The sequence below is a fragment of the Girardinichthys multiradiatus genome, chromosome 7 (genome assembly GCF_021462225.1).
Source record: "Girardinichthys multiradiatus isolate DD_20200921_A chromosome 7, DD_fGirMul_XY1, whole genome shotgun sequence".
NCBI classification, from domain to species: domain Eukaryota; kingdom Metazoa; phylum Chordata; class Actinopteri; order Cyprinodontiformes; family Goodeidae; genus Girardinichthys; species Girardinichthys multiradiatus.
Window position 1 is genome coordinate 17916520 of NC_061800.1, and position 252092 is coordinate 18168611.

General features: G+C 39.5%; 3 protein-coding genes and 1 long non-coding RNA gene across 16 annotated transcripts; 2 read left to right on the forward strand and 2 right to left on the reverse strand.

Moving 5' to 3' along the window:
- The first annotated feature begins 442 nt into the window (after positions 1–442).
- On the forward strand, positions 443–13487 carry gpr183a (G protein-coupled receptor 183a). Of its 6 annotated transcripts, XM_047370928.1 has the most exons (6): positions 443–564; positions 9868–9983; positions 10260–10363; positions 10498–10581; positions 11549–12673; positions 13243–13487. In XM_047370928.1, exons 5-6 carry the CDS (start codon positions 11572–11574, stop codon positions 13299–13301), a joined length of 1161 nt encoding a protein of 386 aa, XP_047226884.1. In that variant the 5' UTR covers positions 443–564; positions 9868–9983; positions 10260–10363; positions 10498–10581; positions 11549–11571; the 3' UTR covers positions 13302–13487. The 6 variants fall into 6 exon arrangements, with proteins under 6 accessions (XP_047226884.1, XP_047226883.1, XP_047226882.1 ...); XM_047370927.1 differs by lacking the exon at positions 10260–10363; XM_047370926.1 differs by lacking the exon at positions 10260–10363 and having other exon boundaries at positions 450–564; positions 9853–9983.
- On the reverse strand, positions 13223–21415 carry LOC124871546. The gene is made up of 3 exons (XR_007039042.1): positions 21102–21415; positions 18992–19081; positions 13223–16216 (listed from the first exon to the last, which is right to left on the reverse strand). It is a non-coding gene; the product is annotated as an uncharacterized LOC124871546 (long non-coding RNA).
- Positions 20592–26999, forward strand: gpr18 (G protein-coupled receptor 18). Of its 2 annotated transcripts, none has more exons than XM_047370932.1 (3): positions 20592–20967; positions 22358–22403; positions 24482–26999. In XM_047370932.1, exon 3 carries the CDS (start codon positions 24483–24485, stop codon positions 25497–25499), a length of 1017 nt encoding a protein of 338 aa, XP_047226888.1. In that variant the 5' UTR covers positions 20592–20967; positions 22358–22403; position 24482; the 3' UTR covers positions 25500–26999. The 2 variants fall into 2 exon arrangements, with proteins under 2 accessions (XP_047226888.1, XP_047226887.1); XM_047370931.1 differs by lacking the exon at positions 20592–20967 and adding an exon at positions 21591–21727.
- Positions 27000–52557: 25558 nt separating this feature from the next.
- Positions 52558–199874, reverse strand: dachd (dachshund d). Of its 7 annotated transcripts, none has more exons than XM_047370736.1 (12): positions 197575–199874; positions 123575–123690; positions 115412–115564; positions 112372–112524; positions 87690–87862; positions 87419–87563; positions 87188–87316; positions 68504–68649; positions 63938–64085; positions 63176–63319; positions 60278–60346; positions 52558–54124 (listed from the first exon to the last, which is right to left on the reverse strand). In XM_047370736.1, the coding sequence occupies exons 1-12, from the start codon at positions 198129–198131 to the stop codon at positions 54087–54089; spliced, it is 1971 nt and encodes a 656-aa protein (XP_047226692.1). In that variant the 5' UTR covers positions 198132–199874; the 3' UTR covers positions 52558–54086. The 7 variants fall into 7 exon arrangements, with proteins under 7 accessions (XP_047226692.1, XP_047226693.1, XP_047226691.1 ...); XM_047370737.1 differs by having other exon boundaries at positions 87188–87319; positions 87419–87554; positions 197575–199873; XM_047370735.1 differs by having other exon boundaries at positions 87188–87319; positions 197575–199872.
- Positions 199875–252092: the final 52218 nt, after the last annotated feature.

The following is a 252092-nucleotide window of genomic DNA, read 5'->3' on the forward strand; positions in this document are numbered from 1 at the left end:
CCTGGGGTGTACTTAGCTTTACTTACACAGTTGTTTCATTTTAGTTTCATCTTTAATTAACAGACAGGATCTGTCTGTTAGGTTTGTGTCTGTTTACCTTCTCGGCTCTGCCAGGTGCTTTTCTGTTCATTTCTGGTTATTTAGAATCCTTCTGGTTAGTTTTGTTATTTTTCTGTGTTCTGGTGTTAGATAAGTTTAGTCATATTCTGATAGATCTGGTCCTTGTTTATGTTCTTAGTCTAGTCATTGTTTTCTTGTATTCTGGTCACCTCCATGCTCTCCTTGCTCATTTGTGTTTTAGTCACTCCCTCAGGCTCACTGTAGCCCTGGTCCACGCCTGTGCCATATTGCTGCTGATTAGCTTTTCTCCCAGTTCATTGGTTCTCACTTCACTTCCCTCAGTTAATAAGCTCTCTGGTTTGCATTGTTCTCCACCGGTTCCTTCCATTAACACCTCATTACTTACCCTGTGTTTTTGCCCTGGTCCAGTCCTGATTCTTTCCATGTCTGTTGCCTGGATTTTCATGTGCTTCATCCTACCTGAGTTTCTGTACCTAGTCATCTGTAAGTGAATTTTTTCATTAAACCCTTTTTTAGTACCACTCTACTCTGCATTTGGGACCTACCGCCAAACTCACCATGACAATATGGGGACAAAAGACATGAAACCCTATTCTGATCTAAATGTGATACAAAGTGAGCCAGTGCAGAGAGTACTGATCAAGTTAGAGATGTCACGGATGTCAACTCAACTCCAATGACACATTTGAATCCAAGATGGAGGCAGGTCACTGATGCACCGTGCTGCTCTGAGAAGCATGTCTTCTCAAGCACGTCTTACTTTAAATGTATTTTAAAAGTGTTTAATTGTGGTTTTAGACAAAAACAATTGTGTTATTTTAGCTGCTAAGTCCAACCTTCTGAGCGTTTAATATCATAGTTTGGATTGTTCTGGACTCTTGGTTTTTGACCCTGGATATGTAGTGCTAGCCCGTTGGCCGCTCCTCCATTCTGGGCCTTTTGCTGCCTGGCTGTTGGCTGTTCCTCCGTCCCAGGGCTGCTCCTCCACCTGGGCTTGCACTGCCTGGCTGCTGGTTGCCTTTCTGTCCTGGGCCCGCCTGCTAGCTGTTCTTTCTTCCTGGGCCTGGCTAATAGCCGCTCTCCATCTTGGGCCTGTATTGCCTGGCTACTGGTTGCTCCTTTATCACGGGGGTGCTCCTCAACCCTGGATTTGTACTGTCTGGTTACCAGCTGTCCTTCTATCCTGGGCCTGGCTTTTAACTGTTTTTCCACCTTGGGCCTGCACTGCCTGGCTGCTAGCTGCTCCTCTACCCTGGGGCTGACTGTTAACTGCTATTTCATCTTGGACCTGCACTGCCTGGCTGCTAGCTGTATTTTTTGTTTTTTGTTTTTTTTTGTTTTCCATCCTGGTACTGGTCCTCCGTAGGCCTACATTTCTTGGCTGCTAGTTGCTCCTTTACCCAGGGCCTGCATTGTCTGGCTGATAGCTCTTGACTGCAATTTCACCATAAAAAAAAACTACTGTTTTTAATCTGGTATGACTTACTATTTAAGTATGCATTTTTCAGGGGAATTGTTGTGCCTTCTGCTCAGTTGTCATATCCTCTACAACAATTATGAAGAACTCTCCAATTTTGGACAACAATTGAATGTTCATACTTCTGCACATGTCCAGGTTGATGTGAACTATGATTATGACAAATCAACTGCCTTAATGTACAGAATGCCAATATGGAAACTTAAAGATGTGTTTGTTTCACGACCTTTGCTCAAAGGTCAACTTCTTAGTCTCTCAATTTTATATGATTATTTTTCACTTAATGAAACTTCTATCATGTTATTTTCAATTGAAACCTTGTGGAAAACGCAACATCTTACAGTTTTAGAAAGGTAATTAATTATTATGTTTAATATCTGGAAACATACAATCAAACCCTGGCCCAGAGGTTCAAACTCCATCTGATTTTAGGTCTTGTTTTCTTGAACTCAGTGTCAAATTCGTAGTCTATTACGTAAAATTGTCCAAGTCTGAATCTGGGTAAAATCAACGGGAACAGATATAGTGGTAATCTCTGAAACCTGGCTAAACAAATCTGTATCTGATAATGATGTTTGCATAAATGGCTTTCAAATTAATTGTGTTGACAGACCATCCAAAGGTGGGGGGTTGCCATTTATATAAATTCATCCCTCCGGGTAAATTTGTTATAAGCTGAATCTCTTAGTGAACAATTTGAATTTTTATTGCTTAAGATTGAAATTGCTAGGGGTTTATATGTGAATGTTGGGGGATGCTATAGGCCTCCGTCTGCTTGATTCAAATTAAACTATACTAATTGGAAACCTACTGGCTTAGTCCAAATTCTGATGATTTTACACCCAATTAATTGAGCTTCCCACTCGTCCAAATAATAAGTGTCTCTTAAAGTCCACCCTGATTGATCTGATATTAACAAATACCCCACAAAAATATTGCTCATCTTTTCTGCAATGCTCTCAGTGACCACTGTGTCGTGGCCACTGTTAGAAATACTAAGATGGAAAAATGGAAACCAGGCATTGTAAAAAGAGATTTAAAACATTTCAATGAACAGGTGTTTTATCATGATCTTTATAAGTGCCAGTGGAATAAAACTGACCTCATTCCAGTTGTTGAAACAGCTTGGTCATTTTTTTCTATGACTGTTTTATGGTTGTTGTTAATAAGCATGCCCCCTTTAAAAAAATTATAATCAAAGGTAGAGATAATCCTCGGTTTACACCACAATTGGCGAATGCTTTGCATGAGTTAAAACTGAGACTGAAAATCGGCTTCTATTTTATAAATAAAATATGTTTCTCTTTGAATGCAAAGAAGAAACTAGTAGCAGTAACGTTTTGACCCATTTTGGATTATGGTGATCTTATTTATATGAATGCTCCAGCACAAGTATTAAAACCATTAGAAGCTGTTTATCATGCCTCTTTGCAGTTTATCACAAACTGTAAGCCTTGCACACATCATTGTGAACTTTACACACGCGTGGTTTGGCCAGCATTAGAGACTCGTAGACTGACTCATTGGCATATGTTCATTTATAAGGGTATTCTGGGTCTGCTCTCCCCATATCTCTGTGAATGTATTCAATCAAGAGCGGCTGGACTGTATTCTTTACGCTCTCAAAAATCACTGCTACTGTCTATACCAAGTGTTTGCACAGAGGCTGGTAAGGTGGCATTTCAGTATTTTGCCCTCACAACATGGAACATTTTATAAAAAGACTGGAAATTGAAGGAATGGGTTGTAATTGTCTCATGAAACTGTTGATGTAAATTGTTTTTAATGTGTTGATTTTTGCCACTGCCTTGGCCAGGACTCCCTTGAAAAAGAGATTGGTAAATCTCAATGGGATTTTCCTGGTTAAATAAAGGTTAAATAAAAATAAATAAATAAATAAAAAACTGGTGATTAAGAAAGTTGTTAATCCTAAAATGCACAGTATTTAAAAACATTTTTTTTATTGTCTGGCTATATAGTTGGAGCATAATTTTACCTTCTTAAAAAAATTAGACATAGTCAAATAATGCTGTATTTTCTAATGATACAATATTTCATTTGGGATGATGTGAATGACTCAGTCTTTCCTTTTTAACTGGTACATTACTTGGTTGCAAAAACTGTCATCAGTCTTTTGAAGAGTCTTTTACATCACTAGAGATTCTTTTGCACTCCCTTCTTAGCAGAATGATTTTAATTCAGTCACAATAAAGGGTTTTTGAGCAATAAAGGTCCATTCAAGTCATGTGTTTGTTTCCTTTTAATAACCACAACATGGCAAGCATTATATGTTGAATAATAAGGATAAGGTGAAACCAGATTTAAGAGTTGTGAACTTCTCTCAACAATAACTGTTTTCTCTTTTTTGTGTAAGCTTATTTTTTTAACAAGCATTTTATCAGGGCTACAGTGCCCTAAAAAGGTTTTTTCTTCTTTTAAGTGACCATTTTTGCATTGCGTAACACTTTTGCATAACTGTACCAGCACTGCGGTACATTCATGACACAAATCAAGTTATTTTCTATACTAAACCTGTTTCGGTTTCAAACAGGAAACAGCCTTTTTTAGGTTTCCTAACATTTATTTACCAAATTAATATACTTTGTTTAGGGTTGTGGAGGCATGGGCCTAACCCAGCAGTGACTGTTGACAATCAAACTTGAAGACACAATAGACTAAATAAGTTTGTGCATAAAGAGTTACATATACTGTGATCACACGCATGCTAAGAATGAGTGATTGCTGCAAAATGAATAGTTTGCTGCGATTAGCTGGGTCTCTTTTAGCAGCAAACCTTTAACCTTTGACTGCATTGTTTGGCTGCATGTTCCTGCATATAAACTTGATCTTTTTCTATTGAGACATTTGTTGTGGTTCAACATGATATAATTAAACTGTATCAAAAACTGAATTAAATATGGTCACTTTAAAGTCATTGATTCTACTACATGCATGCTTTTACACTGTTAGAGGAAGACCCAGAAACAAATATGACAAGGACAAAGAAAACATGCAAACTCCACAAAATAACGAGGCAGTAGAGCCACTCAGATTGAAGTTCTCTTACTTGCCTACTTGGTTCAAAATCTCAACCGGCCTCTTGTTTCAACACATCTAAATGGATACGTCTGTTACATTATTTCTCACCATTAAATAGCTTTTTTAACATTTTTTCTTAAGTGGCAATATGTGGAATTCTTCTTAGTTGTAAACAATTCGAATTCCGACATATTTTAGCAGTAAAGGCAAACATGTAAACATATTTTTACATTTTATCACTTTTGTGCAGATAGTTACTGACTTTGTCATTGTTTTCTCAAATGAACGTGTTGCTACATATGTTGATGCACTGAGCCCGCTCATTGTGAGCTGCTGTGGATCAGCTGAGACTCTCGGTTACATAGCCGATATGAAACAGGTAAAACTAGTGATTTTGAAAGCGAAAAACATTGTGTCTGTTTTTTTCTGTGGTGATCAGAAAACGTTGGTAAGGGCCAGATCATACAGAGGAAGAACTGGGGGTTAGAGACGAGCAACTCTTGGCTGATTCAGCGACAGGACATGTTTTTGGCACAGGCCACACAATGAAGTGCAGCAATATTAAGACTTTACAACCATTCTGCTGTCAAAAGAAAAAACATTTTTTAAGGTAACTACTCTAAGTGATACTAAATATTTAAGTTAGATTTGTTTTGAATGACAAAAATGTGCTTTTGAATGGAAAAAATCATAATTTTAACTAAATAGGCACAAAAATCTTGAAACGATGTAACATAAATCAGTGATGGACTGGAGATCGGTCCAGGTTGTCCCCCACCTTATGCCAAATGGAGGCTGGAGAAATACATCGTTCCACCCCATGACTGAGCTTGTAAGAATTCTTTAAGATTCAGTTTTATGCTACAATTTAGTTTTTTTTATTGTATAGATATGAAATAGAAGAGATGCATGTTTTGCAGATGATTCAGATTATGTCCAAGCAGTGGATATTAATTCCCAGACCAAACAAAAGGTAAACATGCTCCATAAAAAAAAAAAGTTAACCTAACATGACATTTTAATTCAGCCTTTAAATTTTGCGAATGAGGTAAATAAAATAAATAACACTGCTGCCATCCTGTGACCTACTCATGTTGTAGCAGAAATGTTTAGTGTACACACTGAAAACTGTGTAAAGAACTCAACCCTCAGCAGATGCAATATCTCTCAGATGCCAGAGAACAGCGCTGTACATCAGAACACTGGTTCGGAGCATGATGACTTAAAATTATTTCATTCTGTGAACATAGTGGAAAACAGGATGTTTTTGTAATTAAATGTTATCATTTCAGCATATCCTGTTCCATCAACCCATGGTGTAACTGGGACATGGCTGCCATCGTAAAAAGCCTGCGGTCCACCACTGAGCTGTTTCTTTTTTTTTTTTTTTTGGGTCCGATTGTTGACTACAGGAGGCACAGATGTTTGACGATGTTCATACCAGCATTATTGAACATTTTCGATCATTGAGACAAGAACTGGGAGGTGTGAATATGCACATTTCATACTGCCAGTTTTTTCTCACCACAAAAGAAGAAGCACTAAGCCTCAGGAAACAGGCTCAATGTCTCTAGTTACAAACCTACATGTTGGCCTTTTGTTTTAATAGCTATATTGCAGCAAATAAACAAATATTTCACATTGGCTAATGTGAGTTTTGTAACAGCTTTTTTTTAACAAGATCTTGTGCCACAGAAGTTTCCTGTTCTGTTGCAATCATATCTGAAAGCCGCGTAGTAGAAAAAAAATAATAAAACATCGGAAAAACCTGCTATCAGATTATTCTAGCGTTTATTAACAAGCCTGTTATCAATATGTGAGAAAGCAGGCTGTTTCCTTTAAGTAATGGAAGAAATAAATTTTTTTATCTTTCTAATTGCCTTTTGCAATCACTCTGTTTTAAATCTTTGCTCCTGGCTGCGATGGGCCTAAATGCCCTAATTTATAATGTGCTGATACTAGAGGCAGCTCAAACACCATGTTGTCCATGCCTTATGCATACCTTTAGGTTTCAACACAAGAGGATATCCTTTTTAAGGCGTTTTTTTTTTCTCTCTCTGTAAACTTCCTTTATCAAATGCAGGATGTGCAGACAACAGATTATCAAAGGGTCCAAGGGAACCACAAAGGAGCCATAATCCAATTGGCAGTCCTTAGATCATGCATTTAGTTCATTTGTTTTACAAATATAGTTCCTTTAGTAAAAAAGTCTTAATATTTGCAAAAACTGCATTGAAACATTGTATGCGAGTATTGTTGGTGGAGCGTCCCATTGTCTTTGTCAAATAACAGAGCCAACCAAGTTTTTCTTGGGTTATCTGTCAGCAATGGGTGTGATCCAGCCGTCTGAGCCTCCATGAGTCAGAACCACATGGCCAGGCCATGAGGAAGTTCAACTGCTTCCTCTGCCTCACAGACGGAGTTGTTTTGAACAAAAGAGCTTTGTGGTAGAAGGTTCATGTTGAGATATGTTTTAAAAAGTTCTCTTTTTAAAAGATAAAATGTTCTCTTCAGCATAATAATTTGTCTTTACCGCACCTGCTCAGGGTAAATTGTGGGTGGTTCTAGTAAACCTATTTGGAAAAAACGATAAAGATATTCATGTGCAACTTGCAAATGCCAGCAATGTAAAAATCTTTTTTCAGAGCATGTCTTAGCACCTGCTTAAAAGGGTGGGAGATATTTAAAGGTGTTAAAAAAAACTTGTACACAAGTCATCCTGGGTAAAAATAGTAGGGTAAATATAGTTTGTAGTAACACATTATTTGCATGCATAATTCTACACTTTATTGAAGTTGAACAAATGAGCACTGAAAATTCAATGTTTTGCTATAATTTACTTTAGCTGTTTTCAGTTTTCTGTGTGTTTGTGGCTTTAGTGATTTAAAGTCCTCACATGTTTCAGTAAAATCAATGCAGCACAGAACGGGAAAAGAGCCCGTGCACTCATGTGTGTGATGACGGGGCACTGAAGGAGTTAGGCATAAAAAAATGTGTTTTTATTGTTGTTCAGTATTTATAAACCTTTTGAACATAGTTAGCTAGTTGTTAACGAATGACAACATATTTTTTTTAATAGGATTGCAATGCTAGAAATTATCTTTGGCCAAAGTGGCACACGCCCAGATCTTTGAATGTAAATGGCTTGGTGCAGAGACAGAAATTACTTTCAAGGCAAGTGTGGAAAGCTTGAATTCATTTTGGAAGGCTATTGGTTGCGGGAGTAAATAAATCGGTTTGCCCTGCATGGGTTCCTGTCCAGTCTGCACATCCAGCAGGTCACCCTCTAGAGCTTCATTCAGCACCAATCTCCAGAACATCTTTGCTGGCCACTGCAGCCTCTGGTACATTCATGATTCTTAGATTCTTAGGAAGTGTTGGAGTCTCCAGGTATAACCCATGTTGTCCAGTTTTTCTCCTGTTATTTTTCTGATGCGGTTCATCGAGTTAACTGTTATTAGTTAGCACTTGGGTTACTCTGGCTTCCTCCCACAGTTCAAAGGCGGAGATTTTAGGTTAATAGGTCTCTCTGAGTTTGCCTTGGAGTGTGTGTGCAGTTATAGTTGTTTGTCGTGTGATGCCCTTGTAATGGAGTGGTGGCCTGTCCAGAGAGCGTACCCTGCCTTCAGATTGCTGAAAATAGGCACCAGCAGCCCCGCAACCTTACAAGGATGAAGGGGGGTATAGTAAATGGATAGATATTGGAAACATCTAATCCTTGGATCTGTAAACGTGCAATGTTTTTTTATCAGTTTGGCTAATGATTTATTTTTTGGTTTTCTTCTGGAAATTCCTTTGATAATGTTCATAGTTCCATGTCGCACTCCAACTTTGAAACTTAGCTTTCTTCAAGGACTCTTTTGCAGAAAATCCTCCTTCTATCTATTTCCTCTAACTTCTTAGTGATCACTGGGTTGTAGGCAATTGCTGTCTATCTCCAGTGATCAAGGGGCAAGAGGCATTGCACACTCTGGAAAAGTCAAAAATCAATCACCAGGCAAAAATAGAAAACCACAGCACAGAGAACCATGTACACACAGACTCACGACTAAGGGAATTTAGAAGTGCCCAATTAACAAGTGTTTCAGCACCTGGAGGAGCCCTACTTATGCATGGGGAGAACTCATCACACGGAAAAACCATGCCATATTTGAATGCCTTCTCGATGCAAGGCATGCAGATAATCCTCTTGTTTAATTTTTGTTTTAAAATCTTGATTATTGCCTTCAGTAACCTAAATCATGACTGAAGCAAGCAGCCGACCATATGGAAAGACATTTTGCTTTTCAATCACCAGACACCACTGAAGATCTGAAACTGTGAGATGTGAAGAGTTGATTTTACAACACATTTTTGTTCCAACATTTACTTATAACTACCACCATACTTCTTCTAGCTCAGTGTGAGCCAATGACAGCAGTGCATTTAATTACTTTGTATGTACTGGTGCTCATAAATGCATCATTAACTTAGTCTAAGCATCAAACTCTAGCACTCCTATTTGTGTGGGTCTGAACTGAAGCATAAATCAACCAGCGGTTAAGTTTTGTTTCTTGTAAGTATCAAGGTTTCGGGTTTATATACTAATTTACCACAAACAGTGATTAATCTATGACATATTCCAGGGGAATCAATTATTTCATAACCATGCCAACAAAAGGTGCAAAATAATCTGCCTTTGATCGTACCACTCAGCTCAAATCATCAATACAAATGCAGTCTGTTTCTGAGGTAACGGGGAACTTCCCTGTTTTTCTGCCACATTGCATGTGATGGTGTTGTCAAAGAGTGGTGTGTTAAAGTCTTAAAATAATGTTTTGAAATCACCTCAATAGTACAAACTGTTCAAAAAAAAAAAAAAAAAATTATTTGAAAAAACAAAATTGGACAGAGTCAGCCTTCTGACTGAAGCCACTTCCTCCTCTTGGTGCACACATGGCACAGCAGGCTGTATGAAACCATAGATTTTCTGTTCTCTAGATTTGGATCAATGACTGACCACGTCTTGAAACCACTTAGCAGATCTGAGCATCACCAGGTTTTTTTGTAGTCTCCCCCAAAAGGTTTTTACCTATAAGAGAGGGGAGATAGCATCTATGATAACCTCACAAATGTCAGAGAGGTGGCAAGTGAGGAGAGAGAGACAGAGAGAGAGAGAGAGAGAGAGAGAGAGAGAAACAGAGGGAGCTACTACAGGATATTTTGTCACTATGGTTACTGGCAGCAGATATTAATCTTGATTTCTGAATGTCAAGTTGTTTTCACACCAGAGAGTGGGACTGCTGTGAGTTTGGGCAACTAATTGGAGCTGATCAACTTTGGACAAACATTCAGTGGATCCAGGTGATGTTGGTGAATCTATAAAGGAGCATTTTCCATCTGTGAGGTAAGCCTTATGTCCAAACTTTATGGTTACTACAGTTAACATGTAGTAAAAGTGTACTTCTACTCATCAAATAAGAACTGGCTCACTTTTATTGCCAAATAACTACTTACTTACAGATAGACTGCTAAATGAAACATAATATATCAGCTTTTTTTTAAATCTTTATTAGAAAATGTTTTTTAATCGGTCTCTCATTTTATATTAACATGAACTATATTTGCCACTCTCTGAAACTGACCTCTATCTTTAAAGTTCTAAATTGAGCATGTTATTCAGGTGGATAACATCATCTGAGAAACAATGCCACTGCGCTTGCTTTTATTTCTGGACCAGGAAGCACGTTTCTTCACTGAACTAGATCAAAAACGAATATCCCAGAGGTGATTGTTACTCTGGCTCAAACAATGTTACTTTCCATTGCCTAATTCTGTGCCTTCAGCACCGCAGGGAAGTCAGCTTCCTCACACCCAAGGCCGTGTCACTTAACAATTCGCTGTTTTTCTGTATTTTGCAGATGCATGCAGAGTCATCGTAAAGATATTTTCTACTTCCTTTGACTCACTTTTTGCTACAAATACCAAAGACCTGGGTTTTCTCAGTAAGTCAGAAAGGCAAATCAAATGCATAAAAAGTCTGAGTCAAATGTGGTGATTAGATCCACTGTGATACTCATTGTTTTAGCCTTGTTTATTGCTAAATGTTTATAACTATATTAGTTATTGCCTTTTTTGTTCTTTTTTTGCCTTTGTTGTTCTTTTTTTCTGTACAATTCAGAATGAACGGATGTGTGCTAACTTTAGTAAAAAGAAATGCAATTCAGGGCTTTAAACAGTAACCAATCCATTTTAATCTTTTACTTTTATATTTTAAATTTGAATTTAATCTTTAACTGTTGAATTTCAAATCACATTTCATGGTAAAACCATGCCAAAAAATGCCATGCCAACATAATTTAGGGTTGTTTTGCACAAACACAAAAATTCCACAAGATGGCACTGTTCTCTAACAAATTAACTCAGACAGGCCAGCAAAGCTTTGTCTTTTTTATGTTAGTTTTCATAAACTGAGTTTATTTGCTTGAAACTACTATTTCAACTATTTCTGGCCTCAATTCTAGAGTACCAATTTATAATCAAAGTTCCTATTTCAAATGTCTTACAACTTCAATAAAATTATTAAAATAAAACTTTCTATACTGATGTTATACATAAGGTAAATCCTTTTCTTTTTCTTAAAGATCCTTTTATCCAAATACATGAAAACGTATAACGGTTTGAAACTTCTAGAAAATGTCATTTTCCAGTTATTGTTTGTCAGAAAAGGAAAAATGAAAAAAACCCACAGTTTCTTGACTTCCTCTCTGAGAGCAAAGGCGTTAAAGTTGTAAATTTGCATAAGTTATCTTGCGGAGGTTGTACAGGACATTAGTTTAATTTTTTAGTGCATGCTGAGTATCTAGCTCTGATTTGGTTTCCTGTATCATGAGGTTCATAAAAAAAAAAAAAAACATATGTTGGCATGTTATAACCTTGAGTTTAACAAAAATGTATGCTTCTTTTTTTCAGTTACCGGTTCCTGAAACTTGCAGATGGGTTCTGCATCTGCGCCTGCTAGCATGGCTGTTATACCCAACAGCACAACGTGTGACACCCTGTACGACCACCATAAATACGCTCGGGTCTTCATACCTCTTTTCTACTGTGTTGTTTTCTCTGTGGGTTTGCTTGGCAACGGCCTTGCCCTCCACGTCATCCGTGTCAACCTAAAGAAGATGAACTCCACCACTTTGTACTCTCTCAACTTGGTTATCTCTGACATCCTGTTCACTCTCTGTTTGCCCCTGAGAATTTTGTATTATGCTCAGGGCTTCAACTGGTCTCTGGGCGAGGTTCTCTGTAAGATCTCAGGCTTAGTCTTCTACATCAACACCTACGCTGGGGTCAACTTCATGACCTGCCTCAGTGTGGACCGCTTTATCGCCGTGGTCTTGCCTCTGCGCTTTGCCAAATTCAGGAAAGTCACTAATGTCCGCTACATCTGTATTGGTGTCTGGTTGTTGGTTCTGGCGCAGACCCTCCCCCTCCTTGGAATAGAATTGACCAATAAGGAGCCTCAGAACTTCACCACTTGTATGGAATACCCCAACTTTGAAAAGGTGCATAATATTGCCACTATGCTCATCGGCGCAGTCTTTCTGGGTTTTATCATCCCTGTGGTCACCATACTAGTCTGTTACTCCTTCTTAATCTCAAAGCTGCACCTCACAGCCAAGAAAAACCACCTAACAGAAAAGTCTGGCCGCAGTCGCAAGGCCATTGGAGTGATCTGCTGCGTATCTGTGGTGTTTGTCATCTGCTTCAGCCCCTACCACATCGACATCCTGCAGTACATGATCCGCAAGCTGGTATCTGACCCTGACTGTGCAGACCTCACGGCTTTTCAGGTGTCACTGCACATCACGGTCTGTCTGATGAACTTCAACTCCTGCTTGGATCCATTCATTTACTTTTTCGCCTGTAAGGGATACAAAAGGAAACTCCTGAAGCTGCTGAAGAGGCAGGTCAGCATTTCTTTCTCCAGTGCAGTCAGGACGTCACCCGAAGGCTCCTCCAAGGACTTCATTGAAGGGAATAAGATGCAGCCCAACAGCGAGAGACTCATGGAAAGGAAATCACATGAACACGATCAAAGTAAGGAACTGTGGAAAAATGACAGGACTTAAATGTCTGAAAGTACCTCTTTTACCATAAACAGTTCCTAAAACAAAGTACTGATGGACAGCAGGAGGCCACATCTGAACCAACTGATGTATAGTACATTTTTTTTTACGTTTTTTTTTATTTAAATTACAGTGTGTTAATTTAAACAACAATTCATATGTTACTATACTATGGTATACCATGAGCATAAAGCACCAAATGAGCATAAAGATGTTTGCAGCTCCATAAAAAAAGAAGGTTATCCCGTTATTATTACATTTTATTATTAAAAGCCTAATTTAACAATAGACTAAAGCCTGACAATGAATGCTTCTCATGATGATAACCCAACATCACATCAAACCTTATCCTCACAGTGGTGATTTAAAGAACAAAATTGATAAAGCAGATGAGTTCTGATACACACTCACCTTCTACTTTAGAAACAATTGCTTGTTGAGCATCTGAAACTTTTTAGTCTAACAAATGTTTAAATTTGCCAAGTTAATGATCTGAAGACTTTTTTTTTTACCTCTAACCTTTCCAATCCCCAATCTCAGATTTCGACTCGTTTATACCCAACTCATTCACAAATAAGGATTCCTCTCACAGAATCTGAGATGGTTCTTCATGAAGTCATTGACCCCTACTGTACAGCAAGTATCCTGTTGTGTTTTGTATCTTTTTAACATAAATAAAACATGGTGTCATATTGTAAGAATTTTTATAAATAATATCATCTGGCTATGTCTCTGTTATATTTGAAAATTGTGTAAAATAAAAGAAAGTCTTCATAAAGTGCAAATGCCTGTTTCCCCTTTCCAGCAATAGTGACACAACTGTTTATTAAAGAATTACTAGCTGTAGATTTTGAGACTTTAAACATGTTAATCTGCAGCAAAGCAGGAAAAGATTTTTTCTGAAATTCTGTACATTCTGGATGTTGCAAAGCCTTCTGCCATTACTTCATTTAACAATGGGAATGGGTCTGTTTTTTTTTTCCACGTTTGCTGTGTCCCTACCTAGCTCGTGGTCAACTGCAAACTCGGTTTTCATTAGACAGTGGCTTTCTTCTAGGCATTACCATGAGCTTCTTGGCTAGGTCTCTGGTGAGTGCTCCATCAATGCACTGAACAGTGCTCTGTGAGATGTTTAAAGCTTGGGATATTGGTTCATAACACAACCCCGTTTTAAACTGCTCCACAACTTTATCTCTGACTTTTCTGTTGTATTTCTTGGTCTTCATAATCCTGTTTGTTCACTGATGTTCTCCAACATATAATCCGTTGGTGTTTGTATGTTGCTTTTCTGTTGTTTGTTTTCTGATCATTTCTGGGCTGTCTGTTATTGTCAGAGAGGTCTTCTTATAATCAGTTCATTTTTCTGTGTTGTGCATCATTGTTGTTAGGGACTTGCCATGTAGTTCATTCAGTTTAGTTTCTTAAATAAATCATTTGCTTTTGTTCTCTCTGCATTTTGCTTTGGAGTCCTATGTCAGTCATCTTCTCTGTTTATTATTTACCTTCCCTCAGTTTCCCAGCTCAGTACTCTTCCTCAGCTGTTCAGCATTCCTCTGATTAGACTCACATGGCTTCAATCTCACTCTTCACTCCTCCTCAGCCTTTCAGCTTTCTGGTTTTCATTGTTCCTTGCTGGTTTCTTATGTTTTATCCTGTCCAGTTTCTTTTCCTGTTCTCATCATATTTTGCCCGCAACCTTGTGTTTGATTTTCATTAAATCATTCATCTTCATGCTTGTAGTGGTTTCTTTACACTTTGAAGTTCAAGTCAAAGAAGTTATTGGTCAAAGAAACCAGTTTCTTCTGGTTCAATTCCATTGGTTTGGTTTTTAATTGACACGTTCCTGTTCCGTAGTTTCCTATGGTGCATGTTTCTTTAATGAATTCTAGAAATACTTGCAACCATCCACACAAAGTCTGATAAATGGTGGTAGGTGTTCATCCTACACATCCAGTGGGTTGCAAGTGTGAACCTCCGCTCCGTTCATCTCAGTTGTTGTGTAAGACACTTTAACTGCCTTGCCTGCTGATTGTGGTCAGTGTGGCAATGATTGTTTGGCAGCCTCACTGCTGCCAGTCTGCCCCAGGGCTACAATGTAGCTTACCACTGTCAGCTTGTGAATGTGTGTATGAATGGGTGGAAGGCTGATGGTAGTGTAAGGCGCTTTGGAGTCTTTGGACTTGATTAAGAGCTACACAAGTGCAGGCCATTTATCATTTTCCGACAATCTTCAAGTACATCCACTAGAGGCCACTTTTACACAAAAACATAGGAAAAAGTGACTTACTGTTAATGAAATATCCAAATGTAGAACTGGTACACAATCATCATACACAATAATAAACAATGTTACAAAATGATATTTTGGTTCCTACAATCTCAAACTCCTGTCTGCACTTTGGTTTTGTCGAACTGGTTTCAGGAGTATGACCCACATACAGACAGGCAGGAGCAGATGTGAAATAACAACGTTTAATACAAAATAAAAGAAAACTTACAAGCAGGCATGAGGAGGGCTGAACATGGAACCAAGGCTTTGGTGTAGCAACCGCCCCAGACAGACTTGACATGGGTGACAGTGATATAATGATCCAGCAAGGAATGAACAGACCAGAGGAGTATATGTACAGGTGAAGATAGGAGACTAATTGGCAAAGTGCAGGTGGAACAGATGAAGCTTATTTCAAGCTGACTGAGGCAGGGAGTGGAAACAAGGACATGAATGGGCTGAACAGAGAAGCAATAAAACAATCTAACCAAAGGAAGATCTTACAGAACATAAACTAAAATGCACGATGAACAAAATACAAGAATAAATAAGGAGCTAAAGTGTCACCTAGAAAACATTGGAACAAGAAACTAAACTTAAAATAAATGAACCAAAGCACCACATGGAAGACAATCATGAACAAGGTCCAAAACAAAACTCAAATACCCTCAGATCATGACAGGTTTGGTGCTACAAACTCACAAGTTGTGACATAATGGACCTCTAAGGCCTTTACAAAACAACAGGATTCATACTGAGACAAAATTTCTCACAGATTGACGCTATTTATTAATTAGGTGACTTCCAACGGCAATTAGCTGAACACAATGTTATTTAGGGGTATCAGAGTACAGAGAGATGAACACAGACCACACGTTTTAGATTTCTGTTTATAACAAACGTTGAAAACCATGTATCTTTTTTCTTTTACATTACCATTATGAACTACTTTGTATCACATAGTAAAATCCCAATGTTCACTTAAAGCTCTGTAAAATTCAAAACCGAACTTTAAGTTCACTTTGTAGCATTGTTTCCATTTCACATATATTAGGAGCAAAATGCCCCAATGTAAACAGAAAGAGCTGGTGATGACTGCCATCTCAGATGATTACTCATATCAGCACTAACATCTGGTTTACTACACTGCATTTGCATGAGCTCATTTGTTTCAAAGAAACTGAACAGAAAGATGAAAAGAAAAAACAACCAGAGATCATATCTGATATTGTGGTTGAACTGCACCTGAAAAAAAAAAGTTGGTAAAATGTCACCACAGGTACATGTGGGAAAATTCTCAGTTTCCACTAAACAGATGTACTCAATCTGTTCTGTTACGAAAATATTTTTTGACTTTATTTTCAAGGAAATATGAACGCAAAGATGAAATCACAGAACAAATTTTGGAAGGTTAATAATATGGCAGTAATCATCAAGTGGGTTGAGGATCAAATAATCCTTTTTTTCTCGTAAAACACCTTTTTGCTTACTGTGTTTCTTGAAATGCAGTTGATAAAAAAGAAGGGGTAAGTTAAAAGACATTTGTATCTGAATGTTAAAAACTTTACCCAATGTAAAATAGATGTAGGCATTTGTTTTTGGTGCGTCATTAAGTATATTTTAGGTGGCTAAAATCTTCTAAGCCCCCTATAATGTTAGAAATAGCATTAATCCATTATATATTTAATGTACAAATGTATTTACATATATTGTTTCTCTTGCGAGGTAGATAATTAGGCAGGTTTAGGTTGGCTTTTAACACTGCATTTTTTTCATGTCTTTACCTAATTTTTAAAAATAAATTACATTTTTGTTTTCTGTTTTTTTGTTCAGTTGAGGTTAGACATGGAATAATGTTACCTGGTAAGCAGCAGATCATACTTATCATAGCTTGCAATGCTATGCTTCGACTTGAAACATACCTTCATTTTTATCATGACTGTATATTTAAGGATCTTTTTCACAAACATGACCCCAAAATGTGGTCTTTTACATAACACCAGCCAGGAATTTGTGAAGACCTATAAGAGGAAAGTTAGGTGGTCTTACAGAGAAAGCAGGAATAAAAAGTGAAAAAAGAAAGATTGCAAACTATATAGCATGTGCATGTAAAGTTTTTAAACTCATAATAAATTAATAAAGTCTATTTAGATTTGATTAAAGTTTTTGGTGTGCAAACCTATTGTTTCAGTCAAAGATACTGAATGTAGCTGTCATTAGGGGTGCCAAGAAAACAGAAAACAGTTTTTCAACTTCTGTTCCCATTTTATAATCACTTCCAGTATTCTAAAACGGTTAAACAGTTTATTTTACTGATACTGTTCCTTAACTGAGCCATCTGGACCAGTTATTACGTACAAATGTTTATTAAAGGTAAACAAGCGTGGTCCACAGCAGTGTGTTGTTATGTGTCTAATATCTTGACCTTTTTGTAAGCTTGCTTTTATTCTGTTTTTTGTTTGCTTTTGTTCAAATGTGTCTCTTGCTGATAGTCTAGCTGCTTTGTTTGGAGTAAACACTGCATTTCACACATATAATTGCCATCTGCTTTATCGCCTTCTCTCTATCGTCTCGTCTTTGGGGATTTGGTGAACCTGCTTTTTTAAAGGAACAGTCTGAAACTAAAAAGAAGCAGAAGATGTATTAAAATATCCCATGTTTTAAATGATATGACAGCTGCTTTTCAGCTTTCTGGTGCTAAAATATTTGGTTTCACAGCAGAGGTGGCCCAAGGTTATATAAAGGCCTAAGAAAGATTTATTTTGGGGCCCCTTTCATATTTGATTTAAACATTTAGAATAGTTTGAATAACAGTAACTAGTTGTCCAACAGTGATTTAAATTAATATGCTGTTGACACAGTTTCTTAATTACTGCATCATTACTTCTGGAGCTAAGTTGAAGAGAAAAAAGTGCAGACAAGTGAAAAGCAGTAATATTAGGTAGTTTTGTTTTTATACTGTGGCCAGAATGTGCAGCCTAATCAGCAGCAAGCTATTTAACTCAAAATACTGCATTATGCTACAATTTAATAAAGAAATGATATGAAAATAAACAGACAGCTTAATTTTAGAATTACATTTTTGAAATCCAATCAGGGCGATCACATGTGTTCAGGTTTTTAACCGAGGTAAAATGGGACTTCTTTAAGTGGAAGAATTCAGAGATAAAAGCTGACACAAACATAAGACCCAGTGACCCGTCCCCCCTTTGTCTTGTGTCATGATGTCTGTTTGGATGGGTTGTACTGGAATTCTAATTTCCCCTCGGGGATCAATAAAGTATCTTTGAATTGAATTGAATTGAATTATGTCTCGGGCTGCACGGTGGCGCAGTTGGTAGCACTGCTGCCTTGCAGCAAGAAGGTCCTGTGTTCAATTCCCAACCAGGGGTCTTTCTGCATGGAGTTTGCATGTTCTCTCCCTGTGCATGCATGGGTTCTCACCGGGTACTCTGGCTTCCTCCCACAGTCCAAAGACATGTCTGTTAGGTTAATTGGTCTCTCTAAATTGCCCTTAGGTGTATGAATGAGTGTGTGCATGGTTGTTTGTGTGTTGCCCTGCGATGGACTGGCAACTTGTCCAGGGTGTACCCTGCCTCTTGCCCATAGACTGCCGGAGATAGGCACCAGCTCCCCCGTGACCCACTATGGAATAAGCGGTAGAAAATGACTGACTGACTGAATTATGTCTCATTAATCTTTTTCTATAAATAGTTTAGATGTATATGAAATGTTCCCCAACCCTGACACAAGCAGCGGAAATGATTGATTGATCTTGATTGATTGATTCTTCATTGAATGGAGCAATCTAATCAGAATGCAACATTCAGAAACAATTGCGAGCCGCCCATCTTGATTTTGATTCTAATAATATGAAGTCAAATTCTCATGATCATTCAATGTCAGTTGGTAAAAAGTTATCTGTCTGAGTCAGCCTGGTTGATTCTATCAAGACATTGACCTTGCAGCAATCCCTCCTCCCAGGTCAGTATGTGGAAATGGTGGAAATGAGCCACTCACTTTTAACAGGTAGAAACCTTAATGAGAACAAGGTTCAGTGTGAACGGACTTCTGCTTCAGCTGACTGGGGGGTTGAGCGGATAGGAGACCCTGAAAAAACACAGAATCATTGATGGATGCACTTTCACAATCTGACATTGGCAGAATATGATTTTTTATTTTAGTTGTCATTGCTAAAGTGTTTTGCATCTGCTGATGGCTTTTTACGTATTTTTGGAGCAAAATGTAAAGCTGTTTTCTTGGATATATTTCTAAACTTAAGCAGTTTATATAGCAGACTGTGAATATTTGGTTTACCTTGAGTACAAATATGTTTATGTATAATTGCATTTCTTTTAGCCACCGGCCGCTACGCTGATAAGATGCTTTATTTATTTTGCTATCGGTCATTGAGTAGGATAGTGAGGAAGGTAAGTTCACTGTTAGAGAACTGCAGCAAAGCTTCTTGAGGTCACCAAGTCTCCATACAAACCATTATACCCACTTCTAGAGCCCAACCAGTAGTTTGGGATGTATGAAAGAAAAAAAGCCTTTACTCTAGCTTCCATCAGAAATAGAAATGTTTTCCAAAATGTGCTGGGGTTTAAACTGGAACTTTGTACTTTGGTCAGGTAAGACTTGGACTGAGCCATTCTCCAACAAATGCTCCAGATGGGTCTGGCATAAAACAAATAATGAATACGTGTAAAAGCACTGTGGGCCTATTGCTCTTCTAAAAGCAATGAATTCTCTGCTAGAGAGATCATAATAGAAATCTGGTTGGATTATGCCAGAAAACCAGTAAAATGGGTCGACATTAGGATAAAGACCCTAAACATATGGCTGAATCAACCCACTAATAATTTACCAAACACAAAATCTGAATTGTTTCACCTTAATCTGAGGGTTGAACTGAAGAGAAGAGTGCATAAGAGAGGACCAAGGACTGTGGATGATCTAGAGAGATTGTTAAATCAGAATCAGCTTTATTGCCAAGTTCGTACATACAACAAAAGAGGAATGGTTGAAGGTTCCAATCCTTGTATGGTCCAACCCTAAAGAAAAACACAGAGTGATATCCTATTGGTAGAATATGGTTTTACAAACTGTTAAAATCAAAGGTTGATAACACTTTTTCCGCCAGGGATTCTGTTCAAAACAAATACTTTTTTAACATGGCATAATCTCCCAATTGAATAATTAAATAATGATTTTTGAGGCTTTTTACACAGTGTATAATCACCCTGGAACATGATTACATCGTCAAGCAAATACTAAAATTTAATAACAGTAACAGCAAAACCGGCTAAAAATAAAATGTGAAATTGATTGTATCATAACTCGAAAGAAAAATGTGTAATATTTCATCTCAGCCTCTAGAGGACAGTGTACATCAGGTTTAAAAGGTGATGAAACAACAAAGAAAATGAGCCTCCTATAAACACCTGTATCTAAATGAAGTCCCGTCTTTTAATTCTTCCTTTCAAAAACTTTTAACTTAAAAAAAAAAATCCATAAAAGTACAATATTTATTTAGCAACTAAATAACTGCATGCACACAAACATACTGCCTATTATAGAGATCATTTACAGGAGCATTTTGTGAGGAGTGGAAGACTTACTGAGGCAACATGACAAGTATCAAAGAGAGGAAAGCATCACACTGACTGTTGTCATAACAACATATTGCAATGAACGCCAAGCACCATCTGCTCCGAGATTTTTAAGACGCATCAAGAGGACGAGCCGACGGATAATTATTTCTCGGGAATAAGAATAAGACTGAATGATACAAGCGATGGTGTTGAAATTCAGCGATAAAGTTTGGTTTGTTTTGCGATCTTAGTTATGAACAGTTGAGAAGCTTCTGGTTTCTGATGTAGTATCGCACCAAGGTCGGATACAGGGGCCGTGTGTCTATAGAGGCAGAAATTAGGAAGTGGTCTTTAACAACATGGTTTGTTTCATATCCACTATAACGGGAACTGAAAGTAACAGTAAGTGCAGCGGAGAGAAGTTATTTTATTGCTTCATGTTCTTTGCTCCAGACGTGGTAATTTATGGCTGTTAGCGGCTCAAACACAAATTAATCACACGCATTAATCTGCATTCAATCCGGGCGCAGGCTGACCTTGAGAGTTTCACCTGAAGCATGCGCTCTGCATCCATTAAAGTCGACGCGATGTAAAACCATCTCACAGCATCAGCGTGAAGTGTCTATTACCACCGTCTTATTTCCTGTTTATATGGCAACTGCCTCAACATCCTGTTTTTAATTACTTCTCTCCGGCAGCAGATGCTTCTCGCAGCAACCTGCTGTGGATTACTCCCCTGAGAACTAATGTGCTGTGACAGACCCCACTTTTCCAATCAATAACTCGCCCTAAATCTGCCATCTCTCTGCCTGCCAAACACACTCCCACTTCTAATGGCACATCATTTTCTTTAAGGGGGTGTAATTGCGTGCTGTGGAAAAGCTGCAGCCTCTCTCTGTTTTTTTTTTTTTTTTTTTCCAACCCTTTTTCTGTTCCGACCACGCTTGTACTGTAAAACGTAATGTAAAAGTACAGAGGCTAGAGCACACAGGAAGTGATGAGGGGCTTTACACAGCATGCAGCCTCACCACCCCTAGCCTCTGATAAACGCATTCGCTTCCCTGTTTTGACTGTAAGAGTTCAGGCATATCTAGAAAGAAGTCACTTTCGCTTCACAAATGTGTTGACAGGAGCTTATCAGGATAATTGTTTGATGCATGCGGTAAGTTTGGCCTTTTGTGGCCACGGTTGCCTTGTTCTTGCTGGTTTTGTTCATTTAGGTTGATGAGGGGACAGATTAATGGCAGACATGGTTTAATAGCACATCCTCAACGTATGTTCTCATGCTGATATCAATTACATGTGTGTTTGTGCTTACAGCTTTAATTCATCTGCCTTTTTATCACTTTTATTGGGTAACACAGCATATAAATTGTGTATTTCTGTTCAAATAAGTACAAAACAGGACAAAAAAGTGAAAGCGTAAAGTTTTGTTGGTAAACAAACTTTCCTGACACATTGATTACCATAACTAAAGTGAATTTCTGTATATATATATATTCTTTTTTTGAAGTTTGGCTTATTTCTTTTCAAATTAAAATTCAGTTGTAGTTTCAGTTACACGTAGTCCTTACAGTCCAGCCTCCCAGCATAAGAAAATAAGTATTATAATGACTGTCATGTTCTCCAAAATGTAAAACACACAACATTTTCATATTTAGAGGCAGCAATTTTCTATTTTAATCAGTGTCTTTGGGAAATCTGATCTTTTTTTGTCCTCCATGACAGTAAAGCTGACTAAACTGAGAGAAAACATTTTAATAATTGTTTTTCTGTCAATTTTCTGTTGTAGATTTTACCAATTTGGACAAATAACTAAATAACTACCTTCAACATAGGTAAGTGTAAATCAGTCTTTTGTGGGTTTTTGTTGTTGTTGTTGTAACATTTTCATGTAAAAAAATGCATGTTAAATATTTGTATGCCCTTCTCAATAATTAGTGGAAAAATCTCTATTGGCATCACAACAATCAAACCCTTAACTGCTGACCAACTTTTTGTGCCATTCCACTTGTATTAATGATTTATCTTTGGTGAAGAGCTGTAAGTCGCTGAGGTTGTAAGGCATCTTGCCATCCCCCTAATATTTACCTGCCGCCACAGATTTTGTATCAGATTTGTTTATGTATATATGTATAAAATATTTGCAAACTATTTAAATACAGTGTTCCAGTAAAAATTGATTTAACTGATTAATCCCTCTAAAGAATGCATATTAAAGTAAAAAAAAAAAAACTGAGACGTGTTTAGCTGTATGACAATTTCACTTCTCTTCTCCATTTTTGGACATTGAAACAAGTATTAAATAAAACATCAATTCACCAGAACACAGGACAGTTCGGATCTGTCTAAAACAAGATATGGTTGTGTGTTCTTTTTTCATGTGTTGTTTTTATCTACATGGTGGTTTTGTTCTTGTATGAGGATGTAGTAAAAAGTGTTCACCGGGGCAATGAGCTTGCTACACCTCTGACCATTTTGTCATGTATGGATTTTTTTTCATTCACCTTTGAAAATAATAACATATTAACAAGGCCTTTAGGATTGAAAAACAACCCCAGCATTTCACCAGCGCTTGATGATAAAATCAGTATTAACAACGTTTAAATTAAAAGGAAAGAAATCCTGGGTGTTGCAAAAACAGAGTCAGGAAAGAGAGAAAGGTGTGGAAAACAACACCTTTAAAAAACAGGTCCATTTTTGTTCTGGTTTCTAGAACAGAAAGCAAAAACAGGCTGTGTAAAGTGGGCCTTTAAGTCATTGTTTTCTAATCATCGCTGAATATCCAGTCCACACATACACAGTTTTAAAAGTTTCTACTTATAAAAAACGTTTTGAAAAACGTATTTCTTACAAAATAACTTATTATTAGTATTATTAGCATTAATGTCAGCAGGGATTCCATTCAGAAATGTTGTAATACTTATTATACACCAGTAGGTGGCCTTAAAATCCACATAGAAGAGATCAAAACTCAAAACAAGAAGCTCCTAAGCATGGCTGAAGCAATGCTAGTCTATAGATTCTTCCAAAACCTTTTTTTGAGCATCTTAGTCTTTTCCTTCAGTCATACAACCTCTTGGGTTTACATTTGAAGCTTAGCGAAAACAGAATCAGTACACAGCAAGACACATCCCTTTACACATTGGGAAGCCGTTTATTAAAATCTCTGCATTTACCAAAACAAACTCTGCCTGCTGACAGAAAGCATAAACACAACAGAACATCTCAGTTTTATTAAATATCCATGTTAGGGAGGTAGGGGCCTAGAAATGTCTTCTGTTGTCGTGAAGCTCAAGCAATAATTTCTACTAAAAAATACAGTCTGACCTTAAAGGGAAGGTCCAGATTCTTTGAAACAAGGTTCTGAGAGGTTCTGAGAAGTTATTGTTCCTGACCTGTGCTAGAACGAGGTCATATACTCTTGGCTCTTGGTGGGCTTACAGCACACTGACAGGTCGCTACTGACCAGGCGAATTTAATACAGTTGCCAGTGTAGTAAAGCTGATGTTTGGCTGTAGAAAACTGCAACATACTTCACAACAGTCTTTGTGAAAACATGGACCTTCAATATGCTCCAAATAGCATTTTATCTCACAGATATGAACTGTTTCATATTGATTTAGTTTAAATTGCAAACATTTTTAAAACTTTGCATGTCTAGTTGTCAGGCTTTCATTGTTAAGGAACACTTCCCTTTCCACTGTTACTGATTACTTTACATAATCCAACAAAGCCCGCTATTCCTAAAACACACGGTCGATATAAATAACGAGTGTATCATTTTAGCTATCTTTATTTAAATATTTAGTTGTTACACTATTTCCTAATATATATGTAAATAATTATTTAAAACAGTTTTGTTTACATTTTCCTCAAAAGTTGAATTGTGACTTTAGACTTTCTGTTTTTTCAGCATGACGCTGGATCTAAACTCCAACATGTCTGTGGATCATCTCGCTGTGAAGACGGAGCAAGGCCCCTTCGAGTACCGCATTGTCGGCCTGGTCTTCTACAGCTTCGTCTTTGTCATAGGAGTCATAGTTAACTTCACTGCCTTGTGGGTTTTTGCCTTGACCACCAAGAAGAGAAGCTCGGTCACCGTCTACATGATCAACGTGGCGCTTATGGACCTCACCTTCATTTTGCTCCTGCCCTTCAGGATGGTTTACCTCCAACAGGACTACTGGCCCTTTGGAGATGTTTTCTGCCGGATAACGGCAGCTCTGACCATCTTCTACCCCTGCATGGCTCTGTGGCTCTTCGCTCTGATTAGCGCTGACCGCTACATGGCCATCGTTCAGCCGAAGCACGGCAAGGAGCTGAGAAATGTCCCAAAGGCAGTGGTGGGAAATTTGGGGGTGTGGGTCATGACTCTGGGCAGCAGTGTACCCCTGCTCTTCACTCAGGATGATCCTGATCAGATCTCCAACTACACTACCTGCATCAAGATGCAGGACATCATCTACATGCGCCGTGAGAACGCCGTCAACTTCGTTAGACTCATCTTCTTCTTCCTGGTCCCCATATGTATCATGATTGGCTGCTATTTTGTGATTGTGGACAATCTAATCCATGGGCGCACCTCTAAACTTAAGCCGAAAGTGAAGGAGAAGTCCATCCGGATCATCATCACTCTCATTGTCCAGGTGCTGGTGTGCTTCGTGCCTTTCCACATCTGTTTAGTCCTCCGCCTGGTGGGGAACGAAGAGGATGGGGGCTTCAACACATGGGCCGTCTTCACCACATTCCTGATGAATCTGAGCACGGTCTTGGACATCATCTTATATTACATCGTCTCCAAGCAGTTCCAGGACAGGGTGATAAGCGTGATCCTGTACAGGAACTACCTGCGTAGCGTCAGGCGAAAGAGCCGGCACACGCAAACAGGAAGCGTCAGGTCGCTGAGCAACCTAACCAGTGCAATGATATGAAACTTTGTGGCACAGATACTGTACCAACAATATGCACACTAGATGCATCACTGTTTACTGTTTATGTATAATTACCTGAAGGACCAAGAAACTGCAATTAATTTTCCAAGTGCAATTTACACTCACAGTATGGGAGTGCTGATGTTGTGGCGAAAACATCTGTGTTCAGAGCTGATTGACTCACCCATGAGACTTGAGTTGTTTTCCGTGCCTTTTACTTCTCTGATAAATAAAGCTTCTGTGGCTCAGGTGAAATTATAACTGTTTGAAACATAGTATGCAGTAGTTGTGCACAAGCATCGAAACCTCAAGAAAGGAGCATTGAAGGGTCTGAAATGCTCCACAGGAAGCAGCAGTGGGTTGTTCAAGGTTGATGCTTGGTTGCTGCACCACATTTTTAAAGGTCCTTTCTCTTCAGCATCTCAGCTCTGCAAAGGCGGCGGGGGAGAATCTAGCCATGAGTGATGCATGATGTCATCTATTTGCCTTGCAAATACTCCACATGTGTTTGACTTCTGCCATTTCATTTTGGATGAGTTTAAGACCGACCACTTGAGACAGGATGCAATTACAACATACAGCACTGACAGTAAAGGTTGCTCCAAAGGCTGTTTTAAAGGAACCGACCAGGTGATGGCAGCATGGCACAGCTTAGACTCCTTCCACCTGCGAGATCTCCACACACACAGAGGTTTTTAAAACTTTCGCAAAGTTGACATCGAAATAATTTTGTCTCTGGTGCTTCACCCAAAACATTTACCTTTCTTACATTTACAGTCAGAAAAGCAATAGTTCATCTTTTTTTCCAGTTAACAACAGTCATAACAGCTTCCTCAACCAGGAATCGGACTAAAGCATGTTTATGGTCCAATGTGAAAAGTATTGATTAGGTGTTAAATGATTTAGTTGCTTGGAGTGCATTTACAGTAACATGCTCAAGAAATGTCAGAGAGGCTATTTACAAGATTTACTGCAACCTCAACCTTAAAACCGAAACCTTTTTCAGCACAATTATGTTTCAGTTTCAGGTTTCTGCATCAGGTAAAACATGAATTTTTTTCCAAATGTCTTTCTCAGATACAAGTACTGAAGTCAGATCTGAAATATGTGGCATAAGGAGAGGCTTGCAGATAACACAAAATAAACATTTTAAATGTTGGGATTTCTTGCACAAACTTTAGACGTGCAAAGACTTACTTTATGTTGATCATCCCAAATATAGGCTGGGAATAAAAAAAATCTAGTGCAAAAATACAATACATTTCAGAGGATACACTGAAGAGACCACCACAAGATTTTTCCAAAATCAGTAACTCTACATTCAATTCCAACACAAGCACACATCATTTCACTTAATGAGGTACTTCTTAGGTCCCCACCTGAACACAACAGTTTTATGAAAAAAATGGTAGTGAGCACCAAATATATTTTCCTGATATCTTTTTAAGTAAAAACATAAGTATTGTTTTTCTTGAAAGAAATAAAAGTTAAGGAAATATATATTTTGTTGTGTTTTATTTAAGTTCTGAAAACATCATTATTTCTTAATATCACAATATGTCATTTTCTGCAAATAAATGCTTAAAATTATTTTGACATTTTACTTGAAATTTGGGGGAAATGTCAGTAGTTTGGAAAATAAAAAATTTTTTTGGAGAAGTGTATATGATGAAATTTCAGAAAACCCCATAGACTTTATAAACAGCAAGAACAAAACTGAAAGCACAACAAAATATAATAAAAAAGAAGATTTTTGGAACACTAAGAAATAGAAAATAACTTTTTCTAAAAAACCACGAACAACAAACAAACAAAAACAAAAAAAAACTAGAAGAAATGTTAAACGTTGCAAACTTTCAGAAACAATAAAAGTTCTCAAACACTCAGTTAAACAGTAAACATTAAACCAAACAGCATAAAATAACTTCAAACACCTCAAACAGTGGCTCCAGGTCACTTTGTTCCTTTGCCACTTCATTCCCACACGTTGCATCCATGTGTTACCTTTGCCTGAACATGTGCTTTCTATTATGCATTTGTTCAGGGACAGTTCAGCGTTTTTCTAAATGAAGCTTTGTGAAAACAAAACCCTAACCTGTATCCTGAGAGCAGGGGGAGGCTAAAAGCTAGTCAGTCCTCACTACATTAGTGGTTATTAAATGTCTTCATGTAAATAATAAACTGTTCTATCCCATGGATATAAAACATTTTTTTTTCAGTTTAAGTTGTTTTAAACAGCAAAAATCATCTAAAATAAAGGGGTTCTTTGACCAGCTGTTAGCCTTCCACCACTCTGAGGATTACTTTTGTTTTCTACCAATTCACATCAACTGTTTACTACAGCCAATCAAACTACCACTGATAACAACTTTACAGAACCATACTTCTGAACTATCCCTTCAATGTATTTATTGCAGAATGACCGAGATTTATATTCAAACAAATTTCTAAATCTGGGCTGCACTGTGGCGCAGTTGGTAGCACTGTTGCCTTGCAGCAAGAAGGTCCTCAGTTCAACCTCTGGTCAGTGGTCTTTCTGCATGGAGTTTCCATGTTTTCTCTGTGCATGCATGGGTTCTCTCCAGATACTCTGGCTTCCTCCCACAGTCCAAAAACATGACTGTTAGTTTAATTGGTCTCTCTACATTGCCCTTAGGTGTGTGGATGGTTGTTTGTCCTGTGTGTCTCTGTGTTGCCCTGTGATGGACTGGCGACCTGTCCAAGGTGTACCCTGCCTCCCGCCTGTAGACTGCTGGAGACAGGCACCAGCTTCCCCGCAACCCATAATGGAAGAAGCGGTATAGAAATGACTGAATGACTAATGACAGTTTAAATCTGGTTTAATTTAACTTATCCACTCATGGATAAGGGAGGACACACCTGCTGAAGAGGTATAAATATAAATAAGTGATTAAGATTATAAATAACTGTTGCTGCATGAGCTTATATTGATATATCAGAATTTCATATGAGGTTTTTTGAAATCTGGACAATTTGACTGAAACAAGATATTTAAACACACTACATAAAAATACCTGATTTATTTTACACTTTCTGATACTAACTGGGACTAAAGTGTTACTGTTTTAGTTCAGCTACATTTACCAAAATTATTTTTATTTGCTAAATGCCAGAATGAAAAGAGACAATATTTTAGAGAATTGTTTATCACTCTCTTCAAATTCATACATTTACATGCACTAAAATTATTATGTCTTTAAACAACCTTGGAAAGCCCAGATGATGATGATGTCATGGATTTGCAAGCTTCTGATTGGTTAATTCACAACATTTGAGTGAATTAGAGGAACAACTGTGGAATTATTTTAATGCAACACCTCAAACAAACTGCTTCCTTGTGTGACACCATGAGTGAATCAAAATAAATTTACCAAATATCAGAAGAGAATTTTGGACCTCCAAAAATCTGGTCCCCCTCAGGTACAATCTCCAATTATCATTTGTTCAAGCAAAGTATAAACACCATGCAAATGTCCAGTCATCATACAAGAAGAGAAATGTGTTCTGTTTCCCAGTGAAATGTGCATATTAACATGTGAAATGTGCATATTAACCCTTGTCTAGAATTGCATTGTTCATCAAGTGCCAATGATTCTCATAGGGCTTCATTTTGCCATCTTTGAGTGTTTTTTGAAAGGACTGATGATGAAGAAGTATGGTTCGGCTATCAGCAAAATTTACAAACATAAAAAACAATAATTTCAGATGAGAAGAGTAAGAAGGTCAATTTGAAGCGCATTTCCTCAGAAAACAGGATCACTGGTTCAGGTGGTAGGGGTTTGTCCTGCAACTGGTGGGTTGCCAGTCTGAAACCCCGCTCTGTCCATCTCAGTCATTGTGTCCTTGGGCAAGACACCTCACCCTACTTGCCTGCTGATGGTGGTCAGAGGGCGAAGTGTGCCGATTGTATGGTAGCCCCACTTCTGTCAGTCTGCCCCAGGGCATCTGTGGCTACAATGTAGCTCTTCACTGTCAGTGTGTGAATGTGTGGATGAATGGGTGAATGACTGATTGTAGTGTCAAGCACTTTGAAGTCCTCAGACTTGATAAAGCGCTATACAAGTGAAGGCCATTTACCATTACACTGTGTTTGTCCACCATGGGGAGACTTCCAAAGATCATTTGTGTTGTGCTGACTCCAATGCTGCACAACATCTACAGTTGTCCTGTTCTGTCCTGTACACTAACAGCTGTGCAGGATTTGGCTGTCCCCACTCGTGAATTCATGGGTGGATAGAGGGAGTTCATAGGTGGTTCAGCTTGCGGGTTTTTGACTCAAATGTTTTGGGACATTGGCTATATGAGAAACATCTTGATCCATTAGCCAGGAGGTCAAAGGTTAGGCATAATGGGTCTTCAAAGACAATATAATTACAAAGTGGTTTAAGAACAACAAAGTCAATGTTTTCATGTGACCTTCAGGAAGCCAAACCCATCACCTGTAGAAAATGTGTGGGCAGAGCTGAAGAGGTGTGTGTGTGAAAGGTAGACTACACACTGGACTCAGTTACAGCAATTCTGTCAATTGGAATGGGCTGAAAGTCCAGCAAACTATTGTTAGAAGATTGTGGCTGGATGCCACCAGTGGTTTCTCCATGTCATACACTTTATAAGACAATTCTACCAAATATTAAGGAAACAGTAATTCTAACTGATAAATAACAGGAAACCATTAGTAAGATTTAACGTGAAACAGTAAGGAAAAATGGCCGGTATATCTCAGTTTTTCAAGTCTTGGTTTGGTATGTTTTCGATACATTTCAATCCTAGAAATAAACAAATCTTTAGTTTTTTAGTTTTTTCAGCAGTGAACAAAGAAAGCTAAAGTACTCAATAATTTTTCTCACCATGTTATAGAAGTTCAGAAAGTAGCCAGTTTAGAACGGACAGGTGATTTGGTATCCAGTTATACCTGAATACAGCTGCTGGATAAACCCCTGTTGTTGGACACACTCCTGGTCTGTACGTTTGCAATGAGAAAGATTTGTGTTGCACTGAATACAACATGCAGCTGGATTTGGCCTTTTTTTTCTGTACCAGTCATGTTTAAATTTTGCTTCTCATTGTGGGAGGTGAGTAATTAAGATCTACCTATCTTATCATTGTTTAAAAGTGATGACATGAAGCAGAGGTTCAGTCTACCTTTCTTTGACCATCAACCCTGTAGCTGAATAAGAAACCTAAATGATCCCAAATAGCAGACTTTAGTGGTTGAAGGGAGTTCTGTTTTGTTTTGGTTCGGTTTTTGTTGCACAGTGGAGCACATGATTGTACTCTTTATTTCCACACATAGACGTCTATGATGGTTATTCTAATCCTTTCTCATCATTCCTAAATTGCAGTGGAACTGGGTTATATGTGGTGTTTTCTTCCCTTAGAGAGTCAGGGGACCATGAGGTTTAACCACATGCACCATAACAGTACTCAGAAATGGCTGATGGTCAGTGGTAGTACTAAATACAATTCAAACTACTGCAATTATGGTGAAATGATTCCGGTTTAATTGCTGTTTTTCTCAGTGTGTACTCTAGTACCGTTACAGTTGTTACACCAATAGTGAAAGGTCTGTCTGCACCAAGCCTCTGAATGACATTGGGCTGATTTTTACAGAAGTCTCAGGTGAAGAGGAGGCCACTCTGATATAAAGGAGATACATTTACATTGTGTTAAATAAAAGAAAGCAGACAGCAGGATTTCCATTTCGCATGCAATATTGGCAACTGCACTCTATCATATGGTGATAGTTTTATAGGCTAATGGACTACTAGTGGATTTATAGCTAAGGAGTCAAAAGTCGAAGGAAACATCAGAGGGCCGTCTATCTGTCCCACCTGTTGGACATAAAAGGGAGAAAAGAACATTTATGCCGCTCAAAGCAACTGGCATTTAAAACAATTAAGTTTCCTGTCAAGTCCCTGTGATGAATTATCCGGAAGCTTTACCCGCTGTAATTCTGAATCTTCCCAACAAGTGCCTTTGTTGTAGAGAAATTAATGAAAACAAGATTGTCTTTCATAGGAGCTGATCTAACAGCCCGACTGCCAGCTGCTCTTCTTTGGGAATAAAAAAAAAAAAAAAACAGTCAGCATTAAGCACAGCTCACACAAAATACTTTTTTTCCCACCACTCGTGTGGAAAGCAAATCAGGCGCCAGGCGCAGTGGCCATCTGTTTTGTTATTTGATATGTGTGAATACATGTTGTAATGACTTTGTTTGTGAATCGCTCTGCGCGGTGGAACACACGAGAGCTCTCGAAGTGCTGGAGTGTTCAAAGCTAATCATATAATTGGACACAATAGTCGATGACAAATGGAGACGCTCGGAGCCAGCCAGCTGGGGAAGTGAATATGTAATCATTGTAAAATCATATCATTTTTGCATATTTGAAGACAGCTTAATAGAGTTTGCATGTCAGCGCACCATCAAATGATGATCAGAGGCAGCTCTGCCGCATTTGTTTTCCGAATTCGACTTTGTTAGGCCATTTATCTTGATCTTGATTAAAAGTGTTTTCACAAGAGTTTGCGTCTCAGGTGTTTATTTGTGTTGTGTTGTATCCTGACTGCGGAAACATACTTAGGACAAATGACACCCTTTGAGTTTCAGAAGACGGCCTCATGAAGAGGTAAACAGTTCCAGGGATTGTTCCTTGCCTGGGGTATTTCTTTCCAATGTATTCACATACAGTGCCTTGTGAAAGTATCCATACCCATTGAGCTTTTTCACTTTTTGTCAAAATACATCCTCAAAATTCATCATATCTTAACAGGATTTTATTTGATCACCACAAGGTAGTCACTAATTGTGAAGCAGCAGGAAAATGACACATCATTTTCCACAATTATACAAATAAGAAGTTCAAAAACTGTGGCTTGCATTTATATTCAGTCCCACTGTGTCAATACTTTTCCCTTCAGTTCCAGCTGCATATATCTTTAGATATGTATCTAACAGCTTTGGACATCTACAGACTGGTTTATTAGCTCATGTTTAGGTAGATTGTATGGAGGACATCTCCCAACATCCATTTTTAAGTCCAGCCACAGATGTCCAGTTGGACTTAGGCTTGGACTGCGACTGGGCCATTGAAATACATGTATGTTTATAATTTAGTCTTTCTCCTGGTGGAAGATTAACCTTAAGTCTCAAGTGTTTTGGAGCCTCTAAAAGGTTTTCTTCCAGGATTGGACTGTATTTATCTCCATCCATCGTCACATCAACTCTCACCAGCTTCCCTGTCCCTTCCAAACTTCCAGTATTAGTTTTTCTCCAAACACATCAATTGTATGTAGGTTGAGAAATTGAAATTTGGTCGTGTCTGACCAGAGCACCTTCTTTCTCATGTTTGCTATGTCCCCTACATAATTTGTCCTGTTTCTGTAAATTGTATTTGTATGTTTATTTTTCAACAATGGCTGTCTTCTTGCCACAATTTTATAAAGGACAGATTTGTGAATCACACTAGTAGTCATTCTGTTAATAGATTATCCCACCTGAGCTAGAAATCTCTGTAGTTCCTCCAGAGATTTAATTGGACATCCTAGATGCTTCTTTGATTAGTGCTGTCTTTGCCAGTTTAAGTACACTGCCATGTCTTAGCAGGTTTGCAGCTGTGCCATGTTTTTTTCTATTGTGAATGATCTGTGGGACGTTCAAGGTTTGGGAACTTGTTTTATAACCTAACCCTGCTTTAACCTTCTTAGCAAATTTCTCCATGACCAGTGTGCTGTTATACTTGGTCTTCTGTTTTGTTCACTAAAGTTCTCTATTCAAACCTTTACTAAATAGGTAACTTCTAAAACTGGCTTTTATTTAAGGGTATCAGAGTAAATGGGGGCTGAATATAAATGTATGACACCAGTTTTAAATATCTAAAGTCATGCATCTTTTCCCTTCCACTTCACAAACATGTTCTACTTTGAGTTGGTTTATTAGAAAATATTCCAATAGTCTGAATGCCTTTGCAAAGCATTAGTATTTAGATACATTTTTTAACTGCTGATTAGCTCCAACATCACCCTGATTATTATCAGGTAAACGGGATGTAAAACGTCTGTAACAGTGTTGTTAAATTCTTTAAATCTTAAACTCTTACACCAAGCTCTCTGTCGTTTTGTTTGAAGCACTGTTCCCAACGGTTTTCCCATACCATCACACTTCATACTGTTCCCATTAGAGACCACTAGGACATGAAAGGGAGCCTATAATGTTATATAGATATAGTACACATCCAGCCTCAGTTGGGTCCCCTCGTCTACTGTATATATGGCATTAGCAGCCTGCAGCTGCCTGCATTTACATCATTTAGTGTTTCTCTCCAGGGCACTTTAATACGCCCAACCTCTCCCCTGGTAAACTTTACAATAGGATGTTGAAGGATACTTCTGGCCCGCCATCGGAAATGAGAGGCACATGTGCGTGGATATAGCTTTGCAGCAGTGCTACCCCCCCCACCCCCCCACACACACACTTGTGTTGCCGAGCTTAAGGGCTCTGCAATGAGACTAATGGATTCCTTTTGTGGACAAAACTAGGTTAAGCACATGAGCTATTGTTTTATCTGTGTTATCTGTGCACGGTGGTATCTTACAGGGGTGTTAAGTATTCCTTCACCGTACATATTCTTCAGAGACATTCTCCTTCCACAGTGTGTTGTGTCTCCATTAAAAGGAGATAATCTACATCAAGTTTTGCATGCAGCCAAACTGACTCAGGTTGACCCTGCATTCAGCCGAGGAGAGGAAAATAGAGGAAATGTATGGCCTCGATTACGACTGTGCATCTGTTTCCGCAGATACTTGTGCTGCTGATTCACACGCAGCCAGCCACCATTAGAACATATAAATAATGTAAGGCCTTCCTTTCTCTCTGTGTGATTTCCCTCCCTTCAACTCTGCTCAGCTAAGTGCCTGCATGGAAGCCCTGGCCTCCTCCTTGTCATGTTCTCCATAGATCAGATTTATTTTAAGTCTTTATAGCGGCGCATTCTCCGCAGCGTTGCGCTCGACGCACGTGGGGATGTTTTTAATTGTATGATGTGAAGTGGAGTAGGAGCTCCAGTGGGGACTGCGTCAAGTTGTGTTAATATTTAATTCGTTCTCACTTTATTTCCTTCATGATCCACTGTATTGTGAGAGGTGCAGGATGAGGATGCAATGTTGCAAGATGGTTAAAGACATGATTAAAGCCAATGTGGCTCCTGGACGTTCTCTCTTTCAGGGCAGTGTGTTGTGAAAAGCTGATGTCTCTCTTCAGTGTAAGGCCACACTGTGAAGTGCGAAATATGACGCCAGCTAACGCTAATGCACTCATTTTAGCTGATGTTCATGTAAACAAGGACAGAGATGAACCGTTGCACGTGTGCCTGGGATAAATATGAGCATATGGTTTTAGCCCGAGCTCTGCATGTCTGCTTGTGTTTGGAGGAAGAGAGCAAGGGAGGGAGAAACAGGAATGGATGGAGAAACTATGGAGGCCTTTTCACTTCCTCTGTGTGCACGTCACGTCTGCTCTGCCGGAGCTCAATTACAGGACTGATAGTCAGAGAGGAAACTTCATCATGTCGTACAGATGTCTTCACTAGAGGAAAAAAAGGGGAGGCGACGCATGTTGTCATTTAAAGTGACACGGCCTGTGCCTGTACCAAACAAACAAAATGAGAAACAGTGGGATTGGGCTTCAGGATAAGTACGAGTTAAAGCGTGGTGGGGAAACCCACTTAGAAGGCTAACGCCAAGTTGTTCTGATTTGCTAATACAAACAATGCCTTGGCAAAACCAGTAACACTTTACAAAAATGAGAAAAACACAAAAAGTATATATACTGGTCCAACAAAATGGGGTGGGGGGGACAGAAATGTATGATTGGGTAAATGTGGCTCTAGTCTAAAGCACATTCAGTGATCAGTATGACATAAAGCTCTATAGATTGAGTGCATTTACAATTCAGTAGACTTTAGCTGAATTCGGTTCAAGACAATGTGATTTAGTTCAGCTTATTTAAACTCTATTCAATATAACTTACTTCTTTTTTATTAATAACATTTCAATTCAGGTCAAGTGACTTCATTCAATTAAGTTTAGCTGAAATCAGTTCCGTTCATTCAGTTCAGTGCAATCTGTTTTAATTGAGTTCCTGTCAGTTCACGTTTCAGCTGACTTCAGCTCAATACAGTTCACTTGAGTTTTGCTCAGTTTAATTTAAATCAGTTTAATTCAAGTCAGTTCGGTTGACTCCAGTTGACGCGATTTATTTCAAATCAGTTAAATGTAGCTAATGCCTCGTTCCCATGGCAGGATTTTTATGTTGTTTTTTACTCTGATCTTCCCCTTCTGACATGCCCTGATAATTGTGATGAAATCGTTTTGGTGTTAAGAGTGATCTCATCTACTCGGAAGGACATCGGAACCGCTCAGACTTTAAATTGGGGTTATTCAACATGTGGGATTGTCTTGGCCCGATATCCTACCCTGTGGGGTGTTCCCAGAGGACAAACGAGCATGCAGCCTGTTGAATGTGACGTATAGCCAATCAGAAAGCGAGGTGATTGAAACAAGGAGGGGAATTACTCTGAACTCACGTTTGATCTTGAGAAGGTTTGCGAGATTTCTCCATCTGTCATCTGAATGTTTGCGACTGAAATCTGTTTGTGTGTGGTGTGTTTTGCTTGCCGTGTGGCTGGACACCACACATGTAGGACCAAACCTGCTATATCTGCGATTATTTATTGTCACATGTGGGGTCTCTCAGGTTTTAAAAATCAGCCAACAATTTTAAAATCCTGCTGTGTGAACCAGGCCTCAGTTTAATTTAGTTTAACTTAGAGCATACATTTTAGTTATTTTCAACTGAATTCAGTTTAACTCAGTTTGATTCAGTTTCGCTCAGTTCAGCTCAATTAGTGTAGAGTGGAAACCCACTGTGAAGACTGGAGCACAGGTACTCTGGTGTGCAAAAAAAGAAAAGAAACAAACTATTCAGATCACTTTAGTTCTCTTCAGCCGAAATCAGTTCAGTTGGATTCAGTTCTGTTTAATAGCCTGCTTTCTGTTCATAAGTGAACTAAATTGGATTCATTTAATCTAATTTGGTATGAATTTATTTCCATAATAGTACATTTTCAAAAATTTGCAGGGTTAACAATGAATGCATTTTAGCATTCATTCATTCTAATTTAATCCCTTATCTAAAGTAAATACAGACTGAAAGAGACTAAAGCTGACAGCTTCTTTCCATCTTCCAATAGATCATGGTATTAAACACAATATATTCGATCAAATACACCTTAATAAACAAAAGTACAAAAATCATCAATGCAATGCTCAAAAACGTTTTTTGAATATAATTTAAAAGAGTGAACATTAAAAAAATACACCGGTGAGCATGGCAAGAAAGCAATTATTTCAAAGTGGCTTGTAAAGAAAAAAACAAACAAGGAACGTACAAACAGAACATACGTCACTAAACATCACAAAAAGCATTTCAGATAGGAAATGGGAAGGACAACAGACCAAAAAGAAACTGTTGTAGAAGAGACTATTTACTATTTAAAACATTACATGTAAATATGTCTTAAAATGTTATTGATCACTGATTGGGTTGACGTATTTTGCTCCTCGGGCGTGTCCCACAGATAGAGCCTTCAACCATCATGGTGAGTGAATTAATCTAAAACAATAACTTGTAAACAATAATCCTCTTTCAGCGAGCCATTCAGCCCCATCACAGTAAACATCTTTTATAACCCCGACAGCTCCGTAAAGTGCTTTAGGCATCATTGAGCACAACCGTCATTAGTCAGTGGCTGCATGTAAATCTGAATAAACCAGGCGGATGGTGATGTTGCGCAGACACCAGCCCATATCTATTTTACACTGTTTCATTTCAATCGTGACACAAGCAGCGAGCACACTCCACCAACAATGGCTGTGTTTTGCTTTAATTTGATTAGGTTTTGTCTCAGCGAATGCCAAGTCCTGTTTTGCCTCAAGAACATATCTCTTAATCACGTTCCATCCAGGCTGTGTCTTTCATCTAAATCTCACAGCCATGGCTCCCACCCAACTTTATTTCGCTGAAAGGTAGGGGAAAATAAATACACACAGACACACTTATACACACAACAGCACATCCAACAAGAGGGAATACAATGACAAAAGCCTACCTCTCATCTCTGTCACATGAAATGATGTTTTGTGTTTAGCCATGTGCACTATAAAACGTGTGTGCATGTGTGTGTCTGCAGGGCTCAGATCCATGTTGTTTGGTTTGCTTCTCCATTAAGAGAGCTGTAAAAGAGAGGGAACAGATGGCTGCTGGCCCGCTCTGTCCTGCATCCTCTCACAACTGCCACACTTCCTGTGCGTCCATTAATCTTCTCTCACCAGTCCTGTAGCACAACTTTATTAAAACAACTCGGGAGAGCGCGAACAACAAGCCTGCGCAGCTGTCAGGAGCAAAAGACAGAACCATTTGTCCACAGAAGAACGGCCTCGGATTCCTGAGACGCATCTGTAAAACAGCTTGAGCGGAATCCACCTGGCTTTTGAAGCAGGCTCAGGCACAGCAGCCTCGCCGCTGTCGCAGTAAATGTTCATTAGGACACCAGTACAACCATAGACTTCATGGAGATGGTGTGTCAGAGTCAGTATGTGAGGATCAAGATCAATTGCTGGGAATTTATTTGAGTTATCAACAAAAAGTAGTACCTAATATTGAAGATAAAGGAAAAGGAAACATGGTTACTTAATTTTTTCTTACCAGTAAAAGTCTGAAAAGTGTGGTGTGTATTTAATGAAATAGGCCTCACAGTCTATTTGGGACATTTTGGGACACCTTATGTTTTCTGGGATTCAATATCCGACCCATTTGGAGACTGTATGACTGTTATGAGCATAATATCGGGCCTTTCTCTTCCATCTGCCTTGTGACCTTCTGGTTGCAGCTATGTTTAACTTCTGTGTACAGCTTAGAAATGCAAGCACCCTGATTAGTTAAATGTGATAATATGAGCAGGAGTTGCTTGAGTTTCAATACATGTTCACAGACTTCTGTTTTTCACTGTTACAACTCCCACAGATGGTGAACCTCTGTGGAATCTGGAATCTAATATAGTGCAATAAAGACACAAAAGCAACTGTTTTGTTATTGCTAATTTTTCCACACTAAACCCTCATATGATCCTAAAAGCAAAATTCCTAAAGTGGCAAATGGTGGTGGCAGCATCATTCTGAGGGGATGCTTTTTTTCACCAGGGAAGCTGGTCAGAGTTGATGGGAAGATGGACGGAGATAAATACAAGACAATCCTGGAAGAAAGCATGTTGAGGCTGCAAAAGACTTGGGATTGGGGTGGACTTTCACCTTTGAGCAGGAAAACGACCCCAAAAATACAGCCAGAGCTACATTAGAATGGGTTAGACCAAAACATATTTATATAGAGTCCAGACCTAAATTCATGAGTCAAAGGCCAAACCTAAATCTAATTGAGAATCTGTATAAGAACTGTGGCTGAATACTAATGCACGACAAACCTGTCAGATTTTTATTTGTGTAAAAAAAAAGTTTAATACCTTGTAACATTTTCCTTACAATAATGCCCTACTATGAGTTGGTCTATCCCATAAAATTAGGAATCACATGAATTGTCTGTACTTTAAACACTAAGAAGCAACAATTACGTTTTTTAGTTAGCTGTTTAAAGATGAATCTAAACAAACCTTCATGAAACAACATCTCTATTCCCAGATTGTGTAATCACACAAGGCCTTATTTTCCCTTCCTGCCCAATTGTTCTCACAGGAAGAAATAAATTAGACTATTTACCCCTCCTGTTGAAATTTACATGTTGCGTTCTGTCATGAGAAATACTCTTAGAACAAAGCTGTATTTGGTCCTGCACTCTGTGCCAATAACAGTCAGTGGGCAAATTGAAAAATCAATTCCAATTTAAATTATTGGAATAAAGAACTCCACAAGCCTGAGATGAAAAACAACTCCTTCTTTTAGATCCCCTTTAATTGGAAAGTCATTTCTTCAGGGTATTCTAATGGTTCTAAGAGAAGATTGCAAAATAAAGTTGATGAGCTGCTGATGGTGGTGGTGGGGGGTTAATAGCTTGTGATTGTGTGTTTGTGTGTGTTGCACTGACCCTGTGTGTTTTATTTGCTCTGCCACACAGCTCTCCATCTCCCCCCTCCTTCCCTCATGACAGAGGCTCCAAATGAAGACTAATCCAGCGGGCTCACACACACTCAGACATACACTCCCTCACGCCTGTGGTCACTCTTTTTTTCATCCCTCTGCTATCTGAGGGGAGTGTCATTGGCTCCTGGGTCAAACTAAATTAACCGTCCAGGTCACTCACAATTGTAAGAATGTAATTGACTTTATATATCCAACCCTGGTGATTTGGATGCTAGCTCTGTGAGTGATCCCGCATAACCTGTCCAGATGCCACTTCAAATGTAAAGTCGGATGTTGTCTTGATAGAACAGGCCATGCAAATGTTTCAGTAAGCTTTGGGCTCCCAGTGGATTCAAAGAAAAGACAACATGGCCACTGCAAGAGCAGGGACTGATACTGCAACATTTTGTATTCATCTCCCATTCATTATGTTTCCTTAAATTACAAGAAACGAAATGTGCAACTTTTAATCTATTTTTTAAATGACTCTGACAAAGAACTCTAAACCAGTGGATGGCATCATTAAATACAGTAATAATGGCCTCCTACTGTCCATGTCACCAAGGTCCTGCAGCTTCCACGGCTTCCATCCTGGGACCAGGTCACAAAATTAACAAACTTCTTTACTCTACCATTTAATAAATTGAATATCACAGTCGGTTTTAGCTACTCTGTGGTAAATAGTTATTTACCTAAATAAAATCATCCCTTAAAAGCAACAATTTCTGCATTCCTTGTGCATGACTCTGAGACAAAATTATAGGCACTAGTTTACAGAATACTCAGGTGGCCTTTGTCTGATAACCTGTGTAAATACAAAAAGCAGTTTTCAAATTATGATTTCATTTATTAAGAGAAAAAAGCCTATCTAACCTGGTCCTATGTAAAGGGCAATTGCCTCTTTTGTTGAATCATGAATAAATTATAATTAACCATATTTTTTGTTTCAGTTTCTGTGGCCACACCCAGACCTGATTGATTCCTGAGCTGCAGATTCAAGAAATAACTTAAATAGAACCTGTCTGACAACAGGAAGCAGGATGAAAGATCTTAAAGAGCAGCACATCATGCCCTAATCTTAAAGCAATTAAACAAATGAGGAGAAAGTAATTGACATGTTTCAGTCTGGAATGGGGTTAAAATGTCATTTCAAAGGCTTTGCGACTCCAGAGAGCCACAGTTTTCTCCACAAAGGGAGAAAAGACTGAAGGGTTCTGTACCAAAATTACTCCAAGACTGCATTGACAAATTCTTCAAGGGGTAAAAAGAACCCACCTAAACTACTGTAATTCTCACTTACCCCTATTAATTTTGTGTTCATGATTCAATGCCAACGTACAGACTAAATAATAATGACATCCATGGGAGGGTTCCAAGGCGAAAACTATGGCTGACCCAGAAGAACAAAAAGGCTTATCTCAAATTTGCCATCTTTATGATCTTCCAGACTTTTGGAAAAAAATATGTGAACTGATGAAACAATCTGGCATGAAACTAAAACAACATTTTAGAAAAGAAGGCTATAGTCACACAAGGTTATAATGTGCTGGTCCAGGACTGCTTTGGTGGATGACTTTGATGAAACCATGAATACTAGATAGAAAGGTCCGGCCATCAGTTCGTGACCTAAAGCTTAAGTGCATTTTAGTTTAGGCAGCAGTTTGTTTGATGAACTGAAACATGTAAGTGTGACAAAGAATCTCTAAGGGTACAAATACGTTTTTATGGCACTGCATGTTCATTGCAAGTTTGAAAGGCTTCAAGGCCAAGGGTGTCCAGCTCCAGTCTTCTAGGGTTGATGTTCTCCATGTTTTAGCCGTTTCAATTGGCCAAATCAGTTCCTGAGCAGGTCAAGTTCTGCAGGAGTCTGGTAGTGGCTCATTCTTTAGATGTAGATGTGTTGAATAAGGTAAACGTGAAAAACATCTAAACCATGCACCACTAATACAGATTCAAGTCATTTAGGAATAGACATCAGGAGATCCTATCCCAGACAATGTCCTGTATATGCACAGAAACATTGTAGCTTCACATTGTCTGCAGGGCATACATGATAGTCTGCATGAAGTTAACTCAATTTAAAAGCTCAAACATGCACAGGTTAATCATTTGATTTAAGACACATATCTGACTCCACACATACAACTACAATCTTGTAGAAAGTCACGCTGACATCTGGAGAAGTTGCTAAATTGGTAAGCTACCATTAACTACCTCTTCATTTTTCTATGACTTATTTATAATTTGGCTTGTGAACTTTTTCAATGTGGTTCCAGTTTGTTCATGTGTGTGAAAAACCTAAAAGAGAGTCACTTTCCTGCTTCAGAAACCTAGTGGCCAAGCTCACATTGGTGCAACTCCTCTTCCCACAGCCAGCACAGTCTGTGTGTACATGAGCAAAGCTGGCAGAGTAGTTCTCATGACACAAACAGACAGGGAGCTGCTGCAGCCTGCCTTTTTAAGTGTGAACGTCACTGTTAAAGGTGAAAGGACTTAAGATTTTAACAAATAATTACAACTTACAACCCAGCTTAGTCAGACAGCTGTTTAAATGAAAAATCTTTATAAAAAATATAAAATAAGTTTGGGCTTGGCATCAGCAGCTATCAGCAGCAGCTTGGCATGACATATAGAATGATGCAAAAAGTTTGCAGCTTAAATAGATTGCGCAAATTGGAGAGGTATGTTTGATATGTCTTGAGGGGAATGTGGTAGATCGCATGTGAAGCAGAATAACAGCTTGAGCAGGCTGTCTCGTTTGACTCATTTTTGTATGCTTTACACGAGAAAATATGCTTTCACTGTTAAACAATTTCTGCTCAAAACATGGCCTTGCATCTTTCTGGATGTGAACTTTGTTGGGTCACCCGTTATTTTTGTCAGGTTAACAACTGTGCTATGCAGCTCAGCATGCGTCGCAGCAACGGATGTCACAGCGCAACAGGCGTTGCAGTTCTCACATCACCAGAGTCTGTTAAGACCAGAGGAAATAAAGTTTTAACTGCCATTCCAGCTGTAGTTTTATGAGACTACGTTTGGAGGCACCTCTGGAGAAATAGAAAGCTTGCGAGTGGGTTTACCTTTCCTCCACACTGGCCATTCCAGGAAGAGCTTGAAAGATGGAAATCTGTCTGATACAACAAGATCAGACGATTCATATACCCCGATCGAAGACCTTTAGACGCGACCCAGGTGAAAGGCTAGAGGTTTTGTTTCCAAGAACACGAGTTTCCTCCTTGTTCATCATATTTTCCCCTTTTTGGATGGAGGAGAAATTGACCATTTTGAGCAGATCATGGACGTGTGACACTCTGGTTTCCCCCTTTTTTTCTTCAGAGCCACGACCCATCCTCAAGCCGGTGAAGAGAAGAAATCGCTGTCAAAGTAATTTTGTTCTTTTTATATGAAAAAGGATAGGTGTATTTAGAGGTCTGGGCAGGGTGAGGCATAGTTAAGGTCAATTAGGATCACCATTAGTTAATCCAAGGTATTAACTTGTTGCATGCAATATTGATTGAAGTGTTTTATGCTGAACTGTTTTGATTTGCTGTGTGAATATTGTGGAACCTCAACAAGCAGTTCTGCTCAAGTTGGATGCGTTCACCCTGCTGATTGTCAATCAGAATCAGGCAGAAGTTAAAGCTGAACTTTACCCTTGTTACCCCTGTTACCCTTATAACCCTTTTCCACCGAGAACTGCCTCAGATTTTTACAACCCTTTGTTCGAGAATTGGGGCTTTCAGCTGTTAGTGGCTAAGGGGTGCAGACCTACCGTTCTACCAGCTGGTAGTCGCTGTTGAGACGCACCAATGGAGAAAGACTCCACTGTGTAGTGGTTCTGTTCCACTTGTTGGGACCACAGCCATGAGTTACAATGTGAAAGGCCAGTACAAACTTTCCTGGAACTTTCAAAATAAATTGCATTAACCTACTTGCGGCACAGCCAGGAAACGGGGTAACTGCTGACTTCCTGTGACATCACTGGCCAAATAAAAGAAACCGCTTTCCAACAGGCCGACCTCTACCACCTGGGACTCCGCTGAGAGACTGGCCGGAGAGGAACAGCGCGCTAATGTCTCTTTGCTGGCAAAAAGACATAACTCTTCAACTGGATCCAAGAGTGTCATAAGATCACGCGATCATATGCACCAGTTAAGTATGAGTGAATAACTGTTTGTGTACCCAGTATTCATTCATAAAAAGGGGAAATTAAGGTATAAGCATTGCCTGACATACTCTCTGAGGCCTGCAGAAGCAAACGGTGTTCCAGAGAAGCCCCTGCAGAGATGCGGTCTCCCAGTCTGGAAGGTAGAAAGCAGAGACCGCATCACCGTGTTAACGTGCAGTGTGGTTGGCGGACACAACGAGCCGTCTTTCATCTACAGCTACGGAGGTTAGCTGAAAGCAAACAGTTTGTTGACTGTGGACGTTTCTTCAAACTTCGCCGCCTTGGACAACGTTGCTCACCACAGTTCATGAGGTTAAGAGTTTGGGCAGAGAAATAGAAGGATTTTGGTTGAAATGATCTAAACGTTTTTCATTTTATGAAGTTTGGTTTTGTTTGTGTTGAACTCAGCTATCTTGGTGCTAGCAGAATATATGTTCAGTTTTGTGTTCTTTGTCTGTGTGTTTTTAAAGTTAAGACAAACTTTATTTAAAGGGTGATTTTAAACACAGAAGATCGGCCATAACACGCTGTCCGGGCTTATGCATTTTAACCATTTTATTGACGGTATTTTTAAAAGTGTGTGTTTGATTCTGGTGCTAAGCTAGCAGCTTCTTTGTTAGCTTAACTGCTAACAGGTAAGGACATGTGCTTGCTGCCACATAATATTTACCCAGAAAGGTTTAGTTTTCAATCCAGTAAATAATGTGTCCCTAACATCATTTTACTAAATTTGATAACTAAGTAAACACCATTAAGCCCATTTCTCCAGAAAGATTTGGCTCTTTTCCAAAATATGTCCTTAAATGTTTTACCATTCCCTTAATAATATTTCTTTAAATATTTTAATAGATAAAGTCAGCTAATTAGACACAGTTGAGAAATGGTCATCCAGAAGGTTGGTTTTATTCAGCAGATCATTATTTAAAACATTATTTTATTAAAATAATATTTTATCTGATCTTGCATTGTGAAGGGTTGTCTAAAGGTTGCTGATTATTTTCTAAGTTAGTTCCAAGACTAACTTCACTTCACTTCCAGATTCTTCAAGATAATCCTTGGTTCTCAAACATAAATATTACGTGGTAATGTTGCATCACTCTTTTGGTCATGGTTTTCAATCATCTTTAATCAACTTGTTTATATTGTACATAGCCCATTAATCTTCCTCATTCTTTAATTCTGCTTGGTAGTTTGGTTGGATTGTTTTAACATAGTAAAGAGTTTGTTGATTGAAATATGTTTGACTTTGAGTTGACTTATTTTTGTTAATAAATTCTTGTATTTTAAGAAATTGTGTGAATTCATTCCATATATGTGCAGAGTTTTCCCCTTCCTCCCTCCCAAGTGTGTCAATCTGGTCAGATCAGCCAGAGTTGTATTATGTTATGGCTTGAGTTCAGTTTCTTTATTCGACCTCTTTTAAGGGCCCTATCATAACTGTTCAGGGTTTTGTTACTTAGGGGAAATAAAATCCACTTTCTTTGGAAAAATACCACTGTGTCCTTATGCTTAACTGGCTCAGTCCCTGACTAGTGTATATGTCTAATTTTGAAGAAGAAATGTTTGGGAACGATCTGGATAGTGTGGCTGCTGGAGGAAAACAAACTTTTATGCAAATTTATAAAAAAAATACATCTTACAAAAGAGACTGAACTTTTATGGCACTTTTCTAGTCATACCGACCACTCGAGGTGCTTTTAAACTGAATCTCATTCACCCAACTGGACTCACAACGTTCACACTTATACAGGAATATGCAGAGTGTGTTGTGCCGAATGGGGCATCGACCTGTGGAAGAAGCTCGAACAGCAGCCACAACTTTCTGATTGCAAGATGATGACTCTTTCCACTGAGTTATGACTGTGGCCAGGATTGGTTTAACAGAAACTGAAACCTTGGATATAAACATTCAAAAACAGAAAATCTCACTTCACAATGACACTAAAATTAAAGGTCTTGCTTTTTGTTTGTTTAACATGGCATTCATTTCCTGTAACTGTGTTGGCTATCAGTATAATGAGCTTGAAAAGAAGGTGAATCCAGATTTTAGAGTTTCTGTAGTCAAAATTGTTGACATCTCAAGTCTATCACACCTGTTTGTGCAGACCCATTTATCACCTTTATGATTCAAACAGTTAAACCATCATCACTTCTTTAACAGCACAAGTGGAAGCTTTAAATAGTCATGTCACCTTTTTACAGTGATACCAGCTGTCTGGGTTCAAAACAGATATCACATGTTTGAAGCTAATTCTGTCTTTCATGGAAAGTGACAGTGCGCGCCATAGGATCTTGAGTAAATCAAGGTTAGTTTCATTGACCTCTAATGTCAAAACCTTCTCAGCCTTTTCCCTGTCACTTTGACATTAAAGAAATGCTGCACTGAGACATTCCCATTAAAGAAACCTGTTGACATAGTTATCAGACATGAAAGAGGCTGGTGTCATTTTGAAAAGGCCTTATGAGAGAAACAGAAGTTAAAGGGAGTTGGCCCCAAATAACACAAAAAGATGAGGGGATATAAACATATTTTTGACCAAAGGACTGAAAGGAGGAAAATTCATGATTAAAAAAAGAAAAAAACTGAAACACATTCATTCTCTAGAGAGAGAAGGAGAAAAAGAGAGAGACGAGAAAGCGCCCAGCTCCATTTCCGTCTAAGAAGCGCAGAGTTAAAAGGTGGCCCCTGTACAAATGAAACTCAATTTCACGCCACATTATCCCTCCCTGTTCCCTTTCCTGGCTTTCATTTTCATTAAGACCAGAGACAATCATAAATTAATAATTACTGCCGAATGTCTAAGCGCAGGGCACAGTCCTGGCACCTCCTCTCGCCTCTGTGGTCTTCCATGTTCATGCTTGCAAAATGTTAATTTAGGTAATGTGGCCCAGCCCTTGTCAGATAAAAGTGTTTTGTAGTATTCCTAATAGATAATGGTCTATCTGATTAGGCAACATTAGTCCTATCTTTCAGACGATCACCCTGAACCTTCCTAATGTCTCTCCAAAGTCTCAGGCCAAAACTGAGCAATCAAGAGCCACCAAATGATGCTTTCAGTAAAAAATATCCTCCACTGTTCATGAAGATGGATAAGGAATTAGCTCAGCTAGGGAGTTCACATTATTCTGGAATATTCAGTTAATTATTACTAGTTCTGGCAGATTTGCTTTTATAAAATCTGGTTTTCTTTACCTTTTGATAGAAAATCGAACCTGAAAAATTGTTAAAACATTTCTCACTAAAAGCATTACAAAGTCTTTTTTTACAGCAATCAAACCCTCCACTGATATGGAGAGGCTGCTGTGAAGCCATCTACAAGAAGGGACAGAACAGACTGTACTTCTTGGGGTAGCTTCAGTCTTTCAGTGTTTGCAGCAAGAAGCTGCATATCTTGAGAGTGCAACATCTTCTGCTATCATCGATTGGGATAGCAGCATTAGAGGCAATGACTTAAAAAGACAATATAAACCTGTTCATTTGGAGGTCAAACAGCAGTGTTTTCAGTCAGAGGCTTCATCAGATCCGCTGTAATACTGACCACTACAGGAGATCCTTCCAGCTCCCAACCATCACTATCTACAAGGACTTCTTGAAAAAACTTAAATGAGTTACAGCATTTAACATTTAACCTCCCTTTAGGATTAAGCAAGCCTTTTTACATTGGATTTAATATTTTGAATACTACTTTATTTATTTATCTAAAGATTTGTCAATATTTGTAAAAGTAAAATTTTTAAGTTGTGGTAAGGCATGTATAGCTCATGATAATTTATTTCCATGTTTAAAATAAAAAATATGTTAAAAAGAAAGGAGGCAAGCAGTGTTCAAAACTAATCAAGTCATGTATGTAACATCAGACTGATTTTAAGGCGTAACACAATGCACAAGACAAAAGCAGTGAGAGCAAAACCTACAGCTTAAATTTTAAGATAAGATTTATATAGTATGTGATCCATCCCCTCACTAACAGATGCTGTCTTTATTTACTTCCTCTGCACCAAATTAATTCAATTTATAAATGTTTTTTTATTATTTGTATTGATCTACTTAAGGAAGAAGTCAAACCTGGTTGATCAGCTTTATTAATTTGGCTTTAAGATTTTTTTCTGATCGCTGTCTCTTTCTCTTTAGGTCACCTGATCATGTATTGTCATGGAAGTGTGCCCATGAGCATGGTGACAAGGAACTGGTGTGTGCAATCAGCCTCACTGAGAAAAACCACATTGACTGGAGGGAGAGGTGATGACATGGACTCTGTTTGGGTTTAGTTAATTGTTTGGTTTGAAACTTGAGTTGTTAAATGTTAATGTGATTATTTGAATAATTGTGTTCCAGAGATAAGCGGGAATTTTCTCTCCACCCCTTTTGATTAGCAGTGGTATTAAGTATAAAGATCTCTCTCTGGTGGTTGAGGAAAAGGAATCCATGTCCATGTCCATTGGCTGTTTTGACTTTGCCCTCAAACCTTACGTAAAGCCCTTTTTCATGGGCTCTACTTTGGCTGGCTCCGCTCCACTCAGCCAGTTTTGGGACCATTTCCATTAATGGCTTTTCCGGCCCTGTACTGACTTTTATGGTACCTGCTCAGCAGCAGGTCTTTATGTGGCTGACCAGGGCCGATATATGACGTGAACAGACTGCTGTTAACTGACTGGCCATGGCCGTGGTCAGCCATATGAGTCCAGCAGAAAATCTTTCTAAACTCACTTCAAGCCACACCTCTAGCCGTCAGTCAGTCCATGGAAACAGGTTTTGTACTGAGTAGAGTGAGGCCGAGCGGAGTGGAGCCATGTGGTGCTGGAACCGTTAATGGCAAAGAAGCAATAGTCATTTTTCCTTTAAGGTGGAGGAAGTCAGGAGAAATGTCTGATTTCAGTAGCTGCAGCTTCAGTCCATTGCTCTCTTCTTCATCTAGCTCAGACCCAGAGAAAAAGGCAGCCACAGCTGAAGCTAATTATTGTGGCAAGACATGCAGGAGGATCGTTTGGAAAGAGTGTTTGTTGATTTAATACAAAGTGAAAACTGATGTTAAGGACAGGATTTCATACATGACAAACCTTTAATTGTTGCATAACTCTCAGACAAAAGGTGTCTCATGAGTGAGTGTTTTTAGTGAGTTAGACCTACCACGTCCCTCCTGGAATTTACTTCCATAAATCTCCCCCACCTTTCCTGCATAGACAGTGGTAGTTTTTGATATTGGCCGCATGGGCAGTTGTCCAGGGCGGCATTGGAAAAGAAGGGGTAGGGTGTGGCATGACTGCCAAATAATGTTTGTGTTTTATCTACTGATAACTGTGAAATAATTAGATTTTCTATGCATTATATGTCAAAGAGGAGTTGGTGTGCCCATCAGCTGAGTGCTTGCTGCTTCAAATAGAGTGAGTTTGTATGAGACGGCACAGAATTTTGTCCTGCCCAAAATCAGAGGGAGTGGCTCGCCCAGGGCACCATTTGTGCACATTGCCACTGTGCATAGAATATTTTTTTTTTTAACAAAAGGGCTCTCTGTATCTTTTTTCTGTGTTGCAGAAGAGTGGCCACAGATCCTTGCCACGTTTTACTGTTGAAAAGAGTCTGTTTTTCCCAAGAAATGGATCTGTTTTCTGCATATACAGATGTTATGGACATCATTATACACCATGGTAGTGCCTTTCTGTGTTGTTACAGCAACAAAAGCTTATTAAAATTATCTATCTGCTTTAAGAAAAAATGAAGAGACTGATTGGGACTTATGTTTCAAACTTTGAAGATTTTCAAGTTTTCTGGCACTAAAATATGATTATATATTTTTTTACACATAAATAAACCCTTCATCTTGTCAAAGTACGAGAACAACAACCAACTGCACAGCGTGACAATAAGCAAGGCACAAGAAAGCGGAATAATCACATCTGGACAAAGTCTTTATGAGTGCATCTTCACGCGAAACCAAGTGAATCAAAGACACGACTCAAACTGTTTTTAATGCTTTGAATATGTAATCAGCAATGTGCCTTTCCACACAACGGTAAAAGTGCAAAGCAACACCACATCTATAATGCACATTTGGTATTTAAAGTCTCCATGCCTCATGGTCATATTTGTACTGAATTGAATTTATTACAAAATGTGCAGTGATATGAAACATGTAGCTGCAGGGCCTGTTTTTTCACATGCCAGTGCAGGAACAAAATGCATCAGATGGAGAAATAAACAGAATATGTGAGTAATAGCCCACTTCTCACAGGCTCGTTGGAGGTGAGCAGACTAAATCTGTCGCTGCTCCGAAAAAGAAACTGAGCCATTAAATGGATGAAGTGGACATTGTTCTTCGGTTTCTTTCACTCGAGAGTGAGCTAAAGTTTCGAAGCGGAGCTGCGAGCGCCGAGACGGGCCCGAACTCTATGAGAAGCGCAGTTTCCTCATGATTGATTGCCCACTGTGTGTCGTATTGTTCTTTCAAGGTTGATTGAAACTTTAACCTTATTTTTAATGAAGAAAATAGAAGAAAAGCTTAAAATATTTCAGGCCTTGAATTTTTACAATGCAGCACTGAATTATGCAGCAATCAGTCAATTATTCATCTCTGTGGCCGTGTTATGGCCATGCTTTAAAAGGCATGCAAAATGGGAATGGGCCAGACATGCTGTGTCAACACATTTCACTCAGAAGTGCTTACAGGAGAAAATTCCCTCTCAATGTCGATATTTCTTGTGTGTTTCCAGAGCTGTACCTGTTCTCAAATGATCTCTGCGGAAAACTGTTGTGTCCCCAAAGTAAAACTGGGAAACTTTGTGAATAACTAATCGTTAAAAATCTGTTCGGGGTGACTGAAACATTGCAAGAATAGAAATCTTTTATTGTCCCACAGTGGGGAAATTCAGGGACTAATTTAAAGTAAATAAAGAACTAAAACAGCCTAAGCAAATATCCTGATGCGTAACCATCAAGCATGGTCAAAGAACTGTCGTTTATTACATCGTAGTAGAATGGGAATTGGGACCACACAAGTCGAACTACACGTGAAATCATTTATTTACAGTGAGCTTGTTGACAAATTCAATTGCATATTTAATCAACAGTGAGTCTAGTAAGTGATGCTTTAGATTGTTTTAAGTTGGGTTTTATTTAGAAGTTAAATGCAGTAGATATCTTACCCTTGGTCATTAGGTACTTTTATACTGCTGGTCGTTTTGTACCCGGCTTTTTCCGGGTTTGGGAATGTCTGCCATGGGATGCTGTGTGTCAGTCCATGCCCTCCAGAGGGATGTTTAGTTCCCACTTTGAAAACCTACGATTTAAAGTACGTCTATACTCTACTTGTAGTCTGCTTTAAAGAAATGTACTTATTTGACTCCAATAAACAATTTCTACCACCAGCAGGTTGTTTGGAGTCCTACTGTATCATATTTATTGAGTCAACTTGCCCAGAGATTGGAGCCTAATTAAATGAAAATAGAGTGCAATCCAAAGTTTTAAGAAAATAATATTCAATAAATGGCCTTTGAGTACTTTTACATTTTTTTTTATTTTCAAAACTCATGAAAATATTTAACTGCATAGAAAAATGATGGTTTAAGTTCATGGATACAATTTGGGTGTGATTATTTTAGTGAAATTTAGGTAAACAGAAATTAATAGCATGCAGGTACAAAATGGGGGTTCAAACTGGCACCAAGGGGAACTGACCCGGAGCTTCATGGAGTTTGCTTGTTCTGCCCATGCATGCATGGGTTCTCACCGGGTACTCCAGCTTCCTCCCACAGTCCTGCTGGAGATAGGTATCAGCTTCCCCGCGACCCAGTATGGAAGAAGCGGTAAAGAAAATGACTGACTGACAAATTTGTTCTTAGAGTTTAAAGCTAATATCAAATCTTAGAGGACTAAAACCAGTGCCTTGGTTTGACTCAATGTTGTCATGCAGTGTGACACTCATAATGGCCCATGCCTTCTCTCAAAAAATAGCTGCACACTGTGGTCTTATGTGACTAATAATACCCACCGGCCATCTTGGAAAACATACATCCAGCGTAACCATGACGTCACTTCCAGGTGTATTGTAGTCTATTAGAAACAGTCATTAAAGGAAGACAGTAAGATCACTTTTCCTTTAGGAAATATGACAATAACAGTAACAAAGACTAACATAAAATGATATTAGCAAAGACAAGGCGCAGTTTAAATGACATATATCCTTCCCTTCATGCCATGCTTCTTGACCACCATCCTGTCTTTGTCTCTGATCGTCCTAATTTGAGATTGTGAGCAGTAAATTATAAATGTTTTTCATCTCATCTTTTTGTCTCTGATTCCAACAGTTTACAGCAACTCAGAAACTTATTAGGAAAACAAAATGCTGTATTTCCTTCAAAGCAGTAGACATTTAAGTTTTATTGCAGATACCCAATACAATACAAATGTGATGGCAGTTGAAATATTTAAAAGCAAAAACTGGTAAAAACATTTTTCAGCTGTAGTTTTTTTTTTTTTTATCAGATTTGTTAGCATCTCTCAAGCTAATTGTTAGCTTACACCTTACAAAAACTAATTAGACTTTTTACAAAATGCACACAATTTACCTGATAAAGTTGGGCCACCTTAATCGAATTGATCCGCATTCTTCTGAGTCAGCGTCATCATCATCATCATCATTACGTGGGACCTCAAAACCCTCAGGCAACTCATTTAACTCACACGGTTTCTCATCAACATTTTAACTTTATTTGAATTTGAAGTACAATGAAAGAGATGATTTGAGAAGCTATATAAGTTATCAGTGACAACAGACTTAGACACTCCATTAAGAACAAAAGGAACAAACACATCGTGAACATGGGATACGCTTCCCTTCTTCTTCTTCCTCCTCCTCGTCTTTTTGATTGTAACACATAAGGTCTAAATTGTTAAGCAGATAAAGGACTGACATCAGCTCATGACTAGAGAATATACACAGGTGTTTCAGCACCACAATTCAAAAGTCTTTAGGGAAAGGAAAGTATTTTTCTTCTTCTCATCAGGGTATCATGAAACACTCTGAAAACTAAATGTGTTAAACACAATGTAATAAAGTGGTATTCGCTTTTTAAAAAGTAGCGTCCTTAACTGATTGTTTCAAGCTGGCACGTGATGATAATCAGACCAGATACTTACAAACAAAAAGAAAGCAACAAGGTGTGCTGATTTTAAGAGTGTCTCAAGAGGACAATAGACAGTAAATTCCAAGAAATATGACCTCTGTTACAAAGATTACAGTACTATCAACAGCAAAAGTCTTCGTTTTGAGAGTAAAACATCCTTAATCATGATTTTAGAATTGTCTGGGCTTGGGCGAGTCCACCCTGGTTATTTGTTCAGGACAATATAGGATTTATTAAATATCATAATTCCAGGACAAACATTTACATGCCTGCATGCTTTCTCGCCAGAAAATGGCAGCTATAGGAAAGGATGATGGCTCAGAGATAGAACAAAAATGGGAAAGGTTTATATAAATGGCGGTATTGTTTGCCTATTAGCTCTACTGCATACACAATACCTCTTAACGTTATATACACATACCTTACCTCGGGTTCAGCAGAGTGAGTCTTCCTATCTTTATCATTAGCTCTTGTATGTACAACGATGGTAAAAACGGAACTTGATTGTATTCTCATCTAATTTAGAAAACATGAAAATCAAACAGATCTTCTTTCTTTTGATGACCGCGTGGATAGATTCACATTTTTTCCCCCTCTCCTCCACAATGTTCATCTTTTTTTTTTTTCTTTTAGCTTCTCAGGATTTATTTTGAAATACAAAAACAAAACTTCAGTCGAATTTTTATTTCAAAGCTTTCTCGCTGGCTGAGATACAGTATAAAAAATCTTCAGTGCTGTGAACTTAGGAGTTATTACCAACAATGCACCTTGGGTACATTTTTACTGTGCTCGGTTCTATGAGTTTATCCTTCACGTCGATGAACCTGATGCATTAAAACACTGCCTCATCAGATTACTTTAGGTTTTCCTTCCGTGATGGAAAAGACTTCTTCGTTGTACATTCAGACTCCTCCAGCGTTTGGGGGTGAACACAGCATTTCCACTTATGAGCAGCTTGAACTCTCTTCAGCTAAATCGGCCTGGGTTAGGGGCTTCCCCGGAACCTTCATGGGTTTTTCTTTCAGTCCTTTTATTTTAATTATTATTTTTTTTTAATATAAAATCTTTCTGTCCTCCAGCTCCTCGCGGGCTTATCAGTACATCACTGCAGTTTTCAGGAACAGTCTTCCATCTGGAATAGAGAACACACACACAGACACACAAACACACACGCACACACACACACACACACACACACACACACACACACACACACACACACACACACACACACACACAGAAGAGGCAAAAGATTAGCCAACAGCTAACAATCTGCTGACGCAAATGCACTGTTCAGGATGCGATTGTTGATGCAACGCAACTTTGAAATATTGCCCTCTAGTCTTTGGATTTGAACGGCATTACTGTGAATTCATAAGCTGATTTAGGAAAAAGATAAAGTTAGCAGCCATGGCAAATGTGATTAAATATCATGTAGAGCAATTAACTTTATTGCTCTTAAATAAGTAAAAAAAAAAGAAAAGTTGAATATTTCAAGTAGGTTGACTTTAGCGTGGATTTGGAACACAATGACCCAGCTCCCTTTGAGTTTTAGATAACATTTATTTTTGTTTTTCTCACAATAAACCCTCAAACTTCTATATTATACCATTGCTATTATTATGTGACATACCAACACAAAGTTGGTCTGGTTTTCACAAACTTTCACACATTAATATCTGAAAAGTGTGGCATGCACTTCTATTCAACCCTTCTGTCTCAATACGTTGTAGAACCATCTTTCTGCCCCCATTACAGTTCTTTATCCATCTTTTGGGGTTTGACTATCATATTAAGAGACTGACATTTTCCAACGAACTTCATTCCAGGACAGCTCAAGCTCAGTCAGACTGGATGGAAAACATATCTGAACATCAATGATCAAGTCTTGCCCCAAATTCTAAATTGTATTGAAGTCTGGACTTTGACTAGGCCATCAAACACGTTAATATAATTTTATCTAAGCACTGTAGCTTTGGCTTCGTTTTTAGGGTCATGTTCTGCTGGAAGGTGCACCTCTACCCCAGACTCTAGTCTTGTAGCCTCTAACAGATTTTCTTTCAGGATTGTCCTGCATTGAGCTCCTTCCATCTTGCCATCACCAGCTACTCTGTCCCTGCTAAAGTAAAAGCATCCCTACAGCATGATGCTGCCACTATTATATTTAATTATACAGATGGTGTGTTCAGGGTCATGTGCAGGGTCAGTTGTCTGCTAAACATTTTGAATGTAGGCCAAAACGTTAAATTTGGTTCTCATTTGGGCAGGAGACCTCATTCCACATGTTAGCTGTGTCCTCTAAATGACTTGTGACACACTGCAACTGGGAATTTTTATTGATTTATTTTAACAATGGCTTTTTGTCTTGCCACTCTTCCATAAGGGCCAAATGTATGAAGTGTACAATTTTTGTTATGTCGATAGATTTTCCCAATTGAATTGTGAATCTCTGTAGCTCCTCCAAAGTTATCATGGACCTGGATGCTTCTCTGATCAAAGGTGTCTTTTCCAGGCCTGTCAGTTTAGTTTTAGTTTGGACGGCCATGTATTTGTGAAATTGCCATTCCTTATATGTCAGTGGACAATAGATTTAACTTGTTTTATGAGATCTCCATAGCTTGGGTAATCTCTTAACTCTGATTTTTATTTTCTTTGGTTGCAATGGATTTTATTTAGGGGTATCCCTGTGAAGGGGACTGAATACAACTGTCAGCACATTTTTTAAAGTTTTTACAGATATTTATTTGTGAAAACTGTATTCCTTTTTCCTCCTCTCCATACCTTGTTTTTCTATCACATAAAATCCCAATAAAATACATTGGAGTTTGTGGTTGTGAAAGCCGTTGCAACCTGCTGATATCAACAAATCTAAACTATCTGAACATGTGTAGGCCTTCAGATCAGCTTCAAGCATAATCCTGCACTTAAGTTGTAAAGTGATATTTCCTGCATGGATACTGTAAAAGGCTCTGTCATGTGATCTCCAGACACCTCCTGCAACCTAACAAGCTCACTGCCAAGTGGACGGACGTTCCTCTTGGCTCGGTGTTCGCCTGAGCCACCAGTGACGCCTTTTCCAATACGGTAAAAAGAGATCTGTTAGTCGCAGCTTCCGAGCCTGTCTGACGTTTATTACCTTTAAATTCTTTTCCCCCTTCTCTCTGCCGGAAAACGCTTACAGTTAATGCCTTTAAGAAGCGTCTCTGTGGCAAGCAGGCCTGAATAATTCAGCTTTAAAGAGAGAGGCATACAAAGACATTTAGCAGCTCTCCTTGTTGGACATGACACAAGCAGAGCGGGACATCGTAGACTGTGTTTGACTAGCTGGTTTTAATGTCTTTACGCACAGTAGATCTGGGCTGCAGCTTCTTTTTCTGTTGTTTAGGCCCGCTTAACCTTTCAGGATGGGTTTTATGTACTGCACAGACAGAGGAGACAACAAAAGCTTGTTGTGTGTGTCTGAATGTGTACACAACGCACGAGGAGGGGTGTATACAAACACACGGGCTAATTACCCAGCACTGCCGTAGGTCTCAAAGGCATTGCACTACGAGCTGCTTCTATTCAAGCAACAACCACTGAGTTCTGCACAAAAGTCATTACAGCGTGAATGCAGCTGCACGGAGGGCGAAACGCAAAAGGTAAGGGAGGGGAGGAGGGAGCAGGGAGAAGTGGGCCAGGACGCACAACTTGACACAAAAGGATGAAACATCACCTCGCAGGCTTGTCTCGTCTGCCTCTGCACGGCTTCACAGCTGCAGCAGCAATTTATAGGAGGGGTGTTAATGAAAACAAAGACGATTTGATCATTTGATGGATGATGACATTTAATGCATTGTCGAGAGGATGTTAAATATCGCAGCATTTGACTTCTAATAGATCAAATCCGCAAACGGGGGCCTGACGAGCAGGTCTCACCGATTCAACGTGAGCGGAAATGCTGAAACATCTGCTTTTGACTGGTGACATCTCGACTTGAAGGCGCTCATTAAAATATGGTGAAACTTTTCGAATTTTCACATTCAAATCAAGATGAAAAGTTCATTAAAGACAATAAATATTTCATTAGGTGCTAAATAAAACAAGGGGAATTTTTGGCTTCTCTCAGCATAAAATGCCTTTGAAAGATTAATTAATACATGTAAATTATGCAAATTATGCCCATGCAAATATTTTATGAAGACAATTAAGGGATCCATTAATTACAGTCTTTTTTGCTTCAGTGACATTCATTCATTTAAATTTAATTTCACTTTAACTGTTTTGATGTTTAATCTTGCAACAAAGAACTTTATCTGGCTGCGCGCAGGGTCGTGTAAACCCTGCCGAACACGTCGAGTGGCGAAGGCGGCAGGGTAGGGTGGGGTGATACCGGGGAAAGATACTCGCACGTGCACCCGTTGCCAGGCGTCACCAGGGCGCAGCACGGGCCCCCAGCAGCTCGCCTGCCTGCGAAAAGGGCCACTCTCCCCCTCCTTGGACCCGATTCAAAACACTGCGAAAAGCAATTAATAAACACAGACTGTGTTAATATCGCAGAATTAGAGAAGTGTGACAAAAGACAAATAGAAATAATTAGTTCTCTAAAATTATGCCCTCATTATTTTTTTTTTTTCTTCCCTTCTCTGCCTCCGCTCGCTTCCCTGAGTTTGGAGTCGAGAATGCACCCACACATTTCTCTGTCTGCTTCCACGCTGGTGATAGGCTTAACCCCCCCCCCCCCCCCCCCCCCAACCCACCCCCCACCCACCCCCACTCCTCCTCCTCCTCTTTCTGCTTGTGTAATTTATCAACATCATTTTTTGCCATTTGAGGTTAATTATACAGCGAGTCTTGCAGAGCAGAGCAGAGGAGACATGGGTGGCAGACAAATGCTTCTCTAATTGAACAAAACACAAAAAAGCGCAGCCGCGTTATTCGGTTTCATTCCACTCTTCGAGGCGGTGATCAGAATGATTGAGAGACCCTGGAAAATTATATGCTCCGCAGTCGCAGCCGCTACTGTTTTAAAGGGTTTGGGTGTAAAAATAAGTTGTTGCGACCTTGGTTTGAACAGCGGCTGCTGTCGTAGTACAGAAGATGTGGGGCTTTAACATTGCTGATTTCAAATTATTCTACAAAGTATAAGAAAACATACTAATAAAACTGCTACAATTGCCTAGTAAACCATCAGAGTGCATGGAAGAGGCCCACGGACCTTCAAGATCTGAAGACGGTTTGAAGAATGTCTCAAGATCCCACCTGAGCAATGCATCGAGACAAGTTTATCCAGACAAATGCCTTTAGGCTGTCAGTACCAGTATAGGGCTTTTCTGCTTAGAATTCTATCAATCTTAGTAACTGTGTTTAAAACGTCTTGCCTGTGACATTCTTTATTGCACATAATTTATAGACTATAGTTGTCTTGTTTTGTTTTTCACTATGTGAGGATTACAGGGGATCGTTACTGACATTCGTTGTGAATTTCATGTCGATAAACTCATGAAAAATAAATTTGATGACAGAAATATTGATCATCATTATCCTTCCTGTATGTTTAAATGTGTTGTCTATAAAAAGCCTTCATTAACTCTAGCTAGTAATTCTTCTTCTGCGGCCATTCCTGCTGTGTGGCGGCATTATTTTCTCAACAGCAACCCCTTGTGTTTAAGAGCGTAACTGCAGTGATAGTAGTTTTGCGTTAATTCGGAGCTGGAAAAGATGCAACTCCGGAGTAGATTGTGCTCTAGTTGTATGTTGAAAAACCAGTGGGATTTGCTAATTGTTTTTGGGCTAACTACAATTGGCAATTTGAGCTTATAACAAGGTATTTGTCTCCACTGTATGTTTCCGAACACTAAAGAAACAGGTTTACAAACATAGGCTGTACGACGATATGCATGCCACAAGTTTAATGAGAAACCAACTGTCAGAAGCGCTAATAAAGTTTATTCCTATGGCTTTTACTATGTTTTACATGTGGGGCAGCCATATTAGACTCTTTGCCATTGGTGCTCTTTTCAATTCTCTTGTTGTATTTCAAACAGGGATCTTGGAAAATCCAACTTATAGAAGGCATCGTAATTCACAGGTAGAAACAGTATCACCATCCTGTTTGTACAACTAGCTTGCCCTATTTATCAGAGCGTAAAGACATTCTGGCTTTACCCTGTTTTTGTCAGATAAAAAGACAAGTGTCTTTATTGGCAGAATGTCTGTAATTTACGTAAGTCAAATCAACACAAGGATGTGTCTTTATTGCTCTTGTAAAATTAGCTCCTGTGAGAGACTGAAGCAAAGAAGGAACGCAAGTAAATACTGAAAAGATTGTAATGTAAGGACAGATCTTCATAAGAACACTAATGCGATGAAGGCAAAAGGTCACACAAGAAGAAGAAGCCAAAGGAACTAGATAATGGGGGCATATAATGTTACAGCACCTCCTTTGTCTTCAAAGAAAGAAAATACCAATTAGAAGGCCTAAAAATATCCTAAATAACATGCAGTAATCTTTATTTTTTCATATGAGTTCAACTCGACTAATCACACATTAAAGAGTTAACTAACGTATTCTCTGCGTGCAAAGTCAGAAACTCCCCCTCCTTATTTTTCGGAGCAAATTGCATGCAGCATCTTTCCCAGGGTAAATTGGGACCTCTCTCCTCACTGATAAGGCCAGTTCTGAGCGGCGCATTAAAGCGAGACGTTTGAGCAATAATGAGGATATTCCACCTTTCGCGGGGTGTCTCGGATCTGGGTAAACACAGATAGAAGGCGGTCCAACAGAGGTTATCGCTGCAGCGGCCTTCCCTTAAACACAAACTGCACCCCAAAGGCTAACAAACAAACAAATCATTAAAAATGTACAAGGCTTGTTCATAAAAGGGATTGATTTGCTCCGATTATGAGTATCAAAGGAGGGGTTCCTCTGCTTTTTTGTGGTTTTATGGCTCATTACAGCGTCTCGAGCTGTAAATATGTAACTTTTTTAGCACAGTTGTTTGCTTTTAACTGCTGTAACGCATTTATCTTGACAAAGACCTGCCTCTTTTAAGCATCACAAGCGCTAAAAGTCAAGTAAAAGAATAATATTCTGAGGGAAAACCGATGATCTTGACCTAGTGCTGTGGCCCAGATGGTGGTGTATGTCTGAACAGCAGGCGCAGGAACACTAATGTTCATAAACTGAAGCTGTGTGTGTTTGTGTGTGTGTGTAGCAGTAGAAGGAGGAGTGATAAAGGCAGAGAGGAAAAAAGAGAGCAAAAGTGAGGGAGAGAGATTTATTGTCTCATCCGAGCCCCTGTACCTTGTATTGTCCTTTCAGCATCTGTTCTTCCACTGCCGCGGTCACTCTCCATCTCAGGGGTCAGAGAGTCTGCGAGAGGAGAGGGATCGCCGCCGTTAAACATGCCTGACATCCACCTATCAGAGCCCTACTTTCACAGCATCATTCATCGCAAACTAGAGAGCGAGCCTTCCAGCTATGTCTCTGCTCAGTGTAACTATGTGCCTCTCCACTTGATTATCTCCAGCGATCAAAAACTATACTTAAGTCATAGGATAGTACTGCACTGTATGGAGCTACTGACAGACCAATAAATCAGTGACAGAACTTTGCTTTACCAGCCGATAATATTTGAGAACACCTAATTTCTAAGCGTAGCTAAGATATGACGGAAGATTTGGAGTGTACACCCCTCTACATTATTGGCACCCGTGGTAAAGATGTTAAAAATCCTTAAAATGAATGTATGTTTTTTGCAGTCTTTGATTTGCAACCTTTGATTTGAATACATTTATTCATATGGGGAAAAAATCCTAAGTACTTGTTTTACGAAGATCCGCTACAAATAAATGCAAAAAAATTATTTTTTTTATCCCAACTTTAATTTATTCAAGGTGATTTGAGTGCTCAGGAAATTTGCGATGGTAATCCATGACTCTCTGCTTTCCTGGGAAACAGAGCCCCATTAGACACTTCAAAATGGGAAAGACAGCACAACATGTCATTTAAGTAATACAGTTGATTTTCTGGTCAAAACCCCTAAAAACCTGCCTATCCGCCTAAGCTTGCCCATATCTACAGTCAAAACAAAAGTTTAAAATGACAACCTACAGTTATGATTGAACATTGCACTGACTGTATCAGTTGTGATTAATTTAGAATTTCCTAATATTTGTCTTTCTATGGTGTTCCCATCATTCCCAGAGAGCTTCATCATAAACTAAACTAAAACCTGCATGAGGTTTGGACATCAACAGCAGTGAAAGTCCTTTCAGTCCGCCAAGGATCCTCCTAGCATGCAGAGTCTGACCTTGTTGTACTTGCAGCCAAGCACTCGCGATTGCTACAGCCACACTGCAATAACAATTGCTATGCAATATAACATGCATATTGCCCCCAAAACACAGTGAGAAGGACGATAACAGAGGAAAATAATTTCTCATAAGCTCCAAAAACAGTTCAAACATTTAAAGGCTCTTTGCACATTTTTACTAGGGGTGCCAGTAAATTTAAGGGGTGTTGGACGCCTGTGCTGTATGAACCCAATGAACTAACTGAAAAGTTTTCATATGATCAGTTATCTCTATGAGTCATTTCTCCATTACGTCCATATTTAGTTGATTCAGCTTTTAAATATTGTCACATGTCCGCTCTGACTATCGGTTAATTGAAAGAACCCATTAAAATATGTCTCTTTGGAGTGTTGTAGATGGACTAAAAGATTAGATTATTGGTGCTAATTGGTTAATAAATTAAGAACTTGATCAGAAAACTAAATCATGATCAAAACAGTTGTGTTCCACTATAGCAGGAGGAATTCAGTTTATAGGAAGTAAGGACAGAGCAAAGCAACAACATTCTCCTGTTTCTTACAGTAAATGTACATAATACAGTGCCTTGCAAAAATATTCCTACTTCTTGAACATTTTGCCATATTAAAACTACAAACTTTAATGCACTTTATTGGGATTTGTGTCAGTCCAAGGTAAAGAAGTGTATAATTGTGAAGTAGAAAAAAAATAATGCACAGTTTACATATTTATTTACAAAATATAAAGCTGAGAAGTGTGGCATGCGTTTGCATTTAGCCCCCTGTACTCTGGCACCCCTGAATAAAAAAAAAATCAGGAAGTCACCTGATGTTAAATAAAATTCTTCTGTCAAGGCCTCGGAGGTTTGTTAGAGAACATTAGTGAACAAACAGCATCATGACAACCAAATAAAACAGAAGACAGGTCAGGGAGAAAGTGGTGGAAAAGTTTAATGCAGGATTAGGTTGTAAAACAACATCCCAAGCTTTGGACGTTTTTCAGAGTGCTGCTCACTCTGAAAAAACTGTGGACATCTCTGTCCAACTAAACTGAGAGGCCAGGCAAGGACAACATTAACAAGTGAAGCAGCCAAGAAGGTCATGGTAGCTCTGGAGGAGCTAACCCTAACCCTTATGTGTGGAATGACCTCCAGAAAATACTTGAATTCATTACATTCCCCAAGAAATTCTGAATTACTTTTAAAAACGGCTTTACCAGAACATTCTTGCTGTTTTAGTTTGGGTATGAATTCATGCTTTTGTCTTGAGAGTTTGATTTGCTTTGTCTTATAGAGATTAGTTTGTTTTGGATGCTCTTGGTTGACTAAATTAAAGCAACTAGTTTTGCACTCCACAAATCTGGCCTTCATGGAACAGCGGCCAAAAGTTACCCCTTAGAATACCCCGTTGGAGTTTGCCACGTAGGGAGCACATACGACATGTCCAGGAAGTTTCTTTGGTCCAATGACATCAAAACTGAACTCTTTGGCCAACATAAACACTATAAGTGAATGCAAAGTAAGAATACACACAACATCCTGAACACACCCTACCCACATGGTGGTGGCAGCATCATGCTGCAGAGTTGCTTTTCTTCAAAAAGGGATAAATGAATGAAGCTAAAAACAGAGCGATCCTGGAAGAAAGTCTGTAAGAGGCTGCAAATAACTTAGAGACTGGGGCAGAGGTTCATAATTATCTGCTGCTTTGTGTTGGTCTGTCACTTAAAATCCCAATAAAACACAAAACGTTTTGTTTGTGACACGAAACATATAAAATGTATGTGAATAAATTCAAGGTGTATGAATACTTTGCAAGGTGCTGCATACATGTCAATATATTTGGGATACACAGAAGACAGGTTAATATGATTTCTTGGGCTTTCTGACCGTTGAGGGAGCGCATGCTGTCTGAGGGCGACGGCTGCTTCAGAGTCTGCTCCGCCTGCTCCCTCCTTTTTGACTCGTACTCCAGAGCTTCTTGCAGTTTCCTCTTGGCCTTCTTCTCCTTCTTCAGACGCTTCTGGATGATTGCTGAGGAAAAAAAGACCACAATGATAATAAATACGCAAATTAAGCAGAGCATATATTTTTTTTTTTTTTTCACAGCAATCAGATTATCTGATTATTCTGGCAAAGATAATAGCCAGTTTTTTTTTTTGGTCTTTTAAATCTAGCACACAATTATAGAAAAGTGAAAATCAATTAAACTTAAATATTTCATAATATATAAAGATTTAAATGGGAGAATCGGAGCAAATACTGACTTGCTGCAGGGAATTGAAGCTAATTGAAAAATTTATTGGGATATTTTTCATGAATTTCTCTCATTAAACATAAACGATCCGGTTAGCGTACGGCTCTGATGCATTTTACATGAGGGTTAGTGCGAGTCTGGATGGGATGTGTATTTTCAATTATGTTAACAGACTAAGAACAGAAAACCCTATCAGTTTCACATGTAACCAAAGAGGCTCAGAGTGGCTAATGTGTGTCTCTGCAACACAGAAGGCTGTGTAAGTACATTCAGGAGCTACTGTATCTAAATGAGCGCAGAAGTCTGAATGGAAGCACATGGGGTTACGCATGCCTGCCCCTCCCACAAACACACACACACACAGATAACAGGGAGGATGTTGTGTAAAGTACTACCTCTATTCTTCTGCTCCATGGCGAGCTGCTTCTCCAGAGTCTCCCGGAGCTCCCGCTCTCTGAACAGCTCCATCTTCAGCTCCGTCTTCTCCAGCTGCACCTGCTTCTCCTGAGCCCGGGCGTTGTCAATGGCTACTTTTAGGAGGCCCTGTATTCACCAAAACAAAACACACAAAAACAAACCACAGATATATATGGATATATACGTCAGAACAGTTTTAGTGAAGCAGGACCAAGACCTGGCTGATGCTTTCTGCTTTCTTTCACAGGGATTTTAAAGTAGCACAGTTTTTAAAGCAACACGTCATTGAGAAGTGGAAGGAAATTGGTACATGGTTTTCACAACCTGAAAGCTGATGTTCACAGGCGTTCTCCATCCAATCTGAGTTTGATCTATTTTACAAAGAAAATTGGGCAATAATTTCAGCTGCCGGTGGTAGAGATATAACCCCGAAGACATGTAGCTGTAAGCACAGCAGAAGATCGTTCTGACAAATATTAAATGATGGAACTGAATAGAAATGCACACTACAGAAAAAGATTTGGAAAACTGTATTAATTTCCTTTCACTTCACAGTTATGCTCAGAAACCCTGATAGAACAGATTGAGGTTTGCGGTTGTGACAGGACAAGATGCGAAACAGTTCTTGAACACTTTTGCAAGGTTCTGTACTTGATCCAATCCAAGTTAAGAGAAGTGAAACACCTTTCAAGTTCTTCTAATTGTCAAACTACTTCTGTTTTAATCTCTTTTGAAACCTCCTGTTAAAAACAACTTACAGATAAAGGATTGTGTTAACCGGGCCGGATTAAACAGACTACTTCAGCTAAATAACCTTTATTACAACAGGGTTAGTGTGGATTTTTTAAAGTGGGGTTCTGTTGAGTAGTTATAGGTAGTCAGATTATCACTTTGACTGTATACAGCAGTAAGAATGATCTTAGTTTGGAGAATCTGAGATAAATTCTCACAGAAGAGTCAAGCTAATACTATTCTCATTTTCTTGCAACTTCCACTAAGTTATGTTTAAGACTTTTCAAAGACATGATTCAAATTTAAAGACTACATTAAATGATTGATTATACTTGCTCAAAAAAAAAAAAAAACATGAGTTATTTATATATAGCTTTGTGTTTTTTGGCTCTTGCATGTGAGTCCAGTGCTTTTACCTTCATGACAGTCTGACGACAGTTTTTAGCCAGCTATTAGAATCTCTATCTTCAGCCCAAACTTAGAAGTAACTACAGAAAACAGATGTCTACGGACGTCAAGTGTTGTCGGTCAAACCTAAAAGCTTCGTTGGTAGTTCAAGTAAATGCTATTTTTAGCCTTTTACACAGTGTCATTTTCCATCTGAAAATGATCAAGAACTGTACGCTTACTAGATTGTTTCACATAAAACTTGCAAGTCTTTAGTAAAAATACCTGACCACATCTATGTAAATTATAAACTGTTATTTAGAAAATCAATTTTTTAATCTTTTTAAACTGTTTGCTTGCACCATATTGGTCCCAGTCTGCAGACCTGTTAGCTTGACTCCTATATTAGAGAACCCATCTTCTTCTCCAAGCTGAGAGCCCTCTGATTGCTCTCTGCTGCAACTAACAGAACATGCCGCTACAAAGAAGGTTCTCAGAAAGCCCAATTTTTTCCGTACTGTTCCTTTAAGCAAAAACCACACAGTAACATGACCAGTTTCATCACAATTATTCCCCATCCACATGTAATTACATCAAATGCACTGGACTATAGCTTACTAATTGTTGATTCTTCTAACCCCAATTTTACTAAGTTGCTTTATCTTAATTTTCTGCTTGGTTTCATTTTGTTGATTTGTATATAAATATTCACTGCGAGGATCATTATCAAAGATGACTAAGAGGAGTGTTGGGAGCTCACGACGGGCTCAGTTGTGGCTCTCTAATTACCACGCGGAGCCAAAGGAGAAGCAGGACTCTGATGCCAATGGAACAAGTGCAACGAGAAGGGCAGCAGGGTACACACATCATTACACCCAGAGAGAAGGCAAATACATTCATCTTTCTGATTGAGGGGCTTTGAGCTAAAGCCTAAACAGCACTCTGAGTGTGAGTGGATGTCTGCTTCCTGTATGCTGAATGAAACTGTGGGAGAATGTTAATGACATTTCAAGTCAGAATTTGCTCTTGCACAGTCTCAAGCATGATGCCAACTTATGGCAAAGCCTTAAAATGTGGACAAACTTATTACTGCTATTTCTGGAAAAAAATTTTGTAAACCTTTATACACTAGAGGGCAAGTTGAACTTCCTCTTTGAATCGTATCAGAACCCACAGATTTTTGTGTATTTAGGCCCTGTCTACATGACATCGATTAATTTACAGTCTCCGTTCGAACAGCAACAGACGTGAAAATTGTGTAATCACCCGCCACGCCACTAGTAGGCGGTATTTTGTTTGAAACTCGACAACATGCGCAAACAAACCTGCTAACACAACGGTGGAGAAAATGAGCACTTTGTTGGAGAACCAGTCGTTGTTGTTGATATCTTTGTATTCTTTGGGTTTTAAACTGTTCGACAGCCATTATGTTGTGTTTGTGCGCTATATTTTCTACTGATTTAAATCATACTGTGCATGAACCAGGGCTTCCTCATAAAGATTCAAATGTTTCCCATCCACACGACAACAGAGACTGGGATGTTTTCAAACAGTTACTCTCTGGAACCTGTTGTTTGTGGCATTTTCAGAGAAAACGTCGTGTAAACGAACAGTAGAATCGCAACTAAACTTTTCCTTTTCCACCAGAAAACATTGTCGTGTTTGCTATTATATGCTGGATTTCAAAAGCACCCATGTTCTTCACTTTGCCACGTGTTGAAGAGAATTTATACAACTTTTACACAAAACATCTTTATATTATCCGAGTGTGTTTGTTTACATGTACAATACTGTGAAAGTTGTAAATCAAGCAATATATTTTCATACTTTGTGTCCAAGGAGAGGATTTTATTGTACTTCTCCAATCTTTAGGGTTCCTACACATGTTTCATGTTAAAGTTCCAACCATTTTAAGACTGAACAATCTAGAGTTTTTGGTCCTTTTAAGACAATTCCTAAAATCTAAATATATAGCTTCAATATAAACTGTTGGCCGATCGTTCAACAGTGATTGGGATTTAAATTTGGAACCCGCAAAAACGTAAGGATGAATGGATGAATAGGTAGAATAGAATTGGTAGAACATACAACAGGGAATAAAATATGGAAATATTATAATTTTTTCTACACTCTTCTTTTTCCATACTTCTACGGACCTGGAAAATACTTCTTGGAACTTTCCAGACCTTTCTACACGTGTTTCAAAGATTTTCTTTATACTTTGTCCTTTGGATTTATTCTCTGTTCAGTTCTTATACCTGACCATGACAGAGTTTTGTGTTTTCAAAAGTGTGAAAAACATGCTTGCAAAATAGATATCAGCCGTGAACATTAGAAGATAGCAGATGAGCAGTATTTGGAAGTCTTGTCTTTAGGTGAAATGTGAAAGGGCAGTAAATCATCCTGGCTTTTCTAAAACTGATGTAAGCTGGTTTTTATATAATTTGTCAGCTCAAACACAGTATGTTCACTGTGCTGTGTCCTTTATCTCTAAAGGAGCACTACAGAACTCCATACTAGGACCTCTGACCTTCACTGTGTATAATAAACTGTATGATAATTTATTAAATGCTAAAATCCATTTTTATCCAGATAAGCTAATTATCTACTGTTGATCATCAGCAATTTAAAACCTTGACTTTCTTCAGTCTGCCTTTGATGTTGTCCAAATCAGTTTAGCATAATTTAAATTGGTGTTAAAAACAGACAAACTATTAAAGTATTTAGGCATCATCATCCTAGTTTTTGTCATTTAAAAAAAAGCATAGAAAGCCTGGTTTCTAAGTAAAAACTCAAATTAGTTTTCTCTTGGTTCTCACTCCAGGTGAGGAAATACCTCTGCAACCTTTTTGTTGAGTCTTTGCTGGATTGCAATGATCTACTGTGTACGAACGCACCTGGCCAGTACTCAAAGCGGCTGGATACTGTCAGCCGTTGTGTTTGGCTTTTTGTTGTTCCTACTGGTTTTTATGTACAACTCCCTGCTTGTTACATTCTTATCGATGTGTTTATATACAAAATACCACACCCAGTGCTGTCTCCACTCAGCAGGGATTCTGCAAATGTCTGTTCCCAGAGTCAGTACCAGAATAAGGAAAGTATGCAAGCTCTGGTTTTTGAAAAAAATGCACAAAAGGTCCTTATCTTTACCTTGGGAAAGTCTATTTTAATGGATCAAGAGCAAGGTTCAGTCAGCAAGTAACTATATTTGATGCTGCTTATCTGTTTTGTTGCACATCGTTTGACAATTTACTCGCTTATGCTAAATATTAATTGCAGTTATTTTGTATTTCTTTAGCTGTTGTATTTTATTTGTTTATCATTTCAGACCATTTTGAAAGCAGACTAATAATAAAATAAAATAAAATAAACTGTGACAAGATGGTAAAGTTGCCACAAGGCCCAAATCCGACCGGAGACAGTACCTGTATGTTGGTGAGAAGAGTTTCTATTGACGACAGTCCATCTGGGAAGAGAAATGGCGATGGAAAACCTGGAGGCAGAGTCTGTCCAGCCAGTGACAACCTCTCATAGCTGTCTCTTGCTGTTGGAGTACACATGGAATTGTCCTCTGTAAAGGAAAGTGAGATCAAACATTGAGAAAAACGGATCATTTGGGCATTTGAAAAACTGGTACAGTATGTGGGTCACTTTTGGCCATTCTGACCCACATCGTGGCTGAAAAGTATGAATGAATCGGAATGTACTGATCTCCAGAGGCCAATTCAAATGTTCCTCACCTCTCAAAATAAATTAAAAAACACAATGGACCGATAGTTGCCCTGGAGATTCCTTTGTACAGTTTTTTCTCCAGCCCTTATCCCAATATCAAGCAAAACATAAATCCAGCAAGCTCTATTTAAGAGTTGTCATGCGGATTCCAAAAATGGGGCCGGCAGTTTGACCCCAGAGGCTCGGGCTTGCTTTGTGCGCGCACGCTCGGGTGCCTGTCAAACCTAAGATGACATCATCCTCCATTCATCACTGGCAGAGGGGTAGGGCCCTGCCATCTGCTGTCCAGCCTCTCCACCGGCCCACAGAGGAGAGGAAGAGGAACAGAGGAGGGAGGGAGGGAGGGAGGGAGGGAGAGCAGGAGGCAGACCAGGCAAACACATGTACAGCTTGCTTAAACTAAAACAGTATGTCAGACACTGACACATCAGATCTGACACATGTTTTTGTCCAGTGAGCTTTTATCAAGCCAAGAGCTTGTAAGTGCTACCATCCTGGTGAAAGATGGTGTATTCATTGAATACAAGCAAGTATGTACTATTACTTCATCAAATGCTAATTCAATGCAAGGTTTGGGGAAAGAGGGGGAAATTTTAGATATGATGTGAAAACCTGGCGGTTTCTGCCCTCATCCAGTATTCATATCTGTTTATGTGGCAGCCTGAATCTTGTACAAATAGTGAGTGGAGCTGAACAGCCCCCGCCGCCTCTCTCTCTCCCTCCCTCCTCCCATCAATATTCACCAGCACCAGCCAAGTGCTGGGAACAGCTGGTCTTACATTAATTAGTTTAAAGTATTTATTTCACCCATCCTCAGAGCAGATTGAGCAAAAACATTGGAGATTATTTCAAGCATCTGCAAATGCCCTGGAAACATCCCGGCGCCAAAAGTCGAGTGTTCGGATTCACAGTTTAGGTTTGTAATTTGGAGAACACTTTTCTCTCTCTCTCTCTCTCTGAATGGGGAAGTTGGTAAAATGCGCACCGCTGGTCCATGGAGAGAGCAAACAACCTTTCTCCTTTTTCAGATGGAGTTCACTCCTGTTGATTAATTAGAATGGATGGTTGCCTAATGGATTAAAATTTGTTTATAATTTGACTTCATAAAAATAATGAATTGCCTACTTTTAAGAAGCCACTCCTGCGGTAATTTATTTCGTCTGCAGCAGTCCTGTTTTTGCTTTTCTGAGGTGGGCGTCGAGGTTCAGAGATGTGAAATGCACTCTCTCCAAACAGTGGAGCAACATGAAAGTCCCATTTTATCTCAATAACATAACTAATCAGAGATCAAAAGCATTACAGCTGGCTCCAGCTCAGGTTGATATAGACATAGTGCGTGCATTATATATATGCATGCATCACCCACCTCCAATAAAATCACCATAACAACTAGAGACGTTAGTAGACCTCAGGGAAAGGTCTGCTGTTCTAGCTTTGTAATTGATTTGTACTGTAGGCACTTTGTCCCTTATTTAGTGTTGGCATTAATCATAAATCATTGCTTTAACAAACTCCGGCTTTTCACTCAGCAGGCCTCGCCTCCCAACACAATGTTGGATCACAGGGAATATTTGATGGCTTTGTTGCAGGGGGAAACAACCTGTCATGCTCAGGGAAAAGCAAACAGCGCGTTGTGTTCGACAGACTCCCAACTACCGTACAGCACCTCTTGTCAGATAACATTTCCACCAGGAGAGATGCATAAGTACCGGCGTTTGGGAGAGGAAAGAAATATGGAGCTAATAGGTGGCTAATTTAATCAATGCAATCAAACGGGGCTTAATGAAACTAAATGTAAATTTTTCCAGAACAAGATCTGGATCTGCAGCTTCAAGGCAAGACAAATAGTGCTGCCCAACACAAACTCTTACCCATCCCTAGGCATGGGTTTGTTACCAGAGTCAAGGTATATCAAGCTTTAAATGACTTACGGTTTCAAAACTGCTAACACTTTTGCTATAGTTGAAATTGTTTCTAAATGAAATGCCAGAGAAAGCGCCAGAGTAATGGAGCCCAAAGCATCACACTGCTGCTTGTATTCCACATGCTGCTACCCATTGCAGGTCAGCTGGTTGACAGAAGCCTTATCACATTCAGCTGTTCAGAAATATTTCCAGTTGATAAAAAGACAGACAGTCATGTCTTGGAAACATAAGGAGAACTGCTCATAACTCTGATTAAGGGGCTAGTGTTTTAAAACTACATTTGGTAAAATATCTGTAAAGCAACTCACTGGACGCTACCGGAGCAGAGAGCCTGACTGATTAACCTGGTAATGTCAGTTTGTTTTGCTCCCAGTTTTATTCTATGAATAGCAGAACAGCAAGGTATAATATTCTGCACAATGTGGTGCATTTACTTGAAAAGTACTTTTAAATTCCGAAGCTGTTTATTTAAACAGTATAGAAAACATTATTATAATACTATTAATCAAGCTGTTATATTATTTTCTGAAGCAGTAGAAATAACTGTTGCTTTCTGTTGTACATAAAATTAATTAAACAACAGTATATTTAAATCTTTTGCATGAATACTAGCCCCTGCCTGTTGCAAAGTGCATCATTTCAATATTAAACTGGATTTCTAAAATATACATTGAACTTAGCTATACTTGTGTTCTGGGCAATATACTTCTAAATTTAGTGGCTGTTTATTCGGAACTTTTACATGTTTTTTGTAAAAAAAAAAAAAAAAAAAAAAAATGTAAATCTATGTCATAGACAACATTAGGCTCACAGTTAGAATCAGGCTGTAATATTATTTTCTGTAACAACAGGACTCATTGATGCTTTTCTCTTTTAAATGAATGAAATTATGTAATGCTGTATACTTTTGTCTAAAATCGTGTAAATATCAGCCTGTGCACGTTATGAAGTGTATAAAAAAACAAAAAACAATTTGGAGTCTGTTTTTTTAACAATCAGTAATTTGAATATTGTTAAATTTTACTCACTTTTATTATACTGTGAGGATCCTGTGCTGGCCCATGCCTATAGGTCCTCCTATTTTCCTCTCTCTGCCTGGCTGCAAACACTGGCATGTGTTTGCATGTTTACTTCTCAGCATCACTCCGCCATCATTGACTTCAACTTAATTACAGCGACAGTCGCTGGGAGTGATGGGGGCCGGTGGAGTAGAGTGGAGTGCTCTGTTTCCAGGTGATATTTCCACCCTGGCAAGACTGCCAGCAGCAGCTGTGAAAGCCTCTATAGTGCTCACCGTACGGTGAACGTACAGGTAGCCCCCCCCCCCCAACTATGAAATACTGCATATAAAGAAAAAACACTCGCAGGTCACCCCTGTCACAAATAACACTTCATGCACAACTGTTTCGGTGGATAATAGGAGCCAAAAATAAAAGTGGGCCGCTGTAAATACAATGCATTCTGAATGAAATGCCATAATTTAAAACAACACCTCCCCCCCCCACCATCCTCCACCAACACTCTCTCGGTCTTCCGCCTCCACCCTTCTCTCAATAGCTGCAGAGGGAGTCCTTGACAGTGTGGTAGCAATGATGAATCACCTATCCAGTTAATTTTCTCACTCCTCATGTGTTGTGCTACTAAAACAGGAGCCCAAGAATTGACTTGACAAAGTATGAATGTGGAAAAAAAACTCACTTTGAGGTATCTGGGCTTATCTCCAATTTACATGTTATTAGACTGGCGTAACACGCGGCATTTGGACCTAGCAATGAAGAAAAAAGGATGGGGGCACAATAACTAAAGATAAGACATTGAAAAAGGAATGTCCACTCTCCAAAGCCTTTGAAATGTTTGACAGAAAAGTCACCGGGAGAGGAGGGAAGTGGCCTGATTCGAAAATGTGACAGACACACGTTGCAATCTGTTGTAAATCTAGAAGAAACCTTGGGAAATTTAGCTGCAATCTCTGGATAAATAGCTGTAATTGACCTTGGGAGTTGAAAATGTGCCATATGTTTCTGGTTCCTGTGTTTGAAACCGGCTCCCTCAGGACGTTTACGCTCAGTACTCACACAAATTCAGAGAGAGCTGCAGGAAAGGAAGATAAGCAGAGACGGTAGGAAGAATGGAAGGAATCTGAGGTAGATGGTTGAAGATAGATGGATGGGTGAGGTTTAGTCTAGGGTTGAGGAGGCTTTAACAGAATGAGTGAAAGAAGGAGAGAAGTAGAGCATTCTGCTGGCCAGTCAGTGTGATATATTGACAGGTGAAGCCTTTGTCCTTGCAAAGCCGTGTTCCTCCCAGCAGGTGAATCGAATGCTAAGCCTGGATGTTGTCAGCAGAGCCAAACACACAAAGCGCAGGCATTCTGCTTTTCACTGTGCAATTACATTTGATTTGACATGCCACGGCGCGGCAGAGAAACCAGCCTCCCCTTTTCAAATGAAGCAGTTATGACCTCTCGGACGGCCATTAGCAGCTAACACAGCATTATTCCACCTGCACTTAAAAGCACTGGATTTGGAGAAATCTTGTCAAGGGATAAATCTGTCTTGGGCCAATCCACAGATGCAGGGCGGGAAAAAAAAGTAGTTGCATGCAATTTGAGCACTTGAAAAAAACATGAGCCTGAGCTGGTGTTGCAGTTTATGTCTGCACTCTGAAGACCCTTTCAGGAAACATAAGGGGATCAAAATGGTTTTAGCTAAGTTATAATTTTAAGCATGATGATAATTTATTTTGCTGTAAAAGCAGGTCGCTATACAATTTTTAAATGTCAGTTTACTAAGGATTTAAACAAATCCAGCCAATATTAAACAGTATTTCTTATAAAAGGGAAGCCTGTGGATGTAGAAACACGGAGTCCAGCATATGAAGCTGAATGTTGTTGAATTTGTGCATTTAGTCTAACGACAACGTTTTTTTTTCTGTTAGATTACCTGGAACCACGAGGAAAAAAAGAAAATGATCAGGGTAAAATCCCTGCTCCAGTAAGCAAAGGTTGTAAGCATGGGTGAGATTTAGCAAAGACTTATTGGAGCCGTATGCGGCGAGTAAAACTGTCCTGAACATCATCGCTGATCAAGGAGTTAAGAACATATTTGCAATACTACTGTAAACCATGTGATATTAATGAAATAGATCTGAAGAGTACCGAGTGTTAGAGTATAATTTCTTTACTTTTACAAAACTATTTCTAATAAAAAATGACAGGCATGGTTATAAAGGCTTTATAAAGACATTGATATACATAACATATACATATCGTTTATTTAAATTAACATTTTGGCGACAAACCTTTAAGCAGTTAGATTTTAGGGGTTTAGATGAGGTTTATGTTTTAACGTGGAATTTGAAAAAATGCAAGCGGAAAAGGTAGAATTTGGGAAAAAATAAATTTCATTTCATTTTAGAGGAAAAAAAAAATCCCAGGGCCCTACCTAATGTGCTGCATATGTTTTGGGTACTTAGAAGTAAAGAGAAACAGTAAGAGAAAAGATATGTATGGTTTGAAAGCACCGTGACTTGCTAACCATTAGCCGTTAATGAGAACATCTGATTCCCAGCCTTCTTGAATTAAAAGGCCGTCTCATGTTTTTTTCTTTTATCAGTCTGGACTGAATTTGATCAATCCTGAGCTGCATATTTCTAAATATAGATTTGTTTACAAAAGCAGTGATAGAGTCAGCATCACTTTTATAGTGTTTGTGTGGCAGCATTGTAGGTACTGGGTGAAAAACACCCAGAAAATATCCAAACTGGCTAACTGTTGGCCATTACCAATTCAGCTCTTAATATACAATAATAGTTTGTCTTTGTAGGACCTTTCAAAGACTAATATTACTATCAATTACATTTCAGACCCACATTAGCTACGGAACATAGATAAGTAAACAACTTATAATTTCTATTTAACTTGCTTAATAGCTTAAGCAAGTTCATTCAAATTGTGTTAACTTAATCTGAAAGTTTTCATGGCATTCAAATCTAGTTTTTCACACCTAGCATACCAAACTTTAAGATGCCTAATGGTTACTTGCAACGAGGTTTTAGCCAACTATTGGAAGCCCTGTTTACAAGTCAACCTTGTTATGTCTACTCCTCCTAAGAATATGGTAGTGGATAATGCAACTGGAACATTTACATTATTTTTACCTAAACATATAGCTAAACCTGTTTTGGCAAAAACAGGTTTAGACTATACAGGTCCTTCTCAAAATATTAGCATATTGTGATAAAGTTAATTATTTTCCATAATGTCATGATGAAAATTTAACATTCATATATTTTAGATTCATTGCACACTAACTGAAATATTTCAGGTCTTTTATTGTCTTAATACGGATGATTTTGGCATACAGCTCATGAAAACCCAAAATTCCTATCTCACAAAATTAGCATATTTCATCCGACCAATAAAAGAAAAGTGTTTTTAATACAAAAAATGTCAACCTTCAAATAATCATGTACAGTTATGCACTCAATACTTGGTCGGGAATCCTTTGGCAGAAATGACTGCTTCAATGCGGCGTGGCATGGAGGCAATCAACCTGTGGCATTGCTGAGGTCTTATGGAGGCCCAGGATGCTTCGATAGCGGCCTTTAGCTCATCCAGAGTGTTGGGTCTTGAGTCTCTCAACGTTCTCTTCACAATATCCCACAGATTCTCTATGGGGTTCAGGTCAGGAGAGTTGGCAGACCAATTGAGCACAGTGATACCATGGTCAGTGAACCATTTACCAGTGGTTTTGGCACTGTGAGCAGGTGCCAGGTCGTGCTGAAAAATGAAATCTTCATCTCCATAAAGCTTTTCAGCAGATGGAAGCATGAAGTGCTCCAAAATCTCCTGATAGCTAGCTGCATTGACCCTGCCCTTGATAAAACACAGTGGACCAACACCAGCAGCTGACACGGCACCCCAGACCATCACTGACTGTGGGTACTTGACACTGGACTTCTGGCATTTTGGCATTTCCTTCTCCCCAGTCTTCCTCCAGACTCTGGCACCTTGATTTCCGAATTACATGCAGAATTTGCTTTCATCCGAAAAAAGTACTTTGGACCACTGAGCAACAGTCCAGTGCTGCTTCTCTGTAGCCCAGGTCCGGGGAATGCGGCACCTGTAGCCCATTTCCTGCACACGCCTGTGCACGGTGGCTCTGGATGTTTCTACTCCAGACTCAGTTCACTGCTTCCGCGGGTCCCCCAAGGTCTGGAATCGGCCCTTCTCCACAATCTTCCTCAGGGTCCGGTCACCTCTTCTCGTTGTGCAGCGTTTTCTGCCACACTTTTTCCTTTCCACAGACTTCCCACTGAGGTGCCTTGATACAGCACTCTGGGAACAGCCTATTCATTCAGAAATTTCTTTCTCTGTCTTACCCTCTTGCTTGAGGGTGTCAATAGTGGCCTTCTGGACAGCAGTCAGGTCGGCAGTCTTACCCATGATTGGGGTTTTGAGTGATGAACCAGGCTGGGAGTTTTAAAGGCCTCAGGAATCTTTTGCAGATGTTTAGAGTTAACTCTAGAGTTAACTAATATTTCAGTTAGTGTGCAATGAATCTAAAATATATGAATGTAAAATTTTCATCATGACATTATGGAAAATAATGAACTTTATCACAATATGCTAATATTTTGAGAAGGACCTGTATAGAATTTAGGACCCAGTGTAGAAAATCTAGATATAATTAGGACTTTTTATGGCATGAAACTGAGATTATTAAATTGAAAACTATTTAAAACCTAAAAGAAACCCTACCTATTGGCACTAAACTAAAGGGTCATTTCATAGTTTTTTTTTAGTGAGTCTGGAATGCATCTCAAGTTCAAACTCCAAAATACTTAGACTGACCAAAGCGGACCTCTTTCCTACACCGAACTGAGATTCCTTAAAATACAGTTTGAGATTTATGCAATTTTCATTGTACAACGGGTAAAAAGAGGATTGTTTTTATTTGCAATACAACCACCTTAGAAAGTATAAAAATCACAATCCATGGACAACTCAAACCTGGACTGGAATATTCTACACTGATTACAGATTCTTTAAAACAAACTTTTTGATTTCTAAAACCCTCAATCGATTCTTTTTCACAATAAAAGGCTAAAAATATTGCTAATAGCTCATCTTGTTCTCGTGAACCCAGTATCGCGCATCATCTCGTCTTGTGAGCTGAACGTATTGTTACATCCCTACTGGCACTGACTCGAAGGCGACCAGCAGAACTCGCTCTAGGAACAGGCGTAGGTTTATTGGTGCGAGACGAATGTTTCTGCAGAGAGAAGGTGTAAGCAAACAAAGAGCCTCAATCATATACACATTCATTACACACATGCACTGCACACCACACTAATGTGCCCTCATCACATTTAAGCTAATTTCCTTTTCATCACGGTGAGAGGAAAATGAGTGTTTGCCCCATCCCTGCTGAGGGACAAAGTCAAGAGCCCCGGTCGGTTTGGGCTAGATTAACAGGTAACATTTGGCTCCCACTCTCTTATCACAGCATGAAAATCAAACCGCGTGTTTTTCCTCTATCGCTCCCTCCGTCTCCCCCTCCCTAATGTTCCCTTCACTTAGAGATGAAATCGCTCGCTGCACAAACCCATTTTGGAGAGAGGAGAGAAGGTGAGTGGGATAATCAGGCTGGCCACTGGGCCGTGTTTCCTAAACGCTCTCCAAAAAACATTACTGTGCACAGGCATAAAATTAGCACCGGGGACCTTAAAATGTTGACATTTAGCATGACTTTTTGGAGAGTGACACCCTCATATTTTCTTGTAGGATATCATTAAATTTCAACTGCCCTATGGCTGCGCGTTTCCATTAATAACCAATTCTGTGTGTCACCTCTCCCTTTTTCTCTCACTCTCTCGCTTGCCACCTTTTCCTTTTTTTTCTGAAGTAATGAGTCCATTGCTTTGCCTTAATAAATTGAATCGTATTCTCAAGGCCGTATGAAGATGGAGCCACAGATGGACAGGCTGCATGGAGGGAAATAACCATAAATCCTTTACTGTCAGAGAGGCGGTGTGAGGTGACAAAAGAAGACAATCACAAACAGTGATCATACCGAGAAAGGTGGATCCTCTCTGCTTCAGCTGTCACCTGATGGAAGGGCTAAAATATTAAGTATTGCTTTAACTGATTAGCCCTGCTAATGATTACCTGTGAGAGTAATCAGAAGGTTGGCAGATAATTGTCAACAACTGTATGCAAAGTTTATTAGAACTTTGAAAGCAGCGGTGGGGGGTGTTGGTTATGATACAGAAAACCATGAAATTCTTCTTTGTCTGCTTTTAAGAATAAAAAAGATTGCCTGATTCTCAAATTGTGTTTTAAAGGATCTACATTATGTGTAAAATGATCCAGTTCAGGTTTGATCAGTGTGAATGCTTTAGGTTTGGATCAAGAGATGATCAAATGTTATCTGGAAAATGTGTAATAGTCCATTAGTTTAGAGCTGGGCACTCAAAATGGTGCTGCACTTACAATTTAAAAGTGGTGGAGGCTTCTTCTATGCTTCATTGTCAGCCAGCCACTTGAGAAAAGGTGCTTTGCCTCTTTGTCATTTTGAACCTTTGGAAGAGCGGCCTGGCTCGGGACATCTTGTATCAACTGTGTGTCAGTTCATACCCGCATTGCTGTCATACCCGCTTTGACAATCTATATATTATTTATTTTAAATCATTTTATAGATTTCATAGATTGTATTTTAAACATTATGCTCTACTTAGAGCATAATGTAACAGCATCTACTGACAAGTCAGTGAAACAATTATTTTTAACCACTTTCTTGAATACAGTCTTCACTAATAATCTAAAATAGACCAAAAAGGGACAACAGAAATGACGTGATTTATTTTTGGGCCTTCAGCCCTAACTAGACGTAAGGAGATCAGCCAGCATGGGGCTTTGTGCATGCGTAAATCATTTGCAGACTGAATATGGAGGGTGTCTGATTGCAGCTTTGAGAGAACATGGCTATCTGTGAGTGCTTTGGGAAAGGGGAGGTGCCCAGGGCAGCACCTGCTCTTTGTTGGCAAGTAAGAAAGATACATACTTTCATGTCAGAGTCACAAAGTCCTTATTAACATGAAAAAAAGTTGCTGGATTTGTCGCTCATGGCTTGAAAAACAGGCCTCTTGAGAAATCTGAATGGTCCCTAAATAGAATGAAATGTCTTTAATTTGGCAGCACTGGTTTGTTTTGTCAATAAGGCAATACATTGAGAATCCCGTTCTTTTTTACTTCAAAATAAGAGTCTCAAAAATACATGAATGTCAAGCTCAGAGTGGATGCCCTCATATCGAGATAAAGTTGGTTAAGAAACTTCAGGTATTGTTATTAATGTTAGCTTGGAATAGCTTGGAAAAAAAGTAGGGAGGAGAGAAGTAGGCAAGGGAGCAGAATCTGTGTTGACTTCTATTCTGGAGGAAGATATCTTGTCTTTTTATGCGCCCCATGTCATATTTATTGCATAAAGGTCAGAGTGTTCATTTGTTCAAAGTCAGCGTTTTCCCCCTCTCCTCTCCTCTCTTCTCGTGTAATAAATGCAGAGGCTATGTCATTATCGGACCTCTGAGGATTACAGGCTTGGCTGGCTGTGATGACTGCATAAAAGCTTGCAGGACTTTTTTTTGTTTCTGCCAGCGCACACCTTCAGATGAGCTCTTAATGGAGCAAGAGAGGAGACAGAATGGCGTTTTGCAGAGTGATGAGCGGAGTTGAAACGAACAAGAAGGAGGGGAAGGGGAAAGCAAGCCGGTTCAGGTGAGAAGCCACACTGGGATGAAGCCATAAGCTGATGCTTTCGGTTACATCAGGAGGAATAAAATAAACTTTTGTCTCAGGGGAGAAAAAAAGCAAAGAGGCAGAATAGATTTCCCTAATTTACCTATTGACTAAGAGCCCAAACTGTGAAGAGAATAATGCTTGGCGAAGGACCTTATTGGGAGGCACTTTGAAGGTGTTCAGATTGTCTCTGTATATTGACCTCCGTTGTCCAGCTCCGTTTATCGACAGTAGAATCTCTGAGATTAAACCGGCCTTGACTATTGATTTACTATTTTGCCCAAATGATTCTAATTTCAGGAGGAGATCATTTGTACTGTACCCCCCCCACCCCCACCCCACCCGTCCGACCTGCTAATCATCGAACAATTTATGTCTTCTCTCTTTGTTTCGGCTCTCCTTTGTTTAGCATTTTCTAATTCATTAGAGCAACTTCTCCTGCAGCTTAACTTAGACAGCAGCTAGGGAACCCTGTTTCTACCCGATAGCGCCGTGCTTTCCGGCAAAGATGTGCCACCGAAATGCACACCCGACATCACAATACACATGCCAATTACATATTGATAATTAAGCATTCAAACAAACAAACAGAGAGGAAATCCCTCCATAATCATCGGGTTTTAATAGAACAAGTATGAGCTTGGTGTGCTTGGCCAGATAGCCTGCTGCTTGATCAGAGCTCTACTGCAATTTTTACAGGGAGGAGGGTAGGGAGGGAGGATTGGGGGGGGGGTTACAGGCGGACACATTGGTGTCATTGCATGGCATTGCAATCCTACAGGGAGAGGCTGCGCTGCGCTGTTGCTGCTGAATGAATGTTGGCGAAGCCTGGCGCTAATCCAGACTCGGATATGCTGAGCTGCTTTTTAAATGGAGATGAAAGGACAAAGGCGGAAACGGGGAAGTGTAAACTTTAAAAAGGCCCTGGCTTAAGGAGCCCCTCGCTCTGCAAACTGCCTGGCATGGAAGCTCCCGAAAAAAAAGAAAAAAAAAAGAAAAACTGATGCAAATCCATTAGCAGAGTCCTGTTTTCACAGTCATAAAAATACTTAAGGGGTTTAAAACGGGAAGAGAGACGTGTTAAACGTGTGGAAATCTGTTTTGATAACATTATTCGTAACAGTGGCTTTGCGCCTCGTGAATTAATAACACTTCATTTACAGACGGAAAGAAAGCCAGCATGGTATTTCCAGTTAAAGAGATTAATTTTTAAAGACCTAATTGACAGGCTGGGGTTAGGCAGGATAAGCAACAGACTATAAGGCTGCAGCTGCAAAGTCAAGGTGACTGCAATACTCAGAAAGAGGAAAAGAGAAAGGCTTTCAACAAGCAGAATAGAGAGCAGAGAGGGAGGGAGTGAAGAGAATTAGTCCTCAAGCCCTTTTTCACCCCCCACCCCCTATTCTTGCTCTCTTTATTAGGAATGATTTACTTTCTCTGTGAAAGGATATAAAAGCTCAAGTATAGTGGCGTAATTATCGCAGAGTGAAAATTTAAAGGTTTGACTCACAATCTCCTCAAGTTAGCCTGCAGACTTGCTGGGCGATAAGAGGGTCTGTGTTTGGCGCTCAGTATCCAATCGGTTTAGTTTTATGGGGCTTTGCAAGGAGGAGCACACAAAAAAGCAAGTCTGTAAACATGATGGACTGTGGAGAACTGCTATACTAGGGCCCTCATGTTTACCTTGGCAGAGCCTGGCCCTGGCAATGTCATGGTGGCGTCGCTTAATTACTGTTTACATGTAAATATTAAATTATACAAACAACCCAGCCGAATGTCTCCGAAAAAATACAGAAATACAAATTCAGGGTCAACCTTATCTGTCTGCAACAGTTGCCACGGCTGAAAGGAAGGGAATCGTTTTGAATCGCAAATTTGCTACATTGTACATAATCTTCATAATTGCTAAATGCTGTTGTCCAAGGGCATTCAGGTAAATACATTGCCATCATCTGCATAATAGCAGATGCTCAGATATGTAAAACGTATCTTGTGTTCTCGGGGAGAAAAAAAAAGGGAAACAAAGAGGTGTTTTGTTCAAAAACAGATTTGACCGGTGATCTTGAATGTCTCCAGTAAAGACAAGAGAGTTGATCTCTTTGATTGCGAACCTGTGTTTTTCTGACAGTCCGGACTGGCAGCAAAGCACCGGTGCCTGTGGTGCATCTCTAGTATGGCTGAGTAAAGCACTTGTTCATTTGCAGTGAAGGGTAACATGAAACAGGCCTCAGCCCCTCTGATGGACAGGGAGATTTCACCTTTGCCAGTGAATGATAATGCATTATTAAATTTGCCTCTCTGCTCACTAGATACACTTAGCTGACCACAGCATATTTATCTCCCCATCCGAGGCTCACATCTTGGCAGGAGAAAGCATTCTGTCACTTTTGAGGCATTTCAAAGATTAAAAAGAACCTCTTTCTTTTCAACGTCCCTAAAAGCATCCACCCTCGTTTTTTTCTTCTTCAGTGAAATGTGATTAGTGGGAGATGGTGTCACGCAATGGAACATTCATGAGGGGGAAAACAAATATCCAAATGAACTCCCCATGTCCTCGAGGAATAGCCTCTCTGCACCATCAGCAATCTCAGTCTCTCTCTCACATGGTGCTGGGGTGGGGAGAGATATTTGATTGATCCTCTATTGAATTATTTTTTTGCACTCTTTCATTTCAACAGGACGCACTGACAAGTTGTTTGATCATAAAGCATTATTGTCTGCCAAGTCACATTTCAGGGTTGTGATGGCTAATGATCCTGCCTCCTGACTTAGGGGAAAGTCAGGTAGTCAGCATGTGTTTGAAGCTCGCAACGTCAAGGACATTGGGAGGACTGAGCAAAACACGACTACATTAAAGTCTGAAAGATGAAGAGAAGGAGCTCCCGCCGAACACATGGAACTTTTAATGATACTGTACGGAGGTTCCGTCAATGTCAGGGAAATATTTACGTTGCAATATTGATGCAGAAAGTTTTACCTGACCCCAAGTCCTCAGACCCTGCCTTTTCATCACCGCGACTGCATATGCAAAGAAGGAACAGAACAAAGACTACAAAGACTTGAAATCCCCCTTTTGTTTCTACATTGTCATGTTTTTTTTCCAACTATATACCCCGTTCTCTATATGAGCCCATCTGTGTCCACATGTCCTTTACTTTGAGCTGCACTTTGGCCAACAAACTGTATTCTGGGACCACGTAGAGCGGCAGCATTAATGCTCATCAGCTGGGGCAAATCTGTCCACTGCGGTCACAGCGGCGCATCATGCATCAGAGGCTGAGAGCAGGTATGAAGGGATGCGCCTCTAGGTGACATAATACACCACAGCTCTCCATCCAGGCTTTGGAGGACATTAGAGATGCATCTCCTGTTGTGTCAACAAGTGTATATAACATTTACCAGGCAAGAGCTGATATTGCATTACCAATGATTCATCCGCTTTTAAAATATGGTTTACAGAATCAGTTTACATACCGCTGTTGCCTCTGACCGTCCTGTCAGGCCTTTCAGCTCAGTGTTATAGAAACATTTAACTGCAACATAAGAGCTCATGTACAGGGCCCTCCACACCTATTGGCAAAGGTGTGTAAAAGTCTTGCTACTGCCATCTTTTTTTGCAGTAACATTTCACCCAGACAAAACGTGGACAAAAATCCATGCCTTAATTTGAGTAAATTTTTTGTAGGGAAATATATTACCAGGGTCACACCCTAAACGTTCCAACAGAATATATTGTAATTGTTCTTACTTATGTACAGCGCTTTGAATGTCTTGTTACTGAAAACGCTATATAAATAACCTTACCTTACCTTACCTTACCTTACCTTACCTTACCTTACCTTACCTTAACCTAAAAATATATGTATACTAAAATTCATCAGAAACTACTCATAATTAATTTATGAATTTCTGTGTCCCTAGGGTTTAGATATGACTTTACAAAAAGGTCCATGTCTTCTAGCTGCTCTTCAAAATGGCAAGACAAGAGAACATTCAAGTAAGACTAATGTGTGCTCATCTTCATAAGTCAAGAAATGGCTACAAGAAAATAAACTTTCCCATATCGACAGTCAGAGAATCACATGAAAAGTTGGACTGGATCAGGACCAAGTATATCTTGCCCCCACGTACTGCAAGGATTATGGTAAATGAGGTAAAAATGAGCACCATATTTGATTCCCCTAGTCTCTATTACAACCATAAGAGGCTATTTGATGCCAAGTAGTTGTTTAGGAGGTAAGTGTTTTCAGTCCTAACATCGCAAACCTGAACATGTGAAGTTTGTGAAAATTTAAAGGGATTATAACTAGAACAGGCTGCTTTGGTTGGATGAGGTGAAGATTCAATTGTGGCAAAAACCTGTCCAGGTGGGTCTGACATGAAGCAAAAAATCAACAAGCAGAAAATTCCCTAATGCTCACTGTTAAGCACGTTGGAGGATATATAATGCTGTGGGCCTTTGAGTGTATGACATCACAAACCCTTTGAAATATTAGGAGTTTTGAAATGAGATTCTGGTAAATTCTTTAGGAAAACAGATAGGGTTGTTGGGTCTTTTGGCAGGACATAAAACAAAACAAAAAATACAAACAACACAGAAACTCCTGCACTTCAGCAAACATACGGCTTGTGTTTCAAACACTTTTTCCCAGAGGAAATCCAACGATATCCAGTGTTTGATGTCCAAAGAGTGAGTTTACAGCCAAATGGGCTTCCGTACCTTTCAAAATTTCTCCTTGTTTGTCAGCTACCTGCTGTTTCACGAGACAGAGGCTTGTCGGAAGCTATCACCGCAGACTCGCCTTTTAAAGCAATTCAATTAGTCACTTGTGAGGCAACATTTAGCAGCCTGTTCAAGGTTTTTTTTCTTTTTCTCACACATCATCTTAACTTCATGTTTTTCTGTCTCAGGCATATTTGGACAAAAAAAGGTTCACGTAGAACAAAAAAAAAAAGCACCATCTGGTTATTCTGCACTGGCTGACACAAGTTTAGAAACGGTCTTTTTTTATTTTTTCAACAACAGGCAGCCTTTGTCCTTCATCAGCACAGACGACATGAAAAAGAAGAGACGTGTTCACAGGATATGAGCGATGAGACATTATAGCCGCTGTCTCGGAGGTGTCTGGCTATTTAAATAGTCTCCATATGAGCCGAGGCTCTGCATACTTCCTCCGCACCCACCGAGCATTCTTCTAAGAGTGCATTGCGAGAGATTAATTTAATGCTCTGCCAGGATCATAAAGATCAAACAAGTGGAGAGATATCATTAAACCACTGGAATGTTATCTCATTTATCTAAACAAACCGATGCGATGAACAGGCCTAATTAAAAAAGCTCACCATAAACAAAGCTGTGGATGGCAAGGCCCTTTTTCCCCTCTTTAACAATGCAGCACATTTATTTTATTAATCTAATGCATCGTGTATCATATCATTACAGTTCAATATTTCTATCATTAATTTTATTCCCTTCACTTAAAGCTTTTATTGGAATTACTTTGGTTATTAGTTGGTTCTAATGTATTGGTTACCTCTGTATCTTGCTGCTACAATCTCTCTTATCTCGCTGCATAAACCTGTGCATGTTATTCAAATTGCCTCATTTATTATGATAGCTTCCTCATGTAAATTGTGCTGACTGCTCGCCCTTGCACAGTCCTCATTAGACTAATGAAAACCTTCAAACGAAAAAACTAAACAACCTGCCAAATAAAGGTCCGGGGTTATTATGAAAATTACAACTGTTGGAGCCGGGAGAAGCTCTCTTCATTAATTCATGCTCAGCAAATTGGTAACTAATTTAGTTGCACTCCTCTGCATTAATGGGTTATTTTATAAAAATGTTTTTCCACAGCCAGAGACCTCTGGTGCGCACTCCGGAGAGCTCAGAATCCTAATCAAGTCCGGCGACATATTAGGAATCCACAATCTCAAAAATAATACAGACGTGTGTTTGTGAGCAGACGCGCACAGGTCAACTAGCTGGAACTGTCGGGGATTTTGGGGGTCATGTGCTGCTTTTTTATCACTATCTAGTATTGCAAAGAAATTGCAGTCATTTGCACTGATTACCCTGGTATGGAGAACGCACTTCAGCTGAGATTTGAGAGAACATTCAGCGGCTTGCAGGTACTTGGTTGAACGCCCTTCTCCTGGCTTTGTTTGTGTTATTTTTTTCTGTTCGTGTGAATCTTCTCTCCCCTTTTTTCACACCCGTGCACACACAGACGGTTTGTGACCTATAAATTCAGCTCATGGTCCTGCTAATTATTACTATTCACTGCTTCACACCCTGCGTGTGATGGTCTAATACGAATCTTCACGTCAGCCCAGCCATCGGGGAGCATACAGTCATGATTTCCATTGTGGTTTTAATATGATTATCAGGTTCATCCCATCCGTGGTCACGCAGAACAGCGGGGAAGTTACTCAACAGGGAATACAAAAATCTATTATTTGCTTCATTTTGTATTTAATCTACAATGCTTAGAAATGTTTTTTAACTGGATTTTCTAATTGCTTTTAAACAAAATAATAATAAAACAAATAAATGAAAAAAAAAACATTTTCTGTGTTTTCCCAAGTCATTAATTTCACAAATCAGTTATATATAAATACCAAGAATTTAACTAGAACTGTGTGCTTTAGTCAGATGAGACCATGATTAAGCTTTTTACCAATAGACACACCAGTGGGGTCTGGCATGAAACAAACATCAGGAATATATGACAGAAAACTCAGGCTCAGAGTTAGGTGTGGTGGAGGAACTATTAGACTGTGGGCCTGTTTCTCTTTCAAATGCCCTGGGAACCTTGTTAGAGAGGCTGGCATCATTAATTATATTTTCACTTTGGCTTTTATAGTTCTTCTGTTATTTTTTATTATCATTATTGAAACAAAAGAATACACAATTAATTTAGGTGACACAGAAATCCTAAATAAATGTACCCCCTTGAGGTTCAGGTGATAGTCATTAGTTTCCTTTATCAGCGTTTCTAACAGTAAGACAATTTGTCCAGCTGAAAATAATAAAGATTGCCAGGGGTTTTATGTGTCTACCTTTGATAGCTGGGAAATACCAACACGAGTAATTCTGGGAATCCAAATCAACAGAACACACTCAGCCACAGATTAACACACTTTCATCAGTATTCAGACCATGCAACTACTGCATCTATGCATCAATCTTTTTGAAGTGCTAACATTTTATGTTTGTTTTCTATAAAGAAGTCTAATCATTACCACAGCCTTTCATCTGCATTTAGATCTCTAGCATCTGATAAAGAAAGTTTACCAATTTTCTTAAATAAAACTGAAAGTGAGTTATAACAGAGACATTTTTCAACAAAGGTGACTTTGAACCCATGTTTCTTTCATGTGTGGAGTATAAGAGGAAACCGGAACACCTGGAACCAACAAAATCTTCAGTCAGTTATTTTTGTCAGTGAAGTTTGAGCTTTCGGTGTAGTTCGATGTGAAACAAAGGATGGATATTTGGAAAAGCCCCTCGTGTCACCTGTGGTGGAGCAATTGTGACTCTGTGGGGCTGTTTCTTGTTCAAAGACACTGGGTGGTCTCTTAGAGGGCATGGCAACTACTGTAGTAGATGACATTTCTCTGTCAGTTTTTGCTATTACCAAAGTTTGACTTACCTTTGTCAGTGTGCATCCTTTTCACTTCATGACTCATGTCGTGGGCGAGGTCTCCTTCTTTAGGACCAGGGGCAAGGTTGGGGGACAGGCCTAGGAGGGCTTGGTTCATCGACAGCCCATTGTGATGTGCTGCTGCAGAAAGATCACAAAGTCATTAAAGAAACACGTACAGGCTTCCCTCAATCTCATTTGTGCATGTTGTTTAACATTTTCATTTATAAGCAAACATACGTATCCTGTCTGAAGAGCTTTCTGTGTGGGCTGGGGAGCTGGACACGCTGCTGCTCCGGTGGGATGAAGGGTGGCTGCCGGGCCTCCTGTTGTCTTCTAAGGAGGGAGCAGGGGAGGGACTGTCCAGCACACGTTCCTGCAACCCCAGCAGTCACAAACACACACATCCAAAATAAACATCTGATGCAGAATAAAGAGTTTCACCACACCAATGAACGAGTTTTGAACTTTCCAGAGTCAAGGAAAATGTGTCCTTGTTTTAAAAATTTACCTTTATAACAGAGGTGACCATTCTGGAAGGCAGACTCTGGCCCTGGGCTGCAGCAGCCATGTTTGCAATGGTGCTGAGGTGGTTCATCTGGCTCATTGCCATGGTGACAGAGGCTGGCGGCAGGCTGACTGGGATCAGGGGGTGTGGCATCATCATGAAGGGGAGTTCGAGGCCTGAGACACATGAAGAGGCTGTTGGTTACTCAATGATGCATATCATGAGTGAGATAGTCGCAGGGGGGAATCTTGTGGTGCTCTAGCTCAACTCCACACTTGCTGGTAGTAATTAAGCTATCAGCTCTGAGACACCTTTTAAAAGTGGTTTCCAATAACACAAAAGCCTAACACTACCATAGGAAATATGACGGAATGTGTCTCATCTTCACTGTTAACTATAGTAGAGGATCTATAATGCTGTGGGCCCGGTTTCCTTTAAAAGGCCTCGAGAACCTTGCTGGTGTGCATCACATTGTGGTCTATTTTAAATACCAATGGGACAAAAACCCAGCAGCTTAACACTAACGTTCATCAGGAAACATGGAAAAGCGCCTCATGTCCACTGTTAAGTATGGTAGAGGATCTGTAATGCTGTGGGCTTCCTTTTCTTCCAAAGGCCCTGAGAACCTTGTTAATGTCCAAAGACACCAAATCTTAACACTACCATCCAGTAGGAAAGTATGTGAAAGCACCTCATGTCCACTGTTAAGTATGGTTGAGGTTCTGTGATGATATGGGCCTGTTTTTCAATGACATTGAATAGAAAAAGAGACTGAATAATTTCAGCTAATTACTTCTTGCAAATCATGTTAACATAATACATTTAAATATTTCACTATATGTTAATATTAGGTACTGTTTCAATAATAATAAAGATAATGGGGATGAGACTTTATAAACTGTTAGTAGAAAAGATACATTAGTTATTCTACAATGAATAAAAAATGGACACATTATGGAAATTGGCCCAATGTTTACATGAAAAAAAATCTCCTTAAAAACAAAGGCTATGTTGAAAACCATTACCCAAACTAGTTAAATGTGCAAATGACAAACAAGTACTGTTAGGCTACAGTATGGCAATGACTTTAGGGCAATTATCCCCATACCAGAGAAACAGAAATAGACCAAGAGGGTTTAGATCGCGCAATGAAAGGATTTTCATTTTCTTTTATATGTGCACAAATTAATCCATTACAGTGTACAAAATATCTTACAAATGTTTTAAATTATTCATCTGCCGCCTGGCATTTGTCGCCCTAATTGGGAAAAAACTGAAGACATTAGCAGTGTGAGAATGTAAAGAATGTCTATTAAAGATACCATACGGGGGGTAAGGAGCTAGTCAAACAGTGGCCCTGTACTTGTGCTTGTGAACAGCTTAATGAAAACAAGGCGACTTTCAAAGGACGCAAGCGCAGACAGAAGGTCAAAGCTAGGTGTCTGTGCCTCCCCGCTCAACCGTCGCACCTCTCTCCTTCTCCTCCTCGGCTCTCCTCGGGGACTTTGAACTAAGTGGGATCAAAAGTGACTGGAAAACATTTTGGTCTCGTTCCTCCACCACTCAGATGCTTCTCCTCAAAACTGCTTGAAAGAAAAAAAACAACCTCATAGACACTATTGGATCTGATTGAGCCTCTTTGTTGATTTTTTTCTCACTTTCTTTGGCAACCTGGTTCAAGATAAAAAAAGAAAAAAGAAAGAAAAACTAACAAGAAAGAAAGAAAGAAAGAACATGATAGCGCACTACAGAACGCTCCCACAAAACAACTCCAGTTCTTCTTTGTACCAAACATCAGTAGCCAAAGGGCACCGAGATCTGCATGGCGAATCCTCTAAAGAGAAGGACAGTGGTTTGAAAATGAAAGGACATGAGAAGTACTCCTCTGTGTCATTCTACCTCCTTCCAAAAGCAGCATTGATTTCCATAAGAAAGATAGCATGCAGTTTCTCAGTGGTGAGTATTCCCAAACAATATAAAGCAAAAGGGGGAGATTAAAGAAAGCCGGAAGCCAAGCAGCACCTTGTAGCAGCGCCTCTGCTGAAGCTCAGACTGAATCAATTACCACTCAGCAGGCTAAGCTCAATTAAAAAACACCACAGAGGGCCCTGATTGCAGGGGTACTTACTGTGGGACAACATGGTAAGGTCTCCACTACCTATCAGGCTTTCAAGGCCACTCAAGGGCCTGAGTGAAGAGACTTATTTTGCCTTTGAGTTGGATATATGACACCCATTCAATCAGGCACCACAACACGCATTAAGGAAGATTTTCACCATATTAAAAAGTAATGGAAAAACCACCTAAAATAACACAAAGCCATTCTCTGTTACTGCAATAACATTCCTTGCTTATCGCTGTGTTATTCCTTGTACTTGACGGCATATGAAATCTCACATCTCCACCTGACTGACGTCCTTTTGGTAGAAAACACTGGACCTCTGTTCGCACCGAAGAAGGGGTATTAGTCCCGCTTTCAGGACCAGCCCAGCCCCTTTCTTGTCACCCCTTCCCAAAGCGGTGTTTCTCCCATAAAGACCCATTCAGACCACAACCATGGAATGTGCCACGGACCTAACAAGGCTCCAACAAATCCCTTTGTTTGCGACTGAAAGGAGCCAGGTGAGGAGGAGATTTATTTTTTTCGGGCATTATTGCCATGCAGTTAAGTGTCATTCACATTCTTTCTATTTTGTGTTGTGTTGTGAGTTCCAAACACTTCTTAACTTGGGATTAATAAACAACATGTTTCTCTTTGTTCGCTCTCTGTTTAAAGAAATCAACAAACATTGGTTTCGAAGCATCGATCCTATGCAGTGCAGGGTTAGTCATTGGTGCCCTACTAAAAGGGGTGTAAAAACTAATTCCCATGTTAAGAAACAATTGTCTGGTGGCAGAATTACTTGCACCCTACACTTTCTAAATAAAAATTTTATTGAGTTTTCTAGGAATTTCCAATAAAAACCTTTTTGCCTCCTTGGGGAATAAATATGATCTAACACAGAAAGCCATTTATTTTAGCCATGGACTACCAAGCTGGACAAAGACCAGCATATAAGGAGAGCAAGATGTAAAGGCATTCAAAGCTCACAGTTAGAGAACTGCAGCAAAAGTAGCACCCTGGGGTCACAAAGTCCAAAACCTACCAACCATTAGAGACTATCTATCTAATGTTCCAGGAAGCAGCATTTTCTGTCCCACCATTCCAAACTAGAACCAATTTTGCTCAACTCTATTAGGACTTTACTTGAAACCCTGTGATTGTATAAGTCTAAGATTGAAGTTTTGAAACAAAGAATGGGTATGTGGATCTGTGATGCTGCGGGTCTGTTTTTCTTCCAAAGGCTCTGGGCACCTTGTACTGGATAGCAACCCCTTTGCCATGTGCACAACTTTGGCCAGCTCCAGTCCACTCATCTCGTTTTGCGACTGTTTCCATTACTGGTTTTTCTGACCCGGTACTGGCTTTCTTGGTCCCTGCCCATCAGGGACGAGCAGGGCCGAAATGTGACATGAACAGTCTGCTGTTCAGTGATTGACCATGGCCGTGGTCAATTGTATATCAGCGGCATGAGAAAGCATTCACTGAGGTAGTAGAGAGAATGACAAGCCACACATTTTATCGCACACCGCAGTGCCGTATGAAGCTAAAAAAACTCAAGAGCATCTACAAAAATATTAAGGACCACAATGACCAGAGCGGGTCAAACTGACAACCATGGTGGTGATTTGACATCACTGTTGGAGGACATGGTGTGTGACGGCGAGGGTTTATTTTACTTTGCAATTCTGTACTTATCTCAACTTATCTCATGCTTGGTAGGCTCAGAGAGAACCATAAGGGTTAATAGGGGCACAGCGCATAACGCTAATGGCTGGAGGTGGGGCTTCAAGCTATAACTTCAGCCATCATTGAGTTAATGGAAAAACAACCGTTTTCGTATGGAGTTGAGGGGATCAAGCGTAGTGAAGCTGTGCGGTGCTGGAAACAAGAATAGAAAAGAGGCATATGAGAGGACCGACCCAGTACTTTGGACAATCTACAGGTCCTTCTCAAAATATTAGCATATTGTGATAAAGTTCATTATTTTCCATAATGTCATGATGAAAATTTAACATTCATATATTTTAGATTCATTGCACACTAACTGAAATATTTCACGTCTTTTATTGTCTTAATACGGATGATTGTGGCATACAGCTCATGAAAACCCAAAATTCCTATCTCACAAAATTAGCATATCATTAAAAGGGTCTCTAAACGAGCTATGAACCTAATCATCTGAATCAACGAGTTAACTCTAAACACCTGCAAAAGATTCCTGAGGCCTTTAAAACTCCCAGCCTGGTTCATCACTCAAAACCCCAATCATGGGTAAGACTGCCGACCTGACTGCTGTCCAGAAGGCCACTATTGACACCCTCAAGCAAGAGGGTAAGACACAGAAAGAAATTTCTGAACGAATAGGCTGTTCCCAGAGTGCTGTATCAAGGCACCTCAGTGGGAAGTCTGTGGGAAGGAAAAAGTGTGGCAGAAAACGCTGCACAACGAGAAGAGGTGACCGGACCCTGAGGAAGATTGTGGAGAAGGGCCGATTCCAGACCTTAGGGGACCTGCGGAAGCAGTGGACTGAGTCTGGAGTAGAAACATCCAGAGCCACCGTGCACAGGCGTGTGCAGGAAATGGGCTACAGGTGCCGCATTCCCCAGGTCAAGCCACTTTTGAACCAGAAACAGCGGCAGAAGCGCCTGACCTGGGCTACAGAGAAGCAGCACTGGACTGTTGCTCAGTGGTCCAAAGTACTTTTTTCGGATGAAAGCAAATTCTGCATGTCATTCGGAAATCAAGGTGCCAGAGTCTGGAGGAAGACTGGGGAGAAGGAAATGCCAAAATGCCAGAAGTGCAGTGTCAAGTACCCACAGTCAGTGATGGTCTGGGGTGCCGTGTCAGCTGCTGGTGTTGGTCCACTGTGTTTTATCAAGGGCAGGGTCAATGCAGCTAGCTATCAGGAGATTTTGGAGCACTTCATGCTTCCACCTGCTGAAAAGCTTTATGGAGATGAAGATTTCATTTTTCAGCACGACCTGGCACCTGCTCACAGTGCCAAAACCACTGGTAAATGGTTTACTGACCATAGTATCACTGTGCTCAATTGGCCTGCCAACTCTCCTGACACTAACCCCATAGAGAATCTGTGGGATATTGTGAAGAGAACGTTGAGAGACTCAAGACCCAACACTCTGGATGAGCTAAAGGCCGCTATCGAAGCATCCTGGGCCTCCATAAGACCTAAGCAGTGCCACAGGCTGATTGCCTCCGTGCCACGCCGCATTGAAGCAGTCATTTCTCCAAAGGATTCCCAACCAAGTATTGAGTGCATAACTGTACATGATTATTTGAAGGTTGACGTTTTTTGTATTAAAAACACTTTTCTTTTATTGGTCGGATGAAATATGCTAATTTTGTGAGATAGGAATTTTGGGTTTTCATGAGCTGTATGCCAAAATCATCCATATTAAGACAATAAAAGACCTGAAATATTTCAGTTAGTGTGCAATGAATCTAAAATATATGAATGTTAAATTTTCATCATGACATTATGGAAAATAATGAACTTTATCACAATATGCTAATATTTTGAGAAGGACCTGTATAGACCTTTTGCGAGTAGGAATGGTCAAAGATCGCTCAAAGGTCCTTCTCTGTGTATGCTTCAACCTTGTCAAATGTAATCTGCAAAGACTAAAGGCTGCCCCATTAGCAAAACTTGGGCTGTACATTATTTGTGCCACTGGGGATTTTGTTTAGCACTATTATTTCTTAACATTTCTTAATATTTTTCTCCCACTAAATAAATGTACTAGAATTACAGGTTGAATTAAAGATTGTATTTGTCTAAATTTGTTGGTGTGAGATTATGCTACTGCTATAGAAGATATGTTCATTTTAAGGCTTTTCACACATGTTTACCTGTGGTGCCAGGTGTGTGATCGACACCTTACATGTATGTTGTTTTCTGCTGATCTCATAGGAGTTTAAACGTGATGATGTGAATTCCTACAACAACCCCTCCCCAATCCACCACTCCCCACCCCTCCGCTCTCAGCCCCCCATCTCTCCTGGAGGGCATAAACAATACATTTGCAGTAATTTACCTGAAGTAAGCCTGAGGGACCCCGCAAAGGTGAACTCCTATTTGCCATCATTAAAACTACAAATCGCTTAATACCAATATAAACAGCTCAGCTATTATGTTGTGCCATGCTTTGTGAGTTCACGCATGGATAAGCAAAGATCCGAATCGCAAAGGATGAATTGGATGAATTAAAACAGCCCTCAGTAACGGCGTGATTAAAAAGCTGTTACATCAGGCTTTTTCGGCAGTTTGAGTTGCTTAACAGAATCACAGCAGAAAAAAGAATTGTTAAATGTTTAAAATAGATTAAAGAAAAAGTAGCATTTTATTTTGAAGACAAAACTTAAAGTGATTTTTGCTATGGTTGATCTTCATGAAAACATGACCACTGCCTTCCTGGCTATCTAAACCTACAGAGCCGAATAAGGGAATAAGGGAAAAAGGAACTAAGCCTTTGTCATTGAAAATGGTATGAGAAAGCAAGCACCCCACACCCCCAACCTTAACTCTGCTGTGGACAGATTTCCCCTGACAAAAATTAAACTACCTGCTACTTGGCACTTTATTATCTCTTCAACTGAATGATTTATTGTTTGTGGAGAGAAAAAAGCAAAGATAGAGAAGGGGAAGATTACATTTCCAGCTAAAGCTCAGGCCTGATCTCGTTTTTTTGGGGTTTTTTTTCTGTCTAGGAAAAAAGATCCCGACAAACAATAATGTCAGCTGTAATTGATCGGAGGTCGCTGGCTGGGCCTGCAGTAAAAGCACACTATTTAAGCGACAATCGGCCCCGCGCTCTTCAGACGCTGGCTAATGAAGCTGTCTGTCTGGGCTATTTACCTTCTCTTAAATGGAAGGGGAGAGATGTACTGTAGGAGACAGGGCTGGAGAGGATCTGCCGCTCGCTCCTGTGAAAGAGGACCTGCACATGCCTCAGGAATGTCTAATTGGTTGGCGCAGCCAAACCCAGGGATTCGGTGCTAATTAAATGACTTGTTTAAAGCCTATCTGTCTTTGTTTGGGAGGCTCTAGGCTTCAGAACAATGCATTGTAAATGCTGTTGTCAAACAAACATTCCCGGTTATCCTTTGATTGGAATTGAACAGGACAAAGGGCTGATTTACTCAATGCTAAGCCTCTGGTTTTTCATGCTGTTGAATATTATTATTTTTTTCTCTTCTGATCTGTCAAAACGAACAGCAACAATCCAGTCAAGCAAATGGGCCGACTCCCTGCACAATGCCGTCTGCTGCAGCAAAACAATCTCAGTTTTCCTGCTAATTTCTCTTGTAAAATGTCCCCATGTTGTGCTTACATTCTCCTACAAAGGTGAGGTGGGGTAGTAGAGTCTTTGTTGTGGTTGTGTTGTAGATTTGAACACTCAATCACCAAAAAGGAAATGAATAGCTAATGAAAAAGTCCAAGTGGCCTCGGGCCAGAGTGGGTGTAGTTGTAGATTGGGCGCCCCATATACGGTGGCTATAGTTCTGGACTCAGCTGTCTGGGGTTAGATTCCTGACCTTGGGACATTTGCTGTATGCCTACCTTCCTTCTGTCTCTCATAATTTCTTATCCTATCTTAATGTCAATAAAGGTAAATAGCATCAAAAAAAGACCATTAAAATGTTTCAGAGGCCTAGCCGTTAGGGTGTAACAAGATGTTCTTGCTAAAGCAAAGTTTGTCTTGCAACATGCTATGTACTTGCTGTGTCAACATGACTTTGTTTGTTGATGTTTGTCGGTCGAAACTGTTGACTCCTTGTATCTAAATGCTTATTTTAAAGTAGGAAAGGAAGTAGTTATTGAGGTCTCTTGTTGTGTTAATAGGGATCATTGGTAAAGAGTGCTCAATGGAAAAGGCTGACACCTTTTGTTTACAAAAATCTATGAAAATAAATTCTAAATACTTTGTGTGGCAACATTTTTGCACCCAGCAGAAAAAAGGCTCCAGGTCAATACACGCCTTCTTCTTACCCCCAATTTATTCCCACATTTTGACATGATGTCTCTTCCTACTTCAATTTTTTTCCATGTACAGTACAGACCAAACGTTTGGTCACACCTTCTCATTCAAAGAGTTTTCTTTATTTTCATGACTATGAATATTGTAGCTTCACACTGAAGGCATCAAAACTATGAATTAACACATGTGGAATTATATACTGAACAAAAAAGTGTGAAACAACTGAAAATTTGTCTTATATTCTAGGTTCTTCAAAGTAGCCACTTTTTGCTTTGATTACTGCTACGCACACTCTTGGCATTCTGTTGATGAGTTATAAATAGTAATACAAATGCTCAGATCTCCCACATGCTGTATTTTAATCAAAGACAAAGGTATTTTACACCTTATGTAAATTTATTCGGGTAAGTACACTTGTTTGGGCCAGTTGACCCTTAATAAGAGTGGGTTGTCAGGGCCTGCAAGACCTTTTCTGCTGGCCTGAAAATATCAGAATTAAAGACTGATGTTAACTATGTTTTGCCCATGAACACTTCAAATGGTCTATCTGCTTCCTGTCATAGCTTTTCCCCTGGTTAGTGCATCCTGCCATATATTTCCATGTTAAAGCATATAGCCACATTTTAACCATCACTTGTTACCAGGGTCACAAAAATCTGCCTTGAAGCCTCCACAATCAGTTCTACACCCTTTGACTGGACAGTCAGAGAGTGTACTTGCCAGAACCAGCAAACTGCATCTGTAGCGAGCTGCACGAATAAAAATAGAGTTGTGTTGATTTTTTTAGCTGTGTTATAGTTGTGTTGATTTCTTTCAGAGCAGTTGTTGCTGGCAACTCCGAAGCCAAGAAGCACGTCACAACCAAGAAAAGGATTTGTTTGCCACTTTCAGTCCACTAACTACGAGCGGTACCCATGGCTCACAGGCTCCAGGGAACACTGCAAATTGTGTTGCTGGGAGTGCCAGTTATATGTCACTGATCAACAAGGTGTTTGAAGCCATGTATGCAATGAATGATTTTGCATGAAATTCTCATACTGACATCCCTGTGTCCGTTACCTCTATCAAGAAGACATTTTCAGCCTTAAAATGAGTGAAAAAGCCGGACCTGCCCTGTCGTATTTTAGCTTTGGCTTTAATGTCGATAGAAGAAAGCTTACTGAATAAACTGAAACACACAGAAAATCTGTACCATAGAGTAAATTAACTCTTCTTGAGGTACAGAAAGGACAATGGATTTTGTGTACAAATAAGCAGGATTTTTGGTAAGTAAAATATTGCTATTTTCTTAAGTAATATTGCAATTTTATGAGGTAATTATTTATGCTTTTTTATTTGTGTCGCAGCTTAAACTGCAATAGAAGAAGCCCTGGGCTTTGTTTTTTCAGTAAAGGCATTTATTCTGGCTACACAAGTCATCTATCTGCGATTCAGTGGCTCTTTAGTGCATTTCTGCATTATAAGATGTTTTTATTACAATTAAATGAAATGCATAGCCTGCTACTGACTCTTATGAAATATGACTGACCCCTGACTCAAACAAAAGAAAAACACTAAGTGACCTCCTGCAGGGAGATATTGTTTAAGGAAGTCATTTAACCACATTTGTATATGGTAGACTATGTGTACTAGACTTTAAATTGTCGGTTGTTAATGCAAGGAACGAAATGTCTCTGGCTTGTACCAACTGAAACATAGTCAATACCAAATGTCCTGCAGCAAATGCTGCATTTTGTATGCAAAAGGGTCAGACATAAAATGCACAAAGCCATATTTTTTATGTTATAAAAGGAAATACTTAATGGAATCACTCATCAGGAATAGTGCTCTTCATCTGGTCAATTTATGCCCATTTAGTGGTATGCTTAAGCGTACCAATGGACACGTCATAAAGGCCCAAAAGGCCACAAACGTATTTATCTGAGTTCTCTGTCTGTAACTCACCAAACAAAATGATCAGTGAGTTTGACAAAAACTTCAGTTGTGTTGTGGTAAATCAAGGATGTATTTTATTTCATAATAATTCTGAGAACAATTCAGATTTTTTGACATTTTACATAATGAATCAGCATAAAATCTGACAACCAAAACGATTTTTCCGCAAGTCAGGACTGTATAGGAAACCTGTGTAGTGTAAAAGTGCTTTATGAGTTCAGTGCATTCCTCATTTATCTGAACTCAACTGCGTAACACAAACGGCAGATTTTTTCAAACACAGTTTGCGATTTGTGAAAACCGAAACACTGTGATTCTCAGCACTTTGCCAAAATATCGCTCAAATCATGTTTTATCTTGTTCTCTTAGAGTCCATATCCTGTATTGTCTTGTCTTGTGAGCTAAATGTATCATCACAACCTTTAATAACCCTAATGTAATTCCTAATGTTCATGTCCTCCAAGTGTGAGAGGTAGAAGAATACCTGGAATATCTACAATCTATGAACAGCCTCTATAAACATGCTGTAGAGCAGTATGAAGACAATGCAATTTCCCAAAAACATACCTTCTCCTTCAGTCATACAAGGAGTACACACACAAATGCAAACAAGGAAAAAGAAAAAAAGAGAAAAGAAACCCAGACGCACACAGATGGCATGTTCAGTCAAGGCTGGTGAGTCCTGTTTCTCATTAAAACGCAGGGGGAGAAGAGGTATGGAGCTTTGATGTAGCCACCCACAACCCTTCAGTGTCATTGAATGAAACTTTGAAGCTTTTTGTGTTTACACAGTTAATGTCGATAATAAAGCAAACATCTTGCCTTTGTTAAATACCTGCTCTGAGCTCGTGCGGACGTGCACACAATGCACGGCATGAAACAGACAACATAAAAAGAACACATCATCGGCGCAACAAAGAGTGGTAAACATGAAAACACTCAAAAACAACGAGGCTGTATAGATGATTGCAGGCCAGACATGAAAACACATGCGAACAATATGCTTTACATTCACAGAGTCGCGAGGATTGGATGCATTTCAGCCTTATTCACATCAACCAATGAAACGGCTTTAATATGAAAGGATAATACAAAACAAAAAGATGTACTTATTTCAATCAGGTGGGCATAGATTTCTTGCCAAAATGCCTCATGTGCCGCAGCAGAAAGCATGATAAGAAAACATTTCTGATTTGATGAGGTAACATAATTGCTTCCCAACGCAAACCCACCGGAGTGTAACATGTGCTGGAAATTATCAAGGAGAGAGACAGAGGTGTTTGTCCTTAAAGTGTATTAAAAAAAAACCAAAAAAAACAATGGCAGGCAAGTTTTATGGGATAATTTAAATCCTCTGCTCTGATGGCGCGCATTCCTTATGAAAATTGAGAGATCAATCATCTCTGTGACAGATCTGTTGTGAAAGAACTTCTTCCTGTCTTTTGAAGAGAAAATGCTAAACATGTTTGGTCCAACAGTCACCCCCTCCCCCTGCCCTTCTTGCAAACATCCCCGTTTCAGCTGTCTATTTGTCTCTTTGCTGAAAATGTTAACGAACGGAGCAATAATCAGGCCATATGCTTGCACGTGGCAAATCTCATTACAGTAAATGACCTTTACCAACCAATGCCAACATTCCTGTGCTTGATAACACAGAGCAGGGGAAGGGGAGGGGTGGGTGGCACACAATGGTGGGTTTAGTTAAACACTCTCATGAACGGGGTGGATGTGCCCGAGAGAGCCAGGGCCTTCTGTATGCATTAGCCAAACAGTGCTTCCCCCTCTAATTTGGGTCGGAACCAGGCTCACTTCACATTTGTCACACATCACTCTCGACGACGCGACAGGCCCGTCACCTGAGAACTTACAATCAGCCCAGAGCACGGAAAAAGTGCTGCTAGCAGATGCAGGGAGCAGAAGGAGAGGGGAGATATTACCAGCAGCTGTTACTACTGCGGGTGCAATATATTCAAGTCCAATCAATAAAGCTCCTGCAGACAGTGACACCCAAGCAGACAGAGGAATCATTTTCATCTGATACTTAGAAAAAGCTCCCCCTTTTAAAAAGATTGCTTTCAGTCAATGACAGCCAGTTGTCATTTGACTAAAGCCCCTGAAATGAAATATATTGATGAGCGTTATCAATCACGAGCCGCTCTGCCGTCATTTCCTGTTAGCGAAGGGGGTTGAGAGAATTGGGAGTCGGCTTGCATGTGGTCATCAGATGATCCGTTTTAATTAGAAAAGTAGCATCACCTCCTACGGTATGCTTGCTTCTATCACTCTCTATAGAAAAAAACAGTAATATGGTGGATATAGTCTGATGTGCATAGTGCTACTTACTTTAAGGTTACTATAGAAGTGGAGCAACGAATGAGCTGCTAACTCATCATTAGGGCAAAATTAAAAAAGAATGTTTAGAATAGAAAGAAATGTGATGACACCTAAGCATAAGAAACACAGGAAACCCACCTACAGGACATCTGTGACCAGCAGTGGTGGTTCTTGCATGAATGGTGATCTGGGCAAGCCCCTCCATCAAAGCAGAGGATAGCCTACACATCCAGTAATTGTCTGGTTGGATAACATACATAGTGAGCAGTTAGCATACCTATCCCACCTGTTCACAGGCTGGTAGGCCAATGATTATTGCTGTGGCAAGAACAAAGACATAGTAATGTGTGGATATTGTTCTACAGTTTGCGCCCCTAAACGCAGGACTGGAAATTTGTTGACAGCATATTAAAAAGTGTTTATCTGCTTCCTGGCACTGTGTTTTAAGTACACTTGCAGACCTCATAAGCAGGTTGTCCACAATATTACTCTAGCTTTTAAAATAAATGTATTTAGCAGGGAAAATTATAACTGTAAATTTATTTCAGAGAGAAAAAGTGGACACATTTAGACTTGGAATTGCATCTATGGTACATTTCAATAAACTATAGGAAAGATGAGAATGTGTCTGATCTATTAATTCTTTTTTATATCTAGTAATTTAAAATGCAGACATGGGCAGGTAGCCAGGATCAAGGTATGCAAAGGTTTTAGTGAGTTACATTTTAAAAAAACCTAAACGTGTACACCGTGCAGTTCTTACAGATCAAACTGCTTTTATAGGGACACCAGAGAAAGAGTAAGAAGCCAGCATTTTCTTCTGCTACATGGAACATAGAGCAATGCAGCTTTACCCTCTCCCACCTGTTGCTGTGCACTGCCAGTTAGCTGGCAAAAAGAAGACTCCTACCCTTGCAAGGTAACGCTGGTTTAAAATCACAGGTGGGTATGTCCTGTTACATGATTAACAGTACGACTTACTGATAACTCACAGTACTCTAAGTGTTACTGTATCAAGGCCAAAATGGAAAACATGGATAATATTTTGTCAGATAAGGAAATTTACTGCTCCTAGATCGATCAGTTGATTGTTTTATATATTTATATTTTTTAATATGCGGTATAGATAACATTATTATATAAGTAATAATCAAATTAAAGAGTTGTTTTTTAGCAAGAGAAGGAATTCTTGTGGCTTTTCTGTTTAAAATCAAATAAATTGCTGTCATACACTATAATTTTTAATTTCTGTGTAACTACAACAATATCGTGGAACTATTGTGGTTTAACTAAAGGTTGGCATACCATGACATACTCATACCGAGCCATAAATGTATAAACTTTTAGGCTTCCAACAACAAATCAGGGGCTGTAATTGGCTGTTGTTCTCCTCATTTTACCATCAGCCACTGAACAGCTCTGATTGTGATGTTTCTCTTTAGAACCAGACATTTACATGATCTAGTGTAATTCTGCACATAATTATGGAATAAATAACTTTCTTTTTAGTTCAAGCAGTGGAGGCTGATCTTTAGGGCTGAACTTGATTACCCTCTGAATCTTGGTCTCATAGACGAGACTTAATGAGTTCGAAGATGGCTGGATTCACTACAGCTGATAGCTCTATTAATGGCTCAAATATCCTAATTTAAAAAGAAGGAGAAAAGAAAAAGAAACCTTTCATTTCAGAAGCATCTCTGCAGAACAGAACCGAGTATTTTTGTATTTTTATCACACTAACGCTCCTTGATTCTCCTCTTCATTGCTGCACAACCAGACAATGTTCCGGTGTAATCACAGAAATGCAGACTGTCATTTTCTTGCTATCATCATAGCGTCATCACTGTTATTGTGTACACTGTAATATCATTTCCCTACGCTAATGTGTCCTCTTAGGCATAATCAGAGCCAAATGGCAACATATGATATCCAGGCTGTAATGCTGCTCTGGCTGAGCAGTACGTGAAAAAACACTTCCGTTCTGCGCAGTCGCACGCCATGTGCATTTCACATACCTCCGACCTGTGAAAGCCCATCATCGCTGAAAGGTTGAATGTCATTTATTACACGTATCACATTTACACCAAGTGACATTGTCTTTTCAAATTGGCTTGATCTCTTCACTTTCAAAGGTCAGCCCCTTGCCTGGCTAAATTCAACCTGACAGAAAATAGTGAGGAGGGGACAGCCGAACACATGCATCACTCCCGCATCAAAGCGCTCCAAATTAATCTTTCAAATTAACGGAGAACTAGGCCTAATGTTGATGAAGGCCGACAACTCGACTGGTCAGTTGTTTTTTGTAGCTCTGCTCCTACTATTAGGAGCTAACCACAAGAGACAATCAAACAAATATGTCCCTGCTTCTCTTTGTACATCTTGGTCTCTGTACCCCTGCCACCACTCTAAGATGATAGAACTTGATATGGATCATTACAGAAATAATGTTTAATCACCCCCCCCCCCAAAACCACTATCCGTTATTGTAATCTATTTTTGCAGTTGTCTGGAGTTTGTGTGTTTTTGCAGTTACATCAGTGCGCCTTGCAGTTTCCCAATCATGCATATTCAAGTGGAATACGCCGATGCTTAACAGCCGACACAACCGGAATTAGAACGAGGACATTAGACTTCATTAAAGGGAGAAATGATTATCAGGTTTATCTTTCGAAATGTCTATTAAAACGTGTGTGCCGCTCCTTCACTTATCTGTCACCTGGCTCCCATGAGCCTGGCACACTAATAGAGAGATGGTGAGGGCCAAAACCCAAGAGGGAGACAGAGAGCCATCAAGCTCTTCACTCAGACTGGAAGGCTTCCTGTCTGCTCTGCCACTCTATATCCAGCTCGGTGTTTCTGACTCAGTTACCCCCACTGGTCTCCATTTCCCTAACTGCGGCAGCTATAAAAGACCCTATTTTGTCCTGCAAAGCCCTCGGTATTGAAAGAAAATCTCCAGAAACTAGACCTTGTCTGCATTAATTAGACAAGGAAACATTACAATGCATTCAAATAAGTTATTTCCAGGTTTCCAACACATTTTACAGGTCAAACTGCCATATTTTTTCAGACTCAAACTTCCAGAGTTCATTAAAGTATGAATATTAAACCTGATCATGAATTTATGGCAATTATTTCAGTCAGGCTTTAAATATGGAAGGTACAGAAGGGAAGGACGGATGTACGGATGGATGCAATGACGGGTGGATGAGTGCAACAATCAGCACTTAGACAATGGTATAGTGAATAAAGTCTAGAAATAAATGTTTTTCCACATTGCTCTTCTTACCTTTTTCCATATCTATCCAGAGCTGGAAGATACTTAAAACTAAATCCACACTTTTCCAGACTGAGAAAGAAACCCTTGGATTATCCTCAGCCTATGGCAACAATCTTTGTCTGACAAAAGCTCCCATAAGAGTGCCAGAGAGGAAGATGGATGAAGTTGCCCCCAGACACTCATATCAGGTCAGTGTGTGTTTTATCCCCTAATGGTTAGGGTTAGGATTGATTAGGAGGGTGATACCAGATCTGAACCCGAGGGCCGCGCCTTCAGGAGGAACAGGAAGTCACAGCCTTCCTTCCTCCCGTTGTGGCCCACATTTAGCAGAACCTAGTGCCAGTGTGAGCTAGCAGGTTTCTTGGAGCATGCTTAGCTCGTTGGATATGTCCTTCCACCCTGAGAGCTTTATTATAAGAAAGGACATAAACAAACTAATTAAATCGCAGCAGTGGAGCTGGGGCTGACAGCTGGCGCTAAGACTGTGACTGAAGAGATCCCTATCAAAGAGCAGGAATCTCTATGTTCTCTGCTATTGTGTCTCTCTGTCTGCTCACATCCTTCACTTTAACTTACATTGCTTTACCAGCTCTAAATTGTTTCGTAAAAGTATTCATACCCCTTAATACTTTTCACATTTTGGCATATCACAACAAACTGTATTTTGGGGGGATTCCATGTGATAGACCAACAAAAAATAATGTATAACTGTGAAATTTAATGGAAATTGATACGTGGTCTTGTTTTATTGCCTCCTCTAACATGTTGTCTCCCTGGATTGGCCTCTATTTAGTTCTATCCATCATCCCATGAACTGACCAGTGTCCCAGTCCTGCTAGAGAAATGCTTCCCCACAGCATGATCCTGCCACCACTATATTGCTGGGAGGAGGTGCTCATGGGGACATGTTAGTATTCCAACACTCTTTGGATTTTGCATGTGTTCCAAAGTGCTACTTTGGTCCCACCTGACCAGACCACCACATTTTAGCTGTGTCCAATACATGGCTTGTGGCACACAGCACATGGGACTTTTTTCAACAATGGCTGTCTTAAAACACCTCCGTAAAAGCCAGATTTGTGGAGTGTAGAGATTCTTCCACCTAAGCAGTGGATCTCTGCAGCTCTTCCAGAGTTACTATGGGGTTCTTTGCTATTTCTCTGAGTAATGTTCTCTTTGCACAGCCTGTGAGTTGGAGTGCAGGGCCATGTCTAAGATGTTTAAAAATAAGGATTGGTTTTATCTTAAACCTCTCCTAAACTTTGCACCTGACCAGTCTAGTGAATAATTCAATTACACACAGCTAGACTTTAATTACTAATTAAATGATTTCTAAAGGAAATAACCTAATTTCTAGGGTTATAAGAATACAAATGTATGCTACACCTTTAAGCTTTTCCAAATTTGTTGTTTCCACTTCAAAACTAAGTGCTATTTTGCATTGGTCTGTTATATAAAGTCGCAATAACATACATTCCTGTTTTATGGTTGCAACATGACAAAATGCAAAGTTCCTGGGGTGTGAATACTTTTGTAGAGCACTGTAAACGTGTTCAGCTTCTAAGTGATAATATTGATAATACTAATTTGTCCATCCTAATTTACTTCACATACATCCTAATGTCTCAATAATCAGTCCAAAACAAATCATCCAGACTCACATGTAAGGTTCCGAACATTAAAAATGCTTTCCAACAGAGCTATAAACACTCCAGTAATTAGTGCACGGTATCCAAGCTGACTTCCGCCGGCTATGCAACATGGTCAAGCACGGACCCCATATAGAGAGGAGCCTAGTTATGCATTGATCTCAGAAAATTAAGGCTAACTAGCCCAGATTGCAGCGTCTTGATGTACCTTCTGGATGAGCAGTGTACCCTGTTCGTATTGTTAGCAGAGTAGACAGGAGGATTTGAAATCAAATGAATACATGCTGAATAATTAATGCGCCGTAAAGCCTTATCGTTACCCGTGTGCACAAAACGTAAAAGCACTGATGATGAGAAAATATGGTTTTAACGAGTCAATAATGGTGAGTGCAACAAGAACGGCCTAATCAATGAGTCTGCGGCATTTGCAAACAAGGACTTGAATTATAACGCCAATAATTGATCTCTTCCATTTTTACCCCTCTCTCCTTCATGTGATGTCATTGTTTATTGATTGCTTTGTGCCAATAAGGGATGATGGGAAGTTTCAGAGTTTGTTTTTGCTCTGACTTCTGCTCCACCCCTCCACCCCTCCAACCCCCCCACCCCCACCCCTGTCTCCTCCACAGCCTAACACCCCCCTCCACTCCTTTCTCCATTTGTAAATTTGCAAGCTGTAGCACAAGCTTAACCAAAAAGGATTAAGTCCCATACCCAACTGAGAACACAGATAATGCTCAGTAATTGGTAAAAAATGAAGATGAATGGGACAGCTAGATAAGGACCAATTAGCTGCTGGGAGTGTACAGCTGTGGTCTCCTCACAGAGCGTTCTCAGGGGCCAAGGCCCACTCTTTTTGTAGCAATGCATGCACACAGGCAGGCAAAAAAACACACCTACGCACTGCAAACACCCAAGCATGAGGGCAGGTCTTGCAGGAAATTTGCCTGATGGCCCGACCCACTGTCCATTGTCTCAGTCAGATAATGCTCCAGGTACCCAACAGCACCCGATCAGCTTCAGCCCAGATTGCAGGTTTTCATGCTGCAGGCGCAAAAAAGGCTTTCACATGTTAGAAGCTAAGTGTCCAAAGCTTATGAAAGGTTCCAGGAGGCAGAGTTGAAACGGACAGCAAAATACGTGAAAGAAAAGCAGCAACTGTTTTGTCTTCTCTTCCTGCGGTGCTGTCTTTCGGTGACTTGTTTGGTCGGCATGTTGTGGCATCATCTGGCTGATGACAGCGGAATTCCCATATCTAATTACAAACAGGATTTCTGCTCCATTAGTGCTGTGTGGCAGGGAGTCAGATGAGTGGCAGGGCAGGACCCAGTGGCCAAAGACGGACGTGGGGTGTTAGTCGGAGACGTAAGTGAGACACAGCTAAAAAAGTGAGCTAAAAATGACACACGTCTATTCTTCGGTGTCCACTTGTTTCTCCAGGTCAAGGGAAAAACAAACACTTTATTTCTCTTCTGCACTCTGAAAACAAAAAAGCAATTCCTTCCCTTGAAATTGGCAGCTGTTTGTTAGCGGGCAGCTGACAATATTTTTTCTCCCAGTAATGAAGGTTGCGGCTGGGGTCAATGCAGTGGGAGGGGACGGCGGGCTGTTTATCCCCCTCAAGGCCAAGCGCCACACGTGTTTTCACTCGGTCTGTGATCTGTAATTGTGGCATTTCCTGAGAGGCGCAGGAACAATCCGCATTGTGCTTTGAGAGCGCTCCCTCTGCACCACTAAAGACTGTGTGGGGAAAAAAAAATCAAAGACGGGCTCCCCACCCCCATATACCTCTAATTCCATCTTCCTTCACGAATATTTGTTGCTTCTACTTCTTTATCCATCACTTCTTCCACATGCACAATTGTTCTCTCTGTGATTTCCTATTTTGGCAAAAGATTGAAGTTTTTCCCTCATAATTAATAACATTGATGCAAACAGGAAGGTATAATTGTAATGAATATTTAATGCGAGAGAGAAACATTAGCCTGTTCAATTTACATCAACACAAAGACGGCAGCGGGCAATCCAACTCCGCAAACAGCACAGAGTGTCCTTCACTGGCTGGCTCTGCTGTACTTCTCTTTAAGTGCTTCACAATAATAAAAAAAGGTCTGCTTTGGACAAACACCAAGACAAAGCACCTGTATTTTTGCCTGAGACCTATTTTTTCCTTCTTCTATGGGTTTATGTTGTGGTTCCTGCTGATTAAATGGATCCGCTTCCTGAGTGGTATTATCAGAGACATGCACATTAACATATCAATTCCTATCTGTGGTGGTCACATGGTGTATTTAAGCAAACATGTTCGTTTTGTGTGGCTTGGAGCTGGATGATTATAATATGCCAGTCTGTCTCCTTGGATCTGCTGTGGTCAGAGTCGGTGTTTAAAACAGTGTGAGGTAATTCCCAAGTGAGCAGCATTTTGGGCAACAATTTGACCGTCCCCAAACTGGAGCAAAAAACACTTTCCTTCCTACCTGTGCCGTGTGGCTTAAGTGATACATACATTTGGACTGCTTTTTGATAACTGTGGATATGCACCAAATTGGTAGATTTTACATTTGATTAGCTTTGACTGATGATAATCTGGGCAGGAAGAGAAAATCTTTTTTCCAATCAGTGAATGCACCGTACCTAAGTAGGTCTTAATGACAATAACAGTATATGAGGTGGACGTTGGTACCAAGGGAAGAGGTGTTAAAGTTCGCTACTTTCTGTAGCTAACTGTGCAGTTTTTAAAAATTAAGCCAGAGCATCCAGAAAGGAAACTATTTTCCATAGAGGCATTTAGTGATACCTTAGAACTTCAAACACAGACTGATGTTTAAAGTAGGGCTGCATGGTTTCAAATAAGAAATTGTAATATTATAGTCGAATAATGCAATAATGATACCCGTTTTCAGTTTTTATTAACACTCGTTACCATCATCAACATGTCTCCACAGCTCTCTCTGAGCTTTAGCATCTCAGTCAATAAGATCTATATCAGTAGTGGTCATAAAGGGCAGTGAAGGTCCTTCCACGTAGTAAAATATAATATTCACAATCAGAGAATGAATGCATGGGACATGAAATGTTAGGGTGTACCAAATATTGCGTCCAAGCAGTCCTAATTGCAACATTGGACATAATGAAATTATAATGACAATTGGGATTTAAAAATATTTTGCAGCTGTTAAAATTTCATGCTAAACTCTAATTTAAGATGCTACAGTTAAAAACGTCTCTGTAGTCATTTTGTCTTTAAAATTAGAGTGAAATTCCTTTTAACTACAGAGCACAAACACACATGCACACACACACACACACACACACACACACACACTGTGTAACATCACCTCTATTCAAAATAGATGGCTGCTTAAGGTTCCTTTAAACTTAAAATCATTACATTATGGATTTAATGATCTAACACATAACAGTAAATCAAAGTTTTATTTTCTCTCAAATTTAAAATTGATCTCAGTTGTTATTTTGTTTATCTAAAAAGAGTTGAACCATATCTAGTGAGATGGTTCACTTCTATATTTTGAGGTGGGAAAAAAGCAAGCTACAATCTGTCTTGTAAAGGGTTAAATGAGATATGGTGTAAATCCTAGTAGCCGGGTTTTGTCTCAACAACTACCTCTGCCTCGTAACCTGGTGCACTTCAGTGTGTATTTTTCAGCAAGCCAGAGAGATATTCTGGAGAAAATAACTGTTTACTACAAACATTTTATTCTACAAGAAGTACATTTTCTATTTATGCTGTATATGGGAAGTGTTTTGAATTTCTTTTTAGTTGTTCTAAAAGAGAAATTGGTTTGGATAAGATTGGTATCAGCAGGTCATAGCTTTACTAAATCGGTAAGAGGAAATCAGCCACAGCACTCTGATTGGTGCTTTAGATAATTGAACAAAGTAGACATTCACAATCCGAATTAGTTTCACTCATAAATCAGATAACACTGAGTCAGGGCTTATTTTTTGGGCTGAAATTATAAAACGCTTCAATCAAAAACAAATGTGTCAGAGTCAGAGAGGGTGGATAAAGAAGAAGAAGAAGGCAGCATGCTGGTTCCTCCGTTTCATGGCTCCATAGTGCAGAACCAGAGCCATATATCTCCAGCGTATTATCAGGATGACTCCTGCTGGCCACCCTGTCACAGGAGAGTGCTTGATATAAACAAGAGATTGCTGCGACACCCAGTAATCAATATTAGGATGGTTTCAGTACCAAACTTCATTTGTCTCTGCGAACATTCCTTTGACCAAACGGAGCATTAATTCAAATCATAAATCTGAGCTGATTTAAATCCGAGGAGAGAGGGAGAGGGAGACCACCTCCACCCCCCACCCATCCCTCCCCGACTTCTGACTGCCTGCCCCTAATGATTTATTTTCTACATTTCTGCGAGCGAGAGATTTGTCCATACTCACTGACAGGTCACCTTCAAACGCCAGTGGCAGACTGTTCATCACCATGCAGACGAGCATCTCATCGCTGCGAGTAAATATTAAAGGAAAAGAATCCAATTGATTGTGGATGGGCCTGAGAGGCGTCACTGCCATATATTTCACTCAGAGAGCTAATGCCGCAGCACACACCTAGTAGCGCTCCCTCTCTTTTCTTTTTTTTTTTTTTTACCCAGAATTATGATTCTTCCGGAAAGCCTTGTGTGGCTGGTTGCGCGACTCAAGGTTACAATTTAAATTGTAAAAAGATAAAACAGTTTCTTATTAGCTCCATTGCCACAGCCTTGCTGTTTGATGCTCACATTTATCCTTATTTTCCGTGACCTCGCAGGCTCATATTCTCAGGTTTTTTGTTGTTTTTTTTCTTTTACACACTCCATTCTCTCAGAGTGATGACCTCACGCTTTATGCATTTTGCATTGTTAAATCTGCTTTGAAACACATCCTGTTTTCATCTCTCGCACCACAAGCTCCACTGTGTCAAGTGTTACTTTAGAAATGCGCCGTTTATTACAGTAAGTGAACGGAAACCTCAATTTAGCATCCCAGGCTGCAGGGATTACATCTGGTTTATAATTCTGAAAAGGCCTTGTGAATCTGCATCGACGTACATTATCAGTCTCTTTAATTCACTAAATGGTTGTGTGTGATATTACGGAACTCCTTCTGCTTTTTAGGGTTAATAATTAATTGAAACAGAACATAGTGAAAAACCAGAGCTCTCACAGCAATTCAATTAGATTGTGTTAAAAAGCTGATAGCTGGAGTAAACTGTGCTCACAGCTTCACTCTGCAATTAGGCTCTTTTTTTCCTTCAACATTACAGACTTCAAGCGAAAACAAGACTCCCACTCGCACTGAATATAGAGCTTCCACTACATGCAAACACATTTAATTCAGCAGCTTACCATGTTATAAACAACTGGAAAAACAGCGGGGCATTGATGTTCCATACAAAGCATTGGTTTTAAGTGGAGCTGTATGAGGATTTGCAGGATTCTGGCTGAAACCTGACAGAGGGCTAGACTGAACTGTTAAAAAAACAGAAGTAAGTTCAGGTTGTGGCATAAGCAGAGTTTTTTCCTTCTTTCCTTTTGAGTACATTTTAAATGCATGGTTCCTACAGCTGTTCCATTTTAAAAATCCATGCTTCAATGCACACATTTCTAGTTTTCCAGTTGGTTTTAAAGCATTGTGGATATTTGAGTTCAACACATTCCATTCATCAAGTTGTTTTCTATTACCTGTATGTTTTATAGATGCACCGATAAGACATTTTTACTTTGAAGTTGGACCTGCTGGTTCCGATGTTTTTTTTTTTCCAAAGGACTGTGACATAATATGTTTTAACTTAAGAATATGACAAATATTTACCATTAAAAGAAAGACATGTTGCAGGGTTCCCGATAGAAGTAGTAGTTTTCAGACTTTTAAGATTATGCCCATTTATCCCCATTCGAAACATATCTCCCTAACCTTTATTAGATTTTTACTAAACTCAAAACAGAGAGCATCAAAGATGATGCGGCTTCTTGATCCATTTATAGGCTGAAAATTGTTTGCTCGTTTTTGATGCATACAATGATGAGAGGAAAACGAAACACAAAAATTTAAACTTTATCAGGATTTTACCTGCTGATCAGTCAAAGACAATCGATAGAAAATTAGCCAAATTGATCAATCCCTGCACAACTGATTAATGCCCATTAGGCTAAAGTTTGCCACCTATTTGGCAGTGTGGTAAAGGGCAATTTCACTTCCTTTCAGCACCTGATATAACTCAGGTCAGCTCTTTTCCAAAGTATAAAACCAGAGTTTTCCAATCTGGACCCAATTATCAAAAACACCTTCTATAAATCACAATTTGTGAACTGTAATAGCTTTATTTTGTTTGTAAAAATATCCAAAAGTAGGGGTGTCAATGGTTGGTTTTGTCTCCTAAACTGGACCCAGTTCATTAACCGTGGATCCAGTTTATAACCTAGATCTAAGAAGGTCTTTAGGGTGCCAAAAAAGCTGTGAAATTGCCTTTTGACATCTTTCACTAACTAACTCAAACACCAAAACATTCAATAAGTTGGACAAAAATCATGTTTTGATGTGGCAAATGAAACATCTAAACAAAAATCAAAGAACAAACCCCTTTACTTTTAAGAAATTCCGATTTGTTTATCATTTCATATATTGAAATAAGTAATGCGGTCCAGAAAAATAAAACATCTTTTTACACACATTTTCTTCCATAGTTTTTCATGCTTAGATTTAAAAAATGATCAGATTAAATTCTATACTTCTCCAGATGTTGTTTTACTTGTCTTTTCTTATGTGGATACAATAGAGGCAAATCAACGAGCAGCAAACTAAAGGAGAAGAGTGTCAAATGCAAATAAACTGTGCCCAGAATTAATTAAATTCAGAATCTTGTGCTTTGGAACCATTTGTCAAGTAATAAGGTTGTGTAAAGTATAGAAAACAGTCAATCATTTTGTTGCAGTTGGTTGCCTGGCAGGTAATTACACAGTTTTTGTTTTAATCTTTAACAGCTACACTCAAAACAAAACCAACGTTTGGCAGCCAGACACACAATTTTACTTTTACGTTAACCAGAGTACTAATGGTGCTTCATGAGCTGAAATAGTCATCATAAGTATCAAGAAACAGAACCGAACTGAAATGTTTCAAGATTTTTATAAATCAGCAACTATTAGACAAGCAACAGGTAGTGGCTGTAATCAGGTTATCTGAACTATTTTCTCTGTTTTGAAAAGATACTGAGGTATATGTAGATCATACTGGAATAATCGCCCTATGTAAAGTAGAACGTCTATGTCTGTATAGTTGTATTAAAATGCTTTGCAGCATACATCTGTCATCCACTAATGTGAGTGTAGATGTGTCTGCGACGGTGCATGTGTGTAAAGGGCATCCTCACCAACGCCGGAGCTGAGGTCTCCATTCTCCCCATCAGCTCCGTGGTGGTTGGCGTTGCCGTGGTAGCCGCTCATCGCCTCCAGCTTGATCTTCTTGACCTTCATGGCCTCTGCGATGGCTGCGTTGGCAGCTGCTGCCGCGGCCGCTGTCAGGCCTGGAGAGAGGAGGCAGAGGAGACGGGGCGCTTACAGACCTGCCGCACCGTCGGCTGAGGCTGAGCAGCAGCACCTGCGAGACCCTTCCGCAGACCAGCCTTCGGTGAATCGAGCAGACAAATGAAACTGACTTAATAATAGGAAGAAACACTAAATAATTTCAGGCACTATGCTGAATGAGCTCCTATCAAATGCCAGCTTGTTGTTTCATGTTCTGACAAGGGAGATCTTCTCAGCAGGTTATCATACTGATGAGGTGGATCCCTGTGTGGCAGCATATGATTTTTATGAATGTTCCGAGGACTCCAGCAATCCTCGCCTCTGTATTGATGTATTTGTTTCCTGATAGGAACAGATGCAGTTGGTATAATATTGCATGATGCAAGCATTCTGTGTGCACAACTTATAATATGCAATATTTGTGCATAAAATACATTTTGCCGCTGGAGGGAAGAAAGACCAATAGAGGCTAAAGCAACACAGGCAATGAGTCTTGTTGATGACAACTTAGGTTGTGTGCAAGTGATCTAATCCCCATAAATATGGCTGATGTTTAAATAAACTCAAGCTAAAAACAGTGCAGCACCTGATATTGATTTTCATGGTACTTCAGTTTTAATTGTGTGCAATTTTCCAAAAGCTTTTATAAGGCTTCATTTAGGATATGATCCAATAAAAAGAGAAACATTACCCTGTATAATGTAGTGTAAACGCTATTAAACAAAACTGAGACAACAAAAGTGGATAAATTATGACACTTTTCTTCAGAAAGACACATTTGAAAGGTAGTATGATTTTGAAAGAAAAAAAAATGGCATGAGGCAGGGGGGCATTTTCCAGTATCAGGATTACAAAAGATTAGTTTCAAAAACCCAAATAATTCCTCTGATAAAGTTTTTATGTTTGTAGGTCATTTTTGATGAGATGCAAGATAAAACCCAAGGAAAGCAAAGTCTAACCAAGAAAAACCTAAATACCTGGTAATTATAGTATAAAATGTCTTTATACAAAAATCTTCCTTATTTATACGCAAATGTTCCTGCAATTAAAATACGTTTTTTAATTGGATACTAGAGAAAGTGACAGAGAGACCAAAGAACAGAGTGCTGCCCCTTCCCCACATGTTGCTGCACATTTACGGTCAGCTGGCTGAAAAAAAGGGTACTAACCTTTTTTTACATATACAAGAAATACAAATTTTATTAAAATCTATTTTGAAATATTTCATGAGAACCAGGGACCGTCGTGGTGTGGAAACTAAAGGATGCCACCCATCATTCTCATAATAACACATTTGGCAAGCTAAGCTCTAACGAGCCGATGAACCTACAGGTTGGTCTGTCTAACAAGTCTATGTATACGAACCTAAATAAAAAACATGAATGATATTAATAAAATGTTATCAATATTTTGTATTGTTTAAGTAGCAGTTTAAATATTTTCTATTTCAATGTGAAGTAAAAATAATTAGATCATGTTCAATATTTCAATATTTGTGTTAAAACTGCAATATATTATATATACTATATATATATATATATATATATATATATATAATACTCCCCACCCTTCAACATCAACCCTGAAAATCAGCTTTCAGGACAAATAGTTTTTCAAGTGTTGAAAATTATTTTTTTGTTTTTGTTTTTAAAAACAAGGAAAAACCATCCTGTTTCACCGTAGCTTGAAGAACACTGTAAACCAATTATCTCACATTGGGTTTGTATGCATATCGCTTGAAAATTTCTGACAAAATGCCAAATAGCTTAGAGAATTTTGCATGCATCTGCTCATGCCAAAGGCTGCTGTTCCTCCTGAGTAGACTAAATGAATATTGACATCACATTTTAAATAATCATTCACATTTCTTCCGCGATCCCCCAAATACGCTGTAGAATAGCAAATTGTGACACGGTTGTCCAACATCAATCAAAATGAACCCGCTATGATTGATATAGGGAGAGTGAGATTATAGACACACGTATGCTGGGCACACTGCAGAGATCATAAAGCACTGGTTTGTCATTGTGGTAGTTCCAGGGTTCTGGTGTATTGAACGTGACTGAAATCTTTATTCATGAGGCTGGTCTCAAACAGCAGGGACTGATATAGTGCTGAAGCTCCTCCAGGCCCGGTGAGTTTCAGGAGAATCCGGAAACTCCTTCTGCCAACTGCAGTGACAAAATCAAAGATGCAGAGCAAAAAACGAACGAAACAAGATATGTACCTATTACTGTTACAACTCATACCTACAATACAGTATATCACCTGCCCCCTTCTACAGGAGCTGCTAGTAGTTGATATGCGGGTTTGCTTTATGTTTGACGCAGAACAAAGTAGCGTCGGCGTTTATCATCACTAAGCTGTCAGTCTCGGTGATGGGACTCAACGCAGCTATTAGCAATGCATTCGAGAGGAGACACGAGTACAAGGAGAGGTGGGAATCGTACATGTGAATCTAATAGATGCAAACACACAGTAAAAACATGCACAATGGAGCACACCGGGACTGGACAGCCTCCTTTCTCATCCGTAGTCCAGATGGTGAGAGTCACTCTGAGCCTCTGACATGGAGGTGCATATAATTTAAAGCCTTGTTTGCATCTTAAAATACATCAGTACCATATTGACGTACAGTATACATCATGTCAGGCTGGGCCCTCTCGTTTGCAATGGACCCTGGCTGCTGTTCCATATGCATAAGCAAAGCAAGACGGGGGAGAAGAAACGACACAACCTCATAAGAAGGTGATATTTCTTCACATAATGAATGTGGCCTCTGCCCAGTCTGAAGGTCAGCCTTCATTTGTGTATAATGGGCAAGAGTCAACTGTTTTCCAAATGAGACGTATGCAGAACAGACTGCAGAGTAAATATTGAAATCACCTCTGGGCTGTTTGTGTGATAAATTTCCCCCACAAATCAGGTGCCGCTCAGGGGGAGTGCCGCAGTGGAGCTCTCTGATGCTCTCTAACTTGTGGGAAGAGCCACAGTTTATAGCCACACAGCCGATCTGTCCTCCAAGAAAGACCAGATTACCTGTAGGAGCAATAAATCGAAGAAAAGGGAAATAAATGCATTTTGCAGAAGTAAGGGTGTGGCGAGACATCCAGTTCACAAGACAATAAGACATAATATTGGGTTCAGAAGAGCAAGATGAAATGTAGGCAATATTTCTGGGACTAACAATACTCATAAATAGGTTTTGAGACACTGTTAAGCCTGAAAATTATTGATACCCATTGCAGATTAGGATTTGAAATAATTTGTATTCAACCAATATGCTTGTTTCTCATACGAAATAAGAGCAACATCTCTCAAAAATAAGAAAGGGTAAAAGGAATTAATGTATAGAGCACTTTGTCAGTCGTACTGACCACTTACAGCGATTAACACTATAGCTGCATTCACCCAATCACTCACAAACGCTCACACATTTATACACCATAAACGCATATTGGTAGGCAACTTGGGTTAAGTCCAATCAAACACCTCTAATAACTGTTGACCAGCTTTCTGCATGTTTTCACTGGTAGTTTGAAGATTTATCTTTGGTGATCAGGTTGATGAGATTATCAGATTTAAGTCTGGACTCTAGCTGGGGAACGCCAAAACATTAATGTTACTTTCAGATAAAAAACATCTTAGTAAAATTAAATCACCTTTAATCTAAATCTGCCAGGTGGTATCCGTATTTTAAACTTAACCATAAATACTAAAAGCAACAAACTGCAAACTCTGTTTTAAAGAATCTCTGATCAGCGTAGAATAATCCAGTCCGGGGTTGATAAATGTCACAAATCTGAAAGTGCAAAATTAAAAAAATTAAAAAATCTCAATTCTATGTAGTATTATCCAATGCAGAACAGACTCATTTAAAAACTGCAAAATATTCCATCAGTTTAACCCTAATAAGACCCACAGAATGAAATGCAACTTTGGCACTGGGAATCATTGCTCAAGTGCTTACTGGGACAAGTACCAGTAACAAAATGAGCCGCTACACAATATTTGGTGGGAAAGAACAAACTGGGTTTTACAGAATCCGTAATGAGTTTGAAATATTTCAGTTCAGATTTGAAATGTCCATATATTCAGATATTTGTTTGTTCTTTGACCAATTCTAGGGTGGTCCTAATGCCAAAAATGTAGGTCTCCTAAATAGCAAAGACTTTTTAAAGAGTGTCTGTTCAGTGTGGAATTCAGTCTGAGTATTTTTGATTTTGAACTTTAGATGTTATGTTAATTTAGCTCTGATAGCTTAAGATAGTAATGTTAGCGGCTAGCGATTAGCCTATCACTGTTTTACATAGCTTTTACAAATTACTTGTATGTTGTGTGTCACCCAGTTACTGTTTCTTTTCTTCTACCAAGTAGAAAGTTTTGGAAAGTTCTTCAGTGCTTTTGTAACAACATTTGTGTTCTGTGTTCAGACTATACATAAACTATTTTGAAGTGGAAATGATCAAATGTAGTGTAGATGTATTCAGCAACTATTCAGCAACAATTGGAGGCTAAGAAGATTCCAAATTTAGTTTAATGGGTGGCTGACAGTTAGCTAGTCTTGGTATTCTCACAGCGCTTACAAATTGTGTTTTTTGTTCAACTGAGTACCAAAAATCCTGCCACGTAAACAACTTAACAGTGGTTGAGACTTCCTTAATAATTTTGTGATCGAGTTATTTTTATTCAGTCCACTGTGTCAACACAGAGCAACTCAAGCAGTACTTCCTTTCTTACTTCAAATTAATTGTTTGAAAAACAGAGTGATTAAGGCATCTAGACTCATAATAATAGCTTAGACTTATTCCACCAGACCAAGTCACATGATGACAACAACGGGGTAGCAATTCGTATTGCAGACTTAACTTTGATGAGAAATATTGTGACGTTTTAATGTTGATCTCAGTCCACACATAAGGAGAGAAACAGATGTTGATGAAATGTGTAAATCACAAGCCAATAAATTGATTTATACTATTGTGAAATGGACTTTGCCCTTTTTAATTTATCATTCAGCTACAAGTCTCATCCTGCCTTTGACTGAGTGACACAGTCTGTGAATGGAAATCTTTGTTCTGATAATTGTTTCATTTCACCAGATCAATTGTCATATCCACATAATGTGTAAGAGGGATGCTGGTGCCCACCTACAGGCCTAATAGCCACCAGAAGACTGGACGTCAAGAAGGCCAGTCCCGCCTGGCGCTAATCTGCATTCATTACTATGCAAACAAAACAATCCAGCATCATATATTCTTTCAAAGTCACCTTTAGATTCAGACACTTTTCTGATACCGGAGCACAGAGGAGAAAGAATCCTCCGGAGCACAAAACAAACAGCACATCATGTAGAGCTACACCAAAAAAAAGGGGGTTTCAAACAAACAAGCAGAGAATAGCATGGCACTGTCACATGGGGAGCACAAAACAGCAAATAACGGAGACAAGGTCTGATGGTAGCCCTTGGAGCAGCTGTCATATTAAATAATAATGAAGGATCTATTAATATGCAAAGGAAGCAGCAGCCGACTGGCTTAACGCTGTCATGCCTCTGCATATTGTCAGGATCTTCATCATTAATTAACATGCTAGCTGCCCCATACCTGCGCCAATGTCAGAACATTCTTACAACAAACACCCCAATGCCTGTGCCCTCCGTAACTAACTTGGATAATTAAATTAAAATCAGATTAACTTCATGTCGTTTCCCCCCCAAAAAAACCCAACTTTCTCTAACACTGACAAAATAATAACAACTGGATCTTATCTATTGTGTCTCTGGTGTTAAAGGAAAACAGTGGAAACACGGTTTATTTATCATGGCATAAAAGGAACTGAGAGACTCTGTGTTAACGAGCACGACCGCCTAATTTTGTGCATGGACTGGTGAATGCGATGACAAACCGGGGACAGGAACGACGCTACTCTTAGATACACTAAACCACTTGAACTGTGTGATCCGCATCATGACGAATTTAGTATCAATTACAGGGTGGGCTAACCTTACGACAGGCAGCGGGGTTGAAAGAGGAGGGGCAGACAAACAAAGAAGTGACAGTAAATTACCTGCTGCAGACTGGAAACTATTTTAAACCTGATCGGAGCACTGGTGGATTATGATCCGCTCAGCAGCTCAAAGTGACATGCTAATTGTATGCCGAGAATGTATAAATATTAGAATATGGCTTATCTTGCCATATAAAGTTCTCTATACTCTGTTAAACCATCAGAAAACATTAGAAAATATATATATTTTTTTAATCGATAAAGCACAGGATAAACTTCACCGCGGAGGTATAGTGTTTTCAAATTGTTTAGGCCTATTACAAATTTCCTCTCTTGTTTGTTTTTTGTCTCTTAAGTGTTTCAACTCCTCAAATTCTAATATTGGACATAAATAACCTGAGAAAACACAAAATACAGTTTTCAAATGATGCTTTCATCTATTAAAGAAAATAGCTGTCCAAACCAACCTGGCTCTATGTGAAAAAGTAATAAACCCCTAAACCTAATAAATGTTTGTGTCCCCCATGTCAGCAACAACTTCTATCTAGTGTTTTGTCTTTTACATCAATGTGGAGGTATTTGGGCCCACTCTTCTTTGCAGAATTGTCTTAATTCAGCTACATTGGGATGTCTTTCAAGCATGATAAGCCTATTTAAGGTTGTGCTACAGTATCTGGTTCGGATTTAAGTCCAGACTTTGACTAGGCCACTATGAACCTTTATTCTGGTTCTTTTTGAGCCATTCAAGCATACAAGGGTCTGGCTCTCTCTGTATTTTGTTGGAGTCCCCAAGGTATAGAAATGGCTTTATAACCCCCCCTGCAGATTGATTGATGTGACTTCTCTCATATGTTCTGCATGACGTATCACTTCTGAGATGTTTTAGCCTACTTTGTGTTGTCTAACAGGTTCTTGGGTGTTGCTAGGGAAATTGAGCCCACAAAATGTTGTTGATCACAGTTAATTCCTAATTAAACTAGGAGGGCTGTTTTTCACATAGGGACAATTTGGTTTGGCCAGCTTTTTTACAATAAAAAATGAAATCATTGTTTGAAAACTACATTTTGTATTAACTCAGGTTATCTTTGTCTGGTATCAAGATTAGTTTGTTGGCAACAACAGAGAAACCTGAAAGGGAGCAAATACAACATTGTAGATGACATTCATTTCTGTAATGGTAAATGCAGTCCTTTTGCGTTATTCATCAGGCTGAAGCAATATCTGGGACATAAATGAATTACACTGAAGTTGCTGCTTAAGTAGAGGCCAGAGTGTGAGTGGAACCCCATCTACCCTCCCTCTTCACTCAAAAGGAGATGTCATCTTAGTGTGGTGTCAGGCAAATAATCCGATTTGGAAGGGGGGGTCAATCTGCCTGTAATGCATCAGCACCTGGAAAGGCTCCAGCGTACCCACCTCGCCACCCCCAACCCATGAGCGCAAGCATACGAACACTCGTCCGACATGTGATTCTGCAAACATGCGAAATTGCTTCCTTAAGTGGAAATCTAAGAAAAAGGAGCTTGTGTCAAGGGTAGAGATACATTTGTTAACAAAGTGTTACACATCATGTCTCGCAGGTCCTGTTGACTGCAGAGAAAACATCTTTCGGCGGCTCATATCAGGGCAGATGTTAATCTGATGCGATTTAAATAAGCGTCCGACACTTGGCCATTTTTTTCGAAACCGTTATCTGCAAAGTGTTTGCAGGGAGTTATCCCTGCAAATTAAACGCTATTGCTTGAACAGCTTCATGAAGTGAAACGTTCTGTATTATTTGAGCCATAGTCAGCTGCTTGTCGAGGATGATTTGCTCAAAATGTATTGTTTTTGATTTGGCTTTCTCTCTGACAGGACAGAAATTACATTTATCTGCGAACCAAACTGAATAATGCACATTTTCTTTCTGTTGTTATGGAGTCTTGAACAATCGCTAGAGCTTCATCCCACATTTAATTTCTATGTGCGGACGCTACCTTTTCTCAAAAATGAAATAAGTGACATGGTAGCATAATGTAGCTGCACTGCCAACCACATACATTGGCACCCCTGGTAAAGAACCTTAAAAAGCCTTTAAGTAACTGCAATTTTCTTTTGCATTAGCAGGAAAATGTGTTGAAATCACCATTGCCACGCCTTGTGGCATCCCAAAAAAATCCCACAAGCTAAATATAACCAAGCATTTTCAAAATGCAACAAAATATTTACTCTGTCAAAATCCACTACTTCTTATGCTTATTGCGTAAATCAATAACTTTTTTTTTTTTAAAGAAGGAAATTTTTTCTCTTGAAACTTGCAACTTCTTGAAGGTTTCCTGCTTGATAACATCATCAAAACAACAAATGTTTTAATTAAATCGTTGGTGGAAAAGCTCTGTCGCATCATAGCAGGGATGCTTGAGCGAGTTTCTGAGAATAATCTCGGTTACTTTATCTGTGCCTCCTCAATACCCTGACTAAATGTCAAGATCACAGAATTCTTCTGGACTTAAAGGGGATGATATCAAAAGGCTTCTTTTGTTGCTTTATGTTCTATTAAATAACATGCCTTTCTCATCATCGCCTGTCTTGTGTTTTTGCTCCGGCCTTTAGGTTCGCCTTTCATAGTGCGGCTACCTCACCTTTCTCCCAAAGTTCAAAGCTCCAGCCATGGCTGTAAGACTCTGTTGTATTAGTACAGATGGATGAACTCCGGTTTATTATTAGTCTTATACATGGTTCTTTGTTGCTTCAGGGACTAACAGAAAATGATGTCCCAACAAACCTGTTACTGTAAATATAAATCTGTTAGAAAAAGTTGTCTGAAATGGAAAAAAAGTCTGCTCTGGTGGTTTATCTACCGCAGTTTCTACTTGGTTAAACACATCATGTACTGTACTTCAAGACGGCATTACAAAAGCTGCCTTGGACAGCACAGTATCATTAAAGACATATCAGGAAGGACAGGAAAATATGCAAATCAGAGCACTTAGAGCCATCAACATCAAAGCGCCCACAACGAAGCCAGCCACAAATAGAACAAAAGCATTAGTTGCAACAAGACTTGGCCTCAAGGCTAAGTTAGGGCACAACTGCTTGTTGTTGATTCTTGTGGCGATAAGGCTTGCTTTAGCATCACCACTGCCTATGTACATATACCAGTGGAGTGGATTTAATCGCACTAATTAGAGTGCACTCAAGGCAAAATGCAACATCTACTGGAATAATCTGAGAGAAGAGATCTCCAGTCCAATTTATTCTCCTGCTCTTGGTTTCCGGAGGGGTGGGTTGAGCGGAGGATCTGTTTTTGGTAAAACGAGTGAGCGGCTGGTGTCTGGTGGTTGGGTGCATGTGTCACTTTGGACTGGTTGCCATTTCGAGGATGAGCTGCAGGGAGGCCATTCACAGGGAGGCGGTATGTTTCTGTGTGTGCTTCTGTGTGTGTATGTGTGTGTGTGTGTGTGTGTTTGTATGTGTGTGTGTGTGATGAAAAAGAAAGAGAAGACACCCAGACAGAGTGAATCAGAGCCGTAGCAACAGTGATACACAGCAAGACGTGGCCGATTACCAGTATCAGGGTCTTAAAAAGTTTTGGTTTCAAAACCTCTAAACAAATCTGTAAAATTGTTCCTACAGTTTAAAGTCCTCTTACCAACAGGGCAGGAAAAAGAGCTGGAGTTTTGTTTTATATAGAACAACAAATAGCTAGCGCCGCCCCTCCCGCACATATAGCTGCACAGTTCTTGTCAGCTGGCTGAAAGAAGGCTTCTACACTTTTCCCAAGGTTAGAACTAAATTGAAAGCTAGAAGTGGCATGTTTAAGCAGCCAACTACAAGATGACCGCCCAAGCAGAAAGCCGGACTAATTGAACCTCCTGATATTAGCTTGTTACACTTGTGTTAATCCATTAAGAGCCGATATCGTATTCTGTGCAACAAGCACATTTGCTTGAAAACTACCACTTAGCAAGTGTTTATCCTATATCTTTGCTTAAGTCTATGAACAAAATCTAAATAAAAACATAAAGACATTTAATAAATAGGCTTAGGCTGGATATCAGCATCAAGGTACATCAAGGTTGAAAGGTTATGGTCAAAATCCCTAAAAATCATTAATCATACCTACAGTTGAAATCCTTTTAATCAGATCCCAGAGAAAGTGACTGGAGTTTTCTCAATTGTCATGCTGCACAGGGTGACTCAACACTGCCTCTCACCCACCTGTTGTTGTGCACTGCCACTCAGCTGGCTAAAAGAAAGCTACTGCAGTTTTAATTTACACAATTAATTTCAACACAATGATGCTGTGAAACCTGGCTATTTTTTATAATAATATACCATGAGAATCCTATGCCGAAACATGCCAAATTTGGACACTTATAAAATATTAACACAAGCTGACTACGAACTTACTAACTAAGCAGATTTCCTGAACTAATTACCTAGCTAATATCAATTTGGTTTAGCAGTGAAATTGCTTAAGGTGTAAAATTCTGCACAATAAGCACTTGGAAACTTCATAATGTTGTGTTTGCTTTTCCTCAAGTTTTGCTTAAATCTGTTTTTAAAAAGAAAAACAAAATTAAATTCTATGTTTAAGGCTGCACTGTGGTGCAGTTGTTGACAATGTCGCCTTGTGGCAAAAAGGTCAGTGGTCATTGGTTGGAATCCTGGCCTGGGGTCTTTTTGCATTAAGTTTGCATGTTTTCCATGTTTTCATGGCTTCCTCCCAAAGTCTATAAATGTGAAATTTATTGGTCTCTCTAAAATAGCCCTTAACAGTGAGTAAGTAAGTGTGTGTGTGTGTGTATTATTGGTTTAATAATTATTATGAGTTTAATAACGTATAATCAGTATGTTCGGTTATTAAGCATCATAAAATATTGCGGAGTAAAATAACTGTTGCTTTTCTAATATGAATAAAATCAATGAAATAATTTTTAGTGTTCAACTTTTATTTAAACAGCATGGTTTTGTGAAAAACTGGTATTTTAACTCCAGGTTATAATACCATGATTATCTCATTGCCAACATACAGCAGCAGCAGAGACCGAACCGTACCTGTGGGAGGCATCATGCCAGGGGACATGAGTCCAGGCACCGAGTGGGGCATGATGTGGGGGTTCTCCGGCGACGTCACACTCTGGGTCCTCTTTGGGGGCCGGCCGGGTCTGGAGCTGCAGCGGCAGACAGAGGAGAGAAAAGTGCGACGAGAGATGAGGAGGGGCTGTGTGGGCAGCGAAGGAGGGTAGCAGCAGAGGTTGGGGGGTTTGGGGGGGGGGGGGTTAGTGTTAACATTTGCAGCTCACCAGAATGCAATTCCATTCTGAAGAGCTAACATGTACTGTAAATAAATTTCTTTTCAAGGACAGTTGCTTTCTGCAGTTCAACATAATAGACTTCCATAACTAATTAGATTACACGCTGAATTCATTTCCTTTATTGAAGATCAACCACTTTTTGATGCATAATTCATAACCTGTACCTCGTTACCTGTTCCTCCGTATTAATATCCCCACACTATTTGAATTGCCTCGTTTGCATATGCTAAAATCCTGCGCTCGGCCCTCGGCCTGGAAATTACATGTTAACTTGTTATAATTATTGCAGTCAGGTCACTATTGATTTATGAGACTTTTAAAAACCAAATATGTGTAGTTCTGGTAATGAATGATATTTTAAGGTTCTTCAGGAAATTAAAAGGCAATGGCTGCCTTAGGAAATGTTCTGCTTGCTTGATTTAATGCGTGCCTTAGCTGGAAGGTGGTGTGACAGAGTGATTCAGACCTGTTGGACGGTTCTGATGGGGGAGTTTTATTACACCAAATGAGGGGCACAGATCCAGCCATGATAAATGACTGTGCCACCTCACTGTGGAGAAGAAAAGGCCTTCAAAGCAGATACACCCTTGACTTTCTTCACATTTTACTCATTCACTTATTAATACAGCTTCGAGTTTCAATCAATACCTACTTTGCTGGCTTATAGTTGCAAAGAAAAGCCTACAGGGTAAAGGAAAAAAAAAGAAGAAAAAAAAACAGAACGGGTAAGTGAGGGACTGAGATCCTGTAGAGGCATATTCTTTATGAAGCACGTTCTGCGTGTATCAGCTGAAGATGAATTATGGTGACTTGACACAGGTGACATATTGGCTTCATACATTATTTCACATAGTAGTCCATTTCAAGCTTTAGCAAGATACAAAGTTCCCTCTTAAACAACTTGAATGTATGTTTAAAACACAATATGATCTCTAAAACATACTGTAAATAGCTAAACTGGCAAAACAGGAAAAAGTTTTTTTTTTTTTTCATTTAGAGAAGCAAATACAGGAAGAGTATAAAAGCAGCAAGTCATATCCTAGTGTAATAAGGATAAGATTTTACATGGAGGAACTACGCATTTGCTTTTCTTTGAAGGATTTAACTTGCCAAGAAAGTATAATTACGCGTCTTATTTTTTTGCGGCCCCCAACTGCATTTCCAATGATATACATTTGCCCCCAGAACAGGTGGTCAGTGCAGATGGAGAGTTTTTATTTTTAATTAGGATAAAATAATTTCTGACAACTCAAAATCTTTTTAAATTGGACAACGTTAGCTATGACTACTGCCTTTTAATAATCAAACTTTCATTTCACAGTACATAGGACCACATCTATTCTATCTAGTGTCTTTTACTCAAAAGCAGACTTGCTGCAGCCAAATCTGCTTTCAATGAATTTATTAAACTTGGCTAAATACAGGGATTGTTTCCGTTTATGTATGGAAATTTGTCATCTATGTTTTTACCTGACAAGCTGAAATTATGGTTATGACCCGACAAACTCTGAACACGGTGAGTAGCTAGTAATTGCCATTATTATACTACTGTACAACAGTAATTATTTGCTTAAATAAACCCTGTTTAAAATCAGTACATGCATAAAACAAAATTGCACGAGTATTTAGCTTATTTTGGGAAAAAAATGACCTGTTGGAGGTTTAAACTGCTACGTTTTTAAACTTCCTGCAGCTGTTAGCTTTGAGGCTGTGCGCTAGCTTGTACTAAAATAGGAATAAGTAAAGATTTGATTTGTTATTTTTATTTCAGTTTCAACTATATGAGGAGTACAGGGCTAGACATGTTTTACTTATGTCTGCTAATTTAAAAGTATTTCAATCTTTATTCACTAACTGGTTTTAAATTTCACAAATAATATTGACATTGAAGGGGATGATATCAAAAGGCTGAAGTTTACACTTATACCAAAAACTCAGCAAAGATCATTTGTACCCATTGTTATATCTATTTATTTTAATTTGTATTTATAAAGTTACTGTTGAGTTAATTTGCTATGTCCTTCAGCCATCACAAGGGTGGGCTGAATCCTCAGCAGCCCCTCTTTTCATGCTAAAGCAACTGTTTACATGTTGTTTTGGTTTTTTGGTATGTCCATTATTGGAAACTTAACACAACTACTGTGATAACAGCTGCGACAATTTGCACAAGCATTTGCCCCTTACTCATCCCCTCGCAGAGTAATCTCAAATATGAAAATAAAAAAATGCAAGTTTGTTTTCCAAGTCCAACAAAAATGAGCTCCTCTTATCTAACTACAAAGTGTTATTCCAGACTTTATCAGCCAGTACAATATATGAGGCTGTCTGTGTTACAATACATTTCCCTACATTTCCCAAAGGCGGTATCTGAAGACAGACGAGGTGGCTTTAGTAGCAGCCTTAGTGGTTGAATTTATTCAGCCATGTCTTGTGAGGTTTATTTACCTCACTAATGCTAATAGAGTGCACTCACTCTGTCTGAATATGCTGACACTTTCATATACACTGGCTCTGGAGGTTTTAGGGCTAAAAGCAGACTTTCACCCAACTGTATCCCTTTGGAGAGGAAACATAAGAGACAGAAGTATCAAGAGGGGTGAGCGAGTGACAGAAAGGGAGGCAGCTGGGGAGACAGAGGGGATGAGAATGGGAGAAAGAGAAATGAGCACTCGTTCACCTTACCAAGGTCTGGAAACGTTATTCCGATTCCTATAGAAGCACCTCTTTGATCTTATGAGAGGGCCAGATCGCAGACAGTTTTGCTGTCATCACTTTCACTTGTACTCTGGCTGAATTATTTATAAAAGAACTCAATAGAGGGTATAGGAGGGGCAAAAGTCTTTTTCACTAACAATGCTAAAGGCAAAAAAAGAAAAAGAAATATGCTCTCAAATGGACAAAAAGAATGTCACATCAACCTTAGATCATGTCAAAGCGCCATCACAAAGGCCCTTTTAAGTACACCTAATGTTTAGATAGCCTGCCAGAGAATATGTCCGTGTGTTTAAAGGGGGATAGCATTTCAACCACTCTCTCCAAACAAATAACACTGGCCGGCCATGAAAGCAATACGGCAACTGAAATGCTTTGAACTGAGGAACCTCCACGCAAGAGGAAGGGTTCTCAGAAATAATATCACTGTCTCCTTTCCTAACGACTCAGTGGGCGTCTATATTTGCAGAAATAGCAAACAATTTGTCGAAAAATGGGGGCAAAAATAACTCTCCTACTGATTTGTTTGCTTCTTGTAGTCTTGTAGTTCTGTACAATGTTCCTTAATATTTTTGACAAAGAACAATTAAAAGGTAGTCTTTTAAGAATATAGGTCTTGTTAATGGTAATAGGCCTGAATACAAATCGGAGTTGCTCAGGTCACAGGCGACCTGTTCCCCAAGTGTTCTCAGAAAGACAACAAAATGAGGGGTGGCAGCATGTAGTTTCATTGCTCCTCAGCACGGGAATCAACTTCCTGAAAACCTGAGATGTGCAGAAACTGTTGTCTCCATTAAACCAGGACTGTTACTGGTATTCTTTGATTGAGTTGTTTATCTTTAATGTAATTTTCTTTACTATAAATGACAACATGTAATCTAGTGTCTAAAAGAACACCCCACAGCTAAGGATATGCAAGCTAATGCCTAAAGAGATCATGGAAAGTGGGAGCCATCCGGGCTAATGTGCCAGGTCCAGAAAGGAACTCAAGCTGGCCTAAAACAAAACAGCGAGGCTATTTATCAAGCAGCAGATGCTGATTCCTTAAATAGCCTGGCACAGAAACTGCTCCAAACTAGGACATTATCACAGAAAAAGATAGCACAACTGGATTTATTATTGGAATTTTTGGTTCATTCCCTATCAGCCGCTTTATTTTCTAATCCTTCCAGCTAATTTTAAAATGTTTCAAATAAAAAAAAGAAAAAGATCTATGTTTCATTTTGGGCTTGTTCAGACAATAATATTTCCGTTCCGGAGATCAGTCACATAAAACGTTTATTTCATCTTTTATTTATATTTATACAAAAGACATTAGGGCCCCTCGTGTCTCTGGCTTCAATTAAGGAACCAAAATAGGCCCCCGTCAGCTTTGGGCAGGGGCCACAAATATGTTACACATCCATTCTCTCCCTTTCTTGTTTTGCTGCCATAGTGAAAAGAAAATAGTGGTGAACTTTCCCTGAACCAGACTTCCTTTAATGGCCCGGCCGTGTGTTGACCCAGCAGAGTTGGCTGGAACCCGATACTATCCAACACACTACGCTGCGCAAGGCAATCAGATTACACGGGGCCCAACAATACACTCCACACGAGTCCAATTTCAAGCGCTACAATGCAATAAAAGCGCAATAATTGAATTCACGTTCTCACCCCCGTTTACAGGAAGCCGCCACAATGCAGTGGGCATAGCAAGAAAGGGTGATATCGCATTAGACATCGGTATAGTTTTGATCTCATGGCGGGATTCTGACGACTCACTTTCAGTCGTCTTTTTTAGTTTTTTTTCTGACGACGGAAGCAGCGGCTGAGATCTTATTACACAGAATGTTGTTAATGCAGTGATTATGATCTGTTATAAATCAATTGAAACCACAAAAGTAATGTTAAGCCCAAGTGAGCCCACTCCCTTAGTGGATTTGGTTACACAGAAAGAAAAATAAATCATCTATTCTTCCCATCTTCAGATATCTTCAGGAATTCGCCCTGATAATGTCCTCTGCGGCTCCAGCTTGCAGAGAAGGAGCATAATATTATTTCCTGGTGGTTATGACTGAGGCATTAACCTTTTATCTTGGTCTTTTGTTTGACGTTTCTAAAAGGTAAGGATGGAGATATTTATTCCATTTCCGCCCAGCTGGCCAAAACAAGCAGGTGAATCATTCGTCTGGGGCGTGGGTAAACAAAGGGCCTCCTTAGGTCTCTGCCAATCAGGCCTTATAAAATATTAACCCAATGTCATTGCCCTTTTAAAAATCTCTCACCTAGAATTCCCTAATTGTTCCTTTTTCTTTATCTCTGCAGTGCAGAGAGTAAATAAATTAACAAAATAGCTTTTAACGCCCTGGGTAACCTTTTAACTGAAGGATTATCTGGGGTTTATTTTTCATTTCTCTCGCAGCGATAGCCGAGCATGGCCCATTGATTGGTTTACTGGGGTGGGTGACCAGCTATGAAAACAAGGTCTTATTGATAAAACAAAGCAGCGTCTTACCTTTTAAGTGCCAGGTCAGGCAGAATTTTAGATACCCCCCACCTCCCCTGCACCTTCCAAGACCATCAGGGGCCCGAATATGCTGAGCTGATGGTTTCTTCTTTTTTATTTGCTTCAATCAAATGGTTTAAAAATATGTGCACATCTGCCCCAAGAGGCTAACTATGTTTGTTGAAAGATGAGGATAACATGTATGTGGTGTTTTCCTGCCAATTTTAAATCCCAACAGGTACGATAAGAGCTTTGATTGAAAGGAGGAGATGAAATGCTTTAATTCTAAGAGCAGGAAAAAATTAAAGGAGAAATTAATCATGTATAAGCTTTAATCCAAAAATAGATCTGAACTAGAATGGAAGAGAAAAAAATGAATTAATACAATTTTCCCAATGTGAATTTATGATGATAACATGTATGTCCTATTAATTATTATCTGATTAGCATGTGCACTTTGCTCTCTGGCTCCAAACATAATCAAGATCAGGTATGGAAGATACTGTATATTAATGATGGCTATGAAAGCTAAGCAATGAGGAAGCAAGTAACTAAACTTAACATTATTTACTAAATTGTCAAAGATGTTTGGAAATTAAAACGCCAAGATTTTTCTCTTATCAACCCTGCCTGGTGAAAGCGTAAGTTATAATTATGGGTCTTCAATAGAAGAGCAAGTTCCTTCCACACTGCATTGTCTGAGACTCTTATTTTGAAGTTAGAAAGGAAGCAGATTTTTAATTGTGAGTCGAGTGGAATATGGAAGACAGACGGCTGACTGCCTTTGCTATGACGCTGGTCACTTCACCACTTCCCCGTTGCAAACATTTGCAGTTTTGGTTTCATACAAATTTGGACTTTTACGGGTAGGAAAAGAGAAATCTTCCATAGGGTGTTTAAAAAATATTTTAAATTCTTGTTTTATATAATCTATTTAGTTTGATGCAGCAAAATGTGGTTATGGGACTCCAACAACAATAATATGTATCGGCAGGAGGTCCCTCACAGTTATTCTGAATTAAACATTTATCCAACATAGTCCCTAAGAGTTGACTTGCCCAAAAGATTTGTTAAAAACAAATATACAGTCACATTACATATTAATGAGATTTAGGAATTTATTTTTATAATTTATGAAAATAAACTGATACATATTAGTTTAAGCACATAGGTGCATAATGGATTCTTTATGGTACAAAAGGGAAGTAGGAAAGGATTAGACGTTGGTATAAAAGAGGGGTACGAACTGGCAATCTGAACACAAGGTCAGTTGGATACAGAAGTCCTAAAGAAGCCCCGACCACTTTTAAACAGTTTATGGGAAACATTTTTACTACTATAAGAAACAAACATTCGAAACATGCTGTCAAATTATTGTTGGACTAATATCTCCGCCAGGCCTTTCAGAAGTGATTCTGCTGCAAAGATAAATCTTGTTGTCTAGTATCAACCAGCTAGCCAAATGTGACGCGTTCAAGTCCTTCACGATTTTTGAAACCGCACAGTGTATGCCAGGCTTACTACATTTAAGACTGGACAATCGAAAGGATTTTTCTACTTTAAACAGAGATTTGTTTTAAGCACAGACTTCAGATTTATGAAACCTTTCATTTATTTGTAAAAAACACAAATTGTTTTTTTTTTTTTTTCTTTTTTTGGCATTAGGACCACAATTGACTGAAGCCATTATATGAAGACTGCTCAGACTAGAACTGAATTATTATACACCGACTACAGATTCCTCAAATAGAGCTTGCAAAACTTTTACTATGTTAGGTGGACAAAAAAAATTGTTATTTAAATATAATCTTTTCCCATCAACCCAGCATCATGTTTCATCTACTAATTTTATGATCTGAATGTACTGATAAACTTGGAATGAGCACGCTTTTAAAGTTAAAGTTACGCTTTGAACAATTATTATCTACTACTTTATGTACAGGACATTTGTGTTTCTTTATACAGATTTGTTTTTGTTGATTTCTTTTTCTAGACATAAATATTTTACTTTTTATAAACCAAACAGTTAATCAATTATTTAATCAGATGATTACATCATAATAAAAGTAATTGTTAGCTGCACTAGCTATGAGAAACAGGAGAGAAAAGTAGAATATATGTCATTCATTTGAAAAAAGGATAAAAAAAGATGATTTATATTTGCTGTTGACCTTGGCAGTCTATTCGTTGTGACGATCATAATCTCAGTCACAGTGTGATACATGAGAATGCATTCACTCATCCATCTTTTTCATGCATCCATCTATCCTTTCTCTGATCTTGTATCTGTATTTGCATTGAACCTATTCTTGGATTATCTCAATCAGTTTTCCCCCTTGCACCTGTCAAACCCCGCCTCGCACAGGTAGCCACAGTCTGCTTATCTGATCTAGATAACTGGATTACAGCGAGTTGGTGAGTGCTGCGGGGAGGGGGAAAAAAGAAAAACACACTTTTTATTTATTAGAGTTAGGCAACAGCTGCATCCGCCTGCAAACTGTGAACCTTTGTTACGGAACAATATATCACAGATCAAATGTTGTGAAATCAAAGGCGGGAGCGAGTTCGCATCAATCTACCACTAAACCCCCCCTTTTAAACTGCTGTCTGTTCTCTGATCCCTGGGTGGACTAACGTGCGGGGTTGGGATCAGCAGTAGTTGGAGAGAGTGGGTGCCTTCCTGGTGCCTTTGTCTGGGCTCAGCCCTGATTAGAGCCATGCTGGGTCACGCCATCACTGTGCCTGAAGGTACATGGGAGCCAGCTGTGCTACCCTTAAGTTTGCCTTGCTAAAGTCTAGGTTCCTGCACAGCCAGAAAAAGGGTGGAATTTGCTTCAAGGATTTCCCAGGTCTGAATGAATGTATAAAAAGAGCGTAGAAAAATATTTATATATACAAAATTCTTATATATTCATTGCATTGTGTAAAAGTTCCATCCATCCATCCATCCATCCATCCATCCATACATCCATCCATCCATCCATCCATCCATCCATCCATCCATCCATCCATCCATCCATACATACATCCATCCATCCATCCATCCATCCATACATACATACATACATACAGTCTTTGACTGTAGCAGGTTCAATAAGTAAAGTCTGACCAGTGTAGAAATATGCACCATGCATTGGTAATGAGTAAATGTATTTATATCTTGAAAACAGGAACCGGAATTTACTTCTGGATAAGTGTGGAATTGGGATCTGAAATATATGTGGGACCCTGGGTAAAAATCTCTTCCTGGGAACTTTGTCCTGCAATCGCATTCTGTTTGAGGCGTTTGAAGCCTCTCAGCTGTGAAACAGAATCTATGGAAGCTGTAGAGCATGATAAACGGCCGATTATTCCTGTACATCATTAATGTTAAAAGCTGATTTCATAATTGTACGTGCCATCACTACAGAGTCTGAGATTGTTCGGTATCACATCAACAGACTGATAATGAGTAAGCAGCCTTTCTACATCGTGGCGCCTGATGAGGAAAGCCTAATTGGTTGACTTTTCCATGCTTAATGGATGATTCTCTTAATTAAAAAGATACTGTACCAAATGTTAGAAATCAGATAGCGCTTAAAGTAAATGCGGTTAATCAAATGTACGAGAAAGAACAGTTCCAGGAAAGCCTAAACGAGATTGGTCGATATGATTTTCGTGCCAGTATTTATTAATTGCAAGAGCCTTTGGTTAGCAAAACAGAGCAGGGTCTTATCTTCAAACTGCGAGGGGAAAATTTCATCTAAACGCTTGCGCTGATCTCTCTTTTTTCATGAACTGCAATGCATATGAAACAAGTCTTCAAAACAAGGCTTTAAAAAACTTACCCAGTCAGGGTGCCTTTGAGGATATTTAATTAAAATCTAATCCTGCATTCATTAAGGCTCACATAAATTAAGCTGTCATTCATAAGATTTATGGATTCTCATTTGCATATTGCATACAATTCATCAATTACTCAAGTATGAAAGGAGCGCATTTCCCTTGGAGCTGCCTGCTAGCCTGCCAACATTTGAAATGAGAGAAAGAGCACAACTGTCAGGCATTCACTGCAAACTTTTGCCCACAATGTCTGCGCACTGATTAATCTCATTTTCTAGGCATCCCTTACAAGATTGTACACAGTCCAGCTGCACTTTTCAATTATTTCTCCTGTCCTCCCAACTAACTTTGAAAGCAGGATGGGCTTAACATGCACTGGGGCTACTTTAGTCTTTATGTATATAACATGTCCTTTTTTTGCCGGAGTAATCATAAATTACAGATGGGGGGTGGTGGGGTTTTAGAGATCCTAATGGAAGAGAACTGTAGTAATTCTATTGCAAATCCCATCAGGCAAATATTCTGCATCCTATAATAGCATATTTCCTGTCACATTTAGTGAAGAATACATCCAGCAGGCATTCTGACAAAGGGAGAAGGAAAAAAAAGATAAGACAGTGAGGGGGTGGGGGGTAGAGGGTTGGTGGGGGACAGTGGGCAGGAAGAAAACAAAAGCGAGGGGGAGAATCTGAGAGGTATAAACAGATAAAAACTCCCTCTTTAGATACAAGGCTATGGGAAACCCAGTGTGGAGTAAGTGCTTAAACCAAGTGGAGCGTGAACGCATCTGAGATAAAAGGTCAGGCGAAAAAACAAACAGACCACTTGTGAGGACGAATGGAATTAATTGACTCATTAATATGCATGGCTAATAAAGCCCAAAATCCTAAAACAAAAATCATTGTCAACCATTCCCTTTTAATGGCTCTTATTTTCAGCTTGAGAAGAGCTGGTCTACAGGGTGTATCAATCTTAGGAGGGGTGGGGTTCCTCTGGCAAACAGGCTTCGGCGTAACCTCCATGTTGTACGTTCATGTCCTCCCCAGTAGACAAAGGCAGAGTTGTTCTGGTAGAGGGATTAATTGAGAATTAATCCCGATTTCTGGCAGTGGAACAGACCAGCAGTTAGAAGTGAAAGTCATCCTGAAGGGTAGTTAATTGGTTCCCCCCATAGCAAAAGCTTTGGAGAACAGAAATCAAGCTGCAGTTTTCATTAATCCTCCCTATTGTTTTGAGAAATTGTTGTGAAGAGTGACTTCAGATAGAGTCAACAGTTAAGGCTTTTAATTTGCTTTTAATTCTACCAGCGGGGCGACAATTAACAAACCCCAAAGAACAATAGCTTGGAAAATTATGCTTTTGATTGACTCTAAATGACTCTGAAATCAAAAACCGATAAACAATTATTATACTGTACTCTACATACGGTAAGTACCTCAAACATGCTTGATCCACAGTTCCTCTCCCTTCATCTCTCCACAGGTGTTTGAAAAATTATACCTCGCTCCTGGTTTTCTTACGTTACAACCATAAAGTTCAATATATTAAATAGGGATGCATGATATATCGGCATTAACATCAGTGTTTGGGAAAGTATAACATCCATTGAGATTCCTCCGAATTTTCCTCAGCACTTCCTTTCTTTCCTATCATCAGAATGTCCCAAGCCCTCGCCCCTACACTCTATGATCTTGTTTACTAAGACCTACATCAGGGGTGGGCATTAACAACAGTGAAAGTCCATTCAGCTGGCCAAATATATCAGGGGCAGGCAAAGTTTTAATGCATGCCATCTGGAATATATCGCCTAAAAAACTGCATCCAAGCACTCCTTTGCATTTGCAATATTGCACATATTAATATGGCGTTAATGATTGCAATCCCATATATTGTGCATTGTGAAAAATGCAAGTTCATAACACTCAGAATACATTAGCCAACAATTATTGCACTCGAAACAGTCCATTGCGATATGAATGTTGCACACACTGATATTGCAATGATGATATATTTGCGACATATTGTGCGGCCCTAATTCCCACAGCACGATGCTGCCTTTGATGTGATAGACCCATTGGTGTCTCCTAATAAAACACATAAAGATTTGTGTTTGCAATGTGATCAAAAGTGAAAAAAAACTCAAAAGGTATGAATACTTTTACAAGGCACTGTATTTATTTCTCTCCCTTAATACTAAGGCAACTGAAGTTTGGAAATGGCACCAACAGACTGTCAGATGTGACTAATTTCAGACCAAAATGGACACAAAACACAGAAAGAAAGGGTGATGTAATCATAACATGAGGAGACATAGTGACTAACAGCTGACATGGAGGAGGAAGAACATGCAGAGGAAAAGAGAGTGAAGACAGTGCAAGAAAACGACGGAGGGGAGACAGAGCAAACAGGGGAAAAAAATGCTGTTCACAAACAGACTCCAAGTTCAAGCAAAACAGGAAGAGCGTGGTGATTAGCATTAATTGCACTGAGGATTGGAATCCTGTGTGAAACATTAAACAAAAATTATCTTCTGTTTATTCATTTTCCGGGTTTTCCTTTTTTCAATAATTAATTTGATGTAAATACTTTGAGAAGTCCAAAATTATCTAGAGAGGAAAAGAAATGTTTACACAGTCAGAGAAAATGTTCCCGTCCTTCTCTCTCTTCTGTGTACACGGAAAGGTTAGGGCTCGGGCCTGTTCCTCGCCGATTCCCCATCAGAAGCAGAAGTGTTGGTTCCCCCGAGTGCCGACCGCTGGGAGAGTGTTTGCATATTTAGATACAAGCCACCCTGTTTATGTAGCCCCCGAGTTCTCTTCCCAGATCAATTTGGCCAGCTGTGCTTTCAAATGCTTTTTTTTTTTTTTACAACAACATCGAGGCAAACCAAGCAAGAGTCTGACGTGTAAGCGCACACACACTTCACAGAGAGAGAGAGAGATGAGTTCAGAGGGAGCCCCCAGCCTACGCAGCATTCCCAGACGGGCATTTGTACTGAGTTAAAGACAAATCAAAGCCCGACTCTTCAACAAGACGTGGAAGAATTGGATTCCGTCTGCGTGCGTCCCTGTGATCCTTCCGGAAGGATCTCGGAGAGAGAGGAAAAAACAAGGATTCAAACACGAGTCCCCACCCCTGAATCGGGCCAGACTGAAGGTGGCAGTTACAAGCTTTATGTGTCACATCAGTGACTGGCACGGAGAGCAAACACGACAATCGCTCTCGACAAGCCGCAAGGCGCTTCACAAATAACTCTGTTTAAAAGAGACAAGGCATTCTCCAAGACTTTGCATTTCTCTCTTAAAAACTAAAACTTCATTTAAGCCCAGCAGGCGAGCAAACAGGCCCACTCAGCAGATAGCAGGGAAGCTGCCGGGTGTGCTCGCACTTGATGGTATAATTCTTAATGTACGGTTTGATGAGACATAAATCTTAGCCAACCATCAGCTCACCTGAATTCTTTTCTCTCCCTCTCTCTCTTCCTCTCTCTCCCTCATGATGAATTGTTTGCTACATCTCGGAGACTAAAACCCTTCAACCTCTTCAAACCCGGGTTTCTAATAACGCGTAGGTACTGGGGAGAGGTGACAGCATGATGAATATCACAACAGACAGCTCCAATATGGGACAATTTTACCAGATCGATATCTCACTGCAATATCAGAGAAAAGGAGCTGATATTAGTCTACACAGTGTATTACAGATGGGGTACATTTCTTCTCTGTGCACTCCCTGTGAACCTAGGCTATATTTCATCCGTGTCGCCAATGGTTTACACGCTCACAAATGCTGAGGAAAGTAATCACGCTGCGGCAGCCACGCCAGATGCATCTGCTTAAAATTATCCATATGTGTGATGTGCCTATAAGCCCGCTTGTTCAACACGCCGATGGACTTGCAAATAAACTGTGAATCACTTTAGAGGATGTAACAGGCCATTATTTCTGGCGAGACCGAATGTTTTGTCACATTCTAATGGAGAGATCACAGGCAAGATGTGGGAGATGCGCCTTTTTAGAGGAAAGCAGAGGCCAAAAAAAAAAACTGTTGCTTGCTTCGAACTCTTCCTTTGCGGAAAGCTTCCATCGAGTGAACTCGGCAGATGTTGCTGCGTTTTTCACTAAACTAGAGGAAGTTTTCAATCAGGTCTCATTTTACTTAAGATTAACATAGTCAAATGTCAGTTTCATCTTCGAAATGAGGTCCAAGAGAAACACACAGGCCAATCCCATACAACCCTATTCCTGTACTCCATAGCCCGTTTTGCATGTAACTTTGGGGTGTTCGGTGTTTTGCTCATCCATTCTTTGTGATGTTGGGGGAGTGTAGACATATACCTACTGCATATCACTGGCAAGCTTCCAAATAAAGGGAGTAACGATCGCAAATACAAGTGTAAGTATTTTCTCAGTTAAAAAATACTACTGCCAAAAAAAACAAAACACTGTATGGTCAACTTTGATATAATCTCCAGATTGTCTTGGCAGATGGAAGCTCATACTGAGCCTGGTGGTGCTGGAAGTTTAATTTTTGTTAGAAGGAGTTTTTTCCTCTCCACTGTTGCCACGTGTTTGCTGAGAATGAAGGATTGGTGCAAACTCAATGGCAATATCCAATTAGCTAGGCTTCCTTCAATAGATAACTTACTACTAACGCTCATTTTTTTGTAATCAACTACATCTGCTGTTAATCTTTGCTCTATAACAAAATGGTGACAAAATATGACAAAAATGAAATCTGTCAAAATAGCATTGCATTTTACCAGTAATTTTGACGGCCTATTCATGAGAGGCCAATTTTCTCTTGATTATATTTCGGTTGCGAAAAACTTAAGACAGTCGCGGACATCAAAAAAAGGAGCACCATTGAGTAAATCATCCATTCATCCCGCCACTTTCAGTACCACTTGCGGGGTCATGGGGGCCTGGTAACTATGTACAGTGGTCATTGGGTGAGAGCCGGGGCACACCCCCAGGTCAGCAGTCAGCAGTTAACTCATGTTAGACATATTTGTCTAAACTAAAGGAGTAATTTCTTTGACAAAGTGAAATCAAGGTATTTTAAGTAAAGCACATCCTACTGTAAGATTCTCATACCTGCCGATACTGACTAACTCAGATAGAATAATGACAGAATTCCCAATGAGAAAGCATGAGTTTTTTTCCTCCATGATCGCCACAGCAAGGAGTTTGTGTGTTTTCTTTTGCTCCACCTTTGTTTCCTTGACATGGTTGCTACACCCTCTACTGTGTTTACCAGTTCCTTTTACTAATATATCCCAGGCCAAAATCTTCTGATAAAAGCCCAATCCAATAATAAGCTCCAAACACAAAAACATTTTCAAAATTTGCAGGTTTGCTGCCAATTTTTTGAAAGCCAAGGACAGTTTCTATCAATCTTACATTTTATACACGATTATGTGCACACGTGTGATGAGAGGTGTGAGTTTAATTTGCGGTGAGACTAAATTATGGTTCAGGGGACTCATCACAATCTAAACATTTGTTGAGGCCTAGATGAAGAATTCAATCACAAGTGGTCTCTGACAAATTAACTGCCGCAATTCTCTTTGTCGAGCTCTGCACTGAACACCGTGGTCAGGTAACGTGCACATGAAGAAATGGAATGAGACACCTTTTACTTCCAAGGGAGACAGATGCATACAGAAGGAGAGGGAGAGAGGGAAGGGGTGAAGAAAAGAAGGAGTGCAGACTCTGCTAACGCTTAATATCTTCACTCTCCAGGGGGCCGGGGCGGAGGGCCCCACTGCTGTCAGCTGCAATAGGACCAGTCTTTTTGTGAGTGCCCAAGGTTCGTTAAGGGCTATTAATGGAACACAGCCTCCCTTGTGCAGGGAACTTGTCAGTGTTTCATTAGAGACTGATAAACATATAATGCATAAGTGTCAAGCAGAGTGTGTAAGAGAAAAGGGATTTTGGGATTGAAGTGCCACAGTCATTCTAACGCTCTACACTGACAATAACTCTGAGTCAATATTAGGAGGTGGTGTGGGATTGATGGCTGTGCGGTTTTCACGCAAAAGACAAATTTAAGAGTATTTTCAGTCCACATCTAGTCAAGATAAGTCAAGATGGCATATCTTTGTTATTCACTTTCTGCAGCAAAGGCCACAAAAGTAAAAGAAATACATCATATTCAATTAAAGTATTTTTCACCACTGCTGAGCAAATCTGCCCACAGCTGGGACTCTGTGTCTAGCTCACAAAGTCCTTTTGATCATGTTGTACCAGTAAGAGAGTTTGGAGTCCTATGGAGTATGGGACCAGGCTGATCTTATTATGATAATTGGGATACATCAACTTCAGATGGTGCTAATGGAGTGAGATTTCACTGATCAAGAGCGCCTATTTAACTGTAGAAGTTCACTTTTTTAGAGGGAGACATTATGCAACGCTCGGGTTGCATTCCCAGCAGGCAGCTTGCAGAGACTGCCGGCACAACCAAAAGTACACTTTTAAGCTTTGGTGCTTGGAAGCAATGTAACACTGCGTGACGTTCAACGCCGAGGAGAAGCGAGAAGTCTGGTGAAGTTAAAATCTCTTTCCCAGAGGAGTGAATAATTGGTTGCCCTGACCATTAATCAGTTAATCTTCTCTTATTTTTAACCCCCACTCTTCAACAGAGAAATATCCAAGGTTCAATAATTAAAAACGTGTCAGGTGAAAGTCCAGCGTGCTTCCTCACACTGTATGTTCTCACATTCCCTCCTTTGTTCATCTTATTAACCTCCTCTCTGCTCGCCGCGCCTTTAAATGAAATCTTTAGCCCCTTACATGTGAAATTAAAACTGCCCTCCCTTGAGCGCTTTTAATTATTCTTCTTCAGGAGAAACTTCCACTTTTTTGTCAAGGCGGCCTTCTTCCTTTCTTCCCAGTCGCCCTCTCCTCACTCCCACTCACTGCCCAGGTCTGTCATGCTTCACTCCTCCCTCCAGCCCGTTGCTCTCTCCCCACCTTTTTTTCCCTTCCTTTTCTCTTCTTCTGCAGGTCTGTTTAATTCTCACCTTGCTCTGCCCTTGTCATCAAGCCATTGAAGCACAAAGCCAGCAGCAAGGGAGTGTTTACTCATTTCCCCACTACATTACCTCTCCTATTAATCACCGCATGGAAACTTCTGGACATTGAAGCTTCTCTGCAGCCACTACCCCAGCTGCCCTCTCTACTAACAGGGCAGGTGTTCACTGGTACTCATGGAGTGTAAAACTCGTCTCTTTAAGGAAACGCCATCAAGCCAAATAGGTGCTACAAAGGGTTTAAAACAGACCAGGGCTGGTATGAGATTCTCCGCATTTGTTGACTTTGAATAAAAAACACCAGGGTTTCACAGTATTTACAGTAAATTTTAAAATAAAAAAGTAAAACACAACAAAATCACTTATTTAAAAAAAAAAAAAAAAAAGCAGCAATACTACCAATGATAAAATGATTTCGGAAATAGATTATCACAGTTTGGCTCTCTGTTTGGGTAGCAAGCCTGCATTTGGTTGCTTAACAGAGAAGACAAAACAATTTTCAGCTTCATCTACCCTGACATGTGAACTGCAAGTCACAATCTCCTAAATCAGATTTTTCTCTAGTCAGTAAACGCGTCGTAACCCAAAACCATCAGGTAGCGCAGACAACAAAACTGTTCAGAGTGAAGATTTAACACAAGGAATAGTATTCTGTTTTAGTAATAGTGAAGTGTTGAAAATAAAGTCAGAGGGAGCACAGAGATCAAAGAAGCTATTTTAAAAGTAAAGATTATTTTCCATGACAAGTGGAGGCATGGCTGCCACAGAGTGAGAGATAGCAAAGCTTTCAGCAAATAACAGGAAGGCTGAATGTAAATACAGCAATATTTCTCTGTTTCATTCTTTTGATCTCTCAAACTCAGCTTGCAATGGAATGTGCTGGAATTTAGATGTAAAATGTGTCTTATAAATGTAAGAGTTAAGGTAATTATCTACATTTTCTAAGAAAACATGGAGACTACTGGTTTTGTAGTGCTACCTGCTGTAATTATACTAACTGTGTTATGTTGCCACTGTTTAAAATATAGATAATTTTTAATTTTCAATTTTTAAGAGCTTAGGATTCAGTGTATCTCTATTACCAGCTGCAGTTTTAAAACAGCATTAAACGTGATGGGTGGCACACTTATTTGGGATTTTCTGAACCAATCATTTCTTTTTTAATCTTGCAAATGGGAGAAAAGGGTGTCGAGAAGTAAAGGTTGGGGGAGGGGGGGCAGTGTGTCACTTTATGGTCCACACAGCAGGAGAAAACTTCTGGCACTTTCTCTATATTAGAAAGACTTGAAACATTAGGACAGACAATTTTTGCAGTTATGAAACCCTTACATTTTAAAACCTTGATACACCTTGATAACTGGTAACTGGCTTGTGTGTACTTCAAAATGTTAATATAAATTTGTAATGCATGAAATTACATATTTGTTGAAAACTAACAGAAATAACACTTTAAAAGATAAAAGTTCAAGTAAACAGAACTTGTCTGACATTAAAATGCAAAGTACATTAAAAGAAGACAGGGTGAGCAGAGGTTAGTGCCTCTAATTAATCTAATTTAATTGCATGTAAATTGTACTTTAAATGCAGATGAGAAAAAAAGCTGCTTTTGATGAGAAGAACACACCCTCTTGTTACTCTTTACTTGTTGTTTTTGTGTGATGGGAAAAATGTAAGGCATGTCCATGACTCTTGTCTAAAATCCAGACTGGCAGGAACATCTATTTTTCAGCAGAAACGTTTTGCTGAAAAATACATGTCCTGAAAAATAAATAAATATATATATATATATTATTATTATTATTTTATTTTTTTTCAGAGAGATCATTTCAAGCATTTCCTGCATGTCTGGGAACAAGGCATAGCTGCTGCAATGGATTCTTATAAAATTCAATTAACACACCAAATGCTTTTCCTTTTTCCTCTCCTGCCCTAATTCCCACATTCCCTGCTGCAATGGCTGCATTCCCGGCGATTATGCTCTCGTCTTGGAGTGTGTCATAAATTCACAGGTCTGGGAAAAAGGCTGTAACGAGAGCTCCTTAAATATGGGAAGGAGATGTTTGAGAAGATGGATCGCCGTAGGCTAGTGGCCGAGCGGCAGTGGGCAGGGGGAACTTGTTTGTGGAACACATGCCCCTCGCTGCTATACTGCTCCTAATGAGGCTATGGACATAAGCAACATTATCATTAATGATTGAACACCCCCCTTTTTTCCGGCTTTCTTTTTTTCTGAATTTTATTTTACCCCAGTCCTTTAGCAATTACAGCTTTACTGGATGGCCCAAGGCGGGAGGCATGCTGCATGTGTGCAGCCTACATATGGCAAAGAAAAAAGGACCCAAAATATTTGAAATGCAAATAATTGAGTAATGTAAATAGTTTTCTAAGAGTATATTCAGTGAACAATGGCCCCTTATGAAACAGAAGTGGAACAGAGGGAGAGAGAATAGGACTGCCGGTGTGGGGAACGGAGGGGTGGGGGTTGGAGGGATGATCCAACACAATGTGGCCCTTCTCCTAAAGCAACTTGTTATCAGGCGCTACGCAGAGGCCCCCCATTCAATCTGCATTTAAATACATTTCAGTCCACTCACTCATTTGCATTCATTTCTCCCATTATATCTGAAAATGGCCAAATGTCTCAGCAGCACAATGCGGTAGCCTATCACCAGCCAGGGGAAGCCCACACCTGATGCCAATTTAGCCGCCATGGATCTATTCACCGCCATGTCCAGATCTGACAACTCCAGCTCATCCGCATCCAGGAGACTTTTCAATTGGATCTGCTTCTAGTGACAAAATTGCTTTGCTCATTGAAATCCCAACCTCACCACCAAAATCTCTCCCTCTTTTCCATCTCATCGTAACTCCCTCTGTCTGCGCGTTTGTGCCCGTTTGGGAGCCATGGGAAAAGGGGAGGCAAATGATTCTCAGTGGCTTCTGATTTCCACTATTTGTTCAGCATTAGGCCCACTTATCTCTGAAAGAAAAAGCAACATGTGGAGAGAAAGTGACAGGCAGAAATTCAGCCCCTCTAGCAGGCCCATTGTGCACTGAAGATCTGCATTCAAACATAAGGGGCCCTCAAACTCTTTCTCTCTCCCTGTCTCTCAAACTCCCCGTCTCTCTCGCTATAAAACGCACACATACTTGTGCATAGACCTCTGTCACAGTCAATTACTGCTGCTAATCTGTCCCCCAACGGAGAGTAAATATTTCATTACTTTTTCAAATAAACAGTTGGTCTGAGCTCATGAAGTGTCATCTATCCTGTGAAAGGAGCTGTGACGCACACATTCAATTACGCCATAAAACCGCCAAGCGTCTGAAGAAGACGCCTTTGTGCCGAGAGCCCGCTAGTAAAATCATTAGAGTTGGTGACAACATCTTGAGATAAAAAGCCGACTCGAGAGCCCAGCATTTGCACTATGCAACCTTTTCTTCTGTCCTAAACACAACTCTGGAAGCGCCGACTTCTTCCCCAGACAATGCTCACTTTAAAAGAACAAAGTACAGATTTTCTGTGCTGAGAGCAAACCAGTGAAATCATTTCACTTAGTAGCCACATCTTAAGAAGAACAGCTGACTCAATAGCCAAGCTTTTACACTATAGAACATTTTCTTTGACCCCAAACAAAACCAAAGGAGTGCAATCTTCTTCTCTCCATAATGCTCTTACTTCAAAAGCACAAATTCATGTTTTTGGGGGGCTAAGAGAAAACTAGGCAAATCATGTGACTTGGGAGCAACATCTTGCGATGAAAAGCTGACTAGAGACTAGCGTATACACTATACAACCTTTTCTATGTCTCCAAACAAAATTCCAGGTGAGTGGTTTTCTTCTCCCTAAAATGGCCCTGCTTTAAGAACACAAAGTAGTGTTTCTCTTCTGTGCAGTGAGAACATTAGAATTGATAGAAATATCATGACATTAAAAACTGACTCAAGAGCTTAGTATTTACCCTATATTACTTTGCTCTGGCTCCAAACAAAACTCGGGCACCATGGTCTGCTCTCACTTTAAAACAAAAAGCAGGAGTTTTATGGCCCAAAAGCACACTAGTCACAACATTTTGAGCATGGACTTCTTCTCAGCACAATACTCTCACTTTAAAGGCACTGACAAGAAGATTTTTTGAAAGCTTTATTAATAAAGTCATTAAAATTGGGAGCAACGTCTTCAGATGAAAAGCTGACTCAAGAGTCCAGCATTTGTGCTAAACCATCTATTCTTGGTCAACCAAAAAAATTCTGGGATTGTCGTTCTCTTCTTTTGACAACATTCCCGCTGTTGTCCAGGCAGCTCAGTGTGGACACATAAAACAGTTTTCTCTCTAACATAATAACTAAGTGGTGTTGTGTGAGATTAGCAGATGAAATAATGCAAGTAGCAGGGAGGGTTTGGGCACTGGCAGGGGGCTGACAGAGAGATCCCAGAGTCTACTGCTCATTAATCACTGCAGCGTCTTTGACCTTTCATTTGCCAAGGGCACAGAGACAGGAGGAGGAGGAGGGCTGCCGCGGCTGCCCGGGAAAAGAGGCGGAAAAAGGCTGCAGAAGGAGCACAAATGTGACCAGCCAAGAAATAGAGACACGTTGGAGTCCGGAGAAGACGCCATGACAGTTTCCTAATGAAGAGTGAAATTAATCAGCGTCACAGACTGTTGAATGAATCAGGCATTTCCTGGCCCTCAGGTGGTATCAGCTGCTCTGCTTTGCTTTGCCAGGCCTGAAAGAGACTGATAGGCCCTGTTCCCATTTACACATGTTATAAAAAGAATTACAAAGATGTCTGCCTGGCTCCCTCCCTCACCTCACACCGGTCTGATCTTTGGGAACTGGGTGCTGGAAATGGCATCAGGGTGTGACATTAGCATGAGGCATATTTTTAGAACCTGGAATTGCAGCTGTTTTCTTACATTGCCTTCCAAAAATATTGACAATTTCTTATGTTATGTGCACAAAATGTGACGCATTTTATTGATATTCTATGCGATATTTCAGCAATAAAAGGTGCCTAACTATGAAGTGGGATGAAAGTGATATATAAATATATAAATATTTAAATATTTAATGTAAGTCAGCCTGTGTGTATTTTGATCTCAGTATAATTACAGCTGTTCTGTTAAGACCTCAGAGGTTTGTTTCAGTGTCATCTCACTGAATAATGTTGAAGCGATTATCTGACAATGCAGTATGCCAGAGCTTCCAGCCTACCAAGATATGGCCGTCCGCATTAAACTGACAGGCAGCATAAATGACAGAAGCATCCAACAGGTTCTTGGTATCTCCGAAAGAGCTTCCAGCTCAGCTAGAAGAACGTTTTTATAGGACAACTATTAGTTGGTCAGAATTGGCCTTAATGAGAAAAAAAATTTTTATTTGCCGCAAGGTTTGTGCAGAACACTGTAAATATGTGAAAGAGTTTGATCTTGTCGGATGAGACAAAAACTGTAGCAGAAGTGCACCTCCCGGCAGAGGAATGACCCTAACCACACAGACAGAGTGACAATAAAATAATTTTTATCGAAGCATATTTATGTTTTAGTATGACCCAGTCAAAGTCCAGATCTAAATACAAATCAGAATTTATAGCAAGATTTGGAAGTTGGCATTCCCAGATGATCTCCATCCTATCTGACTGAGCTAGAGCTTTTCTGCAAACAACACTGGAAAATAACATCACTTGAAAGTCATGCAAAGCTAGTAGGACCCTACGCCTAAAGACTTGTACCTGACATTTCAGAGATTTGAAAAAGTTTAAGGGGTATGACTACTTTAGTAGGGCATAATATCAGGTGGGACTGGATGACTGACAGCAGGCCGGCTAGGTGGCCACGCAGCGAAGGTAATCAACATGGGTACCTGAGAGTCTGTGTGTATAAATGAGGACAAAAGTTGCAAGGCTTCAACAGATTGATGGTGGATCTGCTTTAAACACTTGTGTTGATTCAGAAACTCGCTGCTGTAATGAGATAATGAAGTATCAGCGTCTCGCAATAAGAGCACTACGGAAACACTCCGGTCAAACTAATTAAGGTATAAATAAGCTTAAGAGAAAACAAATGATAACACAGGGTAATCAGATGAATATAATGCCTCTTAAAAACCAAACAAATGACAGGAAACAAGGGATACAAGAATATAAACACGGTGAGCCGTTAATATTCTATATATAAGTTTATTTTTAACTCAAAGTGATGTTCAAGGTTAATCTAATCAGACCAATTGCACCTCTGAAGAGCCTGCTCCAGTTTAATTGGCTATTTTTATTGCCTCGGCGAGATTTTAATTGAAACCAAAGGGGATCTAACAACAACTGTGACATGCTGATGTCTGGGGGATAGTTATAAATATGCGACAAAATATGTGCATTATTAATGTGATTTCTTAATGCATTATTGTACAGCGTCCCCAGAAACACAGATATTTCACTTCACGCAACTCAATTCATCCTGAACATGTCAGCAAAATAATACAAAAACAATTTTCTTCGACTTCAGGCTAATTTGGAGATTTCAATCAATAACAACCCAGATAAATCCCTTCTAGAGTACATGTTTTAAGACTTGCCTTCATCAGGTTTGTGCATTTGTAATGTTGATTAAAGCGTTAATTCAGGTGTCGTCCTATTCTAAGCTTTGCTGCAGATTAGGTGATTCAAGAATAGTGTTGCTCCCAAAGCTGGAAAAGCGATGAGACCATAAAAAAGAGCCATTGATCCAAGAGAAGAGATTACATTGTGTCTCACACAGGCATGAACATTAGCATGAAACGTCTGGATCAAATTCTGCACGGCAGCAGAAGCCATTGATGATATCGATCAGAATCAAAGCTTACTACGATTATACATCAGCTGCTATTAAAACAGAAAAGCGCTTCCTCTCTTCATGGTCGCTTGCAGATATTTTCTCTATATCATTCTGAATGGGCTCTTCAGGTTTTTCCCATTTGGCAGTGCTGTGATGTTAGAGATAGAAGGTTTATTAATTGCAGGCCTGCTTCCTGCTGACAGATCCAGAGAGAGTTTAGAGGCACACAGGACTCAGCTCTGCAGGAGTGTTTTTATTTTTTATTTTTGTCCACTGCGGAATGACAATTACTTTTAAACGGTTCTTTTAAAAATCAGGCCTTTTTTTCCAGACCCAACATGACAAAAAGTTAAGATAAAATAAGGATCTGGCGAAATGAAGGCAAAGACAGAACCTGAGAGGGCCTGTCGTTCTCCCGCCAGAGTGGAAAACACCACCTACTCAAGCCTGACATCTGTATAAAAACAAAAATAATCTGCTGTCAGCAGAATGTTCAGTGACTCCTATCACCCGGGCGCAGATAAAGACTCCGGGCCCTGTAAGGACCGCGCTGTTATGCGAGGGGGCTCGGTGGAACGGAATGCGTGCTAATTGACATCAGAAGTATGTGGTGAGCCTTCCAATTTCTGGCATTGCTCCACACCTTTGTGAAGGATATGATAGAATGGCACTGGCTAAACAAAGATTAATGAACAGTGCACACTGGCTGTAATGCTAGGTAAACAGTCACATGCATTCAATTCAGAGGTCAGCAGTGCGTCTGTGTTCTTCCAAAGGAAGAAACCAGGACATTTATATTTTGCACTTTGCAAAAGCATTCATATTGCTTGAACCATTCCCCTTTTTGACAGGTTACAACCACAAACTTACTACGTGTTTAAAGAGAAGGCAACTGCATGTTCAATGTGCAATTTCCTTTGTTGGAATTGTATGTGAGAAACCAACACAAATTAGGGTCTAATTGTGAGACAGATGGAAAAAGAAACATGGCTTTCAGGATTCTTTTACAAATATACATCTGAAAGATTGTATTTAGGCGCTCTAAGTGAATACTTTACAGAGCTACCTTTCTCTGCAATTACAGCTTCAGGTCTTTTGGGAGTAAGTCTCTGTCAGCTGTTCACATCTAGAGACTGAAATATTTGCTCATTCCTCTTTGCAAAATAGCTCAAACTTAGTCACATTTGATGTAGTCTGTGAGCTCAGTCTTGCCACAGATTCTCAACTGGATTTAGATTTTAACTTTGACTGTGCCATTCTAAAACGTGACCATGCTCTGATCTGAACCACTCCACTGTAGCTCTGGCTGTATGTTTAGGGTTGTGGTCCTGCTGGAACCTGAAGCTCAGTCCCAGTCTTAAGTCTTACACAGCCCCATATGAGGTTTGTTCCAGGTTATTTCTGTATTTGCCTCCATCATCTTCTTATCAGTTCAGACCAGCTTTCCTGTGCCTGCTGAAGAAACTCTTCTGTGAAGCACGATGACGCCGTTGGTGTATGGTGGCAAGGCATGTTCATGGTGACATGTCGTGTTGATTTTCCCCTACATGGCTTGTGGCAAATTCCACACAGGACTTCTTATGGTTTTCTTTCAACGTTGCTCTGTTCTTGTGAGTCTTCCGCTGAACAGGTTCTTCCACCTGAGCTGTGGATCCCTGCAGCTCCTCCAGAGTTACCATAGGCCCTTAGACTGCTTTTCTGATTAATGCTTTCCTTGCCTTACCTGTCAGCTTAGGCGGACAGCCATGTCTTGAAAGGTCGGCAGTTGAGTCCAGTGCGACTGGATTCTATTTTTAGGTGTCAAGAGTAAATGGGGCTGAATAGAGAACATAAAATCCCAATAAAACACAATTAGGTTTGTGGTTGTGACATTACAGAAGGTGGACCAGTTTAAGAGATATGCATACTTTTGCAAGGCACTGTGGTTATTCAAAAGTCAGACGTGCCTCTGTCTTTTCTTGAACTAAAAGAAGTGACGAGAAAACCACCTAACATATTGGATCACTATATGCAGTAGACGTGATTAGAGAGGAGGCTTAACATGTCTTTACTAAGCCAAATGTACTGAACGATGCATTGGAAATGGTAGCATTTAAAGCAACACAGGCTGCAAATATAGCATTCACCATGTCTGATATAATCCAGTGTGCCAGTAAAACCTGATGCTTTTAAATAATTGATATTTTCTGATTAAATGCGGTAGTTTGGAGATAATAAATTCTTTATAGCGTGCCTTGAGCAACTCAACAGCATTGCCCTGCGTGACAGCTTTATGAGGCTGCCTTTTTTGCCCAAATTTTGAAAGTTTAACCTATGTAGATCAATGTGCTTCCTTAAAAGAGTTTAATAAATTAAAGTGCAGGGGGGGCTTTTCTTTTTTTTTTTTTCCTCAGCGAGCAGAAAAAGCTGATGAGACAGGTTTAGTTTAATCTCAGGCAATAGAAGTCATTAACCATTCTCCCAGGAATTAAAATATAGCTTGCCCTTTTCTTCTCTCACTTATCATTAGCATCACTTTAATCTCCCCGCGTTTCACACTGCTATTTTAATCATTACTTACTGCCTTTTGACAACTGAGGAACATGGCTTCGCCCCGTTCAGGCAATATCCTGATTTTAGCTGACAAAATGTAGGACATCATTTAAAAATATCTAAATTTCCTCTTCCTTCTTTTTATTCTCCCACTCTTTAGACCCCAGATTGTCTGGCTATTTATATCAAAGGCGACACAAAAGACGAGATTGACTGGACGACATTCAAAATGTCATTTGAGTTTGCTGCAGGGTTAACGAAATCTAAAGCGCAGTTTATTTGTCCTAACCCGGTTTATTCTAATAGATTGTGAATTCCACATATTGCTCTATGTGGGTCACGAGGAGTATTGGGGGTTTTTATTTGTCTGCCCTTGAATCAATGAGCATTTGCAACAGAAACGATGTATCTCAAGCATAGAATATAAATAAACTATTATGGCCAGTCTCTCAATGACAATGACAGATGTAGGGCAGACCTTTTTTTTTTTTACTTTTGTTTCATTAATGTTACTTGTAGCAGTAAGATTGAACAATAGGAGTGGATTTGGAGCATAATTAATATGGAGATGAAGAAAAAAGGTCAATGGTCTTTAACTGATGGTTCCTTGTGGTTGTAAAGTTTGGTATTGTGTGAAACGTCCAGCTCTGCGTTTACAAATTCATACATCAACGAGCCCCCGGAGTGCCAAAGCATTCCCATGATTCTGCTTCAAGTTTATGCAAATGGACACATTTTTGCATCATTACATTTCATTTCACTGATTTAACAGTAATCCATCTAAAGCTAGTGTAGTTCTCCCCTAAAATACATGAAATTGAACTAATCTGCTTTTCCCTCAGTGACTCTCTCCTTCGCTGCCTTTTTTCTTTTTAAAACTGTGCCAAGATTAAAGGCATTACCAAAGAACAGAAACCTCAAGTCCTTTAGATTAGTGTTCAATTACTTAATCCTTTAATAGAATGTGAGTTTTGCCCAAAACAACAAAGCCCCTCAAATGCACATTATTACCGCTATCAAAAGCAACAATTTAATTAAGTCTAACAGTTTCAAGAAGGTTAACATGTTCAGATTCTAGTCTTTTAGAAGTGAGGGAAGAAAGAACATGTAATGAAACAAGTCAATTTATTTCAATTTTTCAAATCAAAAAGAGACTCATACACAATATTGACAATAGTATTGATACACACCACAAGTCAGTGAATTCTGGTATTCCAGTCACTTCCATGGTTACAGGTGTATAATGTTTGGTGCACAGAGTCCTGACCTCAACCTTCTTGAACACATTTGGGATGAATTAGAGCAGAAGCTGCAATTCTGGTTTTCTCATCTAACTATGAACACAAAACCCTGAGGAAGATGTTTACAGAATAGTTAAAGTTGCTATTGCTGGCAACAGTGGGTCCATCAACACATTGCTCCTTATAGATTAAAAATAGGATGTCATCAAAGATCATTTACTTGTAAAAGTAGACAGACAAATACTTTTGGCAATATGGTGTATATCAATACACTGAAAACAATATAATATGTTTTATGCTTTTATTTATGTTAATTTTAAACTTCAATGTTTATGGCTTACACCTAATGAAGGCCCCATATTCAGTTTCTCCAGCTATAAAGAATATTCTTAAAACCTATAAACAAGTATATTTTTACACAGGTAGGCCATGTTATGGCATACACAATTATGGGGAACACTGTTCTATTCACAGATTCTCTAACACTCTTAAGAAGGACAGTAAGCCACAAACTATCATTGCTCCAGAAGATGGCTGTTTACAGAATGCTGTATCCAAGCATATAAAAGAAAAGTTGAGTGGAAGGAAAAAGTGAGGTAGTAAAAGGTGCACAACCACCAGGGATAACAACAGCCTTGAGAGGACTATGAAGCTTAGCCTCATCAGGTTCCTTAAAACACAGTTTTGACTTCTTGTGTAAAGCAACTCCTATACCAAAGGCAACATTAGAAGCGTCTTACCTGGTGATGACAGACATCAGACTCAACAATGCAGACGAGCTAAAAGTTGCTACTCAAGCAACCTGGGCTATCTGAACACTTCAGCAGAGCTGCAGACTGATCGCCTCCATGCCACACTGCATTGATGCAGCAACTCAAAGAAAAGGAGCCCGGACCAATTACTGAGTGTCTATATAGTACATGGACATACTTCAAAAACTGCAAGCAATAATCATCTTAATAAACTGGACTAAACTCTTAAAATACATCACTCTGTGTGTAATGCATTTATATCTATGAACAGCATTAGCTTTTTGATGGTATGATGGAGCACCTACACTGTCCTAATGAGACAGATGAGTAAATGTGGAGCTTGAGATTGGAAGACTGTCCCGCAGAACTCCTTTTCCACTGAGGAAATAGATCTGTTGTTTTTGCTACTCCTATCTCCGAGTGAATGTGAACATGAAACCACCACCCTCCCTCTCATTCTTCTTCTTCTCAAACCCCCTGCCTTTCTCTTGCCGCGGTTTTAAAAAATCAACACCAAGCAGTTTATGAACATTTGAACAATAAAATCCCCTCCTCTGACATCAAAAAGGCAGCTCGGTTCATTTCTGATCCCGATCCAAGTTCAAAGGCGAAGTTAAAGTGATACTTCAAAGAAGCGTGCAATCAAAGACACGCAGCTGTTAAAACAATCTTTTGTTAGCTCATTGTCTTCAGAACGCGCTCTTCACAAAATACCCAAATGAAGGGAAGCAGAAACAAATAAGTTACATTCAGACGCTCTGAGTGGGAGGCCTCGGTGTCATGCTAGGATGAATGCAACCCTAAAGATTTACTACTATTTACAGCAGCTGAAGCAGTACAATAAGGCTGGTATCCTGCCTGAGGAAAATATATGAAAAAAAAGAAACTACCACGGTCCTCTTAAATATGCCAAGGGCTTCAGGCACATTAAAATATGCCCCAGACAAAAGTGAGGCATTTTGACAAATTAAGTGCCTGGGTATGAAGGCTACATTGTTATATTTGATGCTGTATCCTTGCTTACGAACTGCAAGGTTCCATCGCTGTCTGCAAGTAGTATAATGTCCCCTCGCTGGCTCCTCCGCAGCCTGCTGCACTGATTTGCACCACAAGGGCAAGTTGCAGCTGTATTAACAAGTCCCTATCACCACTTGATGCCGTTGAATTTTAATGCAAAGACCATCCAAAAGGAGGTATAAAGACAAGAGCGGGGAGAAAAACGAGGGAGAGAGAGAGCTTTGCCAGTCCACTGGCTGGGTTTAATTTTTTAATATGCGTTAGCACCCTGCTTTAATCCGACTCTAATGTACACAGTCAGGGGTTACTGTTGAGATAGAGAAAGGGGCTGTCAATCAAGGCTTGGCCAAATTATACCCAGACTCCATTAGATTTAAAATAGAGCAATGAGGTCTAGCGTGAGTCAATCAAATCATTTAAGGATGGCTGTTATGGTTATTACATTCTACTTGTTATGGAACCTGCTCTTACATTTATTACCATCAATGGCGGATGAAAGTGAACGATCCCTGAAATACACCTGTTCTGTTCATGTTATGATGTTATTGTTAATTTTCCTGGAATTCGGCTGCCCGTTGAACGTTGCCCAAAATTAATACAGACCTTTTTCTTCTCATTGCACTGCAAGCAAACCTAAGAAAAATGTTGTTAGTTTAAAAAATGAACATTCTGTTGCAGGTATTGAACATTCTTCTCCTTAAGCCCACATTTCTGTATTAACATTTTTTTTAATCAATCTGATGTAGTATTCTGATCTTAAATGTCATGTTTTCATGTTTGCTGTAAAGGGAAAACCATCATAATTTAAAAAATCAGTCAGTGTGTAAGTAGTCTATATAACGTGTTTTACTCAGTGAATTGAGTTACTGAGAAAAATTATCTTTACTCAATAATATTCTAATTTATTTAATACAACTGTATACATACACCCCACTACAATGTACTTAAAAGAAGTAGTAGTTGTGACAGACATCACCACACACTATTTGTAGCCACCAACAAGCCTCTGGCATAATTCTGGCTGCATCCTTGGTCGTTAATATCTTTCAGGACTGAGGGTGGTCCTTTGTTAAAGCCATTGCAGAGACTTTAATTTAGCTGGTCTTATATATATATATATATATATATATATATATATATATATATATATATATATATATATATATGTTTTGGAACATTGCCCATTTGGAGCATCTAATTGCCTCTAGGGTTTCTGACCCAATCCTTCATCATCAGATAAAGGGAATTGGGTAGAATGATCAGGGACAACTCAGGAACCACCGAAGCTCAGACTTACTCTGAACGCAGAGGTGGTGAAACATTACCACTATTTAAGTTTTACAACACCACAAGCTAAGAGGAAGAAGAAAGAAAGCCCCTGCCCTGAAATCAACACATCCAAGTTCTCCTAAAATTTGCAGCTGCCCACATTGATCAGCCATGAGCCTTCTGAAGAAAAAATATATAGTCAGACGAGACAAAGACTCTAGATTCTGGTCATTGTGGCAGAATAGCCACAATGAAACAGTATGATGAAGTACTTTTAGATGACTGGCAAGCACAGTATCATATCATACTATCATGCTGTGGGATGGTTTGGCTGCCAGTAGTACTGGTGCATTGCACAAAGCAGGTGTAAATGATACATCAATTATCAACTAGATGGTGGAAATTTGGACCCAACCGGTTGTTCAAACAAGATACAAACCCTAAACACGCATCCAAAAACAGGCTACCGGGTTGGCCACAACAAATCCTGACCAGAAGAAAATTTGTGAGATATTTTTAAAAGTCAGGTTTATGCTGGAAAACAATCAGTTTAATTTTACTCTAACCATTCTGCCTGAATGAGTGGCCAAATATACAAAACAAATTAAACCAGAAGCTTGTTGAATACCACCAACGTGTGTAATTTCCCATGAGACATTGTTCATGTAAATATTTAAGACGTTTGTATGATTTTAATCATGCAAACCACAATACATTCAAACTTGTGTAATTGACTATTGTTTTTGATAATCCTTTAAGTTGTTTGGGTATCATCATAGGAAAAGAACTAATGTCTTATGACGGTATTAAGTTTGGCAAGTGTTCTTCGGTGTCCTACTAACCTGTACATCACAAGATCCAAAGAGGAGCAGAGCCAATCCGCACATGTAAAAAGAGAAAAGAGAGGAGAAACTTAGTCAGAAAATTGTGTTTTATCATATAACATTTAAACTCCACATATTTAATTCATTAAAAAATGTCACATTTAATTCCCAGGAAAACAAAATGTCATTGTTTGGTGCTTTCTGGGCAAACAAATTGGATAAATGTTGCAGCATAAATAAAACAAGTGCGGGTGCATCTGTTCCGCGAGATTTCCAAAAAGTTTTTGAGCCAAGTGACAATATGCATAAAACGAGAACACTGTTGTGAAATATCTCCATTTGGACTGTTTGTAAACATGGCATGTGCTGTGGAAGTGCCAGGTTGCTCTTAACAACCCCATTTCCAACTAACAGAAAAGTAGAGAGGAAGACAAATTGCCAAAAATGACATTATCATCTCCGTATGTGTCGCAAGGAAAGTGGATCTACATCAAGAAAAAGAAGCGAACCTGCCTGTAAATGTGAGACTGTGTGTGTGTGTGTGTGTGTGTGTGTGTGTGTGTGTGTTAGCTGGTCTGTGCGTGTCTGACCTGCTCCATCTGGAGGATTCAAGCACTTGGGGGCTGTCACACAATGGGGATACAAAAGCCCGCTGAAGGATAACAAATGACTTCATGGCAGAACAGCCATTGAAATTCTTTCAGTATGTGGCATTAAAAACAACTGAACAAATAGAGATAAGAAGGTTGGTAGGATTTGAAATGGGATTTTTCCTTTTTTTTTGCTATTCCCTCTCCCTTCCTCTCCCTCAGCTTAAAAGCTAAACAAAACAAATGGAGCTTATTACTGCAGATTACCTTACACTGGACAGATTCACCGCATGAGGCCTAGTGTAAACAATGTCTTTCTCTCCGTGTTCTAACTATGTGCCATTTATAACAGTGAACGATCATATCCACGGTACACACACAGATAAAGCAAAATATATCCTGGCCCACAGTTTAAAAATGTAATTGTTCAAGGGACTGTTTCCATGCGGGTTACCATAGCAAACACTGATAAACCAATTACAGCCCGTCATATTGCTGCTTATTTTACCGCTGCATCGACAGCGGCTGCCACTGGAGACTGATTGTTTGTGTGAGTCAAGGGAAAAGCTGAGCCTTTCCATCCCTCCTAATGTTGTCACACACAAGGTGCCGGGATGTTTAGTTAACATCAACGAGACCTGAGCCGTCTTTTCACTTTCTATTTATGAATTTTTTTTTCAAAGCTTTAAATCTATTATACGGTCCATTCTGTAGTAAGCTCCGAGTCCAGTTGCATATGGCGATGCCCATAAACACTGAGAAAAAGTACCAGTTAATTCCAGTTTCCATCCCTCTCTTGAGTAAACATTATTGAGTTTAATGGATTGGGTAAAGAAGGGTTGCTGATTCTTCAGAGTAATAAACAACACAACTCTGTTTTAAAAACTTTTTACAAGTTGCCATGAAATTAATCAACTGACGTTGATTGTACTGGATAGTAATAAGGATCAAACTGGGCTGTATTTACAGTTAAGCTCAAAATTATTCTTACCCCTGTCAGATTTGGAGTTTATTTTTATCAACATGTTTCTTCTGACTAGAAGTAATATTAACATTTTGGAGAGGCCCAAACAGAGTCCTGACTTCAATCTGATAAAACATTTGTGGAGGGAGCTTAGTGGAATGGAAAGGAGGCCTTCCAACTTCAAAGACATGGAGATCATTGCAGAAGAAGAATTGTACAAACAAATATAAGTGTATACATGCAATACGTTGGTCAGCAAAAAACAGAAGGGTTTGACTGATTTCATGCCAATGAAGACTAATTCATTAATTATTAAGAAGGGTAATTTTTCAATATGCCATTTTTTAGTAAAACATAAAAAAGCAAGTTTTTTTCTGTTGATATGCAATGTGTCTTGAGCTGACATTATCAGCACATTTAAAAAATTAGGTCATAGAAAGAACACAGATATAAGAAGCTATTCAAAAGCAAACAATTTTCTTCAAAAGTAGCGGCTGTGGTTCATTCAGGCTGCGTGAGAGAGAAAGAGAGAGCAACACTTTCAGCAGGTAACAGGAAGGCTGAAGGGAGCCTTTTTTTTCATCCTTCAGAGCCTTTAACCTCTGCATCATCTCAAGGAACAAGCTAGATCATCTCTGGAAATATTGGCAGCCTTCTCAATTAAGCTAAGGATCTACATTCTCTAGAATAAACACACTGAGACTGTTTATATTAAAAACCCCAAATGCTAATGGAAGCTTCAGATATCAACATCATATTTATTTAGTCTTTTTTTAAATAATAGTAAAACGCTGTTTAAAAGAATCTGCTGTATCTTACACGCAACACTCTTCTCTGTATTTCTAATGCCTTTTCTGTATCTTCTACAAGATTAGTGCTTAAACAGACATCGGAATCAACCAGAGTTGGTATCAGCAAGTCCAAACCTGTGCCCTAAACCAAATAAGAACCTCTTAGCAACTTCCTGCTGGTTTATAATCTCACTGGTATAAAAGACATTGTAGGCATTTTTGGGTTAATCATTTATTTAAATCACTGGCTGTCATAGCATGCAGGAGGTGTGTATTAAAAAATAAAAGTAGACATCTGACAGATGGCTCGTTTTTGTCTTGACAAATGTCTGAGGTGGAGACCAAAACAAACATTGTATTAAGAAGTGGTGAAGGAGGTAAGCAACCAGTCTCCCTATTTTGTCATTTGTTGAGTCAAGACGTCTGCAAGCAACACAATTCTACAATTCGGTGGACCAACAGGATTTACCTGGGTTTTTGAAGCAAGCAAAATTACACAAAAGTTATAAGCAAATTGGTTCTAATGTAGAATAGAATCAGTTTTGTTGACTTGATTTAATAACATGTGATGATTATGTGTTTTTGTCTGTGATGTGACAAAGGCTTGATGCTTCTTGCTCTTTAATGTGTTAATTTAAACAGTGGCTACAGTCTGCTTTTAGAGTTATAAAGATATATTTTTGTCCACCACATTTTCTTTGTCTCTACAGTGGAGAGGAGGTCTCAGTGGACACATTTTTCGTGCTTAGAGTAGATCTTGATTCGTTAATTAATTAAGTCTGATTTACTTTATTTCTAAGTCACACCAAGGTTCCTTCACTTTTCCTTTTCCAGGTCAAAAGTACAGACTTTTCAAACTGGATTTTTAAGATTTTCAGGACATTAATGCAACTAATGAAAAAATGTTTAGATTAGTAGAATCTGGACTGAATTATCCAAGACTTTGCAAAGTGTTAGTAACTTTGTTCTATTTGTAAAGGTAAAAAAAATGGGAGTTTTAGTGATTGTGTAATGAATAAACAAGACCCAGTTTTCAAACTGCACACAGGTCGAGTCTTAAACTCTAAGGTCTAGATGCCAAAAAAGGAAGAAAATGTGTTAATCTGTGAGTTTTCTCAGCCGGCAACTCCAAAACGCTATAAGATTTATTTTATTCTTTTTTTGCTATCTGCTTCTTGCACCTAAATTAGCTTTTTTCAGTTTTTATTACATTTTTAACAAATGTTACAACCTTAAGCATATAGTTCAGAGAACCAGAAAGAACATTGAAGGAAATAAACTTCAACTCCAAAAGGCACTTGGGTTTCATAGGACCCTGTAAAAACCAAACAATCAATTTAACAAAAAAATGTTTGACAGAGTTGAAGCAATTCAAATGAAATTAATTCAGTAAAAAAATATGTCAAACCTTTATTGTTTACAGATTTAGATTTTTTTTATCTTTTAAATAACAGAATAAGGAATAAAGCGTGAAAATTCAAACATTTTTCCCAACTCTGTTTTCTTTTTCCATGCTTATTCAGTGATGGAAAATGATAAAACTTAGTTTTATACATTCCAGCCTTTTAAAGCCCGTGTAAGAATCACGCCACTTTTCCATGTCTGCCAAGCAAGCCTAACAACAATACTGTAGTAAATGTATTTCCTACATGCACAGACACCTGTTGATCCTTATGATCACAGTTATATTGATGTAAAAATATAACACCATCAGATGATTATTTTTGTATCTTTTTTTTAAGGAGAGAGCAGACATCTTATAATGAAATGCATGAGAAGAGTGGAGCTTAAAGACATGTTCAGTATGGGTACAGAGGGCAGCAAACACTCAGCCAGCGCACAGAAACAACCTGAGCAGAATTTATCTAGTGACCTAGTCGGCCTAACAATCAGGCGTTAAAGAGAACAAAAGCCCATTCCAAATAAATTCCCACTGTATTTGTGCTGGGATTTGATTTACTGGCCTGTGGGGAGGCACCATTTGGTAGCACAAGAAGAGGCGGAGAGAGGTAGGTGGTGTCTGACAGCAGAGTGTGTCTGAGTGTGTGTTTATGTGCATGTGTGCAAAAGGGGGCTGGGCACCAGGGGACGCTGGTTGGGGGTGGAGTGCTGGTGGTGGAGGGGTGCTCATGTGCCAGAAGTGTTTATTGTGTCATGGTGATTTATTGAGTGAGCTTCATTTCACTGAATGTTCTCAGATATTTATTTCCCTAAAGGCCCCACAAAGATATGAACAGGCCTGCATCCACATATGTCATCATTGCCCATTTTACAGCGTCAGGAGATTTCTCTCCAAGTAAGAGAAGGTGGAGGGGGTAGGAAAAAAAAGAAAGAGGTAGAGGGGGAAACAGCTAGTGGCGATCAGGGCACCTCTCCATCAAAGCCCTGTAAACAATGGTACCTCAGCAACATAGAGAAATGGCATTTTGGAATATGGCTGACGACTTCTCGGCGTTCATCCCGCCTCCTCTCTCTCTCTCCGCTCTGCACTGCCAAACGCGTACTTACAGGACATACATAATTTAAATCTAGAGTTTGAAGGCCTACTCAGCAATGTAAAAGAACTACTTTGAGCTCAAAGTTGTTGCTGTAATGTGTATTCTGGCTCCTTAAGGACAACTCGAGATTCCATTAAAGACTGTTTTAAAGCAAATGAGAACCAAACTATCGTCAAAAAGTAAAGGAGTTTATGATTCAGGAGATTTAGGAAGACAGCAGTTCTTGTACTTGAGACTGAAAACAGAAGTAGTGAATGACATGTTTGGCCTATGCTCATTTTGAGTTTCCCATATGATGAACGGTGGTTGAAAGTCATGTCTATCTTTTAGAACGATTTTATTCCCTTCTAGTTTAAAGCTGAAAGGTTCCTCCTTTAACTTCAGTTTGGTTTTACCTGACTATCTACCCACACCGTCCAACCAGGAAGTGTTTCGTCAATGTACGACCTGAATGATTCTTATTCTACAGGGGTAGCAAGTGGGTGAGGTGGCCAGATGGTAGAGTCTTTGATTCTCCAGATGGCTGTTCTGTGTGGTGCTCAGTGACACTGGGCAGGCTCATTGACATGCTGCCGCCCTCCCCTCCGTCTTGTCGCCTCCTCTTCCTTCACCTCCCTCCTGCAGCATAGACAGTGTTACAAAGATGGATACCAGCCCCCTGGCCTTTAGCTGCAGATCTTGAGAGGATGGGACGGGCCTTTCCATTTAACCCAACAAAGAGAAACATCAGTGTTTGGGATCAGATTGACAACCCCCATTTGCCACTGTCAAATCTAAGTACATTCTCTATGAGTACAGGTTGAGGAAGCATTGATCTAGAGCCAGTGGTCTACTTGGGGTCTAGCGGTCCAAAGTAACATCTTTGAATTTTGTATTAAACCCAGTTTGAACAAAAATAACAGAGTGAAAAGCCAGAAGCGCTTGATATTTGAAAGTAGACAATGGTTTAATTAAAATAGTACTTATTAGAAAGCATGTCATAAGATCTTGTGCTAAAAAAACTAAATTATTTCCTGCTAAAGCAAAGTTTGTCTCGCAAAGCACAGTTCAGGTACGTCCAGACTCACTTATTATGAAGGTATGTGGTTTAAGAGTGCTGTATCTACTTGTGAGATTTTTATTTTGAAGTAAAAAATGAAGTAGCCCTTGACTTACTCTGTTATGTTGACAGTGTTTGCAAATAAAAACCTTTACAAAAGCGATGAAGAAGCCTTTACCACATTTAAAGTTTGACCGCCTTTTGGGTCCTTGGTAGATAATGAAATAGTGACAGAAAAAATACGAAGGATGTCTAAGCACTGTGAGAATACAAAGACTGCTGCTAAACATGTTAAAGTTGCCATCTGATTCATGGTCTCCTATCAGCACTTAACTAAAGGGATGATTTGCAGTTTTTTTCTTATTCGGACTGGAGTTGATTATCTCTAGTTCAATATTTAACACACTAATAAAGCCCAAACCTGATAATTCTAGACTAGGCATTGGACAGTTACCGGCATCAAATTATTCAAAGGTTCAAAAAAGTAACATTTTCTAATCTTCTAAAACTTTCCGTCAGTGTTCCTACGATGTAGGGTAGAGATGCAATGGGTCGCTGTGTGGAACAGTGAGTAAAGCATTCATTCCAAGTTCAGACTCCAACAGTCCTAGACAAAGCAGTCCTGGGTTAAATTCCCAGCCATTCACTGCACCTTCCATTTTTCTCTCCCCTTTTTTCCTTTCTACTAAGCTGTCACAATAAAGTCCACTAATGCCCCAAAGAACATTTTAAAAATAAGTAGGTCTATAATAATAGAAGCAGTTTAAAACAAAAAAAGACTGTCGTAACCTGATGACATGTTCTGTATTACTTTTACGGAAGGAGCAAAGATCCAACGCAAATACTCTAAAAGAATCAGAGGGTTTATTTCATCAATGTTTTACAAAATCATTGTTGGAGGGAAGAAAGTTCTTAATCATTGCTTTGTTATAAAAAAGTTTTGAGTTAAGTGGTCAAGACTAGTTCACAAGAAAACACAGGGAAGTTACTGGTATCAAGGTGTACAGAGATTTTTAAAAATAATTCCTTTAATAAGTCCTTTTTCAACACACTGCCAGTCAGCTGGCTGACAGAAGGATGAAGTTTTATTTGTTACACCTATAACATCGACAGATTAGGAATTATGAAAGATTATGGGATTACTCATTTTGTGAATAGATATAACATTTTAATTTTGCTACAACTTTTTTATGAAAATCCAACACAGACCACAGCTTTATTAATAAGTCATTTTGTCAGTGTGTATGTTGTTATATCAGGCATTGGCTGCTGACAGAGAGAAAATTGTCATCTTGACTCTCATCTTTATTTTTATGGAGGGTGGTGGGGGGGACACACACCCTAGCCATACTCACAGCTGGAAATGAATCTACATTCATGCACATCTAAATTAGCCAGTTAAGCAAATCTTGGCCTAATTTGAATAGGACCAGCTAAGACAGTGTTTCTGCAAATCAGCCAAGCTCCGGCATTAAACGCGCCGCGCCTCTATTCCCTGACCCTGGTGCACCTCTCCTTTCGGGGTCATATCATGATTACCATAGTGCAAGCTCAGAGACAGCGTTTCTCTGCACCTTAATTAATGTGTGTTTATGGGGGTGGGGATGGGGGATTGAGGGGGGCACAGGAGTGAGTGCACTTAATGAAACATTGCTACAGTAGCCTCCGGGGTCCAGAAGAGACAGCATCTCTATTGTGTTGCTGATTCGAACGGGCTGTAAACACTTAATTGATCTGAGGAGCATATTTCGCTGCACATTCCAGGGAATTCTTGTTCGGATTGGGACTGTTCATGATTACTTTTTAACTTCTCTTTCAGGGAGTTGGAAGAAAAATAAGGCTGTCTGGAGCCTGTTTATTACACTTTTAATTAATGATAATCAGACATGAAAACAAAAAAAAGAAAAGGGATAAAAATGTTTATTAAGAACAAAACACATACATCTTTTAGGCTAGGTGTTGGCATGTCTGTATGCAGGTATGTGTATGTGTTTGTTTGTGTGTGTGGGTTGGTTGGTGTGTGTGTGTGTGTGCGTGTGTGTGTGTGCGTGTGTGTGTGTATGTGTGTGTGTGTGTGTGTGTGTGTCTGAGGGTGATGCCACTGAAAACGATCTCTGGCTGTTGTGATGTCACGTCTGGGAGTCTGGGGGGGAAAGTACTCGTGCTATAAAAAGGACTGGAGGTCCCTCTCTTGTGGCGGATTGCTTTGCTACTGCAAAGAGTGATCCAGTATTGGTGTGTGAGCAAGTGTGTGTGTGTGTGTGGTAGTGTGTGTGTGCGTGTGTGTGTGTGTGCACTGGGCCTGATGACAGGGGCCATGGCCTCCACACCCGGGGGAACGCCAATGAGAAAGAAGCATTTCCTCTAACATTCCACGGGTCACAAAAACAATTTGCCCAAAGAAAAGTGGCTAAACAGCCGCAATGCTGCCTGGTGGAACACGGGAGGAAAAGGCTCAAATTAAATGGTATGTTTGCCTTTGCCATTCAGCTTTGATGGGAGAAAGGCACCAATAGCTGACAATTAAGCAGACAAGATGTGTCTGCATTTAGAAAAAAAACTCCCTGTTTAATTACTGAGTTTGCTATGTGTCTCCTCACAGTGTTATGTAATGGAAGAAACGAATCCATTCTTCACGCTTCGATTGCTTTGTGATTACTGTTAATGGAGAACACCGAAGGATTCTCTTCTTCATTACTCAGACACATGAAACATGTCTGCTGCAAAATATTATCAATGTGACCGACCTGTCTCTGCACTGGAGCAGGAACCACTACTAATCTGTCCACTTCAGTTGGCTGTACTCTCTAACTATAGGCACAGTGGATCAACAGCTCTCTCACACCACACACACACACACACACACACAGGCACAAGAGGGGATCTGCTGTCACAATGTAGAATTGTTCGAGCTTTCTCGGGGTCTACAGCTGCATGATTACAGTCATGTAAATACAATACTACTGCTGAATATTATGATGACAATAAAGATTACCATTAACCTGATTCTTTTCTTTTTTCCCTCCTAGTTATGGAATAACAAAATTTAATAACAAAAAATAACATCTCACGTATTGATTATTATTATAGAAATGTAGCAATGTTTTAAAGTAAATATACACAGAGTATTAAACCTGAAACTGAAATTTTTCTTTCCCATAAGGCAGGGAAAAGTGCAATACCATACTTTTTAGCCAGCTTACAAGCAGTTCACAGCTGTGCTCCATGCAGCTGGCAAAAACTTCGGCTGCGCTAGTACTTTCTCCGACACCCCATTGGTACCAGCAGCCGGCCCTATGCCTGTTGTTGAGTGAAACCTAGACAAGAAGTTCTATCATGAGGAAGGTATAGCTGATAGGGACACATGGCTTGGTTGCTGCTGAGGCAGGCAGACCACGTTCTTATCCTTTCTCACAATCCACATGGGCCGACTTCTGGGACAAGCATAAAGAACAGAGCGGACATTCCTCAAAATACCCCCAATCTAGGACAACTGAAAAAGAGACAATGACAAGTGGATGGTGCAGTGTTACTAGGACACTAATCTAAGGACAGGGTAAAAAATAAATAAGAAGTCTTGTCAAATGACCGTGAAAGACTGCTTTGGGACGCCTGTTCACAGAAACAGCACGACTATGCTTTTTATTTTTAACTCAACCAGACAAAAGTTGGTTTGAGTGTGCTGCCTGTCTGTCCTCTCACTGGCAGAGTATTAAAAATGTGTTTAGCGGCAGTCTTAAGACGAGTTGATTGGGGGTGGAGGATTCTCCCTGAACACTGTGCTTTCCCTGGGAGAATGAGGCCAGGTAGTTAATAGGGGTCAGAGCCAGGGCTGAAGTGTAAATTGGCAGGGGTGCATCAATTAGAGGGTGGCAGAGGCTAGGATAAGGATAAGGAGAGAAGAGCTAGATGGTGCAGGAGACAAGCATATAATCTTTATCACCGCTGCAAAATGCAGCTGGAGGTCTGGAAGGCAAAAAAAAAAAAAAAAATGGAAACCTGCAAATCTGCACGAATTAATATGGAAAGCTTTATGTTTGCATGTAAAATGAATTAGGGTAATCACTGTGTAACAATAGGCACTTTGTCAAGATTCGTATGTTGATTTGTATGTTCTATGGCAGCTAAATTGTGCATATTTTTAGAAGAAAAAAACATAGAATCTAATGCAGTAATACAATATATCAGGGTTTATAAAACTAGCAATTGTGTCACTTTAATAAGGTCATTAATAATGTCTGCAAAGTTAATGTCTGCCACTCTAAACGATGAATAAGACAAGCTAAAATCTTGTAGCTCCATGTATCTGATCTTCCATGACTTCCTTAAGTGCCATTCCTGAGTAGCAGTGGTATTATTTCTTTAAACACCGCCAACTATTGTTTAGGAGTGGAACTGCAGTTGGTGAAGCACAATTTAAACAATGATACAAATAATAACTCTGTTATGTCAGTATCAAAGTGCTATAATACATACTTATTTTGATGCCTGATAAAATCTATGATGGCAGTTTTTTATTTTTGTAAGCAAGATTTATCAAAACAAAACGTATCACTTTACCATTAAACACTCAAAAGAGTTAGGTTAAAATGTCATCAGTGCACCAGATTGCATCTTTTAAAAACTGGCAATATTGGTTCTTTGAAAACTTTTTGGTTCTTTTATTGTTGAATATTTTACAATACGATAGGAATAATGGTTCTCAAACTGTAGTGTAAGTCCCAATTAGAAATGTTCCGTTATTTGCCTGGCAAATCCAAATAAACAAACTGTGATGTAGGGATACTAAGCACCAACATCCAAAAATATGAAGTTATTTAAGCACATTTATGTTTGTTCTAGCAGAAACTTGCAAAACAGAAATGGAGTTGAGAAAATCTGGTAAACGTCCAATACAAACCATAGCACGGGACAGTAACCCAGCAAGTAGTGCTTCCTTTACATTATGCTGTGTTCTGTTCACCTCTGGAGTCAGAACAAAGACCTAGAAATAGAGAATGTTCAAGTTCTAAGTTAGAAAACTAGTGGGATTTGCTAATTGATATGCTCAGGGATGAGGCTAACTACTATTAGCAATACATGTTAACAACCTTGTATTTGTCTGTTGGATTCACTAAAGGAGGTTGTAAAGTATTGTGTGGAAGTTTAAATAAGATACAAATCATTGACATTAAGGGCCAAATAAACAGATTTTTGCATCAGCTATCACTGACTCTCATAAGGCCGCCATATTGAATTTTTAGACTGGGGTTTGTGAGAAACTCTCACTTGGAAGACTTTCCCACTTGGAATTCTGAGTGCAAAGAGCAGTGCAGCAGCACATCTGGTTGAAAGAAAGCTTCTACACTTTTCCCTTGTTCACAAGGACAAGATTGGCTATTGGAAAAGCTTTACGGTTGCAAAAAACATTGACAACCTTCTTCTATTTGTAATAATCAACACATTATATAATTTTATCATTAATAAAGTTAAGTGTTTCTGTTCTGCTTTAAATAAAAGCAATTAAATGATGGTATACAGTTTTGTTTAAAATTTCAGTGTAAACACCTGAAGTGTCTTCTTATCGTAAGAATCTCCTGCTGAGTATGACGGTTCTTGAAAATCTTTGCTTAAGTATTAAATGCTGTGGTACTCATCCTAAAGATTCAAAAACACTGACTTTATGGAAAGTAGAACAAATCAAACCTAACTAAAATGCCCTCAAATGGCAGGCATTAACAATAAAATGTCAAAAGCATGTCCAAAGCAGATTGTAACCCAGTACAATTATATAATTTCAAGATAATATGCAAACCTAACAGCATACTGTCATTTGTTCAAAGAAAATAAAAATACTTCTTTCTTGCTTTTTTAAATCTTTGTAGATTCACGGAAACGGAGCCCAAACCCACCAGGAAACAAATGTACTTTAACATATGTCAAAATGCAAAAGAAGAAAATATAAACCTTTGATCTAACTTATTTTTCTTTTTGTGGAAAGCAATGATACGGATCCACATGAATCCTTCTGTCCAAATGCAGAAGCTGTTCAGAAGGAGATATGTGTCATTATTCTGTGCTCACCTATTCAAGTAATCCAGATGATTTGAGTAGTGAGCATTGGAGCAGACGGCCACTACAGAGCTTACATTTGCAATCTTATACCGTTTAAGTGTATATTGGGAAAAAAGACAATCTCGCTTATTGAACACATTCACCCTGGAGGGCAAACTGCTACGGTAATGAACACCACACTCTCAGAGAATTACAGTGTCCTTTATCCTGCTGTAGTGGAGGATGAAAAGGGATATGGTGGACACATACACTCAGACACACAGAATTAGGTGGCGAGGGGAGAAGGAAAAGAAAAAGATAGCAAACACGCATTTCAAGACCCTGTAAACCTGTAAACAAAATCTGTGGAGCAGATAAATTATGAACGCCACAATGCAATTAAAGCCAAATTCAATTTGAGCACACACTGTCCATCTGTCACTGTGAAACAAAAGCCGAGAACCTCTATTATTACCAAATCCCTGCTCCCGTTAATTTGCTTTGCCGGGAGATTTTTCGTTTCAAGGAGCGAGCCGTAGTTAAATGCCGTGGCTGCTCACTCAGGGCAATGTCCTCTGAAAACAGCCTCCAGATGCTCCCAATCAGCCTTCATCAAACTGCCACCTCTTTCTCCACAATAGGAATCTTTTTCTCACAACTTCTCCTTCTAATCTTAACAAGATATGATTTTTATTTTTTTTTTTTGTTCACAATGAAGAAAACAAGGATATCTCAGGAGGTAGGCACAATAATCTCCCAATGGAGCACTGACAATTAGATAACAAACAAAAAAAAGAACATTTGCATTGAAATATGCCTTTCAGAAAGTACTGTTTATCACGTCAGTATGGCTAAAAGGCTCTCAAACAGGTGGGATAATATCAGCTGATGCAGCCGTTTCGGGCATCTGAGATCTTTAGTCAAGCTCCGGTGCACTTGGTGAATTGTGTGCTCTTCCTCGGTCCCGGTGAAACAGAAGCCCTCCTCTTCTTAATCCTGTTTGGCCACTTTAAGAAGGACAGATAGAGATCTGTGCCCCCAGAATCTGAGAGCGGGGTTCAAGGGACTGAGCTCTCACTGCTTTATGCCAGAAAGAGAAAAATAAAAATCATCTTCAAAGGTGGAAGAGTGTGTCAATTTAAAACCAGAACCGTATCTGCCATCTTTATGCCTCTCAAGCTACAATGCATCTCCGCTGATTAAAGCACATCAAAGAAGGCTCTCATTCATTCCTTAGAGCAATGAGGGGAGATTTTAATTGCAAAATGTTAAACCTCACAATTAAAAGGCTTTCTACTAAGAGCTAACCCAAACACAGCCATTAAGGACACCATACAAATTAGCCTTAACGCGAAGGAGACTAAGGGACAGGGGACAGTGCTGAGAGGGAGTGCTGCGTAAATGATAATCTTCCATCAGAATCATCTCAAGGCACCAACAATGCTATTAGAGAGCGAGGATACAGCTGGAGATGGGATTTTCGGGATCTCTGGACAAGCCTGCTAATGAAGGGATAAAATCCTCACCAAAAAAAGCGAGATTGCATTTTCTAACACCAACACATTTTGATACGTTTTGATATGCAGCTCTGTCCGCAATTACTGAAAGCACTGGTACAAAAAAACAAAAATGTGTGTGGCGGCAAGATAAACCAGGGTCGTATTCCAGCCTGTTTGGTCCGAGTAATCAATGCTCTGACCGTAGATAGGCAATCTTAGAATAGAAACTGTTTGCTTGTAGTGACTTTCTCATTACCTCAGGATCTACCTGGCCTGAATGGCATGTTCACTTGTCTTTCCCACCTTGAGGAGCAGCTAAAAGAAGCAGGGATGTGTGCCTTATTTAGAGATGGATGATAGATCTGGTAACCAGCATCACCTGATCATCACCTCAACCCTGACCTGACTGATCTATTTCTGATCCAGAGCGTAAGCGCCACCAGGTCTTGCTAACCAGAACTCTCTTTGGTGTGGAAGAAAAATCAAACATGGACTTCGGCAATGATATTAAATAAACACTTTATTTAGATTAATTACACACAGACTGGTGTTTAAAAGAATTTATTTTTGTTAATTTTGATGATTTTCCAACTAATAAAAACATGACATGTAAGGTTAGAATATTACGTCAGACCAATAAATAAAACAATTTTTAATCGAGAAAAGTGGGCTTACTAAAAAGTATGTTGAATACCTGCTCAAAAGGTACTTTTAACCTGACAAACGAGCCTCATCGGAACGCATATTGTAATTTATTAAATTTGACTGTATTTCCTTCATACTAATGTGATTATTTAACATGTACATTTTCATTGACATATGCTGTTTATATTATGTTTCTGTCAGTGGTGCATGTTTGCGTTTGTTGATTCATCAAAGACAAAGTACTCTAGGACAGTTAGCAATGTTAACCAGGCCAATCAAACCTTTTTCTCAGTCAATGATGGGGTTTCTTTTATTAGTAAAAACCTGTTTAGCAGAAGCTGCTCTAACACACTGTGTGATGTTGCCTCTAATATAAATATTTGCAGCCTTCTTGAGCAGTTCTGTGAAAAAAACTATAATAAGTATGCTATAAGAAATATGCTGTTAATTTTAGTTTTTGGCAAGAATTGGATGGAATCAGTGACTGAAAGTTAGAGCTTTACAAAAAGAATTGGCCACAAATTTCTGATTTGTGCATCTCTAGTCATATTGGTACCCCCAGGGAAACAGGAAGTCATTGATTACTGATTTATACATTCCTAGACAGGTAAAGGTGATGTATAAATCACAAAAATATGCAAATTTTTTAATCAGAATTATCTCTTTTGTTGAAAACAATTACATCTTCACATGGAACATTTTCCTCACTGAATAAATTTACTAGAACTCATAGTTATAATTTTCTACAAGGCTTTCCACACGACTATACCAGGAATGCCAATAATAGTGGAAGGTGCTGTATTCATTAACAAACAAGCACATACGGTAAGAAACAATTAAAATAATTACCAGACATGAATTTACAGATGCAGACAAGCGCAAAACCACACACATGTCCACACAAACACACACACACACACCACTGAGGTGTCGCTGTGTCAGAGGGAGCTGTGGCTGCCATGATAAGAGGCTGACAATGATACTGTACAGCTATTAGGCTGGAAATAACCAGCCAACACAAACAGTTGTCAGACCAGCTCATTGTCAAGGCGGTGGATTTATGACGGAGCTTAAAGAATTTAGCAATGTGCAACGACTTTGTAGGTAGTTTCCTAAGCCTATTCAAAACTTTGGTTTCTCTCAAAATGCTGGACAATATTAACGCAAACTATACACTGTGGCAAGGTGTGACATTAAGTGGATACATAAACACATACGCCTCCTTATAGCAAGCACAAACCCCACCTTTTTTACAAGCCCTTGGAGTACCAACCATGTATAATGAAAATTCACATTTCAGCCATAAGAAGGAAAAACAAGCCATCTTTGAACAATCCTGTCCGTCCCGTGCCCTGGTCGTGAATTTCAGATAAACACCGTGATACAAGGATGTGCTGCCACATTAATTAAAAGCCCTGATAGACGTGGCTTCCATCTTACAGACCTATCAGGAATTAAATTTGTATCAGCGGCAGAAAAGGCCGTGGAGGGGGTGCCTCGGGGGGATTAATGAAACAGACTTTCATTGTGGAGCCATCAGAGCCCCTGGGCCGAGGGGAGGAAGACAAGAAGAAAAAGGCCAGCCGCAGGATGTCATGTGAGGGACCGTCGCGCTACTGACCTCTCATTTCATACTTTAATAAAGTCGCACCCAGGTGTCCTTGATGTCTTCCAGTTGCCTGGGGCTGCAGGAAAAGCCAAACAGGAGGCGGCCATAACATAATTCTGAATGCTCCCCCCTCCCTCTCTGTGCTCCCCCGTGCAGCGTTGTCCGTAAGCATGCAGTGATGCCAGTATACGACGCAGACGCTCTGCTTTATCTTGATCGTACAGATTTGAGGCCTTTCTCTCGAGATGAAACAATGCTCTGGTTGGGAAACGTTCAGGCTATTGCCTCACTGGCATATTTAGCTCAAGAAGTGCACTTGTGCAATCCAAAAGTAGCAATGTTTCATCAGTTTTTCTGAACCAGACCTCAAAGCGCTCCGTGGAGAGCAGCGTTTCTGTTGTGTCACTTTCAGCTTCAATGATTTACTATCGTGTGCAGTTGCTTACAGGAAATTGGAACAGTGCTGACTTGCTTTTGAATTGTGGTCGAGACAGTTTTCTGTTGAAAAACAGAAGCATATTATCTCGACGGGGGAGGCAGCAGATTCAGAGATGTACAGTATGCAATATGTTATCGCAGCGCTGTCGGCCCAGACAGCTGCTATCTGTCATAAACTCCGGCTATTGTTGGCCGCACTACACAGCAACATGTGACCTAATCTAGATGAGCAGCCACTGAGCAAATACAGAGTGGAACGGTGTCATTTTTAATAAAGCTGTTTTATGGACTCCAGTCAACAGACGCCAGAGGAACAGGCTGAAACTTCCTTGAGCAAATGATACGGCAGCAGGAGTTTCATAACTTCCTCTACTCAGACAAGCCTGTGGCAAGTCTCCTTGCAGAGCAGTTAAAGAGGGTGAGAAAGAGAATAACCTGGGCCTTATCAAGATTTCACAGAGACATTTCTTTAATTAGTTGTCATTGTTCTTGTTTACACAGTGTTAGCTGATTGATAACACAATGCCATATGGCACTGAGAGGGGAACTCTGTCTCCCTGATATGTAGAAAACAGCAGAATAGATTTGACTTGTTTTAAATTCACATTTCCAAAAGGTGTTAAATAACTGCATGCAGAAACTTTCCCTGGCGGGTTTATCTGCGATGTCAGAGAAAGAAGGGTTATCTCTGAAACATTAATTGTGCAAACAAGCTCCCACAGCTTTCTGCACTCTTGTTGGCCAAACTAGTGACGGAGTGGTGATGGAAAAATAATTAGCGTCGCTGAGGAAAAGTTTCCTTTCTTTGAGATCTTCGGTCCAACATGCACGGGGCGATGGCCCCAACAACAATGTTGATCAAAGCACGTAAACATCTGGCGTAATGAGACTCCTGTCCCTGGGACAAAGATGTCTATTAATATTTTTCTGAAATTATCACTAAAGATAACCTTTTTTGGCACATAAGGGAGCGCGTAGGATGCTGCAATGTTCAACGTGAGCCACTGCAGTCTACCTGCGTAACAACCCCCCGCAATCCACCTGTCTTTCCTCTAATCTTTATTTTTTCCACAGACCTTACTCCCACATTTACACATTCCCAGGCTTTTGTACTCCTGTCGCCTCTCCCTAACCACCTATCTCAGCCCCCCCTCCTGTGCACACCTTTTCTCTTCACGGGGCAGCAGGTGTTGAGTGGTTGTGTTTATTTCCCCTCCCTCCAACCATTCCCACTCACTGAGCTGTGCTCTTTCCCTTTCCCTCTGTTTTTTTCCTTTCTGCAAGTGTCTCTCTCGTTCCCTCTCTGGCAGCTGGTGGGAGGAGGGAGGAGGCTAGAACAGCTGCACATGAGGGCGGCTGGAAAAAAAAAAGTGCACAAGGAAAACAGCTCCAATCCCCTCAGGGTTGTCAGCTCCAATCCAGACCCCCACCCCCCAACCTCTAGTGTTTTTTAACCAGGCAAACTGAGGGAAAACTGTTGCGGTCTTTTCTATCAGCCCTACCTGAGTGAAGAGTTTAGGCTCTCAGATGGTCTCCATTATGTATTTGCGGGTATGAGATTCTCAGGGTATGATAACAGTGAGTGAAAAACACCAAAACTTCCCGGAATATACATGGCAATTTAAAACAAACATTATCCAATTGCCTTTAATTCAAAACAGATAAGCAGCAATAATAACTAATGCTGTTAAAATAACATTGATTAATATAAATGATATTATTTATGACATTTATTATTATCTTCCATAGTGGGTCACGGGAGAGCTGGTGCCTATCTCCAGCAGTCTACAGGCGAGAGGTGGGGTACACCCTGGACAGGTCGCCAGTCCATCGCAGGGCAACATAGAGACACACAGGACAAACACACTCATTTACACCTGAGGGCAATTTAGAGAGACCAATTAAGCTAACAGGCATGTCTTTGGACTGTGGGTGTACCTGGAGAGAACCCATGCACTTTGGAATCCCTATGCACAGGGAGAACAAGCAAGCTCCATGCAGAAAGACCCCCGGTCAGGGAGTCGATCCCAGGACCTTCTTGCTGCAAGGCAACAGTGCTACAAACTGCGCCACCGTGCAGCCCGACTTTGATACATTCTTGCTAAATTTTGGCATTGTTTTTAAATGCTTATTGCACAGAATACTATATCTTTTTACAGTTCTGCTCTTTATAAAGTAACACGAGAATGACAACAGAGATGCTCAGAGAAATACACAGGGTGCCTTGCATCGTCCAGATTGGTCATTGGTCAAATCTGGTGGTTTTCTGATTGGTGAACTTGCTATACAGCTAACACCGACTACAGCACTCCTTGATGTCGAAGTTGTGACTGGAGAAAGAATACTCAAACTTCGCCATTTCTTATTGTGCAATAAAACTGCGAAAACATAAAACTGATATTGGCTAGTTGTGCTTTCTGCGGAGTTAGCCACAATGCAGTGGCCACAAATATTTCCAAATAGACAAATGTGTAGAAGCTTACTTTCAGCCAGCTGACCAGCAGTGCAGAACAACAGTTAGGGGAAAGGAGCCCTGCATGGTTCTATTTAACAAAATGCCAGAGAAAACTAATCATTGAGGCATTTTCTGATTAATGGAGCATTAAACCGTAGGTATGACAGAAGACATATTCAGTCTTGAAACTTGGATAGTGGGAATAGGCTGATGTCTAACGTTTCTGCTTTCAGATCATCTTCATTAGGCATAGGCTGCTATAATAGGCTCATGGTATGTTACCCTTAGTCGAAAATATAACGGTTTTATAAATATTTGAAACAAAAATGTATAACATGACCTAACTGCTTTTACTTAAAACTAAAAATCTACTGCTACTACTACTGCTGCTAAAATGAGACATTGCAAATTGACAATTACCGTTTCAATAATGTTATATCTGATTTTTCTTCTTTGATTTTGATACCAAAAATCTATCAAAAAACAAATACATCAAATACAGACACTACATTCTGGAGCAATTTTCAAGTGCTAATTGTGCACAATATTATACCTTTTTACAGTTCTTTATAGAGTAACACAAGCACAGTGATAGAAATGCAATCAGAAATTGTCAGAATTGACATTTGTCAAGAAATCAAAAATTCTATTATTTTCTGATTATTGAGGACCCTACCGAAGCGCTAACAGTTTATGCTACCAACAACACTCTTTGGTGTGGAAGGTGTTACTGGAACAATTTAGTTATCTCTTTTTGTGCAAAATATTATATGTTTTACCTTTCTGCTCTTTATAGAGTAACACTGAGTACAGAAAGCTTGAATTAGCTATTTAATTAGGGCTATCCGCTCAGGTAGCCACCCTGCAGTCAGACATACAGGTCGTAGCTTGTCAGTTGTAGTTTAAAAACAGCATTACCTTAATAAGAGTGATAGATGGCGCTCCTTTAGTTTAAACATCAGGACTGTCTGTTTTTTTTGGTTGGAAAAGTTGACCAGCCCTTCAGTCACCAGCGCACAGCAACAGGTGGGGGAGGTGGAATGCTGCTTAACTACACTCTTGTCACTGTGGCTCTTTTTCTCCCATTAAAACGACTTTAAACTGTAGGAATAGTTTGATGAAAAATTGTTTGTTAGTTTTGAGACCATAGCTCTTTAAAATCCTGGCTTCCATTGATACTAGTAACCAGTCAATGCCTTGTGTAGAGTTTATGCTCTCAGAGGATCTCCATCTAGCAGTGTGGCATTAGAAGTGTCCACTTAAATCCACTTCCAACCACTGAATCATTCCCTGTTTGTAAAACATGTCACTTGCAAATGGAAATTTAGCTCTAGGTGCTTACATCTGTTATAGAAAAACACAAAGCTTCAGAAACCACCAGGTTGCCTCTTTTTTTCCCAACCCCTCAAAGTCTCAGATGTGTGTGTCGTTTTCACAAACAGCATCAAAATACATGAGATCAGCTCTGGGGCTTTGTTCGGCCCTGGCAAGGTTAGGCCAGCCTCATTCCAAATTTCCTGAGGGGGAACAGAGAGAAAAACGACTCCACGCAGATAAATCACTCGCGCAGATCAAAAGACAAATCAGCAGCAAAGACGAGAAGATGCTGACTGGCAGAGAACAATGGAGACAGTGGAGACAGTCGTAAGCTCAAAAAGCACTGCTCAATAAAAACCTGCAAACCTAGAGGTCTGAGCAAGCTCTGCCTGGGCAGGGGAGAACTGATCTTGGTGGTGCTGCTGAGTTCTGAGATTATTTTTTGGAGGAGCACACATAGGATTGAGTTTCTGTCTCTGCAAACTCATCTTCCGGGCTTGATTTAAGAGCCGTACCCTGAGAGTGGGAGATGCCCCTGTTTTGAAAAGAAAAATAAGAGGAGAAGGAATGAGATGGGGGTAAACTATTTGATATAAAGCACCTGTGTCTGTGTGTGTGTGTGTGTGTGTGTGTGTGTGTGTGTGCGTGTGTGTGTGTGTGTCTGAAATATATGTTCAGCCCAACTCTCTAGAAGAAGTCTTGTCCCATGCAGCCCTTCACGCATCACGGCCCGCGCTCTTCCATTAACTTCTTCAGTACAAGCAATAAATAAACACAGAATCCACAACTCTTTACCATCCACTCATGACTGCTGAGAGTGGAAGTGTCACACAGAAAAAAAGAGCCCTGTGGGATCCAAGACAGGAAACAGAAGCACCCTTGCTAATATTACCTTTTGATCAAACCGCTGCAGAGATATCAGAGGACGCACTTTCCCCGACTCTAAAAAACAATCCGCACAAAGGGAGGGAGGGGTCGTGCAAAAAGCGCCGTGTGACTTTGCTTTTAAGTGTATTCCATAACGTAGAGGACGAAATTATATTCAAAAACACAGTTCACCAAGCAGCGCTGACAGCCACCATTTGATCCCCCCCCCCCCCCCCTCCTTTGAGATTCCTGTACGATAACACATCAATTTAAATTAAGGTGATGTGAAAGAGAAATGTAAAGCAGGGTTTCAGGAGGGAGGAACTGGTTACAGTTGAGATGAATAAAAAGATATTAAAATTAACACGTCTTGTTTTAGGCATACTTACAGCTGACCTGGGAGGTGTGCTCCACAGGAGAATATCTGACAACTAAGCATTGGTCCTTTGACATGTATTTTCAATGTCTGACTTTAGGTCAGACTAAAGATTTCCTGTTTTAGGTCAGTTTGGTTTAAGATTAGTATTTATATTTACTAAATAACAGAATAATTGAAGATAATTCTTTTAGATAAGTTAATTTGTGTTTGGCAGAATTGCCCTTTAAACTATATAACTCCGACCAAATATTTGGGGCAACCTTCCACAAGCTCAACACAATAGTGTGTTGGAATTGAGGCCCATTCCTCCTGACAGATCTGCTGCAACTGAGTCAGATTTAGGCCTGCTTGCTAACACAAAGGTTTTTAGCTCTGCCCAGAATCTTCTTATTTATATATATATATTTTTTTGGTGATCAGGGTTTTTTCTTTGGGTCAAAGTTGGTATGGTCTTCTCAGGCTTGCAAGTTTCCCCTTTTTTCCTTCACAAGTAATAATTATTGCATCATGTCAAAATTCTTCACATATATTTTAATCAGACTGCAGGACCTTTCAGCCCATAAAGGTAAAAGACTTATTTCACAGAGGATAATGATGCTTTCTCACCAGTTTCAGCCAGGAATGTCACAAGACTATACTTGTATATATTTTTTGAACAGATAAACCTTCAGGAATCTGTTAATTGTACCAAAGTGTCAACCACAATTCTCTTCCCAATATCTTGGCTGATTTCTTTAGACTTAATCTCATCAACATCTCATACAAGGAAGCATCATCTTTGTGATGTTGCCGTCAAATAGATCCACAGGTGTGCCTCCAGTTAACTCGGGTGGGCTTGACCTATCAGAAGCCCAAATTGTTTACAGGCATGATAATCTTAATGGATGTAAAGTTCTGGGTTTGAAGAAATAAATAAAGATTTCTCACATGAAAGCTTTAAATAGAGTGTATGTAAATATCTGGTTTTAACTCTAACTGCCCTGTTTGATCTTCTAAAGTCACCCAAAAGCAATGTCACCTTGACATAAGGTTTTTATTCAGACCTAGAGAGGCTGATACGGTCAGAGGTGTTTCCCTAATACAGTTGTGGAGAGAGGGTAAAAGCTCTATTCAGGTGTTCCAAAGAAGATTAGGGTGAAACTATGGCGGTCGTATCTCCAGTCGAAACATGTACAGTTTGATAGCGCTGTTCTGGCCTGGAATGGAGGGAAAAAACAAGCCCCGCTACCACAACAAAGACAGGAAATTCAGCATAGATTCCTACTTCTCTCTTTTCTCCTGCCTCTCTATACCTAACAATGCTGGTAATGGAGAGAGAACAGTGCCCGGAGCTGGCAGAGACACCTGCGACATATTTTCTCCCCCCCTCCTCTCCCCTGCTTCCATCCACCCACTCTTCCCACCCCCCTCGACATTAAAGTCCTTCACAGAAATCAGAATTTAATAAATCACCCCAGAGCCTGACAGAGTTTATCTCCGGGGGTCGCCTCCACTGTGCAGAGACCCACAGACAGACAAAGCAAGGCCCGATAAGATGTGAAATTAAATACAGTTAGCAGTTTGAGACAAAGGAGGGAGAGTGTCAAACCAAGCTTTGTACGCCGTAAACGGCTGCCTGTATAGTCAGGACATACACACACACATGCACGTGTACACGCCTTCCAAGCACTCACAAACGCCAAAGACATGGCAGGGTGATTCATTTCAGGTTTCCTCTCACATTTAGCCTCATTTGCATCCTCTACTGTCAACATATCGCCTCTCCCAGATACGTTCAAGAGCTCTCATTAAACGTCCAGGGGATGACATCCTTTTTTTTTTTTTTACGCCATTATTAATCACTGGCTCCACTCCTATGCGGACTCATCTCCATCACGGATCAAACGCTATCTTCCCGTGTTTCCTTTCATTCAGAAGATATCTCCGACACCAACCATCACCGCAGCTAAAGGAGACTTATGGGAGCGTGTCGGGGCTACGACGACCTTATGAATGCCGTACATCAGCGTTTAGCACTGAGAGGATATAAATGTGAGGATTTACTCGGATCTGTCTGCAAACCTCCTGCCGCCTCCCGCCCCTGCCATACAAGATACGGCCCTGTCAACAATCGCCCAGACATTTGGCAAAACAGAGACTTTCCCGCCCCATTTATATCAACCGACCAGAGTTTTTGGTAACAAAAAAGGAGGTTTGTGAAAACACTCTTCAGAGTGGAGTGTTTCCATTAAACATTAAATATAAGCTGAGTATAACAATAGTGATGCACTGAGAAATTGGCTTGTGAATGGAATCTGATGATTTCTAGCAACAACCGGTCCTCACCGGCTGAACCTGAAAAACCTACTTCTTTCAAAAATGGAATGCACTCATAACAAAGGACTTCTAAGCTAAGTGCCAACAGCTAATGCCAACAACTACAACCTTATTATGCTACATGTCAAAATACAGGGGTTGGACAATGAAACTGAAACACCTGGTTTTAGACCACAATAATTTATTAGTATGGTGTAGGGCCTCCTTTTGTGGCCAATACAGCCTCAATTCATCTTGGGAATGACATATACAAGTCCTGCACAGTGGTCAGAGGGATTTTAAGCCATTCTTCTTGCAGGATAGTGGCCAGGTCACTACGTGATACTGGTGGAGGAAAACGTTTCCTGACTCGCTCCTCCAAAACACCCCAAACTGGCTCAGTAATATTTAGATCTGGTGACTGTGCAGGCCATGGGAGATGTTCACCTTCACTTTCATGTTCATCAAACCAATCTTTCACCAGTCTTGCTGTGTGTATTGGTGCATTGTCATCCTGATACACAGCACCGCCTTCAGGATACAATGTTTGAACCATTGGATGCACATGGTCCTCAAGAATGGTTCGGTAGTCCTTGGCAGTGACGCGCCCATCTAGCACAAGTATCGGGCCAAGGGAATGCCATGATATGGCAGCCCAAACCATCACTGATCCACCCCCATGCTTCACTCTGGGCATGCAACAGTCTGGGTGGTACGCTTCTTTGGGGCTTCTCCACACCGTAACTCTCCCGGATGTGGGGAAAACAGTAAAGGTGGACTCATCAGAGAACAATACATGTTTCACATTGTCCAGAGCCCAAGATTTGCGCTCCTTGCACCATTGAAACCGACGTTTGGCATTGGCATGAGTGACCAAAGGTTTGGCTATAGCAGCCCGGCCGTGTATATTGACCCTGTGGAGCTCCCGACGGACAGTTCTGGTGGAAACAGGAGAGTTGAGGTGCACATTTAATTCTGCCGTGATTTGGGCAGCCGTGGTTTTATGTTTTTTGGATACAATCCGGGTTAGCACCCGAACATCCCTTTCAGGCAGCTTCCTCTTGCGTCCACAGTTAATCCTGTTGGATGTGGTTCGTCCTTCTTGGTGGTATGCTGACATTACCCTGGATACCGTGGCTCTTAATACATCACAAAAACTTGCTGTCTTGGTCACAGATGCACCAGCAAGACGTGCACCAACAATTTGTCCTCTTTTGAACTCTGGTATGTCACCCATAATGTTGTGTGCATTTCAATATTTTGAGCAAAACTGTGCTCTTACCCTGCTAATTGTACCTTCACACTCTTCTCTTACTGGTGCAATATGCAATCAATGAAGACTGGCTACCAGGCTGGTCCAATTTAGCCATGAAACCTCCCACACTAAAATGACAGGTGTTTCAGTTTCATTGTCCAACCCCTGTATATCTGCAGTCCATTCAGCATGTGAGAGAGTTTCAGCAGTTCAACAATTGAAGAGGAGGCAAAAACTATATAGGAAGTGCAACTCTAACTACACAGCTTTGTCATATATGGGTTACGTTTAGCCAATTTTACAAGGTTGTGTTAAATTTAGCCACAAATAGTACCTCTGGTTGTTTTTTTTTACCCATACTTATGCTTGTAAAAAGAAACATGCCTTCAGACTTATCCCCACAGCTCTTCCCTTTTTGGTGAGAACAACTCAAGCCATATGGGGCCGAAATGACAGAATAACAACCGCCCAAAAGTGTGAACTTCTCATACGAGAAGCCAACTGTAGAGACAGAAATGGCACAATGGCACACATAAACCAGGTTTCCTAAACTGTCAAATCTGTATTTGTTTTAAATGAGGTAGCCTTGTTTCAGCCAGATGAGCAGCAGTGCACAGCAATAAGTGGGGGCGGGGCAGAATAACTCGAGACACTCTGACATTTCTCTGCCTTCTCATTCAAAAATCTTTAAACCATTGGAACAGTGAGATGGGATAGTCCAGTGCTTTTCATAGTCTCAAATTTGTTTGAAAATGGACTAGGCAGATCTGCTGATGAAGCGGATCAATACAGCATGCAGAGACAACCGAGATGACTTTAGCGCAGAAACAACGAAAAGGGAATAGAAAGTGTTGCTGTTTAATTCTCACTAACATAGCGTCGTATCCCACGGATACAAACATTTTCCATTCGAGTTGTTTAAAAATAGGTAAAATCTCTTAAAACTATGAGTGTGTCTGGCTACGTATCATCCTTCGACTGCTAAGAGTTTATTTACTTTTCTACAAACTGACTCCAATGTTGCATCTTTCTACAACAGGTAAGGGAAATTACCCTGATGATATTTTCACAGAGCCTAGCTTAAAAAATAATCCAAATTATTCATTTAAAGGGAATGATCAACAAGTCAACTCTAGACACCAAGAAATACAGAAATAGAAAAGTGGATGAACTGACTATATTTTATCCTCACACCAATGTTGCATTGCTCTTAATTAGGTCTCCATACTGAAGTATAAGGGTAAACACTACTAGGTTTTTAGAACAACACATGCTGCTACTGCTACTAAGTACATTTAATCATATTTTTGTTTTCCTTCACTATGTTTTAACTTTTTGCTTTTTTGTTATAAATATCATTGCTGGAAACTTGTTGATATCCTTCGAAGGCCAGGCTCAGTAGAGAATACACTTACTGAAGGGGCACTGTGGAACAATTAGTGGCACTTTGAAAAATGAAACATGCTCTGTATTATGAAGGTACATGATTGCAATGCCTCCATATGAGTACACAGTAATATTCTTTTCAATTAACTGAGGTCTCCAGTTCACATCAGGATTTGGCCGACCTCAGCTTTTTAAAGCTGTTTTTTTTCCTCCCCACTCTGTAGTTAACAGAAAGCATAGTCAGGTTTCCAGGAAGACGTAGCGCTGGTCACTTAATGGGCTTAGCCTGGTTTGCGGACCTGACCTTTCTCTTTAACAACACCGAGGCCAGAAAGTCTCGCGGCCTACTCTGGGAACACAATGACCCTCAGGTGAAGCCTAATCTCCTCCAACTCAGTTCACTCTCTGCTGTCCAGACAGACAGCCTTCATCCACAGCCTCCCTCCGCTGCTCCGACTGATGCCTTCCTGCTGAGACAACAGTGCCAAGGAGCTGTCAACAGGCCGGTGCTCAGCGGGCCCCGACAGGGACTCACACGCAGAGCCCCTTGGGGTCTGTGCAGGCACTAACACTCTGCACTCAGGCTCTGAATGCCCCTCCAAAGAATGTTGAGAATGACAGGAATGCCGGGTGCCATCGAGAATCCCGATAACATACTACCATCTAAGAGCATGATTAGCGTGCTCTGTCGTCAGTCTGTCTATGGATGAGAAAGAAAACAGGAGTCTGCTGGATTCTGTAGGCCTGTCAATGCATTGCAGTAGCTTGTCATTTTAAACAACTTGATCCTGCACCTCCCACTTCACACATATAACCATCAGATACACACTGGGCATCAGTTAGCCATACTGACAGACAATTATTATTATTAGTATGTATATGTGTGTGTGTTTCAGCTTCAAAACTTAAGCCGACAATTAGTTTCACACATTTTCAAATGCTATTCACAGAGCCTTGCACGTGCATTTTGAAAGGCCAATTGGATGACAGCATCAGCTGGAAATAACATTAGTCCGCATAATAAGACAACAGAAACTAGTGCTGTGTAAAAGGCTTTCTATGACTTGTTTGTAAGTGAGAACACAGAGAGCAAACAAAATACCAAATGATTGTTTAGACACGTGCAAAAAAAACATCCAGACTGGGCATGAGATTCTCTCTCGTTTAAAAATACCTTGGTATTTACACCCAAATTGAAAACAAAAATCTATAACATGATTTAATTACATTTATTTAACAGAGAACAGCAACAGTTATTCTGATTGTTTCTAATGAAAGATAGCACATTAATCTTACAGCTTTAAGGTTAAATGTAACATTTATTTAGAGCTATTTTGGTTTTCCTAGACTGGCATTCTGCTCTTTATAGAGGAATTAGCATGTGACTGAAATCAGACAACTGCCAGATTGACTGGCCTGGGCAGAAATTCAAAATCACAATTTTCTTCCTGATCAATAAGCACTCCACACCTCTGCTGAAACAGAATGTGCTAACAATAACACTCCTCAGTGTTGATGCTATTACTGAAGGAAAATGTTATGATCTTTAGGACTTTGTTTTGTGTTTTGCTTTGTTTTGGGATTTGTCACTCGTTGTTTTCCATATTCAGTTCATTCCTTGGTTTTGGATTCTTTCTGGTTTTGTTCTGTAATTTAGCATTTCAGATGTATTTATTTTCTGCTCTTGGTTCCAGGGTTAAGTTTCAGTTACTCTGCCTAGATCTTAGTTCCTGTCAACTAATCATTCCATGTTTTCCTGTTGCTCCTGCTTCTTTGTCACCATTTGCTCTGAATCTTGATTATTTCTTATGATGGGTTTCTTGTTTATATATTTTACTGGTTTCTGTTTCCTTGCTTACCCAGTTCCCCATTTATTGTCTTAGCCATTTTTTTCCCATTTGCTCAGTTCAACTTCCTTTCTTTGCCTTCCCTCACGCTGCACCCTGTTATCAATCAACCACCTGCTCCTCGTTCAGTAACCTCCTTCAGTTGGTCAAATCCTCATGTTGTTGCCACCAGCCTGTGTTCTTGTGGCCCTCCTGTGCACACTAGTTTTTGTAAGTGTTTGACTTTCCTCATTTTTTTGTAAAGACTTGTTTATTTTCCATTCATTTCCCTTCTGTTTCCTCTCTGCATATTCAAGACGGAAGAAGACTTAAAGTTAGCTTTTTTAATAACAGGTGTTAAAAAATAAAGTCAGAAGAAGCACACAAAAAACTGTACTAAGCATGAGAGACAGATAACAGGAAGGCTCAACATATTACAGCAAAGTTGCTCAATTTTGTCCTTCAGTGCTTTCAACACCTGTCTGTTGTGGAACATGCTGGATTTTGAAAAGTTTCACCTTTTTGGAAATCTTAGAGCACAAATCTACATTGTCCAAAGAATATACAAACACTATAGCATTAATAGTCATCTAGCATACTGCTCTGGAGTAATCACACTAATCGCTAAATAAGATGCTAAAAACAGTTGTGAATGCCATAATCATATTGTCTTTATTGTAAACAGTAAAACATTGTTTGACCATGATTCCTCTCTCACACAAATGGTGTAATTAAAGACCATTCTCAATAAGAATAATACAATTATAAAACCATTATAAATTATGTAAATTATAGTTCTCAAACAGAAACTAAAATTAGATCATATCAGTATAGGCATCTCCCATATAACAAGCTGATCTTCTGTGTTTAATTAGCCTCTTAGTCTGCTTGGCTGTTTGTTTTTTTGCCAAATGTAGTTTAAAAAAACGCTTTAAAACTGCTTGTAGAAGGACATGTTCATATTCATGCACTTTATTAGCTAGGCTGAACAGGCAGAGATTTACAGCTTTCACTACAGTCCTTTAGGGGGCAACAATGTGCCAGTTTACCCCATCTACTCAGAGGTGGAGAAGAAGAAAATAACTGAAACAAAAGGAATAAATGACTTTTCACCGGAATATCGATGCAGTTTTTGTATCTGTGTTGTCTGTGATAAATAAATTATCCACACTAGTAACACTGCAAGTTTTTTTTAAAAGAATTTTGTTATTAATATTGTTTTTTGTCTTCTGCTCATGATCTGACCTATTGTTTTTGTTGTCAGCTGCGTATCTAGTGCCACCGTCTGAATGGGACTATTACTGTCCCTGCCAGCGTATAAAGCAAAAGCGGTCCCAAAAATCAGAGCTGCGACGAACCATAGTGAGTGGGCACAGAGGATGAAATTCACTGTGAGATATGACTTCAGCATTACTCTCTGCTCCACACAGCCGAAGAGAACTCCAGTCACTCTTGTCGTACTTTTCTACTTTTTTTAAAACCTTGTTACTAAAAACTTCCCCATGCCTAATACAGACACATTTGGATGGTCCAATCTCCAATTCTGAAAACAAACATATTTAATTCAGGTTCCATCAATAAACTTTATTCTTCACAAAATATTTTTGAGTTTGGTTTGTCTTGATCAAGTGATGTCTTGTGAAAGGTTGTTCTTTCTTCTCCCTTGCAAGTAAACCATACAAAGCAGTGTTTGATCTCCGAAATCCGATCTGTATTTCTAGTATTGTCTCCAGTCCTTACTGTGGCATCTTAAAGGTCAGGAGTGAAAGGCCATTTGATAACTACAGAAAGACCTTTCGGCTTTATTACACTGCCTTTCATCTCCTTTCCTGCTGAGGTTAAAACAAAGCACAGCATCCTTTGAAAAAGAAAGGATAAAATGGATCACTTTGGAGCCTCAAGCATTTTTTTTTTTGTCACTTGGGAAAGTCTGGCACCCAGTGTAGGAGGGAAAACTCTAGTGGGATGTGTTTCTGGAAGAGATGATTCTTCCCAAGCAGAATTAGCATATGTCCTCTCAACCTTCTACCAAACCTCTCAAAGAGACCCTGAAACACTATTGAGCTATTATAACCACTCAAACAAGGCATTATTAGAGACATCTAAAGCAGGTATACACACACTAATACGACCACACACACAATCATAGCTCAATGACACCCACTTCCCACTGAATATTCCTTTCTTTTTAATGGTAACCTTGGGAGACGGGGCCGCACCAGCACGACACTTAACAGCCACTAGTCTGAGAAAAATGTTTTTGATATGCTCATGTCATTTAATCATCCGCCGTTCTGCCGAGGCTGGGCAGGACAATTTTGCAGGATATTAACTCCAAACTAAACCCCTGGCTTGTATCATTTGTGGGGCCAGTCAAGCAGGAGTCCCAGGAGGAGCGGAGACTTCCTCCTCACAGTCGTAGTAATCTAAGCTTGACTGGCCTGCACACATACAGCTAATAGTCAGATAGACTGAACCACTGAGAAAGAAAGGAATTGGGAAATGTGTGGCACAAATGAAGTGGGGAAATGGGGGATGAGTGGAATTGGGATGCGAATGAAAAACAACCAAAAAATTATATAAACACATGCAACAATATTGCACATTAAGCTATATGCATGCAATGCAATACTTCCACACCAAAGTTGGAGATCGAAGAGCATTTGTACAAATGTAATTTTAGCACAATCCATTTGGACAGCTGGCATTGCTTAATGGGGTAGGAAATTCATTTTTTTGTGCTGTAGGAGATGCATGCTGGATGATGTGATTCTATGCAAAATATGTAAAGCCATTACAAGAAAAATGCTCAAGTCTCAATAGTTGGAAACGGAGGGGAGGGGGAGGGGGAGGAGAGGAGAAGTATATCATGGAAGGGATGCTCTCCCTATTCTTTAGCAGGCAGGAGCGTCACATGTGCACAGACAAAGCAAAAAGAAAGCAAAGGCAACTGATTAAAACCATTTTTTGTTCCATCACAAAGAACTAGGTCACCCTCTCATAATTGTCAATCATGCAATAAATCTCTCTGTGGCACAAATGAATACAGCATTGGGAATGAGACAAAGATTATTGGCATGCTATGTCAGCTTGATTCAATTCATCCTCCTTTCACACAAGACCATTCATATGTGAAGTTGTGCGAGGGGGTCTCCCTCTCTCTCTAACTCTCTGACACACACACACGCGTACACACACACACACACGGTGTCTCCAAACCACAGACATGCTGTTACTCCCGACATGAACATTACATGGAGGTTAATGTATGTTGACAAACCATGTTGACATCCATACACAGGACACATCACTGAATTTTTTGCTAATTTGGAAATCGTATGAATTAAGCATAGGCCAGTTATTGATATTAAGGTATACCAAAGTTTTAAAAACATTGGCTTTAAAAACCATTTAACTTTTCTGTCAAAAAGTTCCTACAGGTTAAGTCCTTTAAAAATGACGCCAGATGGGTTTGACAGTGGCATAGGGCTGGAGCGTCCAACCCATGTACGGAGGATACAGTCCTTGACGCGGCCGTCACGGGTCCAGCCCCGGCCAGTTGGCCTTTGCATGTCTCCCTCTCTCTCTCTTAACCCCATTTCCTGTCAGTCAACTTTCAAAAATGACACCAGAAAAGGCCGTGAGTGACCAGAGTTTTGGGCCGTAGAGTAAGGCAAGCCTCTCTCACCTGTCGCTGCGGGTACAGTTTCTTGGTTACAAGAAAGACAAATGAGCCTGTTTGGAATTATTTCAGAGCAGTCATGTTGAAACTAAAGCAGCGCCACCTATCACTTTTATTAAGATAAGTCAAAACTACAGTTGGCAAGCTATGAGTAGCATCCCTGTTAAGGAGCAGACTGCAGGCTGGCTATGCGAGCAGATAGTCTGAGTAATTCATAAACTAATATCTGTTTGTTATACACAAGGTATTCTATCAAAAAGAGAACTGCAAAACAAGAAAACACTCTTCACAATAAGCACAACACTTCTACATTAAGCAGGTGTTTATCCTATAGATCTATTGGACATATTGATGAAAATACCGTTTCCTTTTAAATAGTTTCTCCATGTCACTGTTTCATGGGTGGTTCTAGACAGGGGCCATGGGCCAGTGCCCCTGTAGAACTGGCCCTGGCCCCTGTTATGGCCCCTGTACTGAAGACACAATACTAAATACATTTCTTATGGTTATATGCATAGGCACAGAAAGCTTAACTGATTGCTCCCTGGGACCAATTTCATTTTTTACCTTTACATTTTTACTTTAACAATGAATGAAAAATTAAGGTGTAGCCCTTTTGCTTTCAGCTGTATTGAAATAGTATCAAAGTTTTCATCTGCTAGATCAGGGGTCTGAAACCTGCAGCTCCAGAGCCGCAAGTGGCTTTGTAGCTCGCTTAATATATTAAACAATTGTTTCCTTCTTTTGTTCTATATCCCATATAAAAAAAAGAACCTCCACTGCACTGTTTAACATCTCACTGATCCTGAAAATTACTAACTTTAAGTCTTCTTCCTTAGGTAACAGCACACACACCAAAAAGTCTTGTTGTTAAGGCGACCTTTATTGAACCATACATTCAGTACATTCCCTGATCAGAAATAGCTTTGATTTTTACTAGTCAGGGTCAGTTCAGATGAAAATTCACCAATTCCAGTCACAGGACAACGTCTCGGTGCTTCCCTATTGTTATACTTGTGTTACTCACTCATGTGCGTTACTAACTTTAAGCCCCCTCCCTAAGTAACAATATCCACACTGAAAAGTGTGTTTGTTAACACAACATGTAAGTTGTGTTTGGTTTACTGCATTCAGTGTTTGGAAACAGATCTGATATTTGAGTTTTTTACAAGCCAGGTACCAGCCAGGTACCGGCCAGGCCCGGTAGTTCTAAAAATCAGTCAACACTAGCCACCTGTCAGTTTCTCTGTGCATCCCCATTCATATACTCGTGTTACTGTATAAAGAGTAGCACAGCAAAAATGTATCATGCAATAACATTACAAAAACTACACCTATTGATTTTGCTTAGGTCTACATATAAAAATCAGAACAATAAATAAATTAAATAAAACTTTTTTTTTTTCATTTTTACAAATGGTTCTCATACCTTGAGACATTCGTCCAAACACCCCTTGCCTAATATAAAACCCAAGCAACTGTTCAAGGCATAACCACAAGCAGGGGACAAATAAAACATTTATAAGTGCAAAGTATGGAACTAAGATGTTCTGACCAGGCATAGTTGGTCTACAGTACACCGTTTTCCCGCAGCCTGATTGGCTGCAAGCGTCAGATTGACACCTCGCTACATGCAGCTCCATCTGCGGAGGGTTTGTGTCACATCTCCGAGGACCCGACTGTCACTCTTTAAGAGGAGGGTAATAATAGCCAGGCGCCACAGCGAGTGGTGGCACAGGCGATTTTAGAGAAACATCAGGGAGACGGTGACATTTGAGTCTACGAGGAGAGAAACCCAAGCGGTGCAACCAATAAAAACTCCTGCCGATATTCTCACTTGGCTCACCCAGAGAGATGCACAGAGAGGCAGAGAAAGAGAGAGGTAGGGAGAAAAGAGGGTGAAAGGCAAAGAGAGATGTCAGTGTTGGATGGAAATGTGTTGACCTGGTGATATTGATACCCTGCGCTCATAACCTCTACAGGTGTGTGGAGCCATCAAGAAGCAGCTCTAGGTGTGGCTCTTATTGGATAAAAAGCAAGAACTGCAGACCTTCAAATGAAAAGGGCCACACACTTGGCTTTGAACTGCAAGTAAATAAAAATCTGACTGTAAATATCAACCCAAAATATGCACCTATCAGGCTTTTCGATGCTGATACAGATTTCCTGTGTTCATTCAGGCCTGACCTGCCAATTATTTAAAGGACCATGATGCACAAAAAAGAATAATGTTCGGCAGGTTCTTTGGTAAAGGTAGTTGTTAAAAGAATTACTTAGCTTTGTCTGATTTTTATTAAATCAAAAAGTGCATCAAAGTACAAGTTGTTTGTTGATGCCTTTATAGACAGAAAATTGTGGGAGTTTTAAAATTTGATTAATTTTATGAACAGGAGAAAAAACTTACAGTATATGACCTGCCATTTACTAACCACTGCATCAGGGGAAAACTGGATGGTTCCAACCTCCACTCAGTTGATCGGTGCGTCTCTACTCTTTTCATCTGACTTCATTCTGGTCTTTTTCATTGAAGAACCGCAAAATTTGCCAACGACCTTAGGATTAATGAATTCATTTTGATTGATTTCTAACTTGCTAAATGTTTTTTTTTTTTACTTGTTTGAAAGACAGATCTGGAGCAATCTGACAATTAGAGTCAGACTTCAAATGGTGCTGTAAGACATGTTGTCTAGATATGACCTATTTATGTATCTAATGAAGAATTTCACTCACAGACATGCCATATCTGGCAGCATTCAGAATTAGAACACAAGGATTTAACAAATAGCAGTGATGACCATGATCGTACTTCACTTTTGGATCAGAAAAGTTATTTTTATTTCCTGCTATGATAATTCAAACCGAAACCTACTGGCCGTGGGGCTGTTTTTTTTATTCTTAGTTTGCCCATCTGATGAAACTGAGCAGCAGCTTTGAACCACCTCAGAAAGTGCTGTGAGTCTCAAGTGTCATTAGCTTCAGGGCTTTTCTAGCTAGCACCAGGTAAAGATTAGATAACGATCAGCGCTTTAATAGATACTGTTGGAGCTGTTCCCATGCTGTGCCCAACATCTGAAGTTAAAAGAAGAAGAAGGAGTGGAAGCTGATGTCGCTTTCTGTCCTGTGATGTTCCACTGAACCCAACGAGGAGAGCGGCTGGTGTTAAAATTACACAGCTCATGCCTCCAGTCGGGGTACAGGTCTGTGTTCAGTCAGATCTAACTGGAGTTTAAAACATATTAAACATTAATGGAGAGAACTTTAAATCTTTGTGTACAGCGACATTAGTAATTATTGGCACCCCTGTTAAAGACATGTAAAAATCCTTCAAATAAATTCATCTTTTCTCAGACTGAAAAACTTGTTGCAGTGAGATTAAAGGAATTATTTTTCACCGTTCAAGTTATTTAAAACATTTTTTTTAAATAATGCTCTGACTGTAGATATGTGCAACTTATCTGCTTCTTATGGTTTTCTGATTGAGGAAGATCTTCAGACATCTGCCTTACTTTGTTGCATGTTGTCTTGTCTTTCCCACTTTGAAGAGTGGCAAAGAGAATTAGACCTTTTTGTCACATTAATTTTATAACCAAGGAAATGCAAGGTCTAGATTACTAATTAAAAGTTTCTAAACACTTAAATGAACTTCAAAACAATGAAGTGATCCGCAAGTGAACCAAAAACATAAAGCAGGCATCAATTACTTTGCATTTACAGCTATTTTTAAAACACTTTTCTTAAAATGGGATTGTTTTCGACCGTTGAGTTAAAGGTTGGATTTCTTTATATTTTGCAGTTTAGGACAGTGTTACTGCAATAAAATATGAATTTATTTCAAAGTCTGCAGGAATACTAATAAAGGTTTAGGTCCTGATAAAAAAAAATTTTGTTTTTATTCATAAATGCCTATGAACAAAATCTTACTACTGTTGAATTCAATTTAAGCTAGAAGTGTTATACATTTATTAAAGAATCTCTTTTTTTCCTTTGGGAAAAATGAAAAAAACTTGGATAATATGATGGGATTTACTGCGCTGAGATTCCGAAAGCACAAAGGGCTTTTGTTGGATGACATTCCTTTCTTGGTATACTTCAATTATTAAAAAGGACTCCTTTTGTATTCAGCAAAAAGCTCCAAAAACATTGACAGTGGAGGAATAACATCTCCATGTTTACTCAGGAGAAGATTCATCCATGATAGGCCCGGAGAAAATGACGAGGAGGAGAAAAAACAAGGAGAGGAAATTTGTGGAATCCCATCTGAGATTGCTTCCCTGATGGATTCCTTTTCCTGTCAGCTCAGACGAGAAATGAAGCTGGGGAAAATTAACTCCTGATACAGCTACGCTGAATTAGACAGAGAGGAGGGGAGAGAAAAAAAAAACTCAACATACTTTTTAAGGATTCCAGCCTTGTCATTTTCAATTTTCTGCTCTTTGGACATGCTTGTATTCAGATTCCCCAACATCTATTCGCCATATCAATCCTAATTAGACAATCTGGGCCCACGAAAGATGGGAGCGGAGTTATTTGCATAATTTAATCATAAATACTCAGTGATACATATTTCCAAATGCATTTGTACAATTATCTTTTCATCCTTAGGGCAAAAGTATTAATATGATTAGGCAATAATTCTTAAAAAAAGAAAATGGGGAAAATAGGAAACCAGCAAGTATGCGATCTTTTTTTAAACTCCAGCTCTGGGCTATATGAAAAATTAATTAATTTCTGAGGAAAATCAATTTCTCCATGTGACCATATTAGACAGAGCCCAGCAAGGGCCGGCGTTCCTTCTCCAATCAGGAAATCTCATCTGCTCCCCCTAACTTCTGTCAGTAGCGTTTAATATCCTGGTACAAGCGGCAGTGACTTCTGCCATGCTCTTTAAATGTGCAGTAATGTGAATGGGACCCATAAGGTAAGACCAAAAGTACATACGGAAATTAAGCATCTTATAGAAGATCACTCATGTTGGGTAGCCGGTTGACATGACTGAACTTAGCCAAAATAATTTCAGTTTGTGTATTAATGTAGGGAGACCTTAAAACTACAGAAGCACTGATCAGGCTTTTCCAGGCCAATACGGATTCCAATATCTGGTTTTCAAGAAGGTCTGACATGCCAGTTCTATTTTTTTTTTACTCAGAGGACTATAGCAAATAAAAAAGTAAAATTTTTTGATAGAGGCAGCAGTTTTGAAAGCCCATCAGGCTTTTCTGGCAAATGTTGAATACCATTTATTTTTTTTTATGACCTGCTAATACCAACTTTGACCAATTCCAATTACTTTTTCTTTAAGAACTATACCGCATAAAAAACCCACATATGGCATGCTTAAAAATGTCCTGCAGGTTCCTTGAAAGAGGTAGTAGTTTTTATACTTTCAGACCAGAAATAAATTAACAGATCATCTCCATTTATGCATCCCTAAAATATATTTGATTTTCACTATAAAAGTAGATCAAAGTACATGGTTTTACATGGTTTTACATGGTTAATGTGCTTATAACTTATGCATTTAATAATTCAGAAAAATAAATCAGCTTTTTTTATTAGAACGTACCAGAGTCAATCACTCAAAAATTCTTTTATTCCGATCTCTGGCCCTTTGATTGGTATAGCTCTAGATTTAAAGGGGTATTCCCGTTTATGCATCAAAGACTATGTTCCTATGCTTCATCTTATGTTTATTAAATGGTGAGTGTTGTTAGTTTTAATCCACCTAATTAATGGAAAAAATATCAGATTTTCACAAATCTAAGCCGATGAAGGGAAAATTGGCCGATTCCGATATCCCTGACAGATTGGTGCATCACAGTTAAAAAACAATTTGTTTTCGCAAAAGAATTAATTGGCAATTCAATCACTGCTGCGAATCCAGTAAAGGCATGCAAATAAGACAGGAGCGTGGACAGCTAATGCATCCACAAGGCAAATTAACAATACAGGGCCTCTTTGCCATGCAAATAGCCTCCAAATCCACAAACGACATTAGACAGTGTCAAACAAAGCCTCTCTAACAAGTTAAATCTGCGGTTTTTAAGAGTCTTGGCTCGGCTTCATTTAAAGCTACAGAAATATGATGGTGAAAGAAAGAAAAGCCAAAAGGCGGGAGAGTGTGTTTGGTTAACCAAGCTGCTTTATGGATGTTTTCCCAAAAAAGGGGGAAAAAACTGTTTTAATTTGCTCTTTTTCCAGCTCAATGCATGTCAACTCAATAAAGCAATTCTGACTTTCAAGGAGGCTATTTGTTTGTAAAAAAAAATAAATTAAAAAACAACACCTTGCCACCATCTGCCAACTGCACAGTTGACTTGAGCACATGTACTGTACCTAATCAAATTTAGCAGATCCCCACTGAAGGATTAAAATGTGGGAAAAGAAAGAAAAACTTTAAATGCAGTTTTTTCCTCTCTTCACTCCAATAAAGAAAAAGACAATATGAATGCCAATTTGGCTTTTGGAGAAAGTACTTCAACAGATTTGGATTTTAAACAGCTTTGTATACCATTATCTCTCACTCTCTTTTTTTTCTGTCTATCTTTATCTCTCTCCCCCGCCCCTCTTCTCCTTCTCCTTCTCTAATCAGGCATCTGTCACTCTGTTTTTGAAGTTATTACCGCCCGAGCCTCCCTCTTGGATGTGGTTGCCCGGTGACGGGGTATCTTAGCACCCACTCTGACTGGGAATGATTTGAATGGAATCCAGAAATCTCCCCTGAGTACCTGTAAACACATGCGCGCCTTGTAGAAAACAAATATATTATAAGAGAGCTCAGCAGAGAGGAGAGAAGAAGAGGAGAGAGACAAGCTGGCACCCTCAGTGGCAGCTCACACTGAGCGCTAAACAAAACAATTACCGTCATTTGCAAATATGTGTGTTTAGGGATAAACACTGAAGAAGTAAGAACACGAGAGGTGAGAGCTCTCGCAACACATCCTATTCACATCAACATCAATTATATATATATATATATATATATATATATATATATATATAAATGGTTTTACTGCGACCTGATTGAAACAAGCCAGGGAAAATCTTTTTAAGCAGGGCGTGTAAGTGAAAAGCCGGGGTCGTTCCCAGTGGTGAGATGCTGTCTAGGGCATGTGGTTAACCTTCAAGGGGTAGACAATGATTGTCAATTAAAACCGTTGCCCCACCATCGGATAGCCTGCCTGCGCACACACACAAAAAAACCAGACCAATGAGAGATATGCGATATCTCCACGACGCCCCCGTGTTATAATAACCTTTCAGGGAGTTCAAGTGTCACGCAGCAATAAGAACCTTTTTTTTTTATCCCACCACGGGGAAAATGAAAAGGGAAAACAAGTAGCTGGAACACGGGGGCTCCAGCGGGGGCTCCTGGTGGGGCCAGAGTCATGTAATGTAAATGGGGGAGATTACTGAACCCGGATCAGTGTGGAACACTGGTAATCTGGCACAAGAGCCCTTCAGAAAAAAAGAGGTTAATAGTGACTATATTTCTGGTATTTAGTTAAGATTAGTTATAATGATCTGTAACTGAGCATAGACTATTCAAACACAGATATTTTTAGGATTTAAGTTATAGGCTACAATGAGATCCTGACGGTGAGTAAAACTACTACAGTCTCGCCATTTTTCACACAATAATAAGATCTCAGTTTAACAAGATATAATCACATTTACTTATAACAGAGAAGCTACAATCACTGCTGCCATGCAAATAAAATAACATTAATTACTCATGTTACTGTATGTAATAATAGTATCTATAACATTTATTATTATCTTGATTTTAATACATAGAATTAAGCAACAAATCTGGAATGAACAACTCCTAAAGTCAGTAATAGTTTTCATGTGTTCATTTCACAGATTATTACACCTTTTTGTTGTTCTGCTTTTAATGGAGAACCACAAATATAACCGCAGAGATGCACAGAGAACCCGGCTGTTGATTGGAATCAGACGATTTTTCTTTTGACAGGGTCTGACCGGTGACTGGATCATTGAGGCTTATTTTCAAACACTGAATGGACCACACCTGAGTGCTAACAGGTTGAGCCATTACCAACACTCTTCTGTGTGGATGTTTCTACCGAAGGTAGAAGACTGAAGGTTAGTTGTTGCCCATTGCTCAGAATACTAGATATTTTCTACTCTTTACAGAGAAACACAAGTTTAGGCAGTTGAAGTCAGGTGTTTAATTAGTTGGGCTATCTGCTCAAGTAGCTAGCATGCAGTCGGCTGCTTAACAGACATCGACTGCCCTTAAGTTTCCACACAATGACTAGCCATGTTTTGCAGGACCAGAAATGTTTCGAAACAGCCAAATTCGTGTTTCTTGTAAGAGGGGTAAAATGCAGATGTTTTCTGTCAACTAGCTGACTGGCAGTGCTCAGCAACATGTGTGGGAGCAGGGAGCACCGTGTTCCTCTTTATGCATTCAGACAAATATGCTGTCACTCCTGCTCTTTCTCTGTCATCTCATAAAAAGGACTTTAAAGTCTTTTATTACAACGTTTAGATTGAAATTATTTAAACACATGAAGACACAACAACAAAAAATTCCAACTGACCTCCATGATGGTTTCACAAAAACGTTTCAGAACAGTAAAGTTTGCCTTTCTTGTGAGAGGAGGAAAATGTGGTCGTTTTTTTCTTTAGCCAGTTGACCGGCAGTGTGCAGCAACAGGTGGGGGAAGGGGGCGAAGCTCCAGCCAGACCTCCACTTTCTCTGGTAGCTCATTAAAAGGATTTAAAAAAACTATGCTGAACATTTTTTGTGTTTTTTTTACGCTGTAACTTTTCAAAGCTTTGGATCAGGAAAACGGCCAAGGCTTAGACTTGAACCGACCAAAACACACACACACACACACACACACAAACTCCAGTGAACAATACTCTTTAAAGGCGTTTAAACAGCGAGTGTAGCAGGGAACAAGTTGGCTTGGCTTGTTTGTGTCCACATCAAAACTGAAACAGCAGGCTGCAGTGGAGCTTCGTGATGCTATTCTCATTCACACTGTGTGCACTAAAAAGAGGTCGGTGTTGTTTTAGCACAATAGACCGCCAGAAGGAGGGGGAAAACTGCATGTGAAGTAGTAAGAGAGCCATTGTATAGGAGTATTATTCACCTCATTGTTACTGTGCCACTGAATAAAAAAAGAGCAGTGGCACTGTGTGTAATAGAGGGGGAGATGAAAAGCTAAACTATCCCAGGCAGCAGGCTGCTGTTGTTGTAACCCGACCGGGGTAAACCCGTGAACTCGGATACTTTTCCGTTTTTTTATTTTTTTTATCTGACTGTAAGTTGGTGGAAAAAGAGGGAACTTGTTTTCACCCCTGAGGGCAACCTGTGTGCTGTTTACTCAAAGTGATCATTTCGTCAGCAGCTGTATCAGCGGGCGAGACGGAGCGAGAGGTGGCACATCCCTGCAAATAAAATCAACTCTTTCCAAGCAACAGAAGAAGCCTTTTATCCCCGCGAAAGCCTCGGCCATCCATGATGTAATTCTCCAAATGGGGCAGGCAGGCCCGGGTCTGAGTGATTGATTTCAGCCCAGCGCCGGGGAGAACCTGGCTGCTTTCAGGGACAATTACAGTCCTGTCCGTGTGCCCGTAATAGCCCAGCACTTTAGCGTCATTAAAGCGACGTGAGGCACTGCATTATCCTTTAACCCCATCGCTGGTTGTCCACCCCCCACCCACCCCCTTTCCAGGCCCCACCATTGACAACCCAGAGAGTTCAGCCACATACTTTGTCACCTGAAGCTCCACGCCGAGCTTCAGAGGAGGATCTGTACAGTAGATAAAGGCAGCAGTGGGGGGAGGGGGGTGTTCGGGTCCCTTGATGCTTTATGTAAATGATGCTTAAGCACCGGAGTGCACAGGTGAGCTGTTGAGACAATTGCTGCTAAAACGGGAATATGAAGCAGCAGAGAGCTGCACAGAGGTGTGTGAGGCCAAATGTGTCAAGTCAGGTGCAAAATACAGAGTGCAGATTATTCTAAATATTTAAATACATTTAGTATAAAACATGATTCATTTCATAAGATTATTCAAAGATTTTCTAAAGGTACATTGTGAGTTTTTGACATATTTGCATTTAAATTCTGCATAGCTTAATTTACTTAGTGATTTTCTTTCCCCACATTAACTCACATTGTTAATTTAGCAAAGAAAAATTAAAAACGGTGCATGCTTTTAAACTAGATGTGCCGATCAGGCTTTTCCTGGCCGATTCCGATTAAGATTCCGACTCCGTTTTTTATTTATTTTTTTATTCTAAAAACTGTAACAAATAAAAAAGGAAGAAAATGTCCTGCAGGTTCAACAGAAAATGAAGGAATTACAAGATCATCCCCACTTATGCATAAAACATCTGTCTGTGAAATTTACCTGAAACTTAAAAAATATGCACCACCTTACATGCTGTTGTGTAATGCATTTATAGACTGAGAATAGGAGGAGCTATCAGTTCTGATTCATTTAATTAACAGGGGGGGGAAATGATTTTTCAGTCTTTGATCTGCCTGACTGGTACATCTCTTTTTTAAAACCGAGAGTCAAAGTGACTTTAACTGCTTTTATTTTGCCATCCTCTCTCACTTGAGGGGTGGCTTTCCATCATATTTGCATTTCCATATTTGCTCATCTCTGAATGCAAGTGGGAGAGATCAATACAGAATCAATCACAGTGACAGGTGAGAGGGTAAATTTGACCAGGCTCCACCGTCCTGAGAGACTTAAGCGATGCATCACAGACAAGGAGCAACAGGACAATAAAAAATGGCTTTTAATCCAGTATTGATCTGTGCTTAAATCAGTCAGCTTTCAAAAACAGATCAAGGTTAAATTGCTTGCTTTGTATGTTGTAATGCTTAAATTTGTTTAAACCTCCATATTTTTATTTTATTTTATTACAATTAAGGATGTTTAACTGAGGCAGAATCTCACATAAGTCATTTTGATGAGCTAGATTATTTGTACGAAAAAGAAAAAAAAAATTCTTAATACTCTTTGAGTACTCCATTAATTTGGTGGTACTAAAAACTGAAAGTAAGTACATTACTCAATTATTGTGGTCTTATATCCATTTGTTTACTTGAAGCTAATTTTAATTATCCTAATTGAAATCTTACTGCCCAAGTGGAGAGGACATAAAAGGATACCTCAAACTAGTTAATTTCAGTCAATAAAATATAAAATAAAAATAATAAAGGAGTTGCAAATCTAATGGAAAAAGTGACAAAAAGATTATTTGTTTTAAGATTGTTGTTAAGGCGGCAGGTTTGGGTCTGCAGTTTATTCAACGCCTGTGTTATCGATTTATTGGCTCAGCAGCAGACAGCGGGTATCCATCATGTCACAGCTTTTGCTTTGCACGTGTTAAAAACTTTCACTTAACTTTTTAACTGCCGAGGCGCACAACACAGCCTGCGACCGTACCTTTTTTTTTTTTTTTTTTTTTTTTTTTGCCATTACAGTTTCACATGCATCCACAATCATACACAGACCTTTCCCACACATGCACAGGGAATGATCAAATGTCATTAGAAAATTGCTGGATCCAACCCTTTTTGCATGGGAAAAACAGGATGTCTCCCTCTTGCATGCATGCCGCTGCGCCTTTACGCACGGCTCGCTGCTGTGAGGACGCGCACAGCGGGTCTCCGCACTCACCTCGCATTGGTGCAGTCGTTGTAGAGCGTCTCGAAGTCCTTTCTGGAGATGAGCTTGCAGCGGTTCACCCCCGGCTGGATGGCACCCAGCCCCCTGAGGATGCGGACCTGCTCCACGTTGCACACGACCGGCGTGATCTCCAGCCGCTTCAGCTTGGTGTAGACCGTGTGCAGCCCGCCGACCAGGTGCTTCAGGAACAGGTCGAACGCCTGCGGGAGGCAGATGAGCTCGCAGCCGTCCACGGTGAACGAAGCCACCTTGGCGCCGCGCAGCTCGACCATCTTGCACTCGTTGTTCTGCGGGATGTTCTCGACGGGCGACGGGGTCGAGTAGACGGGCTTGCTCGGGGGCAAAGCCGCGGTCGGGGTCGGGATGCCCGGGCTGCTGGTGCCGAGGAGCTCCGATCTGAACAGGTTCTGACCAGGTCCCGACGGCGGCGCCAGGGATGGAGACGGGGACGAAGTTGTCGACGGCGGGGACGTGGTGGCGGAGGGAGTGGAGATCGGAGGCGGCGGGACGAGAGGAGTTGGTGGGATCAGAGCAGCCGGTACGGCCATGGTCACCTACGAGAGGGGGAAGGAGAGCTGCCCGAAGTTCAAAGTAAAAAAGCCAGCCTGCCGAGACACCCCTAGATGAGAAATCCTTCAGAGTTTAGCTCCTCAGTTAAGTTGAGAAGTAAAAAAAAAAACGAGCTAGAGCGAAAAAGGCGTGCTGAGTGAGTTTTTCTCTTTTTTCTCAGAGGGGACAATGATCAAAGATAGGAGGAGGAATGACAGGAGGAAAATGAGCTGAAAAGTGCAGCACCGCTCTGTGGATGAGTTGTTGTTGTCACACGGTACAGAGAGGGAGGAGCTAGGGGACAGTGGGAGCCTTTGAAGAACATAAAACTAACTGTTCTCTGCTTTACTGAAATGTTGCAGCTCTGCTTTAATAACTCATTAACTCCACACACTGAACACAGTCATACTAGATCAGATGGAGATATTTTCCCAGCTCATTTATTTTTTGTGGCTGCAACAATAAGTTTCTTCTGCTGTCCAGCATCCTGCAAGGCTTTCTCAGATCTAAATTAAACACTTGAGTGTATTTGACCTTTTTACCTTGTCATTTTTATTTTTTTAAAACAATTCACAGTCGTCCCGTTTTCTGACCAACCATGTCCTGTATGAGTCACTAATACCATTCCTCATTTAATTAGCCTGGGCTTGGTCTTGTTTTGACAAAGTCATTATGCTTTTTTCTACTGAGAAACAGCAAAAGACAAAAAAGAAGAACACGGAGCAGTTGTTTATTGCATCAGATCTTAAAAGTGTTTCCACTCGTGTTAAAATGAGACCATGATGACGTTTTCCACCTTTAATGTGACACATATCCTGAACAATTCATCCGAAAAAGACCGACAAATCTGTTCAGGTAAAAATGTTGAACACAAAAAGCTGCAGCAGTCTTGTTGCATACTGCACACATTGAACTAATACTACGTTTCACCTGAAATAAAGTTTGCCTGTCCAAGCAGGGTTATTCTGACATCTGATCATTTGCAGACTTTATTTAAAGGCCCGGTTTGCAGAGAGGGTACAGATGTTCAGATTTATCTCAGTGAACAAAGGTATCAGCTATCAGAAAGGTAAAAAGAAATTCCACAGAGTTTTATATAAATATTTACCATGGCTCCGTAATATTTATCTATATTAGAAGTATATATTTTCCAAAAGTGAGACTTCTAAAACCTGGATGTTTCTCCTAAATTCAGTGGTAGAAACCTTTTGTCAGGTTCTGCCATTTTGGGTTCTGGTTTGTGTTTTTGTTCTGTGGGGCTTTGATAGTTTATTTTTCTTATTTATTCCTGAATTCTTGTGTGTGCTTTATTTCAGCATCATTAGTTGTTTGGGTTTGTTTACTTTCAGTTAGGTCTTCCTCCTATGTCTTCAGGTTACCTTGTTAGTTCTTATATCTTAGGTTGTTATAGTTTTCTTAGATCGGTTTCCCTGAGTTTGTTATTTAGTCCCTTCTCCCATGGTTTAGTTTTGTATCAGTTCATCTGTTCCTCAGTCTCCCTGCCTACCCGGTCCACACCTGACTAATTCCTGCTGATTGCCTTGCCTCTCATTCCTTTGTTCCACATTCACTTCCCTCAGTTTAAAAGCTCAGTGTTTCCCATTACTGGTCGCTGGTTCCTCTCGTTCACTACCCTCTTGTGTTTTCTGCTGGCTTTATGTTTCCTCGTGGGAGAACTCATGTAAGTTTTGGAATCTATTCATGTAAAGCTTTAAGGAACCTTTGATTAAAGAAGCTTGCTCTCATCATGCTGATGCCCAGTACTTGTCTGCATTTTGGTCCTCAACAGCCACAGACAGTGACAATTTTGTCAGGCAAGCTATGCACAGACTGCAGAAATTTCCAGCAAGTACCAGTTTTGTTCTACATGTGATAACAATCTCCTGTATTCTTGTTATGTCTCTGGAGTAAGGGGGAAGATTGCAAGAAAGAAGAATTTTCTTCCAAAGATAGCAGCCAGGCATGGCTAAAATCTCTACCCACCTTGTAGGAGATATGTGTTATGATCTCACAACACCGTGTTGAAGTTTTAGGCCACCCACAGTTTTTGCACAAAAACAGTACAGAACATCATCAAACGAATGCTATACCCACAGTGAAACATGTTAGTGGGAGCATCGCGGTCTAAGGATACACTTCCATCAATGGAACTGGGGTATTTGCAAAGGTGGATGACATCAGTTTTAAATTCTAGTCAGTTTTGAACCCAAAGCCTTTAGGTGTCTTCTTGAAAACTGAAGATGAAGAGGATTTCTTTGTTGTTTTTCATCATTATAATGAGGTCAATTATACGTCCAAATAACAAAATAATGACTTCATGATAGGAAAATAACATTTATAAAATGGCCTAGTCAAACTCTAGAAAGAAAATCAGAAAATCTGTGGGGTCATCTGAAGAGGAATGTGGACAAGTAATATCCTCACAATCTGGTAGATTTCGAGAAGTTTTGCCTGGTAGAGTGATAGCATACTAAAGATGTGAAATCAGACTAAAAGGTCCTTCAGCAAAGTACTAGTTTGAGGGTGTGCCCACTTATGCAACCAGGTCATTGCACTCTTTTGGGAATTAATGTCTCAAAATCTGGCAGTTCAACAGGGGTATTTACACTTCAGAGATTTGCTGTATATAAAATACAAGTTTTGTGCACAACTAAAACATTATCTCAAGTGACTATTTGTAAGCTGATGCAAACCTGAGATCACTAATTAAATATGGATTTTAAGACCTAATTTCCAGCAGATCACGCCAGCGTTCCCAGTCTTTTATCACTTGCTTAACGATTTAAATCCGCATAATAAGAGTTGTAATATTTTAAAAGAATTACAGCTGAACAGATGGATTTATAAGGGGGAAAAGATAAATAACCTAATATTTGACAGACGGAACACCGACTCAGTGCTGGGTGGACGTTAAAGCTCCCAAAGATAACCATCAATATTGCTTTTCAGGGGTATTGAGCAGTGAAAGGGAAGAACACATACAGCACAGTCTTGAGACAAAGCACAGCAGAGTTGATTTTATCTTAGTATACCTAATAAAGCTCAGTTTTGAGCGAAACTTCATAGAGCTAGAACAGTAACATCTCAACTCTCTAGTCGGGATAAAAGAGGGGATGAAGATTTAGATAGGAAAACCAAGTGTCATGCAATGGACTAAGTTCAGATCTCTGTATATTTACAGGTCCTATAGCAGCTCTCAGTGTCAATTTGACAAATAACTATCTTGACTTGATTACAGATTCTTTTTTCGGAGCTCCGAGTTTATAACATTTCTCAGCTCTCATATTTCCAAACTGATGTAAATGCACCTGAAAATTACATGTCCAAAATTCTAATTGCTCTCTTTTTCCCTGTAGTGTATACATGATATTATCATTTTGTCTATAATTACCTTGTTTTTAAAATATATTTCAGCTTACGGGTGCTTTATATTGAGCAGAGTAAGTTTGATCTTTATAACATTCTTGTTTTTTGTCCCATCTTTACCTTAAATTCTCTCACTCCCTATGTCTTATGTTAACCAGAGAAGCCTTAAGATAAGCAGGGTGCAATTTCCAAAAATTATCATTCAGAGAAGATGGGAGCTTGTAGTGTAAAATCAATAGCTGCTTAAAATTCATTGCCAAGCAATCCGATTGCCCTTTATGTTGCTAACCTTTCACTTAAATATGCACCATATTAAGATTTCATTATATACAATGAATGTCACAACAGTTTGCCCACTATTTCTCTTGTTTGCATGGGTAAGCTGCAAATCTTTGCACTTGTAATGTCTGAAAAATGATGACTGCGGAAATTACACAGAGCTTAAGTAGCATAATAGGTATGAGATGGCAACACAGGATATCTGTGAGATGCTTAAGATACAAATGGATTCAAGCAAACTGGGTAAAGTGCAGAAAACACATCAAACAGAATGTGTCATCCGTGCCATGAAACATGGTGCTGGCAGCATCATGATGTGGAAGTTAATAAGAGTAGATGGGAAAACATTAATGCAGGATATCTGTGTGATGTTTCAGACACAAATTGCTTCAAGAAAGCTGAGTAGGCGGCAGACCACACATCAACTGTAACACACCATACCCATTGTAAAACATGCTGGTGGCAGCATCATGCAATGGAAGTTGATAAGAGTAGATGGAAATGTGGGTGAAAAAAACATTAATGCAGGATTTATGTGTAAAATTTCAGATACAAGGGGCTTCAAGAAAAATGGGTGGGCTCCACCCATGGTAAAACATGGTGAGGGCAACATCATGCTGTGAACATGCTTTTCTTTGCCAGGAAGCTGGTCATAGTTGATGGGAAGATGGATGGAGCTAAAAACATGGCAGTCTGGGAACAAACTTCACGTTAACGCACTACATTGTGATGTTTTTTTTTAACCCCAATAAAACATCAAAGTTTGTGGTTGCAATATAAGAGAATGTGGTAAAACTTAAATGGCTATAAATATTTATAAAAGCCACAAATCTCTGAGCCAAGATAGGTAAACACACCATAACACGACACAGTGTGCTACTGTACATTTCACCACCATCCTTTGTTGGCATAATTAAGCCAAACTGCATGACAAACTCATACACAGGAACGGACAGAACCAGCCTAGTGAGACAACTTCAACTAATAAGTTAAAGAAGCAGTTCACACATTTTTTTTTTCCAGAAGTACAGTACATGTGGATGAGATTGCAGTAAACAAATGACCATGTCAGAATGTAATCACCCTGTGTGATGAATGAGCGCTGGAAAAGTGTTTGAAAATGTATGGATATGGGACAGGACTTGTGTATGATCAATGACACAGTATATTGTTTGATGTAATAATTTATTCACCCCATAAAGCTTTGATAAAACAATGTTGAAAAGCAATTTAAATTGAATTCATTTAAATGTCAATTCTCATGGTTAGGATTTTTCTATAATTGGCTATTTAATTAAAATAATTTTCATAGTCATTAATACAGTCGGCAACTTGTAGCGCCCTGACATGTTTTAATTACATGGTATTAACAAAATTGATATGCTTTAGAAAGCATGGTGAATAAGAAATAATTAGACCAATCATACATCATCCTCTTATGGACATTAAGTGTATCACAATATAATTGATGAACTTAAAAAACGAGGGAGATAAATAACTTTAATTGTGCCGAGTTGGTGTACAGAGCTTGGAACAAAGAATCCTACTCATAGTGTATTATATTTCAGAGGCAATTCATTATCTGTACCATCACTTAGCTCTCGATGCCCAGCACTCTCCCCTAACCTATGATTACATGACATTTGAAAGCAGTGATACTAAGTAGTCTTTTAAATTGTCCTTTTACCCTGCCTGCATAAATCTTTCATAAAAGGCCCGCTCTGCACGGACAAAGAGAGACCGCCGGAGATAAGAATCATTTAAATGCTCAGAATAAAGCCCTTATTGATCATGAATATTTGTTTGTCCAAGGTTATACCGCCATGACCCTGTCTCTCCTTAGACAACAGCCAACACAAACATGCCACCTGGGTTGAAAGGGGAGATGACAGAAAGCACTCCGAAGGTGGAGGAAGGGGGGGTTTAATCCCACACAACAGGTTTCTATTTGCAATCTTGAGTTACTGAGCATTTAGTAACTGAATCTGTCATCTTTTGCTGCAAGTTTGTTTGGCAAAATTGGCTGGAATGAATCTGTTACTAAAACAGTTTTCTCAATTTTCAGTAAAAGCTCCCTAAAAAACTGTTTGTTTTTTTGTTGTTTTTTGTGAAGACCTCAATTTTTGAAAAAGGAAAACAAAAGTAGCTTATCATCTCACATATACAAAGGACAATTAAAGCAATAATTAACTTAAACAGTAAGATCATATTTCAGATGCTTGTTTCTGTTAATTTCAATGATTATGGATTTCAGCGAATGAAAAACCAAAATTTAGTTTTTTGGAGAGTTTTAATTGTTCAACCAATAAAAAAGAATGTTTAATACAGAAATGTTATGTTATGGCCATATTATGGTTTACACGATCATGGGGAAGACTGCTGAGTCGACAGTTGCCCAGCAGAAAGTCATTGACACCCTCCACACGGAGGAAAGACCACAAAAGGTCAAAGCCAAAGAAGCAGTCTCTCTACAGAGTGCTGGATCCAAACATTTTAATTAGATCTGCGTGATATTAGGACACCATGTTGGTGAATCTCGCGATGACAATGTGAGTTGTGATAAACAAAATATTTAACCAAACAGTGTTAACTTCTTTCTGCTTTGGGTTCCTTGCAACCATATATCAGATAGTAGATAGTCTATCCAGCTGCTGGAAAAAATTTAAATTCATTATTTGTATCTTTTACATGGTTTTATTGAAAAAGCTACATCTAACTAGAGCTGCTGTGTTAACAAAGAAACAACTTAGCTGTAGTTTCTCAAAGACTTCACTGGAACATCTTAATGTTCTCCAAAGACATTTTCTGCAGCAATAAACAAAAGCATTGGCTGATAAATGAATAGCACCAAAAAGCTAAAGGCATGGTACTTAGATAATTAGCTCATATATATTGCAGTCCATGTGGTTCTTTGTGATATTAATATTGTGTGCAGCGATACTGCAACAATAATAAGCTCCAACATACACTGCCAGACCAAAATATATAGGGAGCATAAAGATTGGACTCTGGAGCAAAGGAAGAAGGTCATACGGTCTGATGAGTCCAGACTTACCCTGTTCCAGAGTGATGGGCGCATCAGGGTAAGAAGAGAGGCAGGTGAAGTGATGCACCCATCATGCCTTGTGCCTACTGTACAAGCCTGTGGGGGCAGTGCTATGATCTGGGGTTGCTGCAGATGGTCAGGTCTGGATTCAGCAACAGTATGTGTTCAAAGAATGAGGTCAGCTGACTACCTGAATATACTGAATGACCAGGTTAGTCCATCAATGGATGTTTTCTTCCCTGATGGCACGGGCATATTCCAAGATGACAATACCAGGATTCATCAGAGTGGTTCAGGGAGCATGAGACATCATGCTCACACATTGATTGGTCACCACAGAGTCCAGACCTTAACCCCATTGAGAATCTTTGGGATGTGCTGGAGGAGGCTTTGCACAGCCGTCAGACTCTGTCATCATCAATGCAAGATCTTGGTGAAAAATTAAGGCAACACTGGGTGGAAATAAATCTTGTGACATTGCAGAAACTTATCGAAACAATGCCACAGCGATTGCGTGCCGTAATTAAAGCTAAAGGCGGTCCAACCAAATATTATAGTATGTGACCTTTTTTTTTTTTGGTGGTGACTTTTTTTTTGGCCAGGCAGTGTATTTTGCAGCCCTAATAATAATGGACAGTTGAGTAGTTGTTAATACAGAAATGTTAGACCACTGAAACAAATTTTCATGTACTGTGCAATATAAGCACTTAATACCTGGTCAGGGCTACTTTTGCATGAATTATTGCATCGATGCAGCATTGCATTGAGGCAATCAGCCTCTGGGTCTGCTGAGGAAGCCCAGGTTACTGTAATAGCAGCCTTCAGCTCGTCTGTACTGCTGGATCTGGTCCCTCTCATCTTCAATTTTGCAATACCCTTTAGATTTTCTGTGGGGCTTAGGTCAGGCCAGTGTACTGGTCTATTAAGCAGAGTGATAGTTGTAGTCCATGTCATGGGTATGTCTGTGTGTGGTGGCTCATTAAGCTCTGAATCCAGCCACAGTTGGCACCAAGTGAATCTCCCTCAAACTCTCAAGCAGGCTTTGCCTTATGATCTTCTCAAGGCTGTGGTTATCCTTGTTCCTTGTGAACCTTTTACTACTGCATTTTTTTCCTTCCACTCAACTTCCCATTAATATGCTTTGAAAGACCCCTTTGTGAACAGCCAGCTTATTTAGCAATGACCTTTTGTGGCTTACCCTTCTTACTGAGGGATGCAAGATAGTCTGCTGGAAAAGTCACCAGTCTTCGCAGTGATTGTGCGGGCCACAAAATGGCCTTATATATAAACATATCACTCTGTAATGAATATTTTCATAAGGTTTCATTTGTCTTCTAATTTATTTTCATGAACCTATGCATTGCATTTCTCTTCTTGTCCTCTTGACTTTATTGTTTTGGACAGATATTGAGCCTAAATCAACAAATGGAAATGGCATGTCGTGTAAGCAGGAAAAATAACACCTTTTTGGTATTACTCGAAGTCGATCAGCTTGAACTCAGTTTGTTCCTGAAGAGTTTAGCCAACTATTACAATAGTCACAACCCACTTCCTCCAGCGATTCATTTGATCATGCGCCGCCTCCGATGTAACCGGGCTGCGAGAAAACAGAGAGATTTGTGGATATCTAAATTGCTAAAGCAGAAACCTGTATAAACAGCAGTAATTACCGGCCCATTGACAGTCTCTCAGTGTTGTGCTCATTCTGCCACAGCCGCAGTGATTAAAATGAATCCTCATCGACTTCTCCATTAAAGCACTGGCAGGAGCGATCCCGTGACCTTTCCCCATTGATTGAACATAACAATCACAATTCAATTGTAATGCAAAGAGAACATTTGTTATAATGTACATGAGATGCATGAGCCATTTCCTGGGAGCGGAGAAGGGTAATCAATGTAGTGACTCTTGGCGTGATGCAAGGAGAATGAGGCTGTTTGCAGGCCCTAATTCATACAGTGTATGATGGAAAGCAATGATATGCATGTAAACACCCTGATTTCTCTCTGCTAGTTGTTCAATAGTGTAACAAAAAAGCTTGACTTATGTATCTGTAAAGTCCAACAGCCCCAAGCTCCCATGGCTGTGATATACAGTCCTGGCCAGATGTAGAGGCAAAGACATGTAACACAGAATAAATTACTGTAGTAGCATGATCTCACACTAACAAAAAAAAGCCAAACTTATATTAGAATGCATCTGTTCAGTGGGGAGGAAATCCAATGATTGTTTTTGACAAAAATTTGACCGACTAACAATGACCATACGATAAATGATGCACAATTTTGCTGATTGATTTAAAGTTTTAGAAACTTCCAATTAGTAGTCCATGACTTCCTGTTTACTTGACGATGGTCAAGAAAATCTCCATAAACTCACTATTGCAGGACTGAATCAAAGAGTTAAAAATAGATTTATTTCCAATACGTACGCCTATCACAGATATGACCAAATACATGCATGTATGCAACGACAACCTTATTTACATATATATCATTAACCTATCATTTGTCACTCATACATAATATTTATACCTACAGTATATACACTTACATTTGCCCATGCGCATGCACAAATATGTACACCTTTATAAACTGCCATGCACACACATACACACATCCATATACATTTATAAACAGATAACCATACCTAAGTACAGTGTATGAAATGTGATGCTGTGGGCAGTTTTCTCTTCCAACAACCCATGAAACCTTGTTCAAGTGCATGACATTGCTCTTTGAAAAACCAAGACATTTAAAGGCGACCTATTAAGCAAAAGAGACTTTTTGATCGTTTTCATAATTTCATTTTGGTCTCTAATGCTTCTAAAGTCCAAACGCAAAACCACAAAAAAAAACAGTCAGTGTTTTTTTGGCTATAAATGAATGTTTTACTTTTTCTAGAAACCGCATGGTTTCAAAAGCAGTGTAATTGTGATGTCACAATTACACTGGCACCTAGCAACGTTACCTGAGTCCCGCCCCAATGATAAGAGAAAATTAATGTGTCCATGCGGCTGTTCTATAAATGTGTTTTCTGTATTATTTCAACATTTTATTGTCAAAATGAATTTACACACTGCCGAATAAAATACATGAGAGAAAAGCAAGGCGAGGCAGTAAATAGCTGTGCCTCACCACTGAGGACGGTGGCCCTGTCCCAATACCCACACTACACCCTACGCCCCTCTATGAAGTGTGTACTTTGTACAAGTGCATGTAGGGGTTGAAGTGCGCAGGTTACAAGCGTGCAAAATTGGAGAATTGGGACAGTAGGGGTTACATCATCGATTTGCACCTCTGCACCGTAAATGCAACATCAAAAAGGGCGGGAACCAACGCTGTCTTCACAGTCTTGCTGCTAAAAAAACTATTTAAAACTGCAACAAGCAATTGTTTTAAGGAGAAGAAAGTGCAGGAAGCGAAGGAGACCTATACACCAGACTCTCACCACGCCAGTGTTTGCTTGAAAGGTAACTTCAGTGTTATGGCCTACTGACTGCCCCGACTCACTCTGAACCCACTGGTATCTTACAATGTTGAGCCTGGAAAACCAGTAAAAAGATATATTTGTTGGCTTGCTGTCTAAAGTTTACGCAGTTCTTATTCTGATTTGATGGCTGGTTACGTTGACGGTTGTGATTGGTGTTTGCTCAGAACGTCATCTGCAGCAGTGAATTGTGGGTAATATACTTTGACGAAGTCCATTTAGATGCAGGCTTCGCCGAAGGGCGGATGGGGGGCACAAAGGGGGCGGGGCTAAGGACCACTCTGGAGAATTGGGACACACTACGCACTCGAACCCATCAATGGGAACGCGCGATTCAGGGACACAAGGGTGGAAGTGCGGGTATTGGGACAGGGCCACTGTGTCACATGCTGACTGATGAAGACAGCTGCCACATGCCCATTGCTGTCTTTCCTTATATCGCCAATGTACATGCTGGATTACACATGTACTAAAACATGCTGACATTCCACAGTCTGTCTAATTTATTTAACGAATATGTGTGACATATTTAATCTTTTTAATTGGCCATAAATGCAAATGAAAATGGACAGGGTAAGCCAAAAACTGCAGTGCCACACGGATAGGGGACAGTGCTGAGCCCCATAGGCACAGAGAGCTACCAGCACGTCGCTTAGTACTCTTCCGCTACGCAGGACCAACAAGTCCTGTACCAACAAGTCCTGTACCCAGCAAGTCCTGTAACCATACTCTTATTTAAAGTTGGTCCGACAAAATGGAAGATTACTTCTCAACACAGGAAAAGGATTTTTCTAAAGTGGATCTTCAGTCGAAACAGGAGATTTTAGAGAGAGGAAGATCAAATCCGAAGCTGAAAGATCTGTTTCAAACAAGTGGGAGAGAGGTAATGCTTTCTTTTCAGTCAGAGAGGTACAACCGAAAACAGTGCAGAGTACATGGACTTCATATAGAAATAAAGGTAGGATCATACACGATTTCCAGTTTAAAATAAAACCGAGAGGTCAGCCAAAATGAAAAAAATAATTATAAATAATCCAATTGACCTTATATAAACCATCTTTTGTTTTTCTTGCTATGGTATTGTTAAACAGTATGGAATTGATGAAAGCATAATTAAAATCTTTAAAAATGATTAAATGTTTCAATTAAGGTCAAAATTGAAATATACGTCTCTGTTTTGGGTTCATATATTTGTGCATCTGACTCCAGAGGAGGTCTGTGCCTTACCAGTCATGAACCCCATCACACGTGACTGGAGAGGAGCCAGGACTCTGAATGAACTAGAGAGATTTTTCAAAGACGAATGATCAAAGATCCCTCTCTCTGCATGCTCCTTGCTGTAAAATAGGGTTGTCCCAAATCAGCAGGTGTGGCACCCTTGAATTTTGGTAAAAACAATTATATCTTAACATTTTTCTTCAATGAGTAAATGTTCTCAAATGTGAAAAAAGCAGAGTTGATTTTTAAGGCTTTTCATGCATCATATTTCTAATAACAGCTGTAACAGTAATTAAAGAAGAGCTTAAAAAATCACATAAAACCATTAGCTGGACAAGAACAGTCACATACCTACACATATGGAATATGTATGGTCATGTGGTACATTACGGCAAAGAAAGAACAAGCTTGTAAACGCATAATAACTAATGATTAGTCAAATACAAGCAAAGGAAGTGACAACTTGCACAATCAATGTTGCACAGAGGAGAAAGAAAAAAAAAACGTGATAGACGCAGCAGCTCCTTTCCGTTCAATACGAAGCTTAAAAGCTGCACTCCATCACGTCATTCAAAATCTGTCTTATGAAGGGTGCATGCGAGTGAAGTCCTTAAGGGATTTCTTTTTTGGAAACGGGAGATTATAGTTTACACGGACATTAAACAGATTAAGCCAGTCGGCTCTCTAAAGGCAGTTTATCTAATGGAGAAAATGTGGTATGCTAATTGAGAAATTCTGATGGTAAAATTATATTTAAACCCCTCTGTCTCTCTCCTCTCTTCTTCTCTCCCGCCCTTTTCTGCAGGAAGACTCAGAGTTTGACTTGATTAAATCAAAAGACTAATCACGGCCATAAGCTGCGAGACATTAGCTGAGTGAAAACGGTGTTTGCCATGCTAAAAGGTAATTGTCTCGGAAAACTCAATCGGTGACAGATTCAATTCCATTCGGTAAATGTTTAATAAATGCTGTACAAACAGGCGGGCCTATCTGGCCGCGCTCAGGAAACAAAGGGAAACTTTAATTGCTTTAATCATCCCGAGCTTTGACGTTGTTATTGGCCTTAAAAATAGCAGTTAACAGAAACTGTCCTGCTGAGGAAATTGAACTACATTTGGAGAAAGATGCGCAATTAAGATAGGGGCATCCCGAGTAGCTGCGTCCCAGTAAAGTGTTGTGGCTGGCAAAAAGCATTCCAAGTCATACAAAGCTATTCAATTAACAGAAGGACTCGAGGAAAACAGCCCTCCCTGTTATGTATCACATACTTTAATCAGATTGAAAGCAATTGTACTCCTTTTAAAAAAAAAATCCTTAATACAAACATGTTAATTAACAGAGAGAAAAGTGGAAAGATCTATTTTTCATTACTGGGTGAAATAATGTTCGCCTTTAAAATCAAGGAAAATCAACTGCCTGCTGCAGTTAAACCAGTCAGCGGTGTAAATTCCCTGCCAGCATTTTTATTTAAAACCTCATTAATGTGTTTCAAGCCCAGCATTGCTGCAACTTTAATCTGCACTAAAAGGAAATAATGCGTTTCCTGCTTTATTTACCAGCCTTACTTAACAAGTGTTCCTGTACAATTAGAATTGTTAATAGATCTGGAAACAAAAGGACTTTGAAGGTGGGAAAGTGCTGACATTATTTCACAAGGATTGGGGGGGTGGGCAACACACATTCTTGAGAGAAAAATCCCCAAAAAGATCTGCTGTAAATGTAGTTTCCTGAAACACAGGCGTACTGCAATGTTGGTCCCACTCATTAGAAAAGCCACGCAGAGGACATAAATCAAGGCCCTCGTAAAACATTTCATTGCCACACAACACTAAATTACACACTTGCCAGTTTGCAACTCTGATTGTGTTTAAACATTGTAATTTTACTGTATTCCCATTAAATGCATGCCAAGCTTTACAATCCATAAACGGAGTATCTGTAATAAACGTTTATAAATGTCAGAATTTGCATTTGGAGAGATAAAAATAAATAAACCACCCGGCTACATTTTTGCAAATATCAAATCTATGAACCTTTCAACATTTTGTCAAACAAAATGTTAATTGTACCTTAAGGAATTTAGGAGACAAGTGACAAGAAATGAGATGCAATGTCCTTTGGAATTAGGATATCAGCTAAACTGGAATTAATTACAGGTGAGGGCGAAGCAAAGTAGAGGAGGGCTGTTTAGGCTGAGAACAAAAGACAATGACAGGATATACAAAATAATATCAAAGCTTAATATGCAGCCAACATAAAAAAAAACATTCTTTTTGCTGATTACAAACATAGAACTGACAGGAAAGGATTCAATAAAGTCCAGATGGATTTCTGTCAACTAAAACTGATTAGCACTGGCAGCTATAACTGCCTATTTATTCATTATAAGATTGCAAGTTTTGTAAGCAAATTCATGCTAACATAGTAACTAAAGCTAGTTGAGGTTATCAACAGCAACGGTAATCATGGTTAGCTGATCGATTCATTTTCACTTTACAGGAAACCAGAAATAGATGAACCCCAGTGGGTTCTAATAGTACCACTATTAAACACCAAGACATATTTCCCCCCAATCCAAATCTTTAGTTTTTTTTGCAGTTATGTGGAAGATAAAACAGAACTGTTGGCACAGAAAGTACAACTAAATGACGAGTAGCAATTATTTTTTCAAACATCTCGGAGTTAGGTCAGCGTTCATCAGATCAGATCAGAAAAGCTTTATTGCCAAGTACGTTTTTGGACATACAAGGAATTTGTTTTGGCGTAGTCGGTGCAATACAGTACAAATTAAACAGTATAAACATATCTACAATATAATATAAATATATGTGCAACGTTTTAAGTGAGTGAGAGTAAATGTAGAGCAGTACAACAGTGCAGGTGATCAGTGTGCAAGTAAAGCAGGAGTCCAAGCTGAATGTTAATGTAACGCATAAAGTTACAGGTTACAGGTGTCCTGTCAGCAAAAAAGGGGGGGTGTGGGAGAAAGGGAGAGTGTCAGGGTGGTTTCCAGGCTTTGTTAACAAGGCTGGTGGCAGATGGGAAAAAACTGTTCTTGTGGCGTGAGGTTTTGGTCCGGATGGACCGCAGCCTCCTGCCAGAGGGGAGAGTTTCAAAGAGTCTGTGACCAGGGTGGGAGGGATCAGCCAGAATCTTCCCTCCCCACTACAGGGTCCTGGAGGTGTACAGTTCCTGGAGCGACAGTAGACTGCAGCCAATCACCTTCTCAGCAGACCGAATGACACGCTGCAGCCTGCCCTTATCCTTGGCTGTAGCAGCGGCGTACCAGATGGTGATGGAGGAGGTGAGGATGGACTCAATGATGGCTGTGTAGAAGTGCACCATCATAGTCTTTGGCAGGTTGAATTTCTTCAGCTGCCGCAGGAAGAACATCCTCTGCTGGGCTTTCTTGATGAGGGAGCTGATGTTTGGCTCCCACTTGAGATCCTGGGAGATGATGGTTCCCAGGAAGCGGAAAGATTCCACAGTGTCAATTGTGGAGTCACAGAGGGTGATGGGGGCAGGTGGGGCTGGGTTCTGCCTGAAGTCCACAACCATCTCCACTGTCTTTAGAGCGTTGAGCTCAAGGTTGTTCTGGCTGCACCAGTCCAACAGATGGTCCACCTCCCATCTGTACGCGGACTCGTCACCATCAGAGATGAGTCCGATCAGGGTGGTGTCGTCCGCAAACTTCAGAAGCTTGACAGACTGGTGACTGGAGGTGCAGCTGTTTGTGTACAGGGAGAAGAGCAGAGGAGAGAGAACACAGCCTTGGGGGGAACCGGTGCTGATGTTCAGGGAGTCAGAGACGTGCTTCCCCAGCCTCACGTGCTGCTTCCTGTCAGACAGGAAGTCAGTGATCCACCTGCAGGTGGAGTCGGGCACACTCAGCTGGGAGAGCTTCTCCTGTAGCAGAACTGGGACGATGGTGTTGAAGGCAGAGCTGAAATCCACAAACAGGATCCTGGCGTAGGTTCCTATGGAGTCCAGGTGCCGGAGGATGAAGTGAAGGGCTATGTTGACTGCATCATCTACAGACCTGTTGGCTCTGTAGGCAAACTGCAGGGGGTCCAGGAGGGGGTCGGTGATGTGTTTTAGGTGTGAGAGCACAAGGCGCTCAAAGGACTTCATCACCACAGAGGTCAGGGCGACGGGTCTGAAGTCATTAAGCCCTGTGGTCCTTGGCTTCTTGGGAACAGGGCCGATGGTGGAGGACTTGAAGCTGGCTGGCACATGACATGTCTCCAGTGAGGTGTTAAAAATGTCTGTGAAGACTGGAGACAGCTGATCAGCGCAGTGCTTCAGGCTGGCTGGTGAGACAGAATCCGGTCCAGCAGCTTTCCAGGGGTTCTGTCTCCTGAAGAGTTTGTTGACGTCCCTCTCCTGGATGGAAAGAGCCAGGAGAGGGTTTGTCATGATTTGTCAATGAGAAAGAGACTGGGCTACAATGACGTCCAGGGAGAGTTTCAAGGCCAAAACCACTGCTGACCTAAAAATCAAAAATATCCCACATTTTGATGATCCTCAGGACTTTTTGGAAGGTGAGCAGACATAAAACTAAACCAGTATTTGAGTAAAAGAACATCCTACATCCTTCGGTCAAACATAGGGGTGGTAGTGTGATTGAATGGGGCTTCTTTGGTTCTTTGGTTCTTGATGACTTGCAGAAACTAGGTATTCTGCCCTCTACCGACATGTCCTGAGGGAGAATTTTCAGTTATCAGTTCGTGACCTTAAACTCAAGGACACCTTGGTTATGGAGCAGAAAAACAATCCAACGCACAAAAAAAAATCAGAGATGTTTCGGCTTGACCTTAAACAGTCAGTGCTTTCAGTCTGTTCATGCTCAAAAATGTTTCATTGTGGCTGAAATAAAACAATTCTGTGAAGAAGAGTTGGCAAAAAGTCATCCACAGTGCTGTAAAAGCCAAATTGCAAAACCTTGAAAGCAGTTGTTGCTTCCAAGGGTGAAACATTCAGCTGTTAGGTTTAGAGGGTGACTAGTGTTTTTCCACATAGAGCCATGTTGGTTGGGAGAGTTTTTTTCCCTTCATACATGAAATCATCATTTGAAAACTGCTTTTTACTCAGGTTATCTTTGTCAGATATTAAAATTGGTTTGGTGATCTGAAACAAGAGTGGCAAAAATCGCAAAAACAGGAAATCTGTAACATAGACAGTATGATGAAAAATAACAGAATATTTGTGTGGATGTTACTAAGCAGTCATTTTTGAAATCCCAGTTTTATTACAAACACTTACAAACTTTAAATTCAAAATAATAAAAGACACAATCTCTGTCCAAATATGATCCTCTAGCGGTTGTCACATACTAGAATTGTTTTTTTCACGACAGCATAAAAACGTATGCATTATTTTAACATCCTTGGCTGTTTTTTAATACATCAGAAAGTCTTGACAGGGCAGCACACTGTGTTATAATATCTCTCAGTTAGCAGCGGGTCACGATGCTCTGCTGACTTTATAAACTATGAATCAAACAACAATGATTATTCATGTCATTCCTCAAAGGTCCTTGAGAGGATCTTGATGCAGCAGTGATTCAACCTTTCGTATTAATTCAAACTTGGCTGAGATCAGACCATCTGGGCCCTTGTATTTCATGATTAATGCCAAAGAGTTGATTCATTTTTGCAACTGGGGGTTTAATAAACAAGGATTTCAGAGCTAAATGGCACATACAAATGCTGGGGATGAACTCATTCATAGCATCTCATTTGTGTTCTTAGTAATAAAGCCAACACATAATTGCTCCCCTACAATCATCTTCCAGATTCACAAATATTGGGATTTTGTGATTAACATAATGTGTTTCTTCCATGGAGGAAATAATCCAACAACTGTAAGAAGCCTTCAGACATATGTACATAAGATTCTTTATTTGGTCCAAATTAACTTACCACTGCTACAGCATGATTAAGGCTGGCAGAGAAAAAAAAATAATTACTGTTCATCATTGTGCAGATTAGGCGTCAACAAACTTTTCCCTTTAAAAGTGATGTTGTTTGCACTAGACACTAAGGCTTAGCAAACAAAATTAACTTTGTAATCCTCCTCCTACTAACATTCTTTTAGTCTGTTTCAATGTCATAGCTCTAACTTCTTAAAGGAAGGTATTAGTGCGGCTAAGTGTTACAATGTGACACCAAGACAGCACGCAACAGTGACCTCTACAGGAGCACAGACAGACATCCACTGATGTCTTTTTGATGCTCTCCGGTGAGCTGTTGGATTTCTTTACTAACTTCCTAGATGTTTTAGGTATGGTAAAGCTAAAGTAAATTAAACATGTGAAGGTTCTCACTGAAATAAGCTGATTCGTGCCAGCTAATGTAAGAATGTGAGGCAAACTCCTATAATGTCCTGATTTGTTGTTTTTTTTTAAATCCAGATATTTCTAAATTTACAGTGCCTTGCAAAATGACCCCTTACCCCTTGAATCTTGTCATGTTACAGTCAGAAACTTTGATGTATGTCATTAGGATTTTATTTGATACACAAACATGGTTTTAAAAATGTTTTTACAAGTGAAAATCTGGTTCTATATAAAATCTTGTGTACTCACCTTTTGTTGCAAATACGACTGCAACTCTTTAGGGGGTATGTCTCTATCAGCTTGCACATCAAGACACAAAAAATTTTGCTAATTCGTTTTTTTTTTGTAAAATATCCCAAGCTCTGTCAGATTGAAAAAAAGAACAGCTATAAGCATCAATTTTCAAATTTTGCCAAAGATCTAAAACTGATTTTCATAGCTCTGGCTGTATGTTTAGGGTTGTTGCTCAGCTTGAAGGTTGAGCCTCCGCCACAAATTAAGTCTTTTTCATTAGCACGTTTTCTTCCAGGATTGCCCTGTATCTAACTTCTTCCATCCCTCAACTTTGACCAGTTTCTCTGTCCTTGTGGGAAAAAAGCATCCCTGCAGCATGATACTATCACCACCATCTCACAGTGGAGATGTTGTGTTCAGGGTGATATTCAGTGTTAGTTTTCCACAACAAATAATATTATGGATTTCATTTATGTTATATTTGGCATGCATGCCAAAACTTCAGTTTTGTTCTCATCTGAGCAGAGCACCTTGGTATTGTTTTGATCTTTAGATGACATGTGGTAAATTTCTTATGGCTTTCTTTTATCTTATGGCTTTCTTCTTGCCATTCATCTGACCGTTGTCAACTGATTTATTTGTACAAACTTTGAAAAAAGTGTATCTGTTTCTCTATGCGACAAAATAAAAAAAGTTCAAGGAATATGAAAGCTTTTATTGGCCACTGTACACATTTACAAATGTGCAAAAAAGGTCCTCTTGGTCTAATTTTAAAGCTCGGGTAAGACAGATAAGTGTACTTAAAAAAAAAAGATGAAAATAGGTTAGGGGAAATGCCCCCCACAAACCTGAATCAACTCCGCCTTCTGACGAATGCCAGTAACAGAGCGGACCAGTGTCTTTGGTAGCATGGAGTTGGTGCCAAGCCACAGAGACCACAGCCAAGTGCAGGATCAGAGCAAAGGAATGAATGATGCTCAGATAAGGGACAAAGTAAAAAGAGGGCAGACCAAACAGGAAAAGTAAGAAGGGAGAATGTGTGGGGCGTTGCCTGTCCAAGCATGAGAACGTGGAGATATGAACTTGTCGCATTCCTCTTGGGTTTTGGTGTGCAATTTTGGGGCCATGCGCATTTGCTACATAAGGACCACAGAAAACCAAAGCATATAATCAAAACATGACTCATTTTACAAAATCGCAAGCTCTACACATGGGCGGTTCTAGACAGGGGCCAACAGGGGTTAGTGCCCCTGTTGAACTGCTCCTGGCTCCTGCTATGGCCCCTGTACTGAAGACATAATACCAAATCAGTTTCTTATGATTATATGCGCTGGTACAGAAATTGTAATGTATGGGTCCCTTGGACCAATTTTTTTTTTACTTTTACAGTTTTACTTTAACGATGTATAAAATATTAAGCTGTTGCACTTTTAGCTTCAGCCGTATTGAGATTGGGTCACATTGGATTTTCATCTGCAAGGTCAGGGGTCTGCAACCTGCAGTGCCAGAGCTGCAAATGGCTCTGCAGCTCACTTAATATATTAAACGATTAAATATTGCCCTGTTTTGTTTTTGTTTCATTCTTTTGTTCTGTGCCCCATTAAAAAAAAACAACAACACTATTTTGCTAAATTGGCAGAGACATAACCCAAATGACTTGAAGCTGTAACCGTAACTGCAACTTTGTCTTGGTATCACAAAAAACCCCTATAAAATATCCTGTGTTTGTAGCGTGATAAAATGTGAAAACGTTCAAACAGTATGAATACTTTTGCAAGACGCTAAAGCATCAATGGCACAATTGCGAAGCTTAAAATGCAAAATTAGTGACTGTGAACAATGAGAATGGGGGAGGAAAGGGAACTCATGAGCCAATCTGTCTCCTTTCCCACACAAGAAACCAGGACGACAGAAGCAGTGTTGAAACCCCCCCCCCCCCCGCACCCCTTTCCTCCTTACCCAAGTTCTCCTTTATATATTCAAATTCACTTCAGCGGCATAAAATTCTCCCAAGAGACAGCATTGTTCTCCTGCTTGTCCCTTGGGCTTCCCTTCTCTCAGTAACATCTCTTCACTCCTCACAATTTAGCCGTACACCTAGAAGACAGGCCTTTTTTTCTTCAACCCACACACAGCACCCTTTCTAAATAGTTCAGTACAATTTCGTGAAATTCATCAAAACGTCTTTAAAGGCAGGCGCTGAATACACGGAAGGTTTCAAACACTGCACATTATTCGAGTGCAGTGAACAGCTTTGAAAACCCAGAGTAAGAATCTTGGTTGTGTTATTATGTGTGAAAAAAAAGGTGTACCCACATTTTATTCCTCCTCCTTCTGTGTCTTCTTGCCTTCGGGAAACTTGGAATGGCAAATTTGACACCGATGGCTGAGTTGCAATTGCAGTTACGAATGTATGAACACTATGGTTTTATAAGAGTGCGGTCCAAATGTTTCAAAAAGCGTATAGAGGTCTGCTCTGATGAACTTGAATGTGTGATTCTTGGTGCAGAAAGTAAGCATAATGCCAACTCTATAGCGAGGAGGCTTTACTGAGTGAAATGAAAAGCCTAAGGCATTAATACAATAACACAAGAGAGGAACGGAGAGATAAAAAAACATGGAGCTGAAATGCACACCTAAATGATCAGTAATGAAATGAAGATTATTCTTTATGTTTTTGTGAAATATTTCATACAGTGACTTGTAAAAGTTTTTACACCTCTTAAACCTCTTTTTTTTATAATTTCTTTGACTAATGAAAATGTGAAAAGCGTGGCCTTGCCTTTGTTTTCCGCTCCCCTGAGTCAACGCTCAGTACAACTGCCTTTCACTGCGATTACAGCTGCAAGTCTTTCGAGGTATGTTTCACATCTAGAGGCTAAGATCTACAGACTGGGCCATTCTAACACATGGGCATCTTTTCATCTACACTGTTCCATTGTAGCTTTGGCTATATGTTTAGGGTCATTGTCCCGTTGGAAGGTGAACCTCTATGCTTGTCTACCATGTTTTCTTTAATTACTGCCCTGTATTTACCTCCATCTATTTTCCTATCAGCTCTAACCACCTTCCCTGTCCCGCACTCCCACAGCATGATGCTGCCACCACCATCTGCGGTGTTATTGTATGTCGTATTTGTTGTTGGAAGTTTTTTTTTTTTCAAGTTCCTACTGGGAAATACACCAAGAACGCCTGCGAAAGTTGGAGCTCATTAAACAGCCCTGAGTTTTATATTGAATATGTTGCTTTTTCTTAAGATGATTTTAATTATTATTGTATTTGGTATTAATTATTTATATTCTTTAATTTGTTCTTTTTATTTTTAATGCTATATTAATTTACACATTTTTAAATAATTTTTATACCCTCTTTGTCAAGCACTTTGTGATTTCTATCTGTGGAAGGTAGTATATGAAAAAATGTACTTACCTACTTACTCTATGGCTGCAGTGCAAAGTGAATGTACTGAAAGTTGCTGTATAAACTATTTCTTAGTACATCTGAGGGTTTATATTATCTTAACCCAGTGTCACATAGTACTGTAAAGGCTCTAAATGTGTTTATTTAGTGTTTGAACCCATAAAATTAAGAGAAATGTTTTTGATACCAGCTCGTATTGCTAATAACAGTTAACTCCAAATCTCACTATTTTCTGACCTACATATAAAATGCACTCAACTCAGGTGTAACATCATTCCCAGCTCTGCACTCCAACTTCCAGGACAAATCAGAGTCAGCAGTAGTTTTCTGCCACTCATGGGATTTTGCATGTCAACCAAACTAGAGAACCTTTCACAACATTTCATGTGCCCTCAACACACCTTGTAACAAACGTTACACTGTACCTGGAGGTTTTTTTTTTCTAAGATTAGCTTTTTTTCCGTTTTTCCACGAATATCTGCAGATCCTGCTGATTTTGCGTTTGTACCATTCACTTTTTATTTTCAGAGGACAGATTGAACAGTGCTCTATGACATATTCAAATCTTGGCATATTGTTTGAAACATTTTAAATAATGTGTATTGTTTCCTTCCACTTGGTACTTATGCACATTTTTGTGATGGTCTGTCATATAAAATACCAATAAAATAAACTGAAGTCTGTGGCTGTGTTGTGACCAAATGTAGAAAAGTCCTTGCGGTGGAAATACTTTTGCAATGCACTGTAGATTGTAATTGTTGGGAAAAAGCAGAAGATTAGAAAACTGTAGAGAGTACTGATATTGTGAGGAGTTCTGCCAAAGGGGTTTTTACCAAAGAGAAAAAAAAAATCATTATCACATGAAACCACTTTTGTGTGACTGAATTTATCACACTCTAAATATCCCAATATTATCATATCTTTTCACTGCTGGCATGATGCAAATAGGCTCAATGACATGCTTGCCGATACAAAACTCTCCCACAGGGTTCTAACAAAACAGAACAATTTCCCCACTCTCCATTCTCCCTTGGAAACGGAGCAGTCTGCGAGGCCCTGTGATCTTCCGCAGACAAAATGAGACGCAGCAGCTACAACAGAACTGAGACGCAGGCAGAGTATTCCCCTGCGCTCCCTGAATAGATGATGCTTCCCTTCACATTCCTTTTATTCTTTCAAAAAGCAACGCATCAGAGGCCAAATATTAATTCTTCTCGTCATATGGAGGAGCTACACAAGTGGCATACTAGGATGTGGCCTTTTGAATGATTAAGGGAACACATAAAGGGTTTCTTGTGGCGCTTTGAACTTTCCGTGGAGTTCTGAGCACTCTCGACCTATTCCCTCGCTCTGCAGGAGACTTGATGTTAAAAGACAACATTAATGAAAGCTCTGTAACAGGTAGAGACAGAGGGATTAATGCAATCTAAACACAGGAAGCCTCTAACAACTAGCACGAGCCAGCAGGTAAATAGAGATAAATTTTTCCTCACTTTGCCTCTTTCCTCACTCCATGAATCTTTTTTAAAGAAATGCCAATAGATCTGATTGCCTAATTTTCTATTCCCTCTCTCCCCAGGCCCATAAAGATGCACATGTGGATGGAGGGGGGTAGGTGGGAGAAACACTTCAAGGAATGACATTGACTGGGGAAGTGCTGACTTGCACCGCTGTTTGTCTTTTGATGTGAGAGATCAAATCAATGTACACGCCATTCTCGGAGCAACGCACAGGCAGATTAGCATTAGCCTGAAGGTGCCTGCTTGGCCTCAATCATTAGCATTTACATGTGACTCTCCAAATAAGCAGCGTTTACTTGATAGGTGCAAAAAGCAAGCAGACCATTTGGGGTGGAGTAAAGTGTAATGGCTGTCATAATGAGACCTTAGCCAGACACAAGCATTTTTTAAAACAGTTTGAGCAGCATTATTTGTCACTGGTCTTGTGTGCAACGGTGCCTTCACATGGAAAATACAATGATGAGATCTCCTGAGTGCTTAAGTCAGATGGATTGAACGCTCTTCGGGGCGCTGATAAAGGTTGATTTCGGGTTGGACCAATATCATTGTGGCAAAACTAATGCAGAATAATTATCATATTTTGCCCTGTCAAAAGCCAGAGTGATAATATATTTAATGCTCTCTGTGCAGGAAATGCAATGAGGCCATGTTAAAGGATTTAGATTTTGGTGCTTCGTACTAACTTTTTACAGCACCAAATAGGGCAATTCTTTATGTACTGACCATATGTAAGGTCGTGCCACCAGGGGGGTATTTCTATGTGCTTTCACAACCGATAATTTAAAATAAAAGTCTAATCTACTGCACCAGTTGACACTAGGTAGTGTCAAAAAGTCAGTATAGACACCCAGTCTTTAATTTATTGTTGTAATTTTGTTATCCAAATGTTTGGTCGTCACATAGCCAACGTTTTCTGGTACATACTGGAAATATGTACTGAACTACAGGTCCTTCTCAAAATATTAGCATATTGTGATAAAGTTCATTATTTTCCATTATGTCATGATGAAAATTTAACATTCATATATTTTAGATTCATTGCACACTAACTGAAATATTTCAGGTCTTTTATTGTCTTAATACGGATGATTTTGGCATACAGCTCATGAAAACCCAAAATTCCTATCTCACAAAATTAGCATATTTCATCCGACCAATAAAAGAAAAGTGTTTTTAATACAAAAAACGTCAACCTTCAAATAATCATGTACAGTTATGCACTCAATACTTGGTCGGGAATCCTTTTGCAGAAATGACTGCTTCAATGCGGCGTGGCATGGAGGCAATCAGCCTGTGGCACTGCTGAGGTCTTATGGAGGCCCAGGATGCTTCGATAGCGGCCTTTAGCTCATCCAGAGTGTTGGGTCTTGAGTCTCTCAACGTTCTCTTCACAATATCCCACAGATTCTCTATGGGGTTCAGGTCAGGAGAGTTGGCAGGCCAATTGAGCACAGTGATACCATGGTCAGTAAACCATTTACCAGTGGTTTTGGCACTGTGAGCAGGTGCCAGGTCGTGCTGAAAAATGAAATTTTCATCTCCATAAAGCTTTTCAGCAGATGGAAGCATGAAGTGCTCCAAAATCTCCTGATAGCTAGCTGCATTGACCCTGCCCTTGATAAAAGACAGTGGACCAACACCAGCAGCTGACACGGCACCCCAGACCATCACTGACTGTGGGTACTTGACACTGGACTTCTGGCATTTTGGCATTTCCTTCTCCCCAGTCTTCCTCCAGACTCTGGCAACTTGATTTCTGAATGACATGCAGAATTTGCTTTCATCCGAAAAAAGTACCTTGGACCACTGAGCAACAGTCCAGTGCTGCTTCTCTGTAGCCCAGGTCAGGCGCTTCTGCCGCTGTTTCTGGTTCAAAAGTGGCTTGACCTGGGGAATGCGGCACCTGTAGCCCATTTCCTGCACACGCCTGGCTCTGGATGTTTCTACTCCAGACTCAGTCCACTGCTTCCGCAGGTCCCCCAAGGTCTGGAATCGGCCCTTCTCCACAATCTTCCTCAGGGTCCGGTCACCTCTTCTCGTTGTGCAGCGTTTTCTGCCACACGTTTTCCTTCCCACAGACTTCCCACTGAGGTGCCTTGATACAGCACTCTGGGAACAGCCTATTCATTCAGAAATTTCTTTCTGTGTCTTACCCTCTTGCTTGAGGGTGTCAATAGTGGCCTTCTGGACAGCAGTCAGGTCGGCAGTCTTACCCATGATTGGGGTTTTGAGTGATGAACCAGGCTGGGAGTTTTAAAGGCCTCAGGAATCTTTTGCAGGTGTTTAGAGTTAACTCGTTGATTCAGATGATTAGGTTCATAGCTCGTTTAGAGACCCTCTTAATGATATGCTAATTTTTTGAGATAGGAATTTTGGGTTTTCATGAGCTGTATGCCAAAATCATCCGTATTAAGACAATAAAAGACCTGAAATATTTCAGTTAGTGTACAATGAATCTAAAATATATGAATGTTAAATTTTCATCATGACATTATGGAAAATAATTAACTTTATCACAATATGCTAATATTTTGAGAAGGACCTGTATGTATCATCTATTGTCCAAGCTGGTACATAAATGTCCCCTTGGTGTATACCAACCAAAGAACTGGTCACTTTTATATAGAGAAGCAATATTGATTCAATACTTATTTGCTGACTCTGATTTTGCTATCCAAATTAGATTGCCACAGAAATGTTGGATGGGATGCCTTGTGGCCGCAGTGTACAGAGGCCTTAGTCTTCAACACAGCTGTCCCATGTTCGAGTCCCAGGCCTGCCGACATTTGCCGCATCTCTGCCCCTTCTCTCTGCCCCATTTCTTGGCTGCCTACTTTCAGAAAAAATGATAAATAAAGGCCACTAGTGCGGTGAAACAAAATCTAAAAAAAAATAAATAAATGTTATTAGACATTATGCGGTCATTTTTCTACTTTACAAATTAAACCTTTGTAGATTTGCTCATTTTGTACCTGACTTCGTTGATTAAGAAAATGAGTTTTCTTCCACCGGATACTGAACAAATTCCTACCATTTATAAAACAGACGATTGCAAATAATTTTTTACTATCTACTACTTTTTCAAGTATGAAATGCATAAATGTATTAAACACCAGGGGTAGCATACCCATTTTGGCACCTGATTTCTTTGGCAAATTTCTATAATCTGCACTTGGTTATAGAGAAAACTTTTTTATATCATTCTCATATCAATTTATTGTATTGTACTGGGAATCTCTATTCATTTCTAATGTCTCATTACTGTTTTGAACTTTGTCTAATGAAGTGTTATGACTGTCTAGAGTTTAGGGGTTATGTTATGCTAATGAACTTTGTACAGGGTAGATGTTCTCTGATAAGGTTGTCTGCTAGCCTGCACCTATAATAGAACAGACAGAATCAGTTCTCATAACAGCTTTACTTTCCATTAGCTAGTTTTCACAGTGAGTTTTGTTAATGTTTCGATTTCCTCCCTCACCTTGGTGTAAAAATTTCTTACTGACTGTGTGAGGCAGAGCAAACCCTCAGCCATTCCGGGTTGGAATGTTTTCTTTCTCATCTTGCCAAATCTATTAAACTTCCCCGACCGAGTCTTGCCATAACAGTGTTTGGCTCAAGCCCTGGGGCCCACACTCTCCTAAGTCCGGCCCTGTTTTTACAAATGCACAACTTAGTGGTGAAACCAAAAAAAAAAAAAAAAAATCTATTAAGAGGTGAAAGTTTTTAGATTAAAAGGGCAAAAAGATCTTGACCGGGCATTTCTGCTACATTTGAATTCATACTGTTCGCCTGTAACTTCATGCAAATGATCAAAGTTTCAGGAAGGGAGGAGGAGGTGTGCTTGTGTGTGTTTGTGTGTGTGTGTGTGTGAAGGGGGGGGGGGATTCTCCTGAGTGTAAGTTATGAAGATGAGATGAGGAGAGAGAGGGAACGGGTTAGAGAGAAAAACGGCTTTGCTGCCCTGCTTTGAACACTTTTACACTTTCCAACAAGCTTTGTTTTTTAATTGGCTGAAATTAATCTTAGGGATGTAGATGCCTGATTTGCATTCATTAAAACCCAACCAAAAGAAAGTCATGCTTAATTCCAATCAAATTTGCTTAATTATGCATGGCGAGATATTCCCAAATGAGCTGTGGATTTTTGTTCGAGTCCTTTTTTTTGTTTCCTATAGCAAATAAAATGTAATGAAGCTGTCTTTTTGTGTTTTACTGAATGTTGAAGAGCACACAAGGAGCACCTTGAGCCTAGGCTGAGACAATATTACTGCTAAAGTAATTATAAGGAATCTGCATTTTTCATTGTTAATTGTGGATGTCAGTGTCATTAATTTTAATTTACGGCAGGCAATAAAATTAAGAATAGTTTGTGCTGATGTTTTAAATCATGCCTGTGAAGGGGACACATAATGCAACTTAAATCTCCAGCAGATATTGATTGGGGCCGATAGTCTTTTCTATGAATCTTAAGCAGGCAGTTGCTGGGAATCTGCTTGAGACTTCACTTTTACGAGTTAACTCCGGCAGCAGATAGCGCGGGCGCAATACAATTAAAGAACTGTCAGTTTATGCACACACGCATTCGTGCATGTCTGCATGCACGCCTAATCACTTAACTGCCTCGCAACAGAAAGATGTTGAACAAGATAACAGCCGTCAGAAAGGAGTAAAATGCAATAATAACACCATCTAACTAGGGCTAACTTCTTCAGGAGGAATTTTCAACTGGTTGAATTCTCTTTTCTTTCAGTATCATTTGTTTTGACAGTTGTATTAATTAGATTGTCGGACATTGTTGGAGTGTTTGCACAGGCAGAGTTAAGGCAGAATAGAGAAGCTGGAGGTTTGTGGTCTACAGGGGATGACATTATGTGTTTCTGCTCCAGCACTTGATTTATAGCTTCATTTGGACCGTGCCTGTACAAAACACATCCTGCTGGTGTGGGAGCTTTAGTGCATTGTAGTTTGAAAACAAAGGAAGAATAAAATTGATCTTTCTGGACACACACAAAATCAATGAATGGCTATTTCCTGTTCCACGGCACGTTAGTCCGACTGCCTTGCTCAATCCTTGAACTTTCTGTGTGTCCTCGATGCTGGAAAGGAAAGGTCCTTGGAGTTCAGAGAGAAATTCCAGATGATGTCATTTCGGATGACTTGAATTTCTTCTACTCCCCTCACCTTGACCCTGGAAAGACAATATCGAAAGGCCCCCTGGTTTGGTGAAAGTGCATGCAGGCCTTGACTGCCTAAATTCCTCACGCTCACCTTTTATTCCAAAGGATGTGTTTGTACCTGTTGTACAATGTGTTCTCCTGCAAGGTGATTATGTTTCCAGGGCAGAATGATTCTACGGCATAGTTCAATTGTTCTCCTTCAAGCTGGCTGTTAGCCAACGACTCCTTCATGACACATGGAGGTGGTACTATCATCCCCCCTCCCCTTCTTCTTCCTGCCCGCTTTCCTGTCGGTGACTGAAGCAAGTCACTCTAATGCAACAATGATGGTGATTTCACTCTGCTTATCGGAGCGAGTAAGTACTTAAGCAGCTGCTTGTACTTTGATCCAATTTACTTCCCGAATGTGTGCTTCCTCAGGCGCAGTAAACAGGCCTGCCTAAGTTGTCGTTAGTTCAAAGCCAAGGCAAATAGTTCACATGATTATTGTTTATGTTGTTTTCAGGAGTTCTGTTAACAGGGGTGAGTTTATGCAGGCAACAGGCCGTCTTAATTTTACAACATATTCCACAGATCGGTTTTTACGCTGCAGCGGTTGTTCTAATTCAATATTGTCATTGGAGCTCTGGAGGTTGAACGCAAACAGCATATGCTAAATACCTCAACCTTTAACATCGCCTTGCGCTCGACTCATCCCCAAGGACAGGACAGATAAAAGATGATCAGTAAGAAAATTGATAGCACTAAATTTAATAAACATCCTCGAAAATGATCTCCGTGACCTGCAGGTAGCGCGCCAAGTCTTTTGTACTTTGCCTGGGTTAAAGAATCAAGTGAGATGATTCATTTGAGTGACTGAGGTAGTTGAGTTTGATGGATCATTCCTAAAAGCATCATTGCTAATCTTCAGCTCCTCTTTTTTAGGTTATTCACAGATCAGTGAGTTTTCCGGCTAATCCTGCACCTGACGCTGCTCTTGTCTGTGTACATGGTATTCATCATGTGCTGACAGGGAGAGTCCTTCAGACGACAAATAACCTTCAGAGAGAGGAGGCAGGCGAAGCAGTAGGTGTGCAGTTATTTTGGATACATTTCACAGTGGAGTGGGAAAAGCTGCATGGAGAGATGTATGGTGTCCTTGTTGGATGCGTAGAGATGGACCCCTCCGCGTTTCCTAGCATAATCATTCTGAGCCTCAGCCATGCCTTCGACAACTCAATCAGACAGCCCTCTACCTGTAAAGTGGCTGGGCTGATTTGATTGCCATTTTTATTGGATCCCGGTCACATAAATCAAACCAATGGGGACGGCTGTACAGACGCGACCACTCGTCATTCGCCAGTAGCCTTGGAAACATTGTTTCGGGGGGCCCGCGTGGCTGTCATCAGAGGTAAATCAGGGGCTCTGAAGTTTCTTTCCCCCAACACGAGCACAGAGTTAAATCATCTTGAAAATTGATGTCACTGCGCGCAAGTGTTTTCACCTATCCCTCAGATAGAGTCCCATCAACTGGTGACAATGTCAGCACTTTCACCCTTCCCTCAAAGAAAGGATGTTTCCTGTCTTCGGGCCTAAAGGCCTGTGGTGCCAGATAAGAGCTGTTCCAAGTTTTTCTTTCTGGAAGTGGTCTGTCTTAATTCTTAAAGATTTAACAAGTGCTTTGCTACTTTTTCAGTCAGCTTGAAACTTACTCATTTTCGGGTACCTGTTATGTCTGGTTCAGGGTCACCTGTGCCAGCTGGTAAAGGTGAAGAGGCAAAGTACACCCTGGACAGGTTATCTGTCTGTCTGTCTGTCTGTCTGTCTGTCTGTCTGTCATCCATCCATCCATCCATCCATCCATTCATCTAGTATTTATTTCTGGTAGATTTCATATTTTCACTCCTGATCACTGTAGAATTTCTTTTCTATACATTCATAGTAAATGCCATAATTCAAACAAAAAGAAATGCAAGAAAACTGAATGGTGAAATTATGGCATTTTAAGTTTTAAAAATGTGCAAAAACCCTGCTTAAAGTCAAGTCAGGTAAAACATCTCATAATCTCAATGGAATAAACTAAATTCAGATTTCTATCTAATATATAACAGTTAAAAGAGATTTCTGGGCGTATTTGACCTGTTAGATCTTGTACATTTAAGTGTGACACCATTATGGTTGGTAAACTCAGCGAACATGTCTTTCAGAGTGAATAGATTGTTCCCTGCAAACCACTGGTGAGCATTTTGATTCAGTGCGAAGTGATTAAGTATTTCATGTCCACCAGCGCTTACAGTGGGACTATATTAGATTAAATACAGGTAGCTAATTTCCTCTTCTGCATGGGTGAGTGGGAGAGCGAATGAAAGTGATTTAAAATTAATTTAGACCTCTAAAATTTTGATCGCGCAGAGGCTATTTTGGCTCTCATCATGACAAGTAATAGCGTGCTGTTGCTTTGCAACCTCGCAATATTAACCATGTTTGCCTATAGGGCTTTCAGGACCAATTTCATTCAGCATAAATATCGCTTGATGTGTGAAACAAATTAGAAATAATAAAATCTACAAATGGGCCTAGGCTCTATTGAGATGTCCCTTCCAGCCATGTGTCATGACTGAATACATTAATGATACACCGAGGAGAGAAAATCACCATCTAGGATACGTCCGAACCAGTAAACTGGTAAACAAGCTGGCCGTTAGGAGTAGGGATGATTTGAATCAACAAGGGTGAACAGATATGGATACTCGACGCATTAGTGTTAATAGGAATAGATTATGGAGGGATTTCGTGGAGTGACCTTCAGTGCACTAATTGAAATAGTATTCCGAGTCAGCAGTGGAGTAATCAACTTAAACACAGAATCATAAATCATCATGAAAAGCGCTGTCACAACCAAGCCATTAGCCTCGTGTTTTTTTTCCCCCAGCAACCTCATGAAAATATCTGCCACAACGATCTGTAGGTTAATAGGAACAGAAATGGCATTTAGAGTCTATTTGGATCAAATGTACTGCGAGCTTGAAAGTAGAACTTTGCTAATTTGCAGGTAATGTGAATTGATGGAGTAAGGCTTGGAGATAGTTCAGGCAACGAGTCAACACAATATATAACTCTGTTGGAAAAACACAAGAGCTTGATAAAGCCTTGATCATAGTACGGCTTCTTTACACGTCCTCAGCTCTTTCTGTGACCAAGGGACCCAGCCGTAGCCAGATATGTTATCAGGCAGGGGTTAGGCAATCATGTCAGCTTGCTGTGACCTTTGTCTTTTGTTATTAATTACAGCTGACAAAAAACGCAATAAATTCTGGGACCAAAGAACTATACTTGTTTCCTCTGAGGATGTATAGGGACCAGCTATGGTGATCACTGCACACTTCCTGACAGTACTGTGATTGGGTGTGTAATACTGTTTGGCTGTCAGTAACCACAGTGGATCTTAAAAGTTTACCCACTCTGTAACGTTTATATGTTGTAACAAAAGCCCCGGTGCAAGTATGTACATCCTATCACATACTGTACATTTTGTTGAAGCACTTTTTATTTCAGTTTTAGCATTTAATTTAGTTTTAATTTTTATTTTTTTCCAGGAATCTGTGAGCATCCCACATGTTGACTAAGGCTGCAGGATATCGAAAAGATTTTGATATACTATTGGTAAAAATTGCAATGGCTATATCAATTACATTTAATCAACTTTTTCCAGACACTTTACTTTCTTTACCATTACACAGTGTCCAAGCAACTCAGTCTTTAATTTTGATTTCTATCTAATCTATCTTGCAAAAGGTTTCCAAATCTATCACTTTGGGAGATGTCACCACCTTCAGGTGGCTCCACAGGTTTTCTGAAAACCAAAAATACTAAAACCTACTGATCATGACATCAGTTCCATCTGAAGAAAAGATACCCAACATTATGATGGCACCACCACCATGTTTCACTGTGGGTATGATGGTCTTTCTTTAGATATTTTGTTCTAGAATACCTTTCAGAACTGTTTTATCAGACTATAACACACTCTCCCAGGTTTCAAGAGATTTTAGTCAGGCCTGGCCGTTTATTTGGAAAGAACCCTTCTCTTTACTCTAGACATATGCATAGAGGAGATTGTGTTGCAATGGGTTATAAAGCACAGTTAGCATTTGTTACAAAATTGTTGCAGCTCCTTAAGGGTAGCTTTAAGGCTATTGAAAGCCAGTTTTGTTCTCTCTCTCTCTTTCAAGTTCATCAGATTCACTTTAACTGATGGCAGGTGTGAACCTAAGAAGACTAAGTGCTGAAATTGAATCCAACATTGGGTCAGGAAAGTATCAGTTTAAGGCTGTGCGTACTTCTGCTAAAAGGTGATAGAGCAGCTTTTTTAGATTTTTTGCTTTTCCCTCTAAAAGCTTTGTTTTTCTGTTTCATTGTAAATGATATGAGTCATATTAATAGTGACCTTTTTTAACAATAAATATTTTGTTTTATGTAACAAAAACCTGGCATTTTTAGAAGGGCTTGACCACTTTCGAGATACAGTGTGCAACAGTTATAAAACATAATCCTCATAATGCAGATTTTGTTCCTATTATCACTTAATGCCACGTCTATTTCAAGCGTCGCCACAAAGTGCTTTGTCAAACTTAACAACATCTATATTAATATCAACAAGTGTTCTCACCGTAAATAGCTTTTTAATTGCATCTAAAGTGAGCGAATTAGATACTAAACAGTCGTTTAGCGTCAGTAAAACGTCTTTCACACAACAATACACAGCAAACTTGTCAGAAATGCTGATAAGAGGGCCGATCTTGAGCGCTTACACTGCATTAATCAAATAGAAGGTCTAATTAAAAGCGCTTTAAACAAAGATTTTTTTCTAAATGTTGCTCAGGTATGGCAATAATTTTTGATCAGCCAAGCCTGGAAGACAAATAATTAGAACTGCCACGGCGGCCTGATGAGTGATGTCAGCATCTCCGAGTGACCTTCCCCTACTAATTAATTTTCATTCCAGGGGAAAAAAGGCCCTGTTGTTGCACATTATTAATTGAGTTCATGAAAAGATGCACCTGATTAATTTTTGTTGATAATACTTGTCATTCTGGCCGCCGTTCGTAATCATTTTATGGGTTTTCATCTTAGTGTTTTTCAAAGTTAATCTAAGTCATCTTTGCTGGAGATTAATTTATCCAAAGTAGAGCTACTGTGTCCCCAGAAGGCAGCAATGTTTTACTATATCTCACTTAGAAACCTGCTAAACACATATTTCCTCTTTCAGTCTCTGTTTCTAATGCTTTTTAACACATGTATTGTCCACACACTGCCAGTCCTTGGGAGAATATTTAAATTAAACAGTTATTAAATAACTTTTACTATCACACTACTTGTGAATGTATACATATTCCACAACACTTCATTGCACCGAGGTAATCTAAATCAGCCACAGCATGAATAATAGAAATCTGATCCAATTCAGAATGCCACTAGGTATAAATTTAATAAACAGTGCATTGCAAAAGTTTTCAATATTTTCTCTTTTTCTCACGTTAAACCAAAAACTTCAATGTATTTTATTAGGATTTTGTTAAACAGACCAACACAAAGTAATGCAAATTGTGACATGGAAGAAAAAAGATAGATGCCTCTCAAACTTTCTTGCAAATATAATTCTGTAATGCTGTATTCAGCCACTGTTACTCTGATACCCTTAAATAAAATGCACTTCAAACAATTGCCTTCAGAAGCCAACTGATAAGGAAATAAAATCCATCTTTGTGTAATTTTACTGTTGTAAAAGAATAAAGCTCTTCCGTGAAGGCCTCGGATGTTTATTAGAGAAAATTGGTAAACAACAGCAGCAGGAAGACCAAGGAACACAGCACACATATTAGAAATGAAGTTGTAAAGACGTTTGAAGCAGGTTTAGGTAAACTTACCTAGACATGGCTGTCCACCTAAACTGACAGGCAGGGGAAGGAGAACCTTAATCAGAGAAGCAGCCTATGATAGACCATGATAACTGGAGGAGCTGTGGAAAGCCACCAATCTGTAGGTAGAATCTGCTGACAGGGTAACAATTAGTTATGAACTCCACAAACCTGGCCTATGGAAGACAGGCAAGAAGAAAGTCACTGTTGAAAAAGCCAAAAGAAATCCTCATTGCCACAGGGAAAACAGTAAACATGTAAAAGGTGCTCATGTTAGATGAGTCTAAATTTTAAACCTTGCCTGCAAAATGTTTTGTGAGGTGAAAAAACGTAGAACATAAACATGGTGGTGGCAGCGTCATGCATTTCTTCAGCAGAGAAAGGGAAAACTGGAAGAAACTGGAAGAAAACCTGTCAAGGGCTGAAAAAGAATAGAGACTGGAGGAAGTATCAATGTCCTGCTGGACCACCATAAACATACAACTAGAGCTACAAAGCCGATTGATGTGTTGGAACGGCCCAGTTAAAGTCCAGACCCAAAACCGATTACAAACCTGTGCCAAGATTTGAAGGTTTATGTCCACAGATGATCTCCATTCAGACTAAACTTGTTCTATTTTATAAAGAAGAACTTGGAAAATTTTCATTCTGTATATATGCAAAGCTGGTGGAGACATACTGCCAATTTCCTTGTATTGTAGTGAAAAGGTTGTTCTACAAAGTATTAACTCAGGGTGTCTGAACACAAATGCACTCCAAACTTCTCCGATTTGTCTTTGTAAACAATTTTAAAGAGTGTACAGTTTTTCTTTAACTTCACATTTATACACTACTTTGTGTTGATCTTTAAAATTCCCATAAAATACACTGAAATGTTTGGTTGTAATGTAATCAGAAGACTTGAAGAACTTCACCCAAACTTTCAAAACATTTCAGAATAAACACTGTTTTTATGGGTTATCTGCCCCTCAAATTCTATGTGAGGTGAAAACAGTATAAAATCTGTTGTGTTGATGTTGTTTCCAGTTGAAGACCAAGACATTGTTTTATCAGGTAACAAGCATCGCCCTACCTCCAGGTGGCCTTATCATGTTATTTCTGGGATGCTTAAATATATGCACAGCATCGTGAGTCTAGAGCAGACAGATTGTACTGTGAAAACTCTGTACACACTGTTTTGTTACCTATACTGTATCAATTTCTGGCATCTAATCCCATAAAGTTGGTATAATAAACCATACATCCGATTTAAACATGTACACATATGGTAATGGCTCTAGTTTTATTTTATTTTATCATTTTAGTTCCAACACGTTGTAAACAGAAAAGCAGAAAAAAGCTTACAATGCTTACAATCTTGTCCATCATTATAGAAATGATTTGTTAGCAAGGTGAAATAATGAGCACAATCCATGAACGACTGAATAAAAGGTACAGTTGAAAGCAGCAACATGAGTGAAAAATGAACAAATTTATACATAACAGTGTCAGACAGTATGCTGTAAATATAAAGCCATAGCTCAATGCCTTTCACTATAAATCTGTGGGTGTTACAGTGTCTTCATTTTGTGGTTACTGTGACACATGGCATAATAAAATCCACTTTTATAAACGCTGTGTTCAGCCAGAGTTGGATTGTTTTTTCTGTAGTTCAACAAAAACCTACATCTGTTAAAGTGCTCACGTGAAATAAATCACAGTTTCAGTGCATTGTTCTTATGTTCGGTTGCTTGAATCAGTCAATCACATGGCAGAAACTCCATGCATTCAGGCATCTAGACGGGGTGTAAATGACTTGCTGAAATTCAAACCCAGCATCTGACTAGGACAGAGAAAGGGAATTCAAGTGGCTCTGAATGTGGAAGAGTTAGCACCAGATGTTATACTGGTCTGAGTATTTCAGAAACTGTTGATTTATTGGGATTATCACATACGGCCATAGTCATTTACAGAGTGGTATGACAGAGAGGAATTGTTGCCCGGTACGAAGTCTTGATTTCAGGTGCAACATTTAGACGGTGTGGTCAGAAATGGAGTTCAAATGAAAACTCAGAATGAAAGACTCACCCTCGCCGTTTCCACCATCCAATGACTTCCCTGTGCGTCTACCGGCCTTCCAATCAGCATCCTGTCCGCCTGATTCATCATCCAATCACCTTCCGATGCCTTGTTTTTAAAGGACCTTCGGCTGTGTTCCTCCTCGCTTGTCAGCTGAGCTCATCCCTCCTCCACCCCACCTCCACCTTCTTCCTTCACATCTATTCTGGCTTCCTCGCTCCCTGGCCAATCCACCACCAGTGTCGGATCAGGGGGAAGACATCTCTAAATCTAAGCCTTACAAATGTTCATCTTAGCTCATATCATTCACAGCATTCATGTCTTCCTCTCAGGTCCGAGCGCCAAAGATATAATAATGTAATTTCACATCATTAAAACTTTTCTAATTGCCAACCCTCTCTTTGTGAGTCTTTTCAGATTGAATTGGCCGTAAACCACTTGAAATTACATGGCACCATTTTTTGGCCTTGAAACCTCATAACCAACCTGAGTATTGTTGCTGACCATGTCCATCTCCCTTTCTAAACACAGCTTACCCATTTTTAATAGCTACTTTAAGTAGGTCAGTGTACCATGTCATAAAGCTCAAATCATCTCAAACTGGTTTCCTGAACATAACAATGACTTCACTGTACTCCTATGGCCTCCACAGTCACCAGATCTCAACCCAATGTTGCTAGTGCTTTCATGTAAATATGGTCCAAAATCTTTGAAAAATTATTTCAAGACCTTGTTGAATCGATGATAAAATAAGACTTTTTAAGTTTATTAAGACAAAACTGAGTCTAACCCATGCAGGACAAGCAAGGTGAACCTAACAAAGTGGCTGATGAGTGTATTTGGCAGTCATCCCCTTAACCGTTGCTTTTATCTTGATGGGTGGTGTTTCCACACACAATGGCTGTTTGTATTTTCCATGACCAGAAAAATCTCTAAACAGCAAACCTTTCTTTTTTTCTAAGTGAGGGAAAAAGCAGAGGAAGCTATGCTTAGCTCAATAGTGACTCAATAAATATAAGTAGGGATCAGTTTGGACCAGCATTAAAAATGTAAGGAATTATGAAATATTCTCCAAAAATATTGTATTGCCTTCACCTTTAAGGTGCTGATGAAGGCCTTGAGCCCACAGTATGAGTGCTGGCTCCTGGCGTGGTTGACTCTTTTCACACTCATCATAGTGTTATAAGATTTAGAGCTGTGCATGATAAGTGTACCACCAATCAAAAGTTTGGACACACTTTCTCATCTTTATCACAAAAAGAACATGACAGCACAATTACATTTTGCAAAGTTTCTGCCTGAACTGGCTAGAAGACATCTGGAACAACGCCCCTTGGACAAAGTGAGCATTTGTGGTCCATCTGTGGTAACCTAAGACAGTATATCTGAACAGATACCCTATTTCAACTATTATTGATGTACTGTTGGTGGGTTGAGCTTATTTTCCAACCACATTCACATTGTCCAGCAGCTGAAACGTGCTTCAAGTGGTCCATCCAACAGACCAATAACCTAAAGTAGTTAAGTTTGAAAAGAATGATCTTATACATTAAAAAGAATTCAACATTGTGATGGTCCAGTCCAAGTTTAACCATCAATCTGTAATCATGCAGCACAAATCCATTAAACTCCGTCTATAGCAGATGTTCAATATAATAAGACCTTCTAGAAAAGTGCCTTTAGTCTTGCTTGTAAGTCACTTGTTGTCTCTCATAATACCGTATCCATCATCTAGAGTCATGCCACAGTAGCCAGGTCAGTGCTAATTGGTTTAAATGTAACAGCAAGAAATGGAAATAAATCTAAATATGGCTGGAAAAACAAATCTGGAAGGGAAAACTAAAACTTTCTAAGCTAACAGATTACATAGATAAAATCTGAAACTGACAGGAAAAAGCTTCTAAAATTGAAAAGAATATGTCAAGATGAGCTTGTTTGATTGTTTTCAACACAACATATACGCCACCAGCTTCACAAATGCACAAACCTTTTGGCACAAATGAAACTATAAAGGGGTGGCAAATTCTTCCACCACATAAAATATCATTTAGGAGAATTGAGTTCAGGCCCAACAGGAAATTTGACTTTCTGCTTTAACTGAGATAGCATTGTTTCCCTCCATGATTAGTCTGGTCCCTGGCACATTTTTAGCTCTTTTATCCTGTTGATGTTGTTGATTTAACATGAAGTCTGCACATAATTGTTTTGGTTAGGTGAATATGTATTGTTGTAATTTTTGCCTGTCTGAGCTGTTGGCCAGGAAACCCTTGCAAAAAACAAAACAAAAAAGAGGCTTTAAATACAAAACACTTTTGATTTGCAGTTTAGTTTTCATTCCATAAAACATAGAGCCTGTTTTTGATTTAGATAACTAATAAAATAAATAACAATAAAAATAAACTTGTAAAGTGCCTTGAGATTAATTTTGTTGTGAATTGGCGCAGTATAAATAAACCAAATTGAACTAAATTATACTTATGCATTTTTGTTATTATCATTTTGTGATAGGTGAGATTAATATACCACAGGTGGACTCTATTCAGTAATTAATGTGACTTCTAGCTATAATTGGCTGCACTGAATTTTTTTAAGGGCATGAGAGTAATAGAGACCAGGAGTCCCACTACTTCATAAAATGTCATTACTGATGTTGTGTGATGCATGATTAAGTTACAGACCAAATAGCTGAGTTGTTTATTATTGTTAAGACGTTTTTAGACACATTCTGGAGAAACGGGGACTGGCCATCCTTTCTGTATAAAGAGAGTGCAGATACAAATGTCAATTTGTGTTTGCTTAGATTTCTGTTTATTTAACTTATTGGTTTAACGATATACCTGTTTAGTTGAAAAGCACTCACCTCTTCCTGGTTTGACTCCTCAGCAGGGCGTGGCAGCAGAAGGGAGAGACATACATGTGATGCATAAAAGCTCTTGAAGCGAACCAGTGGAATAAAGAGGCTAGTGCTTGGAGTAGTTATGATGTGTTATTTTAATTGATCTTAGGTTTGTTTAGTTGTAATGATTTGTATTGATTTTACAATTACACCCTGGTTTGTGTCAGTATCTGCATAAAATCTTCATAAAACAAATTAAAAGCACTGTAAAGTCCTTTAAGCTTCAAATTCATGTAAATGTAAATAAGAATAAACAACAGCAATAATAATAATAATAATATAAAATATCAATGAATAAACGATTAAATAAGAATCAGAAAAGCTTTATTGCCAAGTACGTTTTTGGACATACAAGGAATTTGTTTTGGCGTAGTCGGTGCAATACAGTACAAATTAAACAGTATAAACATATCTACAATATAATATAAATATATGTGCACAGTTTTAAGTGAGTGAGAGTAAATATAGAGCAGTATAAGATGCAAGAGCAATACAACAGTGCAGGTGATCAGTGTGCAAGTATGGCAGGAGTCCAAGCTGAACGTTAATGTAACGCATAGAGTTACAGGTTACAGGTGTCCTGTCAGCAAAAAAAGGGGGGGTGTGGGGGAAAGGGGGAATGTCAGTGTGGTTTCCGGGCTTTGTTAACCAGGCTGGTGGCAGATGGGAAAAAACTGATCTTGTGGCATGAGGTTTTGGTCCGGATGGACCGCAGCCTCCTGCCAGAGGGGAGAGTTTCAAAGAGTCTGTGACCGGGGTGGGAGGGATCAGCCAGAATCTTCCAGGCCCGCTTCAGGGTCCTGGAGGTGTACAGTTCCTGGAGCGACAGTAGACTGCAGCCAATCACCTTCTCAGCAGACCGAATGACACGCTGCAGCCTGCCCTTATCCTTGGCTGTAGCAGCGGCGTACCAGATGGTGATGGAGGAGGTGAGGATGGACTCAATGATGGCTGTGTAGAAGTGCACCATCATAGTCTTTGGCAGGTTGAATTTCTTCAGCTGCCGCAGGAAGAACATCCTCTGCTGGGCTTTCTTGATGAGGGAGCTGATGTTTGGCTCCCACTTGAGATCCTGGGAGATGATGGTTCCCAGGAAGCGGAAAGATTCCACAGTGTCAATTGTGGAGTCACAGAGGGTGATGGGGGAAGGTGGGACTGGGTTCTGCCTGAAGTCCACAACCATCTCCACTGTCTTTAAAGCGTTGAGCTCAAGGTTGTTCTGGCTGCACCAGTCCAACAGATCGTCCACCTCCCATCTATACGCGGACTCGTCACCATCAGAGATGAGTCCGATCAGAGTGGTGTCATCCGCAAACTTCAGAACTTCAGAACTCTTCTGTTTAGTTTTTCCAAGGATCAGTGACTGAAGGAATCCTCTGAACAACAATTTGCAATAAATACTGACCAGATGCAGGCAGTTTTGTAAGGTGTTACTTTTACATAATTTATGATGTTTATGTTCTGTGTCATGATTTCACATTTGAATGCATTAAAAACACAAAAAACATTTGCTTGACAGTGCAGCTTGACAGTGTAGGGTTATTTTATTCATCTTTCACTAAATGGAAAACACATTTGCAGCCACAATAGCCTGCTTTTCTGTGATAAGCTGCAAACAGAGAGGAGTCTGAAAATCCATTTAGATTTAATAATACCAAAAGCTGCCTTGTTAATGAAAATTTGTAATTGATCTGAAGAGGCATGTAGTCATCTTTGAAAAGCGAGATGTCACCGAGCAGGTATAAATGCAGCTTTTAATGGACACACTGACAGCCCTGCAGCATTGTTCTTGGCAGTAGAGTTTTATGTGAATGGCGTCGCTTGTCATTGTTGTGAAACTATTAATAGAAATGTAATTATGGTAGGGAGAATGCTGATTTTCTTTTTTTCTTTTCTGTTCATCTGTGGTATTTGATTTGCTCTGTACAACGAGGAGAAGAATTAGTACTAATAAACAGGTCTCATGATTCTGTTTAATTGGAGGATCATTATGTCTCTTCCAGAGAGATGCCCACAGCTAAAGCCTTTAACAGCACTATTTCAAACAAGACACAAAGGCCTTAATGAATACTCCTGTGACTTCATAGCTTCTCTCACAAAGGAAATCACATATACTGTTTGTTTTTTATCTTACACATGCTGTAATTGTTGGAATGAGGTGCTGGATTATTCCCGCTTCCCTTGGAAATCATACTAAATATCCTGGGGTTGTATTTTAAGCGACAAAGTTAAAAGAATTTCTTTGATGGCGTGTTAGAAACTCATGGTACAGTTATAGCACCCTCCATATTTATTGTCAACCCTGGAAGGGTGTGTAAAAAGCTTAATTCAAATTGTTCTTTCTCTGCAGTAACAAAATCTCGAATTTCCATCCACCTCACTATGCCTGGTTAAATGCTAAACTTGGGTCCCTTTCCTGCCCTGTTGACTGGAGATGTTGGCGAATTTGGTACACATGCACAGATCAGACGGATAGCGATTTTCAGTTTTCTGGAAGTCTGACCTTCTGATTTAAATTTTTTGCCAAAAAACCTAAAAAACTGTACTGAACATTCCTTGATAAAGGTTTTAGTTTTGAACAAAATAGAAAAGACAGGAATTGTGAGATTCTCAAGGGGTAGGAACCTTTAACCTCTTTCTGAATGTTATAAAACTCAGAGCAACGCGTCAAAAGACACACTGTTGGTTGGTGACGTGATTACCTGAAAATAGAAGAAGTTCTTAGTTTTGATGAATTTAATAGGACAAAGGTTTTGTTTTGTTTTGGACCTGCTGAGAACCAATCAGAGAAAAATCTGAGCCATGACCTGACCTTAGAAGTTCCAAACATATTTGTCTTACATAAACAGCATGTTCGCTTGTCTTTTCCATTTTGAAGAGCGGTTAAAAAAAAGCTTTTGCTACTGGATGACAGGAAATTACTGATTACTGTTAAAAAGTTACTTGCCACAACTACTATTTAAAAAAATGAAAGTGTGCAATAAAACTACTTCAGTTAGATTTGTTGTATAGAAATTGTGGAGAAACAATTTATTTGAAGTTTTTGCTGGCGAGAACTTTGAACAAGTCACACAACAAACAGATTTAGATAATAGTGATACGAGATTCTTCATATAACTACTTAAACTCATGTTATGCATGGGTTTGAACTGTTATATTAAATTAAATTTAAATCCCCATCAGTGTCACTGATAGAGTCATTTAACACCCCGGACAGGTCGCCAGTCCATCACAGGGCAACACACAAACAACCATGCACACACTCATTCACACATCTAAGGGCAATTTAGAGAGACCAATTAACCTAACAGGTGTGTCTTTGGACTGTGGGAAAAAGCCAGAGTACCCAGTGAGAACCCATGCATGCACAAGGAGAACACACAAACTCCATGCAGAAAGACCCCTGGCTGGGAATTGAACCCAGGACCTTCTTACTGCAAGGCAACAGTGCTACCAACTGCGCTACCATGCAGCCCCAGTCTGAAAAGTGTCTTTGTTAATTTAATTTAATTTCTCAAACTTTAGCAGTGATGACTAATACACTTCAACATGTTTGAAAGGCTTGTTCTCTTGCCTTTCCCATTTTGTGGAGTTTTTTTTTTTTGTGTGGAGAAATGCTAGAGGTTATGTATTGCTAATTTAAAAACACAAGTCACTTTAATTAACTTGAGAAAAATAAAGCATAAATTACAAAATACCTTCAGTTGTATTTATTTTATAGGCATTGTTGGCATAACAATTATGGTTAAACCACTCAATAAATGTACCAAAGGTTGAATTTTTCAAATTTTTGATTGTGAGATGATGCTACTACAATAAATATAAATTTATTTTAAACTTTTAAGAATAATTTTACCAGGGGAGCCAACAAATGTTGAGGTCCTTAATTGCCTTCAGTGTTCAAAAGGTTATAGATAAGAAAACAATCAGTTCTATATTGTGTAAAGTGAAATGTTTTACAAAGTGCATGCATGCCCACTCTTGTTACGATAACCTAAACATATAGAGCAAATTTAATGCAAGCACTGGGAATGTGTTGGAATCTCTCGGTGCCATTTGTTCCCATCAGTGTCACTGATAGAGTCATTAGAGGGCTGCAGCAGCGCAGCTCTGGAGTCTCTCGCTGGTAAATGGCTCTGCTGGATCGGTGAACAACCTTCGTGTGGTTCTGTTGCCTCATGGCCCCTCAGCAGAGCTAATAGGTCATGGCTGCACAGACAGCTGACAGAGGAATGAGTGTTAACAGTGGTTAATACTGTATAGGGATTGAAGTTATGTGATGTTCCTGCTAACGGAAAAAAAGGGAATTTTGAATTTACTTTTCTTTTTTCTATTTATTCTTTTGTGAAGTTTGTACAATATACATATTTCCTCTCCCCTCCTTTCCCTTCCCATGTAGAAAAAATAACCTCTCACTAAAGTGATCGCTTTTTAACGGCTGGAAAACCAAAAGTGCTGAAATGGTGTAAATGACGAGCTGAAGGATCTGCAGGGGTCTTTGCACATCGCGTCGCCCTCCGTGGCTTTAAAAGAAAAGGTGAAAGAGGTCAGCTCAATCTGCATATAATTTGGGGTCACATTTGAAGTTCAGGTTTTAAGCCTCTTTAATGAAAGACAGCTATGAATAAATGTAATCACATTTGGTTCTTTTCCAGGAGCTTAGAATAGAGAAAAAGTCTCTGCATATGCATTCGCTTATCGATATTCTTTATGAACCATCCTTGGCTTTCACTGTGTTTTATAAAACACTAAATAAATGTTAAACATTTCTTTATTTAAGATTAATCAAAAATAAAGTTTCCTTGATTTCATGGGGTTTTTGGATGAATAAATTAATTTAAAAAGTTTAGGCCACAATAAGGAAACTTATCTGTCGATCAAGGAGAAAAAAAACAAGACGATGAGGGGAGACTGTCAAAGGATTGAACGGCATTCATCTGCTAACCTGTTCAAGGTGTGCCTGGTTGATGTCCTCCTCTGTGGTGGGAAACATATGTCCACAGCAGCTGTGCCACCATGAATAGGCTGTGATTGTGTGCTAGCTAACTGCATTCCTGGGAGCCAGGCCAAGTCTGAGTGGAGTGAGCTGTTCCATTTTTGATACCAGCGTTCCACCTGATTTTCATGTCTCTTTTTACCTTTTTTTTTCCCCACAGAAATAGCGGACATTCACTCAGGCCAAAATATACTGCACCTGGCCTGGAAGATCTAATGTTTCTTAGAACAAAGATGCTAAAAAGATGATTGTGTGACATACCAGATGAAGGGATTCAGCCAGCTGTGTTTCAGTATTTTCTCAATGATGTGCTTTTCCATAGCTGAAGTAGAGCTTTTTTGTTAGAGTTTTCCCTCCGAACACTTTAAAATCAATTAGCTCTTTTGCCTTTTAAATGGTTATTTTTCACTGCTGAGAAACTGTTTCTATTTAGCCCAGAAAATATGTTGAGAATAGGACAGTTTTAGCTCGTTTGTTCTGTCGTAATTGATCTTACATAAAGATGACATAAAAGTACGCAATATAATTGGATAGGATACGATATAATAAGATGTGAAATGGCACAATGTGATAAAATATAATGTAAAATGATCAAAAATGACTCAGCATATGCCAAATACAATGTGAGGCAATAGGGTGTGATGTGATACAAGAATATGAGATGAAAGACGATGTGATAACATGATATACAATATAATCTGGTACAATGCACTACAAAACAACACGATGCATTGCAGTAAGGTGCCATGTGATGCACTGTGATCCAGTACTGTAAGATGCAATACGATATGAGATGAGATGAGGTGAGGAAAACGATGTATAAAAATCAACATTTGCTCTCCTGACTGTCAAAACTTTTTCAAGGGCTCTACTACTATTCGATATTTGTTTCTTTTACAACTGTGTTTAACTCTGTTGCTGCAATCAGGTCTGTTTACATTATCTTTTTATTTAAAGTTGATCACGATGGGGAAAAAATCCTTTTTTTCTATATGTGAGATTTCTTTAGGTTTAGGAAATTTTTTAAATGGTGATTTAAATAAAACAGATCAATTTTCCATAAACACACCTTTAATTATATTTTAATTCAACAAAAGCAGGTAATAGCTGTTTCACGATTATGCAGTTTATCAAGGAACTGGTATTTTGATTAAAATAGTGAGGTCATGTGTACATATACTTTAACTCGTTTAATTTTTTAAAAACCCAGTCATAACAAAACAAAGTACAGTATCATCCACGGTTATCAGCACCCCCTGGTAAAGATGTGTGAAGTAAACACTTTGCTGCAGTTGTCTAGCAGTGAGTGTTTTAGATATTCTACCGTCTTCCTCACTGCGTGTGGTGGCAAGATAAACTTGGTCAAGGTCCAGCATAGTTTATCACAGTTGCAGTGGTTTAGTAATGTTTAATAATTGTTCTGATTAGAAAAAGCCAGTTTAGGCTGTTTGTTATGTATCTATATCTAGAGAATCTATCTATAGAATTGTATATATTGTGTCATAATTGCAAACATTTTTTTTATGAAAAGTATGTTCCTTTTGGAAGCTGAAAACTAACCAGGGAAAGGTTGTGGAGGTGATGCAAAATTAGTAAAAGCTCTTAGTTCTTTCCTTACCTACAATTACAATTAATTACATAAATAATTGCAATAAACAGGAAAACAAAGTCCCTCTGCATGCAGTCATTGTTTTCTGGTTGGACATTTATCTTTGGGACAATAAACCGAGGCACCTGTAATTGTTATCAGACAGTTGCACAGGAAAACGGGAGCTGTGAAGGCGCTGTAAGAGCAAACATTAAAAGGCGGTTGCGAAATGGAAAACGTTTTCTCTGGGCTGTGTGGGCTGATGTCTGATCACAAACAAACAATAGACATCTGCAATATTTCTCCGTCCTATCACCAACCTCCATCCCATGAGGAACAAGGTCAACAGAGGAGCTCCAAATGGGATGGTGATCCCAAAAATAACAATCCCACCCACCCCACCCCCTCCTCTCTCTTAAAACACAATCACACAATCAAAGCCTTACTGCCTTTCCCTCATTGTTTAATTTCTGTTGGTTATCTTTGATATCTCTGTGGCTGTTCTTATCTTTGACCTTCAGCTTGTTGCTTTGTCCCCCCACACCACAAACACACACACACTCAACACCCCATACCCGTCAATCCACCTACCTGCTCCCACCCCCCGCCCCGGCGCTCTGCGACCTTCAGAGGGGTGTCATTACTCCCCTGACCCATTTGACGATCCCCTCATGTGGAATGTGCATATGCCGAATCGGCGTGGATCGGCGCAGTATGGGGTGAGGTGAAGTACTTACAGAAATATGACTTGACACGTTTTATCAAATGGGGAAAGATGAAGACGAAACAGCTGCTAGTGCTGTCGTAAGCAATCTGGCCGTGATTGAATAAAAGTGTCAGGAAAAGGGCCGCTTGATGGTCTTTTGTTCTCCCCCATCCAGCTTGATGTTAGTTTGAGCTGTCAGGAGGGAATCACAGCTGGGTGATTTATCAATACTTGGAGTGACCTTGTAGCCGCACCGCTGTGTGTGTGTTTGTGTGTGTGTGTGTTCGCTTTTGAACACTCTTGAATCCATGTGTGGCTTTCATGTATTAAAAAGACACAAAGTGGAATATTTTGAAAATAGTTGGCACGCGAAGACAAAGCTTTGGCTCGACTTAGAACAAAATTCTCTCTTCTCTTAAACGCAGTACAGTAAGTGGATTGTTCTGCCAACACGATAAGAGTATTTTTCTCAACATCAGAGCAAATGTTTGGTAGAAGTACGTTTCTTTTAACTATCTCTCCTTTTGAACATTTTCTTTACAGTTTTTACTGCTTTTTTTCTCTTCCCCAACCTGCAAACTCTAGCTCCTCAACTCCCTACTTTCTTTAAGATGTACTTTTCATTGATATGGACAGCCTGTTTTCACAGCAGCCATTGGCTGTCTCTGTTGTGATTAAGCAGATGTTTTATTGCAGACTGGAACAGTCATTACTGCCATAAACCCATCTGTGGGAATGCTTTTTATGCAAATTTACAAAGCATGTGCATAAATAAAGTTCTAATTAATACCTCTCTGCAAAACCTCGGCGCTCTTTTGATTCCTAAGCGTTCTTAATTGTGTACTAGCAGGTAGAAAGTACAAATCCATACTTTCAACATGGGGAATTTTGCTCTTAGAGTATTTTCTGTCTAAAAATACCATAAAATACATACTTTTATTTAAAATGCATGTTGCCTATGTACATTATACAAGGTGCATGTCAATATATTAAAACGGGAGAAAATATATGCAGTTATTTATATAGATCTATTCTATGCAGAATGATATATTTTAAGTGTTTATTTCTGCAAATGTTTATGAATATGTCTTACAGTTAATGTCAAACCAATAATAAATACATTTTCTGAGCAAATTCAAAAATTACAAAAGACAAATAAAACAGGGTTTTTAATACAGAAATCTTTTGTTCTGAGCATGTTATACCCTACACAATCACTGGAAAGTCTGCCAATTTGACAGATGTCCAACTGATAGTCATTGATACCCTTCACAAGGAGGGCAACCTATAACATTTGCTAAAGTAGACGGCTGTTAACGGAGAGCGGTGTCGAAATAAATTAAGAGAAAGTTATGTTGAGGGAAAAACTGGGGTAGGAAATAGTTCACAGGCAACAGGATTGAATACCAGGCCCAAGAGGATTGTGCAGCAAAGCCTACTCAAGAGTTTGGGAGGAATATACAGGGTGTGGCTCTGGAGTCCACACACATCCTGGAAATGGACCACATTTGTCATTGTGATTGAATGCTTCACAAACTTACCTGACCTAAACCTTATTGAGAATTTAAAGTGGACTGTCAAGAGGAAGGTGAGAGACGCCAAACAGAACAAGTCAGAGCTGAAGGCCAATATTAAAGCAACCTCAGCTTTCTCAGTGAAGCCACAGGCTGACCGCATCCATGCCACGCTGCACTGATACAGTAATTCATGTAAAAGTAGTCCTGGCCAAATATTGAGTGCATGTACTGTAGAGCATATGGACATGCTTTTCAGTAGGTCCACATTTCTGTATACAAGACATGTCATATTTTCATTATCTGTAAGAAATAATCATCAGAAGGAAGAGAAATAAATGTTTGATACATATATATATATATATATATATATATATATATATATATATATATGTGTGTGTGTGTGTGTGTGTGTGTGTGTGTGTGTGTGTGTGTGTGTGTGTGTAACGAATCTATATAATAAGTTTCAAACTGAATTACTGAAATACATGAACTTTACAATAATTATCGCATATATTGAGATGCACCTGAACGTGTTAATTATTAACCAGCACTCAGTAAAATAATGGCAGCCAAGGATAACAACCATGCAAAGTTGCAGCGAGCAGCACTTTGCAGCTACTGCTGCAGGTTACAGGGGAAATGAAACAAAATCTGCTGCTACCGGTTGATTGGGAACTACTGAAGAGTAAAGTTTCCCCGAGAACATTGAGGCTGCTTTATAGATCCCTTTGTTGTGAGGGTGCCAATAGAAGCTCATTAATTTCCCCAGGTTTTTAATGGGGAGTGTTGAACATGTGGCAAAGCTTGTCTTGGTGAGTTGCTCTCCTGCTGCTGAGAGGATGCTAGACTTGTTAATTGTGAAGGCGTCCCTTCGCTAAGCAATCAGGCGTATTTTATTGTTTGGAAACTGGACAAAACAATTTATTTAAGCCTTATTAATGATATTTCTAATGCTTTCAGTTTTAACCAGATTTTTTTTTTCATAAATTCATGAGTTAACATAATCTATGTTGTAACTGCAACATAATTTAAGAAATTATGTTCGCACACTTCCATGATTCCATCATTTTCAACAGATGTCACAATAACAATTAAAAGTATGCATGCCTAACTTTTTCACGTTATCATAATATAGTAAAATGCGCAACAAAGCCGAGCAGCATTCAGAATGAATTATTGTTATGTCTCTTGAGTTACAAGATGAAAGGAAATTCCTGAAGCGCTTTGTTTAATGATTAAAGGAAGGTTCTAAGCTGTAAGCAAAGAGAAGGTGCTGTCTATTACCTGAGAATGGCTTCACAAGCAGCTTTAAACTAAGGTATGTCTAGATGTGATATTTATTTCATTAAGATCAGGAAGGAGAGCTGGTGTTCAAGATAATATTTCAAAATGTTGCTGTTCAGTGTGAAACAACAAATCTTTAGAGGTTAACTCACTAGATGGCAGTGTCAGTTTTTACACACAGTATTAGCACTACGTTTCACAAGCAATTTTACTTTGTATCATGGAGGAAAATATAAAAGTGAGAAATCTAAGCTTTTATTTGAGTGAGTTTATGTCACTGAATGTAATAAATAATTGGTAATAAATACATACTGTGTTAGGGATTTAGTACACAGTCCTCACTCACAGCCAGGAAATAAGTTGTAAAGATCTATTTAAGCTCAGGCATTGATTTATCTGTCCATAGGTGGAGTAAATAAGAGAACGATGAATGATAAAAGGAAGGTGTGACAACTTGAAGCTTTTGGACTATAAATCTAGACAATGAATGGTAAAATCTATTAGCATGGCTCAGAATCTCAAGTGCATTTTCAGTTAATTCTAAGAGTAAACTTTGTTCATTAAACAATTAATTCTTCAACTGGGTTTATTGGCTCTTCTGATGAGGCTAAAAAGCATTTACTTTGCTTTGACCTATAATATTAAAATGTACAAGACTGTTCTTAATGATAGCAACCACCGTGTATTTAATTTGTACAAAGTTCAATGTTATACTTTGAGTTTGTAGTTCACTGGGAGGGTTATTTCATTTTAACCATGCATCTAAGGGACACTTTAGACTAAATCATTTTTATGCTATCCACATAACAGACAATTTATACCTTTTATTACATTTTTACAAGCAGCCTTTTACAATATTATTGTTTTCACAAAGAGTAATTAATGTACTCTGCTACAGCATTTTTTATGCAGGGGATACTTAGCACTTAAGTAAGTAATATTATGAAGAACCTTATGGTATATATTTAAAATCAACCCCAAAATAACCTGATAAGATATTCTGAAAATGTTGCAGGTAGCTCATGTATCGCCACAGGTGGCAAAACAAACAAATGACATAAGACTCGGCAACCTGTGGAAATAATCGATCAACAATCACAATCAAAACTTTTTTTGCTCCATCATGATAGTCATCATCTTCATCATCATCATCATCAAAACCAAACAAACAACATTTAGAAAGCCGATACGGTTTGAAACTTTCATAGTTATTAGATTTAGATTTCTGTGCTCTAAATCATTTTGAGGATTAAGTTTGAAAAATATTAAAAATCTAAATACTAAAGTATTAAAACAAGATTCTAACAGTTTTATATTCTTACAGTGTTCATATATTTGTCTTCAAAATGTTGGAGTGAGACATTAGAGTCTGTGTTTTGGGGAAACAGTGTTATGACCTAAAGAAGGTCAATTCTGAGGTCGGGTTTAATCTGAAGGATGTTAAAAATACATTTTCTTTTCATTAATTAGACAAAAGATCTCTTGAAATACCTACAGAAGATTCAGCAGAGGCCAATTTTGATTCAGGGGTCTACTTCCATTAAGGGCCAAACCAACCCTAATATCTCTTAAATTCTCGAGGGATCATTGTTAGTGTGTTTTACATTTAGCATACCGATATTTATGATTTACTAGGAATCAAAAACTTTAATTACCAACATTACAGAATTTATTTGCTTTAACCCGATAATTAGTTGTTTCACTTCATTGCATAAAAGTGGCAGAAAAGACAAAACTTAGTCAGTTAAATAATGACATACCTATCTAGCTATGAACATTTTCTCCATTTACTTTTTTTTCTGACCATTTGAAGCAACTTTTTAAGTGTGTTTATTCTTAATAATTGTAATAATAACTGAGGGATAGGTGACCTAACCAGCAGCTCAGGTCACTTATGGTTTGGGCCAGTTGTGACCTGAGGACTTTTATATGTGGAAAACCCCAAAATAGGAGAGGTAACATTCCTTACATGATTTATAGAAACAAAATGATCAAAGTATAAAGCTTTAAAACATACATCTGCATCTGCTAAACCCCTCAATGATTATGTTATGGCTTAGACATGCCTGGGTTCCAGTGCAAACAACATCAATTTATGATATTAAATGCAGACAGAAGAGGTTAATTGTATGCACAGTTGCAAAATAACTCACTGATCAGTTTCAGCCAAATAATGAAGCTTTGCTTAAAATGTCATCACTAAGCATGAAAACAAATCAAATTTTTTGGACGTTAAATTATTAACTGTATTATTGTGATTAAAGATCTGTGGTTTAAAATAAAAACTTAATGAAATAAATGTCACTAATGTGCATGATGTAGAAACACAATGTATTTTAACAAAGCGCCAAATCAAAACATATTGCTGGTTATGCTGCACTTTCTTCAGCGGGTGAGATCTAGCAACTTTTAGCATAATGAATTTAGCAGGGATCCCTTTACCACACAGCCCATCAGGCCTACCATCTAGGAGATTAAATTATGTCTGTAAGCATTAAAGCTTTGATTTTGTATTTGGGCAGCATGCGTGCATCTATTTGCAAAATTCCACGTAACAAAATTAAAAACATGGACACCTATGGAAAATGCATTGGCACTACCAGCACTTAAAGCCAGTCTCTCCAAACGGACTGCTGACTAATGCATTTCTAATCATTTCTGTGATCAATGTTAGCCACTGTGCAATAAGATTAATCAGCCACATGCAAAGCTGGGATCACCTTGAACAGGGCAAGATAAAAGTTGGAAAAAAACAGGAGATAAAAGGAATGAAAGAATGCACCTCGCTGTTATGTATGATAAGCACACCATGCAGAAGAGAGGCACACCTGCATTATTCAGCCTTTCCATGGTTTTATATGTGTTTCTGCAGCATTACACCGTTGTGCTTCCCTCAGCTGTGCTTTGGCATCTGTGCACGGCCATCTCGCTGCTGAATAGCTGCCTGATTATTCCAAATAGGAAGGAATATTCAGACAAGGCCAATAATGCATTCTTCCATATGATTCTCCATAGCTGGGACAGCTGTTCAACGGCTTTCAGTGCCACGCTCAGGAAGGGACAGATTTCTCCGCTCTATTAACAGGCCCCCATTTCAAGAATCAGGGGAAAGCAGTGGCAGCACCAAGGCACCACTATAAGACTGCTTCCCCCCTGAACAGACTGTTTTGCATTCCTAATATTTTAACTTTACCGGATAATGACAAGCTTTGCTGAGTTGCAACATTCATTCATTTATTTATAATAATATATTAATATAATATAATACATAAACTGCTGGTTCTTGCATGAATGCTACATTGGAGGAGCCCCCCTTTTTGCACTGGATACCCTGGTGCAAAAGAAGGTCGTAAGGTCCTTGTGGTGTAAGGCAGCGTTTTCCCAGTGCTTGGACTCCACAATACACTCACTGACTGAAATGATAGCAATAGAAAACGTATTTGTGTTTATTCGTTTTTATTTTATTTCATTTTTATTTTTTGAGGACTCATGCCACTCCCTAACAGCAGGGCACCCTGTGTGGTGGGCCATATTGCTCACATAAGACAATGCTACAGCTAGCATGCCAAATCAGCTGATTTATGGTAAATGGGGTACTTAAAAACACAAATTTACAGATCATAGGTTGTTTAATAAATGTTTAAGAAGGATTAAGGTTTTATTTAAATGACCTAAATTTCAATTTCCATCATAGCAACACATCAAGATAAAAGTTCTGTGAATCTGGTCAGAGAGATGGGAAGATGGATGCAGCTAAATACAGGGCAGTCCTGAAAGAAAGCCTGTCAGGGGCTGCAAAGACTAAAGACTAAGGTGGAGGTTCATCTTCTACCAGGACAGTGGCTGAAAACGTACAACCAGATCTACAATGGATTTAGTCAAAACATACATGTGTCAGAATGGCCTAGTCAAAGTCCAGATCTAAATTTAACAGTGTGGAAAAATCTGAACTGGCACATAGTTCATTCTTCAGATATGCAAAGCTGGTAAAGAAATACCCTAAAAATCTTGTAGCTGGTACTGCAGAAAAAGGTGGTTCTAGAAAGTACTGACTCGGGGAGGGGGCTGAATACAAAATAGATGCCACACTTTTCAAAATGCTTAGTGTAAAAGCACTGCAATCTATTCTTTTTTTTCTACTTCACAATTATGTTCTACTTGGTGTTGGTCTATCACGTAAAATCTCTATAGAATACATGTTCATGGTTGTAATGCGACAAAATGGTTAAAAAATAATTCAAAGGATATGAATTCTTTAGCAAGAAACTATAAAGGATAAACAGCTACACCTTAACAAAACTGAGTGGGGGATTAATGTTTAACTTAATTATCAATGGCCACACTGGATCTTGGCAGTAATGTGAGCAAACTGATACACACAAAGCTTGCTCTATCCAAGCGTTTACATTTCTGGACAATAACTGTCAGTAGGTTTGTCACTTTATGGCCATCAGAATTACACAGATTACAAGCAGACCAATTCCACAAACCAGGGCGACAACATGATAAAAGTTTAACGACAAGAATTTGTCAGCTGCAGCAGACAGGAGGAATTACTGGAGATCAGCGTCTCTTTGTTCGTTTCACTCTGGCCACTCAGTGATCTGAGAACGCAGAGCGACACTGCTGTGTGGGTTCCTTGTAAAGTTTCAACTGGGCAGATGAATTCTTTCAGACCACTTCTCCCCCGCTCAATCCCCCCTCGAGCTCCCCTCCTGAGAACAACGGGGAGCTTGTCTGTCCAAGGACGCACCTGTAAGGTGCGGGACCTTGCCGGGGCTTACCTCAGTGGCCTCTGCTTCTGTACTCAAAAGGCAATTATTCCCCCCAGAGAAGATATTGCACTGTCAACTTCAAACAGAGGACATTCTTTAGGTAGATTAGACCAAAATTATGTTTTATTATTTAGGGCCCAGAAGAATGAATTGGACTA

What these genes read in the sequence shown, in the direction of transcription:
- gpr183a (XM_047370928.1), top strand. Translation starts at nt 11,572, where the DNA reads ATGGGTTCTGCATCTGCGCCTGCTAGCATGGCTGTTATACCCAACAGC. An exon ending in ATCACATGAACACGATCAAA is followed by an intron (nt 12,674 to 13,242) that starts GTAAGGAACTGT and finishes CCCCAATCTCAG; the next exon opens with ATTTCGACTCGTTTATACCC.
- gpr18 (XM_047370932.1), top strand. Translation starts at nt 24,483, where the DNA reads ATGACGCTGGATCTAAACTCCAACATGTCTGTGGATCATCTCGCTGTG.
- dachd (XM_047370735.1), bottom strand. Translation starts at nt 198,131, where the DNA reads ATGGCCGTACCGGCTGCTCTGATCCCACCAACTCCTCTCGTCCCGCCG. An exon ending in AAGGATGCACACTGACAAAG is followed by an intron (nt 68,650 to 87,187) that starts GTAAGTCAAACT and finishes TTTCCTTTACAG; the next exon opens with AGGACAATTCCATGTGTACT. An exon ending in CATGGAGCAGAAGAATAGAG is followed by an intron (nt 63,320 to 63,937) that starts GTAGTACTTTAC and finishes TTTTTTCCTCAG; the next exon opens with CAATCATCCAGAAGCGTCTG.